The sequence below is a fragment of the Bos indicus genome, chromosome 28, assembly GCF_029378745.1.
Source record: "Bos indicus isolate NIAB-ARS_2022 breed Sahiwal x Tharparkar chromosome 28, NIAB-ARS_B.indTharparkar_mat_pri_1.0, whole genome shotgun sequence".
Classification (NCBI taxonomy): Eukaryota; Metazoa; Chordata; class Mammalia; order Artiodactyla; family Bovidae; genus Bos; species Bos indicus.
The window spans coordinates 7,969,255-8,213,047 of NC_091787.1; the positions used below are offsets into that span (position 1 = coordinate 7,969,255).

Sequence of the window (243,793 nt, forward strand, 5' to 3'; positions counted from 1 at the left end):
CTCCCCCAGCCTACATCGTGCATTTTTATATTCCTCTTCATTTGATGTGGTGACTATCTGTCTCCTGCAAGCCCCACAAGCCACAGGGGCCACGTCTGCCTCATTCACCACCATAGCCCTGGAAATATTACTGGAAATATTACCAGCACAGCTGCTCAAAAAGTACTTAATCACCACTTCCAAGAGTCCAGTAACTTCAAGCAGACTGGGCTCAGTACAGCGCGTTGACACTTGCTGGGGTCACCCACGGCTGGGGTCAGCATCTCAGACCACAGGGCCGTGACCGAGTTCCTGGTTTGGACACCGAGGCCATCAGTCCCAAGAAGCCCTGCACTGCCTCCACCCCTGGCCTCTGTCTCTGAGGGGTCTCCCCCTTACCCCCAGGAGCTGGGCTTGAGACCACGAGCCAGCAGACCCTGGCACCTCGTGCCCCAGAGTCCCAGGGGAGGGGAGGGCACCCGCCTCCCCTTCTTGGCCTCACCAGCTGGCCAGGCCAGCCCTGCCATTTCCCCATCTATAAGACAGGGACAAAGAATGCTTTGTCACCCCACCTACTTCTCACGGGTGTTGTGAAACTACTATTTGCTTGGAAAACACTCTGAGAGCAGCCCGGGTGAAGGTGCCCGTGGCTCGGATGACGCTGCTGTATTCAGTCCAGGCCAGGGAGGGCCAGGCCAACTCGTCATCCGGTGACCGCCTCAGCTGCCCGAGGGACAGGAGGGACGCCCGCCTCCGCTGTGTCGCCAGGCCCGGTGTCGCCAAGCCTGCTGGCTGTGCTGTGGTCCCAGAATATACCCACGAGGTGCGTGTGCATTCCCAGAGCCACCTGACCCACTGATTTCAGCAGAATATGACCTCTCCCGGGGCCTGGGCAGTGGCCACCGAGCACCCAGCCCACCCTGGTGTCAGGAAGGAGAGTCGAGGGTTACCTGGGGATAACCTGCCTGAGCTCAGGGCCACAGCCCGGGTGCCGGCCTCGCAGGCCAGGAGCTGGGAACAGACGAATGCGACGGTCTTGGCCCCTGGCCCGGGGAGGGCAGATCTCACCAACCTGCATGCACTCAGGTGCCCCTCACCAGCTGCAGGAGCAGCAGCCACCGTGTTGCCATGACAACCAGGCTTGGCAACCATCTCTCTGCCTCCCAGGAGGGGACAGTCCCCAGAACTGACCAGGCATTTCCTGGAGCCGCTCAAGGTTGACGATGGAGAAAGGCAGAGAGGCAGGCAGTGCGAGGGACAGGGAGCATACCTGCCACTCTGCCAGCACTCCGGCCTTCACGTTCCACGGGACACTGAACTCAGCCCCACCCGCTCTCTCTCCCTGCAACATCCACCCGGGGGGCTGCTCCTTCCCTAAAGCGGGTGGCGAAGCATTTAGCAGACAGGGAACAACAGACAGCGTGTACATTTAATTATAACTCTCCCGGATAGGAGGGGCTGGCTATATACAGTATGTCTGCCTGTTACTAATTATATTTATTTTCAAATGACGAGGGGGAGGGGGATCTTCTGAAGATGAGTCAGAAAAAAAAATCGTTCAGTGTTATGAAAGCAGAGAGATATCTCTGGAGGGTGTCTGTCATGCATGGCTGTCACAGCCTGATAATGGAAAAACCTGAGCCAAGAGAACCACGCTGCTGAACACCTCAAGGGGGCTCTCCTGGCCTTGCGTCCCCTCAAGTCAGGACCTGAGCAACTGAAGGGCCTTCCCCGCCCTGCCCCCTGCCCTAGACAGAGCTTGCTCTCGTTCCTGCAAAGACAGGGTCATTCAGTGTCTGCTGTTACCCCAAAAGGGAGCCAATTTTCCAGTTGAAACACAGCTAAGTTTTTTTTTCCTCATCAAAGGAAAAGCATCCTGCCCAGATGGCCGAAAGGAAAAGGCTTCGTCTTCAATCCCCATACAGCCCATGATTGTTGTTATTTATAACAACACCTAGAAACCCAAAATAGTCAGCCCCCCACGCCTGGCAGAAGCCAGTCCACACTTGGGAGGAAGGCAGACCCCTGGGCTAGTTTCAGCTGGACATGGGCCAGCACGCTCAGGTGCACTCACCTCCACATCTGAGTGTGCGAGGTGCGTGTGGTTGTTTAGAGGGGCCTGTTTACCGGCCCCGTCAGCTCCTCCTCCTCCTCCAAGGCTGCCCTGGCCCCTCCCCGCTACACGCACCAGGGGCTGAGCAGCAAAGGGAACCCAAGGTGACACATCTGCCCCAGAGGAGCCGGAGCATTCATGAAGAAGGCGTTTTCCAATAATTTTTTAAATAGTCACACTTGTTTTGTTTGCTTTCTTCCAGGAAGGCGGCACTGTTTTGGAAAAGGAGGGGGAGGGGGGAAAAAAAGTGAGTTCATTTCCTGAGTCTTTGAAACGTTTCTCCGCAGACAGAGCATCGAGAAGCTGTGGCCCCAGGTAGAGAGAGCGTAGCACACAGGGGGCGCAGAGAGGAGCTTGGCCCCCACCCTTGTTCGTTAGGGGCCAGCGGCGGGGCACCGCCGGGCCACGGAAGGACCTGGGGGAGCAGGTCCCAACAAATGTCATTCAGACCAGCTGTTTTGGAAAGGGTCTGTTTGTCCAAGGAAGGTTGGATGATTCAATCGGTTTATTCAAAGGAGAAGGCAGGAAATAGACGTGATAATCAGGGACCCAGGAGAGGGTTATGGGAGCTGCCAAGCCCTGTCACCGTCCACAGTGATTTTGGAACCCAAGAAGACAAAATCTGTCACTGCTTCTCCTTTTTCCCTTTCTGTTTGCCATGAAATGATATGATCTTAGTTTTTAAATTTGACTTTCAGGCCAGTTTTTTCACTCTCCTCATTCGCCCTCATCAAGAGGCTCTTTAGTTCCTCTTTGTTTTCTGCCATTAGAGTGGTATCATCTGCATATCTGAAGTTATTGATATTTTTCCTGGAAATCTTGATTCCAGCTTGTGATTCATCCAGCCCAGCATTTCACATGATGTACCCTGCATGTAAGTTAAATAAGCAGGGTGACAACATATAGCCTTACCGTACTCCTTTCCCAATTCTGAACCAGTCAGTTGTTCTACAGTTCACGGGGTCGCAAAGAGTCGGACACGACTTAGTGGCTTAACAACAACAACAGACGTGCTTTTCACATTTGTTATTTCACCCCATGAGCAGTGGCATTGTGCCCAGTCCACAGGGAAGGCGGGCAGGCTCTGGACAGTACACGACAGACCCAAGAGTATCCCACTCTGCCTGTGATAAAGCCGTCTTTCCTGGTGGCTCTCTTAGCCATCTGTCCCTCTGCTTCAGGGCTGTAGCTAGCCTCATGTACAAAAGGCACTGTAGGGGTGAGTCAGCCCGTGTCTGTCTGTCCATCAATCCCACTAGAATAAAACCTCCACAAGGAAGGGACTTCCCTGGTAGTCCAGTGGTTAAGACTCCACACTCCTGATGCAGAAGGCCCAGGTTCGACCCCTGGTCACGGAACTAAATCCCACATGCTACAATGAAGGTAGAAGAACCTGCATGCCGCAACTGTTAACAAGACCCAGCGCAGCCAGAAATAAAATAAATAAGTAAATGTCTACATTAAAAAAAAAACAAACCTGTTACATATACAAGTCTCTCTCAACAATCGAGAATTTCATTATTGTGTAAGACTGAGGACTCCCCAGGTGGTGCTAGTGGTGAAGAACCCGCCTGCCAATGCAGGAGACGTAAGAGACGCAGGTTCGATCCCCGGGTCCAGAAGATCCCCTGGAGGAGGGCATGGCAACCCACTCCAGTACTCTTGCCTGGAGAATCCCATGGACAGAGGAGCCTGGCGGGCTACAGTCAATAGGGTCACAAAGAGTTGGACAGGACTGAAGTGACTTAGCACACACGAGCACTTCAAAAAACAAGATTATGTTCCATTCCTGGGTCACACAGAATAAATGTGGAGAAGCCTCCCTCCCTTGGATCAGTGGCCTTCAGGAGCCGAGGCCAGCAACGGGGGGACTCTTCTCGTGGGCAGGACACCTAACACACAGCAGAGAAGCGCCAAGACACCAGGACTGGCTCTCCTACCTCCCACCGCCACGCTTTCCAAAAGGCCATTTGGCTCCAATGTATCATATGACTTGTTCTTAGAGTTACATTTTAACTGACAAAGTTTAACAACAACTATGACTTATGGCCTTCTAAAATTGGCAGCAGAAAAATGAACTGAGGAAGTAATGGAAAAAACCACAAGTGAAGCTGCTCTGTAATATGCACAATTTCTGTTGTGTTTTTTTTTTTTTCCTTTCTAAGCATGTATATGTGTGTGTGTGTGTTTTCGAATGGTAGAAAATATTTTCCAGATACACTGCCCGGGCATTTCCAAGCATGTATTTATGCCAAGTTTATAAAAAGCAGCTGCAGACAGGGTTGACCGAAAGGATTGCTCTGCTGTCTGGCTTTCAGAAGGTGCTTGGGTCCTAGCTCTGTCATCAGGACACATTCTTACCTCCTAAAACTCTCTCACCTGTGTCCTGCTCCCGAAAGAAGACAAACCTCTTTGGGGGCCCCGTGCCCCAAAGGGACACGGGGCCCCTACTCTCCTAGGCATTCACATCACGCTTTTGTTTTGCAAGGTCCTATAGTGACCTGCGCTTTATCACTTTTAGTCATTTGAAATCCCCACGCAGACACAGAAAGGAAAATGTTCCGAGGTGCATTTCATAAATATATGGACGGCCTGCTTGGAGGGGCAGAACGATGGGGGGCTCATCGGCGTCAGTTTCTGAATTGTTCAGAGCAGACTGTGGAACTGTGTGGCTGAGCCTGTATCAAACTGTCTGCATCTTCTCACATGGACCTGAGACTCTCCAGTCCCCTCCCCTTGGCCCTCAGTGGGTGAAGCCCCCAGCTGCCCAGTGAGAAGCTCCAGCCTCCCCTGCGCCCTGGAGGAGCCTCTCCCTGGAACACCCTGAGCCACTGTCTGCCTGACCCACATCCAGACACTCACTGGCCTGAGGCAGGCCTTATGAGGCACGCCTTAATGAGGATGACCATAACCTGCACCCTCGCTCTCCCGGGGGGTGACTAATTCATTAATCCTGGGAAGGCCCTTTGCAGAGGACAGGCAGGGTATTACTCATGGGACTGAAGGCAGGCACCTGACCCAGTCTGGGCCTGAGTCAGCAGAGAGACCTCCCACCTGCAGGCAGGCTGGGCAAGCTGGCTGGGCTCCCTGCTCAAGGTCAGGGTTGGCCAAGGGGAGGGGTGTGGCCAGCACGCCTCCACGGAGTTTGGGAACCATGTCTCATGGGCGTTTGCATGGTTGAATAAGCCTTCAAATGACTCTGCCAAGAGGCCAGCACACCTTGAGAATATCAGTCAAGACAGGATTTCCTGGTCATTGTTAGGGGAAAATGCTTTTCTCAGAGCGAATTCCTCCCAAGAAATGTTGTTTTCGTCTCCCCTGAGGGGGAAGCGAGCTGAGGCAGCAGCGCCTGGCAGCCTGGGGGACCTGAGATAGGTGGGCAGAGGTGGGGACAGCTATGTTTTCTCTCCTCCAGCTCTTGGTCCTCTCTGTCTGCGCCCTACTCACATCTCACAGGAAGAGGAAATGGCAGCCAGAACTGGGAAGCAAGGGTCAAAATCAGTGCACGAGGGCGAGGGTCGCTCAGGACTGCACCCCGCCTACCCTTGACCCAGTGGAGGGGGTTCTGACACAGCGGCAGCTCAGAAGCCAGGAACAGAAAGCCTTTGAGTGGCCAAGTTGATGCCAAGATTCCACTGCCGAGAGCCCGTTTCCTGCACTCTGCACATTCTTCCCCCGCCCCGTTCCCCCTTCCAGCACCTTCTTCCAGTGACCCTGCTCCACGCTGCCTCTGTGCATGCAGCCCTAGTTTCTTTTTCCTTCTAGAACACAAGTCATGCGACCAGAAGGATTGCAGGCACTTCTGCTTTCTCTTTTAGGCCCCCAGGTCCTTATAAGTCTTTCATGGCCCTTGCCACTTCCCTAGATTGCCTGAAACTCTAGAGGGCCACCCCGCCACCATACACAGAATGATAAAGATGCAAAAACAGGATGGACAGAGGGGACCCTGAGGGCAGAAAAGGAGGCAGTGGGGCTACTCATCTTTGCAGGCAGCCAGGGACGGACAGGGCGGACTGGGTTGGGGGCAGAGCAGCAGGAACAGGCTATGAAATGATTTTGTTCTGTTCTGTTTGGAAGGAGGTGGGTGGAAATGACAGTTTGGAGAGGATTAGAATGAGGGAAAACGGTTGCAGGGGAGGAAGCCTCTTTTCTCCAGTTCTAACAGTGCCATCAAGTGGCTGCGCGAGCAGGCGCAGGGCAGAGGCGCAGGGTAGAGCCTCTGGACAGCCCCCGCGAGCCCTGTGGAGAGAGGAGCTGCGGGACTTTCAAAGGGCGCCCAGCTGAGGACCGGGGGCCGGCCTCCAGCCGCGTAGCCAAACCCTTTCCCTAGAATGGTTTGCAAGGACAGGGCCAAGAGATCTCCCCAAGTGCACCCTTAAAAACCCGTGGAGGGACTTCCCTGGTGGTCCAGTGGCTAAGACTCTGCAGTCCCACTGCAGGGGTCTCGGCTTCAATCCCTGGTCAGGGAATGAGATCCCACATACTCCAACTAAAGATTCCACATGCCATAGGAAGATCAGAGATCCAGTATGCTGCGATGCCACCAAATAATAAATAAACAGAGAAAATATAAATGGTGTTTCCCGAAGGACAAATAAGATGAGCTTCTTTTTAAAAAATAAAATAATCCACATGGATAGGGGCGACCAAGCTTACCAGGTTCCTGCTTCATTTAGCTTCTGCCTACACACACACCGGCGTCATCTGGAGGTGTTATCCCACGAGAGGCACCAAAGCACATTTGCAACCGGAAAAGCGGTCAGTGGCCAGAGCAAGCCTATCTGGGCCATCAGACCCTCGTCCATGTTCAAGGGAGAAGGATGCTGAGCAAGACGAGGCAAGGTGAGCACACCTAGGGAAACCTAATCAGACTAAACTTCCAGCTCAGGGCACAAATCTCCTGGCATTTCACTTAACTGTAGTTGCTTTCTTTTTTTTTTTCTTTTTCAACCCTGTAAATCAAAATCAATTTGGCTTAGAACTCCACAAATTGCTTTCTTTCCAAAGAGAGGCATTTTACTAAAATAGGAGACTTTGCCAGCCGTTGTGTGTTTGGTACCTGGGATCAAGGAGCAAGTGGAATTTCGTAAGAACGTTCCCCCAGGAGTCTGGGCTCTTGATGCTCATCACACCCTGACGCTGAGCTGCTGTGAACCTCCGAGGCGCTAGCTTCTGTGCTCAGCTGCATCCGGCTCTTGTGACCCCATAGACTGTAACCCGCCAGGCTCCTCTGTCCATGGGATTCTCCAGGCATGAATACTGGAGTGGGTTGCCATGCTCTCTTCCAGGGGGTCTTCCCCACTCGGGGATCGAACCCAGCTCTCCTGCATTGCAGGCAGATTCTTCACCGTCTGAGCCTGTTCTATGAAAACAGGAGATACAGTTAGATCCACAGTTTTCAAAACTCACTCCTCAGCACTAACAGAAGGAGATCAATTTGGTGGGACTTTGGTTACCATCTCCTTTACCAGAACAACTCGGCCTCTGTCCATTTTTTTCATCGTTGGCTGCTAGGCAAGATCTTACAGACAAGCAAAAGTTAGGAGAATTCAGCACCACTAAATCAACTTTACAACAAATGCTAAAGGAACTTCTCTAAGCAGGAAACACAAGAGAAGGAAAAAAAAAAAAACTACACAAAATAAACCAAAACATTTAAGGAAATGGTAATAGGATCCTACATATTGATAATTACCTTAAATGTAAAAGGATTAAATGCACAAAAGACAGAATGACTGGGCAGATGAAAACATGTGCCTGGATGCACTTCCACTCACCACATCTCTCTGCTTGGCCCCCGAATCACTTGTAATTATTTTATATTGTTAGTTTAATCATGTTTCCACTATGGCTTGCAACTGTAATGAATTTTTATTTTTTGTCTGGCTATTGATTGTGAAAACTGATAAACATCTTCTACAATTAAAAAAAAAAGATCTTATATGATCAAAGGGTTCCACAGTGCCATAGCCAATTTTTTTAATTTTTCATTTTATTTTACTTTACTTTTTATTTTATTTGGCTGCACCAGTTCTTAATTGTGGGATGCGGAATCTTGTTCTGCAACCTAGGATCAAACCCAGACTCTCCACGTTGGGAGCACAGAGTCCCAGCCACCACCAGAGAAGGACCACCGGAGAATCTCTTCATGGGCACTTGAGGTACTGGCCCGGACCGCAGTTCTCGTGACGCCCCACCACGCCGGCAGACGCCCTAACACCACGTCTTTACGCCGTCACTGCACACCCAGATGACGACTACCCGAGAGATGGACAGCTGTCCCAGGTGACTCAATCCGGTTCTTCCTCCCCAGAATTTAAGAGTGGGTCAGACTGGGTCCAAGTCAGTCTCCCTTCAGAGCTGAAGTGGCCAACAGGGAATGGGTGTCTGGGATTAGGGGAGGAAGGAGCCCTGAGCAGCTTTCCACTCCCCATGGGGTTCCCCCAACCCCCTCCCCCCATGTCCCCCTTCAGTAAACAATGTTGCCTGTTAAAAGCTGCCCTGTTCCCCTTCAGTAAATGTCCCCTATTAAAAGCTTTAAAAGCTCTAGACAGGATCCTCTAAAAGCTTCTTCCTGTCTCTAAGAAAAAGCGAGATCACCCAGCCCAGTGCAATACACCTCATCTCCCTGGAGCCACATTCTGGTTTTTCTTTTTTTCTTTTTTAAGTGCAGTTTCTGGGACTTCCCTGGTGGTCCAGTGGTTAAGATTCTGTGCTTCAACGGCAGGAGGCACAGGTTCGATTCCTGGTCAGGGAGCTAAGATTCCGCATGCCGCAAGACAAAGCAAAAAAAAAGGGGGGGGGGGCAGTTTCTAAATAGACTTTGTAATTTTATGAACTAAAATGTTTACTGCAGTAGGCATATAATGACTCAGTACAAAGCAACATTATCATTGCCTCTGTGATTAGTATATTCAAAAGTCATTTATAAATCAATCATTTTTCTGCTGCTATACATTTGAATTTCAAAAACATTTTGTTGTTCTTCTGTTCTCAGACCACATTACCGGTAACACATTTCAAAATTTATTAGTCCTGAAATCTTCCATCCAAGGACTTATGTATCTATAAATATGCTAATTCATTCATTCATCCATTTTCTTAGATGAATTTACCAAGACGAAATTCAAGATGAGTTTACTCTGAGATTTACCAAAGAAATAGGTGGCAAAAATCTCTTCAGTTGGAGCTTATAGGGTAGAAATGAAATAATGTCATTTTCAGCAACATGGATGCACCTAGAGATTATTATACTAAGTCAGTCAGACAAAGACAAATACCATATGACATCACTTGTATGTGGAATCTTTTATCTTAAAAATGATAAAAATAAACTTATTTACAAAACAGAAACAGAATAACATGTTGTGGTCCATGCGCAGGTTGGAAAAGAATTTCCAGACATGAGGCAGAATGAGACAGAAATTAAGTTTATGAGAGGGAGATGCTCTGAGAACAGCAGGCCAGCTCAAGGGAGAACAACATTGAACCAGGGTCCTTAGTCCACTTTTATACCCCGGGTACAAGGAGTGGGATAGGGGTCTTGCGGGTCATTTGCTGGTTAGAGGAGGCATGTATACTGGGTCAGGGAAGAGGAGGGCAGATACCGTCTCCCTGTGGGGTGGGCGGGGAGATGGGTTATACTGTTTCATAATAGTTACAGCACGGGGGGAAGGATGATAAGGGTCAGGTTTTTCTGTTCCTGCATTCTAAGACCCTCCTTGGTTTCATCTGCTCTTTCATCCTTGGGTCACCACATAACAGACTTTAAAAATAAACTTATGGTCACCAAAGGGAAATGTGGGGGGAAAGGATAAATTTAGGAGTTTTGGATTAACATTTACACACTACTATATATAAAAATGAGAATCCCATGAACAGTATGAAAAGGCAAAATGATAGGATAATGAAAGAGGAACTCCCCAGGTCGATAGGTGCCCAATATGCTACTGGAGATCAGTGGAGAAATAACTCCAGAAAGAATGGAGCCAAAGCAAAAACAATACCCAGCTGTGGATGTGACTGATGATAGAAGCAAGGTCCGATGCTGTAAAGAGCAATATTGCATAGGAACCTGGAATGTCAGGGCCATGAATCAAGGCACATTGGAAGTGGTCAAACAAGAGATGGCAAGAGTGAATGTCGACATTCTAGGAATCAGCGAACTCAAATGGACTGGAATGGGTGAATTTAACTAAGATGACCATTATATCTACTACTGCAGGCAGGAATCCCTTAGAAGAAATGGAGTAGCCATCATGGTCAACAAAAGAGTCCGAAATGCAGTACTTGGATGCAATCTCAAAAACGACAGAATGATCTCTGTTAGTTTCCAAGGCAAACCATTCAATATCACAGTAATCCAAGTCTATGCCCCAAGCAGTAACGCTGAAGAAGCTGAAGTTGAATGGTTCTATGAAGACCTACAAGACCTTTTAGAACTAACACCCAAAAAGAATGTCCTTTTCATTATAGGGGACTAGAATGCAAAAGTAGGAAGACAAGAAACACCTGGAGTAACAGGCAAATTTGGCCTTGGAATACGGAATGAAGCAGGGCAAAGGCTAACAGAATTTTGCCAAGAGAACGCACTGGTCATAGCAAACACCCTCTTCCAACAACACAAGAGAAGACTCTACACATGGACATCACCAGATGGTCAACACCGAAATCAGACTGACTATATTCTTTGCAGCCAAAGATGGAGAAGCTCTATACAGTCTGCAAAAACAAGACCAGGAGCTGACTGTGGCTCAGATCATGAGCTCCTTATTGCAAAATCAGACTTAAATTGAAGAAAGTAGGGAAAACCACTAGACCATTCAGGTATGACCTAAATCAAATCCCTTATGATTATACAGTGGAAGTGACAAATAGATTTAAGGGACTAGATCTGATAGATAGAGTGCCTGATGAACTATGGACGGAGGTTTGTGACATTGTACAGGAGACAGGGATCAAGACCATCCCCATGGAAAAGAAATGCAAAAAAGCAAAATGGCTGTCTGGGGAGGCCTTACAAATAGCTGTGAAAAGAAGAGAAGCGAAAAGCAAAGGAGAAAAGGAAAGATATAAGCATCTGAATGTAGAGTTCTAAAGAATAGCAAGAAGAGATAAGAAAGCCTTCCTCAGCAATCAATGCAAAGAAATAGAGGAAAACAACAGAATGGGAAAGACTAGAGATCTCTTCAAGAAAATTAGAGATACCAAGGGAACATTTCATGCAAAGATGGGCTCGATAAAGGACAGAAATGGTATGGACCTACCAGAAGCAGAAGATATTAAGAAGAGGTGGCAAGAATACACAGAAGAACTGTACAAAAAAGATCTTCACGACCCAGATAATCACGATGGTATGATCACTCACCTAGAGCCAGACATCCTGGAATGTGAAATCAAGAGGGCCTTAGAAAGCATTACTACGAACAAAGCTAGTGGAGGTGATGGAATTTCAGTTGAGTATTCCAAATCCTGAAAGATGATGCTGTGAAAGTGCTGCATTCAATATGCCAGCAAATTTGGAAAACTCAGCAGTGGCCACAGGACTGGAAAAGGTCAGTTTTCATTCCAATCCCAAAGAAAGGCAATGCCAAAGAAAGCTCAAACTACCGCACAATTGCATTCATCTCACACGCTAGTAAAGTAATGCTCAAAATTCTCCAAGCCAGGCTTCAGCAATACGTGAACTGTGAACTTCCAGATGTTCAAGCTGGTTTTAGAAAAGGCAGAGGAACCAGAGATCAAATTGCCAACATCCGCTGGATCATGGAAAAAGCAAGAGAGTTCCAGAAAAACATCTATTTCTGCTTTATTGACTATGCCAAAGCCTTTGACTGTGTGGATCACAATAAGCTGTGGGAAATTCTGAAAGAGATGGGAATACCAGACCACCTGACCTGCCTCTTGAGAAACCTATATGCAGGTCAGGAAGCAACAATTAGAACTGGACATGGAACAACAGACTGGTTCCAAATAGGAAAAGGAGTACGTCAAGGCTGTATACTGTCACCCTGCTTATTTAACTTCTATGCAGAGTACATCATGAGAAACGCTGGGCTAGAAGAAGCACAAGCTGGAATCAAGATTGCTGGGAGAAATATCAATAACCTCACATATGCAGATGACACCACCCTTATGGCAGAAAGTGAAGAGGAACTAAAGAGCCTCTTGTTGAAAGTGAAAGAGGAGAGTGAAAAAGTTGGCTTAAAGCTCAACATTCAGAAAACGAAGATCATGGCATCTGGTTCCATCACTTCATGGGAAATAGATGGGGAAACAGTGGAAACAGTGTCAGACTTTATTTTGGGGGGCTCCAAAATGCAGATGGTGACTGCAGCCATGAAATTAAAGATGCTTACTACTTGGAAGAAAAGTTATGACCAACCTAGATAGCATATTGAAAAGCAGAGACATTACTTTGCCAACAAAGGTCCGTCTAGTCAAAGCTATGGTTTTTCCAGTGGTCATGTATGGATGTGAGAGTTGGACTGTGAATAAAGTTGAGTGCCGAAGAATTGATGCTTTTGAACTGTGGTGTTGGAGAAGACTCTTGAGAGTCCCTTGGACTGCAAGGAGATCCAACCAGTCCATTCTGAAGGATATCAGCCCTGGGTGTTCTTTGGAAGGAATGATGCTAAAGCTCAAACTCCAGTACTTTGGCCACCTCATGCGAAGAGTTGACTCATTGGAAAAGACTCTGATGCTGGGAGGGATTGGGGGCAAGAGGAGAAAGGGACGACAGAGGATGAGATGGCTGGATGGCATCACTGACTCGATGGACATGAGTTTGAGTAAACTCCGGGAGATGGTGATAGACAGGGAGGCCTGGCATGCTGTGATTCATGGGGTCGCAAGGAGTTGGACACGACTGAGTGACTGAACTGACTGATACATAAAATTGGAGAAGGCAATGGCAACCCACTCCAGTACTCTTGCCTGGAAAATCCCATGGACAGAGGAGCCTGGTGGGCTGCAGTCCATCAGGTCGCCAAGAGTTGGACACGACTGAGTGACTTCACTTTCACTTTTCACTTTCATGCATTGGAGGAGGAAATGGCAACCCACTCCAGTGTTCTTGCCTGGAGAATCCCAGGGACGGGGGAGCCTGGTGGGCTGCCATCTATGCACAGAGTCAGATACGACTGAAGCAACTTAGCAGCAGCAGCAGCAGCATATATAAAATAGATAGCCAACAAGGACTTAGTGTATAATACAGGGAACTCCACTCAATATTCTGCAATAACCTAAATAGGAAGAGAATCAGAAAAAGAGTGGATGTATGTGTATGTATAACGGATTGACCTTGCTGTACACCTGAAACTAACACAACTCTGTAAATCAACTATACTCCAATATAAAATAAAAATTAAATCAAAAAAAAAAATAAGAGGGAGTTCCCTGGTGGTCCATGGCTAAGACTCCACACTCCCAATACCGGGTTCTGGGTTCAACCCCTGATCGAGGAACTAGATCCCACATGCCACAGCTAAGACCCAGCACAACCAAATAAGTACATACATACATACATGAAATAAATAAATTTTAAACTTTTAAAAAATGTGTTGGATTCAAAAAGTAAGAAAAAATCTAAAAACAGAGCTGACAGGGTATATAATATGAAGAAATCATCATTTTAAGTGCTGTGCTGTTGTTCAGTCAGTAACTCATGTCCAACTCTTTGCGACCTCACAGACTGCAGCTGTGAGGCTTCCCTGTCCTTCATCGTCTCCCAGAGTTTGCTCAAATTCATTTCCATTGAGTTAGTGATGTCATCCAACCGCTTCGTTCTCTGTTACTCTCTTCTTCTGCCTTCAATCTTCCCCAGCATCAGGGTCTTCCCCAACGTGTCGGCTCTTCGAATCCGGTGGCCAAAGTATTGGAGTTTCAGCTTCAGCATCAGTGAAGCTGATGTTATTCTGAATATGATATATATTATATATACATATAATATATAGATATATATCCAGTGAATATTCAGGGATGATTTCCTTCAGGATTGACTGGTTTGATCTCCTTGCTGTCCAAGGGACTCTCAAGAGTCTTCTCCAGCACCACAGTTCGAAAGAATCAATTCTTCAGTGCTCAGTCATTTTTTTATGGTCCAACCCTCATATCCGTACATGACTACTGGAAAAACCATAGCTTTGACTATAACTTTAAGTCAGTATTTTGTAAATTAGGTCTTCTTATGCTACAGAAGACCTGTGTCTTCCTCCACAACAGATCAAAAACTCATGTAACGTCAATTTGTAAAAAGGCTTTCAAGGAGCACATGTATTTGTCAAACTCTGGGTCACAACCTAATGTGGACCCTAAAATCCATTGAGTCGATAGGAATGAGCATTTTATATATTTTTTAATTTAAATGTGTCTCATGAAATAAGGCGAAGTACTGTTATGGAAAACCTGATTTCAGCGCAGCGTGTTGATGCCAAATGCACCTCTCACTGTGGGCTGGGGGTGGAGGATGGGGCAGGTGGCCAGAGGGATTGGCAGGCTTGAAAGCCCTGCTCACTTTTGGTCCAGCTGATGCTTGGCCTGGATGACTGAAGCTGTCCGGTAGCCATGGTTCAGTCCTCTGACATTATTCGTGGAACTTACAGCCAGACGGCAGCCTGTGGGAGACGCTATGGACATGCCATCGCAGAGAATCTAGTTGATAAGTGATGTTTTGGTTTACATGGTACAAAAACAACACTTTACCTGATTTTATTCTTCAAAAGTGTGATGGAACCTCAGTTTTGTTTGGGGCTCAATACAGGGCAGACCCTTACCACTGAAGACCTGGCACCGGGAGCTGGGCCTCACCTGCTGCTGCTGCTAAGTCACTTCAGTCGTGTCCGACTCTGTGCGACCCCATAGACAGCAGCCCACCAGGCTCCCCCGTCCCTGGGATTCTCCAGGCAAGAACACTGGAGCGGGTTGCCATTTCCTTCCCCAATGCATGAAAGTGAAAAGTGAAAGTGAAGTCGCTCAGTCGTGTCCTACCCTCAGCGACCCCATGGACTGCAGCCTACCAGGCTCCTCCGTCCATGGGATTTTCCAGGCAGAAGTGCTGGAGTGGGGTGCCATTGCCTTCTCCGGGGCCTCACTTGAGAACTTATTAAAAAGACTTCCAAGCCCCATTCCAACTTAATAAATAAGAATCTGCATTTTAACAAGGGCCTGGAGATTTGTGCATACATCTAATTTTTTTTTTTTTTTTTTTTTTACTTTTGGCCTTACCAAGAGGCATGTGGGATCTTAGTTCCCTGACCAGGGATGGAACCCAACCCCTGTGTTGAAAGCACAGTCTTACCCCCCAGACTGCTAAGGAAGCCCCCCGTGCATGCAGTTAAAGTTTGAGGAGTTCTGATTTGGAAATACTGGTCCCCTTTAACTGACACTCAGCTTTGGTAGAATTTTCACTGGTCCATGTAAAAATGTCAGTGTGAAATTTGTCCTTTGTTGGCAAGAACTGGGTTTCACTCCGATTTTATCCCCTTCCTACTACGTTTTAGGCATCACAAGTGCTTTAGGAAATGAAGGCGGTTGTGATGGTGGATGTAGTTCTAGTTTGTTTCATGTGTTTAGCAGACAAAAATAAAACTTGGGTAACGAGGCCTGCCTTTTTGTCATCATTTTTCCTACCCCATGAACCCAAGGTGGCGCTAGTGGTAAAGAATCTGCCTGCCAGGGCAGGAGACACAAGAGATACTGGTTCGATCCCTGGGTAGGGAAGATCCCCTGGAGAGGAAATGGCACCCCACTCCAGTATTCTTGCCTGGGACACCCCAAGAACAGAGGAGCGTGGCGAGCTACATTTCATGGGGTCACAAAGATTCAGACAAGACTGAGTGACTAAGTACAGTACAAGAACCATGAGGGGCTTCTCAGGTGGCGCTAATGGTAAAGAACCCACCTACCAACGCAGGAGATAACAAGAGATGCAGGTGATATAAGAGGTGAAGTTTTGAGTCCTGGGTCAAGAAGATCCCCTGGAGGAGGGCACGGCAATCCACTCCAGTATTCTTGCCTGGAGAATCCCGCAGACAGGGAGCCTGGCGAGCTTCAGTCCAGGGGGTTGCAAGAGTCGAACTCCACTTGGCATCTAAAGCACCACCACCAAGAACCATCGGAAGACGACGCCTACGTGGCCCGAGACCCAAACGTGTCCAGGCTTGCTTTCTCTGACATCCTCTCCTGAAGTATGGAGGGCCTCTTATGAGCAGGAACCAGGGAGAAGGTGACGAAATCACGCCCCTGGGTAATAGGAGTGACTTTCCTGAAAAAGTGGAACATTAAGATTCTAGGGTCCTTGAGAAAAACAAAAGGAGGGACTGGCCTAGTGAGAAGGAGAGAAGCCCGAAAGGCAGGCAGAGCCTGCACAAGGCGGGAGCGGCCACGACCCCAGGGCGGAAGCCCACGTCCCAGAAAAGACTGAGCTCCCCGCATCCGGACAAGGCAGGCAGGCCCGCCCTCCCCCCTGCCCCTCCCCCCGCCCCCTGCGCGCCCCCCGCCCCGCCCCGCCCCGCCCCAGTCCTGGGATTCTCGGCATTCCAGAGCCCACCAAATAACAATGGCAGTGTTTGTGGCATCTCAGATCAAGCTTGGAAACTTTTAAATGTCAAAATGAATGATGTGAAAGACTTGTGGGAGCAGCCAAGAGGGAAAAGCTGAGCTGAGAAAACCGAGAGCCCAGGGGCGCCAGAGGGGCCACTGGTTAACACGTCTGCAGGGCTCCAGCATCTTTTAATAAAAGGGATACTCAGAAGCAGAGAAACATCTTGAGCTGTCACGAGAGCCAGTGATATGGCAAAAACGAGATTTATGCGGTCCCGGCGGGGATAGCTGGGCGCATGTTACTGATTCACAGAAGATTTACTGTCTGGGCCTGGGGACGGGCAGGAGCTGCTGATCTGCACCAAGGATATGACAGAGCAAGGAGCCCCATCGCCCCAGCTGACCCAGGCCTGGGGTCCCGACCTGAGGACACCCCAGCCTCGCTCAGAGCAGGGGGCCCCATGACTGTAGTTCCCCACGTGGAAGGCCAGATTTGTCACCCGATTCCACCACCCACATCGGCCCCTCCAGAGAACAAGGGCCACTCTGGCCTCTCAGAGCCCTTCATCCCCTGGGTGGAGGTGCCCTGTGGACCACAGCGGGGAAGCCAGGGCTCCAGCCCCACTCTGCCTGCCTCCCTGGTCAGAGAATTAGATTCCTCATGCCTCAACTAAGACCAAGAGCAGCCAAATAAATATTAAGTATTAAAAAGCAGCAGAAGAAGCAACCACAGCAGAGTAGACCCTCCGGAGCAAAGCCACAGAGAGCGGGGACCACCCGCTTCTGGCTCTCAGGAAGTCATGGGACCCCACCTAGGAGAAGCAATATGGCAAACGAATCGTTCCAATGCATGTGGCCTGGGGATGAGTTTCCAAGGAAGAGGGGTTGAACACTCTTTCAGAATATAAGCTGAGCTCGGTTCAGTTGCTTGCCCTGAGTAAGGTCCACGGCCTGTCTCTCCACGGCCCAGACCCACATGCGGCCAAATCCACAGACCTCTGGCTCTCCCAAAGTCAGGTTTCCCAATGAATTCACTGAAAAGTCATCTTAGCATAGAACAACATGAGGAGTGAGATGAGGATACATTTTATTCTACAGGGTCTGGTATTTAGCACTCATGGGTGACTGGCAGGCTGGCAGCCCTCAGCTGCCTGCAAGAGACGGGTCCATCCCCTGAACAAGCCTGAGTGCAGGGGTACCACCTGGCCCCCCCCAGACCACAGGTCAGCAGATGACAGCATCTTCATGATGGGAGGCTCAGCGTCTAGCACAGTCAGTGTGAGTAGGGAATGGATGGGTAAGGCGGACACAGGCCCCTCGTTAGGCCTGAGACAATGAAAGAGGTGGGCAAGTTATCCTGCCCTGGGGCAGAGAGCAGATCTCCAAAGAGGAGAGCATAGGCTCGGGAGCCCCACCTCCCTCACCCCCCATGACCCCCTGCTGGGGGACCAGCCTATGATGCCTGAATTTATCTGGGGTTCTCCAGCAGCAGGTAGACAAGTGGGACGAGCCCAGGACCAGGTGAGCCTCGGTCTGCTGCTCACACTCACCTAGCCTCAGAGAACAAGCCCCACATTGTGTACCAGCTGCCACATCTGTAAAATGAGGACAACAGCACCCAGCAGGTGCCCAGGACTTCGGAGACAACATCACCATAGGGAAAGCCCGCCGCACAGCTTCCTGCATACAACAGGTGCTCAGTAAGTGTTCATCACTGCACTGCCTGGCGGTCCAGTGGTTAAGAATCTGCCTACCGATGCGGGAGACACAAGTTCCATTTCTGGGGAAGATCCCACCTGCCGTGGAACAACTAAGCCCGTGCGCTGCAACCACTGAACCTGTGCTCTGGACCCGGGAGCTGCAACCACGGGAGCCCCAGTGCCCTGTGCTCCACGACCAGAGACGGCCCCGCAGGGAGCAGCCTGAGAATCGCAACAAAGAGTAGCCCCTGTCACGGCAACTAGAGAAAGCCCTCTAAGCGATGAAGACCCAGGGCACCCAAAAATAAAGTTTAATTAATGAATTACTAGCGGCTCAAGGTGGTTTCTCCAGTGAAGTGATGCTGACATGTCTTGCTTGAAAGAGCGCCCCTGGAGCCTCAGGGACACTCAGTCAGCACCTGTGAGTTCACCGCAGGAGGTGGGGGGGCTATGTGAGGGAGAGGGGGTGACCTCGGGTGGTCTGAGGAGGGGGTGGAGGCAGGGACCCTGCCAGGGAGCAGAGAACACAGGAGGCTTCCTCCGGCCCCCTCGCCATCCGTCCTGCCCAGAGCAGATGAGGAGAGGGGGCAGGGGTCGCCCACCTCGGGTCCAGCCCCCACCCACCCCATGTCCTGGTTCCTCAGGGACATGCCCCCCACTTCCCGAGAGCTCCCCCCTTATTGTGGGCACTCAGGAGTGCAGGGCCCTGATCTTTACAGAACCACTGCCACACGCTGGCAGATGCAAGGAAGTCAGCCCAGCGCCTGGAGGACAGCCCCACGTGTCCGCTGTTTACAGGACGTGAAGTCCAAGCAGGGCGGAGGCCAGGCCTGCGGGGAGCAGGAGTCACACGTCAGCAGGAAGGTCACTGTCAGGGGCAAGGCAGAGCGGCCCCCTGCGGGACCAGGACTCCAAGGCCTGCCCCTGAGGAAGGAGACTTGAAGGCAGGACTGTGTGGCCCAGCGGGAGGTTCTGATGGGCAAAGTGGGGAAGAAGCTGCCAACAGCCATGGAGACTTCCAGAAAGACTTGGGTCCCTGCTGGGAAGCAGAGCGGACCCTCCACAACGCCCAGCTCCCTTGTCTCAGGGTGGACTTCCACAACTGGCCCAAAGGGCCCACCATCAACACCGAGGGGAGCCCCACGCTCCCGCCGTGCTGACCGGCGCCAGGGCCACCCCTGAGGAATCCCCTCTGCAGCCCCGCCCTTCTGTCCAGCCCCACCGTAGGGAGCCCACATCCGATCAGAGCTGGGCTGCTCAGCATCCCTGCCCACGAACCCGACTTGCTGAGAGATGTGGGCTCTCCCTAGAGGACCAACAGACAGCGTGTGAACTTGAAGCTGTGAGCGGTCCTGCCATCCTCGCCGGAGACTGTGGAACCAGTGACAGGCCGGAACAAAGCTGGTGCAAGCATGAGAGCTGAGGGGTGGATACTGCTCAGCCATAAGAATGAAATAATGCGTTTTGTATCAACATGGATGGCCCTAGAGATTATCATACCAAGTGAAGTAAGACAGAGAAAGACAAATACCATACAATATCACTGATATGTGGATGCTAAAAAAAAATTATACAAACAAACTCATTTACAAAACAGAAATAGATTCACAGCCATAGAAAACAAACTTATGGTTACCACTGATAGGGGGATAAATTAGGAGTTTGGGATTAACAGATACACACTACTATATATAAAGCAGGTAAACAATAAGGACCTACTGTACAGCATGGGTAACAATAACCAATATCTTATAATAATCTATAATGGAAAAGAATCTGAAAAAGAATATATATATGTGTATATACATGCATAACAGAATCGCTTTGTTGTATACCTGAAAGTAATACAATGCTATGCTAAGTCACTTCAGTCGTGTCCGACTCTGTGTGACCCCATAGAAGGCAGCCCACCAGGCTCCCCCGTCCCTGGGATTCTCCAGGCAAGAACACTGGAGTGGGTTGCCATTTCCTTCTCCAGTGCATGAAAGTGAAAAGTGAAAGTGAAGTCGCTCAGTCGTGTCCGAGTCTTCGTGACCCCATGGACTGCAGCCTACCAGGCTCCTCCGTCCATGGGATTTTCCAGGCAAGAGTACTGGAGTGGGGTGCCATTGCCTTCTCCAAAGTAATACAATATTGTAAATCAACTATACTTCAAGTTTTTAAAAAATTAGCCGAGACAGAGAACAAAAATTGATAGAAACACTTCTACCTCCACCCCCATCTCTGTGAGCTTTCTGACGTTTTCCCAAGAAACTCCTTTTTCCACTTACGTTAACCAGGTTTGATTTTTGATGTTCACAGAGAAAAACTCAGACAAGTCAAGCACGTTACCACACTGGAGTCCCATAACAAGCTCCCACAACAAGCCTGCATGGACAATACTATTTTTTGCATCTCACACATAAGCAAATGAAGGCAAGGTCTCCAGAGCTCAGATCTGCTCCTAGACCTTCTGTCTCCAAAGCCTGCTGTCCTCCGTGTGGGACTAAGGGCCTCTCTGCCGCCACCTTGCCTCAAGCATAAAGTAAAGAGACTGCAGCTGAGATCATAGTCACGCCCGCCGTAGGACGCAGCCGTGGTGAAGGAAGCCAGCAGGGGGGGAGAATGGTCCAGAAGGCCCACAGCTGCTGGAGGGAAGTGGCCGTGAGCCAGCAGTTCGTCTCACAGTGGTGACCCTCGAATCTTCCTTGTCCGTCCCTTAGCTCCTGTGCACGTTTCTCTCTTGGCCCTGAGCTCATGTGACTACGATCATCTGCTTCTGTTCCGTTTCTCCAGCTGGGCTCTGAGCTCCGTGGAGGAGAGAGACCACTTGCTGCATGTCTTGGGTACAAGCGAGGCTTCTCTAAATGTTTGTTAAGGGAGTAAAACAAGGAGTGACGTACATGAGATCAGATCGGAGCAGATCAGTCGCTCAGTCGTGTCCGACTCTGCGACCCCATGAATCCCAGCACGCCAGGCCTCCCTGTCCATCACCAACTCCTCGAGTTCACTGAGACTCACGTCCATCAAGTCAGTGATGCCATCCAGCCATCTCATCCTCTGTCGTCCCCTTCTCCTCCTGCCCCCAATCCCTCCCAGCATCAGAGTCTTTTCCAACGAGTCAACTCTTCGCATGAGGTGGTCAAAGTACTGGAGTTTCAGCTTTAGCATCAGTCCTTCCAAAGGAATCCCAGGGCTGATCTCCTTCAGAATGGACTGGTTGGATCTCCTTGCAGTCCAAGGGACTCTCAAGAATCTTCTCCATCACCACAGTTCAAAAGCATCAATTCTTCAGCGCTCAGCCTTCTTCACAGTCCAACTCTCACATCCATACATGACCACAGGAAAAACCATAGCCTTGACTAGACGGACCTTTGTTGGCAAAGTAATGTCTCTGCTTTTGAATATGCTATCTAGGTTGGTCATAGCTTTCCTTCCAAGGAGTAAGTGTCTTTTAATTTCATGGCTGCAGTCACCATCTGTAGTGATTTTGGAGCCCAGAAAAATAAAGTCTGACACTGTTTCCACTGTTTCCCCATCTATTTCCCATGAAGTGATGGGACCAGATGCCATGATCTTCGTTTTCTGAATGTTGAGCTTTAAGCCAACTTTTTCACTCTCTTCTTTCACTTTCATCAAGAGGCTTTTGAGTTCCTCTTCACTTTCTGCCATAAGGGTGGTGTCATCTGCATATCTGAGGTTATTGATATTTCTCCCGGCAATCTTGATTCCAGCTTGTGCTTCTTCCAGTCCAGCGTTTCTCATGATGTACTCTGCATATAAGTTAAATAAACAGGGTGACGATATACAGCCTTGACGTACTCCTTTTCCTATTTGGAACCAGTCTGTTGTTCCATGTCCAGTTCTAATTGTTGCTTCCTGACCTGCATACAAATTTCTCAAGAGGCAGATCAGGTGGTCTGGTATTCCCATCTCTTTCAGAATTTTCCACAGTTTATTATGATCCACACAGTCAAAGGCTTTGGCATAGTCAATAAAGCAGAAATAGATGCTTTTCTGGAACTCTCTTGCTTTTTCCATGATCCAGCGGATGTTGGCAATTCGATCTCTGGTTCCTCTGCCTTTTCTAAAACCAGCTTGAACATCATGAAGTTCATGGTTCACATATTGCTGAAGCCGGGCTTGGAGAATTTTGAGCATTAGAGGTCTATTAATATGTGTATGTGTGCTCAGCCGCATCCAACTCTGCGAGCCCATGTACTGTAGCCCGCAAGGCTCCTCTGACCATGGGATTTTTCAGGCTAGCATACTGGTGTGGGTTGCCGTTTCCTCCTTCAGGGGATCTTTCCAAACCAGGGATTGAAACTGACTGATCTCCTGAGTCTCCTACATTGGCAGCAGATTCGTTACCTCTGAGCCACCTTTGTACTCAGGGAATTAAATCGGTGATGAAGGTGCAGTACCTAAATTTGGCACTAGATGGAACCCAAGCACACCAAGAAGATGCTTCTGAGACATCTTCAGAAGGTTTGGGTTTTGGGGTTGTTTTTTTTTTTTTTTTTTTTCCTTTTTTGATGTATTCCTTTCTTTTCTTTTTTAAAATAAATCATTCGTTTATTTACGGCTGCACTGGCTTTTTGCTACTGTGCACTGGCTTTCTGTTACTGTGCACAGGCTTTCTCTAGTCGTGGCAAGCGGGGGCTGATCTCTAATTGTGTGGGGGGCTTCTCACTGCAGTCATTCCTCTTGGCGAAGAGCATGGGCTCTAGGTGCCTGGGCTTCAGCAGCTGCGGCTAACAGGCTCTAGAGCACTGGCTCAGTAGTTGTGGCACATAAGCTTAGCTGTCCTGCCAGATGTGGGATCTTTCCAGACCAGGAATCAAACCCATGTCCCCTGCACTGGCAGATGAATTCTTCACCACTAAGCCACCAGGGAAGCCTGGTCCACGGATTTTAAAGAAGACTGTGGCAGGTCCCCTTAACTGAATAGCAGTAAGCTTGCACAAATGATCCAGTCTCAGTAGGACATACTGTATTAATTAATCTCCAGAGAAACAGAACCAATAGGCTATGTATAGAAATGGATTTATTATAAGAAACTGGCTCCTGCAACTATGGAGGTTGACAAGTCCAAAATCTGCAATGTGGGCTGACAAGCTGAAGACCCAGGAGAGCCAAAGGTGCAGATGAATTTCAAAGGCCATCAACTGAGGACTTGCCTGGTAGTCCAGAGGCTAAGACTCCATGCTCTCAATGCAGGGGGCCCGGGTTCCAGCCCTGGTCAGGGAACTAGGTCCCACATGCTGCAACTGAGGTTACATGCCACAACTAAAAGAGCCTGCATATCACAACTAAGACCTGAAGGAGCTACATAAATAAATATATGTACATTTAAAGCCACCAGATGGACATTCCTTCCAGCTCAGGGAGTCAGGTCTTCTTGTTCTATCCAGGACTTCAGCTGATTGGGTGTGGCCCACCCACATTAGAGAGGGCAATCTGCTTTACTCAAAGTTCACCCATTTAAATGCTAATCTCATCCGAAAACACCTTCCAACTGACACATACCATTGATCACCACATGATAGCCTTTGAGCTGTTGGTCCAGAGTGGCTGTGACCTTGCATGGAGACCTGCCTCTGTCTTAATGAATGCAAGGGGCTAGAATAAAGACCTGGTTCCTCTCCTCCCCAAATCCAAAGTTTAGATTGATCAATGTGTTTTTCCTGCAGGGACCCTACCCCTCTGGAGAAAGCAATGCACGGAATATGAACCATGACAGTGGTTATAAGCTAACTTTCTGGGGGCACCATCCTAACCTATGGGGCTTGAGTATACTGTTTGAAAAATTTTAGTCAAGGTTTAAGAATTGGTTGATAATCCCTAAAAGCCTGTGAATTGATTGTAAGAAATTTAATTGGAGATGAGTAAGTGGGAAGAAGGAGGAGAAAGTTCACTCTCTCAGCTGTTCAAAGCTAAAACCCCCAGCTAGGAAAGCCCTATGAGCAAATTCACTAAATGGAGTCATGCTTACCTTCCTATTGTCAACTGGAAACATTTGCTTGTTTAGAGGATGTCTCTTGCGTTCAGTGTGATTGTTACAACCTCTCTACTAAAGGAAAGTGCAGGGTGGAGACCCAGGCTCAGCAGTTTCATAAATGACCCAGTGTTAGGTGAGACACAGACTTGCTTTAGCTGCAAAATTATTTTTTTTCACCATAAAACTGCAAATGTTTCTGCCATCAGTAAAATCACTCATGATTCTCTGTATTGGTATTTTTAAACAACCCTTCTCAGGAAAAACTGGTGTTTATACATTGTCAGCACAATAAAAGATATTTTATTTAAAGTGAAAATTTCCCATTTGCAATAGACTCATTAAAAATCACTGGGGTAAAAATCCATGTTAAATCAAATGAGATAAACTCTACTTTGCAATCCAGTTTTTAAAATAAGACTTCTGACAGATACCATTAGTGAGCTAGTGGGCTTCTGTCTTGAAAGAAAGCCACTGTGTCCTGTCCCTTGGTCCACCTGGGTGAGAATGAAGGGACAGGACAGCAGAGACAAGGTTCTGGATGGTGGGGATGCCCTTCTATCACAACACACAACCTAGGCGTGGTGTTATTAGGTCTTATCTGATCCCCCAAGAAAAGACTGAAATACACTGTGGAAAACAGGAGGGAGTTTCCTCAGAAAACTAAAAATAGAATTGCCATTTGTTGTTTGTTGTTCAGCCGCTCAGTTCAGTTCAGTTGCTCAGTCATGTCCGACTCTTTGCGACCCCATGAATCGCAGCATGCCAGGCCTCCCTGTCCATCACCAACTCCCAGAGTTCACCCAAACTCATGTCCATCGAGTCGGTGATGCCATCCAGCCATCTCATCCTCTGTCGTCCCCTTCTCCTCCTGCCTCCAATCCCTCCCAGCAGCAGAGTCTTTTCCAATGAGTCAACTTTTCGCATGAGGTGGCTAAAGTACTGGAGTTTCAGCTTCAGCATCAGTCCTTCCAATGAACACCCAGGGCTGATCTCCTTCAGAATGGACTGGTTGGATCTCCTTGCAGTCCAAGGGACTCTCAAGAGTCTTCTCCAACACCACAGTTCAAAAGCATCAATTCTTTGGCGCTCAGCTTTCTTCACAGTCCAACTCTCACATCCATAGATGACCACTGGAAAAACCATAGCCTTGATTAGACGGACCTTTGTTGGCAAAGTAATGTCTCTGCTTTTGAATATGGATGTGTCCAACTCTTTGTGACCCCAGGGACTGCAGCATGCCAGGCTTCCCTGTCCTTCACCATTCCCAGAGTTTGCCCAAATTTATGTCCACTGAATTGCCATATAATCCAGCAATCCCACTCCTGGGCATATATCCAGAGAAAAGATACAGAATTCGAAGAGATACATGCACCCCAATGTTCACTGCAATAGCCAAGACATGGAAGTAACTTAAGTGTCTATCAACAGAGGACTGGATAAAGAAGGGGTACATGTAGACATGGAACACTGCTGCTGCTGCTAAGTCGCTTCAGTCGTGTCCGACTCTGTGCGACCCCATAGACGGCAGCCCACCAGGCTCCCCCGTCCCTGGGATTCTCCAGGCAAGAACACTGGAGTGGGTTGCCGTTTCCTTCTCCAATACATGGAATACTACTCAGCCATAAAAATGGATGAGATAATGCCATTTGCAGCCATATGGATGCAACTAGAGATTATCATACTAAGTGAAATCAGTCAGAAAAAGACAAATACTATATGATATCACTTATATGTGGAATCTAAAATAGCACACAAATAAACTTATCTATGAAAGCAGACTCACAGACATAGAGAACAGAGTTGCGGTTAGGGGGGATGGGGGAGAGAGAAGGATGGACTGGGAGTCTGGGGTCGTAAAAAACAAAACAGACAATAAAGACTGAAATAAGGCTGAGACCAGTTCTGAGCAATGGTTTTCTCCTTGGAGGTGAAGGTAGCTATTGCCCTATCACACCCATTCTCTGAAGTAAGATGAGTAGATCCTCGACAGAGTATACAACTCCAAGCTAAAATACTAAAATCCAGACTATAACACAAGGACTTCCCTGATGTCCAGTAGCTAAGACTCCATGCTACCAATGCAGAGGGGCTTGGGTTTGATCCCTGGTCAGGGAACTGGCTCCCGCATGCCACAACTAAAGATCCCACTTGCCGCACCGACAACTCGGCACAGCCAGATAAATAAATGTTTTTTAAAAAAGAGCAACACGCTTGACAGATTATCCAGGAATGGTTCCAAATCATTCCATTTTCATTGTCAAATTGTTCCCCTATCTGGCTTTTCCAGGAAAAAAAAAAAACAAACTGGCAATTAAAAAGGTGCAAAGGCTTCCCTGGTGGCTCAGTGGCAAAGAATCCACCTGCCAATGCAGGAGACACGGGTTGAAGCAATTTAGCCCCTGGAAGTGTTAGTTGCTCAGTCGTGTCCAACGCTTTGGCTCCCCATGGACTGTAGCCCACCAGGTTCCTCTGCCCATGGGATTCTTCAGGCAAGCGTCTACTACTGAGCCTAGGTTCTAGAGCCGGTGCTCCGCAACAAGAGAGGCAGCGGCGATGAGAAGCCCGTACCCCACAACTAGACAGCGGCCCCCACTCGCCGCAACAAGGGAAAAGCCTGAGCAGCGACAAAGACCCAGCACAGCCAAAAATAAATAAATCAATAGCTCGAATAAATAATAATAACAAAATAGAAAGGCCACGTCTGGGAGAGAAAAGAGGTCAAGCAGGAGTAAGACCAAAAAGTGGCCCTCCCTGCCGCACGTGGTGCTGCTCTGTAAACCTGAAGCCTAGGAAGGGGAAGCAGAGCACCGGGGTCGCGCTTGTTATCCAGGCCGCCGGGCGCCCCGCCCCGCCTCCCCCAGCACATCTGCAGCTGCGGCGGCCCTGGGGGAACAGGGCACAGGGCGCCAGCACCACGCCCACCCCGAGCAGATGGTCTTCCTCCGGCTGTCAGCACAGGAAAAAGGATGGAGTGTGAAACGCTCGGGATCTGTGAGAAACTATGTGGTCTGGGCAGAAAATCCCTGAAAATCGTTTTGATGGAAAAGACTTTGGGCAACGGGGTCCAGTGAGGAGAATTCTCCTTTCCCACCGTGTCAAGCGCTTTCTGCAAAGTCAGGAGGGAATGTTGGCGTCCGATCCAGTGTGTCCCTTTGTAAAAGTCCAGGGAGGGTAGATGACTCGAAAGAGAAACTGGACTAAACTCCGGGTCTTTTGACCCTTCGCCTCCGGTTGGCCCTCCGAGGGCGGTGGAGTTTTAGCCTTTAGTGTTAAGGTTAACTCCTCTCTCCACCAGCATACAGAAATGTTATCACAGCACTATTCAAGCCCCTGGAGGTCCTGATGGTTTCCAACTCAACCGATATGAAGAAAGGTCAATAGCCCATATGGTGGCTTCAGGCAGGGACAGGGACAAGGAAGGAAATGTCTTAGCAGCATGAGAAAAAAGGTAAAGATTGCCCAAGAAAGACAAAACGTGAAACAGGGAATTCCCTGGTGGTTCAGAGGTTAGAACTCCGAGCTTCTCACTGCCAAGTGCCCAGGTTCAATCCCTGGTCAGGAAACTAAGATCCCACAAGCTGCACAATGTGGCCAAAAAAAAAAAAAAGAAAGTGAAACAGTAAGACATATTGGAAGTGGAGAGAGAAAAGAGTGGAAGAAGACAGTTTAAACTGAGCATTGGACCCACAGGAAAGTTTTATCATCAGAGTTATTGATCCTAACTTGCTGTTAAATCCTGATGAGTTAACCCGTCCCTTTTTGCTTTGGCTGCCAGGAAACTCAGAACCAAAATCTGGGTTTAATCAGAGCACCTTTCTTCAACCGAAGCATCCTGCTTCCTGCATCATTGCTAATCCTTTCTGAGAGGAGGAGGCTGTGGCACAGATGATTTTCTGGTTATGATCCATCTATTCCCCTCTTCTGTTAAACAGGCACCAAATTACCTCTCAGAAACCACCTGTCCTCCAACCCATGTGCTTGGTTCCCACCCCCATCTCAGGGAACACGAACTGATCAGCTGCTCTATCCTTCTCACCCCAGCTTTGGTTTTGAGGGGAGCGTGTGAGCCAAGAAGATGCAAAGAACATTTTGCCAGGAATCATGGACCAGAAATTGTTCCCACTAGAGCTGATGTCGGAAAGATGCAAATCTAAAGCCGTCGCAGCTGTGTTGTGACCACAAGGGAGCATCTGCCTGAAAGTGGAGCCAACTCAAGAGGGAGACCTGCAGGATGAGAGAGAGAAAGACTCCCAGGCCTTCGGTACCCAGCACCCACCCCCACTTGGGAAGCCACAAACTCCCCCATGCACTGCAGTGTGATCTGGACTTATTAGTCACTACAGAACAGGGCGGGAAGATCCCCTGGAGGAGAGCATGGCAACCCACTCCAGTATTCTTGCCTAGAGAATTCCATGGACAGACGAGTCTGGCGGGCTACCATTCATGGGGGTCACAAAGAATATAAATTAAAAAAAACACCCCAAACCCTATAACTTAGAGATGATGAGATAATGGACAATCCCCCAAATTTACTTTGAAGACAGGGAAAAGCCACCACCCCTGAGCATCTTCAAGCTTCCCTGGTGGCTCAGCAGTAAAGAATCTGCCTGCAATGAAGGAGACCCGGGTTCAATCCCTGGGTTGGGAAGATTCCCTGGAGGAGGGCATGGCAACCCACTCCAGTATTCTTGCCTGGAAAATTCCATGGACAGGAGTCTGGCAAGCTACCATCCATGGGGTCACAAAGAGTCAAGCTTCGGGTCACATGATTGAAGCTGCTTAGCTTGTGCAAGACTGAAACTGCTTAGCATGCACGCATGGAGTTATCTCATTTAAACCGCACACAGGATGGGACTTCCCTGGCGGTGCAGTGGTTAGGATTCTGCACTTCGACAACAGGGGGCACGAATTGTATCCCTGGTGTGGGAGCTAAGACCCCATGCGCCACCTGGCCAAAAAGGAAGAGTCATACAGAAGGAGAGATTTTTGTCCAGCTCTGTTTAGCTTTAGAGGGTTGTTCGAGCAGGCTTTTGACTTGGATTTAAGAAATATTTCCACCTTCCAAATCCAAAAGCCATAAATCTGTGCTCCTAGAAACCAGACACATGGTGTCGGAGATGCTCCCGACTCTGGCTTGGCCTGGCTCCAAAGGCATTTTGCTACAACAGCTGAGCCGATTGAGGGCTGCCTGCCTCCCGGCAGCAGCTGGCCTCCTTTGGAATCGGCGTGGAGGCAGTGCTGAGCTTGCCAGGCTGCTGTGATGCATCTGTGCACGGCCCTGGGAGGTAAGCTGCGGGGCCCTTGCCAGGAGTCCAGGCCCGGGTGACTTTGAATCAGTAACCCCGTCAAAGTCCTGCTGCAACTAGTTATTGCGATAACTAGTGCTCGGCTTTCTCTAGTTTCAGGGCGCAGGCTTAGTTACCCCAGGGATGTGGGAGCTTAGTTTCCCAAGCAGGGATCAAACTCGCATCCCCTGCATTGCAAAGCGAATTCTTAACCATGGGACCACCAGGGAAGTCTGTTATTATTAAGATTTTCAAATGTACAGAGAGAATAGAGAGAATAGTGTAACAAGACACTCATGTGTGCCCAGCTTCAATTTCACAATTAACATTGTGCCAACTTTGCTTCATGTGTTTCTCTTCTTGCTGAAGTAAATTATAAACATACTATTTCACCTCTAAAAATTAAATTTTATATATATGGATGTATTTATATAAAATGAAATGGTTATCATAATAATCCCAATTATGTATTAAAACAGCTAATAAAAATAATTTTCAACATGATCAAATACTCAGTTCATATTCAAATTTCTCCAAATAGTACATTTTCTTTTAAAGCTGTTTTGTTCAAATAATCAAGAACCATACAATGTATTTGGTATTTTATCTCTTTTCTTTTCCTTTTTTTGACCGTGCCACGCTCCTTGTGGGATCTGAGATTGAACTCCTCCCCGCTGCAGTGGAAGCACAGAGTCCTAATCACTAGACTACCAGGGAATTCCATCTCTTAAATATATTTCCTTTTTTTAAACATTTTAATTGGAGGCCAATTATTTTACAATATTGTGGTGGTTTTTGCCATACATTGACATGAATCAGCCATGGGTGTACATGTGTTCCCCATCCTGAACCCCCCTCCCACCTCCCTCCCCACCCCATCCCTCAGGGTCATCCAAGTGCACCAGCCCTGAGCACCCTGCCTCATGCATCAAACCTGGACTGGTGATCTATTTCACATATGATAATTCTTAAATATATTTTCATCCAGGACATTCCCCTCTCCATCCAGTCTCTTTCTTAAAGATATTGACTATTTGAAGAAACTGGTCAAGTAAAATATCCCATCTCTGGATGTGTCTGATGGCTCCTTCAGAGTACATCATTTTATTCTTTTAATTCCTGTTCACATTAGACACCTAAGAAGGCTAATGGAAAATAATAGCTACCATTTATCCATTTAGAGCCCTGGTGGTTCAGTTGGCAAAAAATCCAGCTACAATGCAGGAAACCTGGGTTCCATCCTTGGGTCAGGATGATCCACTGGAGAAAGAAATGGCAACCCATTCCAGAATTCTTGCCTGGGAAATCCTCATGTTGTAGCCATGCGCTCCGGGAAACAAACTCACTCAGAAGGACAATGCAGATAGTGGAGCGCAGTTTATTACACTGGCGGGCCCAAGGCAGAGTCTCCTCTTAGCCAAGGACCCCGACCAGCATTTGTGAAAACCTTTTATACCCCATGTGCACGTGTCTGAACCCACCACTCCAAATTCCTTGAGACTTACATAAACCAAAGAAAATACAATCCCAATAACCCCATCATTCATGAGCTATGTCCTCATGTGCTCAGTCAAACAATTAGCCAATAATCAATAAACCCAAGGTTACACTCTGATTGATACAGAAAAATTTATGGCCAGTCTGGAGCAAGGGGTGATTAGTGTATGTTTTCTCTTAGGCAGTGAGTAACCTAGATATGATCCTCAAGGTTCCCCGGTCTGGAGGGGGTCTTATCCTTCTGTTGTTGTCTTCATAGGCACTAAACACAGAGTTCAGAGTCCACTGGAAAGGTGGCCGAGCATGATCAGCATAAACAGGCCTAAGATGGAGTCCAGGCCCTATGAATTCCTTCTTCACCATGGACAGAGAAGCCTGGTGGGCTACAGTCCACGGGGTCCCAAGAGTCAGACACGACTCAGTGACTAAATAACTATAACCACCACCATTTATTCATTTATTAAACACTTGTTACTTGCCAATGGCTTCATTCATTCACTTATTTGCAAATATTTATTGAGGACCAATTAGGCTTGAGGGCTTCCCAGATAGTAGTGTAAAGAAGCCACCTGCCAATGCAGAAGACACAGGAGACTCATATTCTATCCCTGGGTCGGGAAGATCCCCTGGAGAGGGCAATGGCAACTCACTCCAGTATTCTTGCCTGGGGAATCCCACGGACAGACGAGCCTGGTGGGCTACAGTCTATGGTTCACACAGAGTCGGACACGACTGACTGAGCACACACACAATTAGGTTTGAAACCTTGGGGATATAGCAATGAATCAAACTAAGGTGCAAGGGGAAGCCAGCCCTCACGGAGTTTACATTTTTGTGGAGGAGATGGGCATTAAATAGATAAATAAGAAACAAAATATATAGTATACATATGGGCTTTGGAGAAAGGACCACAGTGATCGTGGATGGGGTGAGTCGATGGGTTCTGCATACACTAGAGAGAGCCAATAGGATTTCCTGACAGATGGGATGTGAGGTGTTAGACAAAAAGAGGGCTCAGGCATGGTTCCAAAATGTTTGGCCTAAGCAACCAGATGGCTAAAGAAACTACTAACCAGAGTAGAGATGATCCCAAAGAGAACAGACCTGGAAGGGAGGGTCAAAAGTTCAATGCGGGGACTTCCTCACAGTCCAGTGGTTAAGACTCCACCTTCCAACTCAAGGAGCATGGGTTCTACGAATGGTCGGGAAACTAAGCTCAGGGTGTGGCCAAAAATTAAAAAAAAAAAAGGTCAGGGGTGTGGCTAAAAATTAAAAAGATAAAGGTCAGGGGTGAAGTCCAGGTTGGTGATGCTACTCAAAAACATTCAGAATATATAGATAGCATTTTCAGCCTTGAGACTGGATGACATCAGTGAAGTTCGTATAGCTAGAAAAGACATCCAAGAACTGAGCCCTAGAGACTGGGAAACTGCTGGCGCAGGAGAACACTTAAGACAGTGCAGTGTCTCATGGCCAGAAGGACAAAGGGAGAATGGAATGAGCGTGTCAAATACTGTCGATGGGCAGCAGAGATAAAGACTGAGAACCGACATCAATATTCAGCATGAAGAGTCCACTGCTTTCCTTGGCAACAGCAGTCTTGGTGAATGGGCCAGGAGAAGAAGTCTGATAGTCACCAGAACAGGAGAAGCAGAGGCAGTGGGTAAGGACAGCACTTTAGAGATGTTGTTCTATGATATAAATGTGAGAAGAAAAATGGGGAGCTGGCTGCTGGGCATGAGGAGTCAGATTTTTTGTAAGATGAGAGAAATTATACCATGTCTGTGTGCCAATCAAGTTAAGGAGTGGAGAGGGGAAACTGAGGATGCAGAAGTCCTGCTAGGTAAGGTCCACGAATGAGCCAGAGAAATGGACATCAGAGCAGTGTGGACAGCTTACCTCTAGGAAGAGGGGGAAGGCAATAATATGAGCACAGACACCGTAGTTTTCTCTTTTTAAATTCTCCTTTTGAGATGACACTGTCATCCTCTTTGGATAGGAGGCAACTGAGAGACCTCCCTGGTGGTCCAGTGGCTAAGACTCCACAGTCCCAGTGCAGGGGACCCAGGCTTGATCCCTGATAAGGGAGCTAGGAGTTCGCAGCAACTAAAGATTCTGAGTGCCACAACTAAGACTGGAGCAGCCACATAATTTTTTAAAAAGAAATGAAGCAATTGAGCCTCAAAGAAGGTAAGGTCCCTAGTAAGTGGCAGATCTGCGACTCAAGCCCAGGTCTCTAAAATCTGTTTTTGCACATTGATTATACAGAATTGGGAGAAGTTTAAGAAAATCTCTGTCTCATTTTATTCATTTGGCATGTTCCCATATAAAATTTTAACTTATAGGGATCTAAACCAAGACTTGACAAAATGTCATCCTGGTACATTTTCCAGGATGAACTCTTCCCCGTCTAAATGTCCTAGCATTTTCCTTTCGCTCTTGGTGATCGCTATACATTATGGAGGGCTTTCTTGGTAGCTCAGATGGTAAAAATCCGCCTGCAATGCAAGAGACCCTGATTCCATTCCTGGGTTGGGAAAATCCCCTGGAGGAGGGCATGGCAACCCACTCCAGTATTCTTGCCTGGAGAATTCCATGGACAGAGGAGCCTGGCGGGCTACAGTCCATGGGGTCGCAAAGAGTCGGACACGACTGAGCGACTAAGCATGGCACATACATTATGGAATCACATTTCCGTGCAAGGGGATGCCGAGGGCCTGAGCCCAGAGGCTCCGCGGTGATTTACTCCAGGTCGCCGGCTAGCGGATGGCACAACGGTCCCGGAGGACCACCGGGCCCGGGACAGGGCATGGCCGAGTGCTTTGGCCGCCGGCAGAGACGCGGCCACCAGGTGGCGCCAGAGCTCTCCTTCGCCTCCGCTTCCACCTCCACAAGACTCTCCCGGGGCTGCACATCACTCAGCCGCACAGGCCGCACGCATCTGCTCCTACCCCGTGTTCAACGCCCCCGCCCCGGCGGGGACCCCGAGCGCGCCGCCAGTGGTCCTCTCCCTCCTGACTCGATCAGGCCGGCGTCTTCCTCTGCGACCCAGATCACTCAGCCAAGAGCAGCGCAGGGCTCGGTGGATGTAGGAAGGCAGGAAGAGGTATTTGTGAAAATAACTGCTGGACACATCCTTTGCTGACGATTGCTTCTCACAGAGCCTGCTCCAGTGTCCTCCACAAAGCCAATTCAGCTGCCTTCACCTCTGTGGGGTGGAGATGGAATTTCCCCTGTGGAGCAAGCAGCTGATGGCTTTAAATCGTCTTCAGATGAGCTCACCTGTTACTTCTTTTGTTCCATGGTGACACGCCACCATGGCACGAAACAAAACCAGCTTACAGATACTTGATACAGCAGTCTGTGGTTGACAAGTCCATACTTGAAAAACTTGTCCCTGAGACAAGTTAGATGAAAGAGCTCCCTATCTGATGAATATTATCTGCAAATAACCAACCCAGACCCCCCCCCCCCCCCCCACACACACACACACTCCCACACCCAGAGGGCTTCCCTCATAGCTCAGATGGTAAAGAATCCACCTGCAATGCAGGAGACCCCGGTTAGATTCCTGGGATGGAAAGATCCCCTGAGACAGGGATAGACTACCCACCCTAGTATTCTTGGGCTTCCCTTGTGGCTCAGCTGGTAAAGAATCCACCTGCCATGCGGGAGACCTGGGTTCGACCCCTGGGTTGGGAAGATCCTGTGAAAAAGGGAAAGGCTACCCACTCTAGTATCCTGGCCTGGAGAATTCCAAGGAATGTAGTTTGTGGGGTCGCAGAGTCCAACAGGAGTGAGCGCAACCTTCACCTTTTCAGACCCCTTTGACAATTGGTTAAGGGAGATGCTTTTTCTTGACTTGAGAGCATATCTGCCAAGTGCTTTTCAGCATGGAATAAACTAAAACTTTTTCATCATAAACTGTTTTAAAATCAGAGTATATTATTTATGATAGGAGTCTTCCAGGAATACTGTGGATCTAGAGCTGATGTTTGCAGGGCTGGCTTAGATGTTTCCCGGAATAATTTTTTATCACTTAAGTCACTCTGAGGAAGGAGTTGATCTGAGTATCTGCTTTGGGAAATGATAGCAGAGGTAAAAGGGTAGAGTGTAATTGAGATGTCACCTTTACTATGAAAAGTATTTCATATTGATTAGTACCCCTGGGAACCTATTAATAAGTTCCCTGTTATTATTTACTAATAACAGCCTTTTCTCTCCAACCCCATACATTTTTGTGTGTGGAACCTATGTCTTTTTAATGAACTCATTTAGCTTTTACTGAGGTGTCCATCTTGTGCCAGAAACTATTCTAGGCACTGGGGATACAGCAATGAACAAAAATAGTTAAAAAAAAAAAAAAAAAAGTAGTGCTGTGTTCCTCTCCTAGGATAGGAGACCACCAAGTTTTTAACCATTCATCCTGTCAAGATACTTATTAATTTACTGTCCTCAAAGCATCATGACATAGCATGGTTCGTGGTTCACATGGCTCAGGTACAAGCCAGGAAGATAAGCTTGAATTCATTTTAACCACTAATCAGGTGATTCGGAACAACGCCCTTCACAGTTCTATGCCTCAATTAATATCCTCTGGTAATATCCTGCCTTCCTCATAGCGTTGAGACTTCAATGATAAAACATCTAGAGCTGTAAGAACATTACACAAATACAGGTTTCTGTTATGTTATGACACAGTATTAAGCTAAAATAAGGGAACACTTGATTACTGGTGATTTTTTAAACTGGTGATTCTTAAAATCAGTCAAAAGACTTGTAAGATTAGGCCAGAACTCCCTCCAAAAGAAGGTATCATTTACTTTCAGCTCTAATCAATCTCTCTTAAAGGGATCAGAGTTGAGGCACGTTGTCAGCCCTGAAAAGAAACCGATGAGCATTTTTTGTTTTTTTTTTTAAACCCATGAGTTTTAGGTGTCCTCCTAGCAAGTAGGTAGACTCCCTTGGAGAGTGGCTTTAGGCAGATCTGCAGAAAAGGACTGGCTTGCCCAAACACGGAGAATGAAAACCAGCCTTGCCAGCCCCAACAGCGCTGATCTGACGAAGCTCCAGTCCACTGTGGATGGCCTCTTGCCTTTGGGGGACTCTCCAACACTGGACAATCCAGAGCCTCTCTCAGGAGCTTCGGTGAATGTGAAATGCACAGAGAAGACAAGACGAGATGGCTGCTGAAGATGTGGTGTCTAAGGCTGTGGAGGCTGCAGTGCGTCCCACAGAAAGAAGAAAGAACCAGAAGAAAGAACTGGTGGAGCTGAGTGACAGCCCCGCCCCCGCGCCCACCCCCGACAGGATTCATGCTCTCAGCTTCCTCCCCTCCCCATGCGTCCTGACAGTTAACCCCACCACCGGCAGACTTCACAGGGACTGAGTTTTCTTTTTTCATAGGAAACAGGTAGAATATTAATTCTATTTTTCTTGAGCACAGAAAAATCTGTCTGCCCTTTTGAAGAAGAGAACTCACACGTGGCAAAAGAAAGAGCCTGTAAATCCTGCATATTTCCAGTTCAAAGTCCTTCTTTATTTAGAAAGCAGGCTGGCTGGCCATTCTATGTTTCTACCTATAAACGGGAGAAATACACGCCACCCACCCACTCCTCACAGGCCCAGATGAAAGGACTGTGGGCCAACAATTTCTCTGCAAGGAAATTAAACACTAGGACACCTCATCTTCCACCTCCTCTACTCGATGCAAGTTTGGTGTGAGCCTAAGATAAATACCTGTGTCTACTCTCAAAATAAAGGAAACTTTGGGTCCAAGGGCATAAGGAAGAAACCTCAAGTTTAACAGAGACCTAAGAGGATTAACAGAAATATCTAAATTTTGCTTGGCATTCTCTTTGGTAAAATAAAGGGGGCAGTGAAAACATTTTGGCTGACTTCTTCATCCCATCCGGAAACTTCTGTCTCTAACTAAAGGAATCGCCGTTCAGGCCTAGCCCAGAAAGGAAGGCCGTCTTTGTCAGGTGTTAGAATATCTTAGTTCAAGCCAAGTTAACAGGTCCATTTGCCCTGATTTCTGTTCAATAAATATTTACTATCTGCCATTGACAAGCCAGAGTAGACACTGAGGATCCAAAGGAAAATAAGATCTGGCTCTGTATCAAGAAAACTCCTGGTCTATCAGGAGAGAAAGCAAATAAGCAAACGATTGTATCATCTTACTTTTTCCTCCATTTTACTCATGAGAACCCAAGGCTAAGAAAATATTTCTAAGGAATGAAGTATCCAAGATCAGACAGCCAGTGCATGACAAACAATGTCTATGATGGAGCCTACAGTCACTAAAAATATTCATAATTATTATTTAAATTGAGCTTGCTGAATACCTAATGTAGTACCTAGGAAGTTAAAGAAAATTTGTAACGTTGTTTGTCATCAAATATTTAGTGAAGACATGGTCATTTTAGCCAGTAACTTTTCCTGAATATAAAGTGAATTTCAAAATGAGTCATCTATTAATGTAGGTTAGATTTCAAGTCTTCCAAGTTCTGTACGAAGTGCAACTCTGGACTCCTGTGTAAAGTTCTTCTTGCTCTAAGGATAGGTTAAAAAAAAAAAAAATCCTGTCCTTTCTAAGGCACTGGGCAGAGTTTGGACTGTCCACAGAACAGCAGATTCAAGTGATGACTCCACATAATTCACTCCACATTTGACAAGATTTCAACAAAAGGACAAATAGTTTGGAATGACTCTTAGTTGCCTTTTTTAATCTAAAAAATGCTACTTCAATGTCTGCCAGATTTGCTTTTCAAAATTTTTTGGCTTTTTCTTAAGCCAGGAGGCTGTCAAGAAATATGAAAAAACTAGTATGTTCCCACCTTTTCTCAAACTGTGTTATTTCTAGTCCAGTGACTTAGTAAGCAGGTTTTAAAACAGACCTCTTCACTCCTCACAATCATACTTTTTTCCTTCCACTTATCCTGCATGTGTCATGTCAAAGAATCTTTCATTGTGAAAAATTCCCAGCTGACTTCTGCCCATTTAAATCTCCATCCATCCATTATTTTCTCAGCATTTAAGTATGCTTTATGCTGGGAAATCCAATGGTCAGTAAGACCTATGTTCTGGACGTCACTGGCGATCCAGTTATCTGGAATCTGCCTGCCAGTGCAGGAGACATGGGTTCGATCCCTGGTCTGGGGAGATTCCAGTGTGTGGGGGCTCCCTTGCACCACAGCTGAGCCTGTGCTCAGCAACAAGAGGAGCCACCACACTGAGAAGCCCGCACGTCGCTACTAGAGTGGCCCTGCTCAGCACAACTAGAGACAGCACAGCGGTGAAGACCCAGTACAGCCAGAAATCGAAATAATAATAGTAATAATAAAAATAAAGAATTTTTTCAGATTAAGTGCTTTAAAAAAATAAGACATGTCCCTAGAAGTGGTCTAGTAGGAAAGAGGGACAAGTTACCAAGAAATTACAGCAACTTTGGTTGGTGCCATGGTTAGAACATTCCTGGATCCTAAAGAATCTCCAACAAAGGGCACCTACTCTGGCACCCAGGAAGGCTTTTTTCAACCCCATGGTAAAATCGGGGGCCAAGGAATGTTTTGCCTGTCCAAAGACCTTTGGTGGTGTCTGGCATAGTCTCTGGCCCATAGAATAGGATACACGTCACACGCAGAAGCCCCGAGGCAACAGACAGGATCCTAGCTGGAGAGGAAGGCACTTCTGGGGGGATTAGTTTGGTCTAAAACTCAGCAGTGGCCACAGGACTGGAAAAGGTCAGTTTTCATTCTAATCCCAAAGAAAGGCAATGCCAAAGAATTCTCAAACTACTGCACAATTGTACTCATCTTACACACTAGTAAAGTAATGCTCAAAATTCTCCAAGCCAGGCTTCAGCAATACATGAACCGTGAACTTCGTGATGTTCAAGCTGGTTTTAGAAAAGGCAGAGGAACCACAGATCAAATTGCCAACATACGCTGGATCATGGAAAAAGCAAGAGAGTTCCAGAAAAACATCTATTTCTGCTTTATTGACTATGCCAAAGCCTTTGACTGTGTGGATCACAATAAACTGTGGAAAATTCTGAAAGAGATGGGAATACCAGAGCACCTGACCTGCCTCTTTAGAAACCTATATGCAGGTCAGGAAGCAACAGTTAGAACTGGACATGGAACAACAGACTGGTTCCAAGTAGGAAAAAGAGTATGTCAAGGATGTATATTCTCACCCTGCTTATTTAACTTATATGCAGAGTACATCATGAGAAACGCTGGGCTGGAAGAAGCACAAGCTGGAATCAAGATTGCTGGGAGAAATATCAATAACCTCAGATATGCAGATGACACCACCCTTATGGCAGAAAGTGAAGAGGAACTAAAAAGCCTCTTGATGAAAGTGAAAGAGGAGAGTGAAAAAGTTGGCTTAAAGCTCAACATTCAGAAAACGAAGATCATGGCATCTGGTCCCATCACTTCATGGGAAATAGAAGGGGGAACAGTGGAAACAGTGTCAGACTATTTTTTTTGGGCTCCAAGATCACTGCAGATGGTGATTGCAGCCATGAAATTAAGATGCTTACTCCTTGGAAGGAAAGTTATGACCAACCTAGACAGCATATTAAAAAGCAGAGACATTACTTTGCCAACAAAGGTCCGTCTAGTCAAGGCTATGGTTTTTCTAGTAGTCATGTATGGATGTGAGAGTTGGACTGTGAAGAAAGCTGAGCGGTGAAGAATTGATGCTTTTGAACTGTGGTGTTGGAGAAGACTCTTGAGAGTCCCTTGGACTGCAAGGAGATCCAACCAGTCCATTCTAAAGGAGATCAGTCCTGGGTGTTCATTGGAAGGACTGATGCTAAAGCTGAAACTCCAGTACTTTGGCCACCTCATGTGAAGAGTTGACTCATTGGAAAAGACTGATGCTGGGAGGGATTGGGGGCAGGAGGAGAAGGGGACGGCAGAGGATGAGATGGCTGGATGGCATCACCGACTCAATGGACATTAGTTTGAGTGAATTCTAGGAGTTGGTGATGGACAGGGAGGCCTGGTGTGCTGCAACTCGTGGGGTTGCAAAGAGTTGGACATGATTGAGCAACTGAACTGAACTCAACTGACCAGAACTTAGGTTTCTGTTTGGGCGGGGAGGAGGACGTCTGAGGAACGATGTCATGGTGGTGGTTTAGTCACTAAATGGTGTTCGACTCTTGTGACCCCACTGACTGTAGCCCACCAGGCCCCTCTGTCCATGGGATTTCCTAGAGGAAAAATGTTAGTGAGTTAATCAGGTCAGAGTATAAAGGGCTTGGACACTACACTAGGGACAAAATGTTTCCAAACAATTCTTTAGGCAGCAGAATGGATCCAAGGGGATGAGGCTGTGCATTTATACAGATAAATGGCCCACAGGAGTGATAGTGAGGCCTGGGAGGAGTGAATGGATTAGGGACATGGTAAGAAGAGGAGAGGCAAGTATGGACACTGATGGAATGTGGTGAGCAGTAACAGCCAGGGAGAGGGCAGTTAAGCAGCAGCAGGTTCAAGGGAATGGATTTAATCATCCACATGTCACCGGAGGCGCCTGTGGACATCCGCCTGATGCTGCGCACAGAGCCAGATCCCCCTGAGCTCAGGAGGAGTCATCAGGTGCCAGTGCCACTGAAGCCAGAAAGGATAAAATCACCCGGGAGGGACGGAAAAACTGGGGAGAATTTCCAGAAGGAGACTCGAAGAGAGGAGCAAGTTCCGGCAGAGGTTCACCACCTGCCCTGAGCGCCAGCTCCCATGGCCTCTGGCTCTCACCCAACTTCAGCATAGTCCTCAGCCTCCTAAATGAGCTGCTCTCCAACCTCTGGTCCCGTTTATCTGGTCCAGTCTGTGACAGAAGCTTAGAAGTCACAGCAACGTTCATTCCTGAAGCATTACCTTTATTTCAGTAACTTGGGAGATTTTTCTTAGACATTGCAAAGTTATAAAGCAGAAAGCACACCAAAAAAAGTCTCATTTTACAAAAGCTGCAAGGCACTTCCCTGGTGGTCCCGTGGTTGGGAATCTGCCTACCAGTGCAGGGGACACAGGTTTGATCCCTGATCTGGGAAGATCCCACATGCTGTGACGATTCTAGAGCCCTTGCTCCAAAACAAGGTGCGGCAATGAAGAGAGGAGTCATCAAGATGAGAAGTCACCGCACCGCAATGAAGAGTAGCCCCCGCTCACCATAACTAGAGAAAGCCTGTGTGCAGCAGCACAGCCAAAGATAAAAATAAATAAAAGTTTTTCAAAAGATGTAAGATTTCAATGATGTGTCATATTTTATCTTCTCAGACTCCGTTCTCACTAGAAATGGGCATGCACTCTATGTGCAACTTGAGTTATATAGTGACCATCTTTAAAAACATCAACAAAAATATCCCTAATGCTTTCATCCTATCAAATAGGTAAGGCAGCCAAGTACAGTGCAAATTACCCTTCTTAATTCAAGTCCGAAATCTTACAGTCAACTAACCTTCAACCAAAGTGCAAGAATACACAACGAGAAGGGTCTCTTTAATAAATGGTGTTAGGAAAACCGGATATTCACCTGTAAAAGAACGAAATCACACCCTTACCTTACACCAGATGTAAAGACTAACACAAAAGGGATTAAGGACTTACATATACACCTGAAACTATAAAACTCATAGAAGTAAATTAGGGGAGAAGCTCCCTGACATCAGTCTTGGTGATTTTTTGTTTTGAATCCAAATGTACTGCCAACACAATAAAAAATAAGCAAGTGGGACTACATCAAACCAAAAAGCTTGCTTTTTTTCCCTTTGCATAGCAAAGGAAACTTAACAAAATAAAAAGGCAACTAACGGTTAACCCCCTCCAAAATATAAGGAATTCATACAATTTAAGCAATATAATAATCCAATTTAAAAATGGGCAAACAGCTTAGACAGACACTTTTTCCAAAGACAGTCAAATGACCAACAAGTATGTGAAACACTGCTCAACATCACTAGTCATCTGGGAAAGTCATCAAAGTCCCAGTGAGTATCACACCTCTCATCAAGCTATGGTGGTGAGGGTGTGGAGAAAGGGGACCCATGCACTGCTCATGGTAATGTAAGCTGGCGCAGCCATATAGAAAAGTGTGGAGGTTCCTCAGAAACTAAAAATAGCACTAGACGATCAAGAGTACCACTGGGTACACATCCAAAGGAAATGAAACTGCTATCTCAAAAAGGTATCTGCATCCTCATGGTCACTGCCACATTATTCATAAGACTCAAGACACAGAAATAACGTGTCAGCGGATGAATGGATGAATGTGATACACATCCGCGTACAATGAAACAGTCACCTTTATAAGGAAATTCTGCCATTTCCAGCAGCATAGATGAACTGGGAACATTATGCTAACAGAGGAAAGCCAGGCACATAGAGACAAATACTGCATGATCTCACTTAATTTCACAATGGCCACATACATCAGACGTCACACTGTACATATATTTAATTCAAAATACATATACAATTTTCATTTGTAAATCACATCTCAATTGACCAGGGGGGAAAAATCCCTGTCTTCCACTTACCGTGCAACACTGGGCATACCTTGTAAAATGGTGAGGATTCATTCGTTAATTCATTCTAGAGCTCAGAAAGGGCTTCCCAGGTGGCGCTAGTGGTAAAGAATCCACTTGCCAATGCAGGAGACCCAGGTTTGATCCCTGGGTTGGGAAGAACCACTGGAGAAGGAAATGGCAACCCACTCCATTTTTCTTGCCTGGGAAACCCCATGGACAGAGGAGCCTATGGTTGCAAAAGAGTCAGATATGACTGAGTGACTACACCACCACCACCAGAAATCAGGAAGTGTGACTGTCTTTACACACCCGTCTGCAGCTGCCAGAGCCCAGAGCTCCAGCCTCCTCTTTGTCAAAATCAAACAAGCACAGTGAGAAGCAGAGATGCAAGGAGCTGTCCGGGTGTGGTGATCCAGGTTCTAATCAGAAGTCTCCCTGAAGAACTAACAAATGCTATTATTTCTTAAGCTAATTCAAGTGGGTTTTCCATACTCGCTATAGGGTCCTAATTCATACAGGGAACTGCAAAGGAAGCCTTTGCAAACCACTGCAGCCCTCCACAGGAATGGAATATGGATCAAACTGGTCTATAAGAAATTTCCCGATGGTCCAGTGAGGACTCCATGCTTTCACTGCCGAGGGCCCAGGTATGACCCCTGGTGGGGGAACTAAGATCCCACAAGCCTCATTACATGTGTCCCCCACACCCCCGAAAAAGAAAGAAAAATGGTCTATAAAAGAATCAGTCTCTGCTGACAACTACAAAGTTATCCTCTTCAAACGCTAAGTAGGGAGAGCAACTGTGTGTGATGTGAACACCGCACAGAGGTCAGAGTAGTGCGTTCAGCCTCTATGGGGACCAGGGCTGTGTTAACTCGGGGTAAACTGAGACATATTCTGATTTTAAAACTTCAAAGGTGCCCGCTCGACCAAGGCAAACACGGAAAGGCCAACACAGTATGTCTACTTTCTGATGCGATTAAAGGCAGGGTCCATGGGGTTTGAGGACTTTTGGGGAATTCCAGCGGGACCTCGCTGTTGTCCCTGAGTGTGCAGACCACCAGGCACCGTGCCGTTTCTCACATCAAGCCCCAGGTTAGCCACAGCCTCTCTGCCCTTTCCCCCACCTCTAGCTTGTCAGTATTACGTCAAAGTACTTGATTCCCTTATCAGTTATTAGTGGAAATTAAACCAGGATTTACTACCTCAAAAATTATATAACTATTTAAACACTATAATGTTCCCGACAACCTGAATCTAAAAAGGGGGGGAAATCCATCTGATTCACTCAAAGATATAAATGTGGAGTAAAAACTTAAAAATGCACAACTAAAATGCTTAGAGGATGTAATTTCTGCTTAGTTGAATTTATTTCCTTCCAGAAATTCCTAAAATACATCTACTGACCTGGCCTATCTTGAACATAGTCTGATAACTGAGGGCCTGTACGGGGGGGCGCCCATCAAGTTCCACTACAGGGGGCCGGTTTAAGCACTATCTGCTTTTTAGAGTGCTATAGGACATCATCTGTGACCTTAACACAGCGTAAGTTCTTTCTATGACCATTTCCTATTCACATTTTCCACTTCACCACTGAGCATCACTGTCTGTGTCATACGCATGACTCCAACACCAGCAGTATCACCAAAACCAGGGAACTTGCTAGAAATGCTGATGGATACGTGTTTCTGCCCAGACTTGCTGCCCAGCAATTTGTTGTTAACAAGGCTTCCACGTGACTCTGATACATCTTAAGTTGGGAAAACATTACTACTACCTAATCCTCACCTGCTGACATGAAAGCAGAGAGGGGCTCTTAACCTGGACCTGTGAATGCTCTGAAGTTGAACGCAAGTATCAACTGGGGAGAAGCTGCACAGCTATCAACTTTCACAAAGGAATGGTGACCAAGAAACTTAATTCTGCTTTGAATGACCAAACTCAGCAGAATTCACTTCTGCAAATATATGCCAAGCCAAGATATTCTCCAAGCCTTAACAGCACTTAAGAGCACTTAAACAGGTGAGGCACAAGCAATAATAAAAACTCTCTTTTTTGTTACAAAAAAAATTTTTTTTTTCTATGGTAGACCAGTATTCTCAAAAATCTCTTGCAGTAACATTAACAAACACTCTGGTCTACAGGCTGATTCAACAAGGTCAGAAAGGCAGATAAACTCCTGAACTTAACTGAGGAGTAGAAGGATTCAAATGTTTACTGAATGCCTACCACACACATGGAACCAGGTTTCACACACTTTGTGTGAGATGTGAACCTAAGTTCTATTTATCTGATAACAGAACAGCACTGATACTACCAGGTAAAGTGAAGTCACTCAATCGTGTCCGACTCTTTGCGACCCCATGGACTGTAGCCTACCAGGCTCCTCCCTCCATGGGATTCTCCAGGCAAGAGTACTGGAGTGGGTTGCCACTGCCTTCTCCAGGGGATCTTCCTGACCCAGGGATCGAACCTGGGTCTCGCATTCCAGGCAAACGCTTTAACCTCTGAGCCACCAGGGAAGCCCCTGTTTTAAATGCTCTTCAAGTACAAACCGTGGAGACAACGGTGGAGAATCCGAGGGTACCTTTTCTCACGAGTACACCAAAATCACAACGGCTGATCTGTCAATTTAAAAGGCTGGGATCTACAAAAAGATCCTCTACAGAGACATAATGAGCCCCATACCAGGCTCCCCAGACCCGGGGTCCAGCATTAGGAGGAACCCCCACAGCTTTTGGCTTTGAAGGCCAGTAGGGCTTGTTCGCAGGAACCCCCAGAACTGAGGGCAAAGGAGATTTCACTCCAGGAGGGTGCACACAGGGTCCAGCACGTGACAAAAGCAGCAACCCCATACAAGATGGGTCAGATCTACCTGCTGGTCTTCAAGGGTCCCCTGGGCAGGGGGGAGCAGCTGTGGCTCTCTGGGGTCATTTAAGCTGGTGGCAGATGCAGCTGGGACCTATGTTAACTCCAGTTAGCAGCAGACATTTTTTCCATCTTTGGCTGCGAGACCTGGCCCCACCCGACAGCCTGCAGGCTCCTATGCTGGGACTCACAGGCCAAACAACCCACAGGGCGGGAACAGAGCCCCACACCACCTTTAGACACGTCCCTGCCCACTAGAGGGCCAAGACCCAGCTCCACCCATGAGTGGGCGTGGACCAGCACCTCCCACCAAGAAGCCTGAAACAAACCTCTAGACGAGCCTTGCCCACCAAGGGGCAAACACCAGAAGCAAGGCAAACAGCAATCACAGATCAGAACCTACCCAGGTCCTCAGCCCCTGGGAGACAAGAGGAAACATGCTGCTGGGACACAGAACATATACAGAAGGCTGCTTCTTCAAGACACATTAATGATGCTATTACACAGATAAAAATGCAAACAGAAATTAAAAAAGGAGATGGCCACACAGTAGGTTCCAGATGAAGGAACAAGATAAAATCCCCAAAGAACTTAGTGGAGGTGGTCAGTGGCCAGCCTATTAGAAAGCGTTCAGAGTAATGGTTGTAATCCACGAACTCGGGAAATGGATGCACAGTGGGATTTCAAGAAGTTTTCAGCAGAGAAAATATACAGAGCAACCAAATAAAGAGCTGAAGACTCTAAGCACAAACTGTGGAACCAAACAGCAATCTTTGTCCAAGGAAGCATGCCAATGTGCACTAACATTTTCATTTCCAAAGATGTAAGTGCAACTTTAACAACAACATCCAAGCCATTCCACTTGACTTAAATCTTGGGTTGAGCCCCATTTAGCCAGTATCCCCACCAATGCCTGTTTCCATCACTATGTGTGTTCAGCAACTGTGTGTCTAGAAGGAAAAAAAACTTTTGGTACCAGTAGTTTTTAACACAATATAGCTATAGCTTTCAAACGTGGTATCTAATTTTTCATGGCAAACAGAAGGGGTAAAAGTGGGAAGTGACTCATTTTCTTGGGCTTCAAAATCACCATGGACAGTGACTGCAGCCATTAAATTGACACTTGGTCCATGGAAGAAAAACTATGGCAAACCCAGATGGCGTATTAAAAAGCAGAGATATCACTTTGCCAGCAAAGGCCTGTTTTTTCCAGTAGTCATGTACAGATGTGAGAACTGGACCATAAAGAAGGCTGAGCACCAAAGAACTGATACTTTTGTGGTGCTGGAGAAGACTCTTCAGAGTCCACTGGACTGCAGGGAGTTCAAACCAATCAATCCTAGAGGAAATAAGCCCTGAACATTCATTGGTAGGACCAATGCTGAATGAAGCTGAAGTTCCACTACTTTGGCCATCTGATGTGAAGAGCCGACTCACTGGAAAAGACCCTGATGCTGGGAAAGACTGAAGGCAAAAGGAGAAGGGGGAAGCAGAGGATGAGATGGTTAGATAGCATCACTGACTCAATGGACATGAGTTGCAGAAACTCCGGGAGATAGTGAAAGACAGGGGAAGTCTGACATGCTGTAGTCCATGGAGTCACAAAGAGTCGGACACAACTTAAGGGACGGAACAATTTTTAAAGCACCGAAACTGTCATTCAAGTAAGATGAACTGGGCAAAATCAGCTCTACTATAAGCACTTCACTGCCTCTTCAGTAAGCATTAAAGCAAAGCTGATTATTTTCCATAAAGCCAGGTGACACCCAGCTTGGACAGCATTGGCGTTCACAAAGGCGTATATTAAGCATCCCCTCCTAAAATAAAACCTAGGCCAACCCCTCCTCCTCTTGGCCAGCTGTCTGCCCCTTGCTCTTTCCTCGTCTGTAATCCCCGACTGTCCCAGTCCATCCCCTTTTGGCAAACGCAGGACAGAAGACTGCTTCCTAGTTGCGTGGCCAATCACGAACTGGGCACCACTGCACTATTTTGGATTTGGGATCCTACTAGGAAAATGAACTGATCAACATGATTGTAGTGTTCACCTCATCCCACCTCACCCCCTAAAGAGCCTGCAGGGTTGTCACTGAAAAAAAGCACACTGTTTAAGGGCTCAGGATCACAAACCTGAAAGGTTCCTGAGGAAGAGTCACCAGGAAGTGTGAGTGGCCTAGTCTGATGTTCTTATTGTATAGATGAGAATATTGGAGTCCAGAGATGTAAGATGGACGTGCCCAAGGCTAGGTGATTATCCAGAGGCGGAAACTAAAACCATCCTCCAAACTCTTCCCACTACGTCACAACCACCACAAAACCCTATTAAGAAAAAATGTCGAGTATATAGACAAGGTCTCTCCACAGACTTTCAGACAGAATAAAGGCAATCTGTACAACGAGAAAGGCCACTCAACAGACACCACTAAGTACCAAGGATCTTTATTCTTAGGTCTGATATTTAATCTGTGGCTGCAGATAATATGTCACTATTTAGAGGATAAAAGGTCCCATTATCTTCATTCAAGTCTTCAGCCACAAAGTTACACCTTATTCTCATACAAGATAAGGGTTGGTAGGGGATTAAGGAGGTACACTGAGGATAAAAGCAAAAGGGAACAAACACTTTTACAAGCATATCGTCCCAGTCACCGTGAAGGTTACGTTTCAGGTTAATTTACAAAAGTAGTGACAGAACCATGATTTCAGTGAAAATCAACACATTATGCCTTTTAAAAAACCAGAAACACTACGTCAGGCAAGCATGCGAAATTCAGAGTATAAAAAAACAAGGGCTGGCTGCCCAAACAGGTATTTCCCTCAGAAAGAGGGATTTGAAAATGCTGCACAGAACCAAAGGAATTAGAAGCTGAATTAGCACACCCATTTCCTCAGTTTATATATGAGGCAAGTGGGCAGACATTAACTGGTAAAGCTTACTCAGCCAGATTAAGAATGTACAGACATCCAATTCCTGGTGCCATCTGCAACTACATGTATCTAAAATACAAGGAGGTAAATATCCAGAATACATCAAACCCACTGATTTAAAGAAAACATTTCAAGGGAAGGGTGAAGTTGTTGTTATAGCATAGCAGCACATTACACATATTTAAGAGATTAAATGGAAAGAAATAATCTCTTAATGCTCAGTTTTGATCAACACAAGTTTCCAGCCAACTTTCTGATGTAGAGCAAAACAAGTATATTCTTCAGTTTTCTTCTACATTTTTTGGGGGCCTATCTTTCAAAACTGAGCACCGGGTATTTTTAATGTAAGTAATGGGATGTTATATGTACATTCTAATCACACATTTTAAGAATAAACAAAATGCATATTTCAGTAATTCATAGTGTATTTATAAAATGAAAAGCTCTCTATCAAAATACACTTTTCACTGGGAAAAATAAATAAAACAGACAAATGGATCTACACAAAGTAAAAATTAACTTTGGTAGACTTCACTGTGGAGGACAGTCCGTAACAAGCTTATCTGCCCTTACTCCCAAGAGCCGATCATCTTCTGAGATAAGATTTTAAAAATATGTTTTAATTGAGATCATTATGTTGACATTTGTTTCTCATTCCACATCATCTTCAGCCAAGCTCTGAGCACTTACAATTCTCTGAAAGAGAAAACATTTATAAATTTATAAATACTTATAAATTCTTAAAAGTATAAGCATTTAATCAGGATTCTAAGTTCAACATAAAATGCTTTTTTGATCTCTGAATCAAATCTTGCTGAAGTTTATTAATATTGAAATGTCAATATTTAACACTTCTTACACCGTTTTTATTTAAGAAAATAATCTTTGTCAGCCCCACCTCAAAATTCAAGTCAATAAAATAAAGGAAGAGTAACATTATATTGTGTTATGTCAATTTTTTAACTAAAATAAAAAAGAATTTAAGATCTCTATTCACTCCCATATGAACTAAAAATAATGATTAGTGTTTTAGTGATCATTCTATCCTCCAAACATTTCCCTATTGGCCTGTAAATGGTCCGTCATTATACAAAGAAGGAATACAGTATTCCGAAATATTAGTATTTTGAAAATATTTCCACGTAACATGGGACAAGTGAACTAAGTAAAAGAGACCATTCTTACTGAGGAATTCAAGCTTCATCCTGAAATCATCCATATTTCAAAAGACATCATACTCAGGTCGATTTTCCAAAAGCACTATGCTATGCTGTCTTTCAAAAGGTGAGTAATGTTAGAGGATTCGGACAACAGACTGGGAACCACATTCATTAGGATCAAAAAATAAAATAAAAAGGATCAAAATCCAGTTTCTTGCTCTTTCAATTCTTTCCTTTAGATCTTTGGGACCTTTTTCTTCTCAGTCTTTTCCCAATCCAGATGAGTAAAAGCTCAGTTTAAAGAATTAACCAGTCATTTTTATTAATTTTCAATTATATCAACCATGAAGACTCATTTAATAGACATAATATTCCCAAAAGTAGATTCATTGGGGCTCCTTGACTATTTAAAATGAATGGGATGCATTTTAATCAACTTCTAAGTTATGCTTAACCTACTGTATCAATGAGGATGTATCGAACAGCTCCAAATTCAAAGCCCAACTCAGCATTAGCAGACACTGAGGCCTTCAGATAAGTGGGGTCTGAGAGAGCCACAGGCCTTCAAGGGTCTGATTTCTAGGCTGTGCCACCTTGGCTCCTTTGTCCTCTGCCACTTAAGTAAGGGGGTCTCACAAAAGAGGCGGCAGAAAGCTAGGTTTAGAAAGCAGCTGGAAGTGATCTCAATTTGGGGATCTGAACACCAAGGCCTGAGATTTAGCACTAGAGAGACTTACTTCCAGTCATGCTCCTGGGCACGATCACTGGATTTTCTGCCCCTTTGTCTGGATGTTTTTCTATTAGTTGAGCACTGACATCTCTAGTACTGTTTTCATTATACAGAGGAGAGGCTCATGTCGTCATGTTCACTAGACTCATTTTTAAATGCCAAACTCTCAGATCCTACTCACTTATGTAACAGTTCAAATCTTTACCTGACTAATTGTTGGGAGCTTAGTCAGAAGCATCTGGAACACTGGTGGCGGAAGAGTTTGTTGCAATACTTGCAGTAACTGCTGTGGCTGTCCACACACAGCAATCGCATTTGTCAGATGGTCCACACCCTTCTCATATTCACCTGCAAGATTTACATAAAAATGCTGTGTAACTGGAAAAGCCTCTGCCTTTAAAGTCTTCACTATATCTCCAAATGATAATGACCAAAAACATCACGCAGGTAAACATCTAGAAAATATAGTACACTCGTATAACTAAGAAGCCACCAACAAGAATAAGTCAGATTAGACGAAGGGACTCCAGTAACACTTTCAAAGGGGGAGAAATTAAGGTACAGAAATGTCTAAGTTTATTACTAGTTACATACTGAGTATTTCTCCAAGATTACTTAAGAGGTTGCTAACAATGAAACAACACTTTTTTACGAAAAGAGAGGACTGGAAGACTGGAGGACTGAGGTGGACAGGCCCAATTTCACTTTAAACCCCTTATACTATGGGAATATTACCACACGCAAGTAGACACCTACAGGCCTTTAATCTCTTCTGAACCTAGTCATCACTGGCAGTTATCCTCTCTGCAGATCCAACCGCGAGCAACGCCTTAAGAATCCTGTATATCCAGAAGACACTTATACAATCACACAACCTCAGTAGTGGTCAACCTGTCATCTTGAGCTTCCTTGTTGCTACAACTTTCATAAAACTTTTGCTGACTGGATGGCCAGATCTCAAGTGGTACCTTGAGAAACAGCATGGAAAGCAGCATATAATCCACTTAGGACATAGCAGAGCAAGATCAAACCACGTGTTACAAGATGAAAGTCACCATCCGCTCCTCTGCTGGGCAAATGCTCTCCCTTTCCTCAATGCCTAGGCCTTCTCTCTCAGGAAATTCAAGGTGCAGCCTGAAGGAGACCTGAAAATGTTTCCCTGGTTTATCTCATGTTCTCCTACACTTGTTATATACAGTTTCACTGATTCTCTTATTCACTGAGTGTTGATCTTTCTAGGCTTGCTAAGCAATTTAATGTAGGGACTGGACCATTTGTAACTCTTTAAGTGAAAATGAACAAATTCTAATTATGTAAAAAAATTATTTCTTAGGATTCTGGATTGGTAAATATATCAAAGACTAGAAGGGTGGCACCTCCAGAGAAGGCATGAAAGTTCTCCACCCCCTAACCCTTTGCATCTCCTATAGCTGGTTACTCCTGAATAGTATTATTTATAATAAACCAGTAAACACAAAAGTTTTCCAACCCTGAGTACGAATGGGACCAAATAAGGGACTGGTAAATGAGGAGGAACTGCCTGCTACATAATATTTTTATTTAAACTACTCAAATTGAAGAAAGCTTTAATTCTACAAAGAAGCATTAAAAATGGAAAATGTAAGGCACAGGTCTTCCACATAGGACTGGACCTCCATCAGGGCCACAAGGGCTCCACTGACTTGGAAATTAAGATGCCACAATGGCCACTGAATCCTCGGGCCACTGAATTTACAGGCAACAGAGGAGCTCACAGTATTGTCTGAGAATATTAATTCTTATTATTAAATGGAAATAAATAGAGCTGCTACCATAGTGGTATGTGTCGAGCACAGGGGGTCTTTGGCTGAGACACCTCCTAAAACTTCTGAACACATTGGAAACCGTTTATAAACAATCACAGCAATTTAGTGTAGAAATGAAACCATTTCCTCTCCACACTGCAGCCTTGATCTTACTCACTTATCCTGAGATATTGCCCAGTTATTACGGATGAAGATACCTGCACGAGGGAGGCCGTGTCAAGCAGTGAGGCTCACTGCCTGAACTGCTTATGCTTTCTCATGGCCTGCTGCTAAGTCGCTTCAGTTGTGTCAGACTCTGCGACCCCACAGACGGCAGCCCATCAGGCCCCGCCGTCCCTGGGATTCTCCAGGCAAGATACTGGAGTGGGTTGCCATTTCCTCCTCCAACGCATGAAAGTGAAAAGTGAAAGAGAAGTTGCTCAGTCATTTCCAACTCTTAGCAACCCCATGGACTGCAGCCTACCAGGCTCCTCCATCCATGGGATTTTCCAGTCAAGAGTACTGGAGTGGGGTGCCATTGCCTTCTCCGGTTTACCTTTCCCTAATTCTAACCTCAGGCTGGTTCAGTGGATTCCACCAGAATAAAGGCGGCTTGGCAGCTGAGTTACATAACTCTCAGGGTGTGCTAGGCTGAAATGTGGAATATAAGCTTCAAATAAAGAACACAAAACACTTCCCTATCCTTTCCTGACCCCCTCACTCCCCTCATGAGTTAACTGTTCTTGTCAATATAGATCTAACAGCTCAAGTCAAAGAGAAATGGCCACAGTAAGTGATCTCCAAGATAAGCATGTAATTGGGAGAGCACTATAGTATCTTAGATAAATTTTTTTACATTATGTTTATTTTGGAGGCTAGAAGGAAAATTTGATAGTCATAAACTGACATCTTTATGAGTATAAACAAATACTGACAGTATCTTTGCATAAATTGAAACATTATAATCTCTATCCTTAGAAACAGATATACATGCTTCACTTTTCTTTCGATATTAAACCAATGAAATTATAGTCTCTCAAATGATCTTTATGAGGACTTAAGTGCTTTACTTTGCCCAATGATTAAAAATCCACAAATGACCTGCATCATATAGTTCAATAATGTCAAAATCTATTATAATACAACAGTGAGAATAAGAAAAACAAGTTAACACGTGATACCATTTCAACAGCAACTATTTCAAAGCTACTTTTGTGATAAAAGCTATTTTGGCAATAAAAATATAAATGCATTTAAGACACTCAATTATTGAATAAATTATGGTTCTCAAATTTGAAAAATGATCATTTTAATTTCATAATAGTAATTTTTAAGACAGAATTCTTAATTCTATTGATGGAACACATAAAGCACAAAGCCCAAAGCCTAAATTCTGGGTCAGATTTAGATCACTGTTTCTGAAAATCATACGCCATTAACTGTGTAACCTGAACAGGTAAACTAGCCTTCTCTGGGATGTATTCTATTAGTCATTCCTTCCTACAGGTACTGGGAAAGAGCTGAAGATCAGGTGAAGGAGCTGAGGAAATTACATTCCCAGATATTTCTCTCAGTTACTGTTTACATATTACAATTGACTATATTCTTCTAAACTACTTTAAAAGCAACCTCATTTGTAAAGATTACTTATTTTCCTTGCATTATTAAATGCCTCATATTATTAAAACCCTAATTCTTGAAATATTTAGAATATCCCTTTAAAATTTTTTTTGCATTAGAGTATAGCTGACTAACAATGTTGTGATTGTTCCAAGTGAACAGCAAAGGGACTTAGTCACACAAACATACGTATTCATCCCCCCAAAACTCTCCTCCCATCCAGGCTGCCACATAACATGAGCGGAGTTCCATGTGCTATACAGTAGGTTCTTGTCAGTTATCCATTTTTAACATAGCAGTGTGTACATGTCCAACCCAAACTCCCTAATTATCCTCCATCCCAGAAATTTTAAGAATATCTTTTTAAAAAATAGCCACACTGTACCAAAAAAGCCCCTTATCACCTATCTAGTTTCCTAGTCTTTCAATGACTATTAATTACCTTGAGCTAGTAATTCTTCACCAAGCTGTATTTCTTCTAGAAAGAATTTCTGAACGGCTTCAGCATCTTTAAGGTCAGGTAACTGTTTGAAAATAGAATATTTAGTAATTTTATATATATTTTATTTATATATATACTTTATATATCCCTGGTTTACTCCAGGGATATACACAATACAAAAAACTATGCCATTAAAAAAACAGCTCATTATGAAAGCTGACAAAAAGAAATTTACTCTTCAACAACACTCAAGGATAGGAGTTTAATATCTACTTTAAAATAAATGCAAGAAAAAAATCCTTTTTGATAAAACGGTGTTTGAACAGTTCTTAGAAAGCTGTGAATCAAACCTCAAGTAAAAAGACGGTACAGATATATCTTTACCACAAAATACGAACTTTAAAACTTACACTATTTTTTGATGGCCATTATCATAGATTTTTATATAACTATATTGAGGAATATATAACTGTATAATCATGATCTATTTGTTGGGCATTTGAGCTGCTTCTGATTTTTTTTTTTTGCTATTTCAAACAAGAAGCTTTATTTAATTAACTTTGCCTTTCTGTGTTTTTGTTTTATGGCTTGTTATATTTTACCAAATCAAATGACTATAATAAAGTCACCAGCTATATGCATTATCTTTGTAAAAAATGTAAACCAAGTATTTAAAAAGTCCCTTTTTATTTAAAAACCTAGACTACTAATAGAAGTTTCTGGTTCTTGAGTATTATTATATACACTCTTATTACAGGTGTGTACAGTTATCAGACACCATGCAATGCTACGTACACAGTACAGTGTAAACACAACTATTACATGGACCAGGAAACCAAAAAATTCACAGTCTCTTTAAAACAGTGGTCTGGAACCAAACCAGAAATATCCTTAGAAAGAAAAGACTACTGAAACATAATGAATATATTAGATATTTCAGAAAGGTAGTTTGGATACAACAGGGAAACAGAGTGACTGCCTCCCAGTTTCATCTTGCTATAATCATATCCGGTCAGTCAGGTGTGTTAATTACTCAAATGTAACATTAATTGATCTAATTTTTTCACTGCTTCAACTTGCTTTAAAAAGAACTACTACTGATCCAGTAGGTCCAAGTACTGTATATCCAGACGATGGAACTAATTTCAATTAAAAAAAAAAAAAGGCTATATGCTCAGTGATTAACATTTACCTATACATAAAGCAGAGACATTACTTTGCCAACAAAGGTTCGTCTAGTCAAGGCTATGGTTCTTCCCGTGGTCACGTATGGATGTGAGAGTTGGACTGTGAAGAAGGCTGAGCGCCGAAGAATTGATGCTTTTGAACTGTGGTGTTGGAGAAGACTCTTGAGAGTCCCTTGGACTGCAAGGAGATCCAACCAGTCCATTCTGAAGGAGATGAGCACTGGGATTTGTTTGGAAGGAATGATGCTAAAGCTGAAACTCCAGTACTTTGGCCACCTCATGCGAAGAGCTGACTCATTGGAAAAGACTCTGATGCTGGGAGGGATTGGGGGCAAGAGGAGAAGGGGACGACAGAGGATGAGATGGCTGGATGGCATCACTGACTCGATGGACGTTGAGTCTCAGTGAACTCTGGGAGCTGATGATGGACAGGGAGGCCTGGTGTGCTGCGATTCATGGGGTTGCAAAGAGTCAGACACGACTGAGTGACTGATCTGATCTGAATGTTCTTTATAAAACAAATCTATGTAGTCATTAAAAATAATCACGAACATAGGATCTATGGAAAGGAAAAAAATGAATAAGACTCATGCCTACATTTACATATTACAAGGTAAAAATTCGACAGGCAGTGGGATTGTGGATCAGTGGGTGTGAATAATCTTATGTAACTTTCAAAATGAGTAACGTGGTTCTTCTAAAGGAATCAGTAATAAAGGTTTTGTTATTTTGGAGCAGCTAAGTGAAAAAGTTTAAACTTTTTGTTAAGTGTCTTCAGTGCCTATCATCTTACCACCCTCAAACACTGTTCGCACAGAAGTTGTCTGCTATGAGGCTGACAAAGGGGAAATAAGGAAGGACTGAAAAATCTGCAGGGCAACAGAGCTAATAACTGTTCTTACCAAGAAATCCTATTTTAAAACATAAAATCAGTGTCTGATACCAATTAGCTTTCTCAAAATATACATTTGAAGTAGACTATAAAAAAAGATTATTACCTTGGAAAGCCCAGCTCTCTCCTTGGCAAGCTTCTGTTTCTTTCTTCCTGCAAGAAAGGGAATATTTTCATTTTATTATTATTAAAATGGGAATCAAAAGAAGTCTAATTGCTGTGGTACTCATTCTATTTGCAAAACATGACCAACTCAGGCTTTTTTTCTTTTGATTTGTCAGTGTCATAAAAATAGTTCAGGTCAGCTACCAGCAATGGGACATTCCTGGACAGAAGCTTTGTCCTTCCCTCTGGGGTACCAGGATCGGCAGTTTGCAAAATGGAGATAATTAAGACACTCAGCTGTTGGAACCATCCTAAGTAGAGGAAGTCTCTCTCCCCAACCTCCAACCTACATAGGACAGGACACATGACCAAGAATCAAGCCTCTGTTGCTATGATAGATCTTTTTACTGAAATATAACTGACTCTGTCTTTACTAAATTTTGAAAACTATCTGGCATTATTAAATAAGAAAAGAATTTAAAAAATCAGCATTTGAACAAGCTTTCTTGAGAAAAAAAGCATTTGGCATTTGGCAAAAATAAGGGCAAAGAAAGGCAGCACTCAAATAATTACTGCCAGTTAAAGGGAAAAAAGCCTCGCCCTACAGTCTGTAGGATGTTTTTGTTTTTGACATGAAATAGTAATACTAAAAACTCAGGAGTAAGGGACATTGTTTAAATCATAATTAGTCAACCTTTTAAAATCAAATCAGCAGGAGGACACTAACAATATTTTAAGCTGTTGTTTAATTGCATGGGCTTCCCTGGTAGCTCAGCAGGTAAAGAATCTACCTGCAACACAGGAGACCCTGGTTCCATTCCTGGGTCAGGAAGATCCCAGGGAGAAGGGATAGGCTACCCACTCCAGTATTCTTGGGCTTCCCTGGTGGCTCAGCTGGTAAAGAATCCGCCTGCAATGCAGGAGACCTGGGTCCAATCCGTGGGTTGGGAAGAACCCCTGGAGAAGGGAAAGGCTATTGACTCCAGTATTCTGGCCTGGAGAATTCCATGGGCTGGAGAAGGGAAAGGCTATTGACTCCAGTATTCTGGCCTGGAGAATTCCATGGGCTGGAGAAGTCCATGGGGTAGCAAAGAGTCGGACACAACTGAGTGACTTTCACTTTAATTGTACACTCCATGAGAAAGGGTGCTGGCACAAGGAAGCTTGGGTTTCCTTTATACCCCAGATCTTCCACTGACTAGCAGTGTGACCTTGGGCAAGTTACAGTTAACTTGCTATGCCTCTCTTTCTCCTTATGTAAACCTGGCTTAAGAACAATACCTGCTTCAAAGAGTCGATATGAGGATTAAATGAGTTACTGTATTTTCAGTGCCTGGTTGGCACTATTGAGATATAAGCACTCAGGACTGAGCTCAACAGCAACCAACTCCTCAGCTAAGGAGTTGCACTATGCTAAGCAGTTAAGTTAGTTTCACTGACCAGTAAAAAGTACCAAAGACACCATATGGCCAAGAAAGGTAAAGCTCTAATACTTATTACTGGGTCAGCAAATAAATATCAACTCGCAAAAGAAGACATGCTTTATTACTGTGAGAAACAAAAGTCATAAAACAAGCAAATGTCCTCTTAAAACCTTAAAGCAGTCTATAAATCCAATTTTCAATGCATGAGTAGAGAGGCGGTGACCTAAGTGCACACAAATGGTTAATTTACTCTGGTCAGGGAACCTTTTCTAACTTGCATTTACAAACTAGGCTTACCACCAGTATCTCTAGCCAATTCTAGCCCCCAGATTACGTGAAGTGCTACAACTCTAAGGCCTTAGCACTTTCAAAAATATATACACAGGTTAAAGCTGATCTTACTATTAATTTGAAGACTGCCTATTTTTCCCAACTACCTTTCTTAGGTGTTCATCATTAGGCAACTGCGGAGAAACAGAATATATAGCCTCAATTAAGGTTCAGCTCTCTTTTGGCAGAATGAAACCAGACTATATTACCTAGTTATTAAAAGACCATGATACAGACGTGCTGGGAAGAGGACTAGGATTGGACATGGACACTTGATGTTAAGGATAAGCACTTTAGATTCAAGAGAGACATTATTCTACATGTTACTAATTAGCTTATTTATCCTCACAGCAACAGGAGGACAGGTACTGGTATCATCACCATGTTATCACAGAGATAATTTACCAGATCACAACTAATGGGTGGTGGAGTGGCAACCCAAACACTCAGGCAGCAGAATTTCACTCAAACATCACTCTACAGTATAAAAGGCATCTCAGAAATAAACCCGGAAAGTTAGTGGAATAAACTGAGATATACAATTTGCTTCATCAAAATTTGCAGAAAATGATAAAAGTGAAAATAGTACAAAGAAGCCTGATTTCCAAACATATATATACATGGTTTTTTAATGGAGTGGAGAAGAACGTATGATTGTTGCTGAATGTTTGGTAGTTACCAAATTTTAAGCTTGCTTAGCTGCTTTAAGTTTACAGCAGTAACATTAAAATTCTCACTTTACTTTTGTAAGACAACTAACTTGTTACATCAACTTATTTATCAAATAGTATCTCTGACAAACAGGCAGATAACAGACTGAAAAATCAAGGAGCTACTACATATTCAATTAGCAGACTGACACAATATTTACTAGAAATCAGTCCAAAGTGTCTCTGCGTAAACCTAACAAGTTAAAACCAACTAAAACAAATACACATAAAATGCAAAAAGTCCCGAATCTAAAGCAATCTTTTAAATTAGATTACTTAATATATTTTAAAATGAATCATTTCATTCAGTGCTGTAAAATGAAAAACATCTGTAGTTGGTACTTTGTAGGTTAATTTTCACTTATTAGTTATTATTTAGATAAAAATTATGCTGTAGGAGTTTCTGGTAATCTCACATTAATGAAGGTAAGAAAAAAATTGGATAAATTAGTCTTGATTTAACTTCAAACCTATTTTAAACAGCCTAATTCTCTTTTCCTAAAAACAAAACCAAAAAACCTTTAGAAACACTAATTTGAAAAACTCTGCCCTTTTATTACAGATGTCAGTCAATTCAGTGGCTCAGTCCAACTCTTTGAGACCCCATGAACTGCAGCACACGAGGCTTCCCTGTTCATTACCAACTCCCAGACTTGCTCAAACTCATGTCTATCCAGTTGGTGATGCCATCTATCCATCTCATCCTCTGTCCTCCCCTTCTCCTTTCTTCAATATTTCCCAGCATCAGGGTCTTTTCCCACGAGTCAGTTCTTCGCATCAGGTGGCCAAAGTATTGGCGCTTTAGCTTCAGCATCAGTCCTTCCAATGAAGGTAGGGTGTATAAGCCCTACCACAGAGCCACTGAGCATAGAACCCACAAACTGGAGAACAATTATACCAAAGAAGCTCCTGCACTGTTGTGAAAGTTCTAGGGTCCACAACAGATTTCCCAATGTGGGGATCCTGCAAAGGAACTGAGAACCCCCAGGGAATTAGACTCTGGAAGCCAGTGGGATTTGATGACAGAACTTCCACACCACTGGGGAAACAGACTCTTGGAAGGCACAAACAAAACCCTGTGCTCACCAGGACCCAGGAGAAAGGAGCAGTAACCCCACAAGAGACTGAACCAGACTTGCTGGAGTGTCCAGTCTTCCACGGAGGTGTGGCCTGCTATGGGGTCAGGTTACTGAATACAACAGTCCTGGCATAAGACCTTTTGAAGGAGGTCGTCATTATCCCTATCATAGGTCAAACTACCTGGAGAGAACACAGCCTCACCCATCAACAGAAAATTGGATTAAAAATTTACTGAACAAGACCCAGATTCCCCCCAGTTAGCTCTCATCAGGAAGCTTCCACAAGCCTTTTATCCTTATCTAGAGGGCAGACAGAATGGAAATCACAATTACAGAAAACTAACCAAACTGATCTTGCAACAAACTGTGGATCACAGCCTTGTCCAACTCAAGGAAACTATAAGCCATAGGGCCATGGTAGTGTTTTGACAAAATGTGGTCCCCTGGAGAAGGAAATGGCAAAACCACTTCAGTATTCTTGCCTTGAGAACCCCATGAACAGTATTACAGATATAAATATTCTATTAGAAATTAAGCTAAGAAAATGAAAAATTAACTAAACTGAAATCAATTACACCCCACAAATACAAAACACCCTCAAGTTCTTAAAATCAGTCAACCATACAGACTTTAAAAAGACTTCAAAATTACTCTGAGCAAGTTTTATTTGCTAAAGAAAATACAAAATAACAATTATATTCATAAACAATCTTTCAGTTCAGTTCAGTTCAATTGCTCAGTCCTGTCCGACTCTTTGCGACCCCATGAATCACAGCACGCCATGCCTCCCTGTCCATCACCAACTCCCGGAGTTCACTGAGACTCACATCCCTCGGGTCAGTGATGCCATCCAGCCATCTCATCCTCTGTCGTCCCCTTCTCCTCCTGCCCCCAATCCCTCCCAGCATCAGAGTCTTTTCCAATGAATCAACTCTTCGCATGAGGTGGCCAAAGTATTGGAGTTTCAGCTTTAGCATCAGTCCTTCCAATGAACACCCAGGACTTTAGCATTCATCAATTACCATGTGTCAGGTATTGTACTAAATTCTACATTATAATGTTTTACAAAAAAAAAAAAAAAAGGAAACTAAAGCTTGAAATTTGTTGCCCAAGGTTATTCAGCTACTAATTCAAGTCTGACACTTAAGTCATTAGGCTACTACTGAAACTAGAAAGAAACTTATGGAAGACAAAAAAAAAAAAAACTGTGAAAATAACAGATTTCTCAATTTGTTCAAAATGACAGCTTTTATTATTTCTTCAACCAAAAATTAGTTTTCTCAAGGTTTTCAACAATAGGATTGCAGCGATTCCAAAGGAAGGCTTAATCCATTCTTTACAGAGATCTACTTCCACACCACCACTGCCCAACTATTTCTTGGAAGCTACAGGAAAATGATAAAAATTCCAATAATTACATTTACAGCAGGAATTTATAGGATCTTCTCCATGTCAAGAATGGTGGTGAGCACATCAAACACTTTAATCTTCACAAAACCAACAAGAGGCAATACCTGATTTTGCAAGCTAAGAAAATTAAGACTCAGAAACCCCAAGATCATACTGCTAATCTGTGACTAACCTGAGTCAGGAAACTCAGTGTCTGAATTCAAAGCAGCATTATTTCCATTAGTCTACCTAACCATAAATAAAAAAATTACCTCTATATCCCTTTATTCCTCAGACACAAGAGAGCCAGAATCAGATATCATATTGCAGATGGTATAAGAGCGGCAGTTTCCAGTAAGGTAGTCCCAGCCACGTGTGACCCAAGTACACGCGAAACGCTAATCACTTCGTATTTTTCTGGGCTTTAGTAACTTACCTATACATTCTAGTTTCAGGAACTACTCTGACTGAGCAACCTAGGTAGATTACAAAATTATTTCTTAATGCAACAAATTTGCTCTTCCGTTGCTGCGAACGAGCATACCTCCGAAATTCAAAGATTACGAAAGGTTTTGGCGACACGATTTCCTTCTTGCAAATCTCTTTTAAAAGATGTCGCAGGTATGAAATAAGGCTGAGCCACAGGAAACGTGCAGCCTTTTGGACGCCCCTGCGATTTCTATAGCATTCACTCATATCTTGGAAGCCTTTACAGTGGAGCTACCAAGAGGGTTTAAGAATGCACGCAACCTTATCGTTTGAGAATGACACTGAGCTGGATTTGCAGGTTCAGTCTAAGCACAAACTCGTAAAATACAAAAACACAAAAAACCCGACTTTCGAGTTCGGAAGAGGTGAAAAAAGATAAAAGGCAAAAAAGAGCCACAACCCCCTAAATTATAATACAACGAATCTGCACTTACACGGTACATGTTTAGGGAAAACAAAATGGGAAAAATCGTTCCTCCAAAATGGAGGGACGCGTTCGTTGGCACATGGGCCGGGAGCAACTCTGGGAGCGGCGCCATCACCTTTCTCTGGCGTGTGCGCTCAGGGCCCCAGACCCTGCAGCACCACGCGGCCGCCCAGCACGCGGCGGGTCGGCCGGCGCGAAGCAGGGGACGAGGGCGCCGCGGGGGGAGGGGGAGGGAGGCCCAGGGAACCGGAGACCCACTCACGTTCTCGCAGCCTGTTCTTGAAGTTGGGGTCACTCCGTCTCTTGCGGTCGAAGTAAATGCAGTAACCGATGAAAAGGGCCCCGCACACGCCGGCGGCGATGGCGCTGTTCCGGCCCACCATCTTCTCTCCACCGAGGAGCCGGGTCGGCTGCGGCGGGGCCCGCAAAGAAGCCGTTGACCGCGAAGCCTCGGATCCGAGTGCGCGGCTCAGTCCAGACGCCCGCCGCCCGCCGCGAGGGACGCGGAAAGACGGAACATGCGTCACTTCCGGCCCCCGTCGCCGAGGCCCCCAGGGATGTCCGCTACAGTGCCTGAGCGGAGGCACCCGCGCCGCTTCTGCGCCTGCCCAGGTCCTAACCCCCCCTGTTCGCTTCGGAGTCGAGATTTTGCGCGAGGTCGCGCACGTCCTTAGGAGCCTATGAGCTTGACGTAATGAGGGCGGCACGTGGCCGTCGTGCGCACAATCCAAAGTGTGTGTAGCTGACTTTCTTGCTTGTGTCAAAGATGGAAGGTCACTGACCACAAATGCTTCATCTTTTTATGTTACACAGGCACCCTCAAACTCTTGTTTGAATTGTTTCATTTGGTTTTCAAGCTCAGTCACAGTCCGTTTTGCAGCAAGGACCATAATCTAGTGATTCGATTTCAAAAGATTGTTACGGTATAGTCTCAGGAGTGGAAGAAAATTAAATGGAGCGATTCCTGGAAAAGGATAACGGGTGAGAGACACAATGGAAAAAAATAGTAAACGCTGAGTTGTCAAGTTGTACCCACTGAAGACATGTGTGTAGTTTAAATTTGAAAAGACATAGACAGGATCCTCTGAAACCTTTGGAGTGATAGGAATGTTTATTATAGACTGTTGTGTCCTGACAGTTTATGCTAAAGAGATGGTTCATGATGGGGCTGCCCAGCAATACCTGAAAGACCAGGGTTGTGATTAGAGGGTTGGGATTTTGATCTGGGTGGTATCAGCCCTATTTCTGGGGGAAAGAAGGGAAGGAGGCTGGAGAATAATTTCATGGAGTTCAACTTCATGACCTACATAATTGAAGTTGCTCAGTCGTGTCCGACTCTTTGCGACCCCATGACCTTAGGCTACCAGGTTCCACCGTCCAAGGGATTTTCCAGGCAAGAATACTGGAGTGGGTTGCCATTTTCTTCTCCAGGAGATCTTCCCGACCCAGGGATTGAACCCGGATCTCCCGCATTGTAGGCAGACGCTTTACAGTCTGTGTCGCCATGACCTCCATAGGGAAGCCCAGTGAAGGCTCTGGACACCGAAGCATGTGCACTTCCGAGGTTGGCAGTACTCTGTCTACTTAGGAATCAATGTGCCATGTGCACAGAGGGTGAGGTGTTCTGTCTTCTGTGAGGTGTTCAGGGAGGCAACAACAGAAGCTTTGAATTTGGGACTCTCCCGTACCATTCCCTTGTGCGTGCTTCTCTTTCCCTTTGGCTGGTTTTGGTTTGTTCTTTTTTGGCTGCACTGCAAGGCTTGTGAAATCTTAGTTCCCTGACCAAAGGTTGAACTCTGGACTTCAGCAGTGGAAGTGCTGAGTCCTAACCACTGGACTACCAGGGAATTCCCTGGATGCATTTTATTTATATCCTTTTGCTGTAATAAAACTGTAATCATAACATGTTCTTGAGTTCTGTGATTCCTTATGGTGAACCTGAGAGGTAGTAGGAACCTCCAAAATACTAGCTGGCTGGTCAGAAGAGTGGCCTGGAGACACATCTCCCCCCATATTTGTGACTGGTGTATTCTCATACAGCAATCTTGTCATACAGCAATACTGTCCCCATAACACGAAGTCTGGCTTGACTCTAGGGTAGATGGTGTCAAGTTATTGTAGGGTACTTATGGAAACATTTAGCTGACATTTCTAACCTAGTCCAAGAGCTTGGGAAAGCCCTTTTGCTTGAGTGATAATGAATCTGTGCATGTGTGCGCGCTAAGTCACTTCGGTCATGTCTGACTCTGTGACCATATGAACCTTCCAGGCTCCTCTGTCTATGGGATTCTCCAGGCAAAGAGAGAGTACTGGACTGAGCTGCCATGCCCTCCTCCAGGGGATCTTCTGAACCCAGGGATCGAACCTGAGTCTCTTATGCCTCTTGCATTGGCAGGCTGTTTTTTTACCACTTGCGCCACCTGGGAACCTGAGATCCTGTAAGACTGGAAATTTGATCAAAGGTACATGTCTATTGCCCGGACTGGGGTGAGATGTGAAGGTGCATATATATCACAGCAAAGCAGATGACTGATATCAGGGGATTGCACACAACAGAAAAAAAGCTTTTCCTTATATCATGCACACATACAGATTCTTCCTAGCCTTAACAGTGCACCTCTATCAGTTGATAGAGGTATGTCCTGAGCCACAGGTGGAACAGAAGACTTGTAAGGCCACACAGATGACCTGAGGCCTAGAACTTGACCCGGGGCAATCTGAGACTATGTGTCTGTTACCTTATGGCACTAAGGAAAGAACATGCTGTTCCTTCTGTTGTGCATTGCAGAACGCCATGTAAGTGGGAGGTGATTGCTATAAGATAAACCAAGCAACCTGCTGATACAAAGAACAGTTAGTGCAACTCCTGTGCCTCGGAATCTCTCAACCACTCTACGGTTATTCACTTGTAAACCATCTATAAGCATAGACTCCTCAAACAGAAACAGACTGTAAATCCCTGAGGCATGTTGCTTGTAAGTGGTATTGTTACTGGGCTGTGGACTGACAGTGGATCATCACCAGCGTTGTAAACAGAATGAAAAGTATCAGAGGGCAACATGGGTAGTAAGGACTGGTATGGTCATGTGAGACTTGTGTGTCAGATAAATATACCTATGTCTGTACTGATCACTGAAAAATTAAAGACTATCACAGATCATAGTCAAAAAAGTGGGAAACCACTGATCTAGTCCAAGCCCCTTATTTTCCCAGTCAAGATATTTAGATAAAGAGGTAGAGGTTTGTCCAAGGTCATGCATATACAGCCAGAGAACTGGGTCAAGGATCAGATGTCCCTACACCCTAGTCCAGGGCTCCTTACATGAAAACCTAAAGACCAACACTCTGTGTTAAGGACACTAAAATTATATAAATTTATATACTCTAAAAAGCATATACAAAAGCATATATATATATACACTTATGAGAAACAAGCGAACTTCCCTGATGGTCCAGTGGCTAAGACTCTGCACTCCCAATGCAGGGAGCCCAGGTTCAACCCCTGGTCAGGAAACTAGATCCCACAAGCCACAACTAAGACCTGGCACCATCAAATATATAAATATTGAAAACCAAGGTTCAAAGTGCCATAGAAGATCCTAAGCATAAAACATCCAGTCTTTGGATACATGAAAATGGAGCTCTTTCTGCTTTCTACAGAGCTACGTTTTAAAGACCTATTTAGGTTTTACTTGTGCAATGCCTGAAAGACAACATTTTCAAAATGAGTAATAACTCACTGTCCGCCAAATCCCTTACCCACCTGTAAGGAATCAGTTGCATGTATCACAGATGAGCCTGCCTCAGATCAGCGCCCCTGGCTCACGCCCACTCCTCCCTCCAGGTCACAGCTTCAGCTTGCTAAGTCTTGTGAGCAGGGACACCAGCTATTATGTCATAAGGGTAAATCTCAACGGAATGCAATGCTATTCTTTCCCCTGGTTGAACTTTACACTTTGTGACTTCAGTACCATACGTTTTCAGAAAATTGTTTCCATGACTTTTTTAAACTTATTTTTTGGCCTGCATGCCACACTGTGTGGCGTGTAGTCTTGGTTCCCTGACCAGGGGTCAAAACCTGCGCCCCCAGCATTGGAAGGTGGTCTTAACCCCTGGACCTCTGGTTTTTGTTGTTTTTTAGTCACTCTGTAGCACACCAGGCTCCTCTGTCCTCCACTATCTCCCAGAGTTTGCTCAGATTCATGTCCACTGAGTCAGTGATGCTGTCTAACCATCTCATCCTCTGCCACCCTCTTCTCCTCTTGCCTTCTATCTTTCCCAGCATCTGAGTCTTTTCCAGTGAGTCAGCTCTTCACATCAGATGGCTTCCAGTTCAGAAAGTGAAAAGTTAAAGTGTTACTCGCTCAGTCATGTCTGACTCTGCAATCCCAAGGACTGTAGCCCACCAGGCTCCTCTGCCCTGGGATTCTCCAGGCAAGAATACAGGAATGGGTAGCCATTCCCCTCTCCAGGGGATCTTCCCTACCCAGGGATCAAAACCAGATCTCCTTACTGCAGGCAGATTCTTTACCTTGCCACCGAGGAAGTCCAACAGTCCTTAAAAATAGTTTCATTCTATTGGGTGACCTTAAGTATCACAAGTTTTCCTGGGAGAATATTCTTCAAATTAAGAACCCACCTGCCAATGCAGGGGACACAGGTTTGATCCCTGCTCCAGGAGGATTGCATGTGTTGTGGGGCAACTAATCCCCTGTGCCACAACTGCTGAGTCCATGCGCCCTTTAGCCTGCGCACCACAACCCACTTGCTGCAACTAGAGAAAAGACCAGGACTCGGTGCAGCCAAAAATATATAAATAAAATTTTTTAAAAAATTGAAAAGTAAAAATCTGCCTTATAGCAGATTTACCAAGGACTGCAATAACCAATCTAATCACCAATTAAGAAAGCAGACCTACATTTGATATAAAATTCCTGTTATTAGGTTGATGAAATAAAATTAAAACCTAGAACTCCACTTATCATAAGTACAAAAGAAAGAAAGAAAAATGACTAGCTATCATATACCAGCCCTCAAAACTTTACTTCTTAGGGATTATCATTTGACCTCAGATCAATCAGTATTTCCACTTTTATTTAGATATTTTGTCTAGGTACAATAAATATTAAGGTTGTTTCATTTTTCTTTAAATTTACTCACTTTTAAATTTAGTCTCATCCCAAGTAATTCTTTGGACGGAAGAGCCTGGTGGGCTGCAGTCCATGGGGTCGCTACAAGTCAGACAAGACTGAGCGACTTCCCTTTCACTTTTCACTTTCATGCATTGGAGAAGGAAATGGCAACCCACGCCAGTCTTCTTGCCTGGAGAATCCCAGGGATGGGGGAGCCTGGTGGGCTGCCGTCTATGGGGTCGCACAGAGTCAGACACGACTGAAGCTACTTAGTAACAATAGCAACAAGTAATTCTTAAAAATGACAGGTATATTTGCAACATATGGTAAAATAATACATAACCACTAAAATTCTAAATGTTCACCCTACACTTAAAATCATCTCTCATACAATCAGCAGTATTACATGATGACTGAACTGCCGACATCTTAAAACAGTTGCTTCAAAGGTAGTATTACAACATGAATAACTGAAAAAGTGTCCAAGTTTCACATATATAAAAAATTCTGAAACTCAGTACATGAATTTATCACAATTTTATTACCAGTAGTCAGTGAGGGGGAAAAAAAAAAAAGCTTCAGGTTGTTACTTCTGCTTTTTCTGTGTCTTAGTTCGTCTACTTTTCTTCTGTCCTTTCTTTTTCTTCTTCATGAGAACAGCTTTTTCTCCAATAAACAAACCTTTAGAATTCTGTGCACTTTTCGAAGCAAAGTTAAGTCCCTGCTTAGGTTTACTGACATTCTTCAAACTAAGATTTGAATTTTGTTTTAACTTTTCTTTATGGACAGAACGCATGACTCTGAGTTTTCTTCCCATCAGTTCAGAATTATTTAATTTCAGAGCAAGATGAACAGCATCTGTATTCTGTAATAAAAATCAATATATTAAATTTTACAGAAACTCTTCTGCAAAGAATCTAGCAAAATTACAACTTTTATGGATTAGAATAATTTTCAAGCTTGTGATTCAGAAACCCCTGTCGGGAATTCCCTGGCAGTTCAGTGGTTAGAATTCTGTGTTTCCACTGCAGGGGGCACAGGTTCCATCCCTTGTTGGGAAACAAAGATCCCACCAGTCTCGGTGTGGCCAAAGAAAGAAAAAGTAGAAACCCCGCTCACTTCCACAGGTAGGCAAGTCCAAGCCGCAGTGTTTCAGCAGCGGTGCTTGCGGTTTTAATCATGCACCCTCATGCACTTCTCCCCAGGAAGCACTTAGGCTGTCTTGTCAAATGACCAGGTAAGCCCACAATCAAAGAGGCTTCATTTTTTCTCAATGTAAAATGAACTTTCAACTAAGGAGATGAATCCTAGGTGGCCTTTTAAACCAATGAAGCTCCTCCTCACGAGCCTCTTCCTACAAAGCCCCAGCTGTACTGGTTGACGTGAGAACAGAGAACTCTACTACAATCCTCGAGATGTCAGACTAGATGCCTTCAGGGTGCCATTTAAACCCAAATACGGTTACTCTTTTATTCTAACTCAGTGTTAACAACTCTAAATATTCATGACGTGTTTGTTATAGGGGTTTACAAACTTATCAGCAGTCAGAAGACAGAGAGCAGAGAGACAGTGAGATTGTTACACCACAGTCATGGATGGAAGCATAAGAATGTGAGTCCCTTCCTTCAAACCCATCTGGCCCTACATACGAAGAGCCTTAAAAACAGTCACATGTCTTGATCTGGTTAGTGATGACCCACTGGGGAACTTTCCTAAAGAAGTAATCCAAAAATGGAGGCAAACATGTGAAGGAAAAAACAATCACTCCAATTTCATTATTATAGGGAAAAAGAGAAAACAGTACACGTGTGACACTTGGGAAACACTAGGGAAAAGACAGTATAAATTATGTTACATGCCTCAATGGAGCATACTTACACAACAGAGAACATAAAGGCAGGTTACAGAACCTTATGTTCACAACATTAAGTATGACCACAAAAGGGCAGAGATAAAAACCGAGAGGACATATATGAAGGGGTGATTGTAGAGGGAAGAAAAACTTGAGTGCCTTTGGGTTGTTCGTGTAATTTTAGACACAAGATGCTAGTTAATATTTAGCGAACTAAATATAAATTGTGTAACAAAAACTAAAATTTTCTTCTAGCTGAGTGAAGAGTCCATTTTCTCCTTTTCCAGTAGGTAGAGATTTGGAGATTCAGTACCTTTAATGTTGTTGTTCAGTCACTAAGTTGTGTGTGACTCTTGGAGACCCTATGAACTGTAGCCCACCTGGCTCCTCTGTCCATGGGATTTCCCAGGCAAAATACTAGAGTGGGTTGCCATTTCCTTCTCCAGGGGATTTTCCCCAACCCAGGGATCGAACCTGCACCTCCTGCACAGGCAGGCAGATTCTTTCCTGCTGAGCCACCAGGGAAGCCCAATACTTTTAAAAGCCAGCATCTAAAACATTATTTAATGAAACAACTGACAAAGGATTAATTTCCAAAATATACAATACAGCTCATGAAGTGCAATACCAGAAAAACAACCCAATCAAAAAGTAAGCAGAAGACCTAGCACACATTTCTCCAAAGACATACAGATGGCTAATAAAAGCATGAAAAGATGCTCAACATTGCTCACTATTAGAGAAATGCAAATCAAACTACAATGAGCTATCACCTCAACTGGTCAGAATGGTCATCATCAAAAAATCTACAAACAATAAATGTTGGACAGGGTGTGGAGAAACAGCAACCTTTTTGCATTGTTGGTGGGAATGTAAATTGATGCAGCCGCTATGGAGAACGATCCGGAGATTCCTTGAAAAACTAGGAATAAACCTACCATTTGATCCAACAATCCCACCACTGGGCATAAACCCTGAGGAAACCATAACTGAAAAAGACGCGTGTACCCTAATGTTCACTGCAGCACTATTTACAATAGCTAGGACAGGGAAGCAACCTAGATGTCCATCGACAGATGAATGGATAAAGGAGCTGTGGTACATACACACAGTGGAATATTACTCAGCCATAGAAAGAAAGCCATCTGAGTCGGTTTTAATGAGGTGGATTAAAATAGAGTCTATTATACAGGGTAAAGTAAGTCAGAAAGAGAAAAAGAGTATATTAATGCATATATATGGAATCTAGAAAGACAGTACTGATGAACCTATTTGCAGGGCAGCAGTGGAGATGCAGACACAGAGAACAGAGTTACGGACAGTGGGGGAAAGACAGGGCCTGAACTGACAGAGTAACATGGAAACATATTAACATATGTAAACTAGCCAGCCAGTGGGAATTCGTTATATGACGCAGGGAGCACAAACTTGGTGCTCTGTGAAAACCTAAAGGGGTGGGATGGGGTGGGAGGTGGGAATGAAGTTCAGGAAGGAGGGGACATATACACCTATGGCTGATTCATGTTGATGAATGGCAGAAACCAACAGAATACTGTAAAGCAATTATCCTCCAATTAAGAATAAATAAGAAAGATACAAAAGTCAAAATGAATGAATAAATAAAACATTATTTCATGACATTAATATGGAGAAACAACCAGGACATCTCATGGTTAGACGCATAATAGAGCACAGTAGGAACAGTGCTCTATTATGGCAAGTTATGAATTTACTCAAGGTACAATTTGAGGGTGACAGCGAGAGTTATGGCTGAATGATGGGACAGCAGGGACAGCCTCCCCCAACACACTTCAAGGACGGTGACGCCACATTAATCTCCATACCTCAAAGAGCACATAGCCAAAGCCTCTGCCGACTCCAGTAACTTGATCCCGCACAATCCTCACGGCCACAACGTTCCCACAGGCCAAAAAGTGCTTCTCAACTGCAGATTCTTCGACTTCTAAAAACAGGTTCAACCAAAGGGGAAGTGAGGACTTGGAATAGCCTCAGGACGTTAGAGATGTTTAATTATACATCAAGGTAAGCACAGCCTCGCAGTAATTAGTCAAGTTACACTTCACATTTTGCAAAGTTAGTCTTAAAGCAAAACACTGAGTGACCACTCAGGTGATATCTGCATTACTTCAATGACAAACAGATAGCTTTTTATTTAAACGAACTTACTGTATGGGAGATTTCCCACAAATACGGATCTCTTGTCCCTCTGAAACACAAAATAAAAAAATCACCAAAGAGAAAACAGAAGTCACAATGAAGTCCACTCTTTCCCTCACCGCACATGTCTGATGGGGCTCCATCTCCTGATTCCCCTGCCTATCAGGCCCCTGTTGGATTTGGCTTCTGCCATCTTTCCCGCAGGAGTATGAGCCCCAGAGTGAGGAACTTCTGTTCACAGCTGGCACTGACAACATGGCAGTGCTCAAGGAAAGCCTGCTCCTTTGGAGGTGGGCACACTTTTTCTATAAAGGGCCAGAAAGCAAGTATTTTAGGCTTTGTGGGCCATGCAGTCTCTGCTGTACCCCTTGCCTCTGCTGTTAAAGCAAAATAACATGAAATTAATGGGCTTCCCAGGTGGATCAGTAGTAAAGAATCCACCTGCCAATGCAAGAGACTTGGGTTTGATTCCTGGGTCAGAAAGATCCCCTGGAGGAGGAAATGGCAACTCACTCATGTTCTTGCCTGAAGAATCCCATGACAGAGGAGCTGGCGGGCTACAGTCCATGGGGTTGCAAAGAGTCGGACATGGCTGAGCACGTAATGGGTATGGTTCTGGAGCAATAAAACTTTATTCACAAAAATGGGGAGCAAACATTGGGCCCTCAGGCCAGTTCACTCTTTTGTGTCACGTCCACCATCAAAGCCAGGACAGTCAGCCAGGTCTTGGTCATTTCTCATCTAGCTGCCCTGACGCCGATAGTAACACATTCTGTCTCTGCAGTGAGTTCTTACCAACTCATGCTTCATTCATTTCAAGAGACCCCAAGGAAAAGCTTCTGAACAAAACCCAGATTCCTCGACATGGCAGGCCAGGGTCATCATGACTGCCCTCCACATATTTCTCCAACAGCAACTCTGACTGTGGCCTGTCCTCACTCTACCCACTAATAACTGTATCAAGCTCTTGGAACCCCCACAAAGGATTAGGTTTTGGTCCCACCGTTCACAGTGTTCAAAATTTTTTTGCCCATACAACACTGATAGGACACCTGTTCTCCAGGAAACCCTCCTTTGTCCCTTCTTGCTGGCAACCTCCCACACTGAGTGGCCCAATCCTGAGCTGACGTTTATGACAATTTATCATAAAACAGTGCCATGGTCAGCCCATCTGCTCACCTTTACGTTGTGAACTTCTAGACAACTGAGACTGTGTCTCAGCACTAACATCTGACACAGAGCAGGGACTAAACACTATTAATGAGCAATGTAACTCGAGACCTTAGTCTATAAATAGGGTGCTGGCTCCAATGCTCTTTAATATTCCTTTCAGCCACACTCTCTAGGATTATTGGATCTGATGTAGGAGTGGGAACCACTTTCTTTTTTTTTTTTAATTAATTAATTTATTTTAATTGGAGGCTAACTACTTTACAATACTGTAGTGGTTTTGCCATACACTGGCATGGATCAGCCACGGGTGCACATGTGTTCCCCATCCTGAATCCCCCTCCCACTTCCCTCCCCATCCCATCCCTCTGAGTCCTCCCAGTGCACCAGCCCCGAGCACCCTATCTCATGCATTGAACCTGGACTGGCGATCCATTTCACATATGGTAATATACATGTTTCAATGCTATTCTCTCAAATCATCCCACCCTCGCCTTCTTCCCCCGAATCCAGAAGTCTGGGGAACCACTTTCTTGAAGCTAATGCTGACTTGGACTTCCCTGGTAGTCCAATGGTTAAGACTATGCTTCCAATGTAGGGAGCGCAGGTTCAATCCCTGGTTTGGGGAACTAAGATCCTACAGGCCGCATGGCACAACCAAAAAGAAAATAAAAGTCAAAAGCTAGAGGCTTCCCAGGTGGTTTAGTGGTAAATAATCCACCTGCCAATGCAGGAGACATGGGTTCAATCCCTGGCTTGAGAAGATCCCCTGGAGAAGTGGCAACCCAGTCCAGGATTCTTGCCTGGGAAATCCCATGGACAGAGGAGCCTGGCAGACTACAGTCCCTGGGGTTACAAAGAGGTAGACATGACTGAAGTGACTGAGCACAAGCAAGGATGAGCAATGCTGACTTAAGCCCTCGCCTGCCCCAGGCGCCCAGGCTGAGACCACAGAGGGCAGAGGCGGCTTCCTCTAATTCCCTCATGCTCCCGGCTAATCCAACTCTTCTCCCAGCACAAGCTCAGAAGAAAATGTTCTTCTCTACACTACTGCAGCGAAATTCTTCAGACAGTGCAAACCCTACTTACGGAGGAGGTCTCAGTTGCAAGATCCACTCTAACACGAAATCCTTCTGCAAATTGGGCCCCATTTCTGTTATAAATATGAAGGGAAAATGGCTGTTAAAAACAGGCACTGAACTACTGGGGTATTTAATCTGAAGTGAACCCAAAGAATAAAGACAGCATGGACTCATACGTAGAATAGTTCTGTTCAAACATCAAAGAGATGAAATTACCTTTCCAGTGCTTTTGTAGCAGCACTCTCATCCTTAAACACAACATAAGCATTAATATTTTTCTGATCGGGATGAATTTTACGCCTACATAAAAAAAAAAAAAAAAGTGTAAAATTTGCTAATCCCAAAGTCACTAAAATAAATACAGCTCGTTTTACACTCTCATTCAACACCTATGACAAGAATTTCTGGGAGGATTTTCATAAATTCTTTTCATAAACATTTAGTAACAACCCCCAAAATAACACACAACATGTACAGATAGTGGTGAAACACGCGACCTCCGCCCTCTTCCCAGTCATCACAGTGGGCAAGCAGAAGACTGCCCCAGGCGACCCCACCACATGACCAACGGTCCCCTTAGCTGCACCTCTGTATCTCACACACACATAAACGGGAAAAACAACTTGCTTTTTTCTTTTTACTGTAAAATAAAAACTACACAAACCTGTAAACGTGCACAGCTAGGAAATTATTAACAGGGTAGTACCCAAATAGCAAAGCACTCCAGTATTCTTGCCTGGAGAATCCCATGGACAGAGGAGGCTGGCAGGCTATAGTCCATGGGGGTTGCAGAGTTGGACACGACTGAAGCAACGTGGCACTTAGCACCCTTGTAGCCTGTCCGTGGCCCCAACAACTGCAGCCCCTCCGCTCCTTCAAAGGCAACCACCACTCCCACCTTTATAGGAACTACTTCCCTGCATGTCTATGTGGTTTTACCACTGAGGTGTCTACCCCGAGACATACTTGGGTCTTGTTCAGTTTTCCACTTGAAAAGTCTTCAGAATCCTGTTTAATCTGATTCCCCATTTATCTATCTTATAGTTTGACCTAAAGAATTTCCCTGGAAAAAACTGGCCAGCCAACAGCAATCATGAGGCACCTCTGATTTGAAGATGCATTCTGGCAGAGGAAGGAGAGATCAAATTGCCAACATCCACTGGATCATCAAAAAGCAGGAGAGTTCCAGAAAAACATCTATTTCTGCTTTACTGAATGTGCCAAAGCCTTTGACTGTGTGGATCACAATAAACTGTGGAAAATTCTGAAAGAGATGGGAATACCAGAACACCTGACCTGCCTCTTGAGAAACCTATATGCAGGTCAGGAAGCAACAGTTAGAACTGGACATGGAACAACAGACTGGTTCCAAATAGGAAAAGGAGTACGTCAAGACTATATATTGTCACCCTGCTTATTTAACCTCTGTGCAGAGTATATCATGAGAAATGCTGGGCTGGAAGAAGCACAAGCTGGAATCAAGATTGCCGGGAGAAATATCAATAACCTCAGATATGCAGATGACACCACCCTTATGGCAGAAAGTGAAGAGGAACTAAAGAGCCTCTTGATGAAAGTGAAAGAGGAGAGTGAAAAACTTGGCTTAAAGCTCAACATTCAGAAAACTAAGATCATAGCATCTGGTCCCATCACTTCATGGGAAATAGATGGGGAAACAGTGGAAACAGTGTCAGACTTTATTTTTGGGGGCTCCAAAATCACTGCAGATGGTGACTGCAGCCATGAAATTAAAAGACGCTTACTCCTTGGAAGGAAAGTTATGATCAACCTAGATAGCATATTCAAAAGCAGAGACGTTACTTTGCCCACAAAGGTCCATCTGGTCAAGGCTATGGTTTTTCCAGTGGTCATGTGGATGTGAGAGTTGGACTGTGAAGAAAGCTGAGCGCCGAAGAATTGATGCTTTTGAACTGTGGTGATGGAGAAGACTCGTGAGAGTCCCTTGGACTGCAAGGAGATCCAACCAGTCCATTCTGAAGGAGATCAGCCCTGGGATTTCTTTGGAAGGAATGATGCTAAAGCTGAAACTCCAGTACTTTGGCCACCTCATGTGAAGAGCTGACTCATTGGAAAAGACTCTGATGCTGGGAGGGATTGGGGGCAGGAGGAGAAGGGGACGACAGAAGATGAGATGGCTGGATGGCATCACTGACTGGATGGACGTGAGTTTGAGTGAACTCCGGGAGTTGGTGATGGACAGGGAGGCCTGGCATGCTGTGATTCATGGGGTCGCAAAGAGTCGGACACGACTGAACGAGTGAACTAAAATGAACTGAACTTTGAGCTTAAAAATGTTAAGGTAAAGGAGATGTGTGCCTTAGAACTGATGAAATGTGATACTTGTGATTTATAATAGAATATTTAGATGCAAAACTTTCTTATTCTCTTCACCCAGTATGTCTGATTAAACATCTCTGAAATTTCTCATTTCTCGTGGCACATTTTAAGTCATTCTGCAATTCTTTCTGTGACTCTACAGCTTACATTGAGGCTTGAAGACAAACTCCTGACAAATTTATGTTATTATAGACATCAGAAACAATAAACCATGATGGTTCATCCAAATATACACATTTGTGAGGTTAAGAAATTATCTCATTTTTCACCAAAATGGAAGAGAATTTACAAGTACTCCCTTTCTCTAATTATAAACTTACTTTATTGCTGCCAACTTTTTGGACAAAGTTCCCTCTGCTGGAATCTTTAAGAGAAAAAAAAAAAGTATTACAGGAAAGTCATCATTTGACATTATTTCAAAATAATTATAATTAATCGAATTATAAATACCTAACTCTGATATGGAATAAAAATGAAGGAAATACTGAACCAGAAACAACTGTCCTAGTGCCGTATGAATGGGGCCTTGTGGCTGAGGACAAACATTCCCAGCGACAGTGCCGCATTCAGATTTCACAGGCAGCGACTCTCCAACTAGGCAGGAATAACAGATGACTCGAAGGGGTTGCTGGCATATGAGGAGACGATGTTGTTGAAGACACATGTGAAGAGTGTTAAGGAAAACTGTTTTATAAAATGGGCATGGAAAAAAGGGACACTTCTAAGTTGACATTTTATTGAATATGCTGCTGCTGCTGCTGCTGCTAAGTCACTTCAGTGGTGTCTGACTCTGTGCGACCCCATAGACGGCAGCCCACCAGGCTCCCCCGTCCCTGGGATTCTCCAGGCAAGAACACTGGAGTGGGTTGCCATTTCCTTCTCCAATGCATGAAAGTGAAAAGTGAAAGTGAAGTTGCTCAGTCGTGTCTGACTCTCCGAGAACTCATGGAGTGCAGCCTACCAGGCTCCTCCACCCATGGGATTTTCCAGGCAGAAGTACTGGAGTGGGGTGCCATTGCCTTCTCCGATTGAATATGCTATCTTCACTCATATCTCTCTGAGTTTATATATGCCAACTGGCAAAAACAAAACCCTTCAGTATCTGTCCTCGGACAAACAATGGAATCTCCCTTTTTTCAGGATCATGCTGTTTTCAGTCATATACAGTACCTAAGAGTGATGGGAACGGGTAGGGAAAACTTTATGGAGAAGGTGGAAATTCAAGTCAACAATGGTGACTAACAGCAATGTGCCAAATACCGCCAGGTACTGTGAACAGGAAGGTCAAAAGATGCAAATTGCCAAGTTCACAGTCCAGGGGTATCTGTAAACACCAATCTCATTTAGGGCAGTCACTATACACCTCCTCTGGAAAACCTGTCTTTTAGTCATTTGATAGTTTACATAGTAAAAGTAAGAAACTGAACTACTACTTCTTAGTCTGCCTTGCTCAAGCTAACAAATGATAAAGCTCTCAGAATATACACAGAAAAATAGTCCAAGACATGCAAAACGCCCACACGAATAATCAACATGTGAATGCCAGGCATCAAAATTCGTCCCCTAGGTGCTTTCTAGGCGCTCTCAAGGACCTGTGCCCTGCTACTAAAGATGAGAATGAATAGATATAGCATAAGACGATAAATTACAAAAAGGATTCAGAGGAAGAAAAATACCACTTGATGTTACAAAGCATCAAAAAGCCTTGAATAAGTGACATCTTAAGTGCCTTCTGTAAAATACATATTATCTTGATGAGCAAAATGAGAGTTTAAGGATTCCCAGAATATACAGTGAAATACTACTCAGCCATAAAAAAGAAGGAAATCTTGCCATTTGCGACACCATAGATACATGCTGAGGGTATGCTAAGGGAAATAAAGACCAATACCCTATGATGTCACTTATTCATGCATCTAAAAACCAAAACAGGGAATTCCCTGGTAGTCCAGTGGTTAGCAACTCCGTGCTCTCACTGCCAAGGGCCCAGATTTGATCCCTGGTTGGGAAACTAAAATCCTACAAGCCTCACAATGTGACCAGATAAAAAAACAAAATAAAACTCAAGAGATACAGAGAACAGATTGGTGGTGACCCAGAGAGAAGGGGGTGGAGAGTGGGCAAAACGAGTGAAGGGGCTCAAGTGCACAGTGACGGATGCTGACTAGACCCATGGCGGTGACCATGCTGTAGTGTGAACAAACACTGGACTGTTACACTGAACGCCTGAAATTAATATAATGTTACATACCAATTTTACCTAAGTTAAAAAAACAAAGAACTGAGCAAAAGGATGTGGGTGGGAAGGCCCACGTGTTGATCTGCTAGAAGCGCAGCGCCCAGGCTGCAGGACAGTCACGTGTGGAAGAGCGCAGGGCCCCAGGGCCGCCCTGCACAGACCGTCAGGATGTCGGGAAGAACAGCTAGAAAAATGACAAGATTTTAGGCACCTCCATACATATTTGATGTGAACCGGTGTAGGTGCTGGTGACCCAGCGGGCAGCTGGGCTCAGTCTGGTGGCACAGAGGAGCAACATCACAATGTCCCAGCCGCCTCCTAAGGACTACAGTGAGGTGCCGGCCGCCAGAGGGCGGACGGCAGGGTCACCTGATGCACCAGTAATCCATGGATACGAAGAATCAGGGCTGGCTCCTCAAGGAGAACACCAAGCCAAGGCAGGGGTGTGTGTAATGTTCATGGGAAGGGAGGTGGAGGAGAGAGATTTTGGGTTAGGAGCTCCAGGAAGAAGTGCTTTAGGAAGATTAAGTAGACAGAGGTGTGTTGGCTACATGTGAGGCAGACAAAGCAGGAACTGTAACAGGCCTTTGCAACTATTTTGGCCAGAAGTGAGAACTTAGGTGGGACAATGCAAAAAGAAAGGAATGACTCATCTTCAGAAGAAACCACAGTTGAAAACCAGGCAGGGATGACAAGCAACAGGCTGGATGGGCTAAAGAGTCCAAGGCTGGCAGTCTGAGCGGTACTAAAGAACAGGTAATCAGTAGATGGCATAGGATAGGGTTGTGGATCGATACAGGTAAGGTGAGCACAGAGGGGCTGGCAGGACAACCCTGTGGATGTGTCAGGCAAGGATCTGATATGAGGAAGCAGGACTCAAGAAGGGCTGACAGAAGACACATGTGATAAACGGAAGAATCTAAAACCGTGATAGTAATTATGGAGACTGTGCCAAAACCTTAAGGTCTACTTTTAGAGAAGTGGGCAGTTTTGCCTGCTGGGGACGTTTGGCAATTGGTTGTTACGACTTGGGTGGGAAGGATGCTACCGGCACCTAGTGGACAGAGGCCAGGGATGCTGCATTACAAAGGTCAGTGTCCAACAACACACAATTACCCAGCATCAAATGTCAATGGTCTCACGGTTGAGAAACCCCATTTTAGAGAGTCACGTTGAGAAAGAGCAGTTTGAAACGAGGAATAAACATTTCTTATATTCTAATACATATTAATTGTATTTTAAAAAATCTATGAATGATGCTTCTTCATGCTCCAAGGAACATGGCTGTAACTGGTCTACAGAGCACTCAGTTGGTGAAATCAGATACCATTTGCTTCCATACAGTTTTAACATTAAACCGATTAAACATACTTTATCCTTCTATGTCAGAGCATAAGCACTGCTCTCCAGAGTCAAGCAAACCCTCCATATGAACAGCTGTGATTCCAGAAATGCTACTCAATAGGTTGAACATCTCCACCTGTTCAACTGACTCACAAACAAAAGTCACAGATTCACCCTCCAAAATATACTTAGGAAGGATATCATTTTACTATGTGAACTCATTAAATTACCTAACCAAGTCCAGGGGTCAGTAATAGACAGCAGGTGTGACTCTGCTTTGGCGCTACATTTGAGCCTGTTGGTTTTAAAGGTTAAAGTCAAGGGCTCCTTCATCTCACTAAAACCAACACATGAAAACGTCTGATTTACATGCAATACATTTTCAGATGATGTACTTTCAAGGAAGGAAAACATACCAGAGAACGAAATCGTACAGATTCTATCTGTCCATACTCTTTAAAAAATGACTTCAGCTTCTAAAAAAGAGAAAAAAAAAAGATACATATATTTTAGTCCATTTTAAGAACATCAAGTAAGTACCACAAAACAGAATTAAGTAAAATGGTTGGATAATCTTTTCCTGCCACGTTTCAAGAATATTTCAGGAAAAGTAAGTAACTATTCAGTTAGAAGACAAAAGTTTTTAAGTAACTATTCAGTTAGAAGACAAAAGTTTTTACTGAAACTTAGGTAAAAAAAAAAAAACAACACACAATTCATGTTACTATCCCTGAAATACACATTTCTGCCTTTCAATCTCTCAAAATCTTTTACTACATGTAAACTAGTACTATATGCTCCATAGATTCTGTCATCTTTTCACACTGGCTTATTTAAACCAGAAATGGATTTTAAGGATGCTTATGTCACTATGGGAAATTTCCCAATTGTCTGGAACCGAGACCATCAGATTCAAGAAAAATCTTTGGGTGAATTATATACATTATGCTTATGACTGGCTCAGGATGTGATGAATGTGTATATTTGACAGCTCACACAATAATGTCTATAAGCAACTTGAATTCAAAAATAACTTATTAAACATGTAAAGCTCCACAAACACTCCCCTCCCTTGAGCCCTTATAATCTAACATGAAGATAAGTAACCAAACCAAAACTATCCTACTACGGAAAATGGCTTATCTTCTACAAAATAATCACCCATCAAAAGCTAGGAGACAAAAGGTCAAAGGGGAAAGGGAAAACCCAGAAAGTAAGCTTCTTGTACTGTTTTAAGAAAGTGGAACTGAAATTGTTCCTTAAAAGATAAGCAGGATTTTGACCCAAGGGATTGCCATCAGGGTGACTATCACATGAACACACAGAAAGAAAAGGGCGTGTCTTGGTTGATCGAACTCCAGGTAATGGAGGGAACTTAGGGAGGAGGGATTCATTTTCATGACAAATATTTATCAAGCCTCTACTACACATCAGGCACTGTTTCAAGTGCTAGTGACAGAGACGTGAAGAAGAAAAATACACATCCCTGCACACACCGTGCTGCTGTTCTCGTGGCATGTAACAGAAGAGAAAGCTGGAGGAAAAAACCAGAGAAGACCACTGCGACAGTTCAGATAAGATTTGCAAAAGCCCGAATTAGAGCAGAGACTCTGGGAATGGAAGGGAGCAGGTGGATGCTGGAATGAATCTATCAAATGATTTATATAGTCATTTATAATGAAATTATGTATTAATTATGTACTTATTCAATAAAGTGATATCAATGGCCTTCCTGGGCAGCTCAGACGGTAAAGAACCTGCCTGCAATGTGGGAGACTTGGGTCAATCCCTGGATTGAGAAGATTCCCTGGAGGAGGAAATGGCAACCCTCTCCAGTATTCTTGCCTGGAAAATTCCACAGACAGAGGAACCTGGTGGACTGCAGCCCATGGGTTTGCAAAGTCGGACATGACTGAGCAACTAACACACAAACACAAAAACAAAATTATGAATTAGTAATTTCTCTGCATGTTTATAATACACAGACTATACACTCACCTTCTTATTACAGGTGACAGGCAAATTCCCAACAAACACAGTTCTCTCATTCTTTAATCTCTCTTCTTCTTGGTTGATTTGAATTTTCTTTCTTTGATTTACAACTGTCTCTTCTACATCATCAAGTAATTCTTTATCTGCAACTGTAACACCAGGTTGAGAATTTTTCCTTTTCTGCCCTTGTTTCTGGTGAATTTCTTCTTCTAAATCAGCACTTGCTAAAGCATCTTCCCTTTTTAAGCCAAAAAAAAAAAAAAGAGGGCATGGAAGTCAGGTCTAGCATTTGGCAAAGCACAGATTAGGAATGCTTCCCACCTCCTGGCTTTCCTATAAACTTACCATTCATAATCTACATTTAAATAGCATTATCAAAATGTGACTCATATCTTTAGGAAACTCAAGAATTAGCAAAAGGTCAATTTCTGAAGATAGTTTAAAACTGCCAACTAATTAAGCAACAAAAGTTCACTCAAACAAAAGCTGGTTCACTTGAAGTTCTTGGGGATTTAGTTTACCTGCTGCTGCTGCTACGTTGCTTCAGTCGTGTCCGACTCTGTGCGACCCCATAGACGGCAGCCCACCAGGCTCCCCCGTCCCTGGGATTCTCCAGGCAAGAACACTGGAGTGGGTTGCCATTTCCTTCTCCCGTGCATGAAAGTGAAAAGTGAAAGTGAAGTCGCTCAGTTGTGTCCGACTCTTAGCGACCCCATGGACTGTAGCCTACCAGGCTCCTCCATCCATGGGATTTTCCAGGCAAGAGTACTGGAGTGGGATGCCATTGCCTTCTCCAAGTTTACCTTCTACCAGTGCCTAATTTTATTCTCTGCTCTAGAATTCTAGAGTTACTGCAGCACTCCCAGGGGCTCTATTAAGGTTAACAGACCAGCAAAGTATTTAACTTTGTAAAACCAATCTGACTAACAGAAGAGACCAGATTTCCTACTGCAATATTTAAAGGACTGCTTATCAAAATTATTGGCTTGGCCAAAAAGGTCATTTGGGTCTTTCCATAAGATGGTATAGAAAAACCTGAATGAACTTTTTGGCCAACCCAATAAATTCTGCCAGTATTGTAAAGTATCAGTGCACTTGGATAAGCACACCAGTCCAGAAAGAGAACTGGACCAGGAACTTAGGAGTGAGAGGGGAGAAGGAGTAGTAGGCATCATCAAACTCATTCATTCATTCGCTCAATAAATATTTACTACTCAGTTCTAGCCTCTGAGGATACAAAGATAAGCAGACCATTAAAAGCTTTTAACAGTCTAGTCTCTGAGGAGACAGGCAAGCTTCACCATAAAATAGTAACATGTATAATACCTGGTGTAGAAACATAAAAGAAACAAGAGACATTCTCAGAGGAGGAAAGGCAGTATACAGCATGTGGTCAGTCCTCAGTGAATGATGACCATTATCATCCCTCCACTAGACCACAATTTCCACTAAGGAGAGGGTATATGCCTAGTTTTCCCATTTACTATGGCATTTAAAGTACCTAGCAGGAGTGAGATGAAATGAGACGCAACAGTAAGGTAGGAACCAGATCAAGAAGGACCATGCCTGTTATGCAAAAGTGCTTAGATTTTATCCCACAGAAGACAAGGAGCTCGTGAAGACCCTGAAGGTGCCTGAAAAAGGTCATTTAGCAGCAGCTGCTGTTCAGTCACTCAGTCGTGTCGACTCTTTGGGACCCCATGGACTGCAGCATGCCAGGAGGTCTCCCTGTCCTTTACTGTCTCCTGGAGTTTGCTTAAATTCATGTGCACTGAGTCAGTGATGCCATCTGAACATCTCATTCTCTGTCGTGCCCTTCTCCTCCTGCCTTCAATCTTTCCCAGCATCAGGGTCTTTTCCAATGAATCGGTTCTTTTCATCAGGTAACCAAAGTATTGGAGCTTCAGCGTCAGTCCTTCCAATGAACACCCAGGACTGATTTCCTTTAGGATGGACTGTTTGGATCTCCTTGCAGTCCAAGGGACTCTCAAGAGTCTCTTCCAGCACCATAGTTTGAAAGCATCAATTCTTCAGCACACAGCCTTCTCTATGGTCCAACTCTCACATCTGCACATGACTACTGGAAACACCATAGCTTTGACTAAAGCAGAGCAAAGTGATGTCTGATTTTTAATACGCTATCTACATTTATCATAACTTTTCTTCCAAGGGGCAGTCGTCTTTTAATTTCATGGCTGCAGTCATGTCTGCAGTGATTTTGAAGCCCAAGAAAAAAAAGTCTGTCACTGGTTCCACTTTCCCCCATCTATTTGCCATGAAGTGATGGGACCAGATACCACGATCTTGGTTTTTTGAATACTAAGGTTTAAGTGAGCTTTTTCACTCTGCTCTTTCACCCTCATCAAGAGGCTCTTTAGTTCCTCTTCACTTTCTGCCATTTGAGTGGTATCTGCATATCTGAGGTTGCATATTCTGCATATTTCTCCCAACAGTCTTGCTTCCAGCTTGTGATTCATTCAGCCTGGCATTTCACATTATGGGCAGCAGAGCAGAAGATAGTTATGAATGCGGCAAGGCTGGGTAAGGGAGACCAGTAAAGAGACAGTTACAACTGCAGGCATCTCAGAAGACAACAAACTCACCAGAGCAAGAGAGGTGGTGGAAAGGGAAATCACATTATAAGAGATAATTAAAAGACAGCATCATTAGGACTTGAGAAACGTAGGGAAAAGAAGAGTCTAAGATGACTCCCAAGTCACAGGCTCAGGCAACTGGAAGGCTGATGGCACCACTCGTGCAGAGGAACAGGTATGATGAGTATAATGAGATCAGTTTGAAACATCCTGAATTTGATGTGTATATGAATAAGCCGATGGGCAGCAGAGCATTGCATGATAGGACACTGCCAAAGAATTGATGCTTTGGAACTGTGGTGCTGGAGAAGACTCTTGAGAGTCCCTTGGATTGCAAGGATCCAGTCCATCCTAAAGGAAATCAACTCTGAATATTCATTGAAAGGGCTGATGCTGAGGCTGAAGCTCCAACATACTGGCCATCTGATGCAAAGAGCCGACTCACTGGAAAAGACCCTGGTGCTTGGAAAGAGTGAGGGCAGGAGGGGATGACAGAGGACGAGATGATGGATGGCATCAACAACTCAATGAACATGAATTTGAGCAAACTCTGGAAGATGGTGAAAGACAGGGAAGCCGGCGTGCTGTAGTCCGCGAGGCTGCAAAATGTCTGACACGACTGAGCAACTGAACAACAAGAACAATCAACAGGCTGACAAACAGATATACAGGCTTACAGATCAAGCAACAGAGATCAGGGGATTACCCTGATGGTCCAGTGGGCTTCCCTCATGGTTCACACAGTAAAAAATCTGCTCTCAATGTGGGAGACCTGGGTTCGATCCCTGGGCTGGGAAGATCCCTTGGAGAAGGAAATGGCAACCCACTCCAGTATTCTCGCCTGGAAAATCCCACGGACAGAGGAGCCTGGAGGATTACAGTCCACGCAGTCACGAGAAGTTGGACACGTCTGAGCAACTAACACTTTCACTCTCACCAGTGGCTAAGATTCTGCGCTCCCAAGGCAGGGGGCCCGTTTTCCATCCCTGGTCAGGGAATTTTATCCCACGTGCTGCAACTGAAAGATCCCTCGTGTCACAACTAAGACCTGGCACAGGCGAATAAATCTGTGTTTTAGAAAGAGACAGTGAGATCAGAATGCTAGAGCCACACAGACTGGGAGACTGCCCAGATTGATGGGTATAAAAAAGAATTATGAGATGACCAAGAACAGAATCCTGAGCGAAATGAACATTTAAGGAACAGTCAGAAGGAAAGGTGCCTGAGACAACAGTGAGAAGGAACAGACAGAGAACTGGAAACTCAGAAGAGGTTGACACCAAAGAATGCAATAGCTTCAAGAAGAATGGCAACCACATGACATGTAAAAGAGAGGGCTACAGTTAGAGGCAGTGCTCCCTATTAAATGTGGCACCTAGGTCAGAACGGCTTCCCTGAGCACTGTTTCAGAAGTATGGTCAGATCAAATAAAAAATTAACAACCAGAGTGCCAGTGTGTGGAAGGGAAGATAGATCAAGAAAAGGAAGAGAGAGCAAGTGGAGATTTCTTTTTCTAAAAGCTCAATGATGAAAGAAAGATTTGGGGGTCACATATGCCTGTGGACAGTTGGATTTCTTTAAGATGAGAATCTTTAAGACAATCTTGAGTGGACAGATCAAAGATACAGGAAAAAAGCAGAAATGGATATAGGTATCTGATGGCATAACCTCTGAGAAGACAGAAGAGGTACGTGATATATAAACAGTACAGGTGACTGCAGTAATCTTGGACAGGGAGTAAGACACCCTTCTCTGAAAGCGGAAGAAACTAAAACGTGATAGCTGCAATCAGGAGGAGGAGGAAAGGAAGCAATTCACAACTGTTAGCAATTCATGACTCTCAGAATAGCTAACAAGACCACCTGCCAACAGAGAACAGAGATATAAAGAGCGTGAAGAGAGTGGTCTAGAGACTGAGGAAAGTTAACTAGAAACGTATAGTGTTTAAAAAATAAACTGTTTAAAAAAAAATTGAGCTAATGGAGGAATCTGATCTCTGAATAAGTTTTAGAAAACCAAACTCATCTTTTATATACACGAAGTAATATTTATAGATGAAATCTAAGTCTTAGGTTTGCTTCCAAACAATGAGGAAGATATGAACAGGATAAAGATGAAACAAGCTTTGCCAAGTATTAATTACTGCTGATGCTGGGTACATGGGGTTCCTTACTCTTTTCAATTTTTGAATATGTATGGGACTTAACATAATAAAAAATTTTTAAAGAGAACTATCAAGTGAGAAAAAAAACTAAAATGAATATTACCAGTGTAAGAATCTCAATTTCGTTACCATCTGATTTCTTTCCCATCAACTTAAAAGAATTTTACCAACCTGTTTGCCAACTTCTTCTCTGCATCAGAAAGTTTCTTCTTCACTTTCATTTTTTTGGCAGGTTCTTGCAAAAGTGGCCTTTGGATTTGGGGTGAACTTTCTTCCTCCTCATCTCGTTTCCTTTTTTTGATGGCTTCCTTTTAAAAGTTTAAAGTTATGTTTGAGACCTCATCACTTACTAGTCTTTCAAAGTAGCATCTTTTCTCTCTCACTGGTATATCCAGTAATGAAAGGTTACTGAAAATTGATCCTATCTGCCCCAGTTTACAAAGCATCCCCTGCAAGGTAGGTTGCTTGTTTTAAAGTTGTTTTAATGGGCCACTCGTAGCAGAACGCAATGACTTACTTCAGGCACAGGCACGTACACGGGTTGAAGCTGAGGGTTCACAGAGCCGAAGAGGGAAGCCAGTCGACCGGTACTACCCCTGGAGGGTTGCTTGCCGCGGAATAAACTATTGGCGACTTGTCCCACCTCATAGTCTCCTTCCAGATTCCCACAAGCGCCGTCGTCCGGGTTCTGTCTAGACACGGACGCCAGAGACTCAACGACATGATTCTACGCACCACCCCTCGCGTCCCAAGCTCCCGAACGCATTCCCGCCCAGGCAGACAAGCCACGAGCCACTCACCCCTCCTGCGCACTCTGCTTTTTCTCACGTTTGTTCTTCCCTTCCAGGGCCATTCTTCACCTAAAAGCCTCCCAGCCCGCAGCAACAGCACGTGAACCCGCACTTCCGGGTCTCGGCCGCTCGGCTCTCGGAGCCACGCCCCTTCCGCCCCAGGAGTCTCTGTGGACGCGCTAAGGGTGGAGACAGCGGGCGAAGGGGCGGAGATAGCGGATGAGGGCGGACACAGCGAGCCTGCCGGTCGAAGCCAGACTTTCGAATCGGTTCGCACTTAACTCTCTTTGGATGAAACCGAGTCTTCTTCCGTGAATAGTTCAGGTCTGAAGTAGGAATAAGAATCAGCCGCTGTGAGTGGGCTACGAATCCAAGCAGAGGTAAAACACGTACGAGAATCTCTGCGTTGTCCAAGACAGAGGAGGTGTGTCGGGAAATGAGGTTACAAAGATGTAGGTCACACTGTATTAACAAATGATGAATCGGTGTGAAGGATACATGGGGCTCCTTAGTGCTGCTCTTGCAACTTTTCTGAAATCTGACATAATTTCAAAGTAAAATTGAGAAGAAATTGTGGTAGACCACAGCTCTAACCTGGGCTTCCCTTGTGGCTCAGACGGTAAAGAATCTGCCTGCAACGCTGGAGACCTCGGTTCGATCCCTGGGTTGAGAAGATCCCCTGGAGGAGGGCGTGGCTACCCACTCCAGTACTCTTGCCATGGACAGAGGGAGCCTGGCGGGCTACAGTCCATGGGGTCTCAAGAGTCGGACAGGACTAAGCGACTAAGCAGAGCACACGCACAACTCTAACCTGCTCTGCGCTATTACACCACAAAAAGGAGAACCTTGGCTCTCAAAGCCTGAAGAATCCCCATGGACAGAGAAACCTGGCGGGTTACATTCCTTGGGGTCGCAGTTCAGTTCAGCCGCTTGGTCGTGTCCGACTCTTTGGGGTCGCAGAGTCGGACACAACTGCGCCACCAAGCACACTGCATTGGCTCTCAAAGCTAATGCGATTTTCTCAACCTACTCAGCGTGCGTGGTAAGTCGCTTCAGTCGTGTCCGACTCTGCCATCCTATGGACTGTAACCCGCCAGGCTTCTCTGTCCATGGGATTATCCAGGCCAGAATATTGCCAGGAGTTGCCATGCCCTCCTCCAAGGGATCTTCCCTACCCAGGGGTCGAACACACGTCTTTAAGTCAGCTGTATAGGCAAGTGAGTTCTTTTACCACTAGCGCCACCTGGGAAGCCCCCACCTCCAAAGCCTGCTTTTTCCCATCACCTAGTTATTTCATAACCTGTCATTCCTTATTTTTGTTATGCCTTTCTCCACTATTATCCTCCTCTTTACCCCTCATTGTCACCAGCAAAATTGTACCCATCCTTCAAGGCCCAACTCACTTGGTAAAATTCCCTGCCATTTACAATAGAGATGAAATAGTGTCTCTAGATACAAATTGGTCTCTTATTCATCCTGTATTCTGTATCCCCACTCACCACACCTAGTGAGTATGTGGTAAACGGACTTTGAAGTAATAAAAGATAAATATTAGATTATCATTAGTCATTGACTCAGTAGTTTGGGTGATGAAAGCAAGTGACCTTGAATCGTTGGGGACAGACTTGCTATTTTTGGAGAGCTGCTTAACAAGTCACTGGGAATGTATGACCTTTTTTATAGTCCACATCAGATAACATGATGGTAAACCATTATTTGCTTGGCCCTGATTTTGCTTTGAGTCCCTCAGTTTGACTTCCCATAATTGTGACCTTGTGGTATCTCACAAAGAGAAAAACTGTCCGTATCTGCAACTCAAGCATCTCCATCTATTCTATACCATCCAAAGAAGATATTTTGTTCACTTTTCTTTCAGAATGTCTTCCAATCAGATTCCTTCCTCACTCTAAGATTTCAAGAATCACTTCCTATCTGGAGCACCGTAACCTCATTGAATCTGGCCTTCCTGACACTTCCTCTCCACACTAGCCTACTGCATTCCACTTCCAGATGAGTATGTTAAATGCTAAATTAAGATTTGCATCTCCTCTATGTTACCATCACACCAATCATCGCGTTTCTTGTATGCTCATACACTGCCCTCGTTAAAGCTGTTATGCACGTTTTCCTCAACCATGTAATTTAGTGCTTAATTTTCAGTTCAGTTCAGTCGCTCAGTCATGTCTGACTCTTTGCGACCCCATGAATTGCAGCACACCAGGCCTCCCTGTCCATCACCATCTCCTGGAGTTCACTCAAACTCACGTCCATCGAGTCGGTGATACCATCCAGCCATCTCATCCTCTGTCGTCCCCTTCTCCACCTGCCCCCAATCCCTCCCAGCATCAGAGTCTTTTCCAATGAGTCAACTCTTCGCATGAGGTGGCCAAAGTACTGGAGTTTCAGCTTTAGCATCATTCCTTCCAAAGAACACCCAGGGCTGATCTCCTTTAGAATGGACTGGTTGGATCTCCTTGCAGTCCAAGGGACTCTCAAGAGTCTTCTCCAACACCACAGTTCAAAAACATCAATTCTTCGGCACTCAGCTTTCTTCACAGTCCAACTCTCACATCCATACATGACCACTGGAAAAACCATAGCCTTGACTAGACGGACCTTTGTGGGCAAAGTAACGTCTCTGCTTTTCAATGTACTATCTAGGTTGGTCCTAACTTTTCTTCCAAGGAATAAGCATCTTTTAATTTCACGGCTGCAGTCACCATCTGCAGTGATTTTGGAGCCCCCCAAAATAAAGTCTGACACTGTTTCCACTGTTTCCCCATCTATTTCCCATGAAGTGATGGGACCAGATGCCATGATCTTCGTTTTCTGAATGTTGAGCTTTAAGCCAACTTTTTCACTCTTTCACTCTCATCAAGAGGCTTTTTAGTTCCTCTTCACTTTCTGCCATAAGGGTGGTGTCATCTGCATATCTGAGGTTATTGATATTTCTCCTAGCAATCTTGATTCTAGCTTGTGCTTCTTCCAGCCCAGTGTTTCTCATGATATACTCCACATATAAGTTAAATAAGCAGGGTGACAATATACAGCCTTGACATACTCCTTTTCTTTAATTTTATGATTTTATATATATATATATATATATATATAGAGAGAGAGAGAGAGAGAGAGAGAGAGAGAGAGAGAGAGAGAAAGAGGCTTCCCAGGTGGCCAATGGTAAAGAATCTACCTGCCAAGCTGGAGACACAGGTTCAATCCCTGCACTGGGAAGATGAGAAAGAAATGGCAAACTGATCCAGTATCCTTGCCTGGGAAATCCCATGGCGGGCTACAGTCCATGGGGTCTCAAGGTCGGACATGACTTAGGGACTAAGCCACAAATATATATTACTTCCACCAATTAAATCATGGAACTATTCCTCTGGGAGATTTACCTCTTATACATACAAAACCCATCATACGATGTTAGATAAAATTCCCTAAATAGTAGCTTAAGTTTAGACAAAAGGTGGAGAAATGGCCTTTTGAATTTCAACAAAGAATGAAAGGCAGCCCACACTTTGGAAGGAAAATGGTTACGTATGCAAGAGACATTGGTTGGAGACAGTTAAAAAATGATCCACACTGCTATTAAGAACTGTTTTTTTAACCATTTAGAGATCACCAATGCCTTTGAATAGTTTCTTAAACTTGTAAGGGCTCTTTTCATTAAAAAAAAATACATTTTGTAAAAAACATTAGGGGTTTCATGAAATCTACTCCACTATCTCCAATCTCCCCAGGTTATTAAAATTTACAAGATCTCACCCTCAGGTTATTTCAGAAGGAAAAAAAGGTTTTGGAGAACACTAAAAAACATATCATCTTAATTTTATCTGAGATTGTAAACTAGTTTGGTAAAATGTAGTTTAGGTGATCAGGGAAAAAAAAGTCGAATTCCAGAAATGCCATGAAATTCTCAAACTCTCTGGAGAAGCTGGGAAGAAATAGGCAAGCAAGAGGGCAGAAAAACCCAACAGTATAAAACCTCAACTCCAAAGCTGATCATCATTGTCCTTTAGAGCACTCTTTCTGTAACACACCAAGTAGATGATATTGGGAGTTTCTTGAAAAACAGGGTTTCATGATCAGGTAAAACTAAAAACAGTAGGTTAAGGAAAAAACTTCCCTAAAGTTTAAAATATGCTAATATTATAGCTCTAAGAGGCTTCCCAGGTGGCACAATAGTAAAGAATCTACCTGCTAACGCAGGAGACCCAAGAGACTTGGGTTCCATCCTTGGGCTGGGAAGATCCCCTGGAAGACGAAATGGCAATACACTTCAGTTTTCTTGCCTGGAGAATCCCATGGACAGAGGAGCCTGGAGGGCTACAGTCCATGGGGTCTAAAAGAGGTGGATGTGACTGAGTGATTAAGCACACACACACTGAAGCTCTAAGAAGGGAATGTGCTATATATAAGCCTTTCCAAAATATATTTGATAATAAATTCTCAGAGCATTTCCAAGGAAATACCAGGGACTGGTATTCCAGAATCTCATTTTTGAGAAGCACTGTTCTATAAATTTAAAAACTCATCCCTTAAATGTTAAACTTCTGTGAAAACGGTCATCACAAAAGTGAGTCAAAAAGTAAACATTTGGGCTTTTGGGGCCTTGAAAAAAGTTTTTGTTTTACAGAAAGGATTTTCTCATAGTGGAAAGGTCATTAAATGAGGCGAAAAACCCTAATTACTGATTTTAAAGGTTTGGAGCAATATAGTGGTTCTCAACCTAGATGCATATTAAAGTCACTGTCCACCACCTTAAAAAAGAAAAAAAAAGGAAATCAATATCCAGGTATCATCCCAGACCAATTAAATATGACTTTTTGAGGGTGGACCCTGGGTATTGACTATTGTTTTAACAATGCCCAGATGACTCCAAGGTGTACTAACGGGGTCGAGTACACTAAAAGCTTAACGGAGTCACAAGGTCTAATTACATTAAAAGACAAGAATAAAAAAGCTGCTAGTAATGGTTTCAAGTGTTAAAAGAAAAAGATTTTTTGATTTTTCTTCTTTAGACAAACCTACAAGTCATAAGTATTCATGTTCAGACTCAACTGAACAGTGTATGCAAAGATATAAGAATGCCTAATAACTCCTGTACATAAATCTGGTTAATGGACTTTCAATTCCTGTAGGCAGAATATTCCCTTTTTAAAAAAAAAAATAATCCTTTCTGATCATATATGCTGGAAACGTATGTTTTGGTCAGTCATCATACAGAAACTAAACTAAAATGAACTAAAATTACTTAACCTTTTAGGAACAAAATCAAGGATTCACAAACTATGGCATTTTATTTCAGAGCCTTTGCTTACATTTGTACAATATATTACATAATTCTTCATTGTTTGCAGATCCTAATATATACTTTATAGCTTTTATTCTATAAGCTTTTCTTCAAGGTTTTGCTGTCAACAAATCTTTACAGTCCTGTACAAATTTGAATAACTTGAAACCATTTTCAACAAAATTAGTTACTGTAAGCACACACTACAAGACTGAAAATGCTTTTCTTAGAAAAGTTGAATGTAAAGGATTCTGACACGTTAGCATCTACAACAAAACGCTTCAAAATTCTCACATGTCGTATTGCCAGAAAACAAATAAAACATGCCAGCTCCATCCAAAAAAAGTACACAGAACTACAATTAAAACAGTAAAACAGTCTGTACAGTAAAGTACTGTGTATTAACAGTGCCAGGTATTAAATAGCTTGAATGAACACATCCGCAATATACAAATGTCTTACAAAGGTGTAGAATTAAATACAAGTGCCAAACAGAACAGAGATTGGAATCATACAACATAAAGTCAACACAAGTGAAAACAATTTTGCGTTCATTTTGGACTTTATACAAGGCATTTAATTTTTATAGGCCTACCACCCCAATTAGCTATTTATACTTAAAATAACAACCATCCTTTTGAGACAGTTCATAGCAACAGCCTTGAACCATACTAATAAAGTTTACTTGTTCCTGAAGTCCTCTTGTTGTAGCTCATAATAAAATAAGCAATACAAATGAATTATCTGTATTTAAGGAAAAAGAAACATTTACAAGAAAACACAAAAATATAACTGTTATAATTCATTATGAATAAATATACACTTTGAACTGGCTAAGTACAATCTTTATACATTGTTTAAGATTTAATACAGTTTATTAGCCATTTTCTTTTTTCACACAATGTATTATATCAAAATTAAAAAAAAATACTGATTTATAGAAAAATGGCAAAGTACAGTAGTTCCATTCCAATTTGAAGGGGCATGAAAAGCCACTGCAAGACCTTTTAGCCTAATTCAAACCTGTAAACATGTTCAGTCTTTTTTAAAGAGAATCTTTAATATTTGGTTATCAGGATTGATGTCTAACATCCTGTTAACTGCAGGTTTTGAATTTATTACATGTGCTTGACTTATACAATTAAAGCCACCGTAAGGTGACTTGCTTTAAAAAACAATTAGCTTGTACAAATGAAAATAGGTTCGTATTTTTTCATAAATAAATGGAAAAATATCAAATGTTCCAGCTTTAACAAAATACAAGGGAATACATATACAGTAAGTTTTCTTAACATGTTCTGGCCACCCAATGACTACGCTTACTGTATTGTCTCTACAGGCAGTGAAAAGCCTCCATTTGCCACAGTGGAAGGCCTTCAAGTTACCAGACACACAATTCCCAGACAAGTTGGAAACAATTATTGCTTGAGGAAAAGCAGTCCATTGTACTTTTTCTTCATAAAAAAAGTGCACTTAAGTGCCAAGTCAGCTTGTCAAGAAACAACTTTAAATATAAAATAGTGCTTGTCTGATTTGTTTGTGCCGCTGTGCAGTATAAAAAGGCGTGGCCTCAGAGCCGGAAGTGCGCAGTGCCTGGCCAGCCCCGCCGTCACCTGCACTCGACCGACACTCCGTTCTGAGGCGCGCCGGGCATGGGCGGTTCAGCCAGCGCCAGCATGACAGCAGCCGTTATGGAGCTGGATGAAGGCGAGGACGACGACGAGGAGGTGGCAGCACCTGAGAGGAAGGGAAGCCGAGAGCTTAATAACTACAGAAAGAAGCAACACACCAGTCCTCTAAACTAAGACTCTGCTGTAGTCTCCAGAATCATTTAGCTTACCACGAGAGCAGTCAATTTTTAGGATACCATAATGTACACAAAGGAGAATCTAGTGCACCTCACGTAAGGAGACACTGCCAAACTACAGAAGTGACAACAAAGGAGAGACCAGGGAGCGTTCCTGCACTGTTCAAAGGAAAATAAACTGTGGGTTCTGTCCATGGAGATACGGAAATAAAATAAAGGGTAGACTTTCAGTAATAATGAAACCAATGTCAAAAAAAACCTTGGAATTCAATAGGAAAATCTTAATCTATCCCCAAATCTTTTCCCCCTTCCAATTCCTGTATCTTTCTGCTTCTGGAGTTCCTTATGAAATGAAATAGTGATGAGAATCGAGGGCTAACTGCTTTTTAAAGTTGGGAAAAATAACTACTACTACACATCACATCGTAACTACTGCCTTTTGTTCCACTTGGTTTACAAAGCAAATGACACATTATTATTTTCCTCAAAGAAATTCTCTCAGTGTTATAAATCAGCATTTCAAAACTTATGTTTTATGGAATATATGCACAAGGTTAAAAACAAATCATTCAGAGATGGGAAATAAGGGGTAAAAATGAATCTTCCTCTGATTCAGGACCCTCCTCGTCTTCCAAATTCCCCTCCCCACTGTTACCCCCACTGTTAACAACTGCGCCACCATCTTTAAAACGCCACAAGAAGAACTGGTAAATTACTGCCCCAGGGCCAAATCTGGTCTGCCTATTTTTGTTAAGAAAATCTAACTGGAACACAACTATGCCTATTTGTTTAGATCTAGCTTATGGCAGATTTCATACATACGATGATAGGGTCCAGTAGTTCTAGAGACTACAAGGTTCACAAAGCCCAAAATATTATCTGTCTCTATAGAAAATGTTTGCAACCCCAGTTCTAGAGGAATTTTATCTGTAGAATCTAGACACATGACATGCATATTTAAAATGAGAACACTAGTAACTTCGTTTTTAAAAATGCAAGTGGAAGCATAGTACAGAGTCTAAGTAGGTTTTTACACTTAACAATCTGAGATGTTCCTTATCAGTACATACATAGATTTACCTTTTTCTTTTCAAAGCTGAATAGTTTTCCATTATATTTATGAACCGCAACTACTTTAATTCCTAGCCTTTTGCTGTTACCAACAACAAATGAATACTTAAGAGCATTATAAATAAAAATTTAAGTATTTAAATATATTATTGGAGAATACAATTTAAGGATTTCTATCTTCTACTATAAATACTACCATAACAAACTTATTTGTGGCCACATATTCTTCCTTGGGACCCATTCTTGGAATTGGAGGTAGCCAGTTGTCCAAAGACACGGTCAAACCATTTCCCAAGATAATTGGGCCTGTGGTGCATCTACTTCATTTTATTATGCTTTGCTTTACTGTGTTTCAAAGATACTGTTTTTTACAAACTGAAGGTTTTCGGCAATCTTGCATCCAGCAAGTCTAGTGGCACCATTGTTTCCAACAGTATTGCTCACTTTGTGTATGTGTCGCATTTTGATAATTCTTACCATAATTCTAAGTTTTTCATTGTTATTATATTTGTTATGGTGGTGGGAGCAGTGAGTTTTGATGTTACTATTAAAATTGCTTTGGGATATCATGAACCATGCTCATTATTATAAAAGAGTGAACTTTTTGATTACTAAAATAATAACATAGGATTTAGAATAAAACAAAAACTTAAGCTGATGGAACAGCAGCAGGGTTTGAGAAAACTGACTTCAATTCTGAAAGAAGTTCTACTGTGGGTAATATGCCATCAAACAACACTGCAGAGAAATCATTCATGAAGGGAAAAGCCAATTGGTAGAGCAAACTTCAGAGTACTATGATGTAGTCTTATGTTAAAAAACTGCCACAGACACGCCAACCTTCAGCAATTAGCACCCATCAACATCGAGGCAAACCCTCCACCAGCAAAATGATCACAATGAAGGTTCAGATGCTGGCTAGCATTTTTAGCAATTAAGTATTTTCAACTGAGGTACGTTTATTATTCTTTGGAACATGATGCTATTGCACACTTAACAGACTACAGTACAATGTAAATATAACTTTCATATGCACTAGAAAACCAAAGAAATTCCTATGACACGTTATTGTGACATTTGCTCTTTTGTGACAGTATGGAAACGAACCGACAACATCTTGGAAGTAGGCCTGCACTTTGTTTCAGCAGCCCTGTCAGATTAAAACAACCCCCTTCCCTCAGATTTTAACCTCTCACTCCCTCTGGTCCTTCAGGTTCAATGCAAATGTTACAGCCACTCTGAATATAACACAACCCACCCAATCACTGCCTTAGCGTTGCTCCACTCTGTTCACAGTGCTTTGTACTATCTGACATATTACTAGTTGTTGGGGGGGAAGCAGATGGTAAGCTCCATGGAATTGAATATTATGGTTTGAGATAATTATTTTAGATAAAGTTTTTCCATTTTATAGATGAAGAAAATAAGCCAGAGCAGTTATTGCCTGAAGAATCACAGACACAGTTCACATGAGCCCAACTGTCGAGTCAAAACTCCTTTGTGTTTAGGTAAAGTAAGTAAAAACACTTACTTTCTCTTTCTTTCTTCTTTAAACGCTTTCTCCTCCGATCTATGGAAGCTACTTCAGATTTTAATGATAGATAATGTTTTCTGATTTCTTGCAGTTTTTCTTGAAGAATTGTAATGCGTTCAGCACTTGTCATATTTTCCAGGTCCGCTGTGAATTTAAAACTTTCATTAATATGCATTTGTGAACAAAATTTTAATGTATTAGAGAATATATAGTGTGGTTGCAGAATGAGGTCAAGACAGAGAAACTTTAAAAAAAGGCTTATAAATACTGTTTGCCTGTTTTCTCCCCAGCCTAAAAAAATACCCAGCACTAATACATGCAAGGTAATTTTTGAATGAATGTATAGAATTAAAGATCTTATGACCTAAATAAACATGGAGGTTAAAATTTCCACATTTGTGCCCCACCTCCCCCCGCAAAATCCACATATGTGTATAGCATCACCACAGTACATCATTAAAAATACTTAGAAATAAGACTGGAAAGACACCAAAATGTTTAAATTGCATATATTTTTGAATGTTAGAACTCTGAACAAAATTTTTTCTTATCTTTTTCTTATCTTTTTTTGATTTTTTTAATAACTATGCATAACTTTAAAATTGTTAGAAAAATTTTCAAATGCTCTGAAGCAATTTTCAATATCCTAAGAATATTTCCTTGCATGAGAAACTCTGAAGTAGTCTCTTTTTAAGAAGAAAAAAAAAACTTGTAATGGCTATTTTTCAGGTATACAAAGGTGCAAAGAGTAGTATAACAGAGTCACATATACTCATCCAGCTTCAATAATTAGCAATTCATTGTAAACTCTGTCTCATGTATACCCTAAACAATCCACTTCCCAGGAGCAACACTAGATTTTTTATAGTAAATTTCTGACATTATATCAGAAATATCTAGTCAAGGTTGATATGTGCCTCAAATGCCTTAACATACTGAGTAAAGTCAGTCAGACAGAGAAGGGGAAATATCACATGACATCATTTATACGTGGAATCTAAAAACTGACGACAAATGAACTTACAAAACAGAAAAAGACTGACAGAGAACAATCTTCTGGTTGCTGGGGGGAGAAGGATGGCGGGAAGGGATAGTTAGGGAATTTGGGGGACATGTACACACTGCTGTATTTAAAATGGATAACCAACAAGGGGAAAAAAATTACTGGGAAGAAGTTTCTATTGCTTCACCTCTAACTTAGCATATGTCACTTACACATCTGAAAACTCCATTTGTAAACTTTGGGTAATCGATTACTGGGTTCCTTGAGGTCAGCATCCTTATCGCCATTCTTTCCGCATTTTCCTGGAGACTGCGTCCTAGCAGGAGATTTGGTACCATGAGCCTTCATCCCAGTGGAAACTGATTTGATGGGCTGAGTCTTAGTTACACTTTCACCAGCAGAAAGTTCTTCACTATCACTACTATTTGCTGAAAAAAAATTTTTTTTAAAGCATCAGTAAACAGAAAAGTAATCATAATTTGTTACAGATTTTAGTGGACAATTTAAAAATTAACCATTTCAATTCACTACTACAGTAAACAACTTGCTTTACAGACCCTGACTAAAAACTTGGAAAATCAAGTATAAACACAGCAGCACAGCAGTTAAGGAAAATAAAAACTCTTCTTACCTGAACCGCCAATAATGTGTTTTTAAAAAATACTCAAAGTAATCTTTCATTATATCTGGTAGATTACCAAATATGCAGTAATTATTTAAATAGCTTTTAACTCTACTATATTAAAATATATATAGATAGTAGAATACAGCATTTTTTTAAATGAATCATATGAAATCTTCTTAATTTCATATTTTAAACTGTGTACATGCGACACTTTCCTACTTCTCTGGCCAAATCAATGACACATAATCATTACATTCCATAAAGAGTTCTTTGAAAATAAATTCTAAATTTTAATATATACAATAATTTCTTAAGAAACTCCTACATCATAACCTGTTGACTAAAATAAATCATAGGTTTTACCCTGATAAATACATTCAGTAATTTATGAAGAATTCAGAAGTCTATGTAATAATGTTAAATCTGCCTTTGTTGATTAAAACCTCAACAAAGTGTGTGAGTGTGTGTGTGTGTGTGTGTGTGTGCGCGCGCGCGCGCGCACGTACTCAGTCGTGTCTGACCCTTTGTGACTTTATGGACTGTAGCCTGCCAGGCTCCTCTGTACATGGAATTTCCCAGGCAACAATACTGGTGTGGGTTGCCATTTCCTACGTCAAGGCATCTTCCTGACCCAGGAATGGAACCTCTGTCTCTGTTTATCTCCTGCATTGGTAGATGGGTTCTTTATCACTGTGGCACCTGGGAAGCCCAAAGCCTCAGAACCAGAATGGAAATCTTTAACATCTTGACATGTGAATAGGTGATGGGATTGCTATTTCCATAAATTACCTCTTTCTGGATACAAAGCATTACTGTAGATTCTATGAGAGTTAATTCATTTGACTAAATTATTCTCAGAGAACTGTTTCCTCATTCTGATTTACCAAGATATAAGTCCAATAATTAAAATGTTAGCATATATAATCAACAGTTATAGCTCAAAATTATATGAATATGTCAACTGACTTGTTGAAAATGAGCCCTCTTGGAAAATATCATTTAAAAGTCTTGAAGATAAAAACATCACAATGTAATTAAAAAATGGCCTTGAATATCCTTTCAGTTACTCCATATGTGGCATCAATCTGGCATCAAATTTATCCATTTTCTTTTATCAATTCTTCATTTAACAATAAGCTACCCTCCAAAAAATATAGTTCAGCTGTAAAAAACTGAAAAGTATTCCAGATAGCAAAGACACAGAACAACTCCTCCCCACTGTGGTGTTCAGGAGTAAAGAAACTACACCACTCTTTTGTACATGTCTTAAAAGAATCCGTTCCCAGTCCCCCCACTGCTGCTCTGGAACCCCTGGCAACTCCTAGCTCAGCCACCCAAGGCTTGGCCCCACTCTGATGCAGTGGTCTGCCTCAGCTCGGCTTTCATGGCCTCGCTGAACACAGCCGCCCGGGGCCCCGAAGGATGCCATATTCACCGCCTGGAAGTCATATGGGCTCAGCAGAACCTCGGGGAGCTGGCCGCAAAACCCTTTTCTGCACTGAAGTGCAGGCAGGCCGGCCGATAGCAAAGGTCAGGCAGTGGAGGTGGCAGGAATCTCCTGGAAGAGCAGCAGGAGGTCAGTGTGGGGCACCTGAAAAAAAATTCTTTACATATTTTCTGCTTCGTACTTTGTCTATGAGAGAGAGAAAAAACGTGCAGCTCTCAGGAGAAATACAATATATATATTCCTGTAGACTGATAAATAGGAATCATTGCTAAAGTCATTAGTTAGAACATATTTAACCCACATATTCTTAGAGCTGCTCTTGAATACACAGTTCAGGATACTGAAGATAAAGATAGTAGGCTGCAGCTATTGGAATTATAGCTCTAAAGCTATCTTGATTGTTCTCTTCTAGGCTGATTTTGCCTGAACGGATTACAAAGCAATCAGTTTCACTGTAATAAAAAGAATATATAATTCAAGTATTTAATAATATGTAATATATATAATGCAAAAGAATTTACACATAAAACTAACAAAAATGTTGGTGTTTATATTATACTGGCTATTATTTTTTAAAAAGATTACCTGAATCAGCAATCAATACCACTGCTGAATAACAGCAAATTGCTCAATCCTAGAATCTACCTACAGTCAAAAGAGACTTCTGTGTGATTTTTGCAGGGGTAGAGACAACAATCAAAACATTAACTATCCCGTATTCTAAATACCCTTTTCTTAAAGGGAGAAAAAAACACATCCACCATTATCTTCATATTTAAAAAAGTAGAGATTTCACACTTACTGCCTTTTCCCTTCTTTTTGTTGTTTACCACTGTAGATTTATGGCTTCGTTTCTGCTTTTTTGATGAATTTCCTCCTCCCTGAGCTTCTTTCACTCTTTTCTGACCTGTACAGGCTTTGATGGGGAAAAAAACTATTAAGTAACACAAAATAAAATCAAGCTTGTCCCCAGGTATAAATTAATTCCACATTTTAGAAGAATAGACCAATTCTGAAACTATAGATGTTCTTTGAGATTTACAAGTTATCACAGAAATTATTAGAATTTTAAAAAGTCATTAATGAACTGAATTATAACACATAATAAAACTAGAGTTTTTTAAAAAAGCAAATAAAGCACTACCCTGGTGGCTGAGTGGTAAAGAATCTGCCTGCCAATGCAAAAGACATGGGTTCTATCCCCGGTCTGGGAAGATCCCACATGCTGCAGAGCAACTAAGCCTGTGTGCCACAGCTACTGAGCCCATGCTTCTGGACCGCAGGAGTCGCAACAACTGAAGCCCTCGTGCCCTAGAGTCCGGCTGGGCAACAAGAGAAGCCAGTGAAATGAGAAGCCTGCACAGAGCAACAAAGAGTAGGCCCTGCTCACCGCTACTAGAGGAAAGCCTGCACAGCAACAAAGACCTAGCACAACCAAAAATAAATAAACAAATAAAAATGTAAAAATAAAACAAACAAAGCATGCACATCCTTCTTGGCCAATGGTTAACATATAAACCGTTTACAAATCCAGTACAGTAGTTCTAAAAAACATTTCATCTTCTTGGTAGGAAGTTTTTCCAAAATATTAAGTCTCGCTTTTCTTCAAGGATTAGCCCGTCTTACCTTCCCTGATGTCCAGGCTAGTTCAAATTACAGTTTCTCCACTTCTAATAGGATCCTCAGCATCTACTGTGTTTCTAGCGTTCTAATTGTATGTATTGTTTTTCAGAATATATAGTAATCTCTTTTTCCTGAGACTTATAAAGTCTTATCTCTATTCCACTGTAGTGTCAGATACTATTAATATAACCACAATACAATCAATACTATGATAAAATTATGCCACGTTTGTTACTGCTGCTGCTGCTAAATTACTTCAGTCGTGTCCGACTCTGTGCGACCCCAGAGACGGCAGCCCACCAGGCTCCCCTGTCCCTGGGATTCTCCAGGCAAGAACACTGGAGTGGGTTGCCATTTCCTTCTCCAATGCATGAAAGTGAAAAGTGAAAGTGAAGTCGCTCAGTCGTATCCGACTCTTAGCGACCCCATGGACTGCAGCCCACCAGGCTCCTCCGTCCATGGGATTTTCCAGGCAAGAGTACTGGAGTGGGGTGCCATTGCCTTCTCCAATGTTTGTTACTAAAAGTTTCTTAATCCTGTTACAATGGTAACATATACAAGACATGGTTTTGTTGGTAAAAAAAATTGAACAAGCTATTTTAAATGTTTTCTTTGCAACTTTTTAGTTGTTTTTTTTTAATGGGTTACACCTAATTGATAACTTTTCCTAAGGCTATTTTAATATAACAAGGTGAACCATAAAGAAAGTGATTTAGATATTACCTATATTAAAGTACAGAATCTTAACAATAATTGCCATATTTCTCTCCAAAAGAGTTTAATTCTGAAACTTTCATCTCCAAGAAATAAAAAGCTTACTGTAGGCTAACCTGGAAGGCAATCTGAAATCTAAATTGTAAAACTTACATTTTTACTTTTAATATAAAGTCAAGTCTTCAATATCTGCAGATAAATTTTCTCCTTTTGCAGACAAAAGGAGCCATATTAAACAGGTGCTTAAGAATTTATTTTTAAAGAGATACAAATTCTAATAAGTTCTGTAATATGCTTTGATTTGATAAGACAGATATATCCTAAATGAAGTTCTCAAACTGCTTACTTTTTAAGCTAGTTAAGATTAAGATTCAAAAGGGTAATACTGACCTAGTCTATCAGAAGACAAGCTATCAAATTTCTTGTTGAAAACACATCTCAATCTTTCATAAGATATGAGGAGCACGGTGAGGATGCAACCTCTTCAGAATTATGATTAAAAGTTCATTATATTATTATTGAAAGCTTTTCTAACCATCTGCAATAAATGCTTCTTTTATCTTGAGGATATTTATGCCTGGATAATTCAATTCCATGAGACAGTACAAACACAAACATAATCACAGTAGCTATGTGTATAAATATTTAAATAAAAAAAGATCATTGAAATCTGCAACTATCTTTTTTACTTAATATTTTTTGAAAAATGTTTTATTTGTGTGATAGTTATGTCAATTATGTCTCAGGGAAACTAGAAAAAGAAAAGAAAAAAGGTTTATGAGAGAAAACTTAAAGTTAACTAATTTGGTCTAGATTGTATCTCTTTAAGTTTACCTAAAAACCTGAAATCAGTATAATAAAATCTGATATGTTACATAACATATATACCCGAGTGCTTTACAGTGGAAAAGTGTGTTTCAAAGCCAAGTGTCAGCTTACAGTATACTGATTTAAAGACACCTGAATGAAGTGGTTTTTAAGAAGAATGATGTCAGAAGTATAGCTATGGCACCAATAAAAAGCCACCAAGACTTCAGGGAAGTACAACACAGACATTGGTCCTTCAATTTGGAAGCTAGGCAACCAAGCAAGCATCAAATTCCTTTACAAACTCTCACATAGTAGTCAGGCTCAAAAATCAGTTTGACATGGTTATCTGAGGAGAGCACAGCCTGGACAGTTGGTTGCTCCAAACCCCTACATAGAGAACTTTGGTTAAGGGTGGACGAGTCCATCAATAAATCAAAATGTTAGTGACAAACTGCATGGGACAACTGCAAAAACAACATTAAAGAAATATAGTTAAGCTGCTCATGCCGTGTAGTCAACCAGTATATAATGAGTTTTCAAACAGGTCTGGATTTGGGCCTGGGTGCATTTTCTAATAAATAGCACATGATCTGGTCCACTGAGAAACGTCACAGGTGGCTGAAGTGAAACAAACACTCAATTCTCAAGCTGTTACATGCATCCCATCCTCCATTACCCAAATTACCTTTCACATGGCCATTTTCACCATGTTCACACAAGTACTCCACGTAAACACCTCATGTTGTAATGAGGGACATGAAACCCCTGCAACCGTAAGGGGGGGAAAATCATAAACCACAACACTGGGGCCTATGGCCTCACCTTTCTCGGGATGCTCTGCCTCAGGCTGATTGCTGCTGCTCGAGCTCACACTGGCATCAAAGCCCGTGGGCGAGCTGTTCCCTTCTGACTGCAGGTCCTGGAGCTCCCCAGCGACACTGTCCACTTCGATCGTGCTGTCGGTCTCACTCTTGATGCTGCGGACTTCTTCATGGTTTGGGGCCAGCGGCTCTGACACTGTTACAGAAGGTGGCTGCCGACCGGCTTCCGTCACGGTGACTGAGGAAGGGGACTCGGGTGTCGTGGGAGGGGTATTGAGCACTGAATTGCTGCCACTGCTCGGAAATTCCGATTTTTTGTCACTGACCTCCGCTGGCTTCTCCTCAGTGGGTTTGCCCTCTGCACTCGCTGAGGGCGGAGCGGCCAGATCGGTGTTGGGGGAGCAGCTCTCCTCCTCGGCCACAGTCTGCAGGGACCCCTCAGTCGGCCCCTCTTCTGGGGCAGGATGGGGTGGGGAGGCTGCAGCCTCAGTGTCAGAGTCTGAGAAAAGCTCCTTCAGCGTTTTTTTAGGCCACTGACCCTGAATACTTGACCAGACATCTTTTCGATCTTTTGCTCTGCTGTTCTGAAGTCTTTCATCAGAGTTATTTAAAAGTTTTATCCTTTTTTCGGCCACTTCTGAAAATCCTGAATAGAAACCAGTTGTCCGTAGAGACTTTCTTTTCTCCTCCAAACCATTGTATTTCTTAGTCGGTGTCACCTTGGCTTTGGACTTTTCTTCTTCGTCCTCATCTGAGGAGCTATTGCTACTGTTTTCTATGCAAAGGGCTTCTTTGTTCTTGGCTTTATCCTCCTTTTTACTGGGGGAGCCACTTTTTAAACACTCCTCAGTATTGCAGTACCTTCTCTTACCACGTTTCACTGGTGGCTTTGAAGATTTATCAGCGGCGTCCTTTTTAACATCCTTTCTCTTTTTTGTGACTTCATCTTCTTCTTCATAGTCAGTATCTTCAGATAATGCTTCCATATCTTTTCTTAAGCTTTCTGGAGATTTTGACAAGGGTTTGGCTATTACCAAATCTGTGTGGACTTTGTTTTCGTCAAGCAAAGATGAACTGTTCTGTTCCTCTTTGGATGTAAGATCATTTCTGTTGTGAGTCAAATGATCAATCTTAGATTCTTCTTTGCCATGGTTATCTAAGTCTTGAACACCTGTTTCATCCTCTTGTTCACTGTCTTCAGCAGAACTTTCAGAAGCTAGAAAAGAAAGAAAAAACAGTGAGTATGATAAGAATACCAGCAATGTCTTCTCTGGGCCCCCTAATGTAAACAAGTATTAGCTCGTATGTTTATAACCACTCCAGGTTGCTAGGTTTTATCCTCATTTTACAACTGAAGAAACTGAGCTTCAGAGAGAAGATATTCACCCAATGATGGAAATGTTATATATCATGACTATAGTGAGAGTGAAACTACTGTATGCTTTTGCCAAAACTCATCATATTGTAAACATAAAACTGGTGACTTTCATTGTTTGTAAATTTTACCTCAATAAAGTAGATTATAAAAAAGAAAGAATCTTCTCCAAATTTATGAGCAGAACATAGTGGAGTCAGGATGTAGTTCCAGGATGTTCAAATTCCAAAGTGTATATTCTTATAAAAGTGTAGTCTTCACTTTCAATGTAGCAATGACAACTCAAAATTTTGTAAGCAATGTATTTCTGCCATAGAGCTTTAAAGAACAACACAATTAACTTTATACAAACATCAGTTCAGTTCAGTCGCTCAGTCGTGTCTGACTTTTTTGCAACCCCATGGACTGCAGCACACCAGGCCTCCCTGTCCATCACCAACTCCCAGAGTTTACTCAAACTCATGTCCATTGAGTCAATCATGCCATCCAACCATCTCATCCCTTCTCCCGCCTTCAACCTTTTCCAGCATCAGGGTCTTCTCAAGTAAGTCAGTTCTTCGCATCAGGTGGCCAAAGTATTGGAATTTCAGCTTCAGCATCAGTCCTTCCAATGAATATTCAGGACTGATTTCCTTTAAGATGGAAAGGTTAGATCTCCTTGTACTTCAAGGGACTCTCAAGAGTCTTCTCCAACACCACGGTTTAAAAGCATCAATTCTTCGGCGCTCAGCTTTCTTTATAGTCCAACTTTCACATCCATACATGACTACTGGAAAAATCACAGCTTTGACTATATGGACCTTTGTCAGCAAAGGGATGTCTGTTTTTTAATATGCTGTCTAGGTTTGTCATAGCTTTTCTATCAAAGAGCAAGGATCTTTTAACTTCATGGCTAACAGTCACTGTCTGCAGTGATTCTGGAGCCCAGGAAAATAAAATCTATCGGTTTCCACTTTTTCCCCATCTATTCGTCATGAAGTCATGGGATCAGATCCCATGATCTTTTTTGAATGTTGAGTTTTAAGCCAGCTTTTTCACTCTCCTCTTTCATGCTCAACAAGAAGTCTTTTAGTTTCTCTTCACTTTCTACCATTAAGAATGGTATTATCTGTATATTTGAGGTTGTTGATATTTCTCCCAGCAATCTTGATTCCAGCTTGTGATTCACCCAGCTTAGCATTTTGCATGATGTACTCTGTATAAAGGGCTTCCCAGGTGGCACGAGTGGTAAAGAACCTGCCTGCCAGTGCAGGAAATTAAAGAGACATGGGTTTGATCCCTGGGTTGGGAAGATCCCCTGGAGGAGGGCATGGCAACCCAATCCAGTATTCTTGCCTGGAGAATGCCATGGACAGAGGAGCCTGGCAGACTACAGTCCATAGGGTCTCACAGAGTTGGACACGCTTGAAATGACTTAGCATACACTCTGCACAGAAGTTAAATAAGCAGGGTGACAATATGCAGCCTTGTCGTACTTCTTTCCCAATTTTGAACCAGTCTGTTGTATCATGTCCGGTTCGAACTGTTGCTTCTTGACCTACATACAGGTTTCTCAAGAAACAGGTAACGTTGTCTTGTATTCTCATCTCTCTAAGAATTTTGCACAGTTTGTTATGATCCATACAGTCAAAGGCTTTAGCATAGTCAAGGAAGCAGAAGTAGATGTTTTTCTGGAATTCCCTCGCTTTCCTTATGAGCCAATAAATGCTGGTTATTTGATCTCTGGTTCCTCTGCCTTTTCTAAACCCAGCTTGTTCATCTGGAAGTTCATGTACTATTAAAGCCTAGCTTGAAGGATTTTGAACATAATCTTTATTAGCATATGAAACAAGTACAGTAGTTGGAACATTCCATGGCATTGCCCGTTTTTGAGACTGGAATAAATACTGACCTTTTCTAATCCTGTGGCCACTGGTGAGTTTTCCAAATTTGCTGACATACTGAATGTAGCACTTTAACAGCATCATCTTTTAGGATTTGATAGTTCAGCTGGAATTCCATCTCCTCCACTAGCTTTTTCCATAATAATGCTTCCTAGGGCCCACTTGACTTCACACTCCAGGATGTATGGCTCTAGGTGAGTGATTACACCATCATGGCTATCTAGGCCATTAAGACTTTTTTTGTACAGTTCTGGATATTCTTGCCACCTTTCTTAATCTCTTTTTTCTTCTATTAGGTCCTTACCATTTCTCTCCTTTATCATGCCCATTCTTGCATGAAGTGTTCCCTTGCTACTTCCAGTTTTCTTGAAGAGATCTCTAGTCATTCCCATTCAATTGTATTCCTCTATTTCTTTGCACTGATCACTGGGGAAGGCTTTCTTATCTCTCCTTGTTATTCTTTGAAACTCGGCATTCAGTTGAGTGTATCTTTCCCATTCTCCCTTGCCTTTCACTTGTCTTCTTCTCTCAGCTATTTGTAAAGCCTCCTCAGACAACCACTTTGCTTCTTGCATTTCTTTTCTTGGGGATGGTTCTGGTCACTGCCTCCCGTACAACTGTTACAAATCTCCGTCCATAGTTCATCAGGCATTCCGTCTACAAGATCTAATCCCTTAAATCCATTCATCACCTCCACTGTATAATCATAAGGGATTTGATTTAAGGCATACCTGAATGGCCTAGCGGTTTTCCCTACTTTCTTCAATTTAAGCCTCAATTTTGCAGTAAGAAGCTCATGATCTGAGCCACAGTCAGCTCCGGGTGTCATTTTTGCTGATTGTATACAGCTTCTCCATCTTTGGCTGCAAAGAATATAATCAATTTGATCTCGGTATTGACCATCTGGGGACGTCCATGTACAGAGTCATCTTTTATGTTGTTAGAAAAGGGTGTTTGCTATGACCAGAGTGTTTTCTTGACAAAACTCTGTTAGCCTTTGCCCTGTTTCATTTTTTACTCCAAGGCCAAACTTGTCTGTTACTCTGGGTATCTCTTGACTTCCTACTACTTTTGCATTCCAATCCCCTATGATGAAAAGGACATTTGTGGGGGGGTGTTAATTCTAGAAGGTCTTGTAGGTCTTCATAAATCAGTCAACTTCAGCCACTTCAGCATTCATGATTGGGGCATACACTTGATTACTGTGATGTTGAATGGTTTGCCTTGGAAACGAATTGAGATCATTCTGTCATTTTTGAGACTGCACCCAAGTACTGCATTTCAGACTCTTCTGTTGAGTATTAGGGCTACTCCATTTCTTCTAAGGGATTCTTGCCCACAGTAGTAGATATAATAGGTCATCTAAATTAAACTTGCCCATTCTCATCCATTTTAGTTCACTGATTCCTAACATGTCAATGTCCACTCTTACCATCTCCTTCTTCACCACATCCAATTTACCTTGATTCCTGGACCTAACATTCTGGGTTCCTATTCCATACTGTTCTGCACAGCACTGGACTTTACTTTCACACCAGACACATCCACAACTGAGTGTCATTTCCACTTTGGCATAGGTTCTTCATTCTTTCTCGAGCTACTAATAATTGCTGGCTGCTCTTCCCTAGTAGCATATTGGACACTTTCTGATCTGGGTGGCTCATCTTCAGGTGTCATATCTCTTTGCCTTTTCATACTGTTCATGGGAAGAGTACTGGAGTGATTTGCCATTCTCTCTGTCAGTGGACCACATTTTTTCAGAACTCTCCACTATGACCCGTCCATCTTGGATGGCCCTACAACAGCATGGCTCATAGCTTCATTGAGTTACGCAAGCCCCTTCACCACGGTAAGGCTGTGATCAATGAAGGAGCAAGTAATACATATAAACACTGAAAACTAATTTACTCTCATAACAAAATACCAACAGCTCCTCTTTTCTTCCTTCCCCACCTTTCAAAATCTTATAACTATTTCCATTCATAGTTACTATCATCATCTCTTAATAATATACTATTTGTTGACATATGTAAGCAATGAGAATTCTCTTGTTAATACCTCCATCCCCTCCTGCCACACTTTGTAAGTGGTGTTGGAAAAGCTGGACTGCTAAATGTAAATCAATGAAGTCAGAACATACCCACACACCATACACAAAAATACACTCAAAACAGTTTAGACTTAAGTTTAAGACATGACACCCTAAAACTCCTAGAAGAGATCACAGACAAAATATTCTCTGACATAAATTGTACCAATGTTTTCTTAGGTTCATCTCCCAAAGCAGTAGAAATAAAAGTAAAAATAAACAAATGTGACCTAATCAAATTAGATAAGATTTTGCTACAAAGGAAATAACAACCTATGGACTAAGAGAAAATATTTGCAAACAATGCAACTGACAAGGATTAATTTCCAAAATATACAAATTGCTCATACAACAACAAAAAAAGAACAAACAACCCAACTGAAAAATGGGCAGAAGACCTAGACCTACCTATCTCTAAAGCAGACAGACAGATGGCCAACAGGCCCATGAAAAGATGCTCAACATCACTAAGTATCAGAGAAATGGGAATCAAAACTACAGTGAGGCACCAGTCAGAATGGCCATCATTAAAAAGTTTACTAATAACAAATGCTGGAGAAGGTGTGGAGAAAACAGAACCCTCGTACACTGCCAGTGGGAAAGTAAACTGGTGTAGCCACTAAGAAAAAGAGTATGTAGGCTCCTTAAAGAAGCTAAAAACAGAGTTTTTAGTCTTTCCTGCTGTATGATCCAACAATCCCACTCCTGGGACATCTGGAGAAAACTATAATTTGAAAAGATACATGTATCCCAATGTTCACAGCAGCAGTAATATATAATAGCCAAGACATGGAAGCAACCCTAAATGGCCACTGACAGATAAATGGATAAATAAGATGTGGTACATATATACAATGAGATACTACTCAGCCATACAAAAAGAAGGAAACAATGTCATTTGAAGCAACATGGACGGATCTAGAGATTATCACACTAAATGAAGTTAAATCAGAGAAAGACAAATACCATGTATCATCACTTACATATGGAATCTAAACTATGACACAAGTAAATTATTTTGAAAAAGAAATAGACTTGAAGACATAGAAAACAAACTTATGAATAACAAAGGGAAAAAAAAATTTTTTTAATTAAAAAAATAAAATCTTTCCTCACTCAAAAAAAAAAAAAAAAAGAATAACCAAAGGGGAAAAGGAGTGGAGCGGGTGAGTTAGGGGTTTGGGCTTAGTGGATACAAAGTACTATATGTAAAATAAACAACGAGATCCTGTCTAGCACAGGGAATTATATTCAAAATCTTGTAATAAACCATAAAGGAAAAGAATATGAAAAAAGACTACATATATAACTGAACCACTTTGCTATATACCAGAAACTAACACAACATTGTTAATCAACTCTACAATAAAAAAGAATGAAATCAGAAACAAGATATTGCACCCAGCTGTTTTATAAGAACAATTATATGAAGCATGCAGAAAACAGAGTTCTTAAAAAGTAAAAACATTATAGCTGTCAATAAGCATTACAGTACTAAACAGTAAAAGGATTAAAAGATAAAACCAAGAAAATTTCTAAGAAATTAGATGACAAGACGACAAACCAATCAATAATGTGTCTCTGAGAAAAGTAACTATATTAGAGTATACTGCAGAAGGTTCAATATTAATATAATGGTAGGGTTCAAAAGAGAGAAAAGGAGAAGAGAAGGGTAGGCGAAAGAATACGGAAATGTAGAGGAGAAAAAATCAACAAAATATTTCAAGAAAACTAGACTTTATTTTTGGGGGCTCCAAAATCACTGCAGATGGTGACTGCAGCCATGAAATTAAAAGACGCTTACTCCTTGGAAGAAAAGTATGACCAACTTAGATAGCATATTGAAAAGCAGAGACATTACTTTGCCAACAAAGGTCCGTCTGGTCAAGGCTATGGTTTTTCCAATGGTCATGTATGGATGCGAGAGTTGGACTGTGAAGAAAGCTGAGTGCCGAAGAACTGATGCTTTTGAACCGTGGTGTTGGAGAAGACTCTTGAGAGTCCCTTGGACTGCAAGGAGATCCAACCAGTCCATTCTAAAGGAGATCAGCCCCGGGTGTTTTTTGGAAGGAAGGATGCTAAAGCTGAAACTCCAGTACTTTGGCCACCTCATGCGAAGAGTTGACTCACTGGAAAAGACTCTGATGCCGGGAGGGATTGGGGGCAGGAGGAGAAGGGGACGACAGAGGATGAGATGGCTGGATGGCATCACCGACTCGATGGACGTTGAGTTTGAGTGAACTCCAGGAGTTGGTGATGGACAGGGAGGCCTGGAGTGCTGCGATTCATGGGGTCGCAAAGAGTCGGACATGACTGAGAGACTGAACTGAACTGAACTGATCCAGAACAGAAAGATACAAGTTTGTAGAATGAAGCAGCTTAGCAAGTACACATTACAATAGATGAAAATACATCCACAAAAGGGATAACCTCTGTGCAGTATGAACACATTAAAAACAAAGATTCAAGATTTCAGAGAAAGGGAAGGCAAAAAACAAGCCATAAAACAAGTCATCTACAAAGAATCAGGGACAAGAGCTCTGGATTTCACAGAAAACACTGAAGGAAAAATACAGCTGAACAATGCCAATAAAATAATTAAGGAAAAACTTCCAACCCTGCTAGACCATAAATAATGTTTTCAAATATGGACAGTCTCTAAAAATTTATCTTCCCTCTTACTCACCTGTCCTTAACATCTACTAGAGAATGGAGAATGTGCTCCACCACAGTGAGTATACCAAAGAAGATATTTTTAAAAATCAGATACCCAAAAGAAAAGAATTTTAGGCACTACTTTGAAGAGAGAGCTCTAAAAAGTTCCCATGAAGAGAACTATGCACCAGATACAGAAGGAAACCAGTCCAGACCCGTGTGGTGTTATTTCCAAAGGAACTCATATGACTTCTATCATCAACAAAATGCCTCTTGGCATGAATTAGATTCTATGTATATTAGCTTGTTCCAACCATTTGGTGATAAAATTCCAGCTCTCTGCTCAACCTCTTGTGTGCCATTACCTGGATCAGGCAATGACATCATTTTACCCAGCAGAAACATTTTGTTTTGACCTACACCTGAAAACTAGGAGTATATTTGGGCAGCCTAGAATCAGAACATACAGAGCACCTTATCAATAGCACTGAGCATAATTCTTTTGGTCATCCACTGAGTTTATGTCAGATATTCCTGAGAGCCCTGATGTTTCCTAGAAGGCCCTAATAACTTTGCCCCAATGAATTTCCTTACAGAGGTCTTTGTAGACTCACAAAGAAGCTGAATATGACCTGGAAACTCTATTCAGATGAGCCTTCATTAAAGTGGAAATACTGTCTTTTTTTACAGTTAGGTTTATGCTTGCCACAGTTTTAAAAAAAGTAAGTAATATCCTCTTTAGGAGTATACACAGGTTTAATACAGTTGTAAAAAAAATAAAATCAATGGCTGATTTCAAGTAATAACAGAGTCAACAAAGTTATGGTTCAATTAAAAAAGAGAACTTGATAATGTCACTGAATTACCTTTATAGCATTTGATTCATAAAAATTAAAACAAAGACATTTAAAACAAATACTTGCATGCAACAGGATACTTGTTATGTTTACCTTGAAGTCCATTAAGGATAGAAGTGATTTCTATGGATTTAATATGAGCTGTATCAGAGTTCTTGGCATCAGTAAGATCCAATTTGGATACCATTTCAGGAGATGAATTTGTCTGAAATGGAGGTTTTGACAAGCGCCGGAGTTTACAGTTTTTAGGAGAGTATTTTTCATCTTTGTCTTTGTCTTTGTCTAATTTATTCTAAGTTAAGGAAAAAAAGGTATCCTATGTTAGTCATAATTTATCATGAAGCATTCATTAGTAACAATGCTAAAACTCATTTTTAATTCAAAGCTATGCAATACATTACTAAAAAACATAAAAAGAATATAAAGTCCCACAAAACAGAGATGTGTTTTCAAACTTATCTAACAAATATTATAGAATGAGAAAGTTTCTAATATTTATATTTTAATAATGGAAATAAATTAGCAATCAGATAGGCAATTAAGAAAAGCAAACCTCCATACTGCTAATAATCGGTGTTACAAATTCTATAAAAATGAAATCACAATAGGCTTAAATATTCATTTTTTTAAAAAGAAACAATTTCAATCTGGTAGTTTTAAAACCTGGAAGATTCTCAATATAAAATAAGGGTTGGGAATGATAAGATTTCAGTTATCTTCAGTTGACAACTGGAAAGAAACAAATGACTTGCTATAAAGTCATTTATAGCAAGTGGGACATCCTTCCTGCATCAATAAATTAATGTTTCATGAAAAAATGAGAAAATTTCCCAAATTCTCTATTTATGAATAGATGGGCAGGGGCTAACATATTTTCTGGAAACTTCTATAGATTGCTGAGTGACTATTTTCACAGTTCTCTCATAGATGGTACAGAGCTAGTATCATTCTGGATACACAGAAGTTAATTCAGTTTAGGATAGTGGTTCTTTAAGTATGGACCATGGGCCCAGAGACCTTAGCACTTCCTGGCAATTTAAGTGAAAACTCCTCGAACCAGACTCAGAATCACTGGGGATGGGAATAAGCAATCTGAGTTTCACCAAGTTCTCCAGGTGACTGTGACACATGCTTAAGCGTGAGATTCACTTACTCAGAGCACCCGAGCTGAAGGTTCTGGATGCACTGAGAAGGCTTATGTGTACCAAAGCTTATCAATGATTAGTGCTCCTCTAATTTTCCTATTCTGGCCAGACTTTTCATCACTTTATACCAGAGATCATAATATACCATGCAGTCTGAAGGTAGAAATAGTCCACGCCAAGCAAAGTTCAAATGTGGCTTTTAATGGCTGTCTTCTAAGATGAGCTCAAGGGATGGGTATAGTATTATTAAATAATTTCTAGGGAGCTTTTCCAAAATTCACATGCCTCTTCCCTTATGACCAACAATTTTAAATGCCTGGGAGGGGCCTAGAACTAAACTGAGATGTAAATAAATATTTAGAAAAAATTCCCCAAGTAATATTCTAATATTTCTTCTCCTACCCCTACCCTATCCTCTACCAGAGAAATACGACTCCTAAAACTTGCTCTGTGCAAGGAAACAGGCTTTTTACTGCCATACACACAAAATTCTTCTAGTAGCTTAGGAGCAATAGCATGACTTCCACACTTTCCAATAATGACCAAGAGTGTCCTGAGTTGTAGCTACTGAGTTGCCAAACCAAAACTTTAAAAATATGAACCCAGTTTCATCGTGAGAAAAGAGTAATCATTTTAGGGGAAAAATTTTGTACATAGGGCCATGAAGGTATCATTTAGCCAGAAAGTAAACAGCGCCTCACTTTTAAAATGAAAATTCAATTTCAGGAGGACTATTAAATACTTCAATTATATATACCATTCAAAGTAGTAAAAAGCCATTAAGAGATAAAAGATATTCTAAAACCTAGTTAATGGTCTGCTTTCTAATAAAACATTAAAAAGATTTAATCTTACAATGAACAAGACTAATTCCATCATATATAAAACTAACATTAATCTCCATACAAGTGCATTATTAATAGACTCCCCATGCTATCTATGCAGTGTGTGCCTCTTGGGGTCTTGTGAACACATTCTAAAGCACTGTCTATAGTGACAGAAAGATGATGAGGAACAAAAGAGCTACAGCTAGGCTCTTCTGTGCCTTCAGGCACCTTCTTTTCTTCCTCTGAACGGTTTACAGCTATTACAGTAACCCCAGAGTTCCCAGCTACACACTACTTCATGACTCCCAGTTGGAGACCAGAGGTGCACGAACAGTTGAAATGGCTAAGTGAAATAAATCTTGGGTGAGTGGACTTATACAATGTTGGAACTAAAAAAGCCTCAAAGATCACTTAGTACTGTTATCAAAATGCCTTTCCATAAGCTGACAATATTAATTGTACCCAAATCTAGTATTTGATAAACTGGCTATTTCAAGAGAGTATTTCCAACTCTACTAACACACACACACACACATACACACACACACAGTCTCTCTCTCAATTCACTCTGGAGGAAAGGTTCCTTAATTAAGAGCTATAATATACGGCAAAATATATTTTGCTTTTATTACCTTTATTTTCTTGCGATGTTTTATCTTGGGCACATTTTTATCAGCAGGTCTTACTATTTTATCTGCTTTAATCCATTCGTCATACCTAAAATCAAAGGAAATTAACATTAATATACAAAACACATACTAGAAGGAACTATGCCATATTAAAGAGAAACTCATAAATAGAATCATAATACTGTAAAACCTTGGGAGCCACTAAGTTCAACTTTCTGGTTTAAGGAACAAAGTTACCGAGGCTCAGAGAAAGATGCAGTGGCCTGTCCCAGGACACACTTTCAGCTACTGGCTGAGCCAAGGCTCAGCTACGTCTCTGGATTCCTGGACCAGCACTACTTCCTCTGTTACACCAAAGAGAAACCAAAGCTGTACAATAACCATTAAGAGCACTCACATATTTCCTATACGTTTTTTGGTTTACTTTGTTCTTTTCTTAAGCAGCAAGTAGTTCATTTTTCCCTAAACATATCAGGAAGCTAAAGGGAAGCATGACTGCGAAGCTTTCAGGCTTTGGAGTTGCTTCCTATGTATACAAATGGCTGAGAGTCAACAGTTGTGATGGGTTCTCCACTTGGTGCTGCCTGTCTGCGAGAGTTCACAGGGCACAAGTTACTACTGACTGCAATATATCTATTTGTTTAAGGGGGGGGGGAGTTTAATTTTGTAACAAACTCAGCTAGAAAGAAGAAACATTAAAAATAAACCTCTTTTTATGTTTCAAAGTCACATACATTTATTCTGGAAAATGGAAAACTGATTGACATTTTTAACTCGAGAACATGAAAAACTGAAAATGCACTTTTAAATTAAAATCTCCTCATTATTAGAGGCATTAAGTGAAGTAAGAAAGACCCTGAGTCAGGAAGTAAATGATTTAGGTCATTACCTTACTAGTAAATTATATTCTTGCCTAAGAGTAGGCTTGTATGCATACATGCTAAGTCCCTTCAATCGTGTCCAACTCTTTTTGACACTATGGACTGTAGCCCACCAGGCTCCTCTGGAGGCAACAATACTGGAGTGGGTTGCCTTGCCCTCCTCCAGGGGATCTTCCCAACCCAGGGATCAAACCCATGTCTCTTACATCTCCTGCACTGGCAGGCAGGTTCTGTACCACTAGTGCCACCTGGGAAGCCCCAGAAAAGGTCTAGGAAGTATCTGTAAGGACTCCCAGGCAGAGCTAGACTGCTGGTGCGAACTATGGCCTGCAGCAACGCTGACGGCTCAACCCCCACAAGGGCTAGGCTGCTGTCTGCTGGAAGCTGGGGAGGGCCACAGCGATAATTAGGATGAGGAAAGGATGGAATGAGTTCTAGAGAAGTCTTTACATAATCCCTGCTGACTAGCTATGTGGTCAGGACATTCTCAACCTCAGACTTCAGTTTATTCGGTATAAAGCAAAGATTATTCTTCTACTAAAAACACTCCTCTGGTATGTATACTGACTGGCACATTAGCACCTACCTGTATATTTACATATTCAAAATTTTCCCATTAATGCTAAAAACTGCATTATGCTTGAGAAGAAAGCAATTTAGCTCCTAACAATATTAGAGAGTGAAGGCGAAGAATAAACAGAAAATACCTCCACCCTCTGCAAAGTTAGATGTGAACTTTTAGAAGTTGCTCTTATTAGAATATAGTTATGGAAATTAATGCTATGCACTTTAAAAAAAAACACAACACAGTTTTCTTGTGAGAAAAAATAGTTCATGATGGTTATACATATCATCAACATAAGCTAAACAAAGATATAATAGTATTTTAACCTTTCTTAATCAAAGATTCTGTTTAGTTAATTTTGTAATATGAGGTATTTTGACTACCAATAAGTATACTATTAATTCGACTTGTATTTTTGACATGAATTATATGTCAAGTTAGGATAAAATTCAAATTAGGATAAAACAGTAGCTTTCAGTGTAAGAATATCACCAAGACACTATACCCTAGTATATTTTATATGGAGCACCAAACACATCAAACAAGCAAAAAATAGTCACTGTCTTCATAGTTACAATGTGCACTGTGAAAATGATTTCTTTATGACTTAGAGGTAAAGTACATTGCTTAAAATTTCTTAGGAACAAGGTAGGAGGAACCTATACATAAATAGAATAATGGTTACTCCATATGGCACAGGCTGATGCTTGCTGCCCTAAACACCACTAGAGTACAGATGCTATATGGTCAACATTCTCTCCTCTACAGATGGTATCAGGGGACTGGTTATCAGACCTTGAGTAATGAATCTGGGGGTGGAAGCAATGTTGAGTCAGGAAAAAAGCTAGAGAAAGCTTCTGGAATTAGATGAAACAAACTATACATGCTTCTAAAATATTTGCATAGTAGTCATTAAACACTATGGTCTTAACTAAACTGTAACAATCATTTTTTAAGTTACTGATCATTCTGCATGATTTTAGGAGATTCTTTAAAAAATTCTTCAGATGTGTTTCCTACTAGAGTAATTACATGGGTCTGTTTATTCAAGGCTATTGGAGAAGGAAATGGCAACCCACTACAGTGTTCTTGCCTGCAGAATCCCAGGGCCGGCAGAGCCTGGTGGGCTGCCGTCTCTGGGGTCACACAGAGTTGGACACGACTGAAGCGACTTAGCAGCAGTACTCAAGGCTATGGTTTTTCCAGTAGTCATGTATGGATGTGAGAGTTGGACTGTGAAGAAAGCTGAGTGCCGAAGAACTGATGCTTTTGAACTGTGGTGTTGGAGAAGACTCTTGCTTGGACTGCAAGGAGATCCAACCAGTCCATTCTAAAGGAGATCAGCCCTGGGTGTTCTTTGGAAGGACTGATGCTAAAGCTGAAACTCCAGTACTTTGGCCACCTCATGCGAAGAGTTGACTCATTGGAAAAGACTCTCATGCTGGGAGGGATTGGGGGCAGGAGGAGAAGGGGACGACAGAGGATGAGATGGCTGGATGGCATCACCGACTCGATGGACGTGAGTCTGAGTGAACTCTGGGAGTTGGTGATGCCACAGCGTGCTGCGATTCATGGGGTGGCAAAGAGTTGGACACGACTGAGCGACTGAACTGAACTGATATGGTTCCATAAGTATTAGCTAATATTGTATGACTCCCTTATTATTTGCCCCCTTCTATTCCATTTTCTTCATGCTTTCTGTTTGTTTAGGCATTCCTTTGTTCTAATACTATTCTTTTAGATCTTGTCTTTCCTCAGTTAGATTTTGGAGAAGGAAGTGGCAGCCCACTGCAGTACTCTTTCCTGGAGAATTCCATGGACAGAGGAGCCTGGCGGGCTACAGTCCATGGGATCGCAAAGAGTCACATGACTGTGCAACTTTCATTTTCACTTTTCAGTCAGATTTATGCTCTTTTCATAAAATGTAATAATAACAATATTGTTATTGTTGTTATAATTTATATCCTTCAGAACTAGAACATGCCTTAAAAAATCTATCAATGAATTTATTTCACAGATTAACAAACTCACACCATGGAATTGAACTGACCATTCATACTACAGGCTTGCCAAAAAGTACTATGTGAAGAGTGTGAGAAGAATGGGAAATGGGCCTGTTAAACAATGCATGAGAAAGCGTGCCGGGTCCTATTCTCATCAAGTATACAGAAGAGTGCAGACCAGCAACTAAAAAGCCTCTTTAAGAATGCAAAGTAGGAATGAACCCGTGAGGAGGGAGACCAGGTAAAAACAGTGTATGAGAATTTTGGTTAAGGTAGCTGCTTCAAATTACAAATGCCCTTACCCCACATAGAGGTTGAGAAAAGGGAAAAAGTCGCTGCGTCATATCCAACTCTTTGTGACCCCATGGACTGTACAGTCCGTGGAATTCTCTAGGCCAGAATACTGGAGCGAATAGCCATTCTCTTCTCCAGGGGATCTTCCCAACCCAGGTCTCCTGCGTTACAGGCACATTCTTTATCATCTGAGCCACCAGGGAGCCTAAGAATACTGGAGTGGGTAGCCTATCCCTTCTCCAGGGGATCTTCCTGACCCAGGAATCAAACCCGGGTCTCCTGCATTGCAGGCAGATTCTTTACCAGCTGAGCTACCAGGGAAGCCCTGAGGTTGAGACCACCAATGTAAACATTAACAGACAAACATTTCAGAATGTAATGAGGTTCTAAATATCACCTTAGTTGCCTGACTAATCTTACAAGGGAAAAAAAATGACCAGAAAATAAACTGATGTCATAACTAATCACTGTATTTTAAATATAAAGAAATGTTCTTGCCTGTTATGTAATTACTCACTAGAGTATTATTCAAGAGTTCTATTTTCTTTACAGAATACTTTCAAAGAACACAAAGGAGAGAAAAAGACATTGATGCAGGAGAAAAAAGCAAACTGATATATCCCAAAATTACTACTGACATTAAATTATGTAAGACAAAGAGCTAGGCCAGTTTCATTTTTATTTTACTAGCATTTGTTAATTTAAATAAAGGAGGTAATAATCATGGATTAAGATCTCTGATTCCCTATAAAATACCAAGAATAAAGACTTGAGTAAAATAAAGAGAATTAAGATCAGAACTACAAAAAAAGCTGTCACTGAATCTGTTTATTCTATATGAATTTAAAACTTTTTATGTAGTATATTTAATATTTATTAAAAAGAGATTGCAACATATTTACGTTAGGCATAAGTAAATAGTCCAATAAGATAGAATATGGGGAAATTAGTTCAAATTTAAATATCTTGCATAAAAAAATAACATTATGGGGAAGTGGCAAAGAGCAGAAAATTGTAGCTTAAAAAAAAAAGAGACCATAAAACATGTCTCAATTTTTCCTCAGGGCACCATACCAAGTAGGATATTCATTCATCCTTCAAAATAACCTCTTTATGAGGTGGATGAACCTAGAACCTATTATACAGAGTGAAGTAAGTCAGAAAGAGAAAGATAAATATCATATTCTAATGCATATATGTGGAATCTAGAGAAATGGTTCTGAAGAATTTATTTACAGGGCAGCAATGGAGAAACAGACATAGAGAAGAGACTTATGGACATGGGGAGAGGGGAGGAGAGGGTGAGATGTATGGACAGACTAACAGGGAAACTTACATTACCATATGTAAAACAGACAACCAATGGGAATTTGCTGTATGGCTCAGGAAACTCAAAACAGGGGCTCTGTATCAACCTAGAGGGGTGGGGTGGGGAGAAAGAGGGGTGGGGTGGGGAGAGAGACGGGAGGGAGGTTCAAAAGGGAGGGGATATATGTATACCTATGGCTGATTCATGTTGAGGTTTGACAGAAGACAATAAAATTCTATAAAGCAAATATACTTCAATTTAAAAATAAATAATAACCTCTTTAAAGAAAACAGGAATTTAAAAAACTATAATTTAAAAAAATTTTAAAAAACTAAGTCAAATATAAATTTTCTGGTTTTAAGATGCTTTCCTCCTCCTATCAAACATTCCCAAATAAATGAACATGCTTTCATCCCTCAGCCATAGTGGTCATCCTGTCCCAGTGGCTCTCCAGTACTCCTGATTCTGCTTTAAATACCACAAAGGGAATCAAGATATTAGAATGCATGTTCCGATGCAGACTCTCAACTGTGAATGAAGAACACTATTAACAGCTATTCAGGGCAATAGGTATTCCAAGAAACCACTTCATTGCTAAATACCTAGATTTTCAAAAAAAAAAAACAACAACAACAAAAACAAAAACCTAGATTTCCCCCCAAGGACAGCAGGCCCATTGCTGTCAGCTGTCATGTTTTGTGATGATGCAGCTTGAAAACTAGTAAAGAAATTGAAGCTAAGCATTTGGCCTATGAACAAAATGACTTGCAACTTTAATTCAAACATGAGAGTTTTATGAGAATGTTTGAGGAAAACCGGGTACTCTAGACTATTGATAAAAACTGCACTGCCTACATGCATGCATGCTAAGTCACTTCAGTCATGTCCGACTCACTGCAGCCCTATGGACTGCAGCCCGCCAAGTTCCTCTGTCCATGGTATCCTGCAGGCAAGAATACTGGAGTCGGTTGCCACTTCCTTCTCCAGTACTGCCTATAACTGGACTTTAAATTTAGAAATTACAAACTGAAGAGAGCAACTGGCCTGTTTATGACAAAAGGAAATACAGCTTGCAAGAGCACAAGGAAACAAAAATTACTAAATACTTTCATTAAACAACAAATATTAAAAAACCAAGAAAAACAAATACTGAAACAAACATGAACAAACACTGAGTACAAAAATGAAGACTGAACCTGTTGGCGATTAGACCGGACTTTTTCAATTCAGTTATCAATAAACTCTTTGTAATTAATGTGTGGAGCCTAGATAAGTATCTCATCTGATACTTCAAGTACTAAGGAAAATATTTTCAAAGAATATACTGACTTGGGAAAATCTGTTGGTATCATCTAACGTTCAACTAATGGAATAAACATGAAAGAACAGAGCGTGGGCAGCTCATTTAACTTCTGGCAGTTGGCTCCCTGACCTCCACAAAATGAAGCAAAGTAGAACAGATGATCCCCAAATTAAAAACTCGAACGAAACCCCAGACTAGAAGTCTGCACAAGGGCTTGTTCCCTGGACAAATATTTGTCAGGTACCTGTCCTGTGACAGGCTCTGCACTAGGCGCTGGGCAATGAATGCACCACAGCATTTTCTCAAGGAGCTTACAATTTAACAGAGAGGACAACAGTGGTCAGCCATTACATGGCAACAACACAAATCTTCTGAACCCTTCCCAAAAAAGCAGCTACATAATATTTGAAATTTTAATGTGTTGAATTAAAATACTTATACAAAGCTAAAAGGAACCATTCAGAGACCATAGCATACTTGCTCTCACCAGAGAAAAATAAAGAGTTCTAAAAAGAAAACATTTTGATTTTTGTTTGGATGTGTTGGCAAATCATCTAAGAAATCATTTAGCAACAATAAAAATGGAAAAGAGCATTCGTCAACCAGACATAAGATACCAAAACGGTTACTGTGCCCACAATAATTCAGATTTTGGCTCTGTTTAAACCCAACTAAACCACTTTCAAAGACATATTATCAGTCATGTGTTTACATATACCCACACAATAATTACATGCAGAATAATGTGCAAATAACTTCAAAAGCAAAACTGAACTGACAAAATATTTTAAAACTCATTATTTAAAATACACATACAGATTGTAAAAGATAAAAATCTAGTAACCAACCATTAATATAAGTGAAATATTAAAATCATTTGTACTTTTTCTGTAAAGGAGAGACTCATTTAGCAATTGCTGAACAATTATGTATTTTGTATCTTGCCTATCTCTACGCAAAAAAGATAACATACATCATAAAACTAACTTAGCTTTAAAAACCTCACATCTGAGATGAAAATTTAGGCCCTCTTAGCACGGAAAGGAATTTCCCCACTTAAACTGGGTAAGAAAATATGGGGGAAAATATGTAGTTATCAATTACAAACTTTATAAGCAATGTAACCAGGTTACCTACTTTATGAATTTTCTGTAATAATATTGATTTAGACATTTATTTTTAACGTGAGAAAATACCTAAAGCAAAATTTATAAAGAGACCTACTGAGTACTGTTTAATGCCTTTAGTCATGAACTTAAAACAGGGCTTCCTTGATGGTACAGTGACCAATGATCCACCTTGCAATGCAGGGACATGGGTTTGATCCCTGCTCCGGCAAGACCCCACATGCTACAGAGCAACTAAGCCTGTACACCACGACTGAGTCTGGGCTCCGGAGCCCGAGTGACGCAACTACTGAGCCCGTGAGCCCTGGGGCCTGTGCTCTGCAACAAGAGAAGCCACCACCGTGAGAAGCCTGTGCCCCGCAACTAGAGTAGACCCCGCTGACCACAGCTAGAGAGAGCCCGTGTACAACAATGAAGAGCCTGTGCAGCCGAAAAACTTTAAAAATAAACTTAAAAAGATAAAACAAAAATAAAAGCATAGTATTGAAAAAATAAAATTCTAAGCATGCTCTTAACATTTCATATTTCTACCCCAGGTAACACTGTTCAAGTCACACCAAAAAAAGCAGGAATGGTTTCATCATAATAGAGAAAAGCAGAATGATAGAAACACTAATTATCACCTCATCATATTAAAGACATAAACAGTATAAGAGAACGGCATTACAATACTATAGATCTGTTTTCCTAGAAAATCTAACTGTGTAAAATGAAACAAAGGTCTTCAGGCAGAGGTGGAATATGATGTTAACAACACATCACAGGACATTGAACCAGGACTACAAAGACCACTGTAAATGGTTAACAACTCTGGCACTCACTGTATGTTGTGATGCAGCTGCTGACTTCTAAAGAATCCCCAAAGTTTGTTTTATGAGTATTTGATAAGTTTAGGGGGTTAGTATTTTTGTGCACATTTAGACAAACATACTGATGTATCTGCCAATCTATAAAGCTATGAAATGAAACAGGTCCAAGTTTATGCTTTACAGTAAATGTACCTATCAATCTATAATAAATACTGATGGAATAGGTCCAGTTAAATAAGCACTCCGAGACAGAGAAAAGCCATTTGAGTGCAAAAATACCTGAGTTTATTCATCTTTTTCACAAAGGAAATGTTGATTTTCACTTGCGCTGAAAAGCTAACCAACTCAAAAGTCATTTTTATAAAGAGAAATTATATTTATGTTCACTTTACTCACTGCTTATAAGCTTTCATTTAAATTTCTCTACATGAAGGACTGTCTAATATAAAGCATTTTACATGGTGCAAAACAATTTTTCACATGAGCAGTAACATACAGCCCTTGACTTCCATAGTAGTTTCCCATTTTAATGCTTTGGATCATAAACGTAAGTGAACAGGCTAGGACAGAAGGGTTTATGGAGACAAGAGTTTGGAGATGGCAGTGAGGTGTGAAATGAAGAAGGGCACACGAGAAGAGGTGTGCACAAAGAGGTAAGGGGGCTTAGACACAGATATGGGCCATGTTCCCCTTCTCTCCTTAAAACAGACTGACAGATACTTACTTGGAGACCACTGTCAAATGGCCTTCATTTACAGTTCTTTAACTTAACATGGAGTGGAAGAAGTCACAGGAGTGGAAGAAAAGTCACAGGATTGGGCACGTCCAGTCTATTTAAGTCTCTAACTCTCAACCCCATTTTATCTGCAAATTAAGAGATGGGCTCTGTGTAGACCCAAAGAGGTCATTAAAAAAGTTGAATACCACATCAAAGATGAAAATTAACTCAAGATGGACCAAAATGCTAAATATTAAAGCTAAAACTATAAAACTCTCATAAGAAAATGGGGACATTTTCGTAACACTGAATTTGGCAATGTTTTCTAGGATACAAACCAAAAGCATGAGCAACACAGAAAAAAAATAAACAAATTGGACTTTATCAAAATTAAAAACTTCTGTACAGCAAATGACAATACCAAGGGTGAAAAGACAATTCTGTGGGCTCACGAGAGAAAACATATGCAAATTACATGTCTGATAAGGGATTCGTATACAGAATACATAAAGAACTCTGACAACTCTTTAAGATCAACAAAAAAACAACCAATTCAAAAATGGGCAAAAAAAATTTTTTCTTTAAATTCAACATCAAAAAAGTGACTCAAATCAGAATTCGAAAAACAGAAATACAGTGTAAATTAAAGTGTACACTGGAAGAATAAAAGAAGAGAACAATTAAAAGAGAAAACACATAAAGACAAGAAATAAGATAGAAAAGATATAATAACTGAGAAGTGGTTTTTTAATTTTGAGAAAGGCAGAAAAGAAAAATAAACAAGAAAAGTAACTGCAGCTGCAGCAGTTGGAACTCATGTAAAAAGTATCACAGAAAGTGATCAACTGGGTCAGTCACACAGGCAAGGCAAGTAAGAAGTTAAGAAATGAGGCTGAACAGTTGACGGTTCTGGAGGTGCAGGGTGGCATGAGCCTTACTGGGTTGGGTTTACACAAAAACAATAGAAAAAGTGGGTAACAAGTGTAAATAACTCAAATCATTTTTGCCGGATGGAAATGGAGCAAAGAAACACCACAGTAGAAAACGCAGGGGTAAGTTCAAAGAAGTGTTCTTTGAGATGAAAGAAGTAACTGCAGGTCTATATACAGATGGGAATGGTTTAGAACAGAACAAGAAACTGAAAATATACAGAAAAAAGAGGAGAATTTCTGGGCCCATAACTCGGATTTTGGCAGAAGGTATGGCAGTTAGAAGATGAGTTTTAGATAGTAGTATGCTTGTTCACCTAAAGTGAAAGATGAGAAGGCATAAAATATGGCAGCATATATAGGTAAGAAGGTCATGTAGTGGAATTCTGCAGAAATTTTCTTCTTTCAATTTTCCAATGAGGTCACCAGCTCAAAGTGGGGATGGAGAGAGTTGCTGGGGTTTTGAGGAGGGAAGAAATAACATTAAAAAAGAAAGATTTCTGTAACTATGTACAGTGATGGATGTGATCATTACACTTGCTGCAGTGATAACTGAGTAATACATACAAATATCAAATTGTTATTATTGTACACCTGAATATAATATTACATGTTAATGATACCAATAAAAATTACAGTAATAATTAAAGATTATGCCATTAAAAATAAAACAGTCTGAGAAAGTAGAAAGAGCATGGGGGAGGACATACAGTGCCCACTTGAGGTTCACAGTCATAAATTTAAAACAAGACCAGTCACTGTGGTTGTTGATCAAGTGCACAGGTGCAGCAAGGAGGAGGAGGAGTGTTAGATTTAATCGGATTCTTGCGGTTCTGTCAAGCAGGTGTTGCAAAGCAACATAAGAGCAACAGAAGAATACAGGGGTATAAAAAAAAATTATAAGAAATGATTGAAGAATGTAAGCAACATAAGGAGAGGTTGAGGGCATTAGAGGGTTGTAAATCCTGGTGGGGTACTTCCCTCACCTGGACAAATTCCTCGATACGGAATATTTCTTTGTACCTTTAGTGCAAAGCACAATATTAGCTCATAGATGTTGAACTTATGTTTGCCAAATAAAGAACATGTTTGATAAACAACGGGTGCATGCTCACAAAAATGTGATTAAATCAATTGGTTTGAGAAAGCTTTTTACTCCACCTATTCCCTCCAAGGAAGGGCCAATTTGCTTAGAAAAATATGGTATTTTTAAAATGAAACACATTTTCATTTCAAATAATATATTCAAGAATAATTTATCATATTTTCAGTTTTCTGTGACATAATATGGACTAGAACTAACTTGTTATTTGAGTTACAGTTGAAATTTACAGTGTCTCTTATTTTTAGTTGGGGTATTCTTTAATGTAGTTGGTAATCATCAACATAAAAAATAAATTCTCTAGTCAAACTCCCAAATCCATGGTTATAGAAAGTCAAGGTAGAAATGGAGAAAAATCAATCAGCACCAGTACATGATAGAATATTGATGTATTTTAAATCCCATGCCAAGCAGTCTAGATAGTTCTAACACACAAGGTTGTAAATATTACTGAACAAGGCTATTTGCTACTGAACAAAGATAAATCCAACACACTCAAAGTTATGGCCAATGAATTCCAAACTGTAACTTTATTTTCAAACATCAATCCTATGTTTTATGGCACGACCTAGAAACCTGAGAGTGAAAAGGATCAATTAGCTAATAATACTAAAAATACCTATAAAATATAAACATCACTGAGAAATTAAATATAACAGAGAGCCTACTATTACAATTACTGAAGTATGACTTTAAGTTTTTTAACGTATGGAGATATATTGTTTAAAAGACAAAAAGAACACTACAATACAAAAAAGTGATCTTATCTTTCTTTTATGTATTTTCCTATTGAATGCGATTTTTGGATGTTTTTAAAATTCTGTAAACAAGCATATGGTGAAATAGTAAACACTAGCACTGGACAACAGCCTTACATATGATCATCACAGCTGAAAAATTCTGTAGCTATGTTTTACCATTTTGGGCTTCCCAGGTGGCGCTAGTGGTAAAGAACCTTGCTGCCAACGCAGGAGACTTGTAAGAGACTCAGGTTGGATCCCTGGGTCAGGAAGATCCCCTGGAAGAGGGAATGACAAGCCACTACAGTATTCCTGCCTGGAGAATCCCACGGACAGAGAACCTGGCGGGCTATAGTCAGTCTGTGGGGTCACAAAGAGTCACACAACTCAAGTAACTTAGCACTGAAGCACAATGTGGTTAAGGATCAGAATTCTGGCTATTTCTCATAAATCTGATGTGAGCACTTTAAAATGTCCTTTTTCTCACTGTAGTAGTTAAAAACAAATTGGCCCAAACACTATCTTATGTTTAAAAAAAACACACGACATTTTCAGTTATGAAATAGGGGTATAAATGAAAATTAACATAAAGGTTTATATAGAACTTCATAAAAAAGAAAAATGTAGAAATCCTAAGAAAACAGTATTTTTCTAACTAAGATAGATATTATTTTTCTTAAGAAAAATCTGCTTTCTGGAAAATGTTTCCTATCAAACAAAACTCAAACAGTTCCATACAAAATTTCCTAAATTGCTACTGTAATGAATGACTGCCAGTGAAAATAAAACTATTTTCATGAAACTTCATGCATAAATCTTCACTTCTAATTGCACAACTCAAGTTTAAATTCAGAAATCAAGCTGGAGCTCTCCCAAGTAACAGGAAGACAGTTGTAGAGCTGATGAGGATTTGTTGAGGTCCTCATCAGATTAGCTTCAGATGTAAAGGAGCAGCAAAACTCACAATTTCTTATTCATCAATAAGACAGACTCTTTGGGTATTTATTATTCCAGAGAGAAATGGAAATACTAGAACAGTGACTATATAAAAATAACTGCTTAATCTACTGAAATACAATTGTTTTCTCTGTGATGCTAGAAGTCTTTAGAGATCCACTCTACAGGTCTTCATCAAGATGATAAGTTTTCTTCTTATGAAAGTTCGTACCGTACAAATGCATCAGTTGTCAGGAGTAGATGACATCCTTCTTATTAATTCAAGTTTGTCTTGTTGAACTAGGCCTCATTTTTCTTTTCTATGTTATTAAAAACTTGAATGCCTCAATTTAAAATCTTCCCTTACTCTACCCAACCCTCCGTCTACTTCAAAGCACAAGCACCAAACATTCTTTCTATCCTCTAAAATACAAGTGCTCCTACGATAGGATTACTCTTTCCTTTATTCAATCTTTTCTTAACAAAACAAAGTTGTAACTTAACTGCAGAATAATTTCATGAATGTTTCAATTTTTATCTATGCCTCTTCTATTTGATGAGATAATTAACAGAAAATAATCAAGTCTGTGTTACAGTTGAACTTGGAGAATGCTTTAATTCTACCCACTGGTCACAGAATTAAAGCATTTTATAAAGACTTCTAGGAAAACTGCCTTATTATATAACCTAACAGAAAAACTAGAAGGAAAGAACTGGAAACAAGCAAAAAAACATAAAAGATGATGTATCTCAGATTATCTATCTTGTTGGCCTTACATAGTAGTTATTAATTTTTACTGATGCAATTTTTCCTTCCTAATTTTAAACTAACATATTTAACATTTACATCCTGGGTCAAAGTAGAACTACCTCTACATCTATATTTAATAAAATCAAAATGATTAAATATTACAGACAGCAAAATATTCTGATAGCAGCTCTGTAATCTCAAGTATCTTCCTTTGAACATGATACTAATAGCCCTTCAGGTGAGGAAAGTCACACACCACAGAGACAGCACAAGAACCAACAGCCAAAAGGATAAATTACACAGGACATTAAAAAGTGGTATCTGGAGAAACTTATGTTTCATCAGAACAATACTGACAGGCATTTTTAAAATCCAAAACTTTGTTAATCTTTCTGGTTAGAAGCAATAAAGGAAAAAAGTCCCAAACAAAACTCCTATACATTTCCTTATGACTTGAGTGCTGTTTTCTTCCAAGCTTCAGAATGGAACAGAATTGCACTATTCTCAAATTAGGAAAGGTAATCAGATTAGACATGCTTCCAAAGCTTCCTACTGCTGCAAAAAGACAACACAAATTGTACTTTTAGGAAACAGAGAGTGTATTTTTTTTTTTAAGAAACAGACACTCTGGAGATGATGTTTTCTTAATCACATTCCAAACCAAAGAATACAATGTAAACATAAATCACGAGAACTGTTTTCCTCCTTGAAAATACTAGGCACACCATGACACCACCGTTGAAAACTTCTATGGCAACCTTTTCAAAAGCTACAACTCTTATCATAGGCTACTGCAAATATAGTATCAGACATTCCAAAATAAATAAGGTTTTTCTTAAAGATATCTAGATGCTCAGATTCCAAAACTAGCTTGCCCACTTTGGATAAAATTCAGATATTACCAAAGAAAACTTGTATAAGAAGAAAACTCAGTCCTGCTTTTCAGTTCCCTAGGTAAGTAGAGTTGGACCATGCGCCCTATTTCAGTCAAGCAGACTTGCTCATATTTCAATCATTGTTTCAAACATAAAAATTAATTTCTGAGGCTTCTGAACAAGATGAACAAGATGTAATGCAAGAGCTGCTAATCAAGATATAAGGCCTTCCTGAAATAGCTAAAGCTTCCTGAGAAATCGCAGCTTTAAAATCCTGCCTACTAAAGGAAAGAAATGTGATGATTTAGGAAGAAAACAAAGAAGAGGTTACCATGGAAAGGTAGATGAGAATGCAAGAGCCAGAAGCCTCGTAATTGGCTTGTAGACCTCAAGAAGCTCAAATCCCTTTTAACTTTTAAAGAAAGTTTTCTATCATTTTACCAACAATGTTGCCCCTATTAATCTACATGCATAATATTAAAATCAACTACACAGACTTAAGTTTTCTAGACACTAAGGATATCTTTGAAGTATTGAAAACAGTAAGTAGGAAGTCACTGAGAGAGGTATTTACAAGCCAAAACTCCCATGTTTTTTATATGGTATACTATGACCTCAATTGGAATACTAATAAATCTATAATTCGTTAAATTTTAAAATAGAAAATTACTGTACAAGATTTTTTAGGTAGTAATCACTAGCTAAAACTCAAGTTACCTCACATTCCATCCGCAGTAATGCACCAAGTAAAGGACCTCTCCACCTTCGACATCAGAATCTTTAATACTAGCTTCATACATTTTTTGATTTTTCCCTCGTCCATACCGCACTTGGACTTTCATGCCTGGTGGATAGCACTCAAACTCCTCTTCCTCATTGTTGTCATCATCCTCTTCATCCTCTTCCTCCTCCTCCTCCTCCTCCTCTACTTCTTCATCATCTTCCTCTTCCTCTTTATTCGTTTCATCTCTTGAAAGGTTTAAAAAACTGCAGTTAATAAAAGACACTTCATAAGCTTTTCAGTTCCAAACCACATAAATTGATAAAAATCGTGGCTGTGATTGTTCCGGGAACAGCAGGTTCCAAGCGTATGATATTCTCTGAGTTTCAATTTAATATTAAAAACTAAAACTGTATGAGATGACCATGGATGATTACAGAAAGATATATTCAGAGAAAATGAAAACTGAAAAGTAAGTGTATTAAAAGAAAATGTCCAACAGGCAGAAGAACAGAAGTTGTGCTGAACAGCAAGAAACTAGCTAGTAAGTCGACGCTAACATTTTCCTCATGTTTTATTGTAGAAGTGTTTTATAATTCAGTTAACAAAAACAAAAATCACCGTAACTCATAGCCATTTTCTGACTAAGAAATATTTTTCATTCAAATATTTCCAACCTCCAGATGTTTAAACAAGTTTTTACTAGCCAATGGCTAGTTTTAATAATTAAAATAATTTCAACCAGATTTTCTGAAGTTGTATTAAATGAAATATTATTTCACCTTTTATAGGAAGATCCTACTAAGTTCACATTAAAATCACATCAACTTTTTTCTTTCTATTCTTCTAAACTTCAACACAATTTCTGCTCTCTTTTCTCCATATTTACCAAAAGTCCTCTTCTACCAATTCTCTCAACTTTAAAGTTCTGAAGAAACAGGCATATGAGAGACCAGTTGCAAATATGAAACTGAAAGTCATTTGCATTCTAGAAGCAGCAATGCAACCATTCCGGTCTTCTCAATATCACATACTTTCTAAAACAATCATATTCATTTTATATTGATCACAAATTTGTATTCAATAAATTGGAGGAAAATCTTAAATTATAAATTTTCCATGTACTATATTTTTTAAAAACTTCAATTATTTACTCTGCAGTATGTCTATCCTTATTACAACAGTTAGCTCTCAGAAAGAATCCATCACTTTATAGCTGACAAATGAATAAATGTCATAAAATAAAACCATAAGACAGCTAAGTAACTAACCCTTAAAAGTTAACGGGTATAGTATGTAGATAAAAAAATATTCCTTCACTAATAATTTTAGTTTTATATTCTTATACGCAAACTTTTTTAGCAATAACATACTTTATCATTCCTAATTACACAATTATGTAGGCAACAAAAAATAAATTAGAAATAGTGTCACAAGTAGAACTATAAGGCTTTTTTATTCTCCTACCCCTTTCCTTCTATACAGTGAGGCAGCAGGGATGAAGGGAATCTTAATATACTTATGAAATTAAGTCTGAGTTCACAAAAGTACCAAATGAGTCAATTTTCTCTGAAATGCATCACAAAGTCTACAAAGATTCTTAAGAATTACTCCTATTTTAAAGACTTGTTTATAGTCAAATTGGTACTTAAAAATTAAATGAATCCAGCTGTAATCTGAGATAAAAAATATGAACTCTACTACTGAAAATCTATTAACATTTCTATAATGAAAAAATTGTAAGGCTGAAATATCTAAGAAACTATCAGAAAGGCTGAAATATCTAAGAAACTATCAGATATTAACAACTTTAACTGATTTATATATGTAATAAACATATGTAAAATTAAAACAGTAAGGCTTTTTCTGAAAGAATACTACTTGTTTCATCAGAAGATTATATCGCTGCTCATCAGGGAGAAAAGGAAGCATATTCTGGTAGACACAACAAAGATGGATCATACACCAAAGAGATTTATCATGCATCTCAGAATCACTATACAAAACATAAAAGAGATATAAGATGATTAAAAGTTTAAAATTTTGTTTTAAACGAAAACTCTAAACTGTACATTACATTATTAAGCCAAAACTATATAGGACTGAGGGCTTCCCTGGTGGCTCAAGGGTAAAGAATCTACCTGCCAAGGCAGGAGACACAGATTCAATCACTGGGTTGGGAAGATCCCCTGGAGGAGGAAACGGCAACCCATTCCAGTATTCCTGCCCGGAGAATCCCATGGACAGAGGAGCCTGGTGGGCTACAGTCCATGGGGTCGCAAAGAGTCAGACACGACTGAGCGATTGAGCACACACGCACACGTAGCACTGAACACAGCCGGCAAACGTCAATAACAGCTAGTACAATCCTACTTTAAGTGGTAGCCAGGGCAATCTTTTATGTAATCTGGAAGAAAAACCTAATACTCTATATTAATTTTTAAAAGCAATCAAAAATTAAAAATTAGAATCTCATTTAATGTCAACCTCAGACACAAACCAAATGAGTCACTCAATTAACACACTGAACTACAAAGAGGCAAACAACACAACTACTGGCTATCAGCCGAAGCAAACGTCCTCCCCCTCCTTCTCTTCTCAGTGGCAAAATCAGAGGTAGGTACATCAAACAGAACATAGAATGCCAAGATAGAGAGCCTCTCAAAGTATAAAATGTAGCTAGTATACTAAGCGGATGTATGTATTACACACAAACATAAACACAGAACACACACACATTACATGAGTTACCTTTTACATTTTGGGAAACCAAATGTATTCACGAGGACTTTTTCATCGGAACTCACAAATATCAAATTTCCCAAGTTTGATGTCACATTCCTTACTTACAATGGACCAAAATTAAGAACAAAATAATGACTATAGTTCATTAGTACCTACTACGGTCCAGGCACTGAACCGGACATTTTACATAAATTACTTAATCTTACACACCTGAACTACAAAGGAAGGACACTGAACGTTCTTGTACCAGCTAATTACTCAGAGACAGTTTATATACTAGATAAATATTTATATATTAATTCTTTACAATCACAAAATTTTCTGTTGCACTGATCTAATAAAATCCAGAGATCAGTTTTGGATATTTCTAACCCATAAATCTTCTACAGCAGCCATATCAGGAAAATTTGTTTGTGGTATGATACATTTATAAATCTGCAATAAATAAAAAGCCATAGGAATTTTCCTGGTGGGCAACGCAGGTTCAATCCCTGGTTGGGGAATTGAGACCCCACATGCCCCGGGGCAACTCTGCCTGTGCGCCACAGCTGCTGAGCCCGAGCTCTGGAGCCCATGCACTTCAGCTAGAGAGAAGCCTGGGCGCCACAACGAAGACCTGACGCAGTCAGGAATAAAACTAACGTTTTTAAAAAGTGTATAAAAATGTTAAAAATTTAATAAATAAATACATAAGCCATATAACTGAAGAATCCAAAAAATCTACAAAATATAGTTTATACCATAAAATAAGCTGAAGTACCAACGTGAAAAATTAAGATAATTATTAATCACAAAGAGAAAATATAGGCTTATTACAGGGCTTTCCACACGGTAAATGCTCCAGAAATAGATGCATATTTATAAATCAGATTTTTAGGCAAAAAGCTGAATCCCTACTAAATTTCTTAATAGCTGACGTAGTCTTCAAGTAGCAGCAAGAGTACTTCAAATATACATTTAACACACACAGAAACATAACTAAGTATCATAAACAAACAAACTATATTCATCTAAAGCCAGTTTTGTTTTATTTTTCCATGTTTATTTGCATGCTGTGGTCAAAATTTTAGAAGAACACTAAAATGGCTCAGTCAGGAAACAATATGCCTGCAATGCATATTGCAGGAGACAGGAGTTCGATCCCTGGGTCGGGAAGATCCCCTGGAGGAGGAAATGGCAACCCACTCCAGTATTCCTGCCTGGAGAATCCTATGGACAGAGGAGCCTGGCAGGCTACAGCCATGGGGTCATAAGAGTCAGACACAACTTAGTGACTAAACCACCAACCACCACCAAAATGAGCAAGAGATTTTAAGCAAAAAGATACTAAGTTTCTTAAAAGTAGAAATAATTTCCAGTATCACTAAGGAGTACTTGAAATACACATTTGTACACAGAGAGACATATATATATATTACAAAGTGTAATAAAAACATTTTACTATAGTCATCTAAGCATCGTTTTTTCCTCTTCCTTGCTTGTCTGCATGCTGTGGCCGAATTTTAGAAAATACAAAAATGATCCAAAAAATATATAGTTGTACTTATTTAAAAGAATCAGTAACAATGGGGATGTTTAGCTTTTTTTTAAGCCTCAGAAACAAGATGAAATGCCAAAAATCACCTATAAAATGCAGCGTCCACTGTCAGTGTAGGTATTCTTGATACATTACTAAATAATTCTCAAACTGACCAAACCAAGTAAATGCTACTATCACATAAAATGCAATATAACAATTTTGACTTTTTATAAACTAAGTACTAGCACTTTTCCATTCTTATTTTTTGCTTAAAAAATGATTACAACTCTCAAAATCTATACCCAACATACCATCTACAAAACACTGGAGAAAGACATCTTCCCAAATTTGTATTATATAGTTATGAAGCAGAGGCTAATACAGTAAGAACTGTTTTTCTCTAGCTCAAGATTTCATAAATTTCCATGATGAGAGCAAGAATAATAGATCAGAAATATGATCTTTTTCTACAAATTTGCATTAGTAGGGTCTCTGAAGGAGGCAAATGCTATCTGCATAATAAATACAAATTGAAATCACTCAATTATTTATTTTGTCAATCACATTTAGATTCATAAAAACACACAAAGAGCAAATTACAAGAATTCATTCAGCTATAAAACGCATCTTAACCAAAAACAGATTTCTTACCCAGATTTTGCTTTTTCTTCTTCAGCTTCTACCTTTATGCTGAGGGATTCATCTGCTCCAGTTGTATCATCATCTTTATCTTCCAGATTTTCATTTTCTTCTGTTTTTTTCATGTTAACTTCTTTTTCCTGTTCAGATTGTGTAGGCATAGATTCTAATAAATTCTTTTTACTCCCCTAGAAAAAGATCAGAGGAACTAAACCAACAAAAGTAAAAACTGTCAACCTAATTCCATTATCTAATTACTAGCACAGGAGGTACCAACCAGTACTAACACTGAGAAAGTTATTTTAACATTCTTCTGCCATCCCTAAAATAATGGCAAAAATAGCTAACGGCTATTTCAAACACAAAAATAGCACATAATAAAGAAAATGCATGAACAATAAAATTTGTAAGATAAATTAAATAAGGAATCTTTAGAGAGGATGGAGAAAATGTACCAGAGAAAACAAAGGACTATAAACAGTATCCTATTTACCTGAGAGGGCTGAGTATTCTCCTTTCTTTCAACACCTGCTTCAAGAGGCTTTTCTTCTTTTGGTATTATATTCGCTTCCTCTTCAATCTTTATTTCTTTGATTTCTGGTTCATTTTCTTCCTTAACTTTTATTTCTTTTACATTTTCACACTCCTTACAAGGCTTGTTAACAACTTTCTCTGGCAGTGCCATCTGAAATTCAATATTGGCCGACCTACAGTACTCCTCAAAACCATATAAGTATCTGGAAACATGAAAAGAAGTTACATTTGGGAAAACATTTCGAAATGTTATTGCAGAGTTGTAGTTTTTAAAATATGTGTTCACTTCTTCTAAGTTCTCAGATATTGAGCTACCTTAATATTCTAGCTTATTTTAATTGTTCTTTATAATCTTTTTACTCAAATAGAAACATTTTTCAAAGAAAAAAACTTCATTTAAAAAATGCTAAAAGTGAAAATAAAGTCATAATCTTAAATGTAGTAACTGTAGTAATAGTAGCTAGTAATAGCATCTATTTATATGTCAGGTACTGGACCCCTGAGTATATGTAAAATTTCACTAGCTGATCAGACTAGTCATTACTATGAGACAAATAGTATTATCTCATTTTATAAACAAGAAAATCAAGGTCTGAAAGAACAAATAAGTGGCCCAAGGGTATAAACAACAAATAACTGGCAGAACCAGGATTCGAACCTGGGTTTATGTGACTTTAAAACTTTGGCATTTTAACTTCTACACAATACTTTCCAAATTTGCCTGAGCACAAAAACTTTCTTCACAGATTATCTCACAGATCTAATATTCATGGAACTCAGTCCTGAATATTCACTGGAAGGACTGATGCTGAAGCTGAAACTCCAATACTTTGGCCACCTGATGCAAAGAACTGATTCATGTGAAAAGACCCCAATACTATGGCCACCTGATGCAAAGGACTCGTTCATGGGAAAAGACCCCAATACTTTTGGCCACCTGATGCATACTGATTCATGTGAAAAGACCCCAATACTTTGGCCACCTGATGCAAAGAACTGATTGATGTGAAAAGACCCCGATGCTGGGAAAGATTGAAGGCGGGAGAAGAAGGGAACGACAGAGGAGGAGATGGTTGGATGGCATCATCAACTCAACGGACATGAGTTTGAGTAAACTCCCGGAGTTGGTGATGGACACGGAGGCCTGGCGTGCTGTAACAGTCCATGGGGTCGCAAAGAGTTGGACACGACTGAGCGACTGAACTGAACTGAATATTCATGGGCTACACTCTAGAAAACGCTATTATAGAGTGATTACTCTAGTAAACCTTCCTCAAAATTACTAGCCTCAGTTATATGGTAAATTCCATCCTGCTTTCTAGGTAAAATACTGTTGAACATATCTATATCCAGTGCATGGACTTACTTTTTATAAGCACATTTAACATTGTATCCTGCAGCTGAATTTAAGACAGGGATTCCAAGATCTTGGTAGACTTGTTTCCAAACAGCCCCGCTTTCAATCTAAAAGAGTAAAATGAAAATTCAAAAATCAAAAGGTGGGGAATATGAAAAAATTTTGATAAATACCAAATGTTTATGTTTGTGTGTGGATATATTATGTAGTTCTGTATTGTTTCTAGTCTCAAGGAATGACAAATACCAATTTTGATAAATTCTAAAAAAAATAATCTGGTTTACAGCAATGTTTTTAAGTTAAGCTTTGGTATTCTAACAAATCTCAGAGAATTATAAATGCTGAAATCCTAGGTCATTTGACGTTTTACCTTTTTGGCCATGCCTCAAGGCATGCAGGATTCCAGTTCCCTGACCAGGGATCAACCTTGCTTCCCCTACAGGGGAAGTTCAGAGTCTTAACCATTAGATAGCCAGGGAAGTCCCCGTTCAACGTTTAAATAAACTCTGCTATGGTAAATAAGAAAACACCTACATTCCTGAATCAAAATCTAAATGAAATGACAGATAAAAAAAATTTCAATAAAGTATGATTTCTATAAGCTAATAATAAAGTTGTTTCATTGAATCCTAGTAACACAACGTACCTTTCCTCCCCCCAGAATAGTCTTAACTAGATGAGTACCATACATCATGGCAACTTTAAGATAATTTCCTCAGTTCAACAAAGACTTTCTACATATATGCACACATATATATACAAATAATGTTTTCTATATATGTAAGGCACAATGGTAGAGATCAAGGATATAAAGAATACAAAGATCCCTGCTCTTACCAATCTTACCGTCTAATGGAAGAGAGACACAGAAAGAATTTCCACTAACATGGTTGTATTATGACTCAGATAGCTTATGAAAGTTTGACAAACTTAACAGTAAACTGGAAAGCTCATTTTTAAAAATCTTCAAATTTAAATTTGGTCTGAGGAAGCTAGCTAGCTATTTCTAACTTGTACTCTCCATTTTCTCTTCCTTTTATTCTTAAGTTTTTGTATGAAGAACATGTTTCACTTCTGATTGTAATACTTACATTATCAAATCCTCCAAGTTTGTGTACAAGCCTGAATAACTTAAAGAGATTCAAATTTCGATATCCAAGCACAGGTCGTTTGTTAATAGGTGTGCCTATTAAAAAGAAAACACAGATATATCAGAACCATGCTTCGTATTTATTTAAATTTTGAAAAGATTCAAACATTACCATCAAATATACACAGTGCAATCTGTGTCTATATGAGAGAAACATCCCTGGTTAATCAAAAATATATCTACTTAAATCCGTTTTATTAAAACCTTTTTTCCTATAGCAGATTTTTGAAACTTTATTTATATTTTATTCCACTTTCATTTCCTTGATGAGCAAAAGAATAAACAGTAAATGAAGCAAAATAAAATACCAACAAAAAATTTTAAAACATCAGGGTAACAATGTTTGGTAGAACTGAAAACAGTGTTGAGATAATTGATGGGCAACTGCTTCACAATGGGAATTACTTTTTATTGTCTTTGTATTTTACTAACTTCCTACTATTCTACAAAGTAAGTAATTCTAGAGTAAAGTTATAGTGTTGTTTATTCTAGGATGTAAAAAAGTAGAAGGATACTAAAACTATCAGACTGCTAGAATGTGATTAAGAGAAAATAACAGGATAGAGATACACAACCTATTGCCCTTTCCAAAAAATATATGACGGGGATAATCATACTCTTCATTTTTTTCTAATATTAGATTTTATTCATTTTCTTCACTTTTTAACTTAGCTTATATAAAAAAAGCTTAGGAAATAGCCTGCCTTCTTAGGCCAAGCCTCCATGCACACAAATAAACACATAAATCAAGGACATTTTATACTGAAGAATAAAAAGATAACTACATTGTAGTAGCCACTATAATTTATGAGAGCAAAAACAAGACCAAGCCCGCAGCTACTCATCAACAATACAAAACCGGATTAAAAACACATGAATTCACAGAGCATGGTAGCCCTTCTAAGTATCATTCATTCATTTTGTCTTTTTCTTCAAGTCAAAAGCTTTCAGCCTCTGCCCTCTACCTCGCTAGCATCTTTACAGGAAAGGAGAAACTATACTCATAACAGCAGATAAGAAATAAACAGGGCCACAGTTACTAGATGACCAGGTCATCACTGCAAGTTAAAAGTTAGTGTTAATTACCCATGCTTATATTTCTTGAACCACAAAGGCAGATTCAAAAAGCTAAGACAAGGCTCACCTTGAGACTTGGTCACCTTTCTCTACAGATGGTTTAATTTTGTTCTTAGTTTTATGTAGCTAAGTCATAAGAAGACTTATGGCCCATCTTAGAATGAATGCCGTGTCTGTCTGTGTGTGTCTCTTACTCACATACACAAACACATACATCTTGGGGCTGGCAGTGATTTTAGAGAAGAGGCTTTTCTACAGGCATACATGGAGGCTCAAATAAAAAGACACTATGATTCCCATTCTGTTACTGTTTTCTAATGTAAAGGTTCTTTGGGGTCCTCCAAAGCAGCGGTGGGAAAGACAGGACAAAATACAGTTATTTATGGGTCCATGGCTACAACATCCATCAAAATATTGTCAAATCCCACATTCTACTTACTACGTGACAGACATTACACGAGGGTGCTGGTGATACTGGTAATCAAAATGATAGCCATGACTACCAGTGACATGCAGCTTAATCAACAGAATTCTTATTTTTAAGATATTATCTGATATCTACATTAATAACGAATCAAAGGAAAAACACTCACCTCTATCTTCCATAAATTTGTATAACTGCTGAAGAAAGTTCTCCCTTTCCTCTGGAAATGGTTCTATTTCTTCCTAATTTTAGTCACAGAAGAATAAAATATTATTTTCCTCAGTTAAGCATTTTAATAACACAAGCAGATTTCTTACCAACAGCAAAGACTAATACTCACTATAATATTTCAAAGGCTTTTTACAAAAAAAAAAAATGACTTAACACTAAGCTATTCAAAACCAGAAAGTCTTGACATGTTATGCTTTACAGAGAACTATGTCCTAAAAGGTTATCTCAATAGTGACAATCCCAAATGTAAATGCTCATATAAGAAATGAGACCAACAAGATGGTTCATAAACTTTTTACCACATCAGAGATCTAGTCTTTAAATCACTGTCACAGGCTCAAGAAGACCTACTCTCACTTATATTAATTTGGGTCAGGGCTTAACATCGAAACAGACTCAACTCTTGCTCCTCCAGGAACTAAACAAGTGAGGGCCCCATCAGCTGCAACTAAAATTATCCTTCATTATATTCGGCCCCACAGTATAGTACTTCAAGCTTATAAAATCAGTAAAGTGGGGAACAAACTTGATCTACAATACCTGAAGATTCAGACTTAGGGAAATCTTCAAGTAATAAAATAGTTCCCCGATTTATCAATTACAAGGGAGGGACTAGCTTCTTGCTGCTGTGGCCAGGGGCTGTGGCAGTAGGGAGCTGGTCCTGAAGCAACCTGCAAGGAGCAGGGTAGTAGGTGAGATGGAGGAACTCATCAATTCAGTGACCATCAACAAACATTTAATGAGCACCAGTGAGTGTAGGCACTGTGCAAGGTGCTGAGTCAAAAGAGAAACAAGCGATGGTGCCTGCCATTACAGAGCATGAGCAGGGGTAACTGCAGAGGAAGTGATTCAAAATACACACTGAGGCTTTACAGTTACTCAAGTATTCCGAGTGGTAAAAGTCAGGAGAATACTTTTCAACTGATAGCCTAAATATATCATTCTAATTTTAAAAATCATGTGTCTAAACCACTGCTGGCGTGAGACTGGCCTCTATCTTAAAAGCGAGCAGAAAAAAGGAAGTTAAAGACAACAAAAACTTGTATCGATCAATCTATTACTATGCTTGCTAATAATTGGGCAGAGAAGAATAAATGACAATTATTAGTTTGCTTATGATAAAATTTGTTTTTCTCAACCTAAACATGATCCACATGCACTGCATTTTGGTAAGGTGGTCAGATGTAAGTCTAAGGAATACTGTTTTCTAGGTATTTTCTTAAATGCCCCCATGGTACAATATGTGACTTTCATAAACCACCAAATTTATTCCTACTGCAAAAAATTTTAAGTGAACTCTGTATTTAACTTTTAAAAAAACTGTTTAAACTGGAAACCACACTTGCTTAACATAAATCTAAGTAACACAAGTTTTGGTAACTAATATTTACTGATCATCTGTTCCATGTTACACACTATGACAGACACTGTGAGTACAAGTAAGATGGTCTCCTGACCCTTGAGGAGCCTGTTGATTAGTAGGGCAAAAAACAAACACAAAATAAATACATGCACATATGTAATGCATGTATATATGTAGGCAAAAATTTCTACAAGGAGTGGTATCTGTTTAGACTATCAAATGGAGTGACTAACTTTTCTTGCAGAAGGTGATGGTTCTCTCCTTTACAGGGAAAACAGGTTAGTAAGGTTTAAAAAACTCAACAGGAGTGTGTCATGCTGACAAAGGGCAGGGTGGGGAAGGGCACCGTGGACAAAGGTGTTGGTTTGTACAGAAGTGAGTAGAAACAAAGGTTTGTAATTTGATGTTGCTACAACCTAGTTCAAAGGAGGAGGGTAGGGAATTCCCTGGAGGGCCAATGTTAGAAATTTACACTTTTATTGCCAAGGGCCGGGGTTCAACGCCTGGTTGGGGAACTAAGATCTGGAAAGCCATGTGGTACCACCAAAAACAAATAAACAAAAAAATAAAAGTAGGAGAATATACCAGAAGAAGTGATGGAAAAAAAGAGAGCACAAGTTGGGCTATAAAGCGAGGTTCTGAAAGTAAAGCCTGACTTCCAGAGTAATAAGTCATTCGGACTGTAGCCCACCAGTCCAAGGAATTTTCAGGCAAGAATACTAGAGTGGGTTGCCATTTCCTAATCCAAGGGGATCTTCCTGACCCAGGGATTGAACCTGCATCTCTTGTGTCTCCTGCACTGCAGGCAGATTCTTTACCACTGCGCCACCTGAGAAGCCTTAAGCAAGGGACTGATGGCTTATTTTTAACATTTTAAATAGAAAGCAATGGGGAAGACCGACGCCAGGGAAACTTTCACACTATACACTATCATTACAGACCACTGTATTATAAAACCTAAACGTTAACATGTTCCTACTTCAGCAATAGTTGTTTATTACAGTTACATAGCAAAATTTCATAACTTACCTAAAACAGTACATATTGACATTAACTTATCTTTGTTTCCTAAAAACATTCAATACAACGATCATGTATTGTAGCTACCATTATCTGCATCACTGTTCCCCCAAGAATTTTCATAAAGACATTCAGCAAACCATTAAAGAGCACAGTGGTGCACTGTCACTAGTAATACTGTGGGCAATTTTTTCAGTACTTGTCATTGATGGACCTAAAGTACCAGCTACAATAAAATCTAAATTTAGCTCCTTGAGCCATATAAATTCACAGATGTCTTATTTTGTATTAGATAAAATCTAATATAAAAATCTTTGCATTGATTCTTTGAATCAAAGATATTAATCTTTACTTTTACGTTGATTATTCCTTTAACATTAGATAAAAAACACATTTTATTCTTCATGAGATACTGTAATAAAATATGCAGATGTAAACACAGTATGAGGTCACAGCTGTCCACGTGATGTTAAACAGCATATGAAAGTAGAGTTGTGCTGTATTAAGAAACATTTTTTCCCTTTTTTTAACTGAACTATAGATGACACACAATACTGTATAATTTCAGGTGTATGACATATTGATTTGACATTTAAATACACTATGGACTGAAGATTAAGAAATATTTTTGAGGTTACAGGGATTACTATACTTAATATTTTTAATTTCACAAAACCATATTTCTATTTTAAGGTTAAGTAAGCAAACTACTTGATTATGATGAATACACAAGAACAACTGTATTATAAAACACTTCTAATACTAAAAATACTTAAGTGATTAATGACTTCATGCCAAATCCCAAGGGGAACTCAACTGTTTTTCATTGTAAAAGGCATTAAGTCTTTTTACTCACCTCTTCTTCGCTGCTGTTATCCTCCTTTTCTTTTTCATCATCTTCCTCCTCCTCTTCTTCCTCTGCTTCGCTGCTAGAACTATCTTCTTTCAATTCAGTCTTCCAGTTAGCAGGAATAGTTCTACTTTTGTGAAATTCAAGTGCCTGATCAAAGGCTGGAAAGAGGTAACAAACTATCAACTGGAGAAATTAAGACAACTGATTTGTCTAAAAATATTAACAGGATAAAGAAATAAAAACTACTGTGCTGCGACCACTGACATTTATGAAGTGGTTGCTATGGGCTAGGCACTGTGCTAGCTAACTGCTTTTCGGTGTAGCAGCCCATTAATCTTAACAGTCTTAGGCATTAGGTATCTATTTTATAGATGGCAAAACTTAGGTGACGTAGGTTCAAACAAAGACAAGAAAAAGGGGCAGATATATTCTTTTAGAACAAAAATTAAGAGTGTCTAGTCAGACACGACTGAGCGACTTCACTTCCACTTTTCACTTTCATGCATTGGAGAAGGAAATGGCAACCCACTCCAGTGTTCTTGCCTGGAGAATCCCAGGGATGGGGGAGCCTGGTGGGCTGCTGTCTCTGGGGTCGCACAGAGTCGGACACGACTGAAGCAACTTAGCACAGCAGCAGCAGTAAACATTAAACAGTCAAGTAAATCTAGTAAACATTAAAGTAAATCTTTATAACCATTTTATCAAAAAATTACTAAAAGTATTATATAACAGGCACAGAGCCACTGTAATAACTTACAAGTATCTGAAAATATACTATAAATATGTACTCTACATTTTTAGTTAACTCTGAATTAAAATTATATTAATGATTAATTTGGGAGAAGGCAATGGCACCCCACTCCAGTACTGTTGCCCGGAAAATCCCATGGACGGAGAAGCCTGGTAGGCTGCAGTCCATGGGTCCCTAAGAGTCAGACACGACTGAGCGACTTCACTTTCATGCATTGGAGAAGGCAATGGCAACCCACTCCAGTGTTCTTGCCTGGAGAATCCCATGGATGGAGAAGCCTGGTAGGCTGCAGTCCATGGGGTCGCACAGAGTCGGACATGACTGAAGCAACTTAGCAGCAGCAGCAGCAATGATTAATTTAACTAGATAAATAACTAGAAATAGTTATTCTCACTTTACAATACAGAGAAATAAATTCTCTACCATAAATCTTGATGATTTTTAACCAGTCTATATAGTGTATTATCTGATTTGGTGAACATGGGCAAAGAAAAAAATAAAGTTATTTGCAGTGCCAAAAATCAAGTAAGAGATGTAATTGCAGATATTCCCCAATAAAATGTAACTACTATTACAAGAAATGACAAAAATCAAGACTACTTTGACTCCTGTGTTTACCATCCTCAGGAACTGATATTTTATTTACTAGGCCAGACTACAGTGATAGCTGATGATCTTGTTCTTGATCTTTTTTAGATTACTATACCAATTATAAGCTAAGAAAAATAGAGAATACTATGATAACAAAAGACACATTGGTTCACAAAAGCAGAAGTCACACAGGACCAAACGTAACTTCAAAGACTTCACTAAAAAAAAAAACTGTTGAGACCAAAAGAATATTTAATCTTCAGAAACACTTCCTTAGTTTCCTTTCCTCTCTGTCTGGCCACACCGTGCGACCTATGAGGTCTTAGTTCCCTGACCAGAAGCTGGGCCCCAGCAACAAGAGCGCAGAGCCCACCAGTGGGCCACCAGGGCACGCCCCATCAGTTTTAAATTAAATGTAAGTTGTTCCAAAATTATCCTTACCTTGTTTTAATACAGCATCAGGCTTTGGTACAGTGTCACTAGTAATTTCATGGACATCCTTCCTTGGTACTGAAGTACTGTATTTTTTTTTTTTTTTTTTTTAAAGGAAAAAATCCACAAAAACACAATAAAGATTAATTAAGAGTCCAATTACCTACCACAGAAAGATACTGAGAACATGGGAACACTGATGGAAATGACTGCACACAGGGTTGCAAGTCTCAAACAAAATACTAGGCAGGACATTAAAAATGTAACCATCCACACAAGGACCCCACCTTAACAGATGTTTTATAAACAAGGAATTCTCAGAGTACCTGGTTAAATGCAATACTAAAAATACTGAAACCCTGAAAATAATCAATTAAAGTGTTTACATAGCGGAATGCATCAATCCAATAAAAAAAAAAAAGTTAAACAGCAAGAATTTGCCACCATCTTAAGATAATCTCAAGAAATAAATTTAAGATTGGAAGAAAATGTACTATTTTATAATGTAAAATGTTCAATAATCTTTTTAAACTGAATTCTAGGTTCAAAGCAAACTTCTAATATACAATTGAAGTTCTTTCATGTAGAAACTATAAGAAGGGTTTGGATGCAAGCAACTGGGAGAGGTCATTTTATCATTTATGTCACATTTCTTACTTTACATGAATAAATCATCATTCAGCTTTTCTGCACTTGGTTTGTTTCAACCAATCCACAGAAGTCTAAAAACTATTCCAAATACACTTTTCAGCCTGCCTCTTTTTAAACTTTAAATTTAAGAATTTAAAATATATACAGAAGCATAACAGTAAAATGAACTCCCACGAATCCATCATCCAACTACAACAATCATTAACTCAGAGTCAGTGTCTCATTTATACCCCTACCTACCTCCTCCCACCCCAGCTGGATTGTTTTGAAGCAAATCTCAGACATTATATAATTTATAATATTTTATTCTTTTAAAAATAAAAAAGTTCATAGTAATTTCTTAGTATCAACAAACTAGTATTCAATTTCAATGCTCAAATTTTTGTGAAAGTGGGTTTCATATAGATTATTTTTAAGTCATGTTTCAGAACTTGAAAATCCAAAAACCAATCTTAAAGTATCATGATCTTTTTTAAAGCAGTCACCCAATAAGGCAAAATAGCAACATAAAATACATGGATTTTCTAGTCACACAATTCTTAAAGGGAAAAAACACCCATAGAAAATGATAACTCAGTTTTAGAAAAGTTCTACATGAAAATTCATTGTCTTAATACCCAACATACATTTATAGTAACTCGTTTTAAACCTTAAGACTACTGCAAAATTCAAACGTTACACAACAGGTATTACCACACTCATTTAGAAGTAATTTAAAATGTTAGAAAATCCTAATTAGACATTCAAAACAATAAATATATATCAATTAATATATCCATGAAATATTAGATGTGGTAGATATATTGAATTTCAATAAACCATCAGTTATTATATAGGCAAATATTGATAAATTAGACAGCATTGAGAGTATAGCTTAGAAAAGACCAAATGAACAAGACATATTTTAAGACTATTACACTTAATGATAATATGAAAGATGATCATGCTTTGAAACACTCTGAATGATAAAAAGGAAAAGCAGAACATCACTGGAAATAACTAATTTATAATTTATCATTCTAATCTGGAAAAGCAGCTTATTTTTCATACCAAGTGAATTCTACTTACAATTTGCCATCTTTGAAAGATCGCACAAGAATATTATCCTTTTTCACAGCAATTTCATCACTACAGTCAGGACATACCACCTTTTAAAAAAAAAGTATGAAACTATTATAACTAAAAGCACTGTTTACAGATAGTTACATAAATATCAATTATTTAAATCTTAAAAAATAGTTTCAGCTTAAAATGTAAAAACTAATTTTAGTTTGAGGGTAAAAACACATACACATGCGTAACAATATACACAAGTAATTTAAAGTTTATATCCTAAAACACACACATACATATGTGGGAATGCACACAAGTAATTTTATTTTCTATATCCTTCCAGCTCTCTGGATTATCCACATTAATTTTTGACACAGGCATGATGTTGAGAGCACAATCGTGGCTATGACTAGATTGATGCTATGGACCAAGTCTAGGCAGGAACAGAAAACTGGATGAGAGTGGCGCAGGCGTGGAAAGAGGGAGAGCAAGGAGAGCTAGTCCAACAGAAGGTCTGCAGCGGGGCTGGTGGGACCAAAGTGGGGTATCAGAATCTTAACCAGAGCAGCCTCTATCTTGAAAAAGACAGAGATGATGAGCTGGCTATTATTTACATCTAAACATGAATGTTAATAATACGAAAATTTCTCTATAATACTACCCATTCTAAAAATAAATGATTTTAAAGTGAGTACCTTCCTGGAATCTACATAACATTTACTACTACCAAAAAAGAAGATTTTATTTGAAGTCACTCCAGCTATTACTGAAAGCAAGGATAAAGCATGCCTTCTCAAAGATAATATTAATTCAAGACACCTATAAATTTTTATTATTTAAATTCCAAGAGAGTTCACTATCTATATCAAGAACAACATCATAGTTTGGTTTTTTAATGGAAAAAAATGGGCTAAATAAGTATGACAGATTTAAGGACTGTCTCATTAGCTCTGAAAAATGCCACAATAGTACTTAAATGCATGTATTCTCACTACAGGTTTGAGAGGAGCCAGAAATATGTAAGTTCTAATTCAGTCTTTAATTCACTTTTTTTCTAATCTATTTTTTAATATTTTGGCTGCATCATGTGTTACACAGGATCTGTTTCTCAACCAATGACTGAACATTCCTCCCGCAGTGGGAACACTGGTCCTAACCACTGGATAGCACAGGGAATTCCCCTAATTCAGTCTCTAGAAGGTTAACAATTTCCATAATTGTAATTGCACTGCCATTAAGCATTGCTTAAATGCTGATGGCATTATGAAATAATTCACTAAGAAAAGGCTTTTACGTGTATTAGCATCTAGGAAAACTTTCCTATCATTTCAAAAGAGTCCTGAAGTAAATACTTAATTTGTCCATTCATTCATCCACTCTACAAACTATTTCATCAAGGTACTGTGTACTAGAGCACAGAGGCCAGGACAGTCCCTGTTTCTCCTCACAGTGAGTGTGTATTCTAACTGGGAAGACAAGCACTAAACAAGTTAAGTGCACATGTATTTAACTGCTATTATCTAGGTGATCAGAAATCACTTTCTTGAGGACACAACATTTACACTAAGCTTTGAAAACTGAGGAGTAACTGACTTGACAAAGGATGGATGTGTACGCACATGTCTGTAGGCCAGGCTGCAAGAACAGGAAATGGGTTATGGGAAGGGCCTGACACAGCAAGCAGGGCAACCCATTCTAGGAAGTAAAAGGTCAACATGGCTAACTTTCTGCCTGGGCTGAATAAGAAAGATAAGCAGAGCTTAGATTTGTCCATTTTGTAAGCCATGGTAATTCTAAGGACAAAAATCTGAAGTCTCTCAGAGAAGGATCTGAAGCAAGACAATGTCATAATAGAATTGCCATTGCTTTCTTAAAATTACTTTTGGCTGTCACAAAGAAAATGGACCAGAGAAGGGCATGAGCTGAAAGAGATTAAGCTATTGCAAATCATCCAGGTGAGAGATGGTGACCTGGATATAAAGTGATGGCAAATTAAAGGAATGAGAAATATTAGAGATAATTAGGGAAGTGAAGAGGTGATAGAGAAAAGGATGCTTACATTTCTACCTTGTGCAAATGGTGTCATTCGCAGGGAAAGGAAACAATGGAGAGGGGTCAAGTTTGGGGATACAGGGAGGACAGAGTAAGTTTAGGTTTATTAAGCTTGTTAAGTTTTCAGGTGACTAAAGGACAACCAAGTAGAGATACTGAATAGACAGATACTCAGGTCCAGAGCTCAGAGTAGAGGTCTGAACGCTAAGATATAAACTTGGGAATAAACAGCCTAAATAGAGGTCTAAACCTATGAGCCAAATCACCCATATTTTTTTCTTTCTCATGAGATTGGATTTTGAAAAACAAACATAATAGACTTTGCTGACATTGTGTGTAAGTAAGCGGGTCCACTCTCCATTCTGTTACAGGAACTAAAATCCATATTTTATCCCATTTACCCATGCATCTGATTTTCTCGGTCCTTAAGACATTTCAGTTTATTATCCCTCCAACCAATGTTATTAAAGGGAATGAGATCACCCTGAAAAAATAGAGTGATATATTCTGAACCCTAAACAACAACATTTAAAGCTCAGAGGAAAAATGATGACTGAAACTGAAAAACAGGACTGTGTGAATCAGGGAAGCTAAGATTTCCACCCCTTAAAACAGGGGTAAATAGCACTTATGTTTCAGTCTCAATTAGGATGAAATGAGACTGTGCACTTACTTAACAAGTTAGCACAGTGCCTGGCCAGGGGAAGTGCTCAAAACATGGTAGCTATTTATTGTTCCTAAGAGTATGCAACTGTTTTCTAACATGATATTTTATTACCAGGCACTTGTTAACATTACTCAGTTTATAAACTACTTTCAAAAATAGAAATGCAAGTATTTTATGTGATTATGTCAAGGTTGTTTGATTCAGAACACAATTTCACACCCTCGTTGATAAAAATTATCCATTACTGTTCAACAGATCTCAAATTTGCGTGGAGGATAACATGTATCAATAATGCTAAGATGTTAAAAATAATAATGAAATGGTTGACTAAGCAGATTACTAACCTTTTGGTACTGTAAATCTTTTCCTCATCATCAGGAAACTATTTAGAAATGATGATGAGAATGTTAAATTAATATTGAAAATACTAAAGTGAAAATTTTAATGTTCCTGTTGTTTTAGAAAAAGACACACAAAGCTCTTTCAAAACACGTTTTCAAAAGAAATGCTCACAAAGAATCTTAAGTGCTTTAGGAAAAAAGAAATGACCACATACAGTGACTTAAGTTTTCTGCTTACCATTAACCCAAAGCTTGACAGGTTATTTAACCCTTCTAACACTGAGTTTCCTTATCTTTAAATGAGGATAAATAATATATACGTCATAATCCTCATAAAGATCTTAGCACAATCCTTACACATAGCAGGCATCCAATAAGTGAGGAATGGATAGATGGATATACGAAGAGGTACAAAGGTATTATACAGTATTTACATTTATGAAAATAATTGCCCTCATTAGTTTAAATTAAAAGAGCTGACATTTATTGGGCACTTATTTTGTGCAAAACACTTTTAATACTCAAGATACAGAATACAAAACGTTCAACAAAAATGATGACAAATAGATACCATTTGCAGACAATAGTAGAAAACAAGATTCCGTTCTTCTTTAGCAGTCTTCTGCATGGTACATTTAGAAGTTTTAAAAGTTTGCACAAGGAATTTTTTATCCAAAATTCAGCAGTGTAATATACCAAGCCTCTAAAATTACCATGATTTTGCTTTTCGTGGATGAATTCAAAAGTTCTTTGTACTCAGAAACAGTTTTCAAAGTAATTCTGTGTGAACTGAATGATGCTAAAACCATTTCCCATTCTGTACCTATGAAAAACACTGATTTTTAAGAAAATCAACTGCTTTCTTCATGACTTATATAGTTGAAAATTAAACTCTTATACTGAAGTTACTCACCAATGCAGGAAACCACAGTGCTTTCTTTTTATCCAAACTAATGTAATCTACACACACAACTTTTCCCAGAAGCTCATCAATCTGTTTCCTATCATCCTCATCTTCATCACTGGAGGATGAAGAAGACTCTTCCTCTGGTCTAGGGAGAGAAAAATGAGATATTCATATTTATCATCACAAAGAATAAGCATGCCAAGTTGATGAATACAGGCTTTCTAGAAATCCTATCCTGTTTCCTACAACCTACAAAATGGCTAAATTAAATTTTTTAATAGCTTTCTAAATTGCTAAAGAATAATTTTTTAAAAAAAGGTTATCGCTAGAGGAAAAGCAGAGCATTTTCCTAAAAATGTCCTGAATTTATTTAGTGCTATTTTAAAAGATTACACAGAAGATCAAAACACAACAGCGCTGGTTCCCAAATTCTCAAAACCTGAAGGCCCCATTTTAAGTATCCGAAGACTGCACTAAAATATACTACATTCTCCTCTCAGATTAAAGGAATTCTAGAATATGCACTCCCCGTACAATGCAAATTTTAAAAGGGGGAAGGGAGATCTTTACTAACAGAGGGTCAGGGTAGAGAGAGGAGACAATCTGATAAGACATCACCACTACCATGCTTAATATCAGATACATAAAAACTAAGTATTCATAAGATGTACAATATGGTTCTTTTGTATTACGTGAAAAACTCCTTTTGGTTACACTGTATCCTGAATAAATTAAAAAGAAGAAAAAGGAACTCAAACCACCCATTTGATGTTAGAGGGAAGTATAGTAAAAAATAAAACTTAAAAAGAGAGGGGAAAGAAAAAAACCACAAACACACAAAACAAAGTTCTCAATCTGGTTTTAAAAAAGCCCACAGTCAGTAGTGAAGAAAATGGATTCTAAAGGGGGGATGTGTGGGAGGCTTGGAGGGAGGGGGACGTATGTATATGGCTGATTCACTTTGTTGTACAGCAGAAGTTAACACAATATTGTAAAGCAATTATACTCCAATTTAAAAAAAATTATTCTAATTACTATGTTCAAAATGCCCAGAATAAAGATATTAAGAAATGTGGAATAAATAGACTGCAACAAAATGAGAAATAAAAACATGGTATTTTTATAAAATAAAAAGCATGACAATACAAATGTCATCCCCTCATATTTATATGTGCTGCATGCTTAGCCGCATCTGACTCTTGGCAATCGCATGCTCTCTAGCCCTCCATGCTCCTCAGTCCATGAGATTTTCCCCGCAAGAATACTGGAGTGGGTTGCCATTTCCTTCTTCATTATATCTATATATTCCAACATAAATATAAAGGAAGAAAAACCTATTATAACACTGTTAAACATTTTATAGTGATAAGGGGAATATCATAATTTGATTTCAGTGATTATTCAATTAACCTAAAAAGTGTTCACTGATAAAAAACAAACCACATCTTCAAAGTTTGCTACTGAGAACACTGTACTTCAAAATGGCACTTAAAGCAGTTCAACCCCTACTTAGAAAGCAGGTAATAGGCAGCAGGAAAAACCAACATATTTTCATATTAGTGGAGCGTAAAACCTTACAAATAGGCACACAGCTTGGAATAGTAATGACAGACCTTCACAAGTCTGATTTCTACTTGATTAGAAGAACTTCTCAAAGACAAGGACTTTTATTTCTCCACTTACTAATGATTATAGAACACAACCAAATTTAAAGTCATAATTATTGCTTTTTTCAAAACAGCACAGAGGATGTATTCAGCTATGGATGCCCTCTATGCCATTATCATTAGCAAGACAAAATCACAATGTCACAAATAACATTAATCAAATCTGTAAACTGGGCTTTACTCGGCTAACACAATCATCTGCGATAGTATAAAAGTTCTAATTTCTTTCCTAAGACTTAACAAACGTGAAGACTTCAGACACGACAAAGTTATCTATCTACTATAAACTGACCGTCTACATAGAACATCCATCCACTTTACTACCTAGGTTCCACTCCAAAACCTTCCCCACTCATGGACTACACACCCTTCTCCACTCTCACATCCTCAAGCTTTTGTTCCAGCAATGTTTCTACCTCTCCCCTCTATCAGTTTTTCTACCTCTACTAGTTTGAGTCCTCCTCGCACTGTGTTCGGAGAAGGCAATGGCACCCCACTCCAGTACTCTTGCCTGGAAAATCCCATGGGCAGAGGAGCCTGGTAGGCTGCAGTCCATGGGGTCGCGAAGAGTCGGACACGACTGAGCGACTTCCCTTTCACTTTTCACTTTCATGCATTGGAGAAGGAAATGGCAACCCACTCCAGTGTTCTTGCCTGGAGAATCCCAGGGACGGGGGAGCCTGGTGGGCTGCCGTCTATGGGGTCACACAGAGTCGGACACGACTGAAGTGACTTAGCAGCAGCAGCAGCAGCAGCAGCAGCAGCAGCACTGTGTTATTTCTAAGAAAATGCTGTTACTTCCTCCACTTAAAAAAAACAACAACAAAAGATCCCTTGACCTCACTTTCTCCACCAGCTACTACTCTTCTTTGCAGAGAGACAGCCTGGAATGCTTTATCCCCAGACACTTGGAAACTTTTTCACCTCCTCTAAGTCTCTGTTCAAATGTCATTTCAATTACGATCACCTTATTCAAATTTGCTTCCCTGGTGGCTCAGAGGTTAAAGCATATGCCTGCAATGCAGGGGACCTGGGTTCAATCCCTGGGTTGGGAAGATCCCCTGGAAAAGGAAATGGCAACCTACTCCAGTATTCTTGCCTGGAGAATCCCATGGACGGAGAAGCCTGGTGGGCTACAGTCCACGGGATTGCAAAGAGTAGGACACAACTGAGCAACTTCACTCACTCATTCAAATTTACAACCTGCCCATCCCAATCCCCCACTCTTATTATTTCCACAACACTGACAAATCTATCATACTACATAATTTACTTAATTCTTCTTTTTTCTGTATTGCCCATCTCTCTCCATATGAGAGAATATAAGCTCTAAAGGTAGAGGAAGTGTTTTAGCTGCCTTGCATGGCATGAGGGATTTTAATTCTCTGACCAGGGATGTAATCCATGTCCAATGCATTTGAAGTGTGGAGCCTTAACCACTGGACCACATGGGAAGTCTCCCAGAGACTTTATGAATGCCTGTTTTGTTCACTGATACATCCCATGTACTTGAACAGTGCTTGGCACAACACAGATGCTCAATAAATATTTACTGACTAAATAAGTGAACTAAATAGGTTTATTTCTTTCTACTGTGATACTTCTGATTTCTATTTCTCCTGAAATTACATAATGTATACAATCAACATAATGTATACAACCAATTTAAACCATACCTTTATACCTAAGACTCCTGTAATTTTTCCTTGTAGTGGAATGTACCCAGGAAACTGTTTATATAAGATGAGTACTCAATAAACTGATACACCAAAATAAATGAGCACTGGAAATATTTTAAGGGAGCAAAGATGGAATGAGCAGAGAATCTGCTTGATGTTTACTCCCCTCTGACACTGTTGCGTCTCTGGTACCAGGTACGTGTTTATAGAGCCACAACAAAGTAACTAGTGTCGTGGAAATGACATGTGATGATGCCACTGGAAACAATGCTAATTACATAGGAATGTTTACCAAACAAACAAACAGCTAGTCACTTAAAGTTGATCACACGATATTAATTATAAATCAAGTAAGAATTTGGCAACTTAAGACATGTGCCAAAGAATACCATATGATGAGGTACAGATAGAAAACTGAGCCAGAAACTTTAGAGGCTCGATCTTTAAAATGCAATTTGGACTTCAGTGATCCCTACTCTTTCAAACAACTAACTCAGCTTCAAATTTTGTATTGCAAATTCAAAATCTGTATTAGTTATCAGGAAAAATGTGTAGCCTCTTAAGAGATTAAAATATAGAGATCATACAAAATGTATGAACCTAACCAGTAAAACATTTTTTCCCAGTTTTTATCAAGAAGGAAACTAGAATCAAGCTCTCATATCAAAATAAAGCAGTGAACAATAAAAAGAACTTTTGGACTCAGGTAGTGGTGCTGGTTGTAAAATTTTGTGAATGCACTGAAAAAAAAAAAAAAAAAAGAAAACTAAATACTTTAAAAGGGTGAATTTTATATGTGAATTATATCTCAATAAAAATATTATTCAAGATCGATCTGCAGACCTGTAAATATCTGGTACAAATCACTAGTTTATTGGGTAAATCTTAACAATGTTACTGGGTAGAAACTACCCACAAATAATACCTAACAAGTATCATTACAAGCCTTATTCTGCTTTATCCTTTTTCTGAAGGATAACAGCCTAGAGTGCTTTCCTACAAAGAGTGCTGTACATACACTTTGGCCACGTTACTGGAAAAAACTTTTGGAGGAGCACAAAGATTTCTATAATTTCAGCATTCTATTCTTTAGGTAGAATCAAAGAAAACTTCTGCATACAATATAAATTATAAGGGAAAAATTCACTCAAGTTATACATTATCAAAAGGATCAATAACCTGCTTTTAAAAAATTAAGCTACAGGATGATAATCTTTCAAACATATCTGAATACATTAGGATTAAAAGCAGACTATAAATAAATGAAAGGAAGGTGTCAAAAATAATCAATTTTGGAATAACTAGAGGCCAATTAACTGGTATGTGGATTAACAGTTCTTAAAAGAAAACAAAGGTAGTGATATATCACTGCAACAATGGAGTCCCAGGAATCCTGGGAAGGATAACCTTATTTATCTTTGCACAAATTTTAAATGGCAATCAGAGAACCATAATGAAGACCTTTTCAAGTTGAGTAATGGAAGAGGAAATGAAGGTCAGACAAATGACCTTAAGACGCAGGTCCCAGATTTTGTTGCAGAAAATCACTCTGAAGAAAGGGAAGAACTTCGAGGAAGTGTAATTTAAGGAGATGGCCATTTTAAGCTGTGGTGCTTGCCAGTGGCGCTTCCATGCCAATGCTTAGAGCACCAAGGAGGCACTAAGAATGACCACAGTAGTGAGATGGAAGAAGCAGCAAGTGAAGCAAGACTGTAGACAGGCGGCACTTCGTTTCCTACAGTAGTAATTCTCGACCTTTGTTCTGCCTTCACACTTCACATATTTACAGCAAATCTTTCATTGTACACACAGATTCTCAACAGGAAAATCGCCAACTCGGTGTTTGTTAGAGTCTTTAAAAAACGAAAATCAATTTGCTCAGTGACAACTGCATGCTTTCTTCTCATATACAAGAAAGGGAGACCTCAGCCAAGAAACATAACAGATATTTTAATATACTATAATTTGGGTCTGCTGGGTGTGTGTGTGTGTGTGCTGGGGGTGTGTGTGTGTGAGTGTGTGTGTGCTGCAAAGCTTGTGGAATCTGAAGTTTCCCAACTGGATCTGGGCCCTCAGGAATTTCTTTTTGGTCACTTTTGTGGATCAATCTATGTGATAGTCCATAAATTACCTTATTTTAAAATATTTTTACACTTCCGGATGACATCTGTAGAAAGGTAAAATACTGTCTAAATATTAGATGAAATTTGTTTCAAAATTAAAAGGATTCCCTAGAGTATGTACGGAGAAGGCAATGGCACCCCACTCCAGTACTCTTGCCTGGAAAATCCCATGGATGGTGGAGTCTGGTAGGCTGCAGTCCATGGGGTCTCTAAGAGTCGGACACGACTGAGTGACTTCACTTTCACTTTTCCCTTTCACGCATTGGAGAAGGAAATGGCGGCCCACTCCAGTGTTCTTGCCTAGAGAATCCCAGGGACGGGGGAGCCTGGTGGGCTTCCGTCTATGGGATTACACAGAGTCGGACACGACTGAAGCAACTTAGCAGTAGAGTATGTACATAATATAAAACAAAGGAATGTTGTTTTTAAATTCACAAAATAGAGCCCCAAACAGTCCTTTCTGTTAGACATAAACACTAGTAAGCAGAATTTTTATATGTAAATGAAACCGTGTTACATACTGATATTTCATTAAAGTTTTTTCATTCAATACATGATGATGATATCTAGTATATATATGTGTGTGTGTGTTAGTCACTTAGTCGTGTCCGACTCTTTACCACTCCATGGACTGTAGCTGGCCAGGCTCCTCTCATGGGCTTCTCCAGGCAAGAATAGTGGAGTGGGTTGTCATTTCCTTCTCCAGGGGATCTTCCCGACCCAGGGATCAAAGCTGGGTCTCCTGTGTTGCAGGCAGATTCTTTACCATCTGAGCTACAGGGAAGTCTTAGTGATTACTAAGTGATTATTATTAGTAATAGTAATTACTATATAAACGTTTTAAGGATATGAATTCATTTCACCTTTGAAACAACTCTGCAGGCTTCCCTGGTGGCTCAGACAGTAAAGAGTCTACCTGCAGTGCAGAAGACCTGGGTTAGATCCCTGGGTTGGGAAGATCCCCTGGGAAAGGAAATGGCAACCCACTCCAGTACTCTTGCCTGGAAAATCCCATGGATGGAGGAGCCTGGCAGGCTACAGTACATGGAGTCGAAAAGAATCGGACATGACTGAGTGACTTCACTTTCTTTCTTTCAAACTAAACTCTTAAGAGTCAGGGAATACTATTACCTCAATTTTACAGATGAGAAAATTAAGGTATGAAAAGACTGAGCATGCTGCCCAAAGTCACACAGCAAGGAAGTGGCAAAAGCAGGATTCAAACCCGTGCTATTGTGCTTCACCGTTCACACTTAAGATCTCTGTTTTTTTTTGGCCACATCTCAAGACATGCTGGATCTCAGTTCCCTGACCAGGCATTGAACCCTTGCCCCCTTCAGTGGAAGTACAGAGTCCTAACCACTGGACCACCAGGAAAGTTTCCACTGTTCACACTCTCAACTCAGCCACACCTCTACTCTTAAGAGCTAGAAAAGTGGAAAATATTTGCTAATAAAGTAATCTTACATTAAATACACCCACACCTCACTATTTCAACATCATCAACCACAGTTAATGAAGAGTTGACTATAAAGTTATGGGAAGACTATAATGATCAATGATAGGTAAAATTTTAATTCACAATTGAAATTATTAATTTTCAAATGGATATCAAAATATTTAACTTGTAAGTGCTTCAGTGAATATGTTATGGCAAATAATAGCCCTCTGAAAACCTGAAAACAGTATCAGATCACAATAACATTTATTAATCACAACAGGACTCTTCTAAACTGATAATGTCATTGTACATTTTTTACTTATTTTTCTTTCTGGCTAGAATACTCAAATTTTAAATGTTACACAAAGAAGAGTAAATAATAATCACAACCTCGGGATCCTAAAAATAATCAAGTCACCAGCAAGCTACATCACAAGTGAGAGAAATTGTCACCTATTAATTGAGAAAACATTTTCTAAAAGATTCAAAGAATTAAGGAAGAAAAAGAAACGCATGGTCCAAATCATTAGCAGCAAAATAATCAATATTAAATATTTTTTCAATGCAAGGATTTGTCTTTTCATTTCCCCCTTCAAATGAGTCCTTATTCATTTCCTGTTAAAATTTATCTGGAAAATTAACTGTGATACTCTAAACAAGAAAGAGTCTGAATAGGAAAAGGACTATGCCACATGGGAGAGTTCAAGTCCTGGTCCTTTCCTTCCTATGTTTCTTGGATTAGTTACTGTCTTGGAGGCCAATTTCCCCAATTTTTAATAGGGATAAACATAATACCTACCTTTATGAGTTTGCTGTCAGGCTGAAACTAAGCTATATGAGAGAGCATGTTTACCTAATTTTTATTGCCAAAGCTTAGCCACTATTAGATTTAATACCTGACTCTATATTTTGAATGAAAGCATTCACTTCCATTTAAAAGTTTCAATAATTCAACTCAATATTTTTCATACCTACTCTGGTAATACTTAGCTCAGGCACATTAATATTTTAAAAATTTTATCCAAGTAAAATATTCAAAACTTTTTAAACAATTTAACCTCCAATAGAATAAATTAAAAACTACTTTTTCCTGCCGCATCCTTTCCCATTTTCTTCTGCAGAGACAACTGCTTTTAATTTTAACTCTTTCAGCTCTGACAGTTAAAACCTCATCGCTAAGTAATATTCTTATACCACTATATTTATATATTTAAGATGCTATTCTATCAATTTTCCATTGTTATAAGGACTTGACTTTTATATTTAAGTAACTTCTCTACCCTCCATCCTACTAATGCAGTGTTTCTTTCTAATATAATTTTTGAGAGGAGTAACTAAATGCCTTTGCTATTTTTTCCCATCTGTTACCATTGTTATCTTTAATTTCCCCCTAATGTTCCATCATACGTGATAACAAGTCCTCCCTTTAATAGCAATTTTCCTTTCTCCACTCTCCAGTCTACTGACCACTAGCACCTAGTGTTATTACTGAGAAGTCTGATGCCTGCCATTCTGCTTCTCAGTCCTTAGCAATAAACTATTTTTTCTTTCTAGAACTGTTAGAAGATTGTTTATCTCTGATGACCTGAAGTTTCATGACTCCTTGATCCTGTGATCCCTTTTAATTTAAAGCCTTTAAGAGCCTAAGCATATTTCATCGAAAGTAATTTGTTAAATATGTATAGTATGTGTCACAACAGTAAGAAGACATAAAAACAAGTAAGATAGTTCGGTTGTCAGGAGGATTTAAATTATTAGGAAGCAAAAGCAAACATGACAATGATAATAACAGGTGAAATATTGTCTATGACATTAAATAAATGCAAAGAATTTAGAGGATTCAGTGGAGAAGAAAACATGTCTGTCAACCCACGGATCGAACCCAGGCCTCCCGCATTGTAGGCCGATTCTTACCAGCTGAGCCACCAGCGAAGCCCAAGGAAAGAGAGGGGAGGCACAAAATGGTTCACAGAAAGGTTGGGCATTTATGGCTGAGAAATGAAGAATGAGTAAGCCAGTGGCATGGAAGGGTGGGATTTAAGACAGGAAAAAACAGCATGAATAAAAAACACAGTACCAGGAAAACAGAGGGTGTATTACTCAGGAAATATTGACTAAATCCATTTTGACACTGGCATAAGATACATGTAAGGAGAACTGGGAGGCAGATAAAGAATATAGCTGTTAAGGCTGGCTGAGCATGGAGATCCTCAAGCACCCATGCCAAGGAGAGTCTGAAGTTACTTGTAGATTCAGTTAGCACTTAAATTTACAATTTCAAATTAACAACTATAAAACAACACTAGAAGGAGAAATGAATTCAGGTTCAACTAACAGTTATGAAAATGGACTTACATATGATTAGATCTTCTTCCTCTATTTGTTTTCTTTCCTATGACGGGAGTGCCAAAATGTTCAGGGTTGGTGAGTGGGAGCTGGTCTAATGTCTGTGGGTAGGAACATAAACCCATCAAAAGTTATTAAGTTGCAAGTTCTCTTTTTCCTGTTTAAATCAAATCAATTTAAGAATATTCTTAGATTTTTAGATTTAAAACTTCCCAAGGGAGACAAAAATACAACTTTCCTCAAGATTAAAAACTTTCACTTCAAAGAATTATTAGAAGATGAATGAGCTCATAACTGGAAAAAAGTGAAAAGAAACTTAGTGTTCTTTCTAGATAATTTCATTATCTACTTGAGGGTTGACAGACTTCTAAGAGTGATTAAAATATAAAACAAAACAAATACAGCTCAGTGGAAACACAGATTTGAGAGATGAGAAATCTATGTGTAAGTACCTAATCCCTAGATTGAGGCCAACTGTATCTCAAAATTTTCTTTGCATATAGGGAATCATAATCTAAAAAACAGAATTCTTAGTAAGTAATGGAAACTAAATTATCAGGATAACCATCAACTGCCTGAAAAGGGGGCTTCAGATAGGCGACATTATGACTCTGCAAACATTTTCTGTAATAACCCCCCCAACCTACACCCCAATCCCCCTGCACTTAGCAAGATCCTATTTCCCCAATCAGGGATCAAACCCAGGCCCTGGCAGTGAAAGCACCAAGTCCTAATCACTGGCCCGCCAGGGAATTCCTTGCAATAAATCCTACTTTTAAGGAATATGTAAAAATTAGTTTTCCTAAAGTTAGTACTTTTATTTTCGCAACATCCAATACATGCTATGAAGACAATAATCAGTAAGTGAACGCTTCCTTCTTGTTATCAACTGGCAATTCATGTCTCTTACCCTGCTCAAAAAAAAAAAACAAAACTGATTTCCAGGGAAGGAACTGGTTGTTGGTTAAAAGCATAGTGAAAAAAGGGGATTTTGAAATTCCTTCGTTTCCCCGTATCAGAGACTTCTTGGATTGTTTTGTGGCATTAATTCCTTAAAAGGTTTATATATCTAAAAAGTTAAAGTATCAATCTGAAGGTGCTATCCCAACTGACTTAATTCTCTGAATATCATTTTGATAATAATCAAACTTTTTCAGCATTTTAAAGATTTTCCACTTACTGTTCCTTTTATACCTCCAATAGAATCTTTGCTATTTCAGATACTTTTATGAACACAAGGGGAACAAAAAATCCCAGGAAAACTGTCACAGTGGAAATGAGGGCAAGGAACTAGTTATGATAAAAACGTCTCAAAGTTACAAACAAGAATGTTATATGAAAGGGTGTCCATTATCTTAAAGATCAGATATTTAAACTAATGCCAATATTTATAAGAAAAATTTTAACTTTTATTCTTAAAACTGAGATAATTTTGTTGAAACAGTGAACTAAAACATGAAAGGAGGAGGCATATTAATTTATTTTACATAATTTATTAGAATATGTAAATATGTTTAAGGTACACACACACACACACAAACACATGTGATAGTTGCTCTGTTGTATCCGACTCTTTGTGACCCTGTGGACTATAGCCCGCCAGGCTCCTCTGTCCATGGAATTCTCCAAGCAATAATACTGGAGTGGGTTGCCATGTCCTTCTCCAGGGACACACACACACACACACACACATGTCCAACAATGAAGAATCCAGTATAGAAAAAAGGCACTAGCCACAAAGCATTAAATAAAAACTGATTCCTTGAAATGATAGACAAAAATCATAACTTTTATATGGCTAAAAATATAAATCTTTCAAATGTAGCTTGGAATTCAGGCATTTAAAAAAATATCTGAAGGCAAAAGCTTGCCCAAATACAATAATATGCCAGACAAAATCTTTTCAGAAGTAACCTGTCATTAACTCCTAATTATGCTTCCCAAGTGTGAAAATTTCAAAGCACTCTATTTGGTAAATAGAAAAAATAAATTATTTTGGCTCAATTTCTCCTAAGCTAACAAAAAAATTAAATGCCCCTCCCCTAAGATTAAGGCCACTCTCTTAAAAGTAGAGAAAGATCCCCTGGAGCAGGGAAAGACTACCTACTCCAGTCTTCTGGCCCGAAGAATTTTACAAACTGTATAGTCCATGGGGTTGCAAAGAGTTGGAAACCACTGAGCAACTTTAACTATCAGCTTTCTATTTTATTTCTATTATCAGTATCGGCTAGTTATTTCACTTGGTTTAAGAAAGAAAATATCCAGAATTTCAGAAAAGTTATCTAGGAATCACATACAGGAATTCCCAAATAAACCACAATCTCTCCCTAGTATTTAAAAAAGAATTAGAACAATAAGAAGCAATTGTCTTATTGCTAAAAGCAGCCCTGTGTCCCTGGCCTCAATCCTGGAAAGCAGAAGCACTTTTATTTCACTTCACAGAAAAGAGTGAAGGATGGTCAGAATTAAGAGGGCTTGCCTGGTAGCTCAGTAGTAAAGAATCTGCCTGCCTGTGTAGGAGACGTGGGTTCGATTCCGTAGAACTGTGTAGGAACTGGGGAGAAGGAAATGGCTACCCACTCCAGTATTCTTGCCTAGAAAATTCCATAGACAGAGGAGCCTGGCAGGCTACAGTCCATGGGGTAGCAAAAGAGTCAGACATGACTTCAGTTCAGACATTCAGTCGTGTCTGACTCTTTGCAACCCCATGGACTTCAGCACACCAGGCTTCCCTGTTCATCACCAACTCCCCGAGCTTGCCCAAGCTCATGTCCATTGAGTTGGTGATGCCATCCAACCATCTCATCCTCTGTAGTCCCCTTCTTCTCCTGCCTTCAGACATGTCTTAGCAACTCAACAACTACAACAAATACTTGTAGAGCACAACCAGAGACTCCTGGCTATATTAAAGGCTGAAGAAAATTCCACAGGCCTAGGGGAAACATGCTGATAGCCCTGTTATCTAAAATGGGCTGCAAGAAATGCGGAGCTAGGATTTCATCTAAACTTTCTTCAGCATTTTCTTTTTTTTTTTTTTAATTTTATTTTATTTTTAAACTTTACATAATTGTATTAGTTTTGCCAAATATCAAAATGAATCCGCCACAGGTATACATGTGCATTTTCAATTGCATGTAGTAACTGCACAAAGAGAATGCCAGCTGATAAAACTACTTTGGAATATTATTCAAATTACCACTCTAACAGATGCCAAGGATAAATTCCATGTCTATCTAGCTTATCCATGTACCTAGCATAGCACCTGCATATGGCAATGGGTAAGGAATAATACACCAATATTCTAATATCCTCTAGCAAAACATCAAATTTAACACGTAGAGATACACAGAGTAAAATTGATCTCTCCTGAAATTAAGGTGGATACACTGAGCTACTAGATATCACTGCTTTGGCCTTCATACCACAACTGTCTTATAAACTATCCCAATTTAAAATTCTCCTGGCAAAGACAAAATTAGTTCCTTAAGATACTTCACTGGAATAAGTAAATAAGACATATACATATCTTCACTTAGATGAAAAATCAAGTTTTGAAGTTCTCACACTCATTAACCCACCATAATTATCACATATTCTAAGGAAAATGAAATTATTTCTAAGAACTCCATAAACTCAGAATTCTGTTAATGTCATCAGTGAAAGAAGCCAAATTTACTGTACTTGTCCCAAAGTTATATGTATTTGCTATCTTTAAACCTTAACAATTAATTCACCAAATGGTTACTGAAGGCTTTTGTGTAGAAAACACTACTAGGAAAAGGAGAGTTCATCAAGATGACAAAAATTTGGCTATTCCACCAAAACAGCTTACAATTTTAAAGAGAAAATGATAAAAGTAACAAAGAAAGACCATAAAAAAAAATAAGAGAAGTGGAAAAGGATCAAAGGATACTGAGATCAAATTTGGTTAGAGAGCTCATGAAAGACATCATGAAGGAGGAAGCATTTCTCATGGTCTTGAGAGGAATGGGGCTCAGAAGAAACAAAGAAAAGGAAGTATGAACCATAATCTGAAAGTCTTACAAATGAGAAGTACAGGGAAATAATAAAGCATGAGACTGAAAAGATAGGCCAGAATTATTACAGAGAATCTGTCCCAAATTTGGAATTGAAATGGGAAGTCAATCATTTAAGGGAAAGGAAAAATAACAACAACAAAAAATAAAGTCTAATAATTTAACAGAAATATTAAAATTCCCCACAATAACATCATTCTAAATAGTTATTAGAAAACAGAAATCTTGGTTTGGTCACACTGTATATTAACTAATATTTATAGTGTTATAGAATATAACACTATTTGTAACAATGTGCCCATTAAAAAATTTTTGAATTGCAAGTTATTGATTTTCAAAACTGTGTGTGTGAAGCCTGCACACTTATTAAAACATATTTCGATTTTAGAGCATGATTTTGGTACTAGGAAGTGCTGGTGTGAGAAATGGTTCTGACCATCAATTTTATCAACTATAAGCTAAAAATAAGAACTGCATCTCTCTCATAATGCTGTAAATGTGAGGACGTATGTAAAGCACTAAGCAAAGTCCCTGGCAGATATGAGCACTTCAGTTATTCATCCAACTAATGTTTATTCAGCTTCTGCTCTGTGCCAGGCACTGTTGCAGGAACTGGGAACACAGTGGTGAAGAAGACACACGAAATCCCTGCCACTGAGACACACGGCGGTGAGGAAGGCAGACAATACAGAAGCGCGTAAACACAGTGCTGAGAAAGACTGTGCTATAAAGAAAGTAAAGTAACCCAGAAAGCTTATGAGGAATGGAGGCGTCCACTTTAGAAAGGCAGGCAGGCAAGCCTTCTCCAAAGAGAGGCTGTAATAAATGCAGCTGCTGGCAGCAGCAGTAGTTAGGAGGTGTTTGCAGCACTTAGAGTAGTTAGGAGGTCCCTTTAATAGTGATGATGGGGTTCAAGTAGGTTACAAACGAGGAGTCTCTATTCTATAATTATTTATAAATTAAAGGACTCTATATGAAAGTTGCCTAAAGATAATGAACAATTTCACTGTATTTTCTTCATGGACAAATGCTAATTGCTAAAATACATTAAAAAAAAAAAAGAGCATATAGAACCTGATAACTCAAACACAAGGCCTTAAAGTTTTCTCAGACTACATGCTAATACTTTTATATATTAATGAATTTTCCTGAATAACAAGTAAGTTGCTTGAGTAAGAAAGCAAAATTTTGCCACCCCCAATACAAAATATGACATGTTTGTTGATTAAGTGATTACTTACTTCACTCTCAGCAAAATGCCTCTCTCCTTTCAGGCACAGTGAGGACCGTCTCAACGTTTTCTCATCACCATCATCAAAAACTGCGAGAGAGGTAGAAAAGGAAACTACTGAAGGGATGTTCAAAGATTAACAAAATGACGTAAGTTATATTTAATTTTATCAGTGTAAAGAGAGCTACTGCTTTAAAAGATTAGATGTGACATTAAGTATCCATTTTAAGTTTTCTAACAAACAACTTCAAATGCAGAGTATCTTATCCAATTTCTAGGGAAAAAAATAATATAATGAAAACATCTTCCCTGGTACAGAAAACACCAAATGAAAAGTTAGCATTTCAGAAAGAAAACTGTTAAATGCTGATTAACCCTTCTCAACAGTGTAGAGAAAAAGCAAGCTTTTCTACTGGTAAATGCTAACAAATTTAAGAAACAAAAAACAAGAGTATAAATTTATATATTCAGACCGCCCCTATAAATTACTCTAATTTCAATCTCAGCACTACTAACATTTTGGGCCAGATGAAGCAGGAAAGCCTTCTTAAACAAGATTCAAACTAAAATTACAAAGGAAAAGGCAACCACAGGAAAACTGACTATCATATGTAAACTGACAGCAGAGATAAGAGTAAAGCAATAGAAGAATACTTGCAACTGAAGAGGAAAAGGTTTAACAATCCCTTTGTATATTTAAATATATAAACTCATTTCCTAAAAATAAGATGATAACCTTTCCAAGAGGAAAAGATGGGACTGGGAAGACACTATACATTGGCAATTCAAAAGAGAGAAAATACAACAGAAATAATGTTCCTTTCAATAAATACATGAAAATATGTCCAATCTCACTACTAATCATGGGAGAAGCAAATTAAAACAAAATTGAGATACTATTGTGCGTCCAGATGGGCACAAACTTAAAAATACTAGTAACGTCAAATTTGACAAGGGTTGCGAAAACAAGTACATTCATACACTACTGTTTATGGGAGTGTAAATTAATAGTCTTTTAGGAAAGTGGTTTTCATAAACTACTAAAGTTTTAAAAGGACATTTCCCTTCAATCTATGCCTAGTTCTCAATGCACACACTAGGGAAATACTACAATAATGTCCATGTACAAAAGACATTCAATCCATAATACAGTAATTTACTATATAACACCAAGAAAACTGGCAACATCATCAGCATGAATATTAGTTTAAAAAATTTATCTGTTTCATGACAACATGAATTTACTGAATGCTACTGAAATGCACACTCAAAAATGGTTAAGATGAAAAAAAAATACTCTAAAATACACTTTGAAGTGAAAAGCTAGAAATCCACTGTATAATATATACACTAAGTTCAAATTATACATTATGTACATATTGATGAAATAAAGTTTTTAAAGATCTGGAAAGATAAAAACTATTAATAATAGTAATAACTATGGCAACTAAGAGAGGAAGTAAATCAAGAAAAAGCTCTGCCTTATTTGTATTATCATTGAAAATACGTTTTAAGAAGAATATGTATTCCCTTACCTACAGTGTACCAACTAGCATCTGTTAACTTATTGATTACAGCTTCCTGATATGCACCATCAAGATTCTTCACTTCCACAATAGCCCCAACCTAAAGTATTAAAAAAAAAAAAAAAAAAAGTTAGAAAAACTTAAGAGAAATGAATAAACTAAAAACTGGCTTTTTTTTGACAAATTGATTTTGTGATGGTGAAGAATAAAGTAACTACTGATTTGTCTTAAAGTGCCAGCAATTTTACTCACGATTGTTTCTGTATCATCAGTGAAAATATCAACATAATGAAAAAAGCAAGTAATATCTAAGTATTATTATGAAAATATATAGTTTTGTCCTTACAACCTCTCTGAGGGAACTCTCATGGGTCTGGGGATCCCTATCTGTGAAACTGCGTATCTTCACCTCATATTACAACTCTTCTTTAAAGGATGCTGGGGAGAAATTAACAAATAATTCTGAGGTTCTCCTTAAGTTACAGTGTACCAATAATGAAAATCATTCGAAATATTTTCACCTGATCAAGAAAATGCTGATAATTTATATGGTTTATAAATGTATATGGGTCTTTATAAGTATATGTGTGTGTGTGTGTACACACATCATACCAAAAACTTCTACACAGCAAAAGAAATTGTCAACAATTTGAAAAGGCAACCTACAAAAAGGGAGAAAATACATTTGCAAATCACATATCTGATAAAGGGTTAAAAACCAAAATATATAAAGAATTCATACAATGCAACAGAAAAAGAGAAGAAGAAACAAACAATCCAACTGAAAAATCGGCAAAGGTTCTCATTCCATACACAAAAATAAACTCAAAATGGATTAAAGACTTGCATGTAAAACTGGAAACCATAAAACTGCTAGAAGAAAACATAAGCAGAGCACTCTTGGACATAAATCGTAGCAGTATGTTTTTTTGGATCTATCTTCTAAGGCAAAGGAAGCAAAAGCAAACATTAATAAATGGGACCTAATTAAACTTAAAAGCTTTTGCACAGTAAAGGAAATCATTGACTAAACAAAAATAGAATCTACTGAATGGGAGAAAATATTTGCAAATGATGCAAATGACAAGGAGCTAAAATCTAGAATACATCAACAGCTCACAAAATTAATATCCAGAAAAGCAAAAAGCTCCATTTAAAAAATGAGAAGGCCTGAATAGACACTTTTCCAAAGACGACATACAGACAGCAAACAGGTACATGGAAATATGCTCAGTATCACTAATCAACAGAGAAATGAAAATTAAACCCACAATTAGGTATCTCCTGACACCTACTGAGAATGGCTTATCATCAAAAGACAAGAACCCAAAGTGCTGCCCAGGATGTGGAGAAGGAAACCTTTGTGCACTACTGGCAGGAACGTACTGGTGCAGCACTATGGAAAGCAGAAGAAAGAGTCTTCAAAAAAATTACACAGACAACTGTCACATGATCCAGTAATTTCACTTGTGGATATTTATCTGAAGGAAATGAAAACACTAATTTGAAAGGATATACGCACCCCCCAAGTTCACTGAAGCATTATTTACAATAGCAAAGATATGAAAAGAAGCTAAGTATCCATCAATGGATGATAAAGATATGTGTGTGCACACACACATGCTCACATAAATCAGCCATTAAAAAGAATGAAATCTTGTCATCTGCAACAACATGGGCAGACATTGAGGGCATTATGCCACGTGAAATTAGTCATATAGAAAAAGACAATTACCATATGATATCACTTATACATGAAGTCTAAAAAACAAAACAAACAAAAAGCCAACTTTATAAGATAAAGAAAATAAGATCGAAAATAGAGGCTAAGTCTTAAAAGTCCTCACACCAAGAAAAAAATTTTTTTACAACCGTGTGTGCTAAGTTGCTTCATACAGTACCATCCAACTCTTTGTGAACCTATGGACTGTAGCCCTCCAGGCTCCTCCGTCTATGGAATCCTCCAGGCAAGAATACTGGAGTGGGTCGCTATGCCCTCCTCCAGGGGATCTTCTCCACCCAGGGATCAAACCCGAGACTCTTATGTCTCCTGCACTGGCAGATGGATTCTTTACCACTAGCACCACCTGGGAAGCCCCTTTACAACCACCTATGGTGACAAATGTTAACACAGCGATCCACAAATATTGAACCATTATGCTGTATACTGAAACTAGTAATAATATTAGTTTCATCTCAGTTAAAAGAAAATGTATATGATCTTTACAGTGATAACAAAACTAAACTTGTTTAGAGAAGAGAGTGTCAGCCCCACACGATGCCCAAAAAAGGGAAGGAAACTCTTCTCTCTCTCTTCTAGTTCCCAAACCAGAGATGAACCACAGGCTCGTGCAATACAAGTGCACAGTCCCAACCACTGGACCACCAGAGACTACTGTCAATAAATACATGGTGCATTTTTTAAAATATAATCCTCAAATGTTCCAGTATTATTTTCATGTCAATTCACTGAAAATATACTGAAATCAAATAACCACAAATAAATAGGAAGTTTATTTTCTCTAGGACAAACATTTATCCAAATACTAGTACTCTATCAGCTGATAGAAAGCTACAAAGTATATTAGGAAACAACTGAAAATCTACATACAAAAAAATCCATAAGCAAGAGAAATATTTCAACAATTTTGAGACTGTAATTTAATACACTTGTCTATGTCAAAATCAAAATGATCCCAAGCCTAATCAAAAACAAAGAAAATTTTAGTAAGACAAAACAAACAAGCAAAATAAACCAACTATGCCATAATCAAACAGGCTTAACCAAAAACAGAGATGTCTTGAGGATTCAAATTGTCTTTCCAATCCCTGCAACGCTGAGCATTTTTTGTAACTGGTACCAGCTAGCATGTGCCAGGTAAATAAGGTAGTCAGGTAGTGAAGAGCTAGATGGTGTGCTCATAAGGCAAACACACAAATAAGGCATAGAGATGGGTGTGTTCTGATCATCCAGGGGGCACAATGCTTCAAAACTACAGGCTATGAGTCCATGAGAATTTTTATTTTTGCCATCTCATTACTGGCTACAAGACCTTGGGCCAGATTACTTTACCTCCCATCTCCCTCCAACTTCCTCATCTCTAAAGAGTTGTTATGAGGATTATATAAAATAATACGTGCAGAGGAATTAGCACAGTACTAACACATACTAAATGCTAAATAAATGGCAGTTAACATCAAATTGCGTGTGTGTGTGTTAGTCACTCAGTTATGTCTGAATCTTTGTGACCCGACGGACTACACCCCACCAGGCTCCTCTGTCCATGGAATTCTCCAGTCAAGAATACTGGCGTGGGTTGCAATTTCCTTCTGCAGGGGATGTTGCTAACCCAGGGATCAAACTGAGTCTTCGGACTGCATAGAGATTCTTTACCATCTAAGCCACCAGGGAAGCCCAACATCAAATTATACATGTGCATGTTTCTGTCTTTTATCCCTACAAGTGATACACATGTGCATATAACATTAAAGAGGACACCTATAAAAACGAAAAAGTGGAAAATGATTTTCACAAGGCAATATTAAAAACTTACAAGTTTTACTCTTCCATGTGCAGATGTGCTCAGTCATGTCTGACTTTGTGACCCCATGGACTGCAATTCACCAGGCTCCTCTGTCCATGGAATTTTCCAGGCAAGAATACTGGAGTGGGTTGCCATCCCTACTCCAGGGGATCTATCTTCCCAACGTATGGATCAAACCCACATCTCTTGCATTGGCAGGCGGATTCTTTACCACTAGTGCTATTAGTCTTCCACAGTGCCTACTATATATGCAAGGTACTAATGCCCTGGGGATTCAATTAAAAGTTTTCAAAACAACCACCAACAAAAATTGGCAGATAGAGACATCTATCAAGTTCTCTGAAAAGTACTGTTTGATTAGGAAAGGAATTTTCTTGCATCTAAAAATGTTTCTTCAATTATGTTAGTGTTTCTTAAAATCTGCCCAGCTAGGCCAATGTCCGTTTCAGACATTCACAAGGGCCGAACAGGACATAGTGGCTACCCACATATTTCCTTTAAGCCTGCTCACTAGTGCAAAGTAAAGTAGCACTTAATTCATAACTGGCCAATGAAGAAAAAATAATGCAAAGAAATTAAACTCTCTATGTGTATGCATGAACAGTTTATCACTTTTAACCGCCTGCTGCTGCTGCTGCTGCTGCTGCTGCTGCTGCTAAGTCGCTTCAGTTGTGTCCGACTCTGTGCGACCCCATAGACGGCAGCCCACCAGGCTCCCCCGTCCCTGGGATTCTCCAGGCAAAAACACTGGAGTGGGTTGCCATTTCCTTCTGCAGTGCATGAAAGTGAAAAGTGAAAGTGAAGTCACTCAGTCGTGTCCGACTCTTCTCGACCCCATGGACTGCAGCCCACCAGGCTCCTCCATCCATGGGATTTTCCAGGCAAGAGTACTGGAGTGGGGTGCCATTGCCTTCTCCGTATAACTGCCTAATGACCCTTAAAAAATTTCATAGGCCAGCAGTTGCTTCAAAGAATTAAAAGCTCTGAAGATTTATTATGTTTTGTTTTCTCACTTTTCACATCATCATGGAACTCGTATCACTCGATCCCTAGTTTACCACTTAATATTTCTGGAAATTCCACCCTTTTAGTAAGTGAAACATGGTGAGACTAAAACAGATGAGTGAATAAAAAGCAATCAATCTTTCCTTGATGTTCATTTCACTTGTGAACACAAGTTTTACTGTCATATAGGTTTTATGGCACATTAATTCTATTTTTTTCCTATTTAGAGAGAATTACACATTTAGAAAGTATCACTATGAACAAAGCTAGTGGAGGTGATGGAATTCCAGTTTTTATTTCAAATCCTAAAAGATGATGCTGTGAAAGTGCTGCACTCAATATGCCAGCACATTTGGAAAACTCAGCAGTGGCCACAGGACTGGAAAAGGTCAGTTTTCATTCCAATCCCAAAGAAAGGCAATGCCAAAGAATGCTCAAACTACCACACAATTGCACTCATCTCACACGCTAGTAAAGTAATGCTCAAAATTCTCCAAGCCAGGCTTCAGCAGTACGTGAATCGTGAACTTCCAGATGTTCAAGCCGGTTTTAGAAAAGGCAGAGGAACCAGAGGTCAAATTGCCAACATTTGCTGGATCATGGACAAAGCAAGAGAGTTCCAGAAAAATATCTATTTCTGCTTTATTGACTATGCCAAAGCCTTTGACTGTGTGGATCACAATAAACTGTGGACAATTCTGAAAGAGATGGGAATACCAGACCACCTGATCTGCCTCTTGAGAAATTTGTATGCAGGTCAGGAAGCAACAGTTAGAACTGGACGTGAAACAACAGACTGGTTCCAAGTAGGAAAAGGAGTTTGTCAAGGCTGTATATTGTCACCCTGCTTATTTAACTTATATGCAGAGTACATCATGAGAAACGCTGGGCTGGAAGAAGCACAAGCTGGAATCAAGATTGCCGGGAGAAATATCAATAATCTCAGATATGCAGATGACACCACCGTTATGGCAGAACTAAAAGAGGAGGAACTAGAAGAGGAACTAAAAAGCCTCTTGATGAAAGTGAAAGAGGAGAGTGAAAAAGTTGGCTTAAAGCTCAACATTCAGAAAACGAAGATTATGGTATCTGGTCCCATCACTTCATGGGAAACAGATGGGGAAACAGTGTCAGACTTTATTTTTGGGGGCTCCAAAATTACTGCAGATGGTGATTGCAGCCATCAAATTAAAAGACGCTTACTCCTTGGAAGGAAAGTTAGGACCAATCTAGATAGCATATTGATAAGCAGAGATATTACTTTGCCAACAAAGGTCCATCTAGTCAAGGCTATGGTTTTTCCAGTGGTCATGTATGGATGTGAGAGTTGGACTGTGAAGAAAGCTGAGCACTGAAGAATTGATGCTTTTGAACTGTGGTGTTGGAGAAGACTCTTGAGAGTTCTTGGACTGCAAGGAGATCCAACCAGTCCATCCTAAAGGAGATCAGACCTGGGTGTTCATTGGAAGGACTGATGCTGAAGCTGAAACTCCAATACTTTGGCCACCTCATGAGAAGAGTTGACTCACTGGAAAAGACTCTGATGTTGGGAGGGATTGGGGGCAGGAGGAGAAGGGGACGACAGAGGATGAGATGGCTGGATGGTATCACCAACTCGATGGACACGAGTTTGAGTGAACTCCGGGAGCTGGTGATAGACAGGGAGGCCTGGCGTGCTGCGATTCATGGGGTCACAAAAAGTCGGACACAACTGAGCAACTGAACTGAACTGAACATATTTATCAACTGAAATGCAAAGTAACCAATGAATTTTTTAAAAGATCAAGATTATTACTTCTAGTGCTTCAGTGGGAAACAGTTATTATGAATAAATAAATGAATTACCTTTAGTGGGCCCTTTATATGGTCATCTTGAACTTCCACTGTTGAAGAATCATGTCTAAATGTTACCTAGAGATTATAAATTTAATTAGCCACCAAAAAAGAAAAAAAAGCAGCACAAGCTCATTAATGCATGAATTCTTTTTTTTTAATAAGTAATCTAAACAAATGGCTGTCTAGTTTGTACAAAATCTCAATCCCTAAGCAGAAACTGAAAAACGTACTATTTAATAGACAACACCCAGACTAATTTACTTGATGATTCACTTATTATAGTTTATTCAGTACTATTAATTATGAGTTTAATCATATAATTTGTTTTCCTAAAAAATGAGGAAAAAGGAGGTGGTGATCTTAGTTTATTATGTATTCTACCATTTTGTGAAGCCTTCGGTTAATAATAAGCAGTAGCAACACACATTTGCTGAGTGTCCAGCATCAAGCTCAAGCATTGAACCTATCATCTTCACAAAAACTTTATTAGGTAGGGTGGTTATTCCCATTTTGTTGCTAAGAAAACAGAGGAACACAAAGTGTAAGCAACTGGTCCAAGATCACAGAACTAGTACATGGTAGAGCTGAGATTCAAACTCAGGCCATCCGGATCCAGAACTTTACTGTACTGTCAGTATAGACATCAGAGAATGGGACACTAGATGTTAAAATAAAAGGATCAAGTTTAAATATTCAATTAGTTGGTAAAAACAAAATAGCTTCCAATACTCAGTATAGAAAAGGTGGTTTCCCCTATATAAAACAAGAGCTTCCAAGGACTGAACCATTAACGTGGTCTTATCTGATGTGTGTGGTAATCAATTATGAAATAGGCTCACACACCAGCTACGAAAGGAGCTGTCCTGTACTCACAGCATCCCATACATTTCTCACACATGGCACTACTACACTTGATTTAAATTATGTGTTTACTTCACTTAGACAGTAAACCACTTAAAAATTGAGGAAAGGTCTTGAGAATACTAGAGTTTCAATACCTGATACAATGCTTAGCATGTAATAAATGCTCAATAAATAAAAACTGATAGGGAAGAAGTGTATCAACAAATTGTTGAAAATGTATTAACTCTGAATCATAAACAAACTGATACAGAAATATACTACCATATCTGTTGAGAAAATCATTAGCTTTGAATTATAAACGGATTTTTAGAGCAGTCTAAAGAACTAAGAACAAATTTTAGACAGCCACTACTTATGAGACACGAGGCACTGGCTGGCACTCTGTGCTACCAGCACAAGTCACACAGACTGCTTTCTCCCTTTCACTGGTAGCAAGCAATGGCACAGCTGCTGTGTGTCGTTTTGCAGGATCATGCATTACACAGAGACACCCAGGTGAGAATACAAATCACGGCTCAATTCCAGTGAAGCATGCTTCCTGGAGTAACACATGGCTCTTGCCCAAAGGAACACCTTTTCTAACCAGCACAGGTTAGAAGGTGCTTATCTGGAGGCCAAGTTCTGCTGAGGAGACGTTCCACCTCTCTCCAAAGGGAGAGATTTCTGTCTAATTCACACCATGTGCTCTCAGGAGCTCTGTCTGAAAGAGTGAAAAAACTGATAAAAAAAAAACCAAAAAACTTTCTCTTCATCTACAAGATAGTAATGGCAAAAATGAGTGCTCAGAGAACACCAGCGTGTGAAGTCAGAACAGGAAAAGGCACTACAGGAGCTTAGGTACACCAAGCATGTGAAACCTGAAGGCAGGGAGGGAGACCAGATCAGCATCCTACAGGCTTACAGTTAGTTTAAAGGCCCTGTCACAAAGGTTCTTAACCAGCAGTGTGAATTAGCATAGCCCCGAAGCTTTTTTCAACATATCCCTGCATAAGGAAAGAACCAAGGCATACCAGCATGGAAGAAGCTCTGATAGCTCAAGTACAACACCTCTATGGCTGTTCTGATAGCTCAAGTACAACACCTCTATGGCTGTTTTACTGGTGATGTTCAAAACAGTATTTTATGGGGTATCTGCTAACCTAGATTATAAATCTCTTGAAAAGAGACAAGGTTATTCTCATATCCCCATCCTCCTTCCCACCTGCACAGCTTGTACTCAATAAATAATTGGCAACATTTTTTCAAGAAAAGTAGAAGATAAGGAATCAACAACTAGATCCACCATCATCAGTTATAAACCACATCTCAATTTCATGGTTAAAATGGTGAAGGGTCTTAAAATTGATGTACTATTCTAATTCCCATTCTGTCACTAATTTTCCAGGATGGCCCTGGACCATCCTGGAAATAAAAGGCCCTGGCCCTTTTATTGAGCCTCATTTTCCTTAGGATAAAATTAAGAAATTAAACTACATGACTTCTAAGGTCCTTTCCAGTTCTAAAAGGCTAACAATACAAACAATACCATGTCTGTAGTGAAATGGCATTCAAAATACCAATTATGATCACCTAATTTCATTCCAATTAGAACACTTAAGAATCACAAATAATGCTTTGTTTTCAGTTATTTTTACAATCTTTACTCTTAGAAACTACACTCAACTTGCAGAAGAAAAAATTCTTAATACATTCACCAAATAAAAGTTCAGATATAAAATACTAAATATATAATTTATAAAATCTATATATACTGTACCTTGACTTTGACAAGTCTTTTTGCTGTCTTGATCTTGGCTTCACAAAAGGCTCCTCTGTATTTAGCACTCACATCAGTGCCCACTGTCAAATAGGGAGGTTCATCAAGCGCCTAAAAATGCAAAAACTTATTATTAGATTTAAACTTTTGAGTTCTTTCCCCCAATCAGACTTCAGATTGGCAGATCTAATCCTGTTACAGCTATAAAAGTTATAATACATGAATGTATTGTTAACAAGAACAATCTATAAAATACTCTAACTTAAAAATAAGTAAAATACATAAGGTCTATTTACATGTACCAAAATGTACGTCAAAGAGGATACAAAGGCATCTTTTTTCCTCTACATAAAACACACATGGTCCATGATATAAATTAGCTCAATCACAAGTATGTATCATTCTATCCACTCTTTTATTCAAATTTTCTTTACTAAATAACCACTGAAAGAAAAGGAACATCCTTAAAGCTCAAAGAAAATTTCTTTTCATATTTAGGCTATTATCTTGGCAGCCACCCAAATTCAGAACAGCTCCCTATCAAGATGACTCTAAGGTAGAACAGTATCAAAGGGGGTAGGGAAAAACTACATAGATTCAAACTATTGTTAAAAACCGTACAAAGAAATCCAATTTGAAAAATCTCAAGTAAAAATCAGCCAAAATGTCTCAACTGCTTTGACATGAATTCACTGTTTACTTCCCGTCTACAATAAATATTCTAAGCTTTTTCACTGTGATTTAATTTTTAATAGTCCTAATCTAGCTGTTTTTTTATAATCAGGTTCTTTTTCTGTTCAGGAGCTATAGTTGTAAGGGGTTCTACTTACATTAATCAATTCCACAGACAAAGAAAGATTATACAAGTAACTTCTCCCAAAATGTTTTATAAGAAAAACTAATATACCAAGATGCACCACCAGAAAAAAAAAAAAAGAGTTGGGAGTCTGGGAAAATCAGTTTATTGAATCAATTCCCATTCTGTCTCACCATTTTCCAGTCTATTTGTCCAAAGAATCCTTTTTTAAAATTAACATCTATTAACATCCTGCAGAAATTCCACAGAATACAAAGTGGAAAAATACTAATATATAGCAATAACTAATGAGAACATCAATTTCATTTGGATCTTAAAATAAATTTACCTCTAATAGTTCTGGCTAATACACATAGACGAGATCTATCTCTAAAAAAATATTCTAATGGTGTAACAAAAATTATCATAAAGACAGCAAATAATTTTAATAACTTTTTGAAAGATGGGGAGGTATCAGAAACCAAAAAAAGGGGTTACAACTAAACATATCAGGTCACCCTCCTTAATGGCCATTTGCCTCACGTATTTTTTTAAAAAACACTTAAAACATATCAAGTATATGATTTCTTAAATCTACTTAAGAAAATGCTTATATTTCAATTTATGCTATAGCAGAAGTGTACTCTCATAGCAAGATAATCATTTCTGCATTGTTATTTTTAAAATATGCTGATACCATGAACTACAATTTGATAACTCTGTACTAGTCTTTGCACCTAAATTTAATAAATACATTTCTACCTTATGGCTGAGCCCTCTTAAAGTATCACTTTTCTTGGTCAAAATTTTGATTTAATTCCAGACAGGCTAATGGCTTTATTTTAGCAAGAATATGAACAGGAATTTGCAGCACTTCACTCAGAAATTGTCAAAAAGACATCAATTCAATTGATAAATTTTGTGTTATTGCTAAAGAAGCCCAGATAAAGGGGCTGCTTCATGCCCATAAGGCCCATTAACCTCCACAACTCACAACCTCTCCCATTAATACTTCCTATCTCATTAGCCAGCAAAATTTTATTTTCATAGATAAATAGTTTGGTTAAATAAAAATTAATGAGGAACCAGAAATCGTGAAATAGAGAAAAGAATCAGAGGTGATCTAAAAGTACTTGTTCGTGCCCAATCAGGAACAAATAAATATTTAAGAAATGATACGCTTTTTAGATACTTTTATTATAGAGAATTCTAAACCAAAAAGGCAGGGGGGTGGGAATAGAACAGTAATATTATATAGACTACTAGTACACATAAACTCATTTAAGTATTCTTTTCACTAATATTCATATCAAACACTGGTCACATTCCAACATTAGCAAACAATAACTATGCTTACTGAGTAGATTTATTCAACTTGAAATTGAGAAAGGTGATTTTTCCTCCAAATCAAAGCCCATCCCACATTGTAACCCATATGGAAATCCATGTAGATAGAAAAGAGTAATAATTAACTCAGATTTCAAGAGGGCAAATTATTACTTTCAGGGAGTAATATTTTCCTTCTGTCACACTGCTGCTGCTGCTAAGTCACGTCAGTCGTGTCCGACTCTGCGACTCCACAGACGGCAGGCCACCAGGCTCCCTTGTCCCTGGGATTCTCTAGGCAAGAACACTGGAGTGGGTTGCCATTTCCTTCTCCAATGCAGGAAAGTGAAAAGGGAAAGTGAAGTCGCTCAGTCGTGTCTGACTCTTAGCGACCCCATGGACTGCAGCCTACCAGGCTCCTCCATCCATGGGACTTTCCAGGCAAGAGTACTGGAGTGGGGTGCCATTGCCTTCTCCACTAGAACACAAAAAAAGGAATTAGAAAAGTACATGAAGAAAATGTCTATTAGAAAAATACTTGCAAAGGAAAGTCGAAGTTTAAAAAAACTTGCTAGATACATTGTTAGAACAGTGTTATTTTCTCAAAAGAGCATAAGAAAAGCAAAGATCTATGCCCTGATTTTAATTTGTCTCTCTTTTTTTTTTTTTGGTATCATTATAGGTAAGTTACTTTTTGTCTCTTAATTATTCAGATGAATAATCTGAATTCTGTATACATTTGTTTAACAAGCCTGCATTTTAACACAGGTTGGAGCTACACAGATAGAATGGGATACTGACACACATTAATTGTCTAGAAGTGAAACTATGCTAACCAGAACATGAATTTCTACAGAAAAACAAATAAAACTCACAACGTACATGGTCAGATTTGTGTATATAATTTTGTTGTTGTTTAGTCACTAAGTTGTGCCTCTTTGTGAACCCGCGGACTGTAGCCCACCAGGCTTTTCTCTCTCCATGGGATTTCCCAGGCAAGTATATGGAATGGGTTGCCATTTCCTTCTCCAGGGGATCTTTCCAACCCAAGAACTAAACTCGCAACTTCTCTGTTGGCAGGCAGGTTCTTTATCACTGAGCTACCAGGGAAGCCCGTATATAATTTTCAGTTCAGTTCAGTCACTCAGTCGTGTTCGACTTTTTGCGACCCCATGAATCACAGCACGCCAGGCCTCCCTATCCATCACCAGCTCCCGGAGTTCACTCAGACTCACGTCCATCGAGTCAGTGATGCCATCCAGCCATCTTATCCTCTGTCGTCCCCTTCTCCTCCTGCCCCCAAGCCCTCCCAGCATCAGAATCTTTTCCAATGAGTCAACTCTTCGCATGAGGTGGCCAAAGTACTGGAGTTTCAGCTTTAGCATCATTCCTTCCAAAGAAATCCCAGGGCTGATCTCCTTCAGAATGGACTGGTTGGATCTCCTTGCAGTCCAAGGGACTCTCAAGAGTCTTCTCCAACACCACAGTTCAAAAGCATCAATTCTTCAGTGCTCAGCTTTCTTCACAGTCCAACTCTCACATCCATACATGACCACTGGAAAAACCATAGCCTTGACTAGACAGACCTTTGTTGGCAAAGTAATGTCTCTGCTTTTGAATATGCTATCTAGGTTGGTCATAACTTTCCTTCCAAGGAGTAAGCGTCTTTTAATTTCATGGCTGCAGTCACCATCTGCAGTGATTTTGGAGCCCAGAAAAATAAAGTCTGACACTGTTTCCACTGTTTCCCCATCTATTTCCCATGAAGTGATGGGACCAGATGCCATGATCTGCATTTTCTGAATGTTGAGCTTTAAGCCAACCTTTTCACTCTCCTCTTTCACGTTCATCAAGAGGCTCTTTCCCCCTCCTTGTTTTTCTTTTTAAAATGGGAGAGGCAAAACCTCATTTTACATGACTGCTCATCATAAATTAGGGCAAAGAGAAAGTTAAACCACTTTTCTCACTTTTTCAACCAGTGTCATTACTCCTCAGAATATAGTATTTCTTTAGCATTAAATCTAATGAGAACACAGTACAGAGTAACTGGTAATATGTACATATCTTTAAACTGTTATACTTTTTATGCTTCTAGAAATGCAGGAATAATCAAAGATATATTTGATACAGTATGCTGCTGCTAAGTCACTTCAGTCGTGTCTGACTCCTTGCGACCCCATAGACAGCAGCCCACCAGGCTCCTCTGTCTCTGGGATTCTCCAGGCAAGAATACTGGAGTGGGTTGCCATTGCCTTCTCTATGATACAGTATACACACAGAAAAACATACACATTAAAGGTAAAGACAACTACTAAAGAGGGATTAACCTATGAGCAAGGGACTGGAAAGGAGGGGTATGGAAATGAAAATACTTTATTCAAAGTATGTTTTCCTGTTTTGCTCTAAAAAAAAGTTTCTTTTTTGTTTTTTACATTTGGCATGTAGCTCTTTACTTTTTAAAATATAAACTAAGGAACATTTCACACATATTAAAAAAAGAAGACATAACTGTGTGGTAACTCTCCCTTATACTCATAATCTGGGTCCCACAATTATCAATTATAATACTCAATTTAATACTCAAAATATTATAATCTGTTAGTCACTGAGAAGAGGGGTTATTTTGAACATTCTTAGTAATACTTATCTATATTCTCCAGTGTGTTTGGAGTGACTCTATTAATGAGAACCAGTATAATATAGTAATTAAGAGCACAGGCTCTTGAATTAGAGGCTTACATTCAAATCTACCACTGAGCAGCCAGATAACCTTGCCTCTAGACACAATAAATAGTGACTATCTCACAGGGATGAAGCTTGAAACGCTACATTTAAAGTGCTTATTAGAACAGGACCCAGCATACAATACCAAATAAAGGCTGTTATTACTCAATATTCTGGAGGTACAATTGTGAGTTTAAAAAAATATTTAAGTCCTATACAAAAGAGATCCCACATAAATAAAACAGATTCCACTATAATTGTGTATATGGAGAAGGAATCTTTAAAATAGTATCCCCCTGTTCAATTCAGAAATAAAGCAATCATGTTGAAATCTAGTAGCAGGAGAGGTTAAGTGTTTGTGGGGATGCTAGAAAAAGTCTATCAGAGTCCTTTAGTGTAGCAGCAAGATTACCAAGATTATACACCTCTCTTTTGAGGCTACTGTACTTTGATCCAAAGCAGAGATATTCAAAGAAGCATGTCAGATTTACCAAGATACTTCTGACCAATACCAACCCTGTTAGGTGTACAATATATACCACCAGAAAAAAAACAAAAAACCTCTTACCTTCTTTTTTTGTTCTGTTGCTTTTGGTAAAAAATACAGACCATCTCAGAGGCTAAAATAAAATGTTTTTCTAAACTACCTCCATGCCAAAAAGGAAATTAAATGACTAAATTACCATCCCTTTGTTTAGCAAACAGAACAGTTTTCCAGTTGTCAAGGCAACAGCTACCTCACAGTTATCTCAGCACTGCTTAAACAATTATTTTTCTAGTCAATCTACCAAGTGTCCTAACTGGCACCTAAAAACCATTAAATTCCATGGAAACACTAAAAAGCATAAGCAAATTTTAAATTAGGTATTGGTGGATAATAATCCTTCAAGAAGCCAAAATGCCATGGAAATATATAAGTACTCAAATGAATCAACAGTAATCTCTTATGTGCCTTGAGCTACAGTACACAATATATGCAAGTTTCAGAGAGATAACAGTTTAATCAATGCTCCAAATGACTAACGTTGGCACTGCCTAAGAAATATTCAGTTACTCAAGATATATTTTTCAAAAAGGAAAACATGCTAGATAACGTTTTATTGAGGTAGACTTTTTAAAAACAGTAAGCATTCAAATTGATTACTAAGGCAGTGCCAGTATAGCAAAGAGAATCAAGATATTAAATTTGATACTAAAATTCTCAGTAAATAAATGTATTTAAACACACACTGTGATAATAAATCTATGAAAACCATCTTTTTATATGCAACAATCTCAAAGAGGCATTAAAACAATAATGGAGATAATTCGAACAGATGAACCCATACTACATCAAAAGGTACCAAGGATCCTTGGAGAAACAGCTAATTTCAAAATTGGGCAGAGAAAGTACAAGAAGAATCTAAAACATCTTATGGCAGAAGGTAAAGAAATGCTCAGTGAATAATGGGACCATTTCAAAGGGAAACAGGAGCCACCTTGAAGGGGCTCCTACTGGCCAAATGAGGGAAATCTTCAGCATCAAAATAAGCATTGGCTGTCCCATAATCTTGTTAGGGATATATGTATGTCAAAAATGAATGACTTAAGATGTGTGTGTGTAAGTAAATTATATTCAGGTAAAAAATCAAAACCCACTCAGTAAAACTTGCATCTATGATTCCATATTGACAAGGAAATGAATGAATGATGAATAAATAAAAAAATGTAGAAAGAGGAAAGCGCCTCCTTACAGTAACATGTTAATAAATGTAGCAGGAATGATGGAAACAGAGAATTATCTTTTAGCAACCATCATGAAGGTGACTGATTTCATACAGTTGTCAATAGATCCTGAACTGATGAGTGAAGGTGTGATAAAGAACGGGATACTGACACATTCCTGGCATAGGTTTCAATTATCAGCGGTGGAATGATGCCATGCACTGAGAGCAAAAGCACATCCTTCTGTGATATACATGCCAAGAATGATTTTGACGATGAGAAAAATTAGATGCATAGAATGTAAGGTCTGTATTCCTTAACACGCTGAAGGACATGAAATATAGTGAAAACTCAGAAAGACTTTCAAATTGAAGCACTCTGAAGAGACGTGATAATCAAATGTAACGTGTATTCCTGCACCGAACATGGGCCAGAAAAGGAAAAAGATTTATGAGGAAAGTTGGTGAACTCTGAAACGGTCTCGAGACTAGGATAGTAGTATTATACCAATGCTGATTTTCTGATTTAGACAGTTGAATGCACGATAAGGAGGAGTGTCCTTTTTGTTGGGGATTATGCTCTGCCGTATTTAGGGATGAAAGGACATCATGTCTGCAGCTTGCTCTCAAAGTCTGAAGATAGCAATAAGATGTTTTGGAGAAATCCAAAAGAACTTTTCTGCCAACCCAATATATGTATACATACATAGAGATTATATGAATTCTGCATACTATAAAGTTGAATACATGAAAAAAACTATTTTTAAACAGTATTTATTGGGTATTTGTGTATTTTTTCTATGAACTGCTCATATGTGTTCTTTTTTTTAGGTTTTATTTTTTTGTTTGTTTTATTTTTCAGTTTTATTTATTTTACTTTACAATATTGTATTGGTTTTGTCATACACTGACATGAATCTGCCAAGGGTGTACATGTGTTCCCCATCCTGAACCCCCCTCCGCATCCCATCCCTCTGGATCATCCCAGTGCACCAGCCCCAGGCACCCTGTCTCATGCATCGAACCTGGACTGGTGATTCATTTCACATGTGATAATTTACATGTTTCAATGCCATTCTCCTATATCATCCCACTCTTGCCCTTTCCCACAGAGTCCAAAAGACTGTTCTATACATCTGTGTCTCTTTTGCTGTCTCGCATACATGGGTATCGTTACCATCTTTCTAAATTCCATATACATGCGTTAGTATACTGTATTGGTGTTTTTCTTCCTGGCTTATGTCACTCTGTATAATAGGCTGCACTTTCATCCACATTATGTGTTCTTTATCAGTTACTCCTTTTTTTAAAAACTGAACTGTAAAAGTTCTTCCATATTTAAAAAAAAAAAAATCAACCCTTTCCTCTAAGCACAAGAATCCTCTCTGGATGGTACGTATTTAATAATTTTCTTCCTAAAATTTAAGTTACGTTGTGAGATGGAACCATAAATTATTTATAAGTAAATTTTAGACCCACGTCTATTAACCAGAGACCTACATATTCACAGAGGGGTGTCTGGATATTCCTGGAAACTTAAATAACTCAAACAAGACATTCTAACTAGAATGCTCATCATCTGCAAAGAGGTAAGAGAGAAATATACTGGGAAGGACATTTATTAAGTGCCACCTGTATTTAAGACATTATTCTATGTGCCAAAAAGCAAAGGCACTTTCTCCATGTAACACAAAGGTAGACAATTTATTTTGCCCTCAGAGAAGTTAAACTTATCTGTTATCTTGCTAGTGAAATCAAAACCTTATTCAAATGAATCTACTTTAGCATAAAGTAGATCACTCAGAACATACTATGCTTATTTATAATGTTTAAATTTTAATAATCTCGAAGGTTCAGTTCAGTTCAGTTCAGTCACTCAGTCGTGTCTGACTCTTTGCAACCCCATCAACTGCAGCACGCCAGGCCTCCCTGTCCATCACCAACTCCCAGAGTTTACCTAAATCCATGTCCATTGAGTCGGTGATGTCATCCAACCATCTCACCCTCTGTCATCCCCTTCTCCTCCTGCCCTCAATCTTTCCCAACATCAGGGTCTTTTCAAATGAGTCAGCTCTTCGCATCAGGTGGCCAAAGTATTGGAGTTTCAACTTCAACATCAGTCCTTCCAATGAACACCCAGGACTGATCTCCTTTAGGATGGACTAGCTGGATCTCCTGGCTCTCCAAGGGACTCTCAAGAGTCTTCTCCAACACCACAGTTCAAAAGTGAAGGTTACAGCCAGTTCAAAACTCAGAAGCACAAAGAAAAACCATAACTGGCACTGTAATGATTTATGTCTGGCCATGTGGACTTGGGGTTTGGGTCTTGGTTCACTAGCTCTCTGGATACAAGCCATCACTTATTTGTTACCTGATTTCAGAAAGGCTGCTGTCTACTTGAACTGCTCAACGTACAGATTAAGACCCTGGCAAATTTGAACACACTCTGGTTTTGGAACAAGAGACTGCAATTCATTTACTGAATGACTTTGGGTATGTCTTTGGGTGTATGTCACCCCACCACTTTGATTTTTGGTTTCCTCTTTGTAGACTGATCGTGTAGGGTGCTTGAGAGTTTTAAATTAGGTAGCATGTTCAGAAACTTTTGGAGACTGACAGGTCCTGAGTAAAACACTTAGCAAATATTAGATGAAACCATATGAAACTGCAATTTTTCTTAAATCAAAAAAGGTCAAATATTGGCAATTTTATGTTAGGTTCAATCTCATACTGATTTTCTCCACTTCCTTTAAGCAGCTGGGAAACCACAGACCAACACCCAAGAAACAAAACAGTCCTGTTCCACAATCTGCTCAGACGCAGTTTCTGCTCTATTGCCCATGCGCAAGACAGAGCTCTGCAGGACGACTCACCCTGGAGCTTGCAGGACTCCACCTCTGTCAGAGCTCTGGGCCTCACACAGAGATCTGGGTCCTGGGCCAACCAACGATGGACTCATTACACCACTAATGAAACTACAGCTGTTTTCCCACCTGATGGCTGTCTGGTTCACCAACCACGTTTCTGTCCGGTTTTATTTTCTCAAGAATACGACCTTGTAAATTCCCTGGAAGTCCAATGGTTAGGACTTAATGCTTTCACAAGCCACAGAGCATAGCCAAAAAAGAATATACAGACGAGACAGATACACAGATAGATATGACCTTGAAAGAAGCCATCAAAAGCAAACCATAATCTCTGATTGCTTGAAAATCTATCCATTCTTTGTCTAGTGAGCAAACGAAACTGAACCACGTAATATGTAATAAACAAATTCTAGGCCATAGAATGCACTCTAATTTCAGAGCCCAAGGTAACCCTTTTGGTAACAATGCTACAGTACTCACTGCCATACTACATACTAGCTTTCTTGGTCCAAATGGTACAAAGGTTCTGTGAAGATGAACATTTCACATTGTATTTTAGTAATTTGTATCAGTCTTCTCTCCTAGATTGAGCAACTTAAAGCAGAAACAGCATCTTATTTATTTATCTTTAGATATCCCAGTCATAGAATTGTACCTATATACAAGAGGAATTCAGGAATTATTTACTGAACCACAGAAGTAAGACATTAGTTAAGCCCTGCTAAATGGGATTTTCCTTAAGGTAAAAATTATTCGCATTTCAAAAACAAAGGTCACATAAATTGGGAGGAATCTTATATACTGAGAGGTCAAAAGCATGAGCTCTGGAATCAAGAGTACCTGGGTTCAAACTCCACATCTATGTGAGCTTTGTTGTTGCTGTTTAGCTGCTAAGTCACATCCAACTCTTTTGCAGCCCCATGGACAGTAGCCTGCCAGGCTCCTCTGTCTGTGGGATTTCCCAGGCAAGAATACTGGAGTGGGTTGCCATGTCCTTCTCCAAAGGATCTTTCTGGACCAGGGATCGAACCTGGGTCTCCTGCATTAGCAGGTGGATTCCTTACCACTGAGCCACCAGAGAAGCCCGCATGTGACTTTTGGGACATGTTATTTAACTTCTCTGAGCCTAATTTCACATTTGTAAAGTGGAATTGGTAACAGTAATAAAGTAAACATATGATGTGTATTTATATATTTTATAAGTAAATTATATAATATAAAAACATAATAAAGTTACCTATTGCACATAAAATTGTCATATGCTGATAAATCTAAAATGCAGTTTATAACTTATGAGATGATCAAATTTTTACAGTTAAAAAAAACAGTCCATATAGTTTTATAAAGAATAAGCTGCTAATGCGACAAGCATCATCAGATTATTTCTCTTAACAAAGAGGTATGTTCTGGGAATACATTTTGCCGTCAAGAATTTGACTATACTGATTGTCAGCAATCTGATCCAAAGTGTGCCAAACAGGTTCTCCCTGTTAAGAATTCAAAACTGAAAGACTTGTCAATTTTCTGGTAGAGCAAGGCAATAAAAACCTGTGTTAGCCATTTTCTGGCATGTGTAGAGAGGAGAGAAAACCAGTCTGCAAAGAAAGAGAAACAGTAATAAAGAAAAAAGGACAGACATGTAGAGAAAAAAAGGGACACATATGAGCGTGTGTGTCCGTTAAGTGACTGAGAGAACCACAAGACATAGTTTCTGCCAGCTTTCCAAAAGTTAAATCTCTCCTCAAACCTGACTGGGCTCTCTACTTGCAGGTACTCAGTAGCCATAAAATAAATTCACTTTTTGGCTTTCAATAATTGAGATGGTTTCTATTACTATAACCAAAATAGTCTTAATCAAACACATCAGAAAGAAGACATAAAATGTTGTATCAAGTCTACATTTACTGAGCATCCATAACGTCCTGGGCTAATTAGGACTTAGATCCTATTCATACAAATAGGAAACCAATTCCAGTTTCAAATTTTAAGTGAAATCGTCACGATATATAAAATTTCAGAAGACCAATAAGGAATAATGAAATATGGACATACGAAGTAAAACACCAGATTTTTTTATGGTCATTTTAACTTTATTATTTAATGTGAAAGTATTTGTCATGAATGTTTAAGATGTGAAAGAAATATCGTAATAAAACATCTCTTGAGATTACCACCAACTGTAAAACTCCCAACACCACTGACCCTGCCTCCTCTACAAGGAAACCACTATGATGTGCATTTTGGTTATCTTTCCAATGGAAAAAACATTTTAAAAAGTTATTGAAAGTCATCAGTCATTATTACAGCAGGATTAGAAAACAACACTAAAATACAACCTCTGGTCTTCAATTTTAAAAAATCAACTTGCAGGCCTTTATAGGTCTGGCTCTACACTCTTTTATCAACTTATTAAAAATATATTTATACCAAAAAAACTATAGTTTCTATTTTCAACAGACTTCTCTACTTTTTCCAGTCATATTTTTCAAAACTTAGAATATCTTACCAAATCAGAAGAAAGAAACAGAGCACTAGTCAAGAATAAGTAAGGGACAGAGAATCCCTGGAGGCCCCACAGTCAGGACTCGGCACTTTCACTGCTGGGGCCTAGGTTTGATACTTGGCTTGAGAACTAAGATCCCACAAGCCGTGCAAAAAAAATAAAGTAGGACTAATAACTACTCAATAAAACACTAGTTAAGTGAATGAATGAACCAAACCAGATCAAAACTGAACTAGCAGTAGGCAGTTCCTGGTGAGGCGCCTAGAATATACAAAAAACAAAATGTATTTTTCCTGTCTTCAAAAATTCATTATCCCATTGGACATAATGAGCAAAAGAACAAATCAATGTTTAAAGACAAAAGAATTTCCCCGCTACAAGTTCAAATTAATCTATATATTCACTTACTTTTTAAAAATATTCTAACCCTTAAGTGATAATATCTAATATGTGTTAGGTTTATCTGACTTAGTACAATGCTCTCCAAATTCAGCAATGTTGTCAAAAAGAATTTTTTTTTAAAGTAACTCTTCAAGGACTGTGACAGTGAGAAGACTAATTGCACACATTTAATGTCATATACTCCAGATAGCAAGATTTGGATGGAGGCTGGGGAGTTGCCAAAACTTTCAAATTAAAATCTCAAAAACCTCAAACTAATTTGATTCACAATTCTGAAAGGCTGCAGTAAAAATAAGACCCCAGGTGGATCAGTACATTCTCAGAATTTAAGTATCAAACCCGCCTTGCTGTCTTTTATGATGACCATGCCCATCTTGTCACCAGTTAAACTCTGCCACTTTATGATCCTCGGACACGACTGAAGTCATGAAAAACATTCCAATGGTACTCCCTTCCATAAAGCATTCCCAGCTGGAGAGGAAAGCCAACAGAGCTCTTAAATTCTAGCATTTCCCTTACTAATCAACTGTCCCCAAGAAAATATTGAAGAAAGAATCCACTGGACTGTAATTACCCAGGTGACATGATAAATTCCAAATGATGTGGGGAAGATTCCCTGAGCACATAAAAAAATAAGGGCTTTATTATTTATCTTAAAAACAGATAAGAAAGTATGCTTTCCTAGTAACCATTTCTTATGTTGATCTACATGAGCACGTGTCCCACGAACGTCTCAAAAGAAAAACAGCAGGCGCACCACACACACGAGCTGGCAGCAGCGCCATCAACTGTCCGCTCACTTTCAGCACGTTGCGTTAGGTGCGCGCACACATACACATTCTACAGATTACAGTACGCTTGTTACAGGAGTTTACACCTTATCATAAACTAGAAAAGAGGCTTGTACAGTGTGTCACCAGGACCAACATCACTGACATCACGCAGGAACTTGTCAGAAACGCAAAGTCTCAGGCCCCACTCTAGGCATCCTGAATCAGAAACTCTGGGGGACGGGTCAGCAATCTGTGTTTTAATAAATTTTCCAGAGAACTCAGATGTCCCACAGTTTGAAAACCAATGATATAGAGGCTATTTCTCTAGAACTTGTACTAGATATATTCAGCAACTAACAGACTCTCTACTTGGTTTCCTGACTAATACGGTATGAGGTAATATGGGAGGAACACCCAAGGTGAAAGCAATTTGGGAAATTACAGCTACCATTTAAACACCTGGTGCTTCCCAGGCAGCTCAGGGGTAAAGACTCCACCTGCAATGCAGAAGACCAGGTTCGATCCCTGGATCAGGAAGAATCCTTGGAGAAGGAAATGGCTACCCACTCCACTATTCTTGCCTGCAGAATTCCATGGACAGAAGAGCCTGGCAGGCTACAGTCCATGGGGTCACAAAAAGTCAGACACAATTGAGCAACTAACACTTTAAAGACTTGAGGAATGCCATGATGGTGATAATGAAAAAAAAAAAAACAAAAAACAGGTAACACAAACACAGAATGAAATAACGCAATGAAAATATGTATTTAAAATAATGTAATATCAGGACTTTGCTGGTGGTCCAGTGGTTAAGTCTCTCCCCTTGCACTGCAGGGGGCATGGGTTCAATCCCTGGTTGGTAACTAAGATCCCACATGCTGCGTGGCATGGCATGACCAAAAAATAAATAATATAATATAGAATATAGAAAAATGGCTTAAAAAGATTCTAGTGAAAAAATGAGAAACTGAGATACAGTTATCAATGTAAAGAGAAAAAGCTAAGAGAAGTGAAAGCTAAGATATCTCTATGAAAAGAGTTAACACAGCAGGCCTGACTGCTATTTTTGGCCTACTTTCAAGGTTGGCCCTTGGATGGCATCTGGGAGGTTGTGGGAACCTGAATTTCGGGAGGGTTCTCACAATTAATTGATAAGAGTGGCTCACTGTGCCTAAACTGTATGTACAAATAATAGTTTATGCTAAAATATCTGCTTTGATTCCACCATGTGCCCTGTATGGGCTTTCTAAGTGGCTGCTGCTGCTGCTGCTGCTGCTACTAAGTCGCTTCAGTCGTGTCCAACTCTGTGCGACCCCACAGACAGCAGCCCACCAGGCTCCCCCGTTCCTGGGATTCTCCAGGCAAGAACACTGGAGTGGGTTGCCATTTCCTTCTCCAATGCATGAAAGTGAAAAGTGAAAGTGAAGTCATTCAGTCGTGTCTGACTCTCGTGACCCCATGGACTGCGGCCTACCAGGCTCCTGCTGCTGCAGCTGCTGCTAAGTCGCTTCAGTTGTGTCCAACTCTGTGCGACCCCATGGACTGCAGCCCACCAGGCTCCTCTGTCCATGGGATTTTCCAGGCCAGAGTACTGGAGTGGGTTGGCATTTCCTTCTCCAATGCGTGAAAGTGAAAAGTGAAAGTGAAGTCGCTCAGTCGTGTCCCACTCTTCGAGACCCCATGGACTGCAGCCCACCAGGCTCCCCCATCCATGGGATTTTCCAGGCCAGAGTACTGGAGTGGGGTGCCATTGCCTTCTCCACTCCTAGTCCCCAGTGAAAACCCTAGGTGCTGTGTCTCTAACAAGCTTTCCTGTTGCCAACACTTGCGGTATGTTGTCACAATTCACTGCTACAAGAATTACCTGCGTCCTGTGACTACTGAAAGAAGACTGGAAGCTTGCACCTGGCTTCCCCAACACTTCACCCCAAGCATCCTTTCCTTTTGCTGATTACGCTTTGTATCCTTAAGCCTAAGTACAACTATACACCAAGTCCTGTGAGTTCTCTCAACCAATTACCAAACCTGAGGGTGGCCTGAGGAGTTCCAATACACTCTTACTTCAATTCAGAGTTCTCTGACTGTCACGTAACAGGGTTAAAAACACTGACCAGACCAACAAATCTGCCATGTTCTTACTTGATCCATTAATAATATAAAAGATTTTAATATTATTTCATTTTCATTTTCTTATCCTTTGTAATACAGCCAGTAAGTGTAACTTGAATTACACACTCAGTCCTTGACCCACAAAGGGCAGGGCACCTACACCGACAGTCAGTCCATTAAGGGAAAGTGGTGTGCTGTTACCAAACGAAGGATGACCGCTAAAATCAGGCTCTTTGGCACACACAAAATCTACTTCAAGGACACTGGGAAAGCACTTCAAGGAGGACAGTCACGACCTCTCACAGTTCAAACTAAGTTACAGAAAGCCCTAAGTAACTTCTAATTGTTAGTTTATATGTTAAGATATAAAAACAGAAAAAAACAATATGGTTTCAAATGTGAGCCCAGAATAAAAAGTCACAGACTCTACAGACTGAAGGGATAACTTGCCACCAGATTATTTCTCACCAAGACAACTCTATACAGCATGCCACAAGGTGAGCAGTTTTTTATATTTAATTCAGTGGTCGGCAACTCTAGGAAAGCTGGGTGATATCTAACAAATCTTTTCTTTATATCATTTAAAGACCAAGGAGAAGTGTTTTAAATAGTAGAGCTAGACATAAATGAAGAGAAAGTAATATATTACTAACCCTTCTATGTATCAATATTGTCAATAAGGGAATAATTCTCAGACACAAAAATGATCCTTAAAACTTTCCTATTTGGTAGAAGTGGTGGTGGCATGGCACAGGGGGACTTGAGTTTGTAAAAATGAAATTTTAAGCAGTAGTAATGGCAGCTGGAGAGGGACTGGGATCACAGAATTGACCTCCAGTATTCCCAAACCTGTTTCCAGGTGGCAAAAAACCTTGACCTTGGGACCCACTGAACCTGCTTGAGCATGCTGGATTTGAAGTCGTCACTGGCATTACAACCAGGGAAGTCCAAAGGGTTTTATGTGCAGACTTCAAGATGAAAATAAAGCTAGATATTGTGTGTATTCCTGGTAAAGCTGACATGGGAACTGCAGATTCTCTGTGCCACATATATCAGAAACTTACAGTGAAAAACCATTCATTGAGTTTTACTATTTACTGAAGATAAATTATCTTGTATTTTCCCAATGCACTGCAGTTTACAATGCCTTTTAAAATATATATTCTTGCATCACACACACAAAAAAAAACTTTCCTATTTGGGTAAAATAATAGCCTTGGGATATACACAATGATTCAGGAAAGAGGGGACCTAGTATGAAATAAAGACAAACACTGAAATACTAGAATTTGGTGGCACATTAGGAATTAAGGTCATCAAAAACACAATCACTACGTAAAGCATAATGGTGCTTAACAAGGGTCTGCCCTTAACACTGTGACATCACTTGAAACTGTTCACAGCCCTGACTTTACTTATAGATATACCTATATATTATATATATATTTTTAGATATATATATACATAACCACAGTAAAGCTTGTGCTTCCAAGGGATCTAAAAAATACGAATTTCTATTGTGGCATGGTTTTTCGTAAAGATTACCTAATTAAAATGGGAGAAAGGGAGAAAACAAGAAAACCTCCAAGTTAAATCAGATTTAACCAGATATGGAAATATTTACTACCTAGATATTATTCAATATTATAACAAAATAATACATTTGACAACACATCTTTTAAAAGCACTTTCATTTCCATCAAAAAACAAAAACAAAACCTCTGTAGGCAAATGTCAGCTTCCCTGATGCCTCAGACAGTAAAGAATCTGGCTGCAATGCAGGAGACCTGGGTTCGATCCCTGGGTTGAAAAGATCCCTTAGAGAAGGAAATGGCTACCCACTCCAGTATTCTGGCCTGGAAAATTCCATGCATAGAGGAACCTGGCGGGTTACAGTCCATGGGGTAACAGAGAGTCAGACATGACTGGGTGACTAATGCTTTCACTTTCTTTATGTAGGCAAATAGGAAAATTACTATCACCCACTGGTTTAATAAAGCAAACAGAGGCAGAACTTTAAGTGGTTTTAAGGTCACAGCTAATCAGAGGCAAGAAAAGAGCTTAAATTCAGATTTTTACTCAATGTCATTCTGTGCTATCAGGTAGTAACAATCTATCGACATTTAAAAATTTATCTATAACTAATATACAAATTAAAACATCTACTCATTTAGGAGTCACTGTTAAAAATGGTTAAAAGAAAAATTATTAACAACCATTCTAAATACACACAGACATACACATGGGTAAAGACTTAGAAGGATGTAATAAAATGTTAATAGCAGTTATCTCTACAATGTCTGAATTATGAGTAATCTTTTTTCTGTCTGCTGCTGCTGCTAAGTCACTTCAGTCGTATCCAACTCTGTGTGACCCCATAGACGGCAGCCCACCAGGTTCCCCCATCCCAGGGATTCTCCAGGCAAGAACACTGGAGTGGGTTGCCATTTCCTTCTCCAATACAGGAAAGTGAAAAGTGAAAGGGAATTCGTTCAGTCGTGTCCGACTCTTAGAGACCCCATGGACTGCAGCCCACCAGGCTCCTCTGTCCATGGGATTTTCCAGGCAAGAGTACTGGAGCGGGGTGCCATCGCCTTCTCCTTTTTTCTGTCTACTTTTCTAAATTTTCCATATTTTCTATAATGAGTTTTTTAATAATAACCAGAAACCAAGTGAAATGTTTATTATAAAGTTATAAATATTAAACTTTAGTATTTAATGTTTACTTTAAGGTTATCATTTATGCCTTTTCTTGTCAACACTGTATTTCCTTAAAAAAAAATTAGTTAGACTCTAAGGAAATGAAATTCTTCCCGTATTTTAAATGAATCCCCCATTAATTCTATAAGGCCTTTGGGAGAACAGCATTGAAACATGTATATTATCACATGTGAAACGAATCACCAGTCCAGGTTCGATGCATGCTACAGGGTGCTTGGAGCTGGTGCACTGGGATGACCCCGAGGAATGGGATGGGATGGGGAGGGAGGTGGGAGGGGGGTTCAGGATGGGGAACACATGTAACACCCATGGTGGATTCATGTCAATGTATGGCAAAACCAATACAATATTGTAAAGTGAATAAATAAATAATTTAAAAAATTCTATAAGGCCTAACACTCTTATCTCCAAGTACAACGTAAAATCATCTTAAGGTGCAATGTGATAAACTGATCCGATAGTGAAAGTCAATTAGTTATTTCACTGGCTTTCACCTTTTCATACTTATATGTCAAGAATATCTTTAAAAATATGTGACTATTGCTCATTATTTTAACTAAATATTAAGTGATTTAATTGTAAATGACTTACATTTTCACCTCAACTTGGTTTTTAACTTTGCCAAAATTCCCCTACTTACTGCCTAACCTACTGTCATTAGCCCCACTGTCAACAGGCCGTATTGTCATTACCCTGATTATCAAAAGAAAGCAATTACACTTCTTCCACAAAGATTAAAATGCTATATTTTGTTAGCCAGAGAACAGGCAATGTATAAATACTTCTGTATTTACTCTTACATCTCAGATTTAAGTGGGCATGAAGGTTTATCAATAATACAGTCACTATCACCAAGAATACGGTAAATTAAGTTTACAACCATCTTTTAGACAATACTGAAATACCACGACATTATTTAAGAGTTCCAGTCAAAAATTTTAAGGCCTGACGTTAGAAAAAGGTACAAAATGTACTGAGTATCTAGAAGTGACTCACTTTCCCCAAAAGTTCCCCAAAACCTAAGTTTTACAGTATCCTCAAGTAATACAGCCATTCAGTACAATACAGTTCAGTCCCCAGTCGTGTCCAACTCTGCGACCCCATGGACTGCAGCACACCAGGCTTCCCTGTCCATCACCAACTCCCAGAGCTTGCTCAAACTCATGTCCATCGAGTTGGTGATGTCATCCAACCATCTCATCCTCTGTCAGCTATTCAAATTATTACCAGAAAATGCAAACCTTCTATTAACTATCATCAGCATAAAATCCTACAGTAACATTTATGACGCTAACCTAAATGCTTCTATAGTCTCAATGAGATAATGTAAGAGAAGGTACAAGTAAATAGAGGAATAAATAGATAAAGGAATGAAACTCTTAATGACAGCCTGATCTTTTGTCTAACTCATAAACTTAATATTATCAGCTCCAATCCCATGAATAAAATGCCCTAAACTGTTAATTTCTTCAAAAGGCACTCGGCATAAATTTTGATGCACCATTTCTGTGGTTTCTGGAATCTTGACTTACTGATTTTTTTTTTTAATGTATAAGATATTTTCTTTTAAAGAACTTATTAGTCTCCTTTCAGCCAAAATGGAGTAACAAGCAACCAGATTCACTCTCCAGCCTAAAACAAAAAACAAAATTCTTTAAACACACTGCTTTCAAAGGACAGAGATTCTTCAAAAGACAGAAAACAAATAAGGTGAGTAAAAGTTTCCCTGATGGCTCCAATGGTAAAGAATCTGCCTGCAATGCAGGAGACCTGGGTTCAATCCCTGGGCTGGGAAGATACCCTGGAGAAGGGAATGGCTACCCACCACTCCAGTATTCTGGCCTGGATCACAAGGAGTCAGACATGACTGAGCAACTTTCACTTTTTTACTTTACTGCCCTGAGAGCTAGCAGGCCATGGAACAATGAGAGGGAACTGAGGCAAAAGTCTAAGACTTCTTTGAAGAAGCAGAGATAAGAGTCTAGGGAGGCCAAAGTAGCCAGAATTAATACAACAGACCACCAGGAAGGAGAATGCTGCACAGAAAGAGAATCATGGAGATGGGCAAAGAGTTGCCCTCAACAATTCAGCAGAGGACTTACCAGCACATGCATGGGAGGAAACCAACCAAGGCCACGAAAAGAACCACCAGAAAGGATTAGATGGAACAGTGCCTGGTGTTTACATGGAGCCAAGAACAGTGTTTGTTCCTGCCAGCCAGACTAAAAAGACTCATAATTTATGGGACACTGGGTAGTGTACCGAGGAAGGTCTTATCTTAGTAGCAGAAAATAATTAAATAGCCCTTGTCTGAGCTCCTGACCTGCCTAACAAATTTTAAAAGATCCCAAAAGATCAAACTGTATCCAAGTAACTTAACTACATCCTAAGAAAAAGTCCAGGCAGATTTACAGAACTGTAGAAATATCCAGTACCCAAAACAGCAAAATTCACAATATCTGGCATCCGATCAAAGATTAAAAGTCAATAAGAGGTAGGAAAACATGATCCACAGTGAGAATAACTGATCACTCAAAACTGATCCAGAACTGTCACAAACATTAGAATTAGCACCTAAGAACATCAATTACTTGTAAGTGCATTCCATATGTTCAAAAAGTCAAACAGAGACAATAGAAACTATTTTTAAAGGACTCAAATTTCTAAATATGAAAACTACAAAGTCTGAGACGAAAAAACACTAGATGAGGAAAAGATCAGTGAACCTGAAGACAAAGTAATAGAAATTATTCAAAATATAAAGAAAAAAGAACCCCCACCTCTCTGCAAAAAATGAGAGGAGCATGAGGAAGGTGCCGCACAACTTTCAAAAGTCTAACAAACATGTTGCTGGAGTCCCTAAAGAAAGAGAAAAAAATAAAGAATTTTTCAAGAAATTATAGCCAAATTGTTTCCAAACTAGACGAAAACTATAAATGTAGGTAGGGATCCAAGAACAGCACCCCACTCCAGTGCTCTTGCCTGGAAAATCCCACGGACAGAGGAGCCTGGTGGGCTGCAGTCCATGGGGTCTCGAAGAGTGGGACACGACTGAGCGACTTCACTTTCACTTTTCCCTTTCATGCACTGGAGAAGGAAATGGCCACCCACTCCAGTGTTCTTGCCTGGAGAATCCCAGGGATGGGGTCACACAGAGTCGGACACTACTGAAGCGACTTAGCAGCAGCAGGGACCCAAGAAGTTCAACAAATCCCAAGCAAAAGTAAACAATGCTATCAACAAACTCAACCTGAACCCAACACAAAGAAAATATACATTCTCTTCAAACGCACACAAAACATTTACCAAGAATATATTCTGAGTCACAATTAAGTATCAGATAAGTTTGAAAGCATTTAAGTTACACAAAGTATGACCAAAATGGAATTAATTTAGAAACCAATAACAGAAAGAGCTCCGAAAAGTCTACAAACATTTGGAAATTTAGTAACACATGTCAAAATAACCCATGAGTAAAAGAATAAAAAGGAAAATTAATAAGTATTCTGAACAGAATGAAAACAAAACCACAACACATTGCAAAGTGTGGGACATTGCTAAAGCAGCACTTAGGCGTATATTTATAGCACTAAACATGTACATAAAAAAAGGAACTTTTCAAATCAATGACCTTCAACTCGTACCTTAAGAAACTAGGAAGAAAACAACAAATTAAACCGGATGTTAAGTAGAAGATATAAAAAGTAACATGAATATTAATGAAATAGAAAAATAGAGAAAATCAAGAAACAAAATCTGACTTCTTGAGATAACAAAATTGCTAATCTAAACAAATGGGTCTGGAGAAGGAAATGGCAACCCACTCCAGTGTTCTTGCCTCGAGAATCCCAGGGACAGGACAGCCTGGTGGGCTGCCGTCTATGGGGTCACACAGAGTCGGACATGACTGAGGTGACTTAGCAGCAGCAGCAGCAGACAAATGGATCGTGAAAAAAGAGGAAAGATGCAAGTTATCTTTATCAGGAATAAAGGAAGTGATATCACTACAGAGTGTACAAATATTAAAAGGATAATAAAGGAATATTATGATCAATTTCATGCCAATAAATTCAACAATTTAGAGAAAATGGACAAATCCCTTGAAAGACAGAAACTACAATAGCAGCACACTCAGTAAGAAATGAAAACTGAAACAGAAGATCTGTTTTAAAAATTGAATCTGCAGCGTAAAACTTTCTCACAAAGAAAACTATACCCAAAGAGCTTCACTGGTGAAGTCTATGAAACATTTAAAAGACATGATAATCTACAGAAAAAACCCAGGGAACTAATACTAAGTGGTTTTAGCAAGATCACGGGGTTCATAATCAACATAGCTAAATCAGTTGTATTCCTATACACAAAACAATCAGAAACTAAAATTTTAAAATGATACCATTTATAATTGAATAAAAAATTGGGGGATAATTCTGGCAGTACTCTCATTCTGAGAGTACTACCTGATGTATCACGATTCCCTTACACAAGCAGTTTTCAAACTGTGAGTCAAACCCTCTTAACGGACTGTGAATGGAATCTGGCGGGTCCTCACTAGCAGTTTTTGAAAATGAAGTAGAACAGATCAGAAAATACCAGAGTGAAATAAACATGGCGTAATTATTACTTTGTGAAATGTGTGTTTCCATTGTTTATGTGTGTATATATGGGCTGTTACACAAAATTTGTGTTCAAAAAAAGTCTGAAAGACTTTTATACTGTATTATAATACCCCTGGAATCTTTTTCTTTTTTCCTTATGAAACCCCCACCAAGATGCATGGCTGAGGGTTAGGCCAAAGTAAAAGATGAGCACTCCAACTGCAAGTACTGGCCCTGAAGCAAGGAACTAGAGAGGTGTGGGTACTGGGAAGTGTAATTCTAATCAAATATTCAGAAGCAAGAATCGGGCAGGAACAGTCTCTGTGCTCCAGCCATGCCAGGCTTTCACCACTTCCAATTCTCCCAGCACAGAGGGCCTCTGGCTGCAGAGCATCCCGCCTTCTAGTTTTCCATCTGGAAACTCCTATTCATTTGACAAAGTTTTGCTCAAATATAAAGGCTTTTCTGAGTTTCTAGACAACGTTCTGTATTGGTCTTACCTTTGTTGGTCAGAGCACACAGATTCTCCCATCAGTGTTTTTACTCTACTTACTTCATGATATATCTTTCCACCATCCCTTCACCTATCTGCAAACCACTCATATTTAAAGAAAATGGCTAAAGACTTGTAGTTTCCCATCTAGCCTATAAGGAGATCAGTAGTCATCACTCCCATTCTCACAAGAAAAAAAACAAACTGAATAGCAACAGTCTTCCTAGATCCATTAGAGAACTGAGGTTACAGAACCAACCACTGACCCCAAATTGGAGACAAACAGGCAAACACAGAAAACCACAATTTATCAGAGAAGCAGGAATGCAGGAAAAGAAACCCCTGCTGGAGCTAGTCAGGTGTCGGTGATGAAGTGCTGGAGGCTCACTGTGGACATCGTGAGAGTTAAAAACTCCAAGGGGACTCAGTATTCAGGGAGCCCCCACGCTTTCAGGCACTCAAAATGACGACTCACAGAGGAATGAGGTTCTCGCAGAGAAGATGAGAGAAAAATCTCCCTGATGCTCTGGCAGGGAGAGAGAGAACTTTTTTTTACCCATTTTGAAACATGGCCAAAGTATTCTATTCTTCTTAACAAAACTTGCCCTCAAGAGAAACAATCAGAGCCTAATCTGTTGGGGTTTTACTAGAGCCTAACTGACCTGGCTAAGTAAAATACCCAACTCCAGCCCCCTCAAGCCTCCCAGTCTCACCTAAGGAGAAGCACCTGAGAAGGTCACAGCTAAGGGACACCAGTGCACCAAAGAATGAGACCTGATCACAGGGCTATGGAATGCGTCCCCTCCCCCCACATCTTGGCTGATACGTAGAACTCCTGCACAGTGGATTACAACTGAAAGAACTGCATGTATCAGACTCACTTAAGAAATCTCTAGGAAAACCCGAAGACAAAAGCAAGGACACCAAAGGAAATCTTAGCCTGACATCTACAGCTAGACCAACAGTAAACACAGCTTAGCTTTTATACAATAAACATGCTGCTAAGTCGCTTCAGTCGTGTCCGACTCTGTGCAACCCCAGAGACAGCAGCCCACCAGGCTCTCCCGTCCCTGGGATTCTCCAGGCAAGAACACTGGAGTGGGCTGCCATTTCCTTCTCCAATACAATAAACATAAACCCACCTATTAAAGGCCTCAGTTCCTTTTACCCAGTATATCATGTCCGGCCTTTAATAAAAATTACAAAGCACGGTTAACCGGGTTTGAAGAAAGAGACCATGTATCAGAACCAGAGTCAGCTGTGGCAGATGCTGGAATTATAGGACAGGGACTTTAGAGTAACTGGCAGGCATCAGCGCAATTTCTCTTAATACTTCAGCATACAAATATTGCCTTTTTAGTTTTCAAACTAAAAACCATATCACTTGCCCAGAAATCTGAAACTGAAAAAGCAACTGTCCATCCTTTGTAATGACGACAATAAATTATTTTATCCTTAAAGTGTGAGGGGGGGAAAAAGGATTAGGCATAGAATACTAGAACCCAGCAGCACACTTTCCTTCTCTTTTCCCAAGTTTCCTTTTTCCCTACCCGTTTCCCTATTTCTTCTACTTCCTCTATCGCTAGGTGGAGAAAGAACAAGTGAAGGGTAAGAAGAAAATGGCTGAGAGGGGCATGCATGATAAGATTAACCATCCACCAATTCACATATTTGACCTAAAGCTGATAATATACAGGAACTGAATAAGAATGGCATCAGTTAAACAAGTGAGCAATTATAGCACACAGATAACTACTGTGACCATGTTCTGTATAAAGGGAGATAAATCAGTCTTAGGGTATCAGGGAAGGTGGTCAATGAAAAGGAATCAAGATGTTCAGACAGTCTGAAATGAGAAATACACTCTGGAGAACTGGAGTGCAAGGGGAAATGTGGCAATATAATTATTAATGATCATATTGAGAAGCATTTTGACCACCAATGGACAAGCAGGACCTGACAGCAATAGAACCATTACAAAATTCTGTGCATAGGATTAACATAATCTGATGTAGGTCTTAGATCACTGTGGCCGCCATGTGCAAAATGGAAGAACTAGAAGAACACAACAGAATCGAGAGACCATTCAGTTCAGTTCAGCTGTTCAGTCGTGTCTCTTTGTGACCCCGTGGACTGCAGCACGCCAGGCCTCCCTGTCCATCGCCAACTGCCAGAGTTTATTCAAACTCATGTCCATTGAGTCAGTGATGCCATCCAACCATCTCATCCTCCGTCATCTCCTTCTCCTCCTGCCCTCAATCATTCCCAGCATCAGGGTCTTTTCAAATGAGTGAGTTCTTTCCATCAGGTGGCCAAAGTATTGGAGTTTCGGCTTAAACATCAGTCCTTCCAATGAATATTCAGGACTGATCTCCTTTAGGATGGACTGGTTAGATCTCCTTGCAGTCCAAGGGACTCTCAAGAGTCTTTTTCAACACCACAGTTCAAAAGCATCAATTCTTCAGCACTCAGCTTTCTTTATAGTCCAACTCTTGCATTCATACATGTCTACTGGAAATACCATAGCCTTGACTAGATGGACCTTTGTTGGCAAAGTAATGTCTCTGCTTTTTAATATGCTGTCTTAGGTTGGTCATAACTTTTCTTCCAAGAAGCAAGCATTTTTTAATTTCATGGCTGTAGCCACCATCTGCACTGATTTTGGAGCCCCAAAAAATAAAGTCGCTCACTGTTTCCCCAACTATTTGCTATGAAGTGATGGGACCAGATGCCATGATCTTTGTTTTCTGAATATTGAGCTTTAAAGCTAACCTTTTCACTCTCTTCTTTCACTTTCATCAAGAGGCTCTTTAGTTCTTCACTTTCTACCATAAGTGTGGTGTCACCTGCATATCTGAGGTTATTGATATTTCTCCCAGCAATCTTGATTCCAGCTGGTGCTTCATCCAGCCTGGCATTTCTCACGATGTACTCTGCATATAAGTTAAATAAGCAGGGTGACTATAAACAGCCTCTACGTACTTCTTTCCCGATTTGGAACCAGTCTGTTGTTCCATGTCTAGCTCTAACTGTTGCTTCCTGACCTGCAAAAAGATTTCTCAGAAGGCAGATCAGGTGGTCTGGTAATCCCATCTCTTGAAGAATTTTCCACAGTTTGTTGTGATCCACACAGTTAAAGGCTTTGGAGTAGTCAATAAAGCAGAAGTAGATGTTTTTCTGGAATGCTCTTGCTTTTTCAATGCTCCAATGGATGTTGGCAATTTGATCTCTGGTTCCTCTGCTTTTCTAAATCCAGCTTGGACATCTGGAACTTCATAATTCACGTACTGTTGAAGCCTGGCTTGGAGAATTTTGAGCATTACTTTACTAGTGTGTGAGATGAGTGCAATTGTGTGGTAGTTTGAGCATTCTTTGGCACTGCCTTTCTTTAGGACTGGAATGAAAACTGACCTTTTCCAGTACTGTGGCCACTGCTGAGTTTTCCAAATTTGCTGGCATATTGAGTGCAGCACTTTCACAGCATCATCTTTTAGGATTTGAAAGAGCTCAACATCCCATCACCTCCACTAGCTTTGTTTGTAGTGACGCTTCCTAAGGCCCACTTGACTTCACATTCCAGGATGTCTGGCCTTAGATGAGATATCATACCATTGTGATTATCTGGGTCATGAAGATCTTTTTTGTATAGTTGTTCTGTATTCTTGCCACCTCTTCTTAATATCTTCTGCTTCTGTTAGGTCCATACCATTTCTGTCCTTTGTTGAGCACATCTTTGCATGAAATGTTCCCTTGGTACCTCTAATTTTCTTGAAGAGATCTCTAGTCTTTCCCATTCTATTGTTTTCCTCTATTTCTTTGTATTGATCACTGAGGAAGGATTTCTTATCTCTCCTTGCTATTCTTTGGAACTCTGCATTAGAATGGGTATATCTTTCCTTTTCTCCTTTGCCTTTCACTTCTCTTCTTTTCACAGCTATTTGTAAGGCCTCCTCAGATAACCATTTTGCCTTTTCGCATCTCTTTTTCTTGGGGATGGTATTGATCCCTGTCTCCTGTACAATGTCACAAAACTCTGTCCATACATCTTCAGGCACTCTATCACGTCTAATCCCTTGAATCTATTTCTCACTTCCACTGTATAATCATAAGGGATTTGATTTAGGTCATACCTGAATGGTCCAGTGGTTTTCCCTACTTTTTTCAATATAAGTCTGAATTTGGCAATAAAGAGTTCATGACCTGAGCTACAGTCAGCTCCCAGTCTTGTTTCTGCTCACTGTATAGAGCTTCTCCATCTTTTGCTGCAAAGAATATAATCAATCTGATTTCAGTATTGACCATCTGGTGATGTCCATGTGTAGAGTCTACTCTTGTGTTGCTGGAAAAGGGTGTTTGCTATGACCAGTGCGTTCTCTTGGGAAAACTCTATTAGCCTTTGCCCTGCTTCGTTCTGTACTCCAAGGCCAAATTTGCCTGTTACTCCAGGTATTTCTCTGGAGAAGGCAATGGCAACCCACTCCAGTACTCTTGCCTGGAAAATCCCATGGACGAAAGAGCCTGGTAGGCTTCAGTCCATGGGGTCGTGAAGAGTCAGACACGACTGAGCGACTTCACTTTCACTTTTCACTTTCATGCACTGAAGAAGGAAATGGCAACCCACTCCAGTGTTCTTGCCTGGAGAATCCCAGGGATGGCAGAGCCTGGTGGGCTGCCATCTATGGGGTCGCACAGAGTCGGACACGACTGAAGTGACTTAGCAGCAGCCAGGTATTTCTCGCCATAATCTGGAACAAAATACAAGGTAGACAGAGAAAGCAGGACTGACTGGAAACATCACTGCTAACTCCCATTTCATGAGAACAGATCTGATCCTGGGCCAGTAAACTAAGAAAACTGAACTAGAGAGATGTCCAGACTGCAGGAGAAGTTGTAGAAGAAAAGAGGAGAAGAGAAAATTTCAGATGAGGATACAAGTGAAGAGAACAACTCTGTATTTACCATCCTGCATGATATTAGAAACAACTAGTATTCATGATGGTATATGGGAAAAGGTTTACTTATTTTTATTCTTGTATTTGCCCTAAAGTGATGAAAACACATCAAGTAAATAAATCAGCAAACTAGTAAAATATATCTTTATTCTCTACCTAGTGATTCAACTAGCAGCTAGTATTTTCATTAAGAACTATTAAATGAGCCTTACAAAATGAAATCATATTCTCATATGAATTCTTGGTCTCAAAGAATTTACTCCTTTTTCTATCACAGACATTAATACATGAATTCATCATTCGCTTTATGAAAATACAGAAATACAGAAGTACACAAAAGTACACGCAGTTGTTCTTCTTTTCTCTTCTCACATCCCTCATCAACAAGACTACTGTCTTCTATTCATAATATCCTTCCAGTCCCCTTACTCTGCATTTACAAGGATACATGTACAATACAACATACTTTTGCTGCTAAAGTATGTGTAAAATTAGCTTTTAGCTGCACAATCTATGAATATCTTATCCTTGTATAAATAATAAAACCTTAAAAGAGAGTTCTAAATTACCATACACAATCCCAAACCACTTGCCACTGGTAATCACTTTTATCATTCGGGGATATGTTTTTCCAGATTTTTCCATTTATACACATGTCTATGTGTCCATATATAGGATTTCTGTGAATATATTTTTCATAATTGGTACTATATTTAACACACTGCCTTTCAAATTTGTTTCTTTCACAGAAAAAATGTATTGGAGATCTTTCCAATCAGTAAATACTATCAAATTACTTTAGTGATATAATCATTGTAGGAATTTACGATGGTTCAACTTTTCTACTAATGATATAAGTGGTGTCCAGTTTTTCACTATCACAAACAGGCTGCAATAAACATAATTAGAACATGCTTCCTCGTGTACCTGTACAAGTGGTGCTCTAGGGCAAATGTCAAGAAGGACGATGCAGAACTGGCACTTTAAGAGATAATGGAAATTCTTCAAGAATTTCTAAAATTTAATTCTGTTGCCTTGAAGATCAATACATAATGGAAAAAGATTATTATTTACAGCCAAGTATTCTGTTCTGCGGGGTTTCCCAGGTGGCACCAGTGGTAAAGAACCTGCCTGCCAATGCAGGTGATATAAGAGACGGGTTTGATCCCTAGTCCAACACGATCCCCTGGAAGAGGGCATGGCAATCCACTCCAGTATTCCAGCCTGGAGAATCCAATGCACAGAGGGGCCTGGTGGGCTACAGTCCGTCCATAAGGTGGCAAAGAGTCGGACACGACTGAGCAACTAACACTTTCACACTGTCACATTCTATTTCTGACCAAAGCTTTTCTAGTAGTACTGCAGGAGTTTCACAATCTGGCACCTTGAACACAAGTCACCATTAATTTCCTCACCAGTTATTAGCAATTATGTATCTTAATGGTCTTGGAAAAAACATGTATTCAGTATGATGGTAACTGTCAAAATTTTATAAACATGCATATCAACAGCCCCAAGAATATAAAAATTTATCCAACAGATATACTTGTATACATGTCAGATAACATGTTCAAAGGTATTTGTCACAGATGCAAGTCAGTAGATCTGGCTATATCTCTAACTTAATTCAAACTGGTGACGAGTTAATGACCTTGGAAGGATGTTCAATATAGGCCTTACTTTAAATAATTAATAAACTCAAAGTTCAGAAGCTATAAGAGGAAATATTGATAAATTTAGCAATAAAAAACTACATGACAAACAAAAACTACACAAAGCAAGCAAATCGAAACACAAATGACAAACTCTAAAAGGATTATAATTCGTATCTCTACAAAAAGTTAATCTCTGGTTTTAAAGAACACCTAGAAATGAGTCATTTTTAAAAGGACTAACTACTGAACAGAAAAATGAACATAAGAAGAGATAGTTGACATAAAAATAAATACAAGTAAATGGGCCTTAAATGTATAAAAAGAAGACCAAAGTCATTTATAACAGAAATGCAAATAAAATGACTCCAAGATAGCATTTTCCACTAGCAGACTGGCAGAAGTTGAGAAATCAGGTAACATACTTGGCTGGTAATGTTTGGGAAAACAAACGATTACACTGCAGGGGAGAATGTAAGTCTGTACAACCTACATGGGGAAAACCTGCAATAATTATAAAAAAAAAGTATATACACCCTTTAAATCAGTAACCCTCCTCCTGGAAACTTATCCTATAGATATTCTTGCATAGGTATGAAATAATGTATATACAAAGTTACCTCAACTCAGAATTGTTTGTAAAAGCAAAAGGTCAACAGCAACCCAAACATCCAAATATAGGGGAGTGGTTTTAAAAAACTACATCACATCCACAAAACGGACTAGCACAGGGCTGGCAAAACAAGTGTGGAGCTCCAGGGTCACCTGAGGCTCAAGATGGGAGTAAGCATAGACTGCACATGGGCAGGAAGTAACTTTTTAGGGGTGATATAAATGTTCTAAAACTGGATTGTGGTGATAAAGGCATAACTCTATGCATTTATTTTAAAATCATTGGTTTTTACATTTATAATGGCTTAATTTTTTGGTGTAAAAATTATACCTCAAAAAAGTGATAAGAGAACACACGAATGAGGGCACTCTCTATGTACTGGTATAGAAACATTTCCCAGATGTGTTAAGTGACACATCTGAAAAGTGCAGAATAGTAAGTATGATTTAAAAACTGAAGGTAAAAAAAAAAGAGAGAGGAATAAGAAGGCAAATCTGTGTTTTTCTCTGAATAGGAAATACTGGAGTGATGATGATGCATGATAAACAACAGCAGAAAGAAGGAAATCAAAAAAATGGAGGGAAAAGATGGGGTCCAAGTTTTTTTTGCTATATTACTTTATGTATTTTTAAAAACATATTGGCCATGTGTTTTAACCATTAGGAAAATTAAATGAAAAAAATAGATATTTGGACTTCAACAATATGAATATATCCCCAAATAAGTTATATGCTTCTGTATTTCATTACATATTATATGTGATATAGTTTTGCAGTCATCCTGATTGTCCCCAAGAGTCTGCCTTCCTGAAGTGTTTGTAGACATATGCCTACAAAAACCTTATATCCGTAATATTCTGGGAATAGTTCCATTTATTTCCAAAGCTGTTGATTTATCTATCGACAAAGGCTCTTGAAAATTCCAAACTTACCAGGTTATATCTACAGTGACATCTGGAAGAAATAAACCAAAAAATCCTTTTTTAAAATCACATGACCCAGTTTGATATTGAGGAGGTCAATTCATCAAGGATACCTATTAAACCTGAATTCTGACTTCTTACATTTTACTGAGCAAGATAAATGAATATACCAATTTGTAGGTAACAGTAACACAACAGGTATAAAGTGGACCCAAAGTCTCTGTTGGGCAGAAAAACTGGAAATGAGTCCTCTGGGAATATACATACAGGGAAGAAAAGTTGAAGTGGCAAGAGAAGGTTGTGAGCTCAAATGAAGACAAGCTCTTGTAAGATTCCACAATACACTCCTCATATGTACACAGCTATACCACTCCTAAGACCTACAGAGCATCTACGAAGACTCCCCTGCTCACTCATCGTGTGCCAGGCATTATGCTTTAGTGATATTACCCCGTTTAACCTCAGGACAACACTGACGTAAGTAGTGTTAGCCTTGGTATCTCGGTACAGTAACTGAGGACCAACACTACACAATTCAACGTCAGAGTCAAGGCCAAATAAATAAATAAATGCGATAACAGAGGGTTTTTACTTTTCCTCAGATTTTTATATATTTGAATTACTGATCACTAACAAATTTTTTGGAAGTGGAAAATTTTTACAGTTAATGAAGCAGTACACATTTGATTAAAAAAAAATCAAACATTTTAACAATACAAAGTAGACACTAAACATTTTCTATACTCCCATTACCATTAACAACTTGATACAGGTCCTTCCAGACCTTTTCCAAGAAGCATTAACACCTAATGTGCCCACTTCAATAAAACTGCTTAAAAGGGGGAAAAAAAAACAATAACCAACACCATCAATATACCAGTCTATATCCCTTAACTATAGTAAATCAGTAAGAATTTACTTAAAAAACAACAACAAAAAAAGCCAATTCAATAACCTACGAGATAAAATACCTTACTTATCTAAATAGTACCAATGTAAGCAAAAGCAAACCACGGATGGAACTTACATAAGCCAGCACACAGAATATTCTAAAAGCAGAGATACTGAAAAAAACAAACAAAACAAAGAGGAAGGATGAGAGGAAGATAGGGCCAAATAAAGTCTAGCAACCCAGTACAGCAGTACAGCCAGTTTTGTCACCACCTACCTACTCAAGAGCTTATTTTAACATCTATTTCCATGGTAGCCAGGCATTCAGCAAAATTATACATACAAAAAACTTTTGGGATAAGATTCCTTCTTTCTCCTCCAATAGAAAAGTGCCCCGTCTGGCAAATTTAAGCCACATAATATAAAAGTTTGACTCTGTGTTGTGATTTCAATACATCAGCCTGTAAGACATCTTTAAATAGTTGTTAATTGACTAGGGAGGAGGGTATAATTATTTACTGATTATCTGCAAACATCACAATCACAACTTTTAAGCAAGTATATATCCATTTGCCTTCTAATGGAAAAATCCAGTAAAACATTGGAAATTCTAAGAAGCAATATATAAACAAGAACTATTTACTGCCATCTAGCAGCCATCCACTGGACTTTTAAATTTGAACCTTAAAAACTCATAAAGCAGATATTAAATTTTAAAACATATGGTAAAATGATACACTGCTTTAGTTAATGATAGAATATGGGGAGAATTGTACAACTGTACAAAAAAGATCTTCACAACCCAGATAATCATGATGGTGTGATCACTGACCTAGAGGCAGACATCCTGGAATGTGAAGTCAAGTGGGCCTTAGAAAGCATCACTACGAACAAAGCTAGTGGAGGTGATAGAATTCCAGTTGAGCTGTTCCAAATCCTGAAAGATGATGCTGTGAAACTGCTGCACTCAACATACCAGCAAATTTGGAAAACTCAGCAGTGACCACAGGACTGGAAAAGGTCTGTTTTCATTCCAATCCCAAAGAAAGGCAATGCCAAAGAATGCTCAAACTACCACACAATTGCACTCATCTCACACGCTAGTAAAGTAATGCTCAAAATTCTCCAAGCCAGGCTTCAGCAGTACGTGAATCGTGAACTTCCAGATGTTCAAGCCGGTTTTAGAAAAGGCAGAGGAACCAGAGATCAAATTGCCAACATTTGCTGGATCATGGACAAAGCAAGAGAGTTCCAGAAAAACATCTATTTCTGCTTTATTGACTATGCCAAAGCCTTTGACTGTGTGGATCACAATAAACTGTGGAAAATTCTGAAAGAGATGGGAATACCAGACCACCTGATCTGCCTCTTGAGAAATTTGTATGCAGGTCAGGAAGCAACAGTTAGAAGTGGACATGGAACAACAGACTGGTTCCAAATAGGAAAAGGAGTACATCAAGGCTGTACATTGTCACCCTGTTTGTTTAACTTCTATGCAGAGTACATCACGAGAAACGCTGGGCTGGAAGAAGCACAAGCTGGAATCAAGACTGCCGGGAGAAATATCAATAACCTCAGATATGCAGATGACACCACCCTTATGGCAGAAAGTGAAGAGGAAGTCAAAAGCCTCTTGATGAAAGTGAAAGTGGAGAGTGAAAAAGTTGGCTTAAAGCTCAATGTTCAGAAAACGAAGATCATGGCATCTGGTCCCATCACTTCATGGGAAATAGATGGGGAAACAGTGGAAACAGTGTCAGACTTTATTTTTCTGGGCTCCAAAATCACTGCAGATGGTGACTGCAGCCATGAAATTAAAAGACGCTTACTCCTTGGAAGGAAAGTTATGACCAACCTAGATAGCATATTGAAAAGCAGAGACATTATTACTTTGCCAACAAAGGTTCATCTAGTCAAGGCTATGGTTTTTCCTGTGGTCATGTATGGATGTGAGAGTTGGACTGTGAAGAAGGCTGAGCACGGAAGAATTGATGCTTTTGAAGTGTGGTGTTGGAGAAGACTCTTGAGAGTCCCTTGGACTGCAAGGAGATCCAACCAGTCCATTCTGAAGGAGATCAGCCCTGGGATTTCTTTGGAAGGAATGATGATAAAGCTGAAACTCCAGTACTTTGGCCACCTCATGCAAAGAGTTGACTCACTGGAAAACTCTGATTCTGGGAGGGATTGGGGGCAAGAGGAGAAGGGGACGACAGAGGATAAGATGGCTGGATGGCATCACTGACTCGATGGACGTGAGTCTGGGTGAACTCCAGGAGTTGGTGATAGACAGGGAGGCCTGGCGTGCTGCGATTCATGGGGTCGCAAAGAGTCGGACACGACTGAGCGACTGATCTGATCTGATCTGATGATGTGTCAAACAGCAGCATCTTTTAAAAAAATACCCCTAGCATTTTGAAACAATGTAAATATTTTATACCAAAAAATTAATAAGGAAAAATTAGAGTATTCCTGAAAAATCAAAAGCAAAGTGAAGTAAATGACCTGTTTTTCAAGTTGGCAGGATAAGGACATAGGAACAATTATTTCAAGCCAATTTAAAATAAGTATTCTGTTCTTATATCCCTAGTGGAATATAGCCTAAGGACAAAAATAACATAAAGGAATCTTAAGTTGCATTAATTAGTCTTCTTATGACTAGTAAGATGTATTATTTCAAAATGTATATATGTTATATGCAATATATGCTTAAGTTGTTAGGATTATTTTTAACATAAAATAAAAATGATACAAATTACAATAAGTCAAAATCAAAACTCTGGGGCTTCCCTGGCGGCTCAGTGGTAAAGACCCCACCTGCCAATGCAGAGATGTGGGTTCACTTCCTGGCCCAGGAAAACGCCACACGCTCTGGAGCAACAAAGCCCATGCACCACAACTACTGAGTCTGTGCTGCAGCGCCAGGAGTCGCAACTACTGAGCCCACACAGCCCAGAGCCCACGCTCCACAGCAAAAGAAGACTCTGCAATGGGAAGCCCACACACCCCACTTGGCCCCAACAGAGTAGCCCCTGTTGGCCACAACGAGAGAAAAAAGCCTGTACAGCAACAAAGACCCAACATATCCAAAAGTAAATAAATAAAATGTATATTTTTTTAAAATCTCTGTAATTTTTATGGAAATTGAAATATCAGTAAAAGTCATCTATTTATTTCTCTTCTTTAAAAACAAACAAAAAACAATCATTTCCTGAGTCTAAGCATTAAAAATATCTAGAAGCAATAACGAAACCAGTAGCAAGTAATTCCCCTAATATCCTGACTGTGATTTCTAAAAACCATTTCTCGCTTGAAGAAACCAGGGCTTCCTGAAGAAATATCTGATTCCCAGTCTGGGACAAGAAATGTATAAGATGAACCTGAGATTCCTTGTGACAAAAAGTAATGAAGTTATCAAAAGAACATAGGAGTCCATTTGAAGAGACTCCAAACGCCCAAAGATGAGAAAATTAAAGTATCACTAACAGCAACCACAACAGATGAGGACACAAATAATACACTAAAATCCGTGACACTAAAACAACTAAAACAAAAACAAACAAAAAACTTCACTGGTCACTTTAAGAGCTTCCTGTAGCACCAACCAATTATTCTAAACCAGCAAAGTCAGGGGGGAAATAAGCATTTATTCTGCATTTCTGTATTGCAGAGTCACTAAATATAAAGAATTTCAACTAATAAATGTAGTAGGAGTGATACAATTAAAAAACTATTTTGTAATCCTTATACAATGGAGCAGGCAGCAATCACTAGCAGGGGCTGAAACCACTGAGTGAAAGCTGACAGGATGTTTATAATAGCCAGGTAAGACCGACAACACGAAAATCACTGACCAATCACAGCATTACTAACAGTGAGGTAACCTAGCATTACCTGCCTCCTGATGATATGCAGTAGAAAGAATGCCACACCTACTATGAAGAATGCTCACTAAAAAAGCCTCTGGAACTAATGACCAGCTTACAGGAGAGTTAGGGGTTAAACAAAATCAAAAAGATGCAATGAGTCAAACAAAGAATGAGGGAAAGATTAAATGACATGGATCCTTCATCAAATATAAGGCATGAAAAGGGAGGAGACTTAACAGAATAAATGACTCGGCTTAAGAGACATAACTTTCAATTGCAACATGAGGACTTTATTTGGAACTTAATGCAAACAATCCAACTGTGAAAAACATTTTGGAGACAGAGAAATCTGAACATTTCTGACTATAGGATATCATTGCTGCTGCTGCTGCTAAGTCGCTTCAGACGTGTCCGACTCTGTGCGACCCCACAGAGGGCAGTCTACCAGGCTCCCCGGTCCCTCGGATTCTCCAGGCAAGAACACTGGAGTGGGTTCCCATTTCCTTCTCCAATGCATGAAAGTGAAAAGTGAAAGTGAAGTCACTCAGTCGTGTCCGACTCTTAGCGACCCCATGGACTGCAGCCCACCAGGCTCCTCCACCCATGGGATTTTCCAGGCAAGAGTACTGGAGTGGGGTACCACTGTCTTCTCTGATAGGATATCATTAGAAAATTGTTAATATTATTAGTTGTGACAATGGCATTGTACCTATGTTTTGGATAAAGATATCTGTGAAATAATACTTGGAATTTGCTTTAAAATCCCACATGGTGATGGGGAGGGGAGAGAAGGAGCAGCAGAGTAAAAAGGATAAAACAAGAAAGGCAAAATGTTGACAACGGCTGAAGCTAAGGATGGGAAAATCAACTGAACTTCATTTAGCATGTTTTAAGTTTCCATAATAAAGTTTCAAAGCTGTGTATCACCAGTGTGCTTGCTACCCTCAAGTGTGTTCATCTCTAACAATGTTTTTATTAGAGTCCCCAGATTTGAATATCATTCAATTTTCCAAAACTTAAAAATACTGTATTTCAAATAACATATTTATATGAATCCAAATGCCAATTACTACATCATATTAAACATTCATGTAAATTACTATCTGCATTATAGTCACTGTGCCTACCCACTGGACTGGTTAAATATTTGTTTTGCAGATTTGTGCTTAGGTAATATACCACTTCACTAATGTAAGATCTTCATTGTGCTTAATTAGGACCCTATATTTGTTTCATCAACACTTAATTCAGCTAATATGCAATCAAGGCAATTTAAGTTGTAACTGGATGGGCATGGAGATGGGGAACTAAAACACATTCTTCATACTTACCATGAAAGCTGGCTTTGATCCACTCACAGAGGCATTTCATTCATTAAAAAGTGCAGCCTTGTAAGTCTCTCATTGTACATCTTAAAGTTTGAACTTAATCCAAGTTCATATACATAAGAAGTTTTTAGTGTTTTTCTAGGGGATAAACTGTGTTTTTAAAATTTCCATAAGTTTAATATCCTAATAACGATAACAAATCCTGAGAGTTCAGTCTCATCAAAAATTAACATCAGACACTAATACATCAAGGAGTTATTTTCTCATTAAAACAAAACAAAACAAAAAACACTTCTTGCCTATCACTATTTAACCTTTCATTTGAGGAGATCCGAATCCTGGCACTGGTTTACAAGTAGAGCAGTTCTCTACAATATAATGGAAAGGAACACTGGATTATGAGTCAAGAGATCCAAGTGAGGAGGCAGGTCTACACCAGTTTGAATTCATAATTCTTATCCATGGGTGGTAGCTGCCCACAGCCTTAGCTTGCAAAGGAATCTAAGGCATCTTTTAGGACCAGCAGAAGTCTTTAGAGTCCCTCACAGTTCTTAAATGTATGATGTGTCTGGAACAAATATTACTCTCCCCATTTTACATAACTGCCAAAGGCCTTGCAACTAGTTAAGGGGCAGCGCGGAATTTAAACCTAACGACTCCATTCCACTGCAGCCCATCACAAGGGTGGCGAGGCGTGCAACAGCACAGCCTGAAACACACGCGTGTTTGCTTCCAATACACCTGTAATGACTTCTGAGAATGAAGGGTGGTGCTTGAATTTATCACCTTCATTAAAATGAGGTGCTGATATTTAATTTTTTAAAAGTTAGATAATTTGAATACAGTACCATATGTGCTACCAAACTCAAATCATTCATTTATCTACATTCTAAAAAACACTATTTGATATATATAAAACAGAAATAGTTGATATATGTAAAACAGAAACCTTAAGAGAATAAATTTAAACTCAGGGCAGACAGAACTTTGTGCAACTTATTTTGTACTGATGCATGTATGAAAATAATTGTCCAGGATTTACTGCCTGTCATTAGAGCGTGATAAGGGCACTGCTAGAACTATGGAGAGGATCACTAGAGGAAAATGACAGAAGGGTCAGAATCAGAGGATCCGCTAATGCTAGAAGAGCCAAATGACTGGTTACAACTCAATCTTCAGACACATTCTAACTTAAATCATACTCAGTCAGCAGCTATGTGTGCAAAGAAATACGTGATAATGCAATGCAGAGAAAAACCAACTTATTCCTATCACAGAACTGAGAAAATTTCTATTTCTTACTTGAAACATATTTGCAGTAAGACAATCAGTGGATTTCTCTTTCCATCTATATCTACAAGATAACCTCGAGAATGATCACATAGGACTGTTTTGTTATGTTTTTTCTAGAGCTGTGCTATGTGCTTACTTGCTCAGTCGTGTCCAACTCTTTGCAAACCCATGGACTGTAGCCCACTAGGCACCTCTGTAGCCCACTAGGCACCTCTGTCCATGGGGATTCTCCAGGCAAGAATACCGGAGTGGATTGCCATGCTCTCCTCCAGGGGATCTTCCAAACCCAGGGATCGAACCCAGGTCATCCACATTGCAGGCGGATTCTTTACCAGCTGAGCCACCAGGGAGGCCCAAGAATACTGGAGTGGGTAGCCTATCCCTTCTTCAAGGGATGTTCCCAACCTAGGAATCGCACCAGGGTCTCCTGCATTGCAGGAAGATTCTTTACCAGCAGAGCTACCAGGGGAGCCCCTAGAAAAATGTAACTCAGATTTTAACCTAGAGACAGAAATAACAGAGATGACATATCTACCCTTAAAATTCCCTTTGACTTTAAAAAATGCTTTTCTAACAGCCATTTCCACTATCCACTACTCTACTCTGTGAATCCTGCCTCACAGCACCACAGTTTTGAGAGCTGAAAGACTAAAAGAAAATTTAGGAAATGACAACACTAAACACAGCAATTCTCCAAGTTTAACTTCAAAAAAGAATATGAAGTTGGCACGTACAAAACAATCAATCATCAGGAGTTGAGATTTAAAACTACAATTACTCAAGGCCTCTCCATTAATTATTGCCGTAACTTTCTTTGAAAAATCCTAGCAAGTAGAAAAGCATACTGCTTAAAAAACTGTGTTGTATCTTTCAGACTAAAACAGATTCAAACCATAAAACAAATTACAGTTAAGCATTCATCTATTTTTTTCAACTCTATGCTATAAATTAACACTATCCTCAACCAGTAAAGGTCTGGAAAAGCTGAATTCTAAGACAAAAGCCTGCCTTTATAGGAGTCAAATGAAAAGTAAACAACAGCAGAGAAGGCTCATTCTCTGGAAAGCCTATGAGTCACTGACATCCTGTTCTGCTTCCAGAGGCCAAGTGTAACTCCAGGTATTGAGACTGGAGTTTACCAAGCCCACTCACTGCTTACCGTGGAGACGACCTATCCACAAGTTAAGCATCTACCTATTACGTAAGACCAACCAGAAAGCATCAGTTAATATTTCTGAGTGTATTCTATGCATGGTCTGTCTTCAATGGTATATAATTTCCATTTCCATAAAATTCCCTTGTAGCAAACAGTAAATATTAATCTCATTTTATGGAACAGCCTAAAAGGTTAAACAGATCCTGCTGAACTAAGGAGTCCGCAGTAGGCAGAATAATGGCCTCCCCAAAAATGTCTGTATCCTAATTCCCTGAATCTGTCAAACTGCTGTTAAATAGCAAGAGGGAATTAAGGCTGCAGACAGAATTAAGGTTACTAACCAACTGACATTGAAATGGGAAGATTATCCTGGATTATCTGAATGGGCCCAACGAGCTCACAAGGGCCCTAATATAAGTGAAAGAGGGAGGCAGAAGTAGTGTCAAAGCCAGAGAGATTTGAAGATACTAAGGTGCTGGCTTTGAAGACAGGAGTGAACACAACCAACAGTATGTATACAGCCTCCAGAGGCTGCAAAAAGCAAGGGACATTCTCCCCGAGAGACCAAGGAAGGAATTCTGTTCACTGAGACCCAGTTCAGATTTCTGACATACAGAACTATAAAATAATAACTCTGTGTTGTTTTAAGCCACTAAATATTTGGCAACTTGTTATAGCAGCAATATGAAACAAATACAGCCTAAATCTGTCACCATTCTGCAAGAATTTGCTAAAGTTTGTGAACAACACAGGTAGTAGCAGTAAAATTTAGCAGTGATACGTTTCCTCTATCCTGTTCAATGCTTCAAAATTCAACTTGTAAACTCTTACATAATAGTTTCTTGACATCTTAAAAAAAAAAAAAAAAAAAAGTACATAGGAGTTAATCCTGAATTTTCAAATATTTTTTAAAAATACACCAGCAATTTACAGAACAATAGAATCAAGTCCTAACAAGTAAATAGAGGATATTTCAGACAAGTAAACTTATAACTTAAGGAATGCTACCAAAATTCTAGATACTTTTTTGGGCTGGGCATGAGTAAGGAAGGTGTAGGACACTTTTTTAGCCTAGATAACCTTCCATGCTGTTACATGGCAGGGGAGTTGGGCTCTAAATCCAATGGTCCAAACGATCTTTAAAAATCTCTTCTGACTCTATGAGCCATAGTGTTTCAACTCAAATTACTCATGAAAATATACCCTGACAATTCATTTTTCTCCTACTTTAAAATATCTTCAAGCCTTGTACTATTTTCCTCTTACTTACAATTTCAAACTAGAATAGGTTCTCCTAGAAAACTAAGTCCACTGTAGTTCATTTTAATATATTTTCATATAATTTCTTCTGCATTTAAGAGAATAGGATAAATTTCCCTAAAATATTTACTGTCACAATGCAAACCTTTCAATGAAAGTAGGTAAATGGTTTCTAAGCTATACTTGCTATTCCATAAACCCATCAAAAGGTCACGAAACGCTAACACCTTTATAACTCACGCGTAACTAGCAGAAAGCAGCACGGTTCAGTTTACTAACAGAAGAGCAGATTCTGCCGTAAGTTTAGTGTGCCCGTGGGCAAATCACTCAACATCTTTGCGTCTGCTTCTTCAACCATAAAAAAGGAAAAATGCTGCTGACCTGCCTCAAAGGGATGTTATAAGAAATAACTAATGATTATGAAATTTTACAAACGTAATGTGCCATTTAAAAACCTAACTACAGTGCTTAAAAAAAAATACTTTACAAACCACATGTTCTGACTAAGCATCTGCTGGGGTCATTACCTAGAGTGGTCTGTCCCAAAGTAACCTTTCTAATAAACGTTCCTAGAGATCCCAAGTACAACATTAGCTTCTTCAGAAACAGCCATATAGCACGGGATGTTCCCTCACTACCTCCCACGGCTTACCTTTTAAAAGCAATCTCATGCAATAAGATTTCACTAACAGTAGCTGTAATAATAATCTATGGAGTTATGAGAGATTATCATAAATGTTACAGAGGACTGGGTCTATTCACCACCTAGTAGTACTAGACATTCAAATAAATTAATAATACCTACTGAATACCTGGGCTTCCCAGGTGGCTCAACGTTAAAGAATCCATCAATGCAAGAGATGCAGATTCAATCCCTGAATCAGGAAGACCCTCTGGAGGAGGAAATGGCGAACCACTCCAGTATTCCTGCCTTTCTGGAAAGTCCCTTGGGCAGAGGAGACTGGCAGGCTGCAGTCCCTGGGGTTGCAAAGAGTTGGACACAATTGAGCAACTGAGCACGCATGCACTGAATGTCTACTGAGTGCTAAACACCACTAAGCAAGGCCTATACTTATCTGCCATTAACGTAAAGCTAAAGAAACATGGCATTGCCCTAAGTAACTCATTTGGTAGTAGAGAAAATAGCATACTGAATGCAAATAAAATCTTTCTGAGGGCATCAAAAAAGAATGATATATATCTTTTATAAATTGATATAGAAAGACGTAAAAACAGCCACAGAACAATATGCAAAGTAAAAGCCCATTTTTGTAAAACCAAACATATCAAAAAATATATGTTTATATGTGTAAGGAAAAAGTTATGGAAAACTTTTAAATCAAGTTACCAACAGGAAGAAGGTAATGACTTTTACTATTCACTGTATACATTATCTTTCTGTAATTTTTTAACATTTACAGCAAACTGCAATTGCTTTTATACTTAAAAAAAAATTTCTTTAATTTTGCTAGGAACAGGACACATTAGTTTAGAAAAGTATTTCTCAAAAAAAAAAAAAAAGAAAGAAAAGTATTTCTCCAAATTGAGGCAAAGCAAGATTAGGTGACTTACTAAGTGTGAAGCCCTCTGACACTGAACAACTTTTTTTTAAAATCACTGAACATAGGGCTGCCCTGGCAGTCCAGTGGTTAGGACTCTGAGTTTTCACTGCAGGAGCCCTGGGTTCAATCCCAGGACCGGGAACTAAGATGCCACAAGCCAAGGGGCCCAGACAAGAAAAAAAGAAATCACTGAACAACTTTCAAAAAGGATATGCAGATTAAAAAAAATGAAATGGGACCTTGGATGAGATACACTTACCGAGATAAAACTAAAAATATAAAAAGCTAAATTTCTTAAAGCTCCCAAATAGGTATAAGCCAACTTGCCTCATTTAAAATCTGAGAGCAATAGTAGCTCTTTGTCATTGAGCCTGTTCAGTTTTCCTTTTACTCTCTCGGGTAGAGACAGACTCAGGCTTGGCAGGGCCCCAGGCCTCGTACACCCCACCTCCACAGCGCGCCACGCCAGACCAGCTTCAGGTGACTAACTGCCACATCCAACAGTGATCAGATCAGATCGTGAGAAGAAAAAACACTTTTCCCTATATAAGCAAGGCTGGATGTGGATGCCTGCTTAGAAAATGAACGTCTCCAGTGGCTCACCTAATCCAACAAAAAACCTCTAGGCTTGGAAGTAAACTTTACTTTTCCCTTGAAAGAATCCCATCTAGGCAAGCCAGCAGCAAACTGGAAGAAAGGGCAAGTATTTTCTAAGAGATGATTCTGCATCAGGAAGAGCTAGAATAAATAAAGGTCTGAAATGGAGGCAGAGTTCTTGGAATAAAGAAATCTGGTTTTCACCCTCCCTTGAACAGTCTTTTTAAGGATTTCACAAAGACAGTAATAACAGGCTTCAATCTTAATTACAAAACTGTAACTTCTTCCCCCAACTTCCAAATCAACCTTTAAGTTAAAAGAGACTAGAGTCACTATATCACCCCCAAAGCATTTCAACTCATAAGGATTTAAACATTCTTTCCATGAACTAACAATAATAGCTTCAATTTAGTGAGAACTTCCTATGGAGTAGATGCTGTCATTACACTTAGTCACCCCTAACAGCCCCATGAGGTAAGCGCTACCACCATTCCTCATAAGACAAGGACACCAGCCTTCCTAGAAAGTTAAAGAAAACTGCCCACAACTTGGCAAGCGTGAGAGTCCCAATTTAATCCCAAGCAGTCTCGATGAAAGAATCCTCACTCTACCCATTTATAAAAGAAGTGACAGCTTTTACCAGAATAATGCAGCTACCACGTACTGACTACTCAGAACACGTACAGTTTAAGTTAAATGTTATTTCATTTAGTACTTATACAACCTTGTAAGGTAACTATCCCACTTTGCAAGAAAATGAATCTGATGTTTACTTTCACTTCAAAAATAAACAACTTTCCCCAAACTTCAACAGCCGAACACAGAAAGACAGCCCTGGGAACAAGACCTCTCTCTTTTCAAGCCATATGCTCTTAATCACTGCTAAATCATTTCAGTCGTGTCCGACTCTGTGCGACCCCATAGACGGCAGCCCACCAGGCTCCCCCGTCCCTGGGATTCTCCAGGCAAGAACACTGGAGTGGGTTGCCATTTCCTTCTCCAATGCATGCGAGTGAAAAGTAAAAGTGAAGTCACTCAGTGGTGTCCAACTCTTAGCGACCCCATGGACTGCAGCCCACTAGGCTCCTCGGTCCATGGGTTTTCCAGGCAAGAGTACTGGAGTGGGGTGCCATCGCCTTGTCCTCTTAATCACTAAGCTACACTATTTACTGGGCACTTTAACTAAAAAAAGATGGTGTTTATAGTCACTTTCAAATACAACTTTTACCATCAGTATAAGGTAAGTCTTTTCTTTAAATACCATGTGGTCTAAGATTTGATGATTTATAATCTTCATTTCTGCTATTAAAGAAAATGATAAGAAATCAGTGTAACTTTAAGTGAAACTTACTAAAAAGTTACCAATGACACTCTTCTAAGTGTATGCCCTGCAAGATTATCAAATTAGGAGACAGCAGTCCACTGTTCGTCAAAACCCTGACATAGGACTTTAGATCTCCTATAGTTAGGACTTTAGATCTCCTATAGTTAAGTCACACTGCCAAAAATCCATCTATAAATTAGGGGGAAAAAAAATGGCTTAAGTAAGAAAAGTCTACATAAAGTATCTATCTCACTGTCCCATACAGACTGTTTTCTGACACATTTCAATAGTAAAAGACTATGTACAAATTATTATTCTCTCAAGTTATAGCTAAATTTATAACTTAAAAGTGATCCATTAATTTCTGTCAAGATTTCCTTCCTTCAAATGATAATAATCACCCCAAAGAATCAACCTCTCTACCACCAGACCACCAGCACCAATGTTAAGCTGGAAAGATACACCAGGCAGACGAAAGTAGAACTGTATCTTTATCTTCAACTGTCCTAATGCTCAGTACATCTAGTTATTCACAGTTAGATATTATTCTCAGAGTAAGCCAAGTGTTGTTTTAAAACTTTCTTTTCTGCCTCTTTTATTTTGTCCCTTAGTCCTATTAACCAACCTAAAACACGACTGTTAGTATGTGAGGTGAAAAGGAAGTTGGTTTCTCTGTCTCTGTGAACTGACCCTAGTAGATTTGTCTTTTATCTTCTGCTAAACTGTTTACATACTTTTTTAAACTCACTTTTCCTCCCCAAACTTGAATGCTGTCTCCAATTTTAGTATGAAAATTATCAGATTTCTAGAAACACATTATCTTCCATGGGAAATGTGAACATCAAGATTTCCTGTACTCCTGAATTTTTATAACAAAAGCTCTCTCTTAAAATTAAACATACTCACTAGCAGTTTAAGAGGTAACAAATATACTGACTTATTTTCATGTAAAGTAATTAAATGAAAATATTTCAGTCATCTTGGGAACAAAAGCTTGTTATTTACAGCTCATGTTTCATTTAATGTCCACCAGGAGGACTTCCCTGGTGGCTCAGATGGTAAAGTGTCTGTCTACAATGTAGAAGACCCAGGTTCAATCCCTGGTTTGGGAAGATCCCCTGGAGGAGGAAATGGCAATCCACTCCAGTACTATTGCCTGGAAAATCCCATGGACAGAGGAGCCTGGTAGGATACAGTCCATGGGGTCACAAAGAGTCGGACACGACTGAGCAACTTCATATTCAGGTATAAAAAAGTCCCCAAAGTTTCTTCTTTCTTTTTCTGAAAGAAACAGACTTTTTAGTATTTTCTTTTGTCTTCTGTATTCAAAATAAGTTACAAGCTAAAAAGCTCTTTACTTAAGTATCAATAAAAATTTTTAAGTAATTCTACTTGTAATATATGCTTATCAAAATCTGTACCTTCTAGAATATGCAATATTTAAATATCAAAAAGATTTTGGCCCTTTTTGACCCACAGATGACTGTGGGTGTCATCTTACACAGAATACTAGAGCATGCTTTGCATGAATGCAGCAACATCCTTGTCCTGTGATACCCAAATGAAGGTACCACCAGTCCTGTTTTTAAACAGCTCATCAAAAATGAAAGTCTGCAATGTTTTTAAATATTTGTAACTAAAAACCTAATAGAGTTGACTCTTAAGCAACACTGGCGGGGGGACTGGAGGGACAGCTGTAACTCCTGACTTTACAGTCTGCCTTCTGTATCTGCAGACCCACATTCTTGGATTCAGCTACCCATGCATTGTGTAGTATGACTGTATTATTTGTTGAAAAAACTTCTTGTGTAAGTGGACCCAAGCAGTTCAAACCCATGTTATTCAAGGGTCCACTATATAGCATATCCATATTTTGAGTTTAGTCATATTTCACCAAGCAATATACCAGTCAGCAATTTTCACAAATGTAAAATATATTTTATAAATGAATTCAATATAAATGTTTATTTCCAAAAATTATGCAGACCTAATTTCCTCATAAAATCCCAGCTTTCCAGTTATTCATCTACAACATCTTGGTACCCTTCTTGACTTTCCTCTGCATTAAACCTGACAAGAACTCCTTTCGGCTCTATCTTCAAACCACACCTAGAAGCTGACCATTCCACACCTCCCTCATTAACTGGTCAGTTTCCGTCTTGTAGACTTGTCCACAGCCTGTTTTTAACACAGCAGTTGCTGCTGCTGCTGCTAAGTCACTTCAGTCGTGTCCAACTCTGTGTGACCCCATAGACGGCAGCCCACCAGGCTCTGCTGTCCCTGGGATTCTCCAGGCAAGAACACTGGAGTGGGTTGCCATTTCCTTCTCCAATGCATGAAAGTGAAAAGTAAAAGTGAAGTCACTCAGTCGCGTCCAACTCGTAGCAACCCCACGGACTGCAGCCTACCAGGCTCCTCCATCCGATCCTTTAAAAATATAAGGAAAATCGGCCACTCTGTAATGAGACTGCATCACTCTTCTGTTCAAAACCCACAACTGCTCCCTATTTCTATCAGAGTGAAAGCTAAAATCCTTACAAAGGCCTTCAAGGGCCCAGGTGATCAGCTCTGACGTGCGCCACGCACATCGTGCAGCCCCTTTAGCTGCCTGACCCCCTCCACTTCTGATCTCCCTCCTTCCTTCATCCACTCCAGCTACCCTAGCCTCCGTGCAGGTCGCTGAACACGTCCAACTGCCTTTGAGGCCACATGACTAACTCCCTTACATCCTTCTCTCAAGTATTTGCACAAACACCTTCTCGATAAACCCTACTTGGCCACCTTACTTCATGCTACAACCTAACCACCTCATATTCCCTGTCCTCCTTACCAAGCTCCCCTCTATTTCTCTACTACTGACCACCTAACAAATTAGATAATTGATTTATTATGTTTATTCTTGTCTGCCCCTCACCTCATCTTAAAAGGTAAGATCCACAGGGCCAGGACTTTCTATCTGCTTTGTTCACTGGATATATCCTAAATGGCTAGATTGGAGACTAGCATGCAAGGATTCAATAAATGTTGAGTGAATTTTTTAAATGGCCAACTCTTCAGTGGCCACTTTCTACAACACAAAACACTCAGCTCTCAATAGGGTTACCAGAGGCAGCATCACTACTCTGAAAACTGAAAGGTCCACTCCTAAGAACCCCCAAAATGGAAAATGTATGTTCACACAAAAGCCTGAAACAAATGTTAACAGCAACATCATTCATAATAGGCAAAAGTAGAAATAAACGAACCAACAAAATGTGGTATACCCAGGGAAATGAAATATTATTCAGCAATTAAAAGGAACGAAATATTGACATATGCCTCAAAATGAATGAATCCTGAGAATATTATGATAGGTGAAAGAAGTCAAACACAAAAGGTCACGTATTGTATGATTCCATTGCTAGAAAATGTCAAGAATAGGCAAACTCTTAGACACAGCAAGTAAATTAGTGATTGCCAGAGGAAGGATCGAGGGAAGGGAGAACAAAGAGTAACTGCTAATGGATAACAGGTCTCTCCGGGGAAAATGAAAATGTTCTGGAGTTGGACAGCAGTGACAGAAACAATCTGTGAAAAAGTACTGAATTGTGTACTTTAAAAGGATGAATTTCGGGACTTCCCTGGTAGTCCAGGGGTTAAGACTCTGCATTACCAGAGCAGGGGGCCTGGGTTCAAACCCTGGTCAGGGACTAGATACAGCTTGCCACAACTGAAGACCCTGCAATGCTGTAACTGAGACCTGGCATAACAAAATTTATAAATAAATACTTTTTTAAAGGGTGAATTTTACCTCATTCCCTAAAATTCAAAAGCAAAACAAAATAACAGAAAGGACTGCTCAGTTCAATGTTCACTGTCCACCAACAATGGAAGGCCAAGAGTTGGGAGCTTCAATACTTTGGCCACCTGATGCAGAGAGCCAAATCACTGGAAAAGACTTGATGCTGAGAAAGATTGAGGGCAGGAAGAGAACAGGTGACAGAGGATGAGACAGTTGGATGGCATCACCGATTCGATGGACATGAGTTCGAGCAAACTCTGGGAGACAGTGAAGGACAGGGAAGCCTGGTGCTCCAGTCATGGGGTCGCAAAGAACGGGACACAATTGAGCGACTAAACAGCAACAAAGAGCTGGGAATGGCTTCTTGGCTGTACTCAGTTCCAAGAATCTATCCACCAACAAATCACAGCAAAAAGATTTTTTTAAAGGGACTGGGGATGGGAGGGTTAGTCATCTATAAACAGCAGTAAGCAGAAACCTCATACCCAATTCATTACACTCCTATATCCCCACCTTCAATACAACCATTTCCCACACCTGGTCTATTTCCATCTCTCATCAAACTGACTTGCAGCTCGCCTCCCTACCTCCACTCCCATTCCTCTGCAGCTGACCCCCTACTCAATCACTTCACTCTCTGGCTTGAGACTCTTCAGTGACTTCCTAGCACACTCAGACTTTAAGTCCTTACCATGGCCTACATGGCCCTACATTGTTCTGGCCCTTGTGAGCTCTCAAGCCTCGTCTCCTCCCACTTCAGCCCTAAAGGACACCTTCCTGCTCCTTAAACATTTCAAGATCAAACAATCTAACCTAAAGTCACACTCTCGGTCACTCTACCCTTTTAACCTGATTCTGCTTCATCTCCCTTCATAGAACTTACCACTTTTTTCTTTTGGTTTGGTGTCTATCCACCCTAATACAGTCGATCTTTGAACAACACAAAGATAAGGGGCCCCCACTCTCCCCATGCAATGGAAAATCCATGTATAACTTCAGACTCCCCCCACATTTAACCACTAATAGTTCGATGTTAACCAAAAGCCTTACCAATAACAAACAAAGTCGATAAACATATTTTGTATATGTATTTTACACTGTATTCTTACAATAAAATAAGCCAGAGAAAAGAAAATATTATTAAGATCATAAGAAAAAGGACATACATTTACACTACATATACCTGTATTTACTTCCCTGGTGGCTCAGACGGTAAAGCGTCTGCCTACAATGCTGGAGACCTGGGTTCGAACCCTAGGATGGGAAGATCTCCTGGAGAAGGAAATGGCAACCCACTCCAGTATTCTTGCCTGGAGAATCCCATGGACGGAGGAGCCTGGTGGGCTACACGGGGTCGCAAAGAGTCGGACATGTACAGGTATCACTATGCCTGTATTTATCAAAAACCCACGTGTAAGTGCAGGTCCAGCGTCAACTGTAAAGTCCACAACGGTTAAGAATTCTTATTTTGTTTACTGCTGTATCCTCAATACCTACAGTCACATCTAGTACAAACAAGGCACATGGTATCTCTTCAGTGACTGAATCTACAAGGTAAGCTAGCAAAAACACATTCTTCTGTGAAATATCTACCACATTTTTAAAAATTAGAATAAGCAAAGGATTAGAAATTTGGACAGAAAACAAGTCAGTGTTTTACAAAATTATCTATTCATCAAAAAGATCACAAGTTTACAGCACAAAATACGTTTGTCATATTATGGGTCCAAGTACCCTGAAATACCATAAATATTAACTATGAGGTTAACATTCACAGTGGATTAACCAAGCCTCCAATTTCTCTTCATTCTACCTGCTCCCTTACTCTTATATCTTAATTAGTTAAGTCCACTTGGATGTGGACCTCCTACAGGTCCCTTGAATACTCAAAACCTTATTCCTGTTTACTCCAGTCACAGCATAGTTCAAAATAAAATAACATCTATCTCATACTCCAAGACAGAAACCTCCATCTTCCTTCTACCCCAGGGTGAGTTGCTAGTCCTCAATTTTATTTCCTGGATATTTCAGATCTATTCCCTCTGGTTCTACTCCCATGGAATTAGCTCCTTGTTCACTTCTTACTTTGATTTATCACCTGGAACTAAGTCTCCCATGAATTAGTTGGAACTAAGTCTCCCATGAGTCAGCTCCTTATTCATTCTCACTTTGACTTATCTATCACCTGGAATTTCCAGATTTTCCATTTAGATTTCCCTTTAGATATTTCACTACAATACTACCAAAGTGATCTCTCTCTAGTATAAGCCCAGTACCCTGACATTCAGTGGTTCCACGTAGCTTTTCAGAACTTTTTCGGCTCCCTGACTTACTTTCATCTCCCGTCACTGCCCTTCTATTCCCACCCCCGATGCATCACACTTTATGTCAACCTCAGTCACACTGAACTACTTACAGTTCCCAGATACATCATCTGGTTTTTTTCCTTTATTTTCCAGTATGTTGTTCCCTCTCTGAAACACTCTTTTCTACTCTTCTTACCTAGCAAAAGCTTTAACTTTCAGCTTAGATGCCAAGTCCACCAAAGAACTTTCCGTGGCTCTCTGCTTTAGATGTCCTCTTCTGTCCTCCCATTGCACTAATCACAAATACTGTACAGCAAAAAATACTTGTATAATTCAATATGTACCATTTGCTTTATTTTTCTGTGTCTTCAACTAAATTATGAGCTCCTTGAGAACAGGACTGACGTTATTTACCTTCATGTCACACTCCCTGACACACGGAAGGGGTTGTTGTTGAGTCAAAGATTTATAAAATGGGGAGAGAGAAAAGAAGGATAGATGAGGAGAGGAAGGAAGGAAAAAAAAAACAGAGAGGAAGGAAAGGTAGAGGGGAAAGAGGGAGGGAGAGAGAGGAAAGGAGAAGGGTGGGGTGGGCAGAGAGGGACTGAGAACACTCACTCACACAAAGGATACTTCAATAGGCACGTGCAATCAATCCATTATTTTTATGTGGTCTCAGACAGTGATTACTGAGGAGAGAATGGTACATCTGAAAAAGCCCATCTCCCCAGATCCTAAGCACAACCATCTGAATCACTTATCCCCTAAAGACTCTGAAATGTCTACTCTATTCCATATCCACTTGAAAATTTACTGCAGTGTAATGAGAAATGTTAGTAACATGTACGATATAAAAGCAAAAAAAAGAAAGAAATTTAGAAAAAAGCAAAATGTAACTGACGTAAGTCTTAGAATGATTTACGGACTTCAATAATCTATCATTTCCTCACAATGTGCTATCAACGACATTGAAAGGCTTATCACAAGTATGAAAAGTAGACCCAACACAACGCCAACGTCATGCTCCATGTTAAAGCACAAAACCGCTTTTACGTTATAGCCATTTCTCAAAACACAGCGGGCAGAACCACAGATATAGTAAAGGGGCTTTATTTATTTAAATAAATTTTTAAAGGCAGTACTACAGGAAAACTGCTTCTAAAACATACAACATTTAAAATGATATGTGTATTTTTCCTTGCCTTGGGACTCTAAAGCAACAACCCAAAAAGTGTATTCCTACACACTTTTTCAGTTACCTCAATACGCTGTCACTTAATAAAATTTACTGTGGCTAGGAGGACAAATAATACGAACTTAAAAGCTTGCTACAAAGTACAAATTTCTTTGGTAGATCTGATAATTGACCTAGGTCCTACCATGGCTTAGTTGTCATTACAATATAGAGACTGGGAACACACAAAAGAGAAAATCTAAAGTCTAATATAATCAGTATTACATACTTTTTGAATTACAATTTTGTTAAAGCAAATACCAACCATGGGCAGCCTCTCAACTTTTTAAGTTAAAGGAAATAAGCTTTTAGAACTTATGATTACTAGTAGATTCCCAAAGAGAGGACTTACTGTACTGATAAAAACAGACCTTCTTGTATAAAATTGGACGATTATTTTAGCAATTCTTTCTTTTTAACATTATTAGTAACTTTTTGTTTAAAGGCAGTAATAACAGAAATGCTGAATCTTTAAAATGAGTTGTTCTAAAATAACACCAAAAAATTGCATTTGCCTAATACTATGAAACTTTCAAGCTGAAGTTTCCAATGTACTTTCATTTTTTAAACGGGTTTAAAAAAAAAATGAAAGGAAGAGAGAAAAAGAAAATCTAAAAGACCTTCAACTTACTACATTTCCTTTAACCAAAAATTAACACAGTACCCTAGATGTGCCAGGCACTCCACTGGAAACTTTGACAGATTACAACATTTATTCCAAACTAACTCCTGTATTATTCACCCTATAAACTTAAATCATTCAACCCAACACTTTTCTATAGAAATTGCTGTCCAATGCCAAAGAAGATATAATTTTTTCTAAAAAATTTACTTGTCACTGTTTCACACAGGTCAGACAGAAGGTGACGGAGCTAGCATCTGTGATTAACAAAAGGGATTCATTTCTGAAACATCACTGATTGTTTTTTTTATTTACATGAAGGTGAAATAGTAATTCATCAGATTTAAACTGTTTCATGTAGGAGTTTATAGCACCTCAAACTCAAAAAGAAAACAACCTAAAAAAAAAAAAAAAAAAAAGGACTGAATTTAACTACTTTGTATAGCTGATAAATATTTAAGTAGTCACAGCTTTCACTTTCTACCATGAACAAGTACTACAAATTTTAATTTGGATGCAGTACTATAAAAGTGGTCCTGATTCTGAAGAGAATTAAAAATTTTTTAAAAATAATTCAAAGGACTGTCAAAAGTGGTTGGAATTTACATTTTAACATACTAACTGTTGCATACTCTTTTCAAGCTCTTCTGAATTTGTAATGGATGAAAAATACCTGCTAATCTCTAAGTTCCACTAGCTGAATCTAAACATTTCAGATATCTAAGGCTTTTCATCCTGAAGTGGCGTTAAAAAATATGGCAGCATTCAATCACATATTCTCTAAAGTGAAAAAACAACCTGTACTAAGTTTATGACTATAATGTCTTCAACCATTTACGCAAACCCTACTCTTTTAGACAATATCCTCCCCTCAGTTAATATGTTTACATTTAAAAGGAACCTGGCCATCGGTTTTATCACAATGCAATACAGCATCTGATAATTAATAGACCTAATTGATCAGCAGAGGAAAACACACCATATAATCCTAAATCCCCGGAAATACAAGGAACAACTAACTGCTATCTCTGAATTATGGAAAGATCATCAACATTCTCTTCAAAAAATCTTTCAATTAAGATTATAATTCCCTTAAGCAAGGAGGTCTTCTGTTAAAAATTCACAATACTGTTCACACAATAAATGAGATGTTCTTTCATCAGTGTAACCGATAGAACCACAATACAGTTCAGTTTCTAGAATCAGATTACTTGACCTGCTTTTAAAACACTTAAATTCACGCAGCTATTTCTCTCATTCCCCGCAAAAAGAGAGGTTCTATGAGGAAAAATCATCCTCAGCGAGATATCCGGTAATCAGCTCCAACTCCACAGCAAAGCCCACCGATATCCACACCAGCTGACCCTCGTCGTCTCCGGGGACGAGCTCGGGCGCCAAGCCACCACACACACCTTCCTCGGCAAAACTCGGAGGGGCCCCCTACCCGAACTCAATCAAAGCCCCCACTTCCTAGATTCTCTAGCCCCCGAGGCTCGACTTCTGGAGGTGATCTTACCTTCATGATGATCCTGGGGTCGCGATCTCCCCGAAAACACCAGATTCACCTGCACCTGGAGAAGAAACAAAAGACACCCCGTCAACATCACGGGCACCCCTCTGCACTGGCGGAGGCGGAGAGACTCCAACGAAGCCTGCACGCCGAAAAGGAGCTCAAGGAGGCGTCAGCCCCCAAACCACCACACGCCGATCCAGGGTCCCCTCTGGCCCCGCCATCCCCGCAAACCCGGCCACCTACACAGCTCGACAGCTTCCCGTCCCCATTGTCGGGACCCGACGGAGTTTCCCGTCTCCGACAATGACGCCATTTCTGTCAGAGAAGAAACTCACAACAAGCCTGGGAGCCGGCGCGGGGCCGGGCGCCCTCCTGCCCGAGGGCCTCCGCGCCGTTCCGGCAGCTCCCCCTCGAAAGGGCCGCGCACCCCAAGTCCAAGCGGGCGCAAGCCGGGCCTGGGGGAGCACAGCAGGGGCGACGGACGGGCCGGGCGGGCCGCGAGCTGCACCGACCCGCCGCAGAGCCTCAGCTCACGTCCCGCTCCGAGATGGACACCCGACAAGTGGGAGCGGGATCCGAGGGGACGGCGAGAGCGCCGAGGGGCCAGGAGGCGGCAGAGCTCCCCCACCGACCCGGGCCCCCCACCGCGGCCGAGGGACGCTAAAGCGCTGAGTGTGCGGCCGCTAGGCTGGGGGGCGACTCGGACTCGGCAACTGCGGGGAACGGGGGGAGCTCCATGGAGGCCGAGGCCCCGAATATCCGTGCCCGGGGAGACCACCAGAGCGACCTTCCCCGGGTCCTCGGCCGGGCCCAGTGACTCCCTTAAAGACCCCCTTACGAGACCGCGAAAGCCTCAGAAAATGTCCCTACCTTCCTCGGAGGCGAGCTCCGACCCTGGCACGTCCAGAGTCCCCTCCCCTGCTCCCCCCCCCAAACCAGCAGGGCCGGGGGAGAGATGGGGGAAGAAGGGCGGCGGGTCCAGCGGTTGCTGAGGCTGAAGCTCCGGCTCCTCCTCCTCCCGCGGCGGCGACTGGTACCTTTGTTTGGCGGCCGCTCGGGCTCCCTCGCTGGGGGGAGGGGGGACGACGAAAAATCTCTCCCGGACTGGAGGTCTGGGCCCCCAATCGCGCTGCCCTCCAGAGGACGGCGGCGACAGACCCTCTGCGACTCCCTCCGAGCAAAAGTACAGGCGGTGGCCGTGGCAGCGGCAAGCTTAAGCTGAAGAGTCTCCCTCCGCTCCAGCGCCCGAGCTCCTCACTCCGGACTCGACTGACGGGCAAACATCGCTTCCCCCCCACCCCAAGTCCCCCCCTTCCCTCCTTTCTCCCCTCCCCTAGACTTTTTTCCCCTCCCCTACCTCTTTCCCGGATGGCTTCTTAGACGACCTCGGATTGGTTAGGCTCCTTTAGAACCCGCCTATACCCTGTTCCTATTGGTCCCCGCGATACAAACAACGACGCCATTTTCCCACCAGTTCTATGGAAACAGAAAGTTACGCCTCAAAGCTCCCCGGGAAATGCAGTCCAGCCTTTCGGGCCAATGCGCGAAGCCTCCCTCCGGAGAACTGCAAGACCCGCAATGCCCCGCTCCTCCGTGAGACAGGCGGGGGGGTAGAAAGGGGGCGGAGCAACAAAGCAGAGGGGAGGTGGCAACGACGCCTGCGCAGTGTGACCGGGATGGCGCATTTTATTGCACCGAGTAATGCGGGGTCGTCGGCGGCCGAGGAGGGCGGCGAGTTCTGTGGTGAAATAGGGGGAGGTATTCATGTAGGCATCGGAGGGACTCTTACTCTGAACTATAAGTTGGGAAGCTGATACTGGGTACAGCTTACTCCCGGACCCGCGGCGTGAAAGTTGTGATATCATCCTCGAACCGTGAGTGGCTGTGGTGGCGGCTGGGGGGAACCCGGATGGGGAGGTGGGTGGGGGAGGCTGGGAGGCGGAGCTGAGAGGAAAGAAAGAAAGGAGGGTGAGGACCCGGATGCTGAACCGGATTGTGTATGAATTTTCCATCCTCTGGCTGGAGAAGGGGAGGAGCTGTAAGGGACCCAGCGGGGCGGAAGGGGCCCTCTGGGCTGAGAGGAAGCGGGCACCTCACCGACCCTGTGCTAGGGGAGTCGACGTCTGAAGCTCTTCTGCCAAGCCTGTGTTAAAAATCTGACTCGAAGTTATTTAAATTCCCTCCCTGTGTCTCTCCGGCAATTTTCTTCAGACCCATCCATCATCTCCCGGATTTTGGACGGATGCACTCTGCGCTCCGCAGCCGTCCTTATATTTGTATGTCGATTTGGCAATACTGAAACCAGATCCTTCCCTTTAAAGAAAAAAAACAAAACACTTTGCGTGATATTTTCACTTTTCCATGCCGGAGTGTGCCTTGAGTTTAGTCTCTAACGCGTTGGAAGGCACTTGCCGTTGATTCCGGCGTTCATTTCACATATTTGAGCGCCTACCATGTGAAAAAACTGGTATGACCCCTGCCTTCCTGAATCTGAGCGTAAGACGGACAGGATGGACTCACACCTCAGTGTGAAATTGCAACAGGTGTGATTGCTACTGGAGAGAATGTAATCGTGATAAGAGAATTGGAAATAGGGAGATGAGGGAAGGCTTTCCCGAGCAAGTAAAGATCGAGCTGAGAGCAGAAAGTTTAGCAGGAGTTTAACTTAAGGAAAGAACATTCCAGACAGAAACGGTATCATGTTGGAAAGCCTTATGCCAGCGGGGAGCTTTTTAAAATACGAAGAACTGAGGCTGGAGGGCTGGGGGTTTGACTGTGCGAACCTGACACGCTTTGTTAGGGAGTTTTGTTCTGTTTAAGAGCCATGGGATAATGTGTAAGGGTTCCCGATCAGAGGGGAGATAGGACCAGATTTGAATTTAGGAAAGGTCACAGGGTGAAGAGTAGAGGACTAGAAGAGAGGGGCAGGTACCAGGGAGTCCAGCCTGGGGGTTATTGTCTCCATGGAGAAGAGAGTTTGATTTTGTGTTAATTACTATTCATAATATATTGTTTGAACAAATTTAAGGCAGTTTCCCAGTTTTGAAAATGAGTAGTTTCAGACTGAACAGAGGCAATCTATGGTGGTTGTTCACTCTAGGCACGACATTGTAATGAACTATACATCAATAAAATACTGTAAAAATTAGTAGAGTTCATGTAACACAGTAATGCCTCTTTATATTCAGGTCTCCTATGTGACAGCTAAAATTTCTAGGTGTGGTAAATTGCAGTCTTTTGGGTAAAGAAAAAGGTCAGAGTAACTTATTTATAATTTATTAATTAATATATTTATAACTTAATTATTACAGCAACTGTAATAATTATTGTCACAGAGTTGTAATGTAGCAACAGTTAAACTACACAAGACAAGAAACAGACTGGTTTTCAGTACCTAGAAAAATTGAGGCTTCTATGTTTCCCCACTGTTGAGAATACTTTCATATAAACGTTTTTTGGGAAAGGAACATTAATGACCTATTTGTTAGGTGAGTATTCTTAAACTTTCTTGAATGATCAAAGGAAAGGATGATTTTTTAAAAAATTCATAACTGATTTTTCAGTTGGAAAAAACATCAAACAAAACCCACAGAATTGAAACAGATTAGCTCTGATATCTATCCAGGAGTGTATAGTTGCTACTAGTCTGCTGCTGCTGCTGCTGCTGCTGCTGCTGCTGCTGCTAAGCCACTTCAGTCGTGTTCAACTCTCTGTGATCCCGCAGATGGCAGCCACCAGGCTCCCCGGTCCCTGGGATTCTCCAGGCAAGAACACTGGAGTGGGTTGCCATTTCCTTCTCCAATGCATGAAAGTTAAAAGTGAAAGTGAAGTTGCTCAGTGGTGTCCGACTCTTAGGGACCCCATGGACTGCAGCCTACCAGGCTCCTTTATCCATGGGATTTTCCAGGCAAAGTACTGGAGTGGGGTGCCATTGCCTTCTCCGTGCTACTAGTCTAGACAGAGACAAAACAGAATTATTCAGAGTTGTTCTTACAAGTTTTTATTTTTCTTTTGGCCACACCGCATGGCATGAGGGATTTTAGTTCCCCAACCAGAAATCCAAACTCTACCCCCTGCGTTGGAAGTATGGTTTCTTAACCACTGGACCACTAGGGAAGTGCATATTGATTTTTAAATTCTGTGTTCTGGAGGCTGTGAAAAAGATAAACAGAATATTTGTTCTCAACCTAGTTGAGAAGAGATGGCTACTAATTGGTTTAAATAAAATAGTATATATATGGTACATTTTAAAAATTCTTTTAATTCTGTTAAGTAATCTTTTCCCTAAGTGATTATTCTTCCTGCATATCATCTTCTTTTTTAATCTCTTAAGAATAAGGTAATTTTTGTTAGACTTTAAACAGTATAGGTGTTATTAGGTTACTTCCAGGTGACACAGGGGTAAAGAATCAGCCTGCCAATGCAGGAGACAGGGTCAGTCCCTGGGTAGGCAAGATCCCCTGGAGAAAGAAATGGCAAACCACTCCAGTATTCCTGCCTGGAAAATTCTGTGGACAAAGGAGCCTGGCGGGCTACCGTCTGTGGGGTCACAAAGAATCGGACATGACTGAGCACACATCAGGTTACCAAACTGGTATTTAGATTATTTCAAAGTATTTTCTGAACTTTTTTTACCTTGGGACATACTTAATTGTTGTTCAAGGCATATGTAGCAGTTTTCTGTATGGAAATTTTCTCTTTGGATTCATATCGCTAAAAGGATTTCCTTTGGGAAGTGCAGATTTTTATGATCCTTTCACCTAGATATTCAAGAGTAGACTATAGAAAACACACCTTTCAATCCTTTAGCATGATCCTTGGGACCAAATCATTGTCTCAAAAAACGAAAGTAGACAGAGGTGAGAAACCTTCTAAAATGTCCAGATTAGGAATGAAGACTTCCCCGCAACCACCCCCCCAAACAAAAGAAACAGAAAAAAACAAAAACAGAAATGAAAATTCCTTAATAAGAGGACAAAAGTAGCAATAGATATTTACAAAGAGATAGTGGAAATTCAACAGTAAAGGAGGATTCTAGTAAAATTGTGAGTGCAATTTTAGGAAATATTGAAGTAAATGTAAAATTCAAAATAATAAGTCACCTCAGGGGAATATTTTCAATAATATAATTGCACTGAAGGGACTTCCCTGGTGGTACGTGGATAAGAATCTGCCCACCAGTGCAGGGTACACTGGTTCGACCCCTGGTCCAAGAAGATCACACATGCCAAAGGGCAACTAAAACCATGTGCCACAACTAAACCCACGTGCCCTGGAGCCTGTGCTCCACAAGAGAAGCCACCACAGTGCGAAGCCCATGTACCACAAGGAAGAGTATGCCCCACTTGCCACAACTAGAGAAAGTCCACGCGCAACAATGAAGACCCAAAGCAGCCAAAAATTAGTAAATTAACTAATTTTTAAAAAACTTCTTTTATAATTGCACTCGTTAGTGTGTGTCTTAATCAGAGTGTCTGAAATGGATTGTGAAGAAAATGCATCAAAGAATTTTCTCCTTGTATTCTCCTTACGTTTTAAATATACATTTGACCCTTGAAGAATGTGAGTTTGAACTGCTCAGGTTCCACCTATATTCATATTTTTTTTTATAATATATACTACAGTATTACATGATTTGTGGTTAGACTTAAATCTGTGCCTGCAGAACCAGGGATACTGAGGTTCAACTCTGAACTATTGATAGTACTCAAGATTTTCAACTGCAGAGGGGAGGGTGTTGGTGCCCCGAACCCCAGTGTTGTTTAACGGTCACATGTATAAAACATACTCATTTTAATGCTCTTAGGAAAAAAAGTATGTTTTCTAATTTATATGATCAATCAAATACAGAAGTATCTAATTCTGTGGATTTGTTTTTAAGATTTCATAGGTGTAGAATTTGCACTTAAAACCAAACTGAAAGTTTACTTTTACTAAAACATCTTGAAATACAAACTCCTTTCCACTTTGATACTCAATTGCATCATCTTTATGTTTCTCCTTTTTTACAGATCAGCTTTGAAATTTAAAAACAATGGAGAAGACTCAAGAAACCGTCCAAAGAATTCTTCTAGAACCTTACAAGTACTTACTTCAGTTACCAGGTAATAGTTTAGTCATAATACATATAGGGTCATTTATATAGAGAAGTAGTCATTTAAAAATTAGCGTACAGAATAGGTTAGAATTGCCAGCTCTTGAGACTTTCTATAAGGAGATACATATAGTGAAAGTGAAGTCACTCAGTCGTGCCTGACTCTTTGTGACCCCATGGATAGTAGCCTGCACCAAGCTCCTCCGTCCATGGGATTTTCAAGGCAAGAGTACTGGAGTGGGTTGCTATTTCCTTCTCTAGGGAATCTTCAGATACATATAAGGAAAATAATTATAAACTTTTACAATCTTTTTTTCTTAAAAGGGACGTTTTTAAGGCACCTCTTTAAAAATACCCAATTTTATAACATAAATAAAAATAAAAATACTTAAAACATTTGAGTATCTCATTAGAAATTTTATCCTTTATGGATGCGACACATTTTTATTCCCTACTGTTTGGATATTAGGGGGTTTTATGCCAATTTGTATGACAGCAAAAAGCTGCTGCTGCTAAGTCGCTTCAGTCATGTTTGACTCTGTGCGACCCCATAGACGGCAGCCCATCAGGCTCCCCCATCCCTGGGATTCTCCAGGCAAGAACACTGGAGTGGGTTGCCATTTCCTTCTCCAGTGCATGAAAGTGAAAAGTGAAAGTGAAGTCCCTCAGTCGTGTCCAACTCTTAGCAACCCCATGGACTGCAGCCTACCAGGCTCCTCCATCCATGGGATTTTCCAGGCAAGAACACTGGAGTGGGGTGCCATTGCCTTCTCCACAACAAAAAGCTACACTTAACTTTTTATTTGTTTGGCTGTGGTGGGTCCTTGTTGCAGCATGTCGGCTTTCTCTAGTTGCAGCGAGCAGGGGCTACTCTTCAGCGAGGTGCAGGCCTCTCACTGCAGTGGCTGCTCGTTGCGGAGCATGGACTCTAGATGCACAAACTCAGTAGTTGTGGCCCATGAGTTTAGTTGCTCCACTGCATGTGGAATCTTTCCCGACCAAGGATTGAACCAGTATTCCCTGCATTGCAAGAAGGATCCTTGGCCACAGACCACCAGGGAAACCCCAGACAGCATTTTTTAACACTACTACTTCCTGTAAGAGACGAATAGCAATACATTCAAAGCACATTACTTGGAAGCATAATCTAAATTATTCCTCTACAAAGATGAGTCACTTGGACATGGCTTTATCATATGTATGTGCTTGTTTTATTTTGCTAATTTTTTTTCCTTAGCTTTTCTGAGATGTGATAGTAGCAAGTAAAAAGTCATGCATTTGATAAATGTGGCTTCTCATAATAAAAATTCAAACCAGTTACTCAGGTGAAAAGTTGGGAATCCCCTGGCAATCCAGTCATTAGGACTCTGCACTTTGACTGCCAAGGACCTGGATTTAATCCCTGACATCCCACAAGCTGTGCAGTGTGGCCCCAAAAGAAAATAAAGTGATAAGTTGACAACCATAGGAAGACCTATTTAGCTCATAGTGTGTCTCAGCTATAGTGTAGTGATGATCTCAACTCAGTCACAATTAAAACTTTTTATTTCGGTTCCAAAGTGCACATGTGGGCTTCCCTGGTGGCTCTGTGGTAGAGAATCCACTCACCAGTGCAGGAGATGTGGGTTCGATCCCTGATCGGGGAAGAAAACTGAGTGCCGCAGAGCAACTAAGCCCACATACCGGAACTATTGAGCCTGTGCTCCAGAGCACAGTAACTGCAGCTCCGGAAGCCCTCATGCCCTAGAGCCCATGCTCAGCAACAGGAGGGGTCAACACAATGAGAGGCCTGCACACCACAACTGGAGAGTAGCCCCCGCACACCACAACTGGAGAGTAGCCCCCACTCACCACAACTGGAGGAAAGCTCACACAGCAACAAAGACCCAGCACAGCCAAAAGGAAATAAACACTTTAAAATGAACAAAGTGCACACTTTTCTTGATGAGCATACCTCAGTGGAAATTAGGGCATTTCTATTCTTTATGAGCCAGGGGAGGGTAAGTGTGGTTGTCCAAAGCCAGAAGAGTGGTAGCTCTACCTCCACCTTGGAAACCATCATGCTTTCTACTCTAGCAGACCATAATCTGAGAAGGCAATGGCACCCAACTCCAGTCCTCTTGCCTGGAAAATCCCATGGCGGAGGAGCCTGGTAGGCTGCAGTCCACGGGGTCGCTAAGGGTCAGACACGACTGAGAAACTTCACTGTCACTTTTCACTTTCATGCATCGGAGAAGGAAATGGCAACCCACTCCAGTGTTCTTGCCTGGAGAATCCCAGGGACGGGGGAGCCTGGTGGCTGCCGTCTATGGGATCACACAGAGTCGGACACAACTGAAGTGACTTAGCAGCAGTAGCAGCTAAGTCAACATAGCAGACTATAATGGAGACACACTTACTAATGTCAATGCTTCAAAAGCATGGAGGAGAAACAAGTGGAGAATACAAGGGAACATTGCCAACTGTTACAGAAAAAGCCAAGGGACGGCTTTTGGGTGACATTTATTCAGCTGCCAGTAGCTTCACTTATTTTAGGATCTCGAATTGAGACAGGTCACACTGTTTCTCCTGAACTCTCCCCGCCTGTTGCTGGGCTTACTTTGTTACGAGCTGGCAAACACTGGTTGGAACTGGGCTACTGTAAAATGTGCCAGTTATCAGTTATAAGAGTCTTAACTAGCATCTCCCAGTGTCTCCCATTCCACTACTATACAAAGCAAGAACTGCCTGTATTTACATTTTACTAATAATGCTTACGTACCTAGTGAACTACTCCAGTAGCTTTGTTGTAATTCTCATTATTCGGAAGTAATGCTTTAGGCCTTTGGATAACATATTTAAGACTCGTTAGGTATCCCGTCTTTTTTTTTTAATCAACTATACTCTTGCATTCATGGTAGACTATAATCTCAAAAGATTTTCCTAAAGAAGCAGGAAACTGTTATGCATTTTTTTCACAGAGAGCTTCAGAGTTACTAAAGTGTCTTAAAGGTGGGTGAGACCACTTACTGTAAAGTTACTCTTACAATAAAAGGTTATAATAATAATTTTTGACATTAGGGTGTTCTGAAATTCAGTTCAGTTCAGTCACTCAGTCGTCTCCGACTCTTTGCGACCCCATGAATCACAGCATGCCAGGCCTCCCTGTCCATCACCAACTCCCGGAGTTCACTCAGACTCGTGTCCATCGAGTCAGTGATGCCATCCAGCCATCTCATCCTCTGTCGTCCCCTTCTCCTCCTGCCCCCAATCCCTCCCAGCATCAGAGTCTTTTCCAATGAGTCAACTCTTCGCATGAGGGGGCCAAAGTACTGGAGTTTCAGCTTTAGCATCATTCCTTCCAAAGAAATCCCAGGACTGATCTCCTTCAGAATGGACTGATTGGATCTCCTTGCAGTCCAAGGGACTCTCAAGAGTCTTCTCCAACACCACAATTCAAAAGCATCAATTCTTCGGCGCTCAGCCTTCTTCACAGTCCAACTCTCACATCCATACGTGACCACAGGAAAAACCATAGCCTTGACTAGATGAACCTTTGTTGGCAAAGTAATGTCTCTGCTTTTGAATATGCTATCTAGGTTGGTCATAACTTTTCTTCCAAGGGTTAAGCGTCTTTTAATTTCATGGCTGCAGTCACAATCTGCAGTGATTTTGGAGCCCAGAAAAATAAAGTCTGACACTGTTTCCACTGTTTCCCCATCTATTTGCCATGAAGTGATGGGACCAGATGCCATGATCTTCGTTTTCTGAATGTTGAGCTTTAAGCCAACTTTTTCACTCTCTTTCACCTTCATCAAGAGGCTTTTTAGTTCCTCTTCACTTTCTGCCATAAGGATGGTGTCGTCTGCATATCTGAGGTTATTATATCTCCCAGCAATCTTGATTCCAGCTTGTGCTTCTTCCAGCCCAGCATTTCTCATGATGTACTCTGCATATAAATTAAATAAGCAGGCTGACAATATACAGCCTTGACGTACTCCTTTTCCTATTTGGAACTAGTGAAGTATTAATAGAATGACTTGTATTTATGTTTGTTTATTTACCTATGCAGAAGGGTAGGTCCCCAGGCCTTTGCGGTTGAAAGCCGAGGAAGAAGTAAGCGTGCAGAAAGGGAGTCAGTAATCTTAAGGTCTTAAAGAGGAAACAGTTATTATTGTAATATTAAAACCTGAAAACAAAACCTGAGTATGTGTAAATTAAGCCATTCATTTGACTATTTTCCAAATACATTCTGAAATGAAAGCGGAAATGTGACTGTACATTGCTTCTGTGTTCTTCATCTTCTAATGAAAATGAAGCTTGGTTTTTTAAAGTGATGAAGTTACTTTGCACAATTGTGCATTCTCATTGTAGCCCAGATTGACCTTTGTCAAACTGGAAAATACATCAGATGTTAAGGGTATAATTGCTACTCAGACCTTGTTCACCTTAAGGGTTAATAGAGGACACTACTTCCAGAACCCTAAGAGAGCCTTCCCTTTTAGACTTTTCACAGAAAGTGAAACTTTTTCCATTTGGGTATGTGATGAGGGTGTATGTATTCACTTGTTTGGATGATTGGTGCAGAGAAAAACAGATAGGACTCAGAAAATACTGTTTTTGTTTACTGAAACTTTTTATGTAACTATTTCTCTGAAGCCTAATCTGCAATTAGTATGTTGCTATGCATTCACTTTAGCAGGAATCTCATAGAACATTTTTATTAAATGAACTGATTGTGGTTTTTAGCTACCATTTCTTTATATCTGGGCTAAAACAGCTTCTAGAGGTGACTATTAACCAAATATCTCTCTTGAGTTTTCTGTATAAGAAAAAGATAATATCGAAAAACTAATAGCCCCAGTCAAAATAAATTAACTTTTGACTAAATTCAGGATGTTAAAAAGAAATACTTCATGGGATGGTAATCTTACTTTTTGCTTGAAAAGAAACAAAGCTGTCCAGTCTCTAAAATCTTAAAGGTAAATAATTTTAAGAGGTCATTTTATAAGGTAATTCAGTAGCAAAGTACCTTTACTTAGAAATACCTATAGTTATGTATGGGATGGATAAACAACAAGGTCCTGCTATATAGCTCAGGGAACTATATTCAGTATCCTATGATAAATCATAATGTAAAAGAATATTAAAAAAGAGAATGTATATATATGTATAACTGAATCACTTTACACTATAGTAGAAAGGTAACACATTATAAATCCACTATATTTCAATTAAATAAAATAAATACCTGTAGTCTCTGAAATAGGCTGTCACTAACTAGACTGTCTCCCTTTTCATAAAAGGAATGATCATAATTCCTTAAAAGCCATTCCATTCCAAAATTGTTGATATAAGTTAAGATGAAAGGAGTGGGTGCACTGATGGACCACTGCTGCTGCTGCTAAGTCGATTCAGTCATGTCTGACTCTGTGTGACCCCATAGACGGCAGCCCACCAGGCTCCCCCATCCCTGGGATTCTCCAGGCAAGAACACTGGAGTGGGTTGCCATTTCCTTCTCCAGTGCATGAAAGTGAAAAGTAAAAGTGAAGTTGCTCAGTCATGTCCGACTCTTAGCAACCCCATGGACTGCAGCCCACCAGGCTCCTCCGTCCATGGGATTTTCCAGGCAAGAGTACTGGAATGGGTTGCCATTGCCTTCTCCAGATGGGCCACTGGAGTACTATAAATCTGTTTCACCTGCCTAAATTTTAAAAGGTTATGTGTCTTTAGGATACGAGTTTTGGCAGTAGGGACCCAGCAGTAGGAGATAAGCTCTATAGTAGGTAATGAATTGGTGGGGCTGGATTTATCAGGTCTTATTAGTTTTAGAAGAAGTTTCTTTTTTTTTTTTTATTTTATTTTATTCTGAATGTGTTCCTTATAATTAAAATATTAATTTATTGCCAAATTGTATTCTTTAAATGCAGGTAAACAAGTGAGAACCAAACTTTCACAGGCGTTTAATCATTGGCTAAAAGTTCCAGAAGACAAGTTACAGGTATTTAGGCAATTATAACTTCATTTTTTTTTTTTTAGTATGTATGTATTTGTTTATGGCTGCGTCAGGCCTTAGTTGTGGCACACAGCATCTTTGTTGCAGTATGTGGTCTCTCTGTTGTGGCACGGTCTTAGTTGCCCCGCATCCTGTGGGATCCTAGTTCCTGACTAGGGACTGAACACACATATCCTGAATTGAAATATTCTTAACCACTGGACCACCAGGGAAGTTCTCTAACTTAATTCTTAAGCCCAAGACATTAATAGATACTGTGTAAAAATATTCCTAGCTCTTAACTCAGTTTAGTGATCATATGCTATTTCTATTGAGGTCTCTAGATAATAATTAATTATAAAAACGAAGACACCTGACACTGATAATCTGTTATATAATAAGTATTGGTAAGCTCTTTTGAATAATTCAAATAAAATGAAATTTTTCAATTGTATTTTTTACTAGATTATCATTGAAGTGACAGAAATGTTGCATAATGCCAGTTTACTCATCGATGATATTGAAGACAACTCAAAACTCCGACGTGGCTTTCCAGTGGCACACAGTATCTATGGAATTCCATCTGTCATCAATTCTGCTAATTATGTATATTTTCTTGGCCTAGAGAAAGTCTTAACCCTCAATCACCCGGATGCAGTAAAGCTCTTTACCCGCCAGCTTTTAGAACTCCATCAGGGACAAGGCCTAGATATCTACTGGAGGGATAATTACACTTGTCCCACCGAAGAAGAATATAAAGCAATGGTGCTGCAAAAGACAGGTGGACTATTTGGATTAGCAGTAGGTCTCATGCAGTTGTTCTCTGATTACAAAGAAGATTTAAAACCACTACTTGATACACTTGGGCTCTTTTTCCAAATTAGGGATGATTACGCTAATCTACACTCCAAAGAATACAGTGAAAACAAAAGCTTTTGTGAAGATCTAACAGAGGGAAAGTTCTCATTCCCTACTATTCATGCTATCTGGTCAAGGCCAGAAAGCACCCAGGTGCAGAATATCTTACGCCAGAGAACCGAAAACATAGATATTAAAAAATACTGTGTACATTACCTTGAGAATGTAGGTTCCTTTGAATATACTCGGAATACTCTTAAAGAGCTTGAATCTAAAGCCTATAAACAAATTGATGCTCGTGGTGGAAACCCTGAGCTAGTAGCTCTAATAAAACACTTAAGTAAAATGTTCAAAGAAGAGAATGAATAATGTTAAGCCATTCTCGACTAGGCCTGATACTTGGTTGACTTTTTTTTGTCTTTTGGCCTATTACCTTAAAAATTGGACCAAGCTGTTAGTCTCCAAAAATTGAGTGATAATGATGATGTGAGTTGTTTCCATTTAGAATCCCTGTGTACAGATAATCATCATAGTACAAAGTTGTAGGAATCAAAAGGAGCCACATTTAAATAAGTCTAATTTGAATGTCAGAATGTGCTATGTTGGGACCTTGTGGCCAACTCTGCCTCACATGTTCTGTGGATTCTGTCAATAAAGAAGACTTCAGCTTCCAGGAACTTTTATCCACATACTTCCTAACTGTACTACATGGGCAGTTCACAATTCATCTACCCCATTTCTGAGCCATCAACTTGGGACCAGTTTCTATAGCTCACTGGCCCAAAGATCACAGGAACTCTTCTTTCTTCCTAAATGTTGTTGCTTAGAATAATTCATTCTCCTCCCTGGAAATTCCCTTACTTCCATGAAGAAGCTGACCATGAAAGTAAGCATTCTGGCACTTTGTTTCAACTCGTTTTTTCCTTCCTCCCCATCCAGCAAATTCCGCTGTTTTAACCAAGGAGTCTTCACTGAATGAAGTTTACACACTAGCCCAGATAACTTTTTCCTCCTGTGTAACTTGCTACCCACACACATGCTCAGTGCTCTGTTGTGTCTTAACTCTTTGCAACTCTGTGGGTTGTAGCCTGCCAGACTTCTCTGCCCATGGAATTTTCCAGGCAAGAATACTGGAGTGGCTTGCCATTTCCTGATCAAGGGATCTCCCTGACCCAGGGATCAAACCTGAGTCTCCTGC

At 40.4% G+C, this 243,793-nt stretch overlaps 4 protein-coding genes and 2 non-coding genes across 14 annotated transcripts; 2 read left to right on the forward strand and 4 right to left on the reverse strand.

Annotated features, from left to right (window-relative positions):
• Window positions 1-47,925: 47,925 nt before the first annotated feature.
• On the reverse strand, window positions 47,926-62,718 carry TOMM20 (translocase of outer mitochondrial membrane 20). Its single transcript, XM_019954066.2, has 5 exons — window positions 62,461-62,718; window positions 56,352-56,398; window positions 54,167-54,248; window positions 50,526-50,668; window positions 47,926-49,126 (listed from the first exon to the last, which is right to left on the reverse strand). Exons 1-5 carry the CDS (start codon window positions 62,579-62,581, stop codon window positions 49,082-49,084), a joined length of 438 nt encoding a protein of 145 aa, XP_019809625.1. The 5' UTR covers window positions 62,582-62,718; the 3' UTR covers window positions 47,926-49,081.
• On the reverse strand, window positions 61,893-62,027 carry LOC139180472 (small nucleolar RNA SNORA14). Its single transcript, XR_011564740.1, has one exon. It is a non-coding gene; the product is annotated as a small nucleolar RNA SNORA14 (small nucleolar RNA).
• A 2,921-nt stretch (window positions 62,719-65,639) lies between the features above and the next one.
• On the forward strand, window positions 65,640-65,712 carry TRNAG-CCC (transfer RNA glycine (anticodon CCC)). The gene has a single exon. It is a non-coding gene; the product is annotated as a tRNA-Gly (tRNA).
• Window positions 65,713-67,852: 2,140 nt separating this feature from the next.
• RBM34 (RNA binding motif protein 34) lies at window positions 67,853-87,259 on the reverse strand. 2 transcript variants are annotated; one of them, XM_019954212.2, is made up of 11 exons: window positions 87,104-87,259; window positions 86,821-86,995; window positions 86,475-86,611; window positions 81,552-81,783; window positions 79,970-80,029; window positions 76,291-76,334; window positions 73,829-73,912; window positions 73,620-73,683; window positions 71,370-71,409; window positions 71,027-71,145; window positions 67,853-68,195 (listed from the first exon to the last, which is right to left on the reverse strand). In XM_019954212.2, exons 1-11 carry the CDS (start codon window positions 87,154-87,156, stop codon window positions 67,917-67,919), a joined length of 1,287 nt encoding a protein of 428 aa, XP_019809771.2. In that variant the 5' UTR covers window positions 87,157-87,259; the 3' UTR covers window positions 67,853-67,916. The 2 variants fall into 2 exon arrangements, with proteins under 2 accessions (XP_019809771.2, XP_070638284.1); XM_070782183.1 differs by lacking the exon at window positions 73,829-73,912.
• A 5,119-nt stretch (window positions 87,260-92,378) lies between these two features.
• Window positions 92,379-230,842, reverse strand: ARID4B (AT-rich interaction domain 4B). Of its 8 annotated transcripts, none has more exons than XM_070782177.1 (24): window positions 230,706-230,842; window positions 229,672-229,726; window positions 175,782-175,892; window positions 173,171-173,236; window positions 166,785-166,875; window positions 165,260-165,339; window positions 159,991-160,082; window positions 150,732-150,870; window positions 146,774-146,853; window positions 145,064-145,140; window positions 143,284-143,438; window positions 139,983-140,055; window positions 138,254-138,348; window positions 137,172-137,269; window positions 135,765-136,008; window positions 135,284-135,459; window positions 130,365-130,634; window positions 115,309-115,393; window positions 112,798-112,996; window positions 103,847-105,061; window positions 100,680-100,793; window positions 98,018-98,233; window positions 96,800-96,946; window positions 92,379-94,127 (listed from the first exon to the last, which is right to left on the reverse strand). In XM_070782177.1, exons 2-24 carry the CDS (start codon window positions 229,675-229,677, stop codon window positions 94,000-94,002), a joined length of 3,957 nt encoding a protein of 1,318 aa, XP_070638278.1. In that variant the 5' UTR covers window positions 229,678-229,726; window positions 230,706-230,842; the 3' UTR covers window positions 92,379-93,999. The 8 variants fall into 8 exon arrangements, with proteins under 8 accessions (XP_070638278.1, XP_070638280.1, XP_019809484.2 ...); XM_070782179.1 differs by lacking the exon at window positions 230,706-230,842 and adding an exon at window positions 230,539-230,675 and having other exon boundaries at window positions 135,284-135,411; XM_019953925.2 differs by lacking the exon at window positions 230,706-230,842 and adding an exon at window positions 230,539-230,675 and having other exon boundaries at window positions 130,365-130,616.
• A 517-nt stretch (window positions 230,843-231,359) lies between these two features.
• GGPS1 (geranylgeranyl diphosphate synthase 1) lies at window positions 231,360-243,272 on the forward strand. Its single transcript, XM_019954146.2, has 4 exons — window positions 231,360-231,542; window positions 235,680-235,772; window positions 241,673-241,743; window positions 242,203-243,272. Exons 2-4 carry the CDS (start codon window positions 235,703-235,705, stop codon window positions 242,962-242,964), a joined length of 903 nt encoding a protein of 300 aa, XP_019809705.1. The 5' UTR covers window positions 231,360-231,542; window positions 235,680-235,702; the 3' UTR covers window positions 242,965-243,272.
• The last annotated feature ends 521 nt before the right edge of the window (window positions 243,273-243,793 follow it).

What these genes read in the sequence shown, in the direction of transcription:
- RBM34 (XM_019954212.2), bottom strand. Translation starts at nt 87,156, where the DNA reads ATGGCCCTGGAAGGGAAGAACAAACGTGAGAAAAAGCAGAGTGCGCAG. An exon ending in AAAAAGTTGGCAGCAATAAA is followed by an intron (nt 73,913 to 76,290) that starts GTAAGTTTATAA and finishes TTTTTTATGTAG; the next exon opens with GCGTAAAATTCATCCCGATC. An exon ending in GCTACAAAAGCACTGGAAAG is followed by an intron (nt 73,684 to 73,828) that starts GTAATTTCATCT and finishes TATTTATAACAG; the next exon opens with AAATGGGGCCCAATTTGCAG.
- TOMM20 (XM_019954066.2), bottom strand. Translation starts at nt 62,581, where the DNA reads ATGGTGGGCCGGAACAGCGCCATCGCCGCCGGCGTGTGCGGGGCCCTT. An exon ending in CAAGAACAGGCTGCGAGAAC is followed by an intron (nt 56,399 to 62,460) that starts GTGAGTGGGTCT and finishes CCTTTCTTGCAG; the next exon opens with GAAGAAAGAAACAGAAGCTT. An exon ending in TGAAGAATTACTAGCTCAAG is followed by an intron (nt 50,669 to 54,166) that starts GTAATTAATAGT and finishes TAAATCTTGCAG; the next exon opens with GTGAATATGAGAAGGGTGTG.
- GGPS1 (XM_019954146.2), top strand. Translation starts at nt 235,703, where the DNA reads ATGGAGAAGACTCAAGAAACCGTCCAAAGAATTCTTCTAGAACCTTAC. An exon ending in GTACTTACTTCAGTTACCAG is followed by an intron (nt 235,773 to 241,672) that starts GTAATAGTTTAG and finishes CTTTAAATGCAG; the next exon opens with GTAAACAAGTGAGAACCAAA. An exon ending in TTCCAGAAGACAAGTTACAG is followed by an intron (nt 241,744 to 242,202) that starts GTATTTAGGCAA and finishes ATTTTTTACTAG; the next exon opens with ATTATCATTGAAGTGACAGA.
- ARID4B (XM_070782177.1), bottom strand. An exon ending in AGAATACTCAGCCCTCTCAG is followed by an intron (nt 135,460 to 135,764) that starts GTAAATAGGATA and finishes ATCTTTTTCTAG; the next exon opens with GGGAGTAAAAAGAATTTATT. An exon ending in CAAAAAGAAGGGAAAAGGCA is followed by an intron (nt 98,234 to 100,679) that starts GTAAGTGTGAAA and finishes ATTTTTTTTCAG; the next exon opens with CAAATAGTAGTGATAGTGAA.